Source organism: Sphaeramia orbicularis, chromosome 3 (genome assembly GCF_902148855.1).
Source record: "Sphaeramia orbicularis chromosome 3, fSphaOr1.1, whole genome shotgun sequence".
In the NCBI taxonomy this organism is placed as follows: Eukaryota; Metazoa; Chordata; class Actinopteri; order Kurtiformes; family Apogonidae; genus Sphaeramia; species Sphaeramia orbicularis.
In genome coordinates this window covers 46,626,722-46,915,079 of record NC_043959.1, presented here as the reverse complement: position 1 = coordinate 46,915,079, position 288,358 = coordinate 46,626,722, and the positions used below count along the sequence as shown (strand labels likewise).

At 38.0% G+C, this 288,358-nt stretch overlaps 12 protein-coding genes and 2 long non-coding RNA genes across 20 annotated transcripts in view; 12 read left to right on the top strand and 2 right to left on the bottom strand.

The window, feature by feature from the left end:
- nrn1lb (neuritin 1-like b) overlaps window positions 1–4,048 on the top strand; it is a 5,173-nt gene extending 1,125 nt beyond the window's left edge. Inside the window, exons 2-3 of the mRNA XM_030130182.1 lie at window positions 802–949; window positions 2,791–4,048. Coding sequence (XP_029986042.1) covers window positions 802–949; window positions 2,791–3,094 — 452 coding nt within the window. The 3' untranslated portion in view covers window positions 3,095–4,048. The remainder of the gene's footprint in view (window positions 1–801; window positions 950–2,790) is intronic.
- Window positions 4,049–8,085: 4,037 nt separating this feature from the next.
- On the top strand, window positions 8,086–18,246 carry slc38a8b (solute carrier family 38 member 8b). Its single transcript, XM_030128745.1, has 10 exons — window positions 8,086–8,393; window positions 10,466–10,664; window positions 12,651–12,807; window positions 12,896–13,000; window positions 13,097–13,154; window positions 15,889–16,003; window positions 16,090–16,237; window positions 17,312–17,514; window positions 17,654–17,705; window positions 17,929–18,246. The coding sequence occupies exons 1-10, from the start codon at window positions 8,205–8,207 to the stop codon at window positions 18,029–18,031; spliced, it is 1,329 nt and encodes a 442-aa protein (XP_029984605.1). The 5' UTR covers window positions 8,086–8,204; the 3' UTR covers window positions 18,032–18,246.
- Window positions 18,247–32,742: 14,496 nt separating this feature from the next.
- cmtr2 (cap methyltransferase 2) lies at window positions 32,743–39,105 on the top strand. The gene is made up of 3 exons (XM_030130871.1): window positions 32,743–32,843; window positions 34,761–36,020; window positions 36,796–39,105. The coding sequence occupies exons 1-3, from the start codon at window positions 32,811–32,813 to the stop codon at window positions 37,846–37,848; spliced, it is 2,346 nt and encodes a 781-aa protein (XP_029986731.1). The 5' UTR covers window positions 32,743–32,810; the 3' UTR covers window positions 37,849–39,105.
- Window positions 39,106–54,581: 15,476 nt separating this feature from the next.
- On the top strand, window positions 54,582–55,196 carry LOC115414963 (uncharacterized). The gene is made up of 3 exons (XR_003934735.1): window positions 54,582–54,892; window positions 54,995–54,997; window positions 55,184–55,196. It is a non-coding gene; the product is annotated as an uncharacterized LOC115414963 (long non-coding RNA).
- Window positions 55,197–60,510: 5,314 nt separating this feature from the next.
- LOC115414956 (calretinin-like) lies at window positions 60,511–76,452 on the top strand. The gene is made up of 11 exons (XM_030128335.1): window positions 60,511–60,700; window positions 67,801–67,877; window positions 68,119–68,208; window positions 68,315–68,395; window positions 70,428–70,484; window positions 71,108–71,185; window positions 71,663–71,718; window positions 71,820–71,859; window positions 73,709–73,762; window positions 75,322–75,393; window positions 75,900–76,452. Exons 1-11 carry the CDS (start codon window positions 60,607–60,609, stop codon window positions 76,014–76,016), a joined length of 816 nt encoding a protein of 271 aa, XP_029984195.1. The 5' UTR covers window positions 60,511–60,606; the 3' UTR covers window positions 76,017–76,452.
- On the bottom strand, window positions 76,192–77,525 carry LOC115414967 (uncharacterized). The gene is made up of 2 exons (XR_003934737.1): window positions 77,419–77,525; window positions 76,192–76,825 (listed from the first exon to the last, which is right to left on the bottom strand). It is a non-coding gene; the product is annotated as an uncharacterized LOC115414967 (long non-coding RNA).
- Window positions 77,526–85,545: 8,020 nt separating this feature from the next.
- On the top strand, window positions 85,546–94,972 carry got2b (glutamic-oxaloacetic transaminase 2b, mitochondrial). Its single transcript, XM_030131283.1, has 10 exons — window positions 85,546–85,702; window positions 89,214–89,370; window positions 89,845–89,973; window positions 90,692–90,751; window positions 90,837–90,998; window positions 91,321–91,425; window positions 91,871–92,021; window positions 92,443–92,608; window positions 92,713–92,863; window positions 93,598–94,972. Exons 1-10 carry the CDS (start codon window positions 85,620–85,622, stop codon window positions 93,718–93,720), a joined length of 1,287 nt encoding a protein of 428 aa, XP_029987143.1. The 5' UTR covers window positions 85,546–85,619; the 3' UTR covers window positions 93,721–94,972.
- Window positions 94,973–96,345: 1,373 nt separating this feature from the next.
- On the top strand, window positions 96,346–105,451 carry slc38a7 (solute carrier family 38 member 7). 2 transcript variants are annotated; one of them, XM_030131280.1, is made up of 13 exons: window positions 96,346–96,490; window positions 97,024–97,084; window positions 97,476–97,887; window positions 98,037–98,090; window positions 98,971–99,115; window positions 99,697–99,841; window positions 99,943–100,041; window positions 100,225–100,282; window positions 100,388–100,502; window positions 100,861–101,008; window positions 102,501–102,700; window positions 102,790–102,841; window positions 103,678–105,451. In XM_030131280.1, the coding sequence occupies exons 3-13, from the start codon at window positions 97,636–97,638 to the stop codon at window positions 103,778–103,780; spliced, it is 1,371 nt and encodes a 456-aa protein (XP_029987140.1). In that variant the 5' UTR covers window positions 96,346–96,490; window positions 97,024–97,084; window positions 97,476–97,635; the 3' UTR covers window positions 103,781–105,451. The 2 variants fall into 2 exon arrangements, with proteins under 2 accessions (XP_029987140.1, XP_029987141.1); XM_030131281.1 differs by lacking the exon at window positions 97,024–97,084 and having other exon boundaries at window positions 96,353–96,490.
- A 2-nt stretch (window positions 105,452–105,453) lies between these two features.
- Window positions 105,454–113,923, bottom strand: LOC115417255 (lysosomal protective protein). Its single transcript, XM_030131279.1, has 11 exons — window positions 113,604–113,923; window positions 112,316–112,427; window positions 111,986–112,123; window positions 111,741–111,899; window positions 111,442–111,533; window positions 109,965–110,049; window positions 109,731–109,883; window positions 109,504–109,643; window positions 107,622–107,784; window positions 107,431–107,520; window positions 105,454–106,496 (listed from the first exon to the last, which is right to left on the bottom strand). Exons 1-11 carry the CDS (start codon window positions 113,771–113,773, stop codon window positions 106,413–106,415), a joined length of 1,386 nt encoding a protein of 461 aa, XP_029987139.1. The 5' UTR covers window positions 113,774–113,923; the 3' UTR covers window positions 105,454–106,412.
- A 1,195-nt stretch (window positions 113,924–115,118) lies between these two features.
- On the top strand, window positions 115,119–120,235 carry LOC115417259 (transcription factor E2F5-like). Of its 3 annotated transcripts, none has more exons than XM_030131285.1 (10): window positions 115,119–115,345; window positions 115,690–115,950; window positions 117,227–117,336; window positions 117,432–117,578; window positions 117,856–117,899; window positions 118,459–118,523; window positions 118,606–118,918; window positions 119,412–119,459; window positions 119,558–119,599; window positions 119,689–120,235. In XM_030131285.1, exons 2-10 carry the CDS (start codon window positions 115,792–115,794, stop codon window positions 119,802–119,804), a joined length of 1,044 nt encoding a protein of 347 aa, XP_029987145.1. In that variant the 5' UTR covers window positions 115,119–115,345; window positions 115,690–115,791; the 3' UTR covers window positions 119,805–120,235. The 3 variants fall into 3 exon arrangements, with proteins under 3 accessions (XP_029987145.1, XP_029987144.1, XP_029987146.1); XM_030131284.1 differs by having other exon boundaries at window positions 115,681–115,950; XM_030131286.1 differs by having other exon boundaries at window positions 115,180–115,345; window positions 115,686–115,950.
- Window positions 120,236–120,981: 746 nt separating this feature from the next.
- On the top strand, window positions 120,982–126,995 carry drc4 (dynein regulatory complex subunit 4). Its single transcript, XM_030131282.1, has 10 exons — window positions 120,982–121,055; window positions 121,854–121,949; window positions 122,210–122,407; window positions 122,858–123,058; window positions 123,422–123,476; window positions 123,558–123,760; window positions 123,943–124,179; window positions 124,339–124,548; window positions 124,653–124,718; window positions 126,040–126,995. Exons 1-10 carry the CDS (start codon window positions 121,053–121,055, stop codon window positions 126,139–126,141), a joined length of 1,371 nt encoding a protein of 456 aa, XP_029987142.1. The 5' UTR covers window positions 120,982–121,052; the 3' UTR covers window positions 126,142–126,995.
- Window positions 126,996–128,200: 1,205 nt separating this feature from the next.
- Window positions 128,201–151,250, top strand: LOC115417254 (stereocilin). 2 transcript variants are annotated; one of them, XM_030131278.1, is made up of 30 exons: window positions 128,201–128,310; window positions 128,760–128,939; window positions 129,059–130,180; window positions 131,531–131,555; window positions 131,674–132,238; window positions 134,491–135,378; window positions 135,463–135,525; window positions 135,612–135,737; window positions 136,455–136,621; window positions 136,703–136,889; window positions 137,033–137,148; window positions 137,608–137,740; window positions 137,877–138,059; window positions 138,455–138,493; window positions 138,578–138,754; window positions 140,347–140,490; window positions 142,004–142,062; window positions 142,221–142,344; window positions 142,512–142,594; window positions 142,689–142,824; window positions 143,229–143,419; window positions 144,292–144,382; window positions 144,502–144,673; window positions 144,874–145,043; window positions 145,744–145,899; window positions 145,986–146,128; window positions 148,119–148,267; window positions 148,522–148,619; window positions 150,817–150,964; window positions 151,078–151,250. In XM_030131278.1, the coding sequence occupies exons 2-30, from the start codon at window positions 128,840–128,842 to the stop codon at window positions 151,164–151,166; spliced, it is 5,844 nt and encodes a 1,947-aa protein (XP_029987138.1). In that variant the 5' UTR covers window positions 128,201–128,310; window positions 128,760–128,839; the 3' UTR covers window positions 151,167–151,250. The 2 variants fall into 2 exon arrangements, with proteins under 2 accessions (XP_029987138.1, XP_029987137.1); XM_030131277.1 differs by having other exon boundaries at window positions 140,344–140,490.
- A 6,118-nt stretch (window positions 151,251–157,368) lies between these two features.
- furina (furin (paired basic amino acid cleaving enzyme) a) lies at window positions 157,369–260,971 on the top strand. Of its 3 annotated transcripts, none has more exons than XM_030161848.1 (16): window positions 157,369–157,555; window positions 164,486–164,807; window positions 215,768–215,866; window positions 224,770–224,865; window positions 227,333–227,461; window positions 227,690–227,766; window positions 236,140–236,228; window positions 242,487–242,659; window positions 243,693–243,905; window positions 246,475–246,575; window positions 247,568–247,671; window positions 247,868–247,985; window positions 251,686–251,865; window positions 251,950–252,074; window positions 254,648–254,770; window positions 256,131–260,971. In XM_030161848.1, the coding sequence occupies exons 2-16, from the start codon at window positions 164,598–164,600 to the stop codon at window positions 256,736–256,738; spliced, it is 2,445 nt and encodes an 814-aa protein (XP_030017708.1). In that variant the 5' UTR covers window positions 157,369–157,555; window positions 164,486–164,597; the 3' UTR covers window positions 256,739–260,971. The 3 variants fall into 3 exon arrangements, with proteins under 3 accessions (XP_030017708.1, XP_030017719.1, XP_030017730.1); XM_030161859.1 differs by lacking the exon at window positions 157,369–157,555 and adding an exon at window positions 157,747–158,062; XM_030161870.1 differs by lacking the exon at window positions 157,369–157,555 and adding an exon at window positions 160,930–160,947.
- Window positions 260,972–262,874: 1,903 nt separating this feature from the next.
- fes (FES proto-oncogene, tyrosine kinase) lies at window positions 262,875–284,050 on the top strand. The gene is made up of 18 exons (XM_030159883.1): window positions 262,875–263,303; window positions 264,707–264,880; window positions 265,879–265,975; window positions 266,105–266,288; window positions 267,789–267,926; window positions 268,035–268,154; window positions 268,287–268,409; window positions 269,508–269,703; window positions 270,020–270,100; window positions 270,907–271,116; window positions 273,664–273,786; window positions 274,106–274,159; window positions 277,516–277,634; window positions 278,753–278,847; window positions 279,016–279,139; window positions 280,632–280,789; window positions 280,919–281,041; window positions 282,549–284,050. Exons 1-18 carry the CDS (start codon window positions 263,079–263,081, stop codon window positions 282,689–282,691), a joined length of 2,487 nt encoding a protein of 828 aa, XP_030015743.1. The 5' UTR covers window positions 262,875–263,078; the 3' UTR covers window positions 282,692–284,050.
- The last annotated feature ends 4,308 nt before the right edge of the window (window positions 284,051–288,358 follow it).

Here is a 288,358-nt window from a genome sequence, read left to right as displayed (position 1 = left end):
CCATTTCACTCCTTTGGGATGAACAGAAGCGCCAACCATGAGCTAAACAATATGGTCCAACATCAGCGTCTTACCTCACTAATGCTCTTGTGGCTGAATGGGAGTAAATCTCTGCAGCCACACTCCAAAATTGTTTTCAAAGCCTGTCCCAGAAGGACAGAGGCTTTACAGTGGCACATTAAAGGCCCTGGTTTTACTCACTTGACGGTGTAATGATAAGGGGTCACACACATTGGACCCTCTTTCATGAGTCCTTTACACAGGAAGGGATCCAGAGTTTAAACACACCTTTATGCACTGATTAAATAATGTCCTTTATCATCAGATGTGTTTTAATTCTTCAGCTGAACCCTGTGCTGCACCTTTTCAGTGAAAATATGAATCATCCACCGAGTGAAATGTTATGCATGGGCTGATCAATGTTCTTGGCAAGCTCACACAAGATTTTGCAGCCCTACATTGAATTTGGCTTTTAGGAGGAATAATCCCTCCAGATGAATGGAATACATCATATTCCTGTATCTATTTGATCCATCAAAGAAGCTGATGGATAATATCTCTAAAAACATTGTATTTCACTCCACAAAATGAAATCCTTTGCCCAAAACATTTAGTTATTTCTGGCAATTCATTCTTTTGTTTTCATCTGACATTTTATGGTTTCCCTTTACATGTCCACATATTCCATGTAACATGTCATCTTTTAACTATTTATTTATGTCAGTATTTACATACTTCAGAACTGCTTTTTAATTGTACTGTGGCTTAATTGTCTTTCTGTGCTTGCTTTCTGTCTAACAGATTTAGTTCCTGTATGTCTCGGAGCTGCAATTCCCATTTCCTGTGGTTCAATCTACAAGAGTTTTGCTCAGTGTTTACTCACACTTGGTGACAGTTTGGTGGAAACGCAAAAAGACCAGAACACACAGGACATCGATGCAATCTGCAGGTGTGTGCAGCTTTTTGATCTTAGTTTATTATGAAAATATACTGTAGTTGTTAATATTAATTTTTCACAAGTATCATTGTCAATTATAGATATTATAATTCAGTGCATGTGCTTTGTGTGCTAACCTGACTCTACAGATTCATAGAATTGGATTCACAGGAAACGATGCATGAAATTATTTGTAAAATGAAAGCTAGACAGTCACTGACGCAGAAAACAACATTTGTTCATGAGTTGACTTGTGTTCTATTAGGGAGTGTTGTTAGCTGTCATCTCTAAGTCTTGATTTGTGAAATAATATGTTTGTGTGACTTTACTGTAAATGGATTTAAATTTGTTTCCTGCCACTGTTGTTTGTAATGTTTCACTCTGTGGGTAAAGGTGTAACAATGCTTCAACTGAAGTGCTTGTTGGATGATCATACGGTGTCTTTTGGCAGTAGTGACGCATGGTCAGTGGTGATCAGCTGACCACTTAAAAATGCAATATTACTATTTTAATCACTTTGTCAAAGGAATGTAAGTTATTACTACATTATGACTACATCATTTCAATTTTAGCACTTGTGAAAATTAAAACAAGGCAACCACTAAAGAACAATGCACAAAATGTGTGTACATATATTGCCAAAAAAGAGAGAGATTCAGTCCTAATGTAGACACAACTCTGCTGTTTTGCTCCAAACAACTGAAGAGTGTTGCTCTAAAATATGATAAAAGTCAACATTCTCACATCGTGAAAAGATACAATTAACAAAGTGAATGTTAAATTCTACAAATGTACAACCAACTTGAAATGACCAGATTTTGGTTATTAACTGTAATGCAGTGTTTCCCAAACTTTTTTGGCTCATGACCCCATTTTAACATCACAAATTTCTGGCGACCCCAGACATTCAAAACAAAGACATTTTTTTGCTACAATTAATTTGTTTTTGATCATTTAATAGTGTGCCATACTATGTTGCAAATAAATATTAATTTCAGACAACATTTAGTGTATATAATGTATATTATTATGGACGGGGGCAGAAAAGCCAGGTGTAGATTACTGCACAAAGTGAGAATTTTATTTTCCTAGGTCAGGATATGTACAGTCAGTCCAGCTTGGATTTATAAAGCTGACAATTAAAACTGAACAAACAATAACTCAAACTATGAATTATGAAAGAGCTGCAGCATCTTAAACCGACCACAATGAACATTTGACAGATAAACAGTACCCCAGTGCTTCAGTTTCAGCTTCACACTTTGTCATGTCTTTTATGTATTATGATTGTGTCTCTCAACTCACCCTATATTTTTTCTTAGACCGTTTTTTTTTTTTTTTATCAATTGCTAGAAATTTCAGTTGACCCCATTTGAATTCCAGGTGACCCCACGTGGGGTCCTGACCCTAAGGTTGAAAAACACTGTTTTAATGGGTTACCATTACATTTGTTTTGTAATTTAACTACTACTCTTGCTTGTTATAAGTTACTCCCAGAGACTACACATCAGTTAGCACTGGGGAAATTACCTGGTCATTCATTTTGTCTTTAGGGATAACAATGATGATTTAATCAGTAGAAATACAGCATTCATAAGCATCACTGTGTCCGAGTATGATCAACCTCTATGCTGTATCTCACCATGGATCTCTTAGTGGCACTGCGCCTCTTGTGTTTGTTGTTAAATCAACAGTTAAGGATCTTGATTTTGGTATTTGTGCTGGTGCTCATTATGTCTCATACTTATTGCAGCTTGTACCACTATACAGGTCTTTTTAATAATAATATACTGGTAATGCTGTATTGCACTTGTTTATTTCCTGTGATTAACATCGGCGTCTCTTGCTAAAAGGTCCTGGAATGCTTTCCATGTTTGTGCCAACGCAGCTCTGGCTGGATGTCCTGGAGAAGCAGCGGCGGTCTGGGAGTCTCTAAGACAAGAGTCCAGGAAGACACAGTTTTCTGGAAATCTGTATGACATGTGTGCCAGTCGCACCACCCTTCCACCCAGCACTGTGCCTGCACCGCAGAGCCCCCCCACCTCTGATCAAACCAACCAGGAAACACTGAAAGGGAAAACACACAAAGATGTGCCCACCTTCACCACAGTGTTGCTCCCAGCATGCACCACACTGTTACTGCTGCTCAGGAAGTAGTGAGCTCATATTAGTATTTCAATGGAGGGATGACAGCGGATCGGAGAGGTCTGCTCCCCCCTTATGCTCCAGACACAAGAGTAAACACTCACTACAAGTCAGGCTCATGACTTTAATTGTTGATCCTAAAGTAAGGATGAGATAAGGATGAATATGCAGAAGTTTTCTAAGATGGTGTCTTTATTCCTACTTTAACTATTCATTAATCAGATTTCCATCGGTATGACTCCTCATGCCTTACCCACAGAGAGGTCAATGAAGTCACATTTATTTTGGTTTACACAAATGTCTATATCAAACTCTTCAGATATCACTTTCTAAGACATCTGAAAGTACCACAGGCTTTTTTTATTGATTCACATCATATAGCAGTGCTTGGTCAAACCTTCCATGGTGGATGAACAAAGTACAACCCAAAGAAACCCTTTTAGGTCATGAGATTAACTGCTTCAACTTAAAGATAAGCTATTTTTTCCAGTATACACTTATATTTTTTATCAATACTGCCATACATCCACAGTACCGCTTTATTTCCACTTGATTCTTTAAGCACAAGAGAGATTTGAGAGACTTTTTGATGCACTGTATTGCGTTGTTTTCCTGCTGTAGGTTGTCACCTTTTATTGGTGGTTCAACTGCAAAAGATTAGACTTTGTTTGGAAGCATTCATCGCAGTGTTTGCATGATCTTGCTGTATTTTATCACTTGTTCAACACTATGTAATTTCATGGTAGTTTGCTCCCCCTTATCCTTTTAACTAGTTACATGTTACATTTTCTGAAATGCTGGTTAAAGCTTCATCCTCATAACATTCTTTGTAATGTAATTTAATGTTGTACAGCTTTTCTTTGATACTGGGCAAACACTAGTCACAAAACATTTTTGTATTGCTACAATTTCAACAGTCTGAGTGAAAACCCAACTGTAATTAAAGGCATGCTGAAGTAAGAGGTATTTTCATTGAATATCCATCAGGTTTTGAAGGTTTTCATGTGTGACATATACATGCACATATAATTACATCCCAGCAAATCATTAATGTTCTGACATGTTTTGAGGTTTAGTTAAGGTTAGACCTAATTGGACGTATCATGGGTTTGTTTAAGGTTGCAGTAATTCTCCAAGAGCTGAATGTAAGTCAATCTGAAAGTTTTTGTGTCTGTGTAATCTTAATACTCTTAAACTGTTTCATAAGAGCAGAATCATGAGTAGATTAATCTAATCTATCGTCATTCATCCTCAGTGAAGCAAGGTGCACCTCATAATCCTTGAAAACAGTCAGAACTCTCTCGAGACACCTCCTGAAGGAATAATAAGTGGCTGTTGGATAAAGATCAGTTATGTGCCAGCAGGTCAGAGCGATAACTTCATTGGACATCCTGCTTTATGATGTGTTTGTGTTTAAACATTCATGTGTGACACTGACTAAAGTCAGTGTGTTAAGGCCGGGCGACCCACTACTGCCGCTGGAACCAAAGTTCAGAGGTGGAGTTCATGACTGAAGTAGTGCTGGTTCATCTCTCAGTCTGCATGTGCATGTTAAACATCTCTGGCTTTTGAGACTTCACATTTAAAAGCCAGATTATGCTGCTGCTTTAGCCCTGATGACTCATTTTCAATACTGTGGACAGTTTGCACAAAACATGGCAGGTCACCATGAACAGTGTGGGGGAGGGACGTTCAAATCTGTCGCTGTTTCACTGAGCTGATACTAATTCATTGTGACTGATTTTACATCTGATACTGAAAGTGACTCTTGGTGTCAATATACAGTCATGGAAAAATTTATTAGACCATCAAAAGTCATCAGAAACAATGGTTATACAATCAAGTACTAACTCCTGTGTGTATCGTGTGACTAAAACAGACAGAAAAGAAAACATGGAAAGCCTAAAAGCACTGTTTTTGGCAGTACAATGCCATAGCTATTGATGTAAGAACTGAAATGATTTTGGTTATTATCAATGAAACACGAAAAATGGTTAGACATCAGCTCTTAAATTAAACTTTTATGAGCTATTTTTGTTGTTATCATTATATTTGTCCAAACAAATGTACCTTTAGTTGTACCAGGCGTTAAAATGAACAAGAAATTGAAGAAAACAAAGATGGTTTAATATTTTTTTTTCCTGACTGTATGATGTCAAGCATTTTGCACCTTTTTCCTCAAGACTAATATAAGTAATCAGACGTCTGGATTCACAACAGTACAATGGAATGAAACAAAATGTTACAAGTAAAATATTTCATAGTAGTTTTGCTTCTTTTCATTACATATTTAACAGACCAATTGAAATTAACACATTTCATTTGCATACAGAACTTGGCAACTAAAGGTGGCAAACGTACAGCCTGCCAAAGGTTCCAGTTTGGCCTGTGTAATGAATCTGTGGAGTGCAAAATTTACACTGAAGATATTAACTGTCAAGGGTGTCAAACTCATTTTAGTTCCAAACTCCAATCTCCAAAATTTGGACAATATTTTAACTATTATACCTATTGATGAATTTTTTTGTGCATTTGTAGATCCACTTTGTTGTAGTTATATAATGGAGTAATTTTTTAAAAAGAAATTTCAAGTTGTTTACATAATTCACATTTTTTGTGAAATGATTGTTTGTAAATGTAAAAAAAAAATAAAAAAATAAAAAAATCAGAATTTAAAATTACCAAGAAAAAAATTTGGAGTTGTCATTATTGATAGGTTTTTGTGCTATTATTTTATTAGTCCAGCTCGCTTGAGATCAAATTGGGTAGTGTGTGGCTCCTGAACTAAAATGACTTTGACACCTCTGCTGTAAAATATCACAACCTTTTGAATGAACATTTTGTAATGTTCAGTGTAATGTATTTATTATCAATGACTTTTTTCTTCAGGCACAATTTTACACAGGAAATGGCATTAAACATATATAAAACTATCTCATTCACAGTGAAATATTCTGAAAACACTGGACGCCTGGAGGATAAGCTGCTTCATCCCTACAACACCTTGGTGTGCCTGTTCACTCTAATCTCTCTGTGTCCTGCATTTCACTTGGAAAAATCTTCAACATCACCATAAAATCTTTTTCTTCCCAAAAAACCTCAAAATAGGCATCCAGCTGTTGAAAAAACATTTTTCCTTGTTTCTGCGGAAGAGATATGATGAAGAGTAGAACAGCATTGACATGTTTCTGAACACTGCTTTTTGACAGATGGTGTATAGCTTACACTTGTTGGGATTAAAGAATCTACAGATAGTTGTGTGAGCTCAGTGTTTTACATATGACCATAGATAAATGTTCAGAACATGTTGGATGAACAAATTCACCTCATGTAGTCTGTAATATGAATAAATAAATAAAACTGAAAAACTGACAGGTCAATATGAAAATTACACACTTGTATATTGCAGTTTTAATCTTTATTATAATGAAATATGCAGTTATTTCTGTATGCCATTTTTTTTTTAGCTTATTTATTTTTTAGCTCAGGAACAGAAACCTATCAAACAGAAAGCAGTGATGGAATGAAGTACTGTTAATCTGGTACTTAAGTACAAATTTGATTTTACACTACACCCCATAGCCAAATATTACTCTTTTTACTCAACTACATTTGTCTGACTGTTGTAGTTAATTTTCAGATTATGACTTTCCATTCTTTTTCAGTGAAAACCACATATCTCCAAATGTGTTGATTTTTGGATGTTTCTCATGAACTGTGGACTCGGACTTTGAGAAAATTCTTCTATTTCTTTCCACTTATTTGTGTGGCAACTTCCAAATGAAGTGAAGTGACACCATTTATTACAATGCACTGTTGCCCATAAGAATGAATGGATTTTACCTCATTATAGATTGAAATGATTGTGAAACTGTGATTTATTCTTGATAGATAAAGTATAACTAAGACTCAGTATACGATCATTGCACCTGGTCAAAAGTGATTACTGAAATGTATAAATACGAATAAAAAGAGGAATGTGTCTGAAAACAAAATTATTCCAACTTTATGGGCAACTGTGTATTATCCTGTGCATTTTGATGTCATTTTCATGTTCACTGTGGAGCCTCTGAACGTCCAAATGTGTCAGATCTGAAGCCAGTGAAAAGTGAAGAAACATTTATCTGAATTATTTCAATGCATCAATGAATGGAAGAGTAGTGGTTCTAACATTTTAGATCAGTGGACGCTTTTTGTCATAGCCTGCTGTTTAGCAACATTCTTAGAAATCCTCTTGGATTAACTGGAAATGCATTGTCACAAAGTTGAAAATTGTTTCTGAGCTCATGCCTCTGTTTAGAGATACATTATTGTCACAGAACAGAAAGAGTATGAACATGCAATGATCTTATAGAAAATGATTAAACATTTGGTAGTTCTGAGCAGAACTGAAGTGGTTTAAGGTTCCTGTTGAAAAAAGCTGAAAAAAAAAATACTGATGTTGGATGATTTTATTGCAGTTTGTTGTGTGTACATTTTTGACTTGAGGGTCTCCAGAGGGTGCAAAAAGTGTTAGATGTGTGTAATAGATCTATAGGAGTAACTGACAGTAGAAAAAAATATGCAAAAAAAAAAAAAAAAAAAGACAGAAAAAAAAGAAACGTTATTGAAGGAATCCATGCCATAAGCTGCAACATAAACATAATGTTCACCAAATTGAAAAAGAAAAATGACAGAAATGTATAAAAATGGCCTGAGGGTAAGGGTTAAGTAAATGAACGGAATACTTCAGTATTGTTTTATTTCTTAATTTTTCTCCTGATTTATGACTATTATTTGTGTTTGTGGTCATTAAAGTGGCCTTAAATCACCCTGTAGATGTTGATGTAGAATAATACAGTTAGAAATACAACAGACCAAATGGGGCGAGAAGGGGCACGAACAAACATCCTCATATTAGTGTCAAATATTTCACCTCAGAGTGAAATGTTTAATAGTCAAAATGTGTAATTAGACCATGTGAGTCGTGTGTCCTCGTGGGTGGGGGCTTATATATCTGCAGGTTTTTCACTCACTGTGTTTTACTGTGAATGAGTCAGACAGTTGGAGGAGTTGGTTGCATCCAGAGTCTTGTTGTAGTATCCAGTCCTGGTGTGGTGAGTCCAGGAGCAGGACAGGGATCATGGAGGAACTGGCCCGGGAGAGCATCAGCCTCCTGGCCCGGTCTGCGTCTCATGCAGACCCACCGCGGCTGGGCTCATTTGGGGCCGTGTTCATCATGCTGAAGTCTGCGCTCGGGGCTGGGCTGCTCAACTTCCCCTGGGCTTTCCAGAAGGCGGGGGGAGTGAGCACTGCTGTCAATGTGGAGATGGTGAGTCCTGGACCAATTATCCGCAAACACACTCGATGGTCAGGTTCAGAAGTAATGATATAGAACATTATAGAATATACATTATTTTATAGATCAATTAATGCTCTTACTGCAACAGCTATAATTCTAGTGAACTGGCTGAATACTGTGTTCTCATATTTGTGTCCAGTCAGAGGTGTTCCAGGGGTTAGTTTGTCTTCTGGCCTGTTCTCCTACTGTACATGTGCGGCAGACTCACCCGTGTCTCTCCTCAGTGTGAAAGAGGCACATACTTTTCACAGGTTGTCTCTAATGAAGCCTCCAGGTTAGATGAAGACCTGAATTCTCAGCACTGCCGCTATTGAGGAACACAAAAATGTGCTTGTGTTTAATTGATGAATAAACACACGGAGGTCAAAGGTCAAAGGTCTTTAACTGGAACAGACCATAAATGTTCTGTAGTAGATTTTAAGACCATGTGGCAGATATACAACCAAGAGCTGTCTTTAATAAACATCTTTTCTGGGTGTCTGGTTGATAAACATGTCATATCACTGCAACCCAGTTCACAATAGGTGTTAATTATTATTAGTTTTATTCATTTTTATTTTATTATAACCCATAAAGAGCCAAACAGCCACTGGCAACCAAAAATCATCTACCGATCTAAGATATTTAATAACTTACAATTCATTAAACCTATCAATCCATGTAAATAACTGGTATAAAATACAGTCATCTTTTCATGGTCATCAGATATGACCCATTTGGATGTTCAGAGGTTCTGTAGTTACCGTGGAAACACCGTCATCTCCTTCAACATTGATTCATCAGTAAAACCAATGGTGTTGGATCAATGACAATGGATGAACACACTACATGTTCAATTAATGATATATTTGCAGATTCAGTCACTTTTTCTTCAGTTTTCTCTATTTCTGAGCTAATAATCCTAAACTTTAATCTGAGCTTTTATGAACATCTACATGATCAGTAAATTAAATATGAAGAGGATAATATCATAATATGGTGATAAAACATGTACGAAAGGTTAAATAGAGAGAAATATTCCTTTTTGTAATTGCCACAGAAGTAACACTGGGTCTTTATGGGTTAAATAAAGCTAAACAGAAAGTGTATAGATAAATGAATATTTCTGAGCATTGTAGCACCATTTCTGTATCACATAATGAAAACATAGAAGAACCAGGCTTGTCAAGAACATACAGGCTGTTTGTAACAATGCATTTAGATGGAGGTAACAAGTTATCTCATTGGTTTTATACTATATGGACAAAAGTATTGGGATACATTGAATTCAGGGGCTACAAAACAGTCATGACAGATGCCATAATGTTATACTGTGATATTGTAATAAATATTTTCATTTTGTCTTTGGGGTTAATTTTTTCAGATCGTTGTTTGTGTTTACAAAATCATTCAGAGTATATTTTCACTTAATTTTTCTCAACATAGATTTTTTAAAAATTCATTATAATTGTTTTACATCTAAATATCAGAATTTTTCTGTCATGTTCTGATCATAAATAATTGTTTTATACCACAAGTAACTGTCGAGATTCTTCAACTCTCACTCAGGAAGAAAAATCAGCCTTTTAACTTAAAAGACAATATTGATTTGACATTTATCGTGATATTTATTGGCAAAAACTGACATGAACATTTTTATCTTGATATTATTTTCAATCATTGAAAATAGGGAAGTGCTACAAGCTTCAGATGAGATGTGTCAGTACAGGTTTGTCCGTATAATGTATGTCTTCTCAGATAACAATATAGTCATATTAAATACTATATAAATTAGTCAAAGGTGCACTGCAGATATAAATCTAATTAAAAAAAAATCTTGTGAAAGAAATTATGCAAATTTAACTGGTGACCTAAATAAAATGTCTAAAGTGTCAAAGCGCAGTCTTCAGAAAATATATGGTCGAATAGACACACAAACTAACTCCATGAAAATGTAAATGAGCATAAATAATCTGTAAAATAACTGAATGTATTAAAGGTTATGATTCATTCTTTTCGTTATCTCATAAACTGAGTGATGAATGAGTCCTGTTCCTCTGCAGGCATCACTGGTGTTCCTCATCAGCGGGTTGGTCATCCTCGGCTACGCCTCATCCATCAGCAGACAGAAAACCTATCAGGACGTCGTGCGGGAGGTTTGTGGCCGAGCTGTGGGACAACTGTGTGAGGTGTGTTTCTGCTTTAATCTCTTCATGATCTGTGTCGCCTTCCTGGTGGTGGTGCAGGACCAGCTGGAGAAATGTAAGCACTCACCAAACCACAACACAGCATTTTATCCTGAAATTCACCTCAGCACAGCATGGTTTATTTATTGAGAACTGGGGAAATTGATTAAATATGTGTCTACCCTCTGAGAGACTTTTTGTAAAATACTCTTTTAAGTTAAAAAAAAGGAAAAAAAGAAAGTAAAATAGATAGAAAAATAAAACAAAAAAAGTATGCCTTGATTGATGTAACATCTTGACATATAGATGCACTTCAACATCTTGGACACACACATACTGTACATGGAAAGGATAAAATGACCAAAACAACATGATTAGATAAATACAAGACCCACGCTGCAATAAAAAAAAAGTATTTTAAAAGTTAATTGACTTTTCTCATTCATTTATTTATTTATTTTGACTTGCTTAATGAAATTGCATGGCTGGTTTTATCTTATCTCTGTCTTTTTTGTAGCCATCATTTTTTAAGATAAGGATGTGTTTGATCACTAAGATGAGCATTGAAATAAATCCCATATGTATAACTCAAAACCTACATTATCAACTGTTTTATTGCATAACAGGTATAATCTTGGGTTGTAGATACTGGATTCCCAAGACTGTGAAGACAGTATGACAAGAGTGTTTTACATATGTGTGACTGTATTAACACCTAAACACTAACTGCAAATTATAAAGGCTAATCAAGTGCAAGGAAAAGGGACTAAAATTAATTTTGTGTACATTTCACAACTTTAATATAAAACAAAAAATAGTTTTCTGTAAATTTTCCAGTCAATTGTGAATAATTTCATTAAAAGTTTCATTAAGAGGGCACTGCACCTTTTGATTAATAATGATAATTTGGTACAAAAAAGGTGAACATCGTTGAACCTTACTGTTAAACATTGTCATAGTTCTCCAGATCACTAAAGCAAGAATGAATGAATGAACAGATAAATTAATAAAACAAAGCTGCTGAATAAATTTACTGTGAGTGCTAAAAATGTGCAGTAGTTCATTTTTATAACTATGTATTAATTACAAAGATGATGTAGACAATGTTCAGTTGTCCGTGAGGAATCTATTACTGACATGGAGGATGTAATTATCCCTGTCGCAATAGTTTTTGCCCCCATGACACTTGCTTGGAAGTTATTACGATATGACAATCCTAAAATTAAATACATGCTTCACAGAGCTGTGTGTGTATATTATGCTCATATGACGCTCTGTTCAGAATTTAGCTTGTAAAAAGGACAATATAGACCTTATGTGTTTTTACTGAGGAGCCAAATCCTCCCACCTCTGCTTTTATTGTTTATTAGGAGATATTTCATCCTTCAGTCGATCACAGGGTTCATTAAACTGCCTGTCTGTGCTGAGATTTGGCCGCTCGATGCCCAACAGTGTGAGGACGTTTTCATGATATCAAGATACCAAACTGTTCAATTTAGCAGCCATTTCCTATATCAAAAAAATTAATCTCTGTCAGACCACAAGTCATCCGCAATTTAATTTTCATTCAAGCTCGTATTAGGATAAACATGTGACTAGGAGCAGCCGTGCAACCCTTTTTCATTTTTTCTTTGTCATTTTGTCCATCTGAAAACCTTCAAATCCCTTTAATGTTTTTGCTCTGTTCCAATCTTAAACAGAGCATTTGATTGGATTTACAAACACACCAAAAAAAAAAAAAAAAAAACCTGCAGCACAGATGTGCAAGTAGCATTTCAGTGGATATCCTCAATAATAAAACACTTCACATTTTACTCATGCGTCTCCTCCTTTATTGGTCCTCTTCACGTACCATCATTAAAGCATTTGCCTTGCTTTCATTAAAACAAACTAAACTGTTTTGCATAATGAAAAATGTAAATGAATCTGTAAATGAATCTATAAAACTGAAGGGTCTTGTATGGTTTGTGAAGCGTGACCACCTCTTCATCTATTGATGTGTGTGTTTGTATCTGGAATGAAAAACGTGCATGTTCTTAATGGCTTTCCCTTCCTTCCCCAGTGTGTATTTCTCTTTATGAGACGGTTACTGGGTCCACTGAGGGAGAGATGCCCTATCACTGGTACACCGACCAGCGATTCGCCCTTTTCATAATGTGCCTCATCATTATCCTGCCTCTGTCCATCCCAAAAGAAATTGGTATCCAGAAATACACAAGGTACAGTACACTACACTTATCAGCAACCAGTATTACGTCCGGATGCAAATACATTTAATGTAATTAAACTGTTTTCTCCTGGTATCAGTGTGTTGGGGACGCTGGCTGCTACATATCTCTGTGTAGCAGTGATTGTCAAATACTACTTGATGGAGAGCCACAGTGTCATCATAACTCCAGAGCACAGTCAAGGGTCAGTAACCAGTGAATGTGAACACTTATCATTGGCTCCATATTTCATCCAGTTGTATTTGTATCAGTAAGTGTTTCTGTGTTCTGTGTGTTTCAGTGTGAGTTCCTGGGCTTCAATGTTCAGCGTTGTGCCTACGATTTGCTTTGGCTTCCAGGTAAAAACATCTCCAGCCTGGTTTTGTTTTGATGACAGTTATGCTTTCACAGTAAATGCAGCTCGTGGAAATTTTCAGTGCAAGGCAGCTTTAATTTTTTTTTTTTTTTTTTTTTTTTAATTTTTCATTGACTCACAAAATACAATTCTCCTAGGATAATGACAAATACTACGTAACACCAACCTAACATTTTTTGAACAATATAATTGCAACTGACTTAACCCATAAAGACCCAGTGTTACTTTTGTGGCAGTTCCCAAATGAATTTTTCTCTATTTCAACCTTTCTTAACTGATTTATCACCAATTTATTTTTTATAATATTATCCTCTGTATTTTGCATTTTTTGGGGTAAATCATGTGTTTTCCTTTATTTAATTCACTGATCATGTAGATGTTCACGAAAACTCAGAGTAAATTCGGAAAAGAAGTTACTTTTTCAGTAAAGATATTGCTAACTGAATGTAAAACTCTGTGTGTCCATCCACTGTCATTGATTCTACCCCATGGATTTTACTGGTGAAGCAATGTTGTAGAAGATGACAGTGTTTCCACGGTAACTACAGAGCCTCTGAACATCCAAATGGGTCATATCTGATGACCATGAAAAGATGACAAACTGTATTTTACACCAATTATTTACAAGTATTGATAGGATTGCTGGATCAACGGGTATTAAACAGTTTAGATCTGTAGATGGTTTGTGTCACCGGTGACTGTTTGGGTCTCTATGGGTTAAGCAGGAGACAACAGTAAATCCAGTAAGTCAGTTCACTTCAGACATTAAGACATTCATTTCTTTTCCCACATGGCTTCACAAAAGAACAGCCTATTGATTTTAGAAAGCTGAAATCCTACACCTGACCTTCATCAATGAGCCAATCCAAATGGTCAAAGATTAGAAGTACCATTAGACCTTTAGTTTGATCTCATAAGCCCCAATGCTCAACAAAAACTGTTTTTACAGAAACTGGTGTTCTTCAGTATCTTTTATCATCTGCTGACTACTGACACACAGAAAATGTCCCTCAGGAAAAGCATCACTATAGACAGTAAACTGATAACTAGTATGGAGGGCCTCTACAGAGAAAAGACATGCACAAAGCATTGTGGGCAATCAGAGAGATCTGCTTTCCCCGACACTTCCATCCTGCCCCCCCTTCAACCCTTTAAAAAAACAAAAACCAGTGACTGTTTATTTGCACCATAGGTAAACACACAGCCTACACATCTAATCCCTGTCACTACAAGGTGTGTATATACATGTAATGAAGTGTGTTTTGTTGTTGGTGTTGGATTGAAATATTATGTGATTCTGCAGTATACTCATTTCTAACTCACAAACCTTCATGTGGAAATACTTCTTAATAAGCAGGGCAGTTTTTTTTTAATCCCCAGTAGAGCCACACATGAAATCCTCACACCCCATAAACTCCAAAGTCAAACTTAGAAAAAGTAAAAGTAAGACGTAAATTTAAAGTTGAAACACAGTCATAAAGTGAAACTGATTTTGGATACAAGTCGCAGTCACACTTACACTTAGCGCATTTTAGCTTTTCTCATAGCTGTGGGTTTTTTTCTCCCATTTTTCATCTTCCCTGGGATCTGTGTGGGTGTTTTTCTTTTTTCCCTGTAGGTTTAACAGATTCAATATTTTTAAAGTCGCTGTAAAGTAATTCCTGTGAGATAAAAACAGAGTCATTCAGAGTCATTCACTTGACTATTGTTTAAACATTGATTATATCATATAAACATTTACATCACATTTTAATGTTTATAATTAAATGTTGAGTGTTTACTGAACAGAGTCAAGACATAGACCACTCATTAATTAAGAATTTGTAGTTAAATAAATAAATAAAAGTATAGTCTTTTCAAAGTAAAAAAAAAACAACAAAAAACCAAAAACGGATAGAATTTAATATTATTTATGTAAGACCATTCCCCATTTCTCTGCATTTTTGTTTAAACCCATTGTCATGGTGTGATCCATCATGAAACATACCTTGCAGTATACACATGTAAGGAACAGCAGTTGGACATTTGGACATTCATGGCAGGTTTGATGAGAGATTTCACTGCATGACATGCAGAGAAAAAGGCAAGTTTATTCATGAAGTTCATTTCGTACACAAAGATACTTCAATGTACTTTATGTAAATAAAACAAACAAAAGTAATAGCAAAACAAAGTGCTGAAAGGACAGAAAAAAAAGATATTGAAATATATACACACTGTTGCCCGTAAAGTTAGAATAACCTTGTTTTCAGTATACTGATCAGTATACTTGTGTATACACACCAGAAATCACCTTTGACTAATGATTACCTACTGAGTCCCAATTATACTTTAACAAGAAGGAATCACATTGAAATCATTTCATGAGATAATGGCTATTTGGCTCAAAATAAAACCATAAAATAGAATATAAAGCTATAAAGTCATCAGCATGTGCAGGACTTAAAAAGCATGTTTTATTGTACTTGACACAACTTTCCCACCTCCACTGCTGTGAATGAGGTGTAATAGGACAGTAAACTTTAGTTTCATGTGATAAGTTGTGTTTCCAGTCAGTCTACCAGTGGTTCAAAGGACAAAGCTAAGGCCAAGGAGTTTCACAAACTGGATCAAAGATGTCTGGTTGCACTTATCTACTCAGTTTGTTTGTTAGTAAATGAACTAGTGAATGTAACTGGACACCTAAGTATCTTATTAATCTGTGTGCATACTTTCAGTGCCATGAAGCCTGTATAGCGATCTACAGCAGCATGGAGAACCAGAAGCTCTCCCACTGGGTGGTCATTTCTGTGGTCTCCATGTTTTTCTGTTTGCTCATATATACTCTGACCGGTGAGTTGACTTCTTACTGACTACAGCTTATTATGTCCTCATATAAGAGACGTTGATGACTGTATGTCCACACTGCTCATGCTCAGGTGTGTATGGATTCATGACATTTGGACGAGATGTTGCCTCGGACATTTTGATGTCATATCCGGGAAACGATGTGGTCATGATCATTTCCAGACTTCTGTTTGGAATATCAATTATTACTATATATCCTATCATTCTTCTTCTGGGGAGGTAAGAGACGTCACACATCTACATGTGTTTTAAGAAGCTGAACTATTACAGTAAGTGCTTGAGCTTCAATAACATTTACCTTGTTTCACTAATTTAAAGTTAATGTTCTTTATACTCCAACTCCATAATGTGTCACAGGCAGATACTGTACTTTCTACTCCATTATATTTGTCTGCTACAGATACAGTTTTTCATCCCAAAACCACTGGTTTCCAAATGTATTGCCTTTGAATGACTGTGATGACCTGAAAGGGTTGAGAGACATCTGCTCTTTTTTAAAAAAGTTGCAGGAGTTGAAATCGGGGGGGGATATACCAGTGTTTAAGATTAAAATAGACACCTCTCTCCACTCAGTGCAAATTAAAATATTAAATATAGATATTGATGACCTGACGCTGTTTCATGCCAGTGTGGAAAACAACAGACACTGTCCCATGTTTTTGTATTGTGTCAGTAGTCATGTTTGAGGAAGTCAGTGTCATCCTTATGATGAACACCCCTACCTGTATGAAAACACCTGGGATTAGCTAAAGTTTGCATCATGGGGTTGATATATATATTTAAATCAAATGACATCTACAAACAGTTTATTCAACTGTAGTCTTCAATAAATTTGCATACAACTTACTAACAGATGTAACCAACATATGACTTAAAAAAATAAAGCAAAATATTTTGCTATGTTTGTGTGACAGCTTAAAGGTTTAAAGGAGTAAGTGATGGTTATAATGCAGAAAAATGAGCATATAAACATTTTTTGCCTTTTGGTCCTCTCCTCATCTCTTCCAAGCTATGCCCTGTGTTGTTTGTGTTGATCCTGGTGTCATGTGTGTCACAATAAGCATCTGTGTGAAACACAACAGCAAAACCAAATAGATTTTTAAAAATGATTCAAGTCAATTAATCAGTTCACCTCTAATACTTATTGGTGAAAAAAAATCGAACACTGCAGCTTTAAGATAAACAAAGTTTTTGCATATACATAGTTCTCACAGGAAATCAAAGCTAAGAACACATGAAAACCATATAGAATATGAGATATTTTTGAATACTTACTGATACCTCCTTGAACAGATCTGTCATCCTGAACTTGATGCTTCGTATCCGGAGACGCAGTCGGGGAATCGTCACCCACTCGTTTGAGAGTCGCTGTAGGGTGGTTCTGACGGTGATCTGGATCACCATCACTCTGCTCATTGCCATGTTTGTTCCTGACATGGGAGAGGTCATTAGTGTTATAGGAGGAATCAGTGCCTTTTTCATCTTCATCTTTCCAGGTATGAAAACAAGGTTCCACATGACTGTGACTGAAAAGTCACTTCAACTTTGATTTGTACTGATTTGTATTAAAAATTATGTTTGATGGATATGCACTTTACTCATTAAGGTAGACCTGGTTTCTGTTTGTCATTTCAGGTCTGTGCCTAGTGTTCATTATGCAAAATGAAAATGTGAAGTCGAGTTTCAGGTGAATGTAACTACAGCCCTGTATTTTCACAAATGTGATGTTTTTTTTTTGTTAAACCACCAGAGATTTAACACAAGATGATAATGGTTTAATGAAGACAAGAGAACATTTGGATGTGAAAATTAATTGTTATTAATTAAGGAGAAGCACCATATTCTTATTGTTGCAATTAACTGGATGTAAAACTTTGGATATATGATTGATCTGGTTTTTTTCTTTGCAGGGTAATTTTAACAGTTTGGGGGGTCATAACCGTTGTCGTTGGAGCCTTCATTTTTGGACAGAGCACAACCATCGCTGTTATGGAGCTTTGCAACAAATTCTGAATGTAACCGCCATGATCCTGATCACCACTATCAGCAGCAGCTGCCTTACTGTGACTTCAGAGCATTTTGTGGTGCTCATCTCTTTTGCACAACTGAATATTGTATTGGCAAAGGAGGGTTTTAGTTGTATATTTAATCCATACTGAGGTCTTTATGGGCCTGGATATAAATTCTATTTACTGTGCAATTTGTTGAAGCTTTAGTTTTGGATTTAAGTACCTTTTAGTTGACAAATATGTTCCATATAATCAGTGAATGAAAGTATTTAATTGTGATGTATGCACAAAAATATGTTTTAATATATGTATTTATGCCAATAAAATATATAGAAATCTCAAAATATTTCATGTTTGAGTTTCTGTGTGCCCCTGTAATGAACCAGTGACCTGTCCAGGATGTACTCCACCTCTTGTTCAGTGTCGGCTGGGATTGGCTCCAGACCCTGCAGAGGATTAGCCTCTGAACATGATGGATGAATGGATGGATTTTAAATAGTTGCAAAGTGCTGCCAGGGGGCAGTATTGCACCGTTCAATAATTATTTATTTATATATTCTGTTGAGGATTCTTGTATTTGTGTGGAACTGCAACTCAAAAAAAAAAAAAAAAAAAAAAAAAAAACACCAGCTAATGCCAGTAACCATTTGATATTTTCTCCTAACCTATTTAATGTCCTTGCAGTTCACACTTACATTGACCAGGTAATAAAATGTGTCCATAAATGTCATGATGTTTGTTTTTTTTTTTTAAATACACGAGTCTTATCTTTGTCTTTGCTTTTCTCCATTTTCCTTGTCTATCCACCGCTGTGACTCCTGGATTATATGAGTGATTTAAATCTGCTGGTTTGACAGACCGCAGAAAGATGGCTGTGCTCTGCCGAATATCACTGTTTATTGTTTATTGACTTCAAGCTTAAAGGAGTTATAGCAACTGCCTGTGAGTGTGCACAAGCCTTCATATGTGTTAGCATATATGAGTGAGTAATCATTTACAGGGGATCCAGAAAATGGGCCATGTATCTGTGCCTACGGGGGTTTACTTTAAAAACAACGTATCAACATCAAAGATGTGTAGCAGGCTTACATGTAGAACTAATACATGTGCACACTGTGTAAGAACTTCATTCAAAAATAGACCAGAAACACACTGGCTCCTTACCAACGATTTAGTTATGTAATAGACTTATTTCTCTATTTCGTGCAAAGTGATTTTCAGAATACTTGTGTTTAGTGTATGGGATTTTATTCTAACCTGCCATCCAAATAACTAAATCCACTAAATGCAGTTAAAAAAAAAGAGAAATATAATTGAAAATCACATGAACTCTAAATGCTTAATTGAATATTTCAGCTGCATCATGTAATTGAAATTTGTAACAACTTCACGGGTCAGCTCTGTAAAATACAACGAAAGTGGTCTGTCCTAAAGTCTGTCATTTTAGAACAGGACAGATTTTCAGGCCTCCGAAATGAACCTATCTCAGCTACAGCTCCTTGACAACGCCCCCCCCCCCCCAATAAAAACATCCATTATTCTCTGCATTAGATGATCTTTTCATTCCCCAAGCCCTCTGAAAAATAATTTCCAAACCTCATTATTATACTGTCCCCTGTAGCTACTTTGTTATTGAAAGATTACTTTTAATGTAGGCTCCAAGCACTGCTAATTAATGAAATGGCAATTTGCTGCAACGTCCCTTTTAAACGTTTAATTGTTCTTGATAAGAGCATCAGCAGAATGCCTGAATTAAAACGGCTGTCATTTCTGTTGTGTGAAAACTTTCTTTAACTGCCACATGGATTGAAATCGGTTTCCTCTTCTTTTGAGTAGAGAGAAGCACATAAGTTCCATTTCATCATGCCGTCTGTGTATTTATGATTTTTCTCCAGAACAAATACGACTGATGTTTTTACACCATATGTTGTTTCTGTTGTGACTGCAGGCATGTCAGAATGTACTGTACATTGTGTACAACATGACAGTATGCATATATCTGCATGACCTTGTTTCCAGGCATCAAGGATAAAGCCAGGAGGCTGAGATCATCATGATGGAGATATCATACGTCCATCATCTACTGCTCGGCCTTTATTGAAGTAGTGACAGCAGATCTTTGACCTCAGAACTGAACTTTGTCGGGTAATTGTTGCAGTGGCAATGAGCCCAGGTGAAGGAGAGGCTTCTGTCACCTTGGGTGTGAGCAGCAGATTAGGATAATATTAAATCCTAATCATAATATTCCAAGCACACTATGGTTTTAGCTGACCACTAAAGTCATGAGATGTTTGACACTGAATAATACCAGGCTGATGTTGTTGCTCTAATGGACAAATAATGCTCTGTAAATAAACCACAATGATAAAATAATCCAGTACATGCCAACATGCAAAGACTCTGGCTACTCAATGGCACTTAATTAAGGCGTGTAGACATTCATGCCCAGAGGACGAATCCTTATTACTGTGGTGATCTTTCATCTGCTGCCACCACCAGATTTCAGTTTGCAGTCCACAGTGTTGAGTACTGATTAGAAAGTGTTAGTAGGCTATGTTAACAAAGTAAATACCTACATGTCTGTTTGTCTGCAGGGTTAGAAAACATTGATAGGAATTTATATTATAGGTCAGTAATACCACAGTAATAGTTTGGTAAAACAAAAGTAATAATACAGTATTGCATGTAATTATGATATTACAATGGCAGAATTAATCTTCCCTGATTTTTTTAAATATTCTGTTTATTTTTCAAGGCAATCGTGTATGAATTATAAGGTTTCTGCTGCAAATTGTTACATTGAAACTGTTAAATAACCATAAATTAGGGCTGAAAAATGCAAAATATACCTGTTTCCATTTAACTTCATGGTTATGTTTGATTAAACCAAACCACAAGAGGCAAGAGCCAATCAGGACTTAGAAAGCTTAAAAAAGGACCAATCAAGTTCTGCAGGGTAAAGGAAACAGGAAGGGAAGAATAAGAAATTAAACACTATTTATAAGAAACTAACAATTTCATGGACGTTTGCATGAACGACTGCAGTTCAAAATCCAGGAAAGTTGAGTCTTTTTCAGTGTTTTAGATACAATACCATACCAACTTTATTTATAATGCACTTTAAGAACTTCACAGCTGGCCAAAGTGCCGTACACGAAACATAAAACAAGGGATTAAATAAGTAAATAAGTAAAAACAGTGATAACACAGGGTGCAAAGCGGGCTAAGAACAACAAAATACAACCATCATAAAAACAAAGACAAATTAAAATTTAGATAAATACAACATATATATATATATATATATATATACACACAGGGGTTGGACATACCATAAAATGTAAAAGTTGCCATGTGGGTATAGGCTAACTTCTGATTGGATTCCAGTTAGCACTATCACTTCATAGGAAGAAGAATGTGGGTTCCAGACCTGGGTTTGATTCCAGTGCAGACCGGTGTGGACCTTTCTGTGTGGAGTTTGCATGTTTTCCTCGTGTCGGTGTGGGTTCTCTCTGGCTTCCTCCCACCAAAGGCATTTACTGGTCAATCAATGTTGCCCATTAGTGGGAATGTGAACATGAATGGTTGTTCGTCTGTATGTTCACCTAAAGGTAGCTGAGATAGCCTCCAGCACCCCTCCTCAACCCTCTCTAGGATTAAGCGGTTCATAAAATAAATGCACGCAAGGGCTCCAAAATGTCACAGTTCTAAATTATCCCTGCAAAGCCATGTCTTAGAAGGCTAATATTTCAACATTTTCCCATCTGAAGTATCAAAAAGAGCAAAATTAGACATACTGGTATACAAAATGGTATCAGATATAGGGGTTCCCAAATATTACAGTCAATATCTCAGCAATGCCTTGGACAAGAGAGCCAAAACTTGATCTGTGTGACGATATGAAGTTAAGAAAAAGTGCCAATACTAAGACAGCCAGCAAGAGTTTAATTGTGGCCAGTTGTCACTGTGTGAAAAGTGTAATATTTGACACTTAGGCATTCCTTCCCTTTGGTAATAGGGGTTCCCAAATGTCATGGTCAGTATCTCTACAATGCCTTAAGCTAGGAGGCTAAAAGTTAAACATGTGATGCTCATACGCTAGGATTATAATGAAGTCAAAATGAAGGCATTACAACACATTTAAGCATGGCCAGTTTTCCCTTTGTGCAAAGAGTAAGTTTCACTTTTGGGTATAACTTACCAAACATCACAGTTAATATCTTTAAAATGTCAGGAACCTGAACCTATTCTTTGCATTTCTCTTAATGTTAGCATTAGCTGCCAGAAAAATATTAAAGAATATAAAGATATTATCCTGATTTTATCCTACTGTCCTTCATGAAACCATCAATAAAATAAGGTAGTTTTTTTTCTCATAAAAATGGTGTTGCCTGACATGTTGTCATCTTCACAGAGTTCTTTCTTTTTTCCTCCTCTGTCACTATCTAAGGACTGCAGCAATATGACAAAAAAGCAGAACCTGATTAGTTTTCTCGTGTGCATTTTAAGTCCTGGTTGGCCCTTCACTCCTGATGTTTAGTTTCATTTAGTCTAATGTTACCATGAAATCAAATAGAATCATATACTTTTGGATTTACTGTCCCGAGTTATTGCATGAAGAACCACAAATATTTCACAGCACTAAATATATAATGTTTACAGCATCACTTTAAAACAAAAGAGTGTTTGGAAAAGAGGGAAGATGAACTTCACCTGTATAATATGATAAATGCTGTTTTGATTTCCAGTATGTTTTACTGGTTTGTTCTTAGGTAATTACTGTATATATAGTAACATTATTACATATTGTTTATCACATTATTACCATGGCATTATTGTGATATTACTATAATATGCTGTATGTTAACTGCTGCCAAAAAGGATCCACTGCACTAGTTTCATGAAGCTTCGGCAGATCAACCAACAGTCCTTCAAAAGGGATGGCATCTGGATAGACATACAGGCAGCTCACGGGTATTTGCCATGACCTAAGGTGATTATGGTTACTAACGTGTGTAGGCTCATAATTAATTATTAAATTGAATTATCCAGAGAGGATATTATTACATTATGCATTTACTGATAGATTTGGTGATTCATTTATTACCTCTATACCATGAGGTAATGTGGTGTGTGTGTGTCTGTCCATCTGTAAGCAGAATTATGTAAAAACTAATGAACCTGTTTCTATGAGAATTGGTGGAATGGTAGAGCATAGGGGAGGGACAAACGCCTTTAATGCTAGAACATATTCATTAAAGGAGCAATGGCTGGATTTTTTTCCCACCAACTGATAAAAATGGTAAAGATATGTCATATTTTGTGGTTTGTTTGCATTTCAATTAAACAGTGATACAAGAAAAAGACTGCACATAGCACTACTGATAAAATTTAGAAAATCACAACTCAAATTTCAGGCTTTTATCCCATAATATTATGGAGATATCGATTGTGACATTTTGTAACTATGATAAGTAATTTAAAGAAAACACCACAGAATCAGTCACATGCTTGGCCTGACCATTCTGTCTCATACTCACACCATCAGATTAACCATTTATTTTAGTTTAGTAGTTTACTTATTGTTTGTTCCTTTCTTCAAAGTGCACAATAATACAATATGTAATCACCACACAAATGTCATATCAGTACTTGGACTCTTGTATGTTTTGTCTGTCTTGTGTGTCATTTCCTGTTTTATTTTGTTAATCCTCCTCTTGTGTCATGTCTGGTGTCTTTGCTTCCTCTCCCTGATTGTTTCACCTGTGTTGATTACCTGTCTCCGCCCTGATTTGTTCCACCTGTGTCTCATTGTCTTCCCTCCCTTCTGTGCATATAAGCCCTGTGTTTTCCCCTGTCCTGGGCCAGTTCGTATTCCTTCCTTGTGTTGTGTATACTTACCAGCGATTCTCTGAACCTGTTCGTCTGCCTGTCTGTTCGTTCCTGACCCGGTTTGTTCCTCGTCTTCTGAGCCTGCCTGATCCCTGTCTGTACCTCTGCCTGATTCTGCCTCACTGGTTTTCGACTTTTGCCTGGACTCACGGTTAGTGCTTTGCTTTATCCCCATGTACCGTTGCCTGTTTTCTGGATCCTCTGTGTATGACCTGGTCTGTCCCCTGACTCTCCTCTGTTTCCTCCTAGTCGGGTTACCCTCGTGTGCTCCCGACCCGGGCAGAGAGTTTCCCTTGCTGGTCTCGGACGCCGTGACGAATTCACACAGTCTGACCTGCGAAGACTCCTTAACGAAACCTTTTTGTGAACTGTTAATTTTGTCCGTGTTTAATAAACACTCTTTAACTTTATTCCTGTCTGTTGGTTGTGCATTTGGGTCCAAGTCTTGTGTCACTGGTTCTAACAACAAATTCATTAAAAATACAAATCAACACTTATGATTGGTGGCAAGGAGCAGTAAGATGAATATACTATATGTAAGCTGGCATTTAATGAATATCAGAAGGCCTATGCAAAGTCCCTCAAGGAAGCTTGGTCCAAATACTACTCCAACATCATCAATCACAGTCCAGGAAACCCTAAACAGCTTTTTTCAACAATAAACCACCTCCTCAATCCCCAAAGCCACATAGATCTCAAAGCCGAACAGTGCGACCAGTTCCTTATGTTTATATAAGATCAATACCATCCAGTCTCAACTCCCAAACTTGATTCCTTCTTCTCTGTCATCTGCCCACATACAGCCTGTGACTTTCAGTGTGAGGTCACATAGAGCAAAGCTGAAAGTCTCATCAAAAAAAGGAAACCAACCACCTGCACCCTTGACCCCTTCCCTACGGCCCTCATCCAATCAAACCTGCCAGCCATAAGCCCACTGATCACACAAATTATAAACTGCTCGCTACAGTCTGGCCATTTTCCATCTTCACTTTAAACTGCTGTAATCAAACCTCCTCTGAAAAAACCCAATCTGGATGCTGATCTCCTCTCCAACTACCGGCCCATTTGTCATTCCTTCCTAAGGTGTTAGACAAAGCTGTTGCCTCACAGCTCCAAGAACATCTTCAATTTTACTCCCTCTATGAAAAGCACCACAGCACAAAGACTGCACTAGTCAGGGTCATCACAGACATTTGTATGGCGACTGGTGCTGGTTCCTGTTCTCTGCTCATTCTCCTTGACCTCACTGCGGCATTTGGCACCATCAACCACCACATCCTCCTCAACTGCCTCCGCACTGGTACTGGTGTCTGTCAAACCACTATTAACTGGTTCACCTCCTGTCTCTCTGGTAGGACTGAGTATATCAGCCTGGGTAGTACCAAGTCCCGAACAGCCCTGGTCACCTGTGGGGTCCCGCAAAGATCTGTTCTTGGGCCACTCCTTCATCCTTTAGATCCTGGCACTGGGCCATGTCATCAGCTGTCATGGTGTCTAGTTTCATTGCTATGCTGATGACACACAACTATACCTAAGGGCTCACCCCAACGCCTTCCCAGAACCAAACCTTGTGGGACACCACATTCAGTCTTCACACCTTTTGATGTATTATTATGTCTCAGTGAATAGTGCAAACTGTTATTGTTTTTTTTTATTTCGTACTGAATTTGTCACTCCTGGAAATATTCTCAACTCCAAAACTAAGCCCCTCTTTTATTTTGTTGACATTTAACCAGCAATGGTCTGGTAACATCTATGTATAACTAAAGGTGAATAGAAGGATATGATGTTTATCAATGAAAGCACAGTCTGGTAATACAGTAAATACATCCCAAAACCATGAGAATTGATTCTGTTTTTTTTTTTTTTTTTCCAGTTAGGCATTGCAAATAGAAAATTGAGGTTGCTTCCAAATGTTTGACCTGTAGTGTATTTCTTTATAAGGGGGAGTCCCACCTCTCCCCCTGTCCTGGTTAAGGAGGAAAGAGTAGAGGTAGGAACTGGGAAAGGGTGTGAATGGGGGATCTCTACACTCATTAAGGGCAGGGGTTAGGGGTAGGACTGGGGAATGAAGGGATAAAGTTAAGGATAGTGAAACCCTACCACATAACTTACCTGGAGTTAAGGGTTCTAAGTTTTATCTAATATTAACAGAGTTTTATCACATTTTATGTAAACTGAGTAGAGAACTCAAATAAAAATCACCTAAAAAAATAAACACAGTTTTTAGCTTGAGTTGTAAGTAGGACAGAGACACTGGTCTCCTGTGTTTAAGCCATGCTTTTTTACTTTTCTCTTCCATTATCCATCTCCATTTTACAACAGTGCAATCAGTAGTTTCCCATCACATTACCTAATATATAGTCTGTATTTTACGAGCATGTGTAATATCAGCCACCCACCATACCTTTGTTTGCAGGCAGATCATAATATGTTCCGTATGTTTCTATGTTGTTCCTTGTGTTTATTAATGGTCTTACGCCTTATCAACAATAACCATAATCTGTAATTATTATTTATAAATTCCAATAACTACCCGTCTCAGTGTCTGCATTTGGATCCTTTCACTTTTCAGTTTACACAAAATGTGATACAACTGTTGTAATATTAGGCAAAACTTGAACAAACTTCAATAATTGTACAGATAAATGTCAAGTCTCCAAATACATTACAAAGTTTAATTACCTTTCCTATACTGTTCAGATCCAACATCCATAAACATATTTCAGAATTAATCCTCGTGTCAGTGCATTCTCAAGGGATATATAAGATTATGAATAACAATGAATATAAAACACCAAAAGACTGCATAATAAATTTGCCTCCTTGTCTTATACAATTACGCTTCATTGACCCACTTTTCTTTTACCAGTTGGTTGAATTTCAACATCATGGACCTAGCTGCAGTATTCACATCTTTGGGCTAATCCCACTAACACAAACATAAGTAAATGTACTCAAAACAGGGGCAATAACCAACAGCTCCTAAAAATTATCACCAATGTCAGTGAAAAACAATGTTTCAGTATTAGCTAACATATGGCTGTGTGTTATTTGTGTCATGATCATGGATGCTGTCTGTCCATATGTGATGTCTGTCTGCATCTCTGAATGTGATTATGTGCTGATGTACTTGATTGTATGTGCTGTCTCTGTATGACTGAACTGATGTTTCACTGTTCTCTCTTATCTTTATTGATTTATCTTGTCACTTAGGTGTCTTAACTCTCTCTTTTTTATTAATGTGCTATAATATGTTGTTTTTTTTAGGGTGCCTGTTGTCATCAGGCTGGGGACTACAGCAGGATATTAGCCATACTGGCTAAAGCTGCCCTTTTTACTGTTATTGATACAGTTAATTAATTGGGATTGTCCACAACATAATAAACTAATAAACTAAACTAAAACTAAACTAGCTAGATATGTTCAGTAGTTTTTCTAGCACTGAACACAAAGTACTCTGATTAAATTACACAGTTTGGTTGTTAGTGCTGAATGCTGGAAGGAGCCAGGGGTGGCCTTTAGAAATAATATGCCACACAGGACATGGCTGCTGACTATTTGCAGTGCACATTTAATTTTTTCATACTCATATGACCTTTAAGTCTCCAATCTCTTTAATATCAATTGTGATATATAGTTGCATTTCATTTGGATTTAGCAAACCCTGGAGGGCTTTTTTTGTCACCTAAGGGTCTGTTTCTATATTTTATTTTTAATAGCTTCATGAATCTTTAAAATTACTTGTAAAAATAGTCTGTCATGTGACACAGAGCCGAAGATATGTAGAATGTATGTAAGATCTTTATTTTTTATTTCTGCAAAATTTGTTCACTCATTTCATGATATAGGCTTCTATATCTACATTTTGGATACTGAATGCTAAATTGCTTTTTTTATTAAAGGTTTGATGAGATCAGAATTATTCTCTTATTTGTCTGCACATTACTGCAAATTACCACTTAATCTTAAAAACAAATAGACCTATAAATTAAACTTAGTAATTATGACAGTACCTTGTTTAATTTATTGATGATATTAAAGTGAAAACTGAATCTGTTTTCACCTTAAATTCCAAGCAGGACTGGCAAATGTGTCTCCTTTGGCTAAAATTGCTATAAAGCTAATTTACTTTGGCGTTGTGACATCTTATTTACTCATCTATCGCTGGTGGTACACACTTCACCAAAAGTCAGACTCTTCCTGAAAGTACTGATGAAAGGGCAACATATACTTCCTTTAACCATTATTCACCATGAAAAAAAGCACCATCCTCAAACGTTGATACAAATAAATAAAAACATGAATCTGCAGTAGCTGAACTATATGGACTGTGTACACTCATCTTCAAATTGTCGCATATTACTAAAATATGCTGAATTGTTTGAGTGAATCACTAAAACAAACACTTTAATAGTTGCCTATAAGTTCTAAATTTGGACTAAATGTCTGATCCTCATATTATATGTTCTCTGACTATTAATATTCATAACTCTCTATGGAATAAAAAAAATGGAATAATCCTTCCACCTCTACAAACACCTGCTTCAGGTCACTGCCTTTTTCCACCTGTCACAGTTTATAAAATATTGAGCGTGGCTGACAGAGACACTGCATTAGAAAGCACTGAAGAAGAAATATGTATGTATTAAAAGTGGTTCCAGTTTTACAGTAAGAAGCTGCTGGTTTACTTCCATATTTTTTGGGAATTCCTAATTACACCTGTGCGTCCCAAAGGTCCATTATTTATGAATGAGACACACTGTTCAAGTTTCCTTTTTTCCTCACCAAGTCAAACCCAAAAGTTGCCACAATCCAGCTGAGAAAATGTACATTTATCTGAGGATCTAAAGTAAATCTGTGTGATTGACATAAATAATAAACACATGCAAATAGGTCATTTATATATAGGATCTAAATCTTATTCAAATGGCAGTATTTCTGAAGTCAGAGTTCATCAGCTCACGATCTACAGAGCTCCGATAATTATGTAACATGATGACACAGATCTGTTCGCTGTGGATAATCTGGCTGCAAGGATGCACACACAATCCAGGAGCATTTAGGATCATACAGCTTATGTGCAGTAGCCTGAAAACTGCTGAAATGTATCTTTATTTTCAAGTTTTAAAAGAAGATTGGAATACTGAATGATATACTCTACAGAGCAGAAAAAATATGTATAAGGCTGATGTATTATTTTACTTTTTAATTTTCCTAACCTAATGAACAGATTTTAAACTCAAATCTGTTCAGGCATTTGCTTTACTATTTTTCACCCTTACCTTAATTGTTATTTTTTTTATTTTTTGGTTGTGACTGCAGTAAAAGCACTATTTGTCCTGTCTTATTTACCTCTAAAACTACTGTCTTATTTTAATCTGTGTAAAAAGAGATGAAGATACAACCAGAGTATAGGTGCTGTATTGACAACAGCTGTCATTCCAATTTGGTGGAGAGGTAGCTCTGCTGCTACTCCTGCTACTTTCCATCGAACAAAAAAAGTCTTTGATTTCTTTTCAGTATAAATTTGTCGTGAGTAGAGCAATAAATTAGAGGAAAAAGATGAAACTGTGGTGCTTTTTGAGAACTCATTTCAGTCCAAAATGGTGGAAAAGTGTCTCTGTAGCTGTGCAAGTCTGTTGTGATGGAAGAATTAATTTTAATTCTTTTTCCCAACTTACATTAACATCCATCCAGAGGAGAGGTGATTGCTTTGAGACAGCAAGGGAAGCTGAACTTCCCCTAACATTTCAGGAAATGAATGGGCAGAATTGCACTGTTGAATTTACAATGAAGATACGAATTACCTTTTCATTAAAATTGCGCAAGCATGCACGTAATTTTATGGCTATGTCATTCTGGTCAGCTGTTTATCGTTTGCTTTTCCGACACAAATTCCCCGATACATTCTCGTATCAATTGCCTACACTGTTGAATTCCCTATTGATGTTGAGCGTCAGTGGGTTGTCTATGAGGCAACACTGAGCTGTTATTTTCACTGCAGGGAAGCATGGTGGTCATTGGATGCATAAAATCATCCCTTCCAAAACCCTTCCATGGATGTTCAGCGTCTCTGGGGGTGAATGGGTCTGTAGGCAGGCCAGGATGCTGGACTTTGGACGATGGATTGGATGAACTGTTTGAAAGAGTAGGTATTGGTCTGAAAGACTGAACTTGTTTTGACTGACAATGATGTTGAAACATACTGGCACTGGAGCACGTTGGTGCTCAGTCCCATGTGGATATCAGAGGAAGAGAGGTCATTTGCCAAAGTGCTGTGACTACATCAGTTGAAGACAAAAAGGGTCAAGTTGTACACCTGCAAGTGTGTGTTGCTGTGGTTTTATGGTATAGATGAAGCATAACAGCCTAAATTAAGCATTCCTTTTATTTTTGATGGCTTTACTATAATACGACAAGTTTTTTGATGGAGCTGTAAGATGAGCTTGCCCTGTTTTAAAGACCAGCAGCTGCCACTGATCCAGGGATATCCAAATACAAGTCATCTGTTTACACCTGGTGTTAGAAAGCCTCTCCAGATGTGTCTTGAGCGATCACTTCTGATCAGATCTATATGCATCTAAGAGCGCTCTGGTATAGCTTTATTTTACATTCGTTTCAAGCTGAAAAGACTGAGTTTTTAATTTTTCTGTGCAACTAACACCATGAATCAATCAGTGCAACTTTAATATGTAAAATTTGATCACTGTGTATTTTCATTTACTTTCTTGCATGATACATGCTTTAGCAAAGTAGATATTTCTTTCCTCACAGAGATAAAAGTGTAGACTCATTCATAAATCATATAGAAGGGTGAAGTCCCACCAAATCAGGTTGCCCCCTGAGACCTAAATTAGTAAAGGAATAGTGGTCAATGGCAAGTGACAAGTAATCTTTGATCTTGATGGAACTGAGCCACCATTTACACAAACTGTATGACGCTTTTCTATTTAAAACATAATTTTACAAGTTAAGAAAGTCACAATTTGTCATGAAGATAAAAAAAAATAACATCTAGTTTTATGTGAAATGACTCAATGGATTCCATCTCACATAACACTCAATACATGTCACCAGCAGCAAAATGGCTGTTACTTAACGTATTTCACCTCCTTCAAGATTTGGTGAACATCATGAGTTGAGGTCATGTTGATGCAGCAGGGACAGTTCACAGTTTGATATTTGAACAATTTTACAATAAACTGTGCCTTTTTTGATTTGCAAAATTATCTTGTAGTCTGACATATGTGTAAATGATGGAATAATTTGAACTGGATAAAAAAATTAACTACTTATTTCGACTGACTGCAATCTTTTTTTTTTTTTTTCCTGAAATGAGATTCCATGGAGCACAGCTGGAAGGGACAGGATTTCACATCTTTATCCATTTGTTCAGTATGATGTCATGGTGGCATGATACTGGGTCCAAATAGTCGTTAACTAGGAACCAGAATACTCATTTACAATATCCATGCTCTTTAGTGAGGACCAATTAGAATTCAGAAAGAACTAAATTCATTGATCAAATTCAGTTATTAGTGCAATATCCATGCACAAATAACTGTAAAGCATGGTCTGTGTTTTACCTTGCAATCTGTCTTAAATAGTGTTTAAGCTACTGATCTTTTCACGACAATGCATTGCTTCACTTACTTAGCTGTGTACTGACAGAAATAGTTACTTTAAGGTAAGATAAGATTTGATTTTAGGTGTTATTTGTCAGATGCAGTTATGCAAAGTGAAATGTATTTCTATACCTGCAGCTAATAGCCAAAATGAAATAAACATATAAGTGTAAATGTATATCTAAAAAATGTAGCTCTAGTATGTACAAACAATTTACAGTATTGTAGATGTGGATAAGGATGAAGTACATGTACAGTGTTTTTTCTTCCTTAAAATAGTCTTTACTTACCTTCCCCTGAATTGAACTGCACAGATTATGGGGTAGCAAATTAAAGATGAAATGTGAAGATGAGAAACTTCATAAGAGCCTGATTCTCAGGGTAATACATAAATATCTGGTTTGACAGATGCAGTGGGAAATGACATTAGCTGGCTAACACTCTGATGTTTGCTTGTGGCAATTTTTTTCTCTTTCAGTTAAGATTTGTAATTTTATTCAACGATTTCATCCACTTCCTCTGCTCTTCATCCGTCCTGACATACACTACATTGCCAAAAGTATTCGCTCACCTGCCTTGACTCGCATATAAACTTAAGTGACATCCCATTCTTAATCCATAGGGTTTAATATGATGTCGATCCACCCTTTGCAGCTATAACAGGTTCAACTCTTCTGGGAAGGCTTTCCACAAGGTTAAGGAGTGTGTTTATGGGAATTTTTGACCATTTGTCCAGAAGTACATTTGTGAGGTCACACACTGATGTTGGACAGAAGGCCTGGCTCTCAGTCTCCGCTCTAATTCATCCCAAAGGTGTTCTGTGGGGTTGAGGTCAGGACTCCGTGCAGCCCAGTCAAGTTCATCCACACCAAACTCTGTCATCCATGTCTTTATGGACCTTGCTTTGTGCACTGACGCACAGTCATGTTGGAACAGGAAGGGGCCAGCTCCAAACTGTTCCCACAAAGTTGGGAGCATGGAATTGTCCAAAATGTCTTGGTATACTGAAGCATATAGCTGCAAAGGGTGGATCGACATTATATTAAACCCTATGGATTAAGAATGGGTTGTCACTTAAGTTTATATGCGAGTCAAGGCAGGTGAGCAAATACTTTTGGCAATATAGTGTATGTCCAGAGTGTTCAGACCTGTCCATATGTGACTGTGTTCACCAGGTCACACACAAACGGATAGTGTTCTCCTTTAAATGAGACCCCGCCCATTTAATTGTACGCATGCGCAGTTATGCTCTGAGTCACGTGAATGTGTAGTTCGTTGCGGGCGGCGGTGCAGTCGGTGAGTGTATATTCAGTGTTTTCTGGTGTTTGCTTCTGTCTCATAGCTCCTCTGTGGGCTTTGACTGTGTGATGAAGCAGAAGCAGGCCTCTGACAGCCTTTGAATGTCACATTATGTGTAACAGTTCAGGCCTTCCGGTTTGTAAGGCACTCAATTCGGCCATTAGCGAAGCGTCGGAGGAAGCGTTAGAAGTCAGTCTAATGTCTGAGTATGTTATGTTTTCAACTAAGACAAAAACAAACAGGAGTCCTGTCAGTTGTTTAGAGACAACATATGAAACGGTAGTGTTGTTCTTATGTGCCCTATCACCTTAAATTCACCGTACAGTCTTTAACAGAACAGACTTGTGCTCATGTTTAGTAATGTTCTCAGTATTTTGTTTAACACACCACTCCAGTAGTGTGGGTGTAGAGGGCATAATGCCACAATGGATATTTGAAACATTAAACCAAGCCTACCAACATGAAGACTTTTTTTTTTAACATCTCAAAATGTTTATATGTTGATGCGTTACGTCAAAACAGCATAATAATACTTACGTCAAAAGTATTCCAATACTTACGATACTTACCAATACTTAGGTCAAAATACCACATGTGTACTTTAAAGGGGATACAGTATTGGTCACGTTGAAATAATCTATAATTGCTTTTAGTACAATAGTAGGTGAATTGGTCATACTGTGATGATTGTGGACAGTATTTTGAGTCTTGTCTTGAGAGTTGTTTTGTTATCCAGGAAAATGGATGGATATTAAATGTGTATTTTTTTCAACTCAAGCATGAAGTACATATTTATTTATTTATAAAGCTAGTGACTTATTACTTCTCTAATACCTTTCACTGAATCCAGAATATCACCTTAATTACGCAGACGTTTAAAATTGCAGTCCATGATTATATATTCAATCAACAGGCTGACATTGTGATTGAGATTTGATTAATTATTCAGCTCTATTCTATTCATTCATTCACTACTTTTGTTCACTTGCCCCATCCCCACTGTGCTGAATGCACAACTGTTTGATTGATGCACACCCAATTAATTATCATACAATATAATACATACCTCTGTATATGTTTTGCTTGTAGAAAACAGTAAAATCGGGTAGTGACTGAACTGTTTATGAAGAGCATAAAGCTGATTACTTTCATACAAAGAGGCAGTACTTACTGTTGAGATACATTAGAAATACATAATGGATGTGCTGTCATTAGCTGTATGCTATATGTTGCCATTCATCACTGAGTCACTGCAGACTAATTAAGAAATGACCCAGAAATATGCTGGTGTGCCTGCTGTCGTCGTCTAAATCACTGGCATATGTGAGCAGAAGATTTTCACTATATATTACCTTAGCATCATACATTAAACATTGCACAATAATTCCATTAGTGTCACATTTTTTAGCAAATCATGTTGATATTGCACAGCCCAATGAATGCTATATACCAGATTATAGGTTTTGAAGAGCTTTTATTATCAAAAGTTTAACCTGCATTTAGGTGTTTAGATTTTGATGTTCAATTTTATTACTTGACTTTGTTACTTTTAGTATGACTAATTACATGAGACCAGAGTCTTCAAGAGGTGAAAATGAGTTGTTGTTGTGATTTGAAGAAACCCAGTGAGGTAATGACCCATATTTACAGATTGCCCTGGTGTCTGAGGGCATCACATGTTGATAATTTAAAACCATTCAAGTGTGTAGAGAAAAATGAAGGCTCACACTGCAGCTCTCAGTATCACTAATTTCCTGTAAACTGTACAGCCTGCAGATTTTTCCCCCTCAAAATTGAATTCATTCTCTGCTATGTAAGCAGGTCACATAAGCAGAGGGGGATTAAATCAAAACAAAAGTGGGTGGTGCAGGTTTGTTTTTTATGCTAACTCATTATGTTGTTCTTGTGTAACAGGTGTGGAGAATGAATGCAGGAAATGGAACCAGGAGGAAAGCTGGACGGCAGCAGCAGAATCAAAATATGGTGTACTTCGACCCTGAAACACGGACAGAGATTAAAGGATTATTTAGTAAAGTTAAGACATACATCAGACCTGCAAATGGGGAGTGGTGTATTCCTGACCCAAATGTTGCTTTCAAGTACCCTGCAGAGGAGCAATCTCATCTGCAGGCCCTGAAGGTGTCACTAAACGCTGTGAAGAATCAGCTCAGTGACAAAAATGTCCAGGTCTGGCACCAACACACCAACTCCACCAATCGGGCTGGAAAGGTTATCGCTGTTGTGCGTTCTGCTTCTAATGCAGAGATCTGCACTCAGGCCTGGTGTAAGTTTTATGAGATCCTGGGAACCTTTAATCCTCTTCCAGAAGAGGCTCTGCACAATGGTGAGCTGAACACTGTTCACCTGTGTGAAGCTCCAGGGGCTTTTATAACCGCTCTGAACCACTACATCAAAACCAGTGAATGTACACGTTACTGTGACTGGAGCTGGGCTGCCAACACTCTCAACCCCTATCATGAGGCAAATGGTGGGAGCACAACCATTGCAGATGATCGATTGATTGCTAATACGCTGCCATGGTGGTTCTTCGGCTCAGATAACACAGGCAACATCATGATCCAGAAACATTTACTGGAGCTGCAGGCGTTTGTGGGGAACATGCACAGTGTCGACATGGTGACGGCAGATGGCAGTTTTGACTGCCAGGAGAACCCAGATGAGCAGGAGGCGCTGGTGTCGTCATTGCATTACTGTGAGGCAACGGCTGCACTGCTGTTGCTGAGCCCCGGTGGCTCTTTTGTACTGAAAATGTTCACCCTTTATGAACACTCCTCTGTCTGTTTACTGTATCTACTCAACTGTTGTTTCCGCTCAGTCAACGTATTCAAACCTGCTACAAGCAAAGCAGGGAACTCTGAGGTGTATGTTGTGTGTTTGCACTATGACGGCAAAGAAGCAGTGAGGCCCCTGCTCTCGAAAATTATTCGAAATTATGGACCAAATCTGGCCAACCGAGAGGCACTTTTCCCTAATGCTCTTATACCAGAGTCATTTCTGAAACAGCATGAAGAAGTGTGTGTTTACTTCCACAGGCTGCAGGTGGAGACGATCACCGAGAACCTGCAGCTGTTTGAAAACATGAGCACAGAGCAGAGGCAGCGGCTTGACAACATCAGGGACTGTGTGGCACAGGAATACCTGCAGCGCTTTCAGGTATGATGTTGAATTTGAATCAAGTTGACAGTCTTTGAGTAGCTAACATGAAAATTGTTAATCCATAAAAAAACACAGTGCACTGCAGTTAGTCAAGTGTAACCAATGCTGTGTCGTTTTGAACATTAGTAGAATACAGCTTTGACACATTTTAAGACAAAAGGCTCAAAACCTTGACTTTTGTAACTACCTTAAAGAAAGAGCAAACACATTTTTTGCTTTCCACTTACCTTGCACTCACAAAACTGTTGTGGTCATTGGATCCTCTGATCAAAAATTACGTTTAATAAAAACACTGACAAATCACTTCTATTAAAAATGCAAAACAGACATTGCAACATACACGATATTTTCTCCGTAGCCTTAGATGTGTTGATGAGGCCAGACCCCAGTGGAAGGGGAGGTCCATAAACCATCCTCCAAATCACTGAAAATTATGTTTCATTGGTCATTTATCTATTTTATTTTGATTATTGTAATTGTCCTTGTGTTTTTTGTTTTTACAAACAAACAATAGAAATAAAAATTCTGTGTTTTTCTGATGCTTGAGTGTGCAGTTTTGGCACAGTGACCCAAATTCTACAGCAAGGGTAGAATCAATTGCAGAAAACCCGAAACTCTTGTAGAAAATCAGAGATTAAACTGGACTAAAATGAACTGTCTGTATTTGACTTCATGTTCTACATCTTATAATAGCCATTAGGTGAAAAAAAAATCAGTAAATGTATAGAATAAAAAATAAAAATGAAAGTTGATGAAATTTCTGTGTGTTTAGGTGAGCTTCCTTCCTCGGGGCCGATGGATTTCCCGTAACACTGTGAGTCCTGCTTGCTGCAGCGTCTCTGCGGGACGACCTCTGGGACAGAAGAAGCAAACAGGCTCCTTCAATGAGCGGAGGGAGTTGCAGACCCTGAGCTGGAGGGAGCGTGTTGAGAGGGGTTGCCATGCCACATGGATACAGAGACACTGCACTGAGGTGGCAGGGACCAGCTGTATACTGCAAGGACCTCTGATGGATTGTCGGGTGGATTCTTGGTACGTTATTGTGGGGGCTGCATTGCCATCTGTAAGAAACTCTCCGTTCTGTGATGGAGGACTGTTAAACCATCTTAATGAAGCCCTGATAGACTCCGCCGACAGCTCAGCAGTAGACTGGACTCGTCTCGCTCCCTGTGACTCGTGCCATGTGGTTTGCACGGCTTCAGTCTTATCAGATGTGGCAGGTCTTGGCATATTCACTGCTGACAGTGATGGGAGTAAAAACAAGAAGAGTCAGTGTCTTGTGTTTGGCAGTCGCTCACTATGGGGCGACTGTGAGAGCCAAATCCATGATTTAGTCTTGACATTTTCTGCAGAGCCATCATCTCCTCAAAGAGGCTGCATCACACTGCATGACGGGGAGGCTGTATACCAGCAGGAGCTCTTAAACTGCCTTGTGTTCTCCCTGCAGAACCTGAGCCCTGGGGATGCTCTGCTGCTGCCTGTGTTTTCTGCTCTCACCAGAGTCACTGCAGCTCTTGTCCTCTGCCTACATTTGTGTTTTCGCTCAGTCACTTTCAGGTGCCCGTCCCCCTCAGGCCACATCGGGGCAGTACTCGTCTGTGTTGGCTTCTGCCCGGAAGTCGCTGCCAGAATACTCCCCATTCTCAATGAAGTCCAGACCTGCATGGGTCAGCTGTTGGGAGGAAAGGAGGACACAGTTGGTGACAGACAGGTGCTACAGTTTGTTCCCATGGAGGAGCTCCTCACTGGAGGCCTGATGGAGTTCCTCTGGACCATGAACTCTGAAATTATCCAACAGAAACTGCATTTGCTTATGCTGTCATAGTGCAGTGTAGTGACCTGTGACTCAGACATGGATGTGATGTCATTATGTTCTTGAATCATCAGACTGTGTAACTACATGAACCCATTGAATCATTTTCATATGTACATATTAAGTTACTTTACACACGCTTTACTCAAGTTCATTCCCAGAAATATGTAAATGTGCCACAAATAGTTTGCATGCGACATCACAGCCTGAAGTTACAAAGTTGCAATTCATGAAAATGCTAATTCCTTTTTGTACTTGATCAGCGGAATTCGTCTGCGATTGAATTCACTGAGGGTTTTTGGGAAGTTAACAATAAGCCAAACCTCCTGTCAGTCACAGACGGTTAGTGTTTCAATCCACATCACAGACTCATATTCCCCAAAGTGCCTTTTGTCTTCAGCAATGCAGGATTTGTTCTAGTTGAAAGGGAATGTTTTTGCCTTTTAGTTAACGTGTCATGTTACAGTTTAACAACTGTGTGGAACATCTTTTATTCACTTTTATATCAGGGTGCACTGATGTTTTTTTTTGTTTTTTTTTTTTACTTCAGTTTGTTTTGCTGTATTTGATAAAGAGCTGGGGGAAGATTGAACATTAATGTAGAGAAATATTTCCTTTAAACACGTATGTGTTGATTTTAGTCTCTTTTTTCTTTAATATCTATAACCTAAGTGTTTATTTTATTATAAAAAATAAAAGTGTCAATTGAAACTTTATAAAGCCTATAATTTCTGTCCCACTTAATTTAATCAGTTTTTTAAGGACAAAAGAATGTTCTTTATCTTGTATGAATAGTGATATACATTATGTTTCTTGATATATTTAAGTGGATGAAATGTCACTAAACACTGACTGCACAGTTTAAAACAGATTACAGTGGATGAACCAGACAGAGTGCTGACAAACTCACTAATTTGTCACAGATTGAAACATTACAAAAAATCCATGATTGAGTAGTCTCTGTAAAATAATAGCGTTTAACTTAAGAAATGAATGTGTGTCAATGACAGAGAGGGCATGCCCAGCAAAATGCCGAAACTTATCTTGACACTTTTGATGAACTGCCCAGCCAAAATAAAAAGAAAAAGAAAAGGAAAATTGGGTGTAACAGTAAGTAGAAAAGAGCTTTCCATTGGATAGTTACTGCTGTGATTAATCAACCATTAATTTGCTAGAAACCATAAATGTTCTTTGGAAAAAAGATCCAGATTGATCCTGTTCCAGAGTGATGGGCGCATTAGGGTAAGAAGTGAGATGGATGAAGTGATTACCCATCATGCCTAGTGTGACATTACAAGCCTGTGGGGATAGTGTTATGATCTGGGGTTGATTCAGTTGTTTAGATTAAGCAACGATACATCTCCATAAAATCTGGTCAGTGACTATCTGAATATACTGGATGACCTGGATTTTTTCTTCACTGATGACACAGACATATTCTAAGATGACAATACCAGGATTCAACAGGATCAAATTTGTGAAAGAGTGGTTCAGGAAGCGTGAGACATTATTTTCACACATGGATTGGCCATCAGAGTCCAAACCTGAACCACATTTAAAATCTTTGGGTTGTGCTGAAGAAGACTTTATTCAACAGTCTGACATTTATTGTGACATTGCACTGCACATATGTCCTGTAATCAAAGCTAAAGGTAGTCCAACAAACTCTTGTGTGAGACTTTTTTTTTTTGCTAAAACTACGTACAGCTCTAGAAAAAATTAAGAGACTACTGCAGTTTCCTCTGAAATCAGCATGTCTGCATGTATGACAGCCATTCCATTCCTGTGTCTGTTGAATTCCAACACAAGTACACCTTATTCTACTGAATAAACACCTGATCCACGTCTTATTTAAGAAGAAGTAAAAACACCACTACTGTGACCATCACTATTTTTTTGCAATAGGCAAAAACAGTGCTATTAGTACCGCAAAAGTAACTGGAATCTGAAAATAACCATTGAAAACTACTGGACTTCTGCTCTGACAATGTTCCCAAACTCTGAGGACTGGTTTTTCTATCAGGACAATGCTCCTGGCCTCAGCTAGGTCAATAAAGGTGTGGATGACGGACCACCAGATGAAGACCCTGTCATGGCCAGCCCAATCTCCAGACCTGAACCCACTTTGAAAACTTCTGGAGGAAGAAGGATGGTCACAAGCCATGGAACAAGTCTGAGCTTCTTGAATTTCTCTGCCAGGAGCTGCATAAAGTCATCCAACAGCAATGGAGGAGAGCCAAGACACATGAAAGCTGTCACTGAAAATCAGGGTTATTCCACCAAATATAGATGTCTGAACTTTTCTCAAGTTACAACATTGGTATTGTGTTGTTTAGAAATGAAAATGAAATTGTTTTCTTTGCATAGTTTGAGGTTTGAAATACAGCATCTTTTTGTTATTTTGACCATGAGTCATGTTCTGCAAATACATGCTCTAAATAACAATATTTTTATTTGGAATTTGTGAGAAATGTTGTCGGTAGTTTACAGAATAAAACAAAAATGTTAATTCTACTCACATACTTATAAATGGCAAAATCAGAAAAAGTGATAATTTTGTAGAGGTCTCTTATTTTTTTCCAGAGCTGTATGTATAAGCAGGTCTGGACAAAACCCTCTGAGGCAAAAATAATTTCTGTAGCAAACTGACAAAAATAGTAAATGACCCCCTCTAAAATCAACACACCACAGGATTAAAATAAGGACCAATATGAAATGATTTATCAGTACTATTTTGTAAAAGTATTATTGTTTTTGGCAGGGGGATTGTGTTCCAAGTTTGCTGCCTGTGTGTTTTCTACCTGCACAAACATTTGACACAGTTCATTTCATTTGTCAGTTTAATACCACTGGAGCTTCTGCTTCTGTGGCATTTTGGATTATTGTAGTAAAGTGGATCAGAATGAAAATCAGCAAGTCAAATTATACACTAATCTTTCTCACAGTTTGACTGGACTCCACGGACAATATCATCTATACACAGGTCAAATCAGACAGATTAAGGAAGTTATTTACATTATGGATCCAAAAAAGAAGGTGTTATTGTGTTGTGTAGAAAACTGCAGTTTCACAAATAGCGAAGCTTGGAGTGTAAGAGTGAGATGCAAATGGACTGTTGTATTGTACACCAAAAATGTAAGAATTCATCAGTGCCATGCTCTTCTGGTACCACTTTATCTCTTACAAACATGTACACACACACACACACACACACACACACACACACACCAAACTAACATGCATCCTAAACCTTGTATGTGTTTGTTGAACTCAGCAGGTATTATCCTCCACAGTTCAACGTCTGTGGATGAACAGATTAGATGTGAACTTGCTCTGAACTCAGGCTATTCACAGAGGACACAAGGCTCTTCTCCCAACTGGTGCCATTTTTAAGCTTCATTGGAGTGTTTTTGACCTATAGCACATGGATTAATCTATACATCAGTGAAATGTACATTAATTCATACAGAATGACTGAATGGGTAAAAATGTTTTACAACGTGATGTAAGAAATTTCTCTTCAAAGATGCATTGAGATCAAGATGGAACTGAACTGTAAGGCCATTGGTGTTGAAAATATCAGCTGTTTCTGTTTTGTGAAAGCACTATTTAAATAAAAAAACAGTTCAGATTCACCTGTTTGTGTTAAAGCTTCATTAGGCACTACTATTTTTAGCGTCATTAGGTAAATTATTTGATTCTTTCAGGATGTTGTGATTAACCCATAAAGACCCAAACATCCATCACCAACCAAAAGCATCTACTGAGCTCAAATGTTTAATACCTGTTGATCCACTAATCCTATCAATACATGTAAATAATTGCTGTAAAATGCAGTTTGTCATCTTTCATAGTTATCAGATATGACCCTTTTGTACATTCAGAAGCTCCATAGTGAACGTGGAAACACCGTCATCCTCTACAACATTGATTCACCAGTAAAACCCATGGAGTTGGACCAATGACAGTGGATGGAAATGCTCGGTTTGTTATCAGTTAATGATAGATTTGACTAAAAAAATCCCTTTTTCCACAGTTTTCTCTGCTTTCGATATAACAACTCAACTTTAATCTGAGCTTATATGAACCTCTTCATGATCAGTACATTAAATACAGGAAAATACCTGCTTTATACTGATAAAATACAAAATACAGAGGATAATATTATAATAAATGGTAATAAATCACTTGAGAAAGGTTAGATATAGAGAAAATTTCATAAATGACATTTCATAAATGATATAAAGGTAATGCTGGGTCTTTATGGGTTAAGCCAGGGCTGTCAAACTCATTTTAGTTCAGGGGCCACATTCAGCCCAATTTGATCTCAAGTGGGCCGGACCAGTAAAATAATAACAGTGAAAAAAAGAAAATTATATTATGATCAGGTTTACATGTACAAAGTTTCCTTAAAAATCTGAATGACATGAACAACTTGAATTGTCTTAAGAAAAACAAATGCAATTTTAGCAATGTTCTTCCTCGATTTATCAGTTTATCATTTACACATGTGCGCTATGATCGCACAAAACATTTAATAACAGGCAGAATACTGGTAAAATTGCATCTACTTTTTTAAGACATTTCCGTTTGTTCATATATGTTCAGGTTATTCACATTTTTTGTAAAAGTATAGTTTGGTAATGTAAACATTTTCATGTAATTTTACTTTTTTACACCAAAAAAACAAAGAGAACATTTAGGGTTGTCATTATTTATAGGTTATAATGATAATATTTTCCTGGTCTGACCCCCTTGAAATCTAATTGAACTGTATGTGTCTGTACGTGAAACCTGAATTAAAATGATTTTTACACTATTGATTGTTAATATCTTCAGTGTAATTTTTGCATTTCTCAAATTCATCCTGCGGGCCAGATTGGATCCTTTGGCGGGCCGGATTTGGCCTCCGGGCCGCATGTTTGACACCTGTAGGTTAAGCAGTCTGAGTGGTGACTCCATTTGGATCTGTTAAGGCCTTAGAAAATCTAGGCCCTGATTGAAGATTTTAGTTGATCACTGGTCTTTTTAGAGAGGGAGGATAAAAGAGGGTAATTGACAGCTTTTGCTCTTCATAGAAACATCATGGCAGCTCCTACAACTATAATATTTTGGCCTCACTTTTCCATAGTGGCTTAAAACATTGCTAACATTCTGTCTATGTTTAGGAAAGGTCTGCAGGAGGTGAGTGTGAATATTTTTAGATTGGTGTTGTTCCTTGAGTTCTGCTTCATGTCGCTATAACTGATGGTCACAGTTTACAGTCCATAGTGAACGTGGAAATTACGGATGTGATGATCTAAGATGCATCAACAATCAAGCAGTCGAATCACTGACAAATGAATAATCTGTAACCAAATCATCAATATTCACAGGTGAAGACAAGGCAATAATTAGAGAGTCAGCTGGAGAGTCAGCTTCACCGGTTCGATTCCCTGGACTGGCGGAGATTTGTTCGCTGATGTGCCCTTGAGCAAGTCACTTAATCCACCCATTTGCTCCCCGAGCACCTGACATGGCGAGCCCACTTCTCCGAGCATGTGCAGTGTGTGTGATGCATGATCTGGTGATGGGTTAAAGGCAGGAGACAAATTTCGGTGTGGTGCATGTTTACGTGTGTGACAAACTGTAACTGACAAAATAAAGATTCTATTCTATTCTATTCTATTCTATTCTATTCTATTCTATTCTATTCTATTCTATTCTATTCTATTCTTCTACAGTCATATAGGTAAGAAAATCAGAATAAGTTCTCTAAAGCATGATGACAGCATCCACTTGTGATGTGTTTTTGATCCTCTGATTCTGTTGTTTTCACACTAGTGTCGAATGGAGACTCAACACTGTCTCTGAAGAAAAGAGGTTGACAGATCAGCCGACCTGAAACTCACTAGGTGTTTGTTTTGTAAACTATATGACAGCAGAGACAGTGAGGAAGAGTGTTTTACTTACAGAACAGGGTGCATTCCTCAGAAATATCAGCTCAGTCAGGGTTTGTCTCTCTGATCTCATTCTGAAGCTGTTCTGCTTGTTAGTTTCAGTCACTAATCTGTGAGAAAAATAAGATGCACAGCTGCAGGAAAGAAAAGGCAGCATTGCCATTCATTAAAACCTCTCAGTCTTATCCTGCTGAGTGTTTTCTTGATCCTGTTTATGTGTAATCATTGATTTTCATACTTAGTGTACAGTATTGAAAACACTTAGAAATTACTATCTGTGATGATGAATCTAAACCAAGTGTTAGTGGCCAGTTGATAGGTTTATTATTTTAGATTTTTCTCTCTTTTTTTTGTTTTTTATTTATTTTTGGTTTCTGTTAGATTTTCTTCTCATTTTGTTTTATTGTTGCCGCACCCCCTTTTGGGATATAATGAGGCTGATTGCCACACACCTGTTTTGCCACATGCATTTGAGTTATCACACAGAGCAGAGCAGGACTGTGCTGAACAAAGAAATGAGGTGAGCAGAAAGAACATTTGAGTTTGATTCGTTTGACACATTATTTTGAACAAATATCAAGCTTGATGTGGAATGTTTTTTTTTTTTTTTTGTCAAAGTGCAGTTTGGTTCGCATACCTGTTGCTATACACTGGATGAGTGAGGAGTTTGCACCCTTGGTAGGCGGAGCAAGGTATGTGTTAATTAATTGTAGTGACATGTTTTGTTCTTTTGTTTGTTCTTTTGTTTGAAATGTGTATTAAATTACACATTTAATTAAGAGTAATATGTCTTGTTTGTAATAATGTCTGTGCTATTAAAGAAAATGTAACCTAAGTAAACTTTGTAAAACAACCTATGTACAAATGTTTGTGTTGTAATTTGACGGTGCGTGATGATGAAATAAAGATTTGCACCAGTCGAACTCTACGCTGTTTCATTGATGCCAAGGGCTGCTACACCAAGTCTACACCTGAATGTACTTTGCAAATTTCTACTGGCTTTCAGATCTGTGTTAACCTCTGCATTGTTTTAGTTTGCATTCACTCATCTGGGATTATTAAAGGGAATATGTAGTGTTGATATTCCAAACTCTTAACAGGGGGAAGTCATGTACCAGACATAGACAACACATGTCTCAAATCTATGAAAACCACCAATAAATTAGCGCTTTGTATTCAGACTCTATCATTCACTGAATAAAATATAAAGCTCATTGTTTACACATACCTGTAATATGGTATCAAGTTTTCGCCTTCAAATAAAAATTCATGGCTGTTTAACAACTATTCAACTTAACACTGTGTCTTTTAAACTTCACAGGCAGCATCAGCTGATAGTTTACATTATAGCTCTGTTAGCTTAGCTTGGTTTTTAAACACAAAACAGCCACAATAAAACCATTAATGAACACTTTTCTCCATTCTTTAAAAGGAGTGATATTTTGCTTTTTTTTTTTTTAAATGGAATTGTGCATTTTAAAACATCTCTGTGGTCTACATAAACTGTAAATGCGATGCTTGTGTCTGAATTCCTATGGCCCATCTTCAACCTTACTTCTGAGTAATGACACCAGAGAGGTTGTTTTGAGCGCTGGCCCTTTAAATGCAGATGAGCCACTTCGCTCCTGTGCTGCTCTGTCCCGTTCAGATGCAACTGAACATTTTAGGTAATTGGCTCGAAGTTTGGACATATTTTCAGTATGGACCACAACTGCTGCTGCTGATAAACAATTATGGTGTACTCGGAGAAATGTTTAATGTATTTATTAACTGTTTGTTTCTGTAATTGTTTAACCTTGTTTTTACTTTTAGCCCCCTCACCCCCTACCCCTCAAGGAGCCATTGCTCTTTGATCAGGCAGCATTTGTAAATAAGAATTTGTTCTTAATTGCTTGCCTGGGTAAATAAAGGTTAAATAAACAAATAAATAAATGTTCGTCTGAAGTCTTGCCCTTATAGGTGTAAATGTCCTGACGTAACTAGTTATAGACGTAACAAATTAAGAAGGAATTGAAACGGGTTGTAGAAATCCACTCGATTTTTGCCAAAATGAATATAAAGATATTGTCACGCACAATAGTTTATTTAGCTTTGTTTATAGGACATTTTCACAGTGCAATGTCACTATAAATGTCAGACCGTTGTGTAATGTTGTATTCAGCACAATCCAAAGATTCTTAATGTGATTCAGGTCTGGACTCTGTGGTGGCCAATATACTGTATGTGTGAAAATGACATCGCATGCTCCCTGAACCACTCTTTAACATCTTGAGCCTGATGAATCCTGGCACTGACCAGTGTTTATATTCTCTAGCTGATCAAACTGATGGTTGTTAAATCAATGAGAAGCTGCTCACTGCATCAGCAGGGTTAAGGAACTTACTGCTTATTGCAGTGCAGTACTGCAGTATTTACACTGTTCTACAATTTCTTAGAAAATATCTGGTTCAGACATTAAATGTGCTAAATCTTACATACTTTAATAAGATGGGTCAGAAAACAAATTACAAAAGTGCTGATTAGCTCATGTTTTCAAAATACATGATGGTCTGTTATTACACATATATGTTGGTTTATGTACATTTATACAATGGATTTCTAAATGTTCCACTAGAAAGAACCTGAAAAGTGAATGTATTGCTATGTGCAGACATGGTTTTGAGGTAGATCTGGTTGCTCTGAGGCAAACATTCCTTCTGAGTAAAAGTCATTCTCTCATTAATGCTCAGATTTTCACATTTTGGCCCAAGACTGTATGTTAGAAACTGCAACCAAATAGGACTTTTGACTTCATTTTTCTTTATGAATGGCTCAGATTTTGTAGAGTTTAACTACTTTTATTCTGGAAGCATTTTACTTGTAGACTAGTATTATCCAATGGAAAGCACTTACCTGTTGTTTATTCAAGTCCAGGTGGGGACTTTTTTGTCCAGGTTGTGTAGAAATACTACATACAGCATAGCCCCTTTAAATATAAGAGCATTGAACAAGCAGATGGAAAACCAGCTGGTTATCAAACATAGCAGAACATTTGGCAGTTTAAGAGTCAAGACCAAAGGCTGAAGGTAAAGGTAATGAATTTTGACCTCACTATTTTCATAATGTGGCTGAATGACAACGTTCATGGCTGTTGGATGTGAAGAAACAGCTGTTTGTAAAATGTTTGCCCTGTCACTAAAAGTTTGTGATGTGACACTTGTGTTCAAAGTATCTTTGCTAGGGCGCCGTTAAGGGGGGTAAACATGACAAATATATGGGGCCCAGCATTCCTGGGGGGGCCATACAGCAGTGGAGTGGGCCTGGAGAGTTAGAGGAATAGTAAAGCGTCTTCAGTTTCACGGATCACTATCCCCCTGTCAATCATGGGCTGCTAGCCCCCCCCCCCCCCAACAGCTCCGACAGAGATTGTTTCCAGTGACTTTCTAACATGATTATGTTCCAGGGAGCCCAAAATTGGTAGCGGCACTCCAGTATTGTTGTGATGCTTCATCCAAGCAGAAAAAACATCTCAAACTCATGTGTTGACATGATGTTAATATGTTATGCTCCCTCTCTAAACGTTGGTTTAGAGAAGGTTTTTCAGTTTGTCAGGTCACACCTGTCTGTTTGACAACGCTAGTGTTGTCCGACTTCATCTCTTCAGTAAATATCATTATTATTTGCTCAGTTGATGACATTTTCACACCATGCATAAAACAGATGATCTGTTAGATGCTGTGTCATTGCATTGCAAAACAGACAAAGGAGAAAGTCAGATAAAGTGTTCCTTCTGTTATTTTAAGGAGTTTATGTCACAGCCTTTACTCTGGAACTAGGCTATACAACTTCTCAAGCAGGACATCAGGCACACATGATGAAATATCTCATACCTTAAATTCTGAAAGGTAAATACAGGCTGGGTTCTTAAACAGACGGGTGATTTTTCAACAATGACTTGACGTCTTTACACTGTATGAAAAATGAAAATGACAGTTACGTTCACTTGTCTTCAAAGTAAAGTCAGAGGAACACAGTAGAAATAAACACACCACTAAACAATCACAGTGAACATCTGCTCTCTGTCACAGCGACACTGCAGTGATGCAAACGAGTTGCTCACTCTCCTCCTGCAGCTGTTGTCTGACAGAAAACCCTGTTTGTGCTTTTCATAGACGAAAGATGGATCATCTCAATGGAGAGAAGAGAAATCAATCTGTGAATTAGAAAAAGGGATATGAGCCAGGCCACATCTGGCAGGATTGACACCAACAATACTTTACAATACAATACATTATAAACTGGGATAAAACAAACATGAAAAGCCACATTTTAATTTGTGTTAGCAGCCCTGGAAAACGGCTGCTGAAGTTGCTGTCATGCAACCGCAGAGGCTGAAGGCTTTTAAAATTTACTGCCCAAAGCAAAGCCTGGTGCGCTCTGCTGAACACTCACTGATAGTGCATGAAGCTCAGCTATTTTCTGCAGTATTAGCGGAAATGAGAAAATGGAAAGGACTTACAAGACTACAGATAAGGGAAAAAAATAGAACTGTAAAGATGTAATCCAAGCAAACTATGACGGGCTGACTTTGAATCATATCAAACATCACCCCATGAGATAAAACCATCCCTGCTTAGAAACTGTGACTGCTGCAGATAAAATTTAAGGTAATAATATATACAGTACTGCATATTTTTCTGTTAATCCAGGAGATTTTACACAAAAGCATGTGGCAAAATCTGAGGGAGGAAAGAATTAATTAATATCTATTTGATTTGTAAAGTGATGTTTTTTTTTTTTTGTTTAAATCTTAACCACGAAGCTTTATGCACTTATGTGGCTTTAGGGAAAAATTAAAAACTCCACCAGGCAGAAAAGACGCATTTGAGATCACAAATCTCCCGCTATGGCAGGTGTTTCACCATCATAAACAACAACAGCCAATTAACCTCTGACACACAGACTGAATTGGAGTGTCAATCTTTGTCGATTCTTAGAAATATTGCACTTTAGTTCCTGTTCTAATGGCTGCTTTTATGGACTGGGTTTGTAAATCATGTTGGATATTCTCAGATTTATGACCAAACCATGACGGTGTTTTGGTTAGTCTTCTTAAAATGCTAATCAGTTTAACTCTTCTCTCCTGTATGATTTTTGAGAAGTATCAGTTGAACTGTAAAAGATGAAGTGAAACCAAGTCAAAAAGTGCATAATCTGTTTATTCATAGTTCTAAATTTGCCATTAATGGCCTTCATCAAATTACATGTATATAAGAATGTAGTATGATATAAGCATTAGAGATTTATTTATTTATTTATTACCACTAAATATAAATTCTATTGTCTACTTCAAAGTCAGCAAAGACTGAATATGTCTCTGTTATGTTTTCTGATCTAATAGAAGCTAATTTTATTAATAGGAATGTGATTTGTTTGCTTCCATTTTGTAAACAGGGGCTGCAATCTGAAAAACCAATAATACTAATTTAACATACTGATTTATACATTGACACTGTCAGTTTTATTCATTTATCAATGCAACTGTTCTAAAATAAATACATGTACTTTACTTATTCCGTTTATTTGATACAACAGATTCGATCATCGTAAATAACGTCACCCAAAGAACAAATCCAACACCCAAGACTTTCCTATTTAAACCACTTAAACACAAAGAGACTTCACTCACTGCAGTTAATTAGTGTAAATATTAAATCACATTCATTCCCTTCAGAGCAGAGGGTTTGGTTTTGTTTTATTCCAGCAGATATAATGCTTACAAAGATAGATATTCTGTCAATTTCTGTCCAGAAACAATAGGCATTATACTAATGCACAAGCTACATTTTAACACGTTTTCAAGAGGAGTATGTTGTTTTAGTCCAGGTTCGCAGATGTGCTGTTACTGAATAAGTGTATTCTAGTCTTATATTTTTATGACTTGTGATAGGAGCAAACTGAGTTTATTTGCAGATACTATCTCTCAGATAGTGTTTACTTCCTGAAGGCAATATGATCAACATACTAGAAAAAAATGTAAGGAGAAACTGCATGAATAATATTTATTTAAATACATTTTATTCAAACATATATTGTTTGTGACTGAAGCATAATTTTTAGACAAACCCTTTGCGTGCATGGGTGTGTAAAAAAAAAAAAAAGCAGAACAGTCCTAAATGTTAATCTGGTATGGCTGAAACCAGGCTGTTCTCTATTCAGAGCCAACAGCTTGCACTTTGAGCTTATTGTGTCATTTTCTGTCCAAAATCAAAACATGGAGCCAAAGCTTTAAACACATGGCTGCCAAAATAGTTTATGTGTGAAGCTGCATCATGTTTGTTGGGTCACACGTTAGATTAGATTATGTCCCATATGGCTCACATTGGTTGTAGTTTAATTTGATTAATTGGTTTAAACACTTGTAATTACAGAGACTGATTTATCTACTATGTTGGACAATCACAATCAATGGCTGACAGATAAGCTGTTTGTGAACATTTTACAATACAATGGTCTTGCTCACTTTCTCTCTGTGTTTGTCATTGTTTGCTCGAAGGGAAGCCAACAGATCCGGTGAATGAACCGACTCAATAAAAGGAAAGAGGTGGGGACACAGGTCACAAATCAACCAAAGCTGCCACTTGTTGTTGGCATTCATTATGTGTACACACATAAAGTACACACTTATCTGGGGAGATCTGTTCACTGGTATGTGTGCACCACCTCTATATGTGCATGTGGGAGTGTTTGTTGTGCTTCGATGCATTCGTTTGTCAACCCACTCTGATTTATCCCTGAGCTGATCCATGTTTGTCTGCAAAGGTTCATATTTCTCCTCCCAAAAAAAAACAAACAAAAAAAAAAAAAAACTGGAGATGGAGGTTGCTGGATGCAGGTCAGGGTTTGACAACAACTGTGTATGTATGTGTGGGCCAGACACTTTCTCAAACAGAAGGGTAGGACAAGAGCACAGACCTCCTCCAAGGTTCCCCAGTCCTCTAAAATGCCCTATCTCGCAATGGTAGACAAAGTGAAAACATACCAGACGTGACCTCTTTTAATGGATCTGCTCCGCTTTTTTTCTTTAATGGGTTCATCCTTGTCCCATGTCCTACCCTTATGCCAAGATTCATCAAAAACGGCGCAGCACCTTTTGCATAATCCTGCTGACAGACAGACAAAAGGCAGACGAACAATAACAAAAACATCCTTGGGGGAAGAACTGATACCTGAGCCCTCTGCTGTTTATGTGTTATGACTCAGCTGCAGAAAGCTCTAGATCAACGGTTCTCAGCCTTGTTTGAACAAACTCCCCTTTACGTCATCATGACCCTCCTAAGTACTAGAATATATGAATGTGCGTTATTGGGTGTTCATACTGACATCAGATGAGTAAATTGTATTTTCATTGCCCTCACCATAAGACCACTTAATATTGTGTAAAACTGCCTGAACTGCTGTAACGAAGCAAAATCCCTTTCATGCATTTACACTAAAACATTTACATTCTAACCTTCCACCTACCAGCTAATTGTTCAATATCCTCAGATTAACTACAGTCAACACTGTGGCATTAAACACTAAACCCTGGGACTGAAAGATGAAGATAATGTGATGGTGCCAAAAACTGCAGTTCCTTGATTGACCATTTGAGGCTCAGTCAATTCCCATAACAGATACACTTCCCAGCCAACAAAAAAGGCAAATAAGTAAAAGCCTTCCATTGGATAATTACTGCTGTGATTAATATGTTTCAAGTGGCAACAAGCTGATGCAGCGAGTAGCTTCTAATTTCTTTAACAACCACCAATTTGCCAGATAGTATAAAGACTGGACTGTGGAGCAATGCAAAAAAGTCATATGGTCTGATGAGTCCAGATTGTCCCTGTTCCAAAGTGCATCAGGGTGAGAAGAAATGCAGATGAAATGATTACCCATCATGCCTAGCAGCTATAATAGAAGCCTGTGGGGGCAGTGCTATGATCTGGGGTTATTTCAGTAGGTCAGGTCTAGGTTCAAGATCAAATTGTGAAAGAGTAGTTCAGGGAGTATGAGACATAATATTCACACATGGATTGGCAGACACAAAGTCCAGACTTCATGCAACAGACCAAATCCCCCATCATCAGTTCAAGAAAATGAGGACATAAATACATGTAATAGCATTTATTGTGTCATTGCATAAACACTAAGTGGCATAAATGATGAAACAGGAAATGCTTCCTACGATCAAACTACAGGTGATGTGTAACTAACCAGGAAGGTCAGGAAACATAAATAAGCAGCCACGTATTCTTCAGGGTACGACATTATTAGACTATCAACAATTTGACAGATGATAAATGAAGTCTGATGGACAGATACAAAAATTTTATTAATTTACACAATTTTAGATTCCTGGGTTTGTTTCATAGTTGCTGCACAATGATTCAGATTCAGACACACTCAGACAGTAAAGCTGTGGTAATGGGTAATGATTTTATTTTATGTTTTATAATATAACTGAACTGTTTAAATTATGTCAAGGCTAAAAGTTATAAGCATCTGTGGGTGGTTAGTTTATTTCTTGAAAGTCCCTCACACTCTTCCTATATCTGACTAAATTTCCAACCTGTCCTCTTGGCTCTTCTCCTACCTTTACTTCTAGAAGTCGGATTTTACATCACTCATTTTAAGGGCCCACTATTGCATCATGTCCACACCCTTTCATGTCTCAGATGACATTATTAATACTGGTGGGGTTGTTTTGCAGTTCAGATATGCACTCTCAGGAGGGGCAGCATCTTAATTGTTCCCTGAGGGGGCGGGGTAATACAGTAAAATGCCTTTTCTCTTCCTAACTCCTCTTTTTCAGACTTGAAAATATAGTTTTTCATGGGAAATTGTCAGGCTTCATTTCGAAAATGCAACATGGGGATGTTTGGGTCACATTATGAGAGTTTGTATTCTGACCACTATCTCATCTGTGTGATTGTATAATGTTCAGTGAGCTGTTGTGTCAGACAACATATATGGTGGGAAAAGCAGTGATGAAATCAGTAACATGCAGCTTCACTGTGATTTTCTCTATATTATGCCAATATAAATAGCATGCGGATGCATTGTAAGGTGGAATAAACACAATCTCCCAAACACACCAAACATTGGGCACTGCTTTATCTGTTTTCAGCAAAGGGTTTCAAGCCTTTGGCAACTTGGAAAGTTATTATCAGCAGTGATCACACTAAAGTTACATGGCTACATTGTGCAGCTGATAAAAATGGGTGATTACTGCGATGAGGCATCCTGTCACTCTAATTTACACAAATCGTACACTCCCACTCTGACTGCTGCTCAGCCATATTAACGCCTGAGCAAATGTCTCTGGCAGTCAAAGCCAAAAAGCATAATTTAATCTACATGCACACTTCCACACAAATAATCCCACAATGTGACATTCATTTCCAACAACAACATGCACATTTGGTCCTTTGAGTATTTATTGGTCATTTGAGCATGTAATTATGTGGTTTTAGATGTGCACTGTCACAGTGGCATCACATCAGATAATAGGACAGTGTTATATGTATGTATGATTTATACAGATGATGTTCCTGCTCGTATAAATAATGATAAGCTTCAGGGGAGTGAAGTTTGTCTGAGGGTGGGTGTTAAAATAGAGAGTTTGGCTGTTGCACTGATATGCCTGCTCTGAGTGACTGAGTCTAATGGTGACAGGTGGAGGAGACAAACAGCCACATGGGTCATTGCACTGGTATCCCAAGGGACCACATCGGACTGCCTCCTGACCAATCTGCTGGGTTCGGTTTGTCTTTATATGTCCTGAGGATGTACACTCTCTCTACTTGGTGCAGGCATGTTGTAAATGACTCAGAGTCATTTGTGCATTAATGCTTCATGTCTGTTTGTGTGTGAAATGCCACAGATAGATCCTGCATTAACTTGTCATTCTTACTCGCTGGATCTGGGTCATTATTTACCACAGTGTATAGAGCACAGGGAAAGGACTCAAATGCAAACACAGATGCAGATGCAGGCAAGAGCAGCAGTTCATGGGATTTATGACTGGAACACAAAACAGGCTTAGAGGGAGGAGAGCAGAGCCTTATTCTGGTAAACAGTCTGGGAGCAAGAAAAGAACCAATATATAAACAGAATTCAAACCAGTAAGAAGGCTTACTGCCAAATCTTATAAGGTCAACAAGTCCAAGGCTTCTGCGCTTTAATCTCTGTTTTAAAGGTGCATTATGGGATACCAGACCCTGCTCATATCCTAACATGAATATTTATATTAGAATCTGTTTTGTGCTGGGATAAAGTAAAGGTTTAAAAAGGATCTGTTGAGCCCAAAAATGACACCTAATGACAAGAAGGAGAAGAAGAACACCGTCAGCCACCATGGACTTGCATGTATATGTCTTTGGTGAATGTCATTAAAAGGTTTAGAGCAGAGTGGAGAACACAATAGAATCAGTATCTGCCACTATACACAAAAGTGACTGATTTGATCTCTTTTCAACATCCATGTCTGCAGAGGTGTCAAGTAACAAAGTACAAATATACTTTGTTACCTTACAGAAGTAGAAATTTGGGTTATCTATACTTTACTGGAGTAATTCAGCCAACTTTTTACTTCTACTCCTTATGTTTTGACACAATTATCTGTACTTTCTACTCCTTATATTTAAAAAAAAAAAGCCTCGTTACTCCTATTTCATTCCAGCTTGTCATCATTCAAATTAAAAAAAAAAAAAAAATCCAGATAAATTGTGCCATCCACATTGAGTGAATTTGATTGTGGTTGGATGAGAAGTATAAGTATATACCATTCTGACACCCTGTTGGTTTGTACATGATCCATCACACCTGCACATGACACAAATCACGTCACACTCCAGCAAGGACATAAGTAGTGCACTATAGGCCCCTGTGGTGTGGCCTAAGCTTTTGTCCTAATGGCATTTTTTGCCCTTACACTTACTTTTATACTTGAAGTAGTTTAGAAACCTGTACTTTTACACTTTTACTTGAGTAAAAAACTTGAGTTGATCCTTCAACTTCTACAGAAGTCTTTTTAAACCCTAGTATCTATACTTCTACCTGACTAATGATTGTGAATATTTTTGACACCTCTGCATGTCTGTCACTCACATTGGATTTCAGACAAACTGGGCCAAACAACTGGGACAAATAACAAAACAAAATCCAAACATCTGAAGTCCAAAAGAAAAAAACTAAAGAAAGTGACAGGCTTGAGTCCAGGGCTGACAGCAGGTTTTATTCCAGACCGTGGCTGCAGTTCTCCTGGTATTACGCCCTGGTTAATTACTGATTGGACATTTGGCAGGTGACTGTAGCTGCAATTCCAACAAGCTGTATTTATTTGCATTTTAAACTGGTGCATTAAAAGTCTGGTAGAAAAGCCAAAGATCTAATAATAAGGAAAAAAGGGTTTTTCAGGTGGAAAACTTGATAAATGCATTGAATTTAACAACTGTGTGTGTGCGGTGTAGATCAATAAGGAGACCACAGAGTTTACGGAATTAATACAGGACCCAAACTTCACTGTTGCACATAAAGTTGGACTAATTTGGTTTTCAAACATATTCCTCTTTTTATTCCTACTTATACACATCAGTATCACCTTTGAGTAGGTGCAGTGATTACATACTGAGTCTCAGTTACGCTTATCTATTAATAATAAATCACATTGTCACAATCATTTCATGATTCCAGCTTTATGGGCAACAGTGTATAAAGTAAGTCTAACACTTTATGTAAGACAAAAGTGTTGATAAATCCTGGAAGTATTTAAAATGCATATGACCTAGACCAGAAGTTTGGTACAAGAGGTAAATGCTGTCAATCATGTTCAGGTTTTTGTCAAAATAACTCTTGTGTATGTCTGTGTGAGTTCTCATTTGTCTGTGTCATAATTCACCCTTAGATGTTTTCTAAGTTCAACTGGACTGATTTTGTTGTGTCTCTTATCCAAGAAACTTGATTACTTTGGCTCTTATGTTTGTTAGCTCTTCGTTTAGTAACACTGGTGGAAGAAGAAGAATAATCTTTATTTTGTCAGTAGGTTCACATATGTAATCATACACCACACTGAAATTTGTCCTCTGCCTTTAACCCATCACTAGATCATGCATGCATGCATCACACACTGCGTACTAGGAGCAATGAGCTTGCCATATCAGGCGTTCAGGGAGCAAATGGGGGGTTAAGTGCCTTGCTCAAGGGCACATCATCCAACAACTCTCCGCCAGCCCAGGGAATCGAACTGGTGACCCATTAGTTACAAGCCGACTCTCCAGCTGACTCTCCAGCCATCTAGGCCACGGCTGCCCCAAGAATCTTTATTTTGTCAGTCCACATACGGACACATGCACCACACCGAAATTAAATAAGGTAGGATGTTAGTGTATGAAATGCTTCCTGGAGAAGTTATAAATCGTGATGATTATGATGATGAAACAGCTCTTATTATTTGAAGTACTGGCTGGATCTTTTGTCATTTATTTGAAAATTCAGTAATAACATGTTACAGTTGGATACAAACCTGCCCCTTGATCATTAGAGGGCAAACTGGTAGCCTGATGCTATTAAACCAATACCCACATGAAAATAAGTCTGGCACACCTGGACTCATTTTCGATCAACAGGTGCAAACCAAAACACATCTGGAAGCAACTGGATGGACCTTCACTCAGGCAAAGCAGGTACACAGAAGAATAAATGCCCAGTTGTTGAATAAAACTCACAAAATCCTGACACAAATTCATCTTTCCAGGCAGATTCAGAACACTGCCCCACATATGATGCAGCCATTTTTGTTGTTTACACAAGTCCTCTTCAGTAAATCATCCAATCAAACTCTGCCTGTTTCAGATAAGCGTTCTGATTGGCTCGGTCGGATCTAGGACAAGTAGAAATCTGTTTGAATGGGAGAAGGGCCAGACTGATCTGTCAGAGAAAATGAGAGATTCACTGTCAGACACATGAGTGTGGATCTCAGGCTGTCAGGTGGGACTAGGTGGATAGAAAAAGGGAGAGAAAGAGTGAGATGAAAGAGAAGCAGGTGACGAGGACACTTTACCTTAACCTCTTCTAACTGTGGATAAATATTAATACACACTTTATACTGCATTACAATCTACAAATTAACACACTAATCTAAGAGAAGTGGAAATTCATATTAAACCCAAATTATGATGGTTTAGAGTTAATTAAAACTCTGAAATATCTCGGCATGAAACTTGAAACACTAATTAATTAAACTAACTAGCTTACAAAAACACAGCATGCACTGTGTAACTAATGTCTTCAAAATTCCCCCTGAAGTTTTATGGCTTTTTTTTTTTTTTTTTTTGAAAACTGCTTTGAGCTGGTTGTCCCTACCTCTTTTTGTGGAGTTATGTAAGAACCTGCAGACTGATTAATGTTATGCAAAACAATGATAAAAGATTCATTTACTCATTTAAGAACATATACACATGTATTTATCAACAGTTTTAATGCACCAACATATATATATTATTAATAACATATTCTATATTTCCAATTATTGGCCTCAGCCTTCAGGAATAGTTACAGTTGTTGATAAATACAATATAACTTAATAACTATGGTGAATTTGTTAAAAGTTTGCTGTGAAATGTGACCTACCAGAGCTCTGTGACTGATGGAAAGAGTTTTTCTGCCTCATGCAGTTTATTTTTCCTTAATCTGACACTGTGTATCAAAGGAGGCTCATCCCTGTCAGTTCAAGTTTCCTTATCATTCTCACTATGAGTTGTTCTACACTTTATTTTTCTATCATTTGACATTTTTGATAACCTACAAGCATGTCACTGTCAGCAGCAGTTTTCAGGCAAACTTTTTCCATCTGTATTGTTTGTTCCCTGCACTAACATGTTTAAGGATGTTCAGTGTCTTCATGTTTTGCCGGGAGGTCATTTGAAACAGAACACGACCTGCATTCTCTCAGGCCAATCAAACAAACTACACCCAAATGCCTGCAAACAGGGTTAGCAACAAGGGGTCAAAGTTCAATTGATTTGAGCAGAGAGCATAGCCAGTGAATCTTTTAGAAGAATGAATGCAAAACAAATGGCAGCCTGTTAATGTTTCTTTCTACTCTATCTCTAGTCAATGTCTCTGAGCCACACCCCACTCATTTATTTTGGTTCCATAACGGCCAAAGCTCTACCACCTTCCATTTCTGTTGATAATTAATATTAATGTTTCTCAATGACACAAATTACGTTGATAAGAAACTGTCTTTGTTCCATTGAGAGGTTACATAAAAACTACAGAAGGATAATGTTCCATGTGTTTGGATTTTGAACTACTCAGTGTTTCATACAGACTAACATGAAAAAATACGATGTGCCTCAGGATTTTTGTTAAACACGGAAAGTGTCTTCCTCACCTCACAAAACAAATCATCAAAGAAAGCATCAAACAAAACCAAACAAAACAAAATTAGACCTTGGGCAGTTTCTGCTTTGCTCTTACTTTTCAAAAGGTTTCAAATGTCTCCTTCAGAAAGGTTATTTCCTTTGGATTAATGTTAGTGTCTGTAACAAAGAGAATAAGAGGCTCATCCTCTGAGGCTGTATCACAGCATGACAAAACAGCTTTATTTTTCTGAAACACTGAAGCTTTATCCAGTCAAAGGAGGCCAGACTGGCATCATTACGATGCACACTTCCAAACAATAAGTCAGGTCTATGACTTAAAGTCTGTAGATGTCTGTTTGTAATAATGCAAACAGCTGATAGATTGAACATGGAGACAGGACCGTTGGAGCTGTGGCTTCCATTGATTAAAGCAGGACTAATGTGGTAAAACAACCACAGACACTAATGGGAATAATCATCCATAAAAATCATTAACCTGCAGATTTAACCTGCAGTCATTAACTTGTCTCTCTTTATTCTGATGAGAATATCAGTTGTCATTCAGTTTGATTTAATAGCAAAGTGTTTGACTGCGACCTTCACTCAGTCATCACTTCATCACGTTTCAGTATAACAAATACTTGGTTTTAATGCATAAACACATGCAGGATTTGTGCACTTGATCCAGCATAATTCTGCCTACCACCAAATATGCTTCATTGTTGTTGCATTTCAGAAATTAAATCAAAGAGAACCGAAAAGCCTCTTAAACATCTGGCTGCTGTGTTCATTTTTCACATCCCACTTTTTCCTTTATGTTCATTATTACCCGTAGGCCATTTTAATTAATCTGCAATTCAGGGAATGCCGTAAACTGTATTTAAAGACATTAACAAGATTGCATAATTATTCATAATCTGAGAGCCGTGGAATATGTAATGACTGGCATGCAAAGTTAATCCTGTTTTCAATTCAATTCATGGTGTTTGTGAGTATGTGTATGTTTGTGTAATTTGCTTGTGCGTGTTTTCATTCACATGACACTCCATGGAAAACATAATCACAGGTCCATTATCACCTCTGTTACTTATGCACGGTTATCGCTCTCATATCAAACACTCCCCTTTATTCAAGTCATTGCTTTAGAGCCAACACTTTGGAGAGAAAGTGCTCACAGCTCAACAAACACATGCTATAAATACAATAATTAATATTCATATGATTTAGGTCTGTATGTTGGGAGTTCCTATAAATACATCCATCCACTCTTTCACTCTTTTCTCATTCTCTCCATCCCTTTCAGTTTTCTATTCAACATATGCACTTATCCTATAGCCTCTCTCACTCTAACTCTCTCCAACTCTGTTATTGTTTTCTCCAGTTTCTCTCTGATCAGCACGCAGCTCTGCAGGGAAGAGATAAAATGTACTCTTCCTCCTCTTCTCCATCTTCTTCCTCATCATTCTCTGCATCTGAATCCCTCCCCCCACCACAACATCCATCCTTCACACCAGCTTCTGGGGACCAAAGCAGAAAGGGAGATGTACAGTGGAGAAGATGAGAACAGGATAAGAGTGTACAGTTCATCCTGCAGAATGAACAAAAGCATTTAAGTGATTTATGCAACAGTCGTGCTGCTGCTGCTGCTTGGATTTACGCCAGTCGTTGGTTCGATTGGCCAAGGAGACAGAGTACCCCCCCCCCCCCCCCCCCCCCCGACCTCTGCTGACCAGAAAGAATGATGGAGAGTGTGAAAAGGTGGAGAGAGGGAGGACATGAAAGTATTTGCTGAGAACGGTGGGAGGGTACAGTCTCATCTGTAAATGACAACTGATAGTCAAAGTTAAAAGTTTGGTGTGATTTGGAGGAAAATGTGACCCTGAGTGGAACATAAATCACTGCGCACAGTCATTGTTTGGATTTCTCCTGAGGTGATGTGGCCTTTTGGATGGAATGTTTAATGTATTTACGTTTCATTTGATAAATCACAGCATAGGGAGCTATAAGAATGGAGACTGGGATGACACAGATCCCTATAAGATCCAGAGGAGCCAGCGGGGCGCCCACTGCAGGATAAACCATTGGATGTCATTTTTTCCTGGAGGAGGCACAAGGACTGGATGATGTATAATGATCCTGCTATCAAACCAGCAGCCTGGACAGCAGTTAATGGTAACTCATATGCAAATCCCAGGAGCGCCTTCCTCCTCCTCCTCCTCCTCCTCCTTCTGTAATTGGTCTCCTGCTGTAGCTCTGACTGATGCCTGTAGGCTCTGTACACGGGTGGTGCGCCCCCTTGCGGTACGTAGGAGAAGTGCGGACGCCGCGGGGGGTTTAAAAGCCCCGACTGAGGAGGAGCTGTCCACAGTACCAAGGAGCTGTACACTCGGAAAAGTTTGCCTTCAACTAGTACACTCGACTAAAAGGAGGAAGAATCCGCAGAGATGGCAACCCAAGCACAGCAGCCGCCGCGCCTGCACTTGTCTGAACTCACCGCAGCGCAGTTTATCGACATCTGGAAACATTTTGACGCAGACGGTCAGTGCGCTCAAGTGTATTCTATTGATAAACGTGCCTTTAATTAAATGATGCATTACAAGCTAAAGATCTGTTAGTGTTTCAGACAAATGGACATTTTTATTTAATAGAGCATGGTCTTATTTCATGTCAAGTATTATATCTTATATTTTGTTGCTTAAAAGTAAAATGCATTGGGATATTACCAGATGTTGTAAAAAAGATCTCTGCTTTACTTAATATCACATGTTCAACCTTTTTATGACCAATTATATTATATGATTTATTCATTCATTCACCTAATTGAAATTGAATGTCTGTGTGCATAAATCACTCACTTGTCATATGTTTTCTCTTAAGATGATAGTATCACAATATTGCATATAACTACGTCTTTTTATGATAAATGGAAAAATAATTTTGCTGCTCTTTCCTGCCTGTTTAATATGTCACAGGATATGCACAGTGATTTTTATGATAAGAAGAAAAAATAAGCAGTGTCAGAGTTAAGTTATGGGTGGTATAAAAAAAAGAAGAGAGGGAAAAAAGAATAGAAAGGTGGAGGTATGCAGTAAAGAAGAAAGGATTGAGCGTGAAGGAGAGAAGAGGGGGAGGAGGAGAGTTGAAGGGATGTAACAGAGGATGGGGGTAGGCAGAGGATGAGGAGGGGGAGTCCTAGAGATAAGGGAGGAGAGAGGTGTTTTCTGCTAGAGTTTACTGGGAGGAGCCTCTGAAAACCACTGGAACCAGAGGGAGATGGAGATGATGTGTGTGTTTGTGTGTGTTTTTTGTTTTTACATCCCAGTGGGGATATTTGAACTAACTGCACACAAACCCATGGGACATCCTGTCACTGTGGGGACAAAAACGGTCCCCATGTGTCCTCACTGGGCTTTGAGGGTTAAGACTTTTGGGGTTAAGCTTAGAACTTGATTTTGGTTAAGGTATAGAGTCAGGGGCTTGTGTGTGTGTGTGGTGGCATTTCAATCAACTTAAAGGTTTTTCCTCAAGCAAATGATTATATTATTATATCCTAATGGACCGTTAGAACAGATAGAAATCATTTGCAGCATTGAGCTGGGTGGAGCTACATGGAACTGGTTTTAATACCTATGGGTAGTGTTACATAAACTGATCACGTTAATGTTGAATCCTGATCTGTAATCTATCTATGCATCTATGGCGAAATGCCTTATAAATGAAGAGCTTTTTTGGATTTTATGATTATTATTATTTTTTACATCTATTGGGATACATACGTATAGTATATACATATATCACAATCAGCTTTATTGGCCAAGTTTGCACAAACAAGGAATTTGAGTCTTTATCCTTTGCTCTCACGCAATGTAGAATAAATAGAATATAGAAAAAAAGTAAAAAGCATATAGTAATACAAAGTGGTACAAACTGTATAAAGAACAAAAATGTATAAAGAGGACAATCCTGCAGTATAACAAACAGTGCAATTTTATGCTGAAAAGATGATAATGGTACATCAGCTGATAAGTAAACAACATCATACAATATCATGTATCATTATTTAATTTTTCTTTTTATGTCAGCATCAAAAATTCAGTACTGAAAAATAGCAGGGTAAAAACGGTAGTGGAGTATACATATGAAGCCCACCTAAATACTTAAGCACCTTAAGTAGAAGCAGGAGGTAAGAAACCACATTTACATTCACACCTTTGGCATCAGTGATGTTTCACTGCAGGCTACGCTTGGACATCAAACTGTAGCCCTGTGTGAAATGGTCTAAAGGTAGCTGAGAAGGAGTCATCTCTGAGCCCAGACTGCAGGGTGTCATCGTCCCTCTTTGAGCCAAATTCCAGCTTTAGTGATTTTCACGTTTCTACTTCAAAGGGTGGATTACTTTCTGAAGTCATTGAGAAAAACCCTGACCTATTAAACCCTTTCCAAATCCACAATTCATTTCATTGAACAACAAAACCCTGCATTCCAGAGCAAGATACAAGCTTCTTCCTTTGACATCTCCAACCAGTATTCCACATGATGTATTTATGCAAGGACCACAGTTCAATAACCTCATCAGTCATGGATCAGATGGTGCTCATAATGAACACATCTCCTGACAATGACTCCTACAGTATATCATATAACCAGTAGGGGCGCTAGATCCTCTGTGAGTTCTTTTCCAATGGAATTTTGAGCTATTTTATCATTTAGTTGACTTTCCAAACGTAGTTTCAGCAAACACAGGTCGTTGATACAAAATGAGCCACATTTACAGGTGTGTCTGAGAGAAAAAGCAACTCAGAGATGCAGATCACTGGTTTAACTGGGCAGTAAATCAATGATGAATTGATTTAGAACTCAGCAGGTATGACTTTTCTAAATATGTTCTTTAAACAGGTTTATTAGAGTCATTCATCTAGAGTTAACTGCCTTGCTCAATGGCACAATGCTCCTTACCTGTCACGTTTTCAGACCCAAAGAAGCAGGAGTTTATTGGTGTATTTCCTGCTCAAATTTCAAGTTAAAACCATCCTCTTATATCAGATATTTTATGAAACTACTTATCATTGCCATTTAATGCCATTATTTGTAAAAGACCACATTTTTAAAGGTATGTTTTGATGGTTATTCTTACATTTGCTGCAATATCAGGTTGACTTCTTGACCACAGCTGCAGCCCAGCAGTGACTGACTGGACTGGAAAAAATGGGACAAGTAGGACAAATAGAAGTGTGACACTGAATGAAAAAAAACAAAACAAAAAACAGCTGCATGGACTAATTGATGAAATGAAAACAAGGAGTGAAGGATGTTTTCACTTCTTCATGGATAAATGGAAGAACATTTGATCAGAGATACTGCAGCATGGGGAGAATGTTTGTTCCTCTTTAAAGTTCACAATGAAGTTTTCAGTTTCTTGCTTTTCTTCATAATTTTGTTGCCCTCAGCCAGTGTGAGTCAGACTGCTGGAGTCTTTTGAAGTGCCAATGAGTAATTAGGAATTGAGCTGTGTTTGGAAATGTTTAGGATATAGAGGGCTGCATCTGCTTGGTTTGCATTGTGCACTGGTGCGCTCCAAGTGGCAGCTGAGATTTCTATTAGAACTGGCAGTGAGCCCCGTCACACCAAGAGCAGTTTCACATTGAGAGAAACTCACTCTTTACCATTAATTATGTGTTTATGTTCTGTTTTATGACAAACTTCTTTAAGAGAGTTCAAGTTAGATCCGGAGTATAGGATTATTATCAGTCTTGTCAAAAGCCAGTGGTTTTCTGCAGGGGGTTAAAAGGAATTCTTAAAACCAGCTTTTCCATGTCATGACAACATGAACGCTCTTAAATACACACTATTCACCACAGGTCTTGGCCTTTAGTACCACATACCATCTAATGGCACAAATATCCACAAAACAACAAGTCGTCTCTACTTTTTCTTCTGCTTTTGTCATATTTAATCTGCCTAAAGCCCAGTCCTTCAAAGCCTGCGTAAAAACTCTTTTATGCCACGCTGACTTCTGCTGAGCCTTTGGATCAGAGGGAAATGTATTTTATGGAAAGGCACAGTTAAGGTAGATTTATAGTGAAACCACATAGGTCCTTTTAAAATAAATGTGTGGTGTCATGGAAATGGCCCGGCACTTTGGTGTAGAATGAAATTTAACAACACATTTTGGACAGGTAGATGAAGTTTGGCGCAGCAGCTCAAGGTTTTTAGATGTTGATTGGTTGTACAATGCTTTTCATTGAATCAAACAGGCCTGTGTGATATGAGGAGAATCTGCAATCTGTGCAAAAATTATTCAGTGTGCTGATGATGATATGAGTCATGATAAATAAATTAAAAAAAAAAACTCATCAAATTCCAGAGTAGATGATGACAAGCTGGGGTTAAACATGATAAACTTATGTTGAAAACATTTTATTACACATTGAGTTTCACACAGTTCATAAATCGATGATGGTGAAAATAGATGTTTACCTGGCAAAACTGAGATAGTTAAGTAGTTTACAGAATGTTTTTGTACAGTCAGTTTTCATTAACTTTTATTCAGTCTGTAAGATTGTACAGATAGATAAAAAATTTAGGAGTGGACAGTTCATACACCTGCTATTTTCTTAAATAAACTGACATTAATGCACATCACTGTAGAAATACTCAACCTTTCCAAACAGAAGTTGACTTTGATGGGGTTTGCACTGATATATCAGATGGAAAATGGTATCAGCCAATACTTGCTGATATTGCCCCTTATCAGCATCAGCATAGAAGATCTTTTCACAGATGGATGTAGTCTGTCTGTTGTGTATATTAAGTTATATTAAGTTATTTTATTTTTTTTTTTTTTAAATATATTTGTATGTTTGAATCTTCATTCAAACATAATGTGATGAAGGGGTTAAAGACTTACAAATATACTGTTTTCCATAAAAGTAGAATAATTTTGTTTGCAGGCACATTCCTCTTTTTATTCCTGTTTACAGACATCAGTAATCACCATTAACCAGGTGTAATGATTACACACTGAATCCCACTTACACTTTATCTATCAACAATAAATGACATTGTCACAATCATTTCATGAGAAGAGCTCAGAGCATTTTATTCCAGCTTTATGGTCAACAATGTGGTAACTATTTTTGCATAGTGTGATGAAGATGTTTTTGTTAAGGGGGTAAATAACAAAATTAACAAAATAAAGAAACAGAAAGTAACATCGGTGTCTGCATCAGCTATTGACTGAAATGTCATTTTAAGTATCGGTATTGGCCTAAAGTGAATCCCCATTTGGGACACCAGGGTAGCACCACTTAAAAAGTTCTAATTCAGCCTTAAAACACTTTTTATCAGTCCAAAATGATTAGTTTAAGACACCGTAATGAAAGTTACATGAAAATAAACGCAGGATTTATGCTGGGATAAACTGTCATGATGGAGCTTTTAGTTTCATGTTCTTGTTTCTTTTTACATCCAGAGCTTTGCAGTGACTTGTTTGTAAATCTAAAACAGCAGCTCAACCAAAGCACAGATGGTGACATTGGGGCACCTATCAAAAACAGTGTGCAAATGAAGCTGAGCAGGGGGATGAGAGTAAGGGGGGAGGTGAGGGAGAAAATGATCAGAAAGGAAAGGAGATGAGAGGATAAGAGATTAAGAGATGAAGAGGGGCGGAGAGTGAATCTACATTTTATTCTGTACATCTGTGTTTTACTCTCAATTCAAATAACAATTTTATTAACTTCTATTTCTGTCCCATAAAAGGCACGATCCCCAGTCTCTGCTCGGACAGCAGACAGATGGGACTCATTCTTATGATTAAAAGGAAAAGGCCCGGTGTCCTATTTGTTGTAACTTGCAGGCAAACCAGTGGAGTAAATTATGGTATGAAATCACTCCTGGTCATGTGACTGTCATAAGAAGGACAAATCTAGCGAAGGGACAGAACGCCCCAATAAACATCAATGTGACTGTCCACTTTCACCCTCTTAGGCAAGAAAACACTCATTATATTATTTGCACTCATTATACTCCATCGGACTCTTCTAGGCTTTTCCTTCTGCTACAACACATGTATGCGTCTCAAAAACCCGGTCACACATAAATGTCTCTTTGGACACGATAATCAAGAGAAACTAACTTTTGTAAGGTTTATAGTTAAGATGACAAACCTTTGTTGTAAAGCTTGGGACTGAGGTGATTTATGTGTAGTCTATGGTCAGAATTAGCTTCAGTTTTTTAAGAACTGTCTTAACTGATAATGGTCTTTGACTCAGGTAGGGTTCTCTCTTCTTTTTCGCTCCCCAGTTATGTTGTTGAAAAGGCAGAACAATTTGATTACACTGGTCTAAAAGTACCCCCCCCCCCCCCAAAAAAAAAAAACAAAAAAACAAAAAAAAAGTAGTGAAACTTTACCGAGTTCAAGTTATTTATAAAGAAAAATTAAGTCAAAATATTGGTTGGCTGTAGTTTCCAAGATAGTCTTGGGTAAAAATGTGAAATTGTGTCAATTAAAAAGAGAATGGGTTTTGCTGAAAAGGAACGCTTTTTGTCAGAGCTACTAGATCTACTTAGAACATTGTTTGTACATTCACTTTTCAGGTTCTTTCTAGTGGAGGGTTTACAAATCTATTGAATAAATATACATCAGCCAATATATGTGTGTGTGTGTGTAAGAACTCTATTATATACATTGAAAACATCAGCTAATCATTACATTTGTCTTTTTTAAAAAAAAATGTATCCTTTTGAAGTGCATAAGATTTAGCACATTTAATTTATGAGGCAGATAATAATGATAAAAAAAGTAAACTAGTGTTATTTATTGATTTTTTTCCCTCCCAGTTTCTTCAAACAGGACTGTTTTAATAGTAGAGCATTTGGTCAGTTGAAAAACTTTCTTTAAAATCTTCATTTAAGATTCTGTGTAACTCATTATAATAAGAATAAAAATATATAATTCTGTTTAATGCACTATTGTGAGATGGTGAAACCAGCACAGCCATTCTCTTTTATGTGTTAGTGATCATATAATAGCATGTCTATATAGAGCCCAACCTTTACACAAACAAGTGTTTGTTTTATTGTCACTTTTTATTTTCATTTTACTTTACTGCCGTTTTAATCTGGCCTACATTGATTTTCTATTCACTCTCATTAATGGATTTCCTCTTTTTTGTTGATAATGCTGATAATTAAAGTGGTTCGTTTTTCTTTACACTACTCTGTAAAGCACTTTAGAACCTTGCTTAAGAAAAGTACTACTGTATATAAATAAACTACTTACAGACTCAACACTTACATCAAGACATCAATATTGAAAACTCAGCTTTGTGCGCTGATGTGCACGTTGATTTAATGATCTAAAATTGGCTAAATACCCAGAGTCATTTCAGTGCAGCTGTAAGTCTGTATACGTGAGCAGTTTTCTGAACAGCTTACTCAGATTCAATCACTCACTGCTGGAGACTTGACGAACACTTGTGGTTTGGCGGCTGATCTAAAATATACAGACCCCCTGTGACCTTTAATCTTTTATCCACTTCTTAAGTCTTTAATCAAACTTCTGAACAGTCAACAAAGCTTGAGGCGACTTAAAAGCATCATTGGTGCCAAACTAATTTGGTCGGTCCACTGCTCCACAGGAAATGGCTACATCGAAGGAAAGGAGCTGGAGAACTTCTTCAGAGAGCTGGAGGCTACAAGACGAGGAGCCGGTGTGGTGAGTGTGTTTCCTATACCACAAAACAAACCACTTTTGCAGGTTATTTATTTATCTTTTAGGGAAGATACACATTAATCTCATAAGGGAAAAGATGCAGAACAGAGATAGTGTGTCCCGCAGCCCTGACTAATGTTGGTTGTTAATTTTCCCAACAAATCGTTCAGTCTACCCTCTTCTCACCATCCATTATCTTCTATTACCTCATGTTCTTTTGATTTATCACTTACTGGACCTGCAGGATCCCTCCAACGCTGCATTCAAAGAAAAGATGAAGGAATTCATGGCCAGTTTAGACAAGAATTCTGATGGAAGAATTGAGATGTCAGAGGTGAGACTGTGTGAAATAGTTTGCTTATAATCTTAAAGCTGCCTGTGTTCAAAGAAGTAAAATCCAGTAAATAAAATCACCATTGTGTTTTCTGTCCTCTCTGCAGCTGGCTCAGCTTCTGCCCACAGAGGAAAACTTCCTGCTCTGTTTCAGAGAGTTTGTGGGATCCAGCTCTGAGTTCATGGCTGTAAGTTTGTTTACATCCATTTCGTCACACACACATACACGCACAAAACGCCATTGTTAACCATCTTATTTGTCATGTTGTGTAAGGGCTGTGACTCACTGAATAACTGAACTGTGAAAACTTCCCACAGATTATCGTAATACACACTGCCACCACAGTTCATGTGCATGTTCAACTGCTCCTTGTTTGTGTCTTCATTTCACTGTGGTGAAAAGTGTTGATTTAAAGGAGCAGTGTAATATATTTTCAGTTTATAAGCATAAAAAAAATCCACATAGTGTTAAATACCAGCTTTGATATTATGTCAAATATGCAGGTTTCCATCCAAACATATTACACATTTAAACGGAATTTTCAGAAAATCAGCAAACTTAACTGCAAATTTTGCACGTTTACATTTATTACTGCTATTCCAAATTAAGAGCTAATAGATTTATTAGACTGTGTTTTGTACAGTGACATACAGGTTGAATGAGATATAAGAGGTTTTTTGACAAAAAGACTGAAGCTACTTTTGCAACTTCTGCAGAACCAAGTCACTGGTTTGGATCATATAACGTTTGTCTTTTACACTTTAACATTTCTTTTTGCTCTTGATGCATAGTGACAGTTTCCATCTATGCATGGTGTTTATTTGTATTTCTTGTTAATCTCATGATCATTGCTGTCTCCTTATGGATTCACAGATGCAGATGCAAATAATGCACTAGATCTGTTCTCATTACGCATATTCACCTTTTTTTTTTTTATCACTACACCAGCTCTCTTGAAAGGTTTTTTTTTTTTCCATTTTTTTCAGGATTTCCATTGTTGTCTTTTAATGCATCAAATACAAATGTGAATAAAAACAGCTGGGCTGGTATGCAAACAAACTAAGCTTCATTTCTGACAGGCTGCAGTAGATATCATTGCACCAGTGATACTGTACTTACTGACGTCATCATGCTAACCACCACTTTGTGCCAAAAAGGTGCAATGATCACTATAGCTTCCAGAAGAAAAAGTAGTGCAGTAAAAAAAATTTGCCAACAAAGAAAAAAGTGATAGTAAAACACAAGCTCAACTTGGCATCGCTTTCCACCTCTGGGAACAACTCTTGCTGTGTAAATCTATCTGGAAAGACAAATTGAACTTTTAAAGCCTGGATGCTCTTTTTCAATTTTATACATGGACAAAATGTAATTAGATAGACATTAAAAAAGAGTCATCCTTGTCAGCATAAAGGCCTCACTGACTTCAATTGCCTTAAGGTTTTTCACAAACACTTCAAATGAGGACTGAAAACACAGCACAACATGACATACCAAGAGTTAATGAATTGTAATCATGATGATCGATGAGCCAGTGGATAACGCTTTTTCTGCTCGAGAAGAAAACAAAAAGACAATGTTACATCAGAAAACAGAGAGTAAAGAGAGTATTACATAAATAAATAAATGCAAATATAATATAAAAGCATCTGAAAATACATTATATTAAATTACGGTAACCATAGTTATAGAATAAGGTTGTTGTTTTTTTTTTTCATCTTGCCAGCTGATTATTTTACACATTTTTTTATGATTACCAATAAGAAAACAGTAGTACAGTACATTAAGTGCACACATTTGCTTGGTTGCATTTGTGGAAATTAATTAGAGATAAAACGTGAGGCTTTGAACATCTGGTCCACTGTGATTGAAAATAAGCCCCACACGATGCACTCTGGAGTGTTTTCAGTGGTGTGATGTTCAGCCTGTGCTGTGTGTTAAAGCTATTCTCAGACAGCCATACATTATGAATGGACCTTAGCTTTCTGCCAGGGAAAGGCAGAAAGTGCTAGAGGGGTTTAGGTATCCATCTTTGATAAAGGCTTTGACAAATTCTATATTTACACGATGCCAGATGACACCCTCATACCACTGTCATACTGTAGTCCTTCAGTATCAGTACAGTAGAAAACACACAAAAAACACCTTTAAACCAAACATGTTCTTAAGTTTCACTGTGGCAAGAGTTGCACGTTTCTATTCTCATCACTTTTCTCCTGCAGGCCTGGAGGAGGTATGACACCGACCGCAGTGGATACATCGAGTCCAATGAGCTGAAGGTAAAATGCAATATGCAAAATGTACTGTAGATATAGAGGATATTTGTGTTTACAAATCTCTCTGCAAAAACATGCTCTAATCTGTCACAAAGTAGTGTGCCAGACCTTGTATAGTGGTATAAAAGTACAATAACAGTGATATTACGGTGAGTAGTTTCTATAAAGACATTCATTTGTGTTACCGTTCACAATTTTGGTTTATTTATTGACTGATTATCAGACAGAGACACAAAATAGTGATATTATTTCAAATAAGGTACCCATTTGATGGTGAAATTCTTAACCTATATCTGTGAAATAAGTTGTAGGTGGAAACCCTAACAAATTCCTGGACAGCAGACATCTACAGTACACCGATGTGTATTATGTGTGAGTTGTGTAATTACTGTAAACATGTTAATATGATGACTAGTGTCTGTTTTAAGGAAGTGTGCAGTGCTAATGCACTGACCTGTGCTTGTATATTATGTTTCCTGTCATATGAAAAATAAACAAAAATCAAAGAGGCATAAATCTAATGTGCCCTTGTGTTACCTTTTGATCATAAATGCTTCCTACCTGTGATAATAGTATTATTAGTATTGAATCTACTGACTGACCACAATGTTTTTCTCTGTCCTAAGGGTTTTCTTTTAGACCTGCTGAAAAAGACTGACAGAAACTACGATGAAAAGAAGCTCAATGAGTACACACACACTATTGTGAGTATTTGTATGTGAAAATAAATACATTTTCCAAACAGTTTTGGGTACATAACATTATATCATTGGTTTCAATAATGCACAACATTATAATAACAGTTTACGTCTCAGATCTGGTTTGAAATCCACATGACCCTACCAAATGCATCACTCAGCAGTGCACAAATGTTCCCAGTGGGAATAAAATTCCTACATGACCGTACGCTCCAAATAGTGTTGCTGCTACAATTCCCCTTAATGTAAATACATCCCTCACGGCTTGAATTTTAATAATGTGAACAACTTCAATGTTGGCTTCACCCTCCAGCTCAGCTGTTGTGCTGAGACATCACTTTTCTGGCAATCAGCATCTGTGGCCTGAACCCACTCAGCTGTTGCCTTTTAAGCTCTCTTGAATGATTATAGGCTATACGCTGCATATGAAATGTGTTTATGTAAAGCACTGAAAACTTCTTTTTGCTGTGTTTCTCTATGCAGTTGAGGATGTTTGATCTTAATGGTGATGGTAAACTGGGTCTGTCTGAGATGGCGAGGTGAGTCTTATGGAGTTTTATTTGTCTGCTTTGTAGATGTAAAAACATTTTCCAACAGAATGATCACAGAATTGAAACCTTCTTCGTTTTTTTTACAACAGGCTCCTGCCAGTTCAGGAAAACTTCCTGCTGAAGTTCCAGGTGAGACCATGCAGAAAACATACACCTGGAAGTAAATGAAGGAGGTTATGGGACCACCCCTGTTGGTTTTCATCAACAGATTACTGCAGAAATTACTGCACTGATTATCAATCAGTAACTTTATTTGTCCCCAGTGGAGCAGTTAGTCAGGCAGCAATCGGAATCAAAACATATAGTAAATATAAATAAAATTACAACAACTTGGCAGTATGGTGGTGCAGTGGTTAGCACCTAAGTCTCACAGCAAGAAGGTTTATGATTGGATTCTTAGACAGGAAGAGCAGAGGGTAGAAATGAATGTTTGTAGTTTTGGATAATGGGAGTCCGAGTAGTGAACCAGACAGAAATGTTGATGTAAAGGATGAAAAGGACCAGACCAAATAGATTCTGCTTTATTGCACATGCTTGTTATTAAGATCCTGCAAAGTTTCCTGAGCATAATGACAAAGGGTGGGGAAACAAAGAGTAGAAGCGATGCTTTTTTGACAATATCTGTCAGTCCAGTTTGTCAAAGGTGTCACTCTGCTGGTACACACTTATGTTACCATGGAAATGTAGCTGTCATTTCTAATCAGTATATATCAATATAAGTAAAGAGACCAAGAGATTAGAGGAAAAAGATGTAACTACTTGTTCATGAGAGCTTATTTAAATAAAAAAAAGGCAGAAAAGTTGCTCTATTGCATAGAACAATGTTTTACCTTTTAGTTGTTGTTGATATAAGTTGTTTGTTATGGTTAAAGAAGAAGATTCTGTCTTTAAGTGTAAAAATGTCATAGCCTTGGCGTTACTGAGGGAAGACCAGAGTCTGTTCTGTCCGAGTGGAATCCTTTTGAAGTGGCTCAGTTCTGAAATAAAAAGTTGGCTCCACAACAATCAGATGGCATCTGTGATATGTAGCATCACATTATGACTCAACCTGCTGAAATCTAAAATGAACAAAACCATAATTTTGTAAAACATGTGACACTTGTGTGTGTGGGACTCAACAGTCTATCATATTGTACAGTTAAGTCTCTTTTATTATTTGTTTAATTGAAATTAATCATATTATTGTTATTATAGTCATTAAACATGTGAATGAATGTGTGCCACTGTAGCTGTGACATCTGCTTTGCTGAAGAGCACGACTAACAGGCTGAAGTTTAAACCAATTAGCATGAGGCTAATGGTTATGGTGTCATCGAGTTTGGCTCCTCAGCCTTCTGATTCAAGTCCTTTCAGCCCGTCTGTCTGATGTAGATTACGTATTATTCTGTCTGAATAGTACAACTCATCATTATTGGATTCACTACAAGAGGATTATATGTAATCAAAGTCCTGAATGGACATATGGGTTTACTGTGTGTTTACTTCAAGACTTAAATACTAAACAGTAACAACTGCAATACAATGCTTCAGATTAACTCTGAATTACACAATTAAATAAATAGATATTATTATGTAGGACACATACAATAATTAAAATGTGAGATGTGTGAATAGTAAACTAGAAATACCTTACACATCATAGAAAATGTTGGGTGTATGGTTTATTCTCTGATCATAGATATAACCTGTTTACGTACCAGCTGACGTCTGAACATTTGCAGCACACAGATAATTTGAGTCTACATACATGTATTTGTTATGCATGTTCACATATGTACATTTCAGCTTGGGAGAGCAGATCAACAATTCCCCTCTGACAGAGGATTATTCTGTCTGATCAGGATTAACTCAACTCTAGTCCCAGTTATCATAATCTGCATGGATTAATATCAGTTCTGGATCTGGTGGGGCTTTTACCGCTCTCTAGAAATGCCTTATAGTTTCGAACAATTTTCACCTCTTTCACTTTTCCTCACAGGGCATCAGGCTCACGGTTAAAGAGTTCAACTCCCTCTTCACCTACTATGACAAGGTAAATAAAAACATGACTGTCTAATTGTTTAACTTGTATTTAATGTGCAGTGTTTTTTGTTAATTTGCACATTTACAACAATTCAGAAGAAGATTAAAAATTGTAGTAGCAGTTGACAAAGGTACCACATTTGTATAACCATTTATAATGGTCAAAATTATTACAAAAAGAATAATTCAGCAAAATTCAAGATGAAAATCAAGTGGACTGTACAATTTACAATTGACGTCTGTGTTCCTGAGTTGAGATGTAATAGCATAAAATCCATACAACAGCAATTCTCATAACTATTTCATCTTGGGAACCAAAAGAGACAAACTTGCCAAAATACACTATGAACTGAACAATATACACTATGAACATCTATCTTTATTACTGAATAGTCCACCATTAATATAATCTTCCACCAGGTTTCCACTGCCAGATCCACGCCATAAACAATGTCTGAGCTGAAGAGTGCAGAAAAACTGAAAAATGGAGCACACTTTTACAGTTTAACTGAAAAATGAATAAATTTTTCATTTTAGTGTGAAAATTTTACACCCAATAAAAACTGGTCTGTGACTCATTTGGCTGCATAATATGTCACAGCATCTTGTCAATCTGAGCCTATTTCAAATGGTTTTGCAAAAGGATAATGTCAAAATAGATTATAATGATGCTGTGTTCCGTAATTATACATACAGGGTGGGGAAGCAAAATTTACAATATTTTGAGGCAGGGATTGAAAGACAGTGTATGACCAATTAGTTTATTGAAAGTCATGAGAATTTACTTGCCACAAGAAAATGTACATAATAGAAAATGTTTTTATTCTATGTGTCCTCCTTCTTTCTCAATAACTGCCTTCACACGCTTCCTGAAACTTGCGCAAGTGTTCCTCAAATATTCGGGTGACAACTTCTCCCATTCTTCTTTAATAGTATCTTCCAGACTTTCTCGTAATAGTTTTGCTCATAGTCATTCTCTTCTTTCCATTATAAACAGTCTTTATGGACACTCCAACTATTTTTGAAATCTCCTTTGGTGTGACGAGTGTATTCAGCAAATCACACACTCTTTGACGTTTGCTTTCCTGATTACTCATATGGGCAAAAGTTTCTGAAAAGGTATGGATAATAGTGTTAGGTATGATTATGACATCAATATATGTTTGGTTTCAAAACAATTGACATAGTGCCTGCTGAGAAAAAACAACTAAATGTTCATTGTAAATTTTGCTTCCCCACCCTGTATATCTGCTATTTTCACAAAATTTACCATTATTTATGTGTGAAATAGCTTTTTAATGTTTATATTTGATTCCTTACCTGTTTCGAATACTCTTCTAATCTTCTATTTAAAAAAAAAAAAAAAAAAAAAAAAAGATATCTTTCAAGGTTACAATATTGTTCTTGGTGTTTGCTTATGTAATAATGCACACTTTCTGGATGCAGGACAGTCTTATATGATCTTATAGGATCTTAGGGAGTCATGTGATTGATCACCACCATCACCATACTTTTGGAGGAGTCCATTTCACCAATTTAATTCAGACCCCATGTTGTCTCTTTCATCAGGATGGTAATGGCTATATTGATGAGCAGGAACTGGATGCTTTGCTGAAGGACCTCTGTGACAAGAACAAAATGGTAATGAATAGTGAGCCTATTGATTGATCAGTTCAAATTACTTTTCGATTGCCAAATATAGAACTGAGAAGGTTTAACCTGCCTATATGGCCTCTGCTTTGTGTCCCCTGACTGTATGAGCCTCTCTTCTATCACTTTTTTCTTTTTTTGAGATTTATTGAATAGTTTCTGGGGCGAGGTATAAATCAGAGTCTCCAACAGACAGAACAAGATGAAACCATCACACAATATACTGGAAAATACAGTAATTTCAAGTCAAATATTGTCAAATCTTCCCCATAGTTATGCAAGAGGATGATTAATAACCAGAATTTTTCATCATACCATGCTTTTACGGCAAAGTGTAAAGATTTTTCTCTTTTTATTGGGAATTCCCCCTGAAGTTATGCATATCATTCCCTGAATGACACAGTTTCATGTATTCTATGAACAAGTATATAGACCTTGATCATATATCTTCCATACACTAAAGTAGATTATTATGAATTTCTTTGTTTTTTTGGCAGGATGTGGATTCATCAGGACTTGGAGGATACAAGAAGAGCATCATGGCTCTGTCGGATGGAGGGAAACTGTACCGCACTGAGCTGGAGATTGTCCTCTGCCGGGACTCTACACTGTGACTTGCTAAAGCCACCACCCCACTCTACCCTTCCCCACCTGTCTCCTACCTACTTTCTGATGTAACCAGGTGCATGTGTGACCCCTAACCTTGCTAGACCACTTAGAGTGAAAACAAAGTATATGCTGGCCCCATCGTTTTTGCTTCATACCTCACTGAAGTTGTTTTTTTAATTTATTTATTTTCAGGCAGATCTATAGTGAAATAGCCATATCAGGAATATACTGTCTCTATTTAACTTGTTATTTATTTATACATTTGTATTTTTACATTTGTTCCCTCTATGTTTACATGTCATACATCTATACAAACAGCTAATTTATTTATTTAACCCTATTTAAATCGACTTACTGAAGTTATATATTTATCTGATGAGGCTTGTACTGTTCTATAACAGATGTAACTGAGAAAATGAATGAATAAATATACCAAGACAACTGTCGTCCCAGTTATTCACGTACATTAAAAGATTCAAACTTCATCTGAAGGACGTTCTGTTACATACTGGCTCTCAGGAGAATAATTTGTCCCTACAGTATAAAGTTTGTTTAGTGTTTCCTCTCAGATGCGAGCAGGAGAACACAATTTACCCGGCTCTGTGCATGTCGTGTGGTTCCAATGAAGATTACTGCTGCCCAGAGCAGGATGTTTTCTCCAGAGTGCTCCACCTTCTCTTTCTAATCTCCTGGTAACAGAAAGTGTGATGTGGAAAAAGCTTGTGCTGCTCCATTTTTCATAGCGGAAAGAAGCACTCTTATGCCTCTGTGGAATTTTTAGATGAAGTGCACAGCAGAGGAGGACAAGCTCGTCCTATCAGGGACAAAAAATTACAGCAGAGTGATTGTGTCGGTTTAACTACTAGTATACAAACCAGCTGCACCACAGCATGAGAAAATACAACACGGCAACTGAGGATTTTGCACTTTTAAATAATTGAAATGTCTTTTTGCTCATCCAGATGACACTCCTCACAGCACCTGACACATCATTTTCCTCAGTTTACTACACAATATTGTATTTGCCTCTATACTAAATGACTGAAAAATATGTTACACAGTATAGATTAAGTCATTTTAGGTGCTGAATGGAGCAAAACACATTCTTTAAAGAAGCTGCCCTTGCTTATTCAGAAATTTAGAAATATGTGTGTCTATATGAGGAGTCTACACACCCCTATATTTCAGCGTTATGGAACAGTCTACCTTACATCAATTAATCATCAGCACTTTCATCTTTAATTAAACTCACTATCTTTAACGCATCCCCTTCACACACGTCATCTCCTCAACTACACACACTCCATCACACACACAGATACAATACGGTGCTCACCTCCTTGTGGCAAATGTTTAATGTTACACACGTTTCTGCAAACAGGTGCGCACACACACATGATTACTCACCAACACACAGCAACTGCTGACAACAAGGAAAACGAGCGTTATATCCGCTCTGATTCCTTCACACACATCAGTCCCACTCAGAGAGAAAAATGAGACAAGCAAGTGAAACAGACAGATGAGATTCCCTCTGCTGTTTAGCCTCCGTACAGCTGAACACACACACACACACACACACACACACACACATACACACACACACACACACACACAAATGAGTAGAGTGTCAAGATTTACATATTATGTAAGTAGCAGTAGCTACTTACATATGTCAAACTTCAACCTCATTATATTGATCATTAAACTCCGCAGTGAAACAGGGCTGTTCTACTGTTAGTGTTTCATTACATCATCTGCATCATTATAGTCATTATGTCATATTCACTCAATCATGCATTAAAAGACGTTTCTTCCTCTGCCAAGTAGGTTATGTTTAGGTTAACATCGTTTGTTTGTCAGTAGGTGACTATATGTTCTCTGCCATAGGACAACTGTGTTACTCAATGTAAAATATAATCAAAACACCAATAAATAAATAACACAATAAAATGCCTTTATTGTACCTCACTACCTACCCCTACAGTCATCCACAAATAATATTTGCCAATCTATAATACTGAAAAATGTTTTCAATTACATGTTTTTTTTGCACAAATCAATTCAATACAGTGAATAATATCTGCAAAGAAAATGTGTAAACTCTCTAAAATCAGAACAACTTCTTTTGTCATTTTCATCATACGGTGACTTTTCCATCTACAGTGTTCTACATTTTGTTTGGTTTTGTCTTGAGCACCGGAGCTAAATGTCTGCAAAATTTGCAGTCGTACAGAATTTTGCTGCTGGTGAACAGTGATAGAGAGGTATTCATGAATTTTGGAACAGGTGATGATTGAATGCATTTGTATTGAAACAATGCAAAAATATTCAGAGTTCAGATCACACAGTCTACAGTGAAATGCAGACTAAAGTGGAAATGTTACCAAGGAAGATGTAAATGACATATGTACAATGAAATAAAAAACTAACATTTCAATACATGTCTGATATATGTGGACATGTGTTATTGCAGTGGTATATAAATTCAAATGAATGGATACATGGATTCTTTTTCCTCAGGTATTTTCACTTTTCGATCAGAACCTCTGTTGAGAGCATCAGTGAGGACCATAAAAAGAATGAAATGTCCAGGTAAAACAATGGTAACAAAGAGACATGTCAGTTTCTACACATCCACACAAAAGGCCTTTGTAACAGACAGACAGACAGCTGGACATGCACAGGAGAAAAGAACGGCTGTTTATGCTAAAATTAATAAGACTATTTCTATTTGGCTGCTTCACTTCAGCTCACTGTCAGGACTCAACAGGACCACAATGACTAAAATAGAAAGGCAACATTAGTAGTAACACTTGTGCTAATATGACAAGTCCTAGTGTCTGCTGTGGAATTGGCCAGTCCAGAGATGACTTCTAATCAGCAGAACCTGAAAACACCTGCGTAGGTGAACCGTGGACGTGCCTGGTTTTACAATGACTGAGCCATTTCTCAAGTAATGCTGTTTTAGTCTGTTTTCCTTCCAAATTACTGGCTGTAAAAACTATGATGAAAACAGGTGCTAGTTTTACTTTGGCCTTTTGTCAAATGGTAGTGAAAATGAATGATATTAAACACTAAATGAAGATGTTCACATGATTGTAGAGACAAACATACAATATGTTTTATGATTATTGTATTCTATAGGATGTAGTCCCATACATTTACACCCCCCAAAAAACAGTGCAGGATTTTTATTTTTAATTTAGTTTTTTCAAACAGTCATTCTTCTGAAAAATGTGCTTGGTAAGCATTTTCACATTGTTACTTTTACATCCATCCCCATGCTAAATGCAAATTAATTATGAAGTAGTGATAAACATAGCATTATATTAAATTTGTTTATTTTTGTGATATACTTTTACAATGAAATATGTGTCACATTGAGATTCATGGTTCGCTGTACTTTTTACAGGCTGTATAATTTTTTTTTTTTAAAGTCTGGGTCCTGGGACATTTCTCTTTTGGTTTTCTAGCTGAAAAAGTAGCCTAAACCACTGCTTTACATGAATAAAACATTTCCACCATGAACTGGTCTTGAAAATATAGAAACAGATGCATAAAAATTCATCAGAGTAGAGGAAATTAAGTGTTTAATCCATGAAATGTCCTCCCCTTTAATCTACAAATGAAACCTACACCCATATTTTACTGCATATTTGCTGTATATTCACAATGTGTGTAGAATGCTGTCAAAAAATACCTCATCCCTTAAATGTTTTCCTATTTTATTACTTACAAAAAGGGAAAACTTGTCATGGTTGTTTGTGTGTGAGTATTTTTAACAAGAATGTGCCCAAAAATAACAACAAAAATTTAATTTGTACAGTCATGCCAATCAATAGAAAATATATAACGTAAAATAAGTGACTTTGTAAATGTTCACTCTCTTTCAGTCAGTCTCTATCTGTTGACTTTTGACTACAATCACAGCACTGAGTCAGTGTGAATTGGTCTCAGTCAGTCTTGCATATCTAGACGCTGCAGTTTTACTCAGTTCTTCTTTGTAAAACTGTTTTAGCTCTGTTAGTTTGAAAGGGGATCGTGTCATGGCCCAGCCTTTCTTTTTCTTAGTTTTTTTTCTAGTTGCTCTAGCTCTAGGGCCTGCAGCTGCTCTGTCTCTGGGGTGCGGCTGTGGCTCAGGTGGTAGAGCAGGTCATCCAATAACCGAAGGGTTGGCGGTTCGAATCCCGCTCTGTCCTAGTCAGTCTGTTGTGTCCCTGGGCAAGACACTTCACCCTCAATGCCTCCAGTGCCACTCACACTGGTGTATGAATGCTTGGTGGTGGTCGGAGGAGTCGTAGGCGCAAATTGGCAGCCATGCTTCTGTCAGTCTGTCCCAGATGTAGTTTACCACCACCAGAATGTGAGAGTGAATGAATAATGGGTCAATAATGTAATGGTGTCTAGAAAGGCGCTATATAAATCCAAATCCAATCCATTCTCCTGCAATCACCTGGGGTGTTGCCATTGAGGACTTGCAGCTGACGTCACTGGTCATGTGATTGTTGTTTACACCGCCATATTGGTAGGCACGCTATCTGCATCCAGAAAGTCAGAACTGTTGCTTTATATCGCGTTTTTCTTTGGACTCGTGTTTGTGTGTTTTATTATTTGCGAGTATGTCTGCTTGTGATAAAGGCAACATAGATGAGTTTGAATGTTTACAAACAACAGTGATGCGCAGGCAACTCAGAGGCAAAAACATGAGTACCAGCTACTAGCCGGCTCACATCAGCCGCGTACACTTCCAGGCTCTGCCCCGGAACTCATGAAGGAGCCGATATGTTAGCTCTAAAACGGTCCATTAACTGTATCTGTCCAAAAGCCGATCCCATCTTCTCTGTCACGGCCGCATAATTTGACTTGGCCGCATTGGGAAGGCTGTCCCATAGTAGAAAAGCAGACTTGCACAGACGGGTGGGGGGTATTCTCACCAGCTCCAGCTGAACTCACTGGTGTTACCCGCTGTAGCTTCGACTGCCACTTCCATCTGCCTCACCCAGCTGAGGAAACTCTGGCTGCCATCGCTGGCAAAGGGGGCAGGTAGATCCACAATCACTCTGTCTCTATAGGGTGATAGGCCAGGGGAAGCCCTCCTGGTAGGTTTAAAGGGGTCTTCATCACCGCACCACATGATGACAATTCTTTTTTTCCATGCCACGAAGCGCAACAGACATGCAGGCTAACTATACTGAGAAGCTACACTAACTGTGGTAATAACTATAAACAGCGGTTGGCAGAACAGAACCACCGCTGCCACCAATGGAACCGAGCACTCTTTCTGCTTAACTTATACTTGGAGAAAGCTAAGTAATAAACGGCACACAGGAGTTTAGCAGGTCCATCGTTTAACATGCTGTACGATCCAAGGAAAGCTTGCCTACCAATATAGTGTCGTAAACAAAAAACCACGTGATCATGTGATGTTTGTGCAAAACTTCAATAACACCTGAGAGGCATTCAGCCTCTCCCTCTTCCCTGTTCATTCAGCAGCACAGCCCAGACCTTTTGTTCCTTTGTGCTTTGAGTCATTTGGCCAGGTATGGTTTCAGTTTTGGTTCTTGTCTTTTAGTTGGATTATTTTGCTTTCTTTTATCACTTATAATTCATTTTGGTTAGCCATACTTGTTGTGTGTGATAGTTTTGTTGTGGCTCTGAGGTGTGAACAGCCTTTTGCAAGTCCAGCCACAGGTTTGGAGTTTGACTTAGCCGCTCCAAAATATTGACTTTAAATCATCCCGTGTAACGTTCACTGTATGCTTCATGTCATTGTCTTTCTGGAAAATAAATCATCACAAGTCACAGACCTCTTCCAGACTGAATCTGATTGTCCAGATTTCCCTATACTGTATTTTACATTCATTTCACCCTCTACCTTTACAATTCTTTCAGAGCCTGCTACTTAGGAGCATCCAAACTGTGTGACACTGCCACCACCATGCTTCACAGTGGGATGTTGTGGTTGCGGAGGTGTCCAGTGTTCACTCAATGTAGCATCTAGTCTGACAGGAAAAAAGCTCTGTTCTGGTTTCATCAAACCAAATAACCTTCTTCCAGTTGATCTTGGAGTCTCTCACATGCCTTTGGGTGAACCCTAGCCCAGCTTTCTTCAACAGTGGTTTTCTCTTTTTCACTCCCCCATAAAGCTTTGACAGTTGTAAACATGGTCTCCCCATCTGAGTTGCTGAAGCTTTTACCTCCTGCAGTGTAGTCATGGGTGTCTTTGCAGCCTTCTCCACTAGTCTCCTTCTTCACAGTCTCTCATCTTTTCAGGACAACCTGCTCTAGGTAAATTTACACCTCACATATTTCTTCCATTTCTTAATGATAGATTTAACTGAACTCCAATGCGCGTGCAGTGACTTGAAATGTAATTGTATCCACCCCCTGACTCATACTTTTCAAAAACTTTTTCTCAGAGCCAAGTGTTATTTTGTATTCATGGTGTTAAGATACTTTCACTGTGATCTCCTTCACTATTACAAGTTTACTAGCACCATTGGCTGGACTTCTGTCACTTTTAGGGATTGAATATCTATGTAATTACTTATTTGACATCATATATACTTAATGAATTAATATTATTTGCAGGAATTTGTTTTCACTTTGAAATTAAAGAGATCTTTTTGTTGTAAACTCTTGTAAAAAAAAAAACAAATTTTAGTGACCACAATTACATTTTTAATCAATAACAGGAAAAAAATAACATCCAAGGGGTCGAATATTTTTTATTAGGACTACAGATGCATTTTTATGCATATTGCATGAATTCTTTCTTGTTTTACATTTTGTACATACCACACTATAAGCATTTTAAAAAGTTTGACAAATGTTTATAAAATGTTTTTCAACCTCTTTTTTTCATTACAGTGAATACTTAAAAGGTTGATTCTATTACAATGAAAAAAAAAAAAGTGAAAAATCTTTGCATGCAACATAATGTTTCATATGACGTGAGATGCAGCAGTGAGATGCAGCAAAGAGGACATCCAGGATTAAATCAGATTGTGCCAAGTATTATTAAGTGAAATAATATCTAATGGTTTAGTGCTGCTGCTTAATATTTAATCGTCATCATCATCATCTGTTCTCACACAAGCCTATTGACCATTAACTGTACAGGGAGTCCAAAGGTCTGTGCATTAATTTGTATTCCTATAAATGTGTGTGTGCATGTTTGGAAACCTAAAATCTTCCTAAAAATAAGTTGCAGTAAATGTTTCAAGAGCATCTAAGTAGGTTTAAAAAGCACAATCTAAGCTGTGAGCATTAGAGTCAAGAGCATTTCTCTCCTATCATTTTTTTAATCCATTCTTTTGTTACTGTACTCTTTATTTTTAATGCCTTTTCCCTCAACCTCCTATTACTTTGCCACTAAATATTAAACTGTCATCAGTAAAGAAGGTTTATGGCCACATGCAGAGCAATTCTCTTTGTAGTGTCAGGATTAATTTGGGCTGTGGTAATATTCAAAGATTTTAATCATATCTATACTATCCTGAGGTTTAATGGCTGACAGATTAATATATAGTAGTGCACACTGGGATGTCAAATCGCACGTCAATTGCTTATACTAATGAGATAACAACACAAAAGCACCACTGGACATGTCACAGAGTAAATGATTGAAAAGGCTAAATTAAATGTAGCTCCTAGCTGTTTCACTATAATTCCACTGAATGTGTGAAAGCAGCTTTCTGCCCAATGATGGGTTTCCCAGAAATAGCCATATCTCCTCCCCACATGGGCAAATCGAGCATGTGTCCAGTTTTGTCACTGTGTTACTGTGCCCAAAGAAAGGGTGTGTTTAGCAGGAAAATGTTTCATGAAGTTCCAAACTGTGCCATGTGATGTTTCTCCAGACCTCTGTGCACAAATTGAGTGAACCTGAAATTGTTGTTCTAGTGAATTTAGATGGCCTCTTACAGCCTTTCATGTTGACTTAATGTGGAAACCCTTCCGGATATGTCAAAAACTTTTCTACCCCAGTAGAAAAAGTATAATAAATAACAAAGCTCACAGACTGACAATGATGTACTGTTACTGAGTTATATTTTTCCCTCCTGAAGACTAGATATATTGGGAGAATATGTGTACATTTCACCAGTTGAACCCATTCTGTGAAGGGCATTCATTTTCTGACTGCAAACACATTAATACAGTTGAATACTTTAGAGTTTAAGTCTGACCTGTATGGACAGAGTGTGAACTAAAACAATGAACAAGCATGAATAAACCAGAATACCTGTAACATGCTCCTCTGACTCATAAAGAAGGTTATGTGATACTGCCCTCAAGTGGAGAAGACAAGTCACTGAAGACCGAATGGTTATTATTTCAGACATTTCTTGACACAGAGATGGTTCTTCAGTTGTTTGTCATAAGATCATGCAGAAGTATCAATTGTAGACTTCCTATTTATCAGGTATCAGCTTTGTCCATTCTTACTGTTAAGGAACTCACTGTAGATTATGCACTTATGTACAGTAACTGTGGATATTGTTTTTGTGGGCACTTGTAGCTGAGGAGTTTTTGCCTGCTATGTGTCTCAACAAATCAGGCTCTGGCTGATAAGACATGGAAGGACCAATATATGGTCTTTAAATTATGCAACACAGTAGTAGACTACTTTATCAACTTTATCTTTAAAAGGATATAAAACCCTCTTCCAAGAAACAGCCTGGCAACCTCTGTCCCAATGCATTAATAGTGGATTCAGAATGTTCAACATGTCCCCTGAGATGTTCACTACAGGTCTTTATTACATGCGTATTGATTAAGACAAAATATTTTTTTTTATTATTTTGATTATGATTATTGTTGTTATTATTATTATTATTACTACTACTAGTAGTAGCAGTAGTTTTTCTCCTTGATGACTTTTTGCCCTGTGATCCTATTTCTTTGCTTTCCATAAAATATTCAAAATAATCCAAATAATTGTCTCTTAATTTTAACAGCATGTGGAGTTACAGTTGTATACATTTATACAATTTTAAATATCTCATTTCTTATATACATTTTTATTCTGTATTTTCACTTTGGAGTGAGCAATAAAATGCTAATATTTGTCACGATATAATTTTAAAAATATAACAATAAATATTGTCAGAATTTTCCTTGGAGATCCACAACTAGTATAATTTTGTATTGCAGTAATTATAGTATTTTTTCTTTTGGTCTACACTATCAAATAAACCACAGAACGTATTTACTTATGATTTTTTTTTCTTAAATGTACTAATTTTATTTGTTTTTACCTTTTTTTTTTTTTTTTAAATTACTTGACCATCAAAGACAGGTGATTAAATTAAATCAGCTGGTTACTCTCACATATAAGGAGAAATATAAACCGACTTTACATTTTAAACTGTATGAGCTACCGTAGTTTTGGTTTTTCTCTGACCATCTATGATCCTTCTGAAACAGAAGATGTTGTCAGGACTAACAATCAGATTATAATCTCAGGTCTACGTACTGGTTGCGTCTGTACGGCTTGCTCTGACGTCAGCTCGTACTGTAGACGTGCATCCGTGCCGTGGTCGTGCCTGCCCTTCACATCCGTCCACATCCCGTAAGGCTCGACTCCCAAACGCACCACAGCGATGGCTCTGCTCAAATCCAACAAGATACTCTACTCTTTGGGGAACATTTCCCCGTCCCTGGGAGTTCTGTCCACCCGCCAAAGGTAAATATCTGCAAACCGTACAAATATGAGCCGCAAAATCCTATTTAGACACAGTTGTCGTATGAAGATGACTGTCACCTTAGTTTTTAAAGCAAACCTGACTGTTATTTTAAGATTACCGCCACCATTTTAACTAATAAACTTTGACGTCTATGTGTTGTATGGATAGTTAGTATAGACTTAGTGGTTAGCTCGCGCACACAGGGGTCAAATGGTCTCCTTAGGCCCCACTGTGCTGGATCCACGCTGTACACCGCTAGCTTATCTGAAGGTGCTGCTAGGTTCATGTTAACGCCCGTGTTTTAATAACTCGCAGGTCAACACCTGTCGTGCCACACATCCTGTCTGGTTCACACTGCATTGACCTTAGTTAAACTCTGTACTATCAGTGAAGCCGACTGTTGAAAGTCATGTTAACATGTCAACGACACAAGTCCCGGTTGAGTAGCCATCAGGGTGTGTGAAAGAGTGACGGTCCGATCAGGCCTTAAAACGTTCCCTTTAAATATTCTGTAAGTGTGTCCACGATTTCACGCTTTTGTCATTTCAAACACGATATATTTTAAGGGTTTACGTTACTGTCATTCGCCGCTCGTTTTCGCACAGTTTGAGCTAAGCGACTTGTCGTAGTTGGTGTGGTCCTTTGGGCTGATTGGTTGTCACGTCCCGCCTGCGGCACCTGATTGGCTGATTTCTACCGGCAAGGATGTCAGACGCTCTGGTGTCCTTTCAGGGTCTGCTTGGAGGGCAAATAGACTTATGCCTAATGTTGATAAAGAGTTAATACATTTCAGAGGGACAGAGTATTTAATATAGCCTTCGCCTGTTTGTTATATTTGTATGTGCACATGTTCAGTCTCTATCTCCTCCGGTGTAAAGTTTAGTTTCTTTTTCCGTCAGGGTGCTATCGTATTTCCACGTGACGCGTGTTAGAACGACATTAAATGGCATGGGCTTTAAACGTCTCCTATAGATCAATTATGAAAAGTAAATCATGCTTTTACAAACGTTCTGTACTTTAAGACTAAAGTGTGACAATTAAATATTTCTATTTTAAGCAACTTAAACTTACTTTCCACACCTGAGAAATGAGAATTGTGCTTTCCACTCTACATCAGCTTTAGTCACTTTCTAGATTAGTTATTCATCCCCCTCATATCCTCAAATGTGTGGATTTCATGTGTTTGGGATAAAGTAATGATTTCTTTATGGGTTGAGTCTCTAATTCTGATCTTTCCTGAGCTCAATAAACTCTTTACATACCCTTTTGGATAAAATACATTGTCTCAAAACTGATAATAGACCTGTTTTTATGAGTTCATGAAAAGTTGACATTTTGGAGATGCATGGTCCTCACACATTAGCACTATATAAACATATGATCTCACAGAATATGATGCTGAGGCAGTAGATTAAACAACCAAGTAGTTAAAATGAGCAACTTTAAACATCTACAGCAGCAAAATGTATCATATGAGAATGCAGCAGGGGCAGTAAAATGAGCCCAAAAACATGTAATATGTAATTGTAACACACTAACAGGGATCATTTAACTTCACAATGACTACGTTTACTTTTCATCCTTTAAGAAGATTGTGTTGATAATTATTAGTTTTACTGACGTAAATGTGACAGACAAGACCCTATTAGAGCTTGCAGTCCTCTCCACAGACCTTAAGGCCCTTTGGTCTATTGACCCCTGATAACTGTCAGTTGGCGTGATGTTTACATAAACATGTACTGAAAGATACAGTTCACTGTTCAAAGGTTCTTCATGCATACTGAGACTGTGACCACTTGAACCTAAATGCCCTTTTAGAGGTTGCATTTTGCTGCTTCTAATAGATAATAACAAGAAAGATCTGATATTGCATATTGTACCAATTAATAAATCTTAACAATCTTAATTTTGTATGAATGTTTTAACTCTAAGATCAAAAGTGTAATGACAGACAAAATCACATACAGGAACATATAAGTTTAGTGGTTTTCACAAACTACAACCTCAAAATTAGTCAGAAATAATATAGTCTGATCATTACAATGTGAACAGACGTATGCCTTTGAGAGTTTTTCTTTTTGATTACGTAATAGTGACAAAATAGTGCTTAGTATTATCTATGCTCTGTAGTATGTGTGTGGATTAAACACTACAGTACTATCTTCAAGGCACAACTGTAAGGTGTAACTTGGCAAATACAACCTTTTTTTTTTTTTTTAACAGATATTTCATGCTGCTCAGTTTTTATGTGTTAAATGTATAACTCCTTCGTTAAACTACTCTGAAATATAAAATTCTATATTTTTTTGGGATTAGTAGGTGAATGGAGACTTTTGGCCTTTGCAAAAGCGTTCAGGACTAAATTTAGCCACAAACTTTGAAGGGTTTGAAAGTATAAGAAACCTGAGACAATATGTGAGCAGCAGTGTAGTGAAGGTCCCAACATGCAACAACCCTTGTTTCTAAAGGGGACCTGTGACCACATATCTAATTTCATTAATCTGAAGTTGAAAAGGTTACAGTAATACTAGTAATAACTCACAATGACAAACTAACTTCATAATTAGTATTAAAGTCATCAATACACTGTGATCTGCTTCACTGTTCATTACTTCATTAGTGGTTGGATTTTGTGTTTTTTTTTTTATTGTCTTGTAGCATAGATTTACTTTTATTTTAAGCTTGTGTACGTGATTTGTTGCATGTCACAAGTTTTCAGTGGTTCTAATCCAAGTACACAGTGTAACCCACAACTATGTACATGATTTGCTTTGAACTTCATGGTCAGTGACGCAGGTGAGGGTGTGTAATATGAAACACATTTTCATTCTGGATTTACTCAGTTACGCTGATTTTACTTGTTGCAGGTGTAATTTTCCTGAAGTCTTTTTGTAATTATCTGAATTTAGAACAGCTCTAAGCAGTCCTTAATACTAACAAATTATCAGTGACTATTTTCAGTCTAAAATATTTTGTATCTGTTACAGTGCTTTTAGTTTGTTGAATGTGTTGTGCTGGCTTTGAGGAAAATGTAACACAAAGACAACAATTAAGGGTGAAGTACATGCAGATATGTGACACATGACTTCTCACACAGAACTAAACTTAGGGAATTTACTAACAAGATGATTGTGCGTTATTAAACAGCAGCAGTTTCAGGAATATTATGGAACTTCTGCTGAGTTTACCTCTAGCGGTGGTTTTAGACTCTGGACTTTCTTTCTGGATTAAAATGTTTGTTGCATGAAACTGGTGCCCACTGAGCATGTGTTGTGCATGTGTCTCTACGTCAGTGTAGTATCCTCAGATCACATGAGTACTTAAGCTCAGCATTAGTGTCCAGTTTGTCACAGGGCCATGGCTAATATGGTTATTACATCAGTGTCAGCTGAGGTCACAAACTCTAAAGAAGCAGTATATTTTATTATTACACCGTGATATTTATGTTATTTACCTCATCCACTCTCAGGTATTGTCACTACTTTTATTCATCTGATTTTGTCTTTGCAGCTCATGGTGGGGTGGTGTGCAGATGGGTCCCCCTGATCCCATCCTGGGGGTGACTGAGGCCTTCAAGAAGGACACCAACCCCAAGAAGATGAACCTGGGTGTGGGAGCCTACAGGGATGACCAGGGAAAGCCATTTGTGCTCAGCTGTGTCCGCAAGGTGCCTAAATGTCTTATGATAATGACTTCAGAGAGAAGAGCTGTTCTCCTTCATTACCATGAGTTAAAAAGGAGATTTAGCAGGTTGAGAGGGACTGTTAGTTCCAGTTTAGCAGTGGGGGAAATGACCTCAGAATAACTCCCAAAATGATTTGTACCGTGAGCACAAATGGCCTTAACCTCAGGGAGGCCCTAAGCCAGATCTTGCAATGGGGCCCTCCTGTCTGACCAGAAACTACCAGTGGTGGGGCTATGTTTGTGTTTGCTGAAGCTGGCTCTACTTAGGATAAATGTGGTCAATTGTGTGTTTGTGGCTGATCATAAGTCTCTGCTACTGACAAACATGCATTTCACTTATAAATTACAGTATAAATAGCTGTATAAATAACAGTACTACAATGAATTTTTATCAGCAACGATGTAAATTCAACGAACTGTTAATTTTTTTCCATGTTGCCTTTGTCTCCTCCTTTAGGCAGAGGCTCTGATTGCAGCCAAACAGCTGGATAAGGAGTACCTTCCCATTGGTGGTTTGGGAGAATTTTCCAAAGCCTGTGCCCAGCTGGCTCTTGGTTCTGATAATGAGGTTCTGAAGACTGGCAGGGTAAGTAAGTTTGAAAGAAATTAATTTAAAGGAGTGATATTTTGCTTTTTTTTTTTTTAAATGGAATTATGCATTTTAAAACATTTCCCTGTGGTCTACATAAACTGTAAATGCTATACTTGCATCTGAATTCGTCATTAATTAAACTCCACAGGTCCATCTTCAACCCTATTTCTGAGTAATGACATCAGAAAGGGCGTTTAGAGCACTGGCCCTTTAAATGCACATGAGCCACTTCACGCCCCACCCCGTCCAAGTTGTTGGCTGTGCTGCTCTGTCTCATTCAGCCAACAACTGAACATTTTAGATAATCGGCTCAAAGTTTGGACATATTTCCAGTATGGACTACAGCTGCTTCTCCTGATAAACAATTATGACATACTCAGAGAAATGTTCCTTGGAAGTCTTGACCTTATATGTGCAAATGTTGTGATGTAACTAGTTATAGACACAACAAATTAATCAGGAATTCAAACTAGTTGTAGAAATCCACTTGATTTTTGCCAAAATTAATATAAAGATAGCTTTGCAGCACCTGGAGGGTTCAAATTCAAACTTTTTGAACTATTAAGGTCCAAATACACAAATAAATGTACCAAAGACTTATAAAAGTGGGTTTAGCAAAATATGACCCCTTTAAAGTAAGGTGACCCTTTCATGTCCAGTGGAAACAGCCATTTTCACCTTAACATGCACTCGTCTCATCATTTCTAAACAGAGCATCACTGTCCAGACCATCTCAGGAACTGGATCTCTGCGCATTGGCGCTAACTTTTTGGTGAGGTCCTTGTTTATCAGTCATTTGGCAAACAAATATTTATGCTGTTCAGGCATCCTAATCTGATCATTTCCTTGTGGCACAGTCTCGTTTCCATGGAGGTCCCCGCGACGTATATCTGCCCAAACCGTCCTGGGGAAACCACACACCCATCTTCAGAGATGCTGGCATGCAGCTGAAAGCATACCGATACTACGACCCGTCCACTTGTGGCTTTGACTTCAAAGGGGCTCTCGAGGACATCTCTGTAAGTCATGTGACAGGTAGTCTGATCTGTTATGTTCTTAGAGGGATTTTAGAGCATCTCATTGAAAACTTAAACCAACATCCTCAGTTTCCACCTCCTATATGATCTGAAATCACAGGAGATGCAGTCTTGGATGTTTATGTAGTTTTGTGCAGAGCTGTCGATTGTTTCCTTTATAATGCTCCAGTCATTCAGGTTTTCCACTTCAGCAAATTTGTATTTTTTGTTTTTGTATTTTTGTCATCAGTTTATTTATGCTGAAGTCAATGGAGGTGTCATGTTTATTTATTTAACATACATGAATTTGTCTTTTATGTCACAGAAAATCCCAGAGCAGAGTGTGATCCTGTTGCATGCTTGTGCCCACAACCCCACCGGTGTCGACCCCAAGCCTGAGCAGTGGAAGGAGATTGCTGAACTTGTAAAAGTGAGTAGTGATGATCTCAGTAAAGCAGTCAAGTGGAGAGTTAATAACAGGTAACTGGCTTCAAATTTGATTTATTCCTTTAACTAAACCAAAAATATTCTGACTCCAGCTTCTGCAGTGAAAGGTTTACATTATGTGTGTTTAACCAAAAACAAATTTGAGGACATGACCTGGTGTCCTGGGTTTATTATTTCATTGTATAGACCAAAGAAGCAATTGACTTAATCAGAAAGATAATCAACAGATTAAATAAATAATGAAATAAATCACTAGATGTAGTTTGACTCCCAGGAAAATGCATTCTTTATCTCAAAATCAGACAGTGTTTAAAAGGTTCAAAAGCCACAGCTGATAATGACTGTATTGTATCTGGCTGTTATCACTTGACAGGTAATCGACCTCTTCTCTGCGTCTGATGTTTGACTCCTTTGTTTTCGCCTTTTAGAATAGGAACCTGCTGGTGTTCTTCGACATGGCTTATCAGGGCTTTGCCAGTGGAGACATTGACCGTGACGCCTGGGCTGTTCGCCACTTCATTGAACAGGGTCACAATATTGTGCTGTCCCAGTCATTCGCCAAGAACATGGGTCTCTATGGTCAGTCACAATTCACTACCTCTGATTGAAATTAAATGTATATATGTACAGTAATGCCCACTGGTGCTGGACAGACTATATATGAATGTGGTCATTTTGAGGTATAATTTCAGCTGATGTTAGCTTAAACCTAAATTAAAAACATTTAAATTAAGATGCATTAAAACTCACTGAATGTCTTCATGAATGAATGAGACTTCATGAATGAAAATCTTCAAGACTGGATGAGCCTTACTTTGTGTTTTACCACCACCCAGTGGACATTTGTTTTTTAACAGGCTTTGAAAACTGTTTAAAAGTACTAACAACTTTGACATTTCTTAAACATGTCTTGTTTTAACAGATATGAGTCCCGTCCCCCCCCCCCCCCACACACACACACACACACAAAACAATTTGTAAATTTTGTTGATATTCACAGGTGAACGTGTGGGAGGCTTCACTGTGGTGTGTAAGGATGCTGATGAGGCAAAGAGAGTGGAGTCTCAGCTTAAGATTCTCATTAGGCCAATTTATTCCAACCCACCAATGAACGGTGCCAGAATTGCAACAACTATCCTCAACACACCAGAGCTGCGCGCACTGTGGTATGAACTGCCAGTTAAAAACTGGCATTATACAAATAATACGTGCTGATTTTTGCAAAAATGTATCATGCCTGATCTGTTTTTCCCTTGGTCTTTTCTTGCAGGTTGGAGGAGGTCCATGGAATGGCCAACCGTATCATCAAGATGAGAGAACAGCTGGTGGATGGTCTGAAGAAGGAGGGCTCCACCCACAACTGGCAGCATGTCATCGACCAGATCGGGATGTTTTGCTTCACAGGCCTCAAACCTGAACAGGTACAGAAGGACATCCCAGTCTTGGACTTCATTGAAGAATGGTAGAAAAATAACATTAAATGACAAGTTTTACATCCAGAACAGCAAGATTGACAACTTATGAAGATGTATTGGAAAGTATAAGAAAATATCTGTATCATAATGAGGGAATACGTTATTAATAGCAACAATATGGGGGATTATTTGTGTATTTGATTTTTGTACAACAGTTGAGCCTGAGAAAGAAAATAATGGTTCTTTTTGGTTTCGTGCATTTGTTCATGATTCTGAAAATAGAAGATGAAAAATATGCTTTACCAAAACAGGCCCTTTTTATAATTCCCAGCATTAAATATGGTGATACAACAATTTTCCTGACACCTATAAAATCAAAACACAATCATAAAGTAAAGCTTTTGCATTAAACTTATTTGTAACTTTCTGCTTTTTAGTAGATTTGTTTAGGTCTCTTATAAGACCATTGATCTTTCTCTTTATCGTTTCTTAAAAAGAAACGATAAAAAGAGGCTTTCATTAGCTCCAATCTGAAAAATGACAGTGATTGGCTGTTATTCTACAAGCTATTAATAGCTCATCATAAAAAAATGAGAATTTTTTTTACTCAGTAGCACAAGGATGATATTAACACATAAGAGACAATGACTAAACATATTTCTGTGCTGTTGTCCTTTTTCTGTTTTTTGTTTTAGAACTTCTGTACTAAAGTCCTGAATCATTTACTTTCTTCCCTGCAGGTTGAACGCCTGACCAAGGAGTTCTCTGTGTACATGACCAAGGATGGCAGAATTTCCATGGCTGGCGTGTCCTCTGGGAACGTGGCATACCTGGCACATGGGATCCACGCCGTCACCAAGTAGAGTGGATCCTTCCAGCAGAGCTACAGAATCACTGCAGCAGTGTTGAAGAGGAGCTTCATGTGTCATCTGTTCCGTCTCCTCTTTTCCACCTTAGACACGAGCTCAGTATTTAGTTACATTTTCTTGATTGGATTTCATCTTAATTTCAACTTTGTCCCAGTTGGAACGGTTGCTGCTTTAAAGTTTTAGTTTCCAGTCACCTTTTACTTTACGGTTCACTGAGAAAGACCCCTGTAAAGCTATGAAAGGCATGATTGTCCAGTTTTCTGACTGAGCTGATGTCTCCTCTTTGCTTATTTATTTTTTTGTAAACATCTGTTGGCTGTGCTTTAGCATTCACCCTAAAAATGCACATTTATCTTCAGTGGGCCCACTCGCTATAAATCACTAATAATTGACAATGGGTCAGTTATTAATGATGATGATAGATGGGGGTGATGATAGACTCAGTTGAGATCTGTGATGCTATGTGAAAGCCTGTAGAAAATGTGAGTTTTTTTTTTTTTTTCTTAAATTTAGTGGTGAAGTTCTAGCACTTTATAAGTGGTAAAGCACTGTATTTCTCAAGATTAAGTTGACCTTTTTGGCTTTACTTTATTCATAGGTGTTGGTCAATCAGGCGGGTTTATCTGGTAACATCTGGCTTATCTCTTGTCGTTCATCAGAACTTATCAAATTTCAGTAATGTAATCACCGGAAATCTCTTTGAAATCTTGCCCTTTCATTCAATACTTTAACAGTATGAATTATTTTGGGGGTGTTGGTTACATGGCAGCAGTTTCACAGTCCTTAATAACTTTCATTTCAACAAGCACACAGACCAAAAGAGTTAAACTTGGTTAAGAAAAGCGATAAATAAATGACATGAATTCCAGCACAGAAAAATGTTTTTATACTTTACTCATGCCCCAAATTGATTGCCCTGTTTTAATTTTTCATATGGAGGGTTTGTGTTTGCTCATATCAATACAAACGTCTGTGTGGCTGAACATGTGGGGTACCTGCGTGGGATGAGGACAGTTCATGAAATAAACACTCGCTGTTCAGTCATTCTAACATCATGGTTCAATGTATGAAACTGTACATCATGAGGACTATAACGTACAGATGGCATTTGGGAATGTGGTGTTTCCTTCAAATCTGTTCATTTCTAAAACTTGGCACTTTGCCTCAATGTTTTACATTCTGTCATAAAACAGTGGATCATTGGTCGTGTACCTTATTGAACAAAAAATAAATCCTAGAGAAATGACCCGATTTTGCTTATTTCTCCATGTGATGATGTATAATTTCAGAGAAATGTAAGTTTGTTTTTTGAAAAACTAAAATTCAAAATGAGTAACATTATTTTCAGAAGTCATCGGAGTAAAAAGACACATTTTATGTTGAAGCAGCTGTCTAGTTGAAGCAGTTGGACTACCTGAATAGGATGACAAAATATAATGCATTTAACAGTGGAATGGAACATGTGCACACATATTTGACAAATACATTTTAAGGATGCTTGTATTTTATTACATATTAAATTATACATACATCTGGCAAATTTTAGAAAATGGAACTTTATATTGTGTTTTGTTGATGGTTATGTTTGTCAAAACCTATGCTCTAAAGCAGGGGTCACCAACTCTGGTACTTGAGATCTACTGTCCTGCATGTTTTAGATGTATCCCTCTTCCAGCACACCTTATTCAAATGATAAGTCCTATCATCAAGCTCTGCAGAAGCTTGATAATGACTGTCAGGTGTGCTGGAAGACGGATACATCTAAAACATGCAGGATAGTAGATCTTGAGGCCCAGGGTTGGTGACCCCTGATCTAAGGGTTTCAAATGACACAAAATACATTAAATCTTATTTATGAAAATATGATGTGAGGAAAACTTCACAAGACAGAAAATAATAGAACTAAATAAGTCAAATACGACAAAAATAACATGTTTCAGAATTATATTCAAAAGATTTTAGCATTTAAGACCAGAGGTGGGTAACCCCAGCTCCACAGAGTAAAAGCCTTGCCATGTGTTGGTTCTACCTGTTCACTTAACACAGGTGATGCCACTAATTATCCCATCTACCTGGATGAGCTGTTCTTCAAAATGGGCTGTTTCAGTGAGTGGTTGGAACAAAAACATGTAAGGACTTTTACTCTATGGAGCTGGGATTATCCACCTCTGTTTAAGACCGTATTCACGTATGTAAAATTAGAACAACCAAAGATAATATTTGAGATATACTGTAAATTACTCCATGACTTGTTTAAAGATTAATCCATTAATATAAGCAGCATTTTCAATTTTAAAGTCATAAACTACAGGCAGTTTTCTCATAGCAATAATTTTAAGTATCTAAAGCATCACGAATAAGTGCGAATAAATACATTGTAAGGCTTGACAACTGATAAATACAAAGGGAAGGAGAAAACTACAATTAGACTTGTATAGTAATAAAAAAAATTGTGTCAAATGATCAAATGTCACCTTATACAAGTGCTCTTATTTTTTCGGTGTACCCACAAAATAAATAAGGGATTTTATAATGAATTTAACCGATCTAATTTCAGGGCTGATGATGTAATCACGGAGTACTACATTACCCATAATCACTGTCACATGAGAATGGTCACATGCTCCTCTGCGCTCTTCTTGACCAAAACACAGACAGCTCAGTCATTTTCTGCGGTGGAGGCTATTTAACTGAAGCAGCCGTGGATAACAGTCAGCATTTCATCGTCTAAGGCTCAGAAACCATCAACGAATGCACAGCGAAGGTAAAATACACTGGTATATTTGAATATGTGATGTTTGCGCTGAAAAGTTGGCTCTATTGCTGTTTTGTGTTTAGTCAAATATAACGATTGTTAGCTAGCTTTTTGTGGGACATTGAATAACAAAGCAGTGACTCCTGGTAACATCTGGTAGTAATACACCAGGTAATACTACGTTAGCAAAGAGAAAAACATTAGAATTGTAAGGTAAAAGGCTAAGTCCCCATTTTCTATCTGAAGGTCTGACTGTGTACAAATTGAGATCAGCTGGACATCATCCTGTTTCTCGTTAGCTTCACTACTTCCTCCACAGTTTCTGTAGACTTTGAAGTGAACGTGATTGATTAGTCAGTGATTTACTCAAAGACACACTGTGGATGGAAAAATGATGATTCTGCCCAATTTATTTCTAGGTAGCTGGCTTTCACAATTAAACATACCATACAACTAACTCCACAGTATTTGTAAGCCTCTTTTCTTTGATCAATATTAATTCTGGATTTGGTTCCTGACTAGTCTTTACTCCCCTTTTACAGGTTTCCTGGCTGATGTGAAGTGACTCCCATTAAGAAGACATTATGTTTGTCCTACATAAAGGTATGAAATCCACATACAGTGAATTAGTTGTAATACTGACACCCATACAGTACAACCCAAATTTGTCTTGAATTATTGATTATTGTTGCCAACATATTTATGTACATCTAGGAGGAAAAATACATCCTCTTCACACCCCTTTATTGTTAAATTAAAAAATACTAAAGCAGATTGCTGTTATGAATAGAGTATATTCATTAGGCAAATGTTTCAGAATTAATAGTTCTTTAAAGGAAACAGAATTAAAGTATGGTATGTGCTTTACAGTAATACTTAATAACTAAACCAGAAAGAAACCCCAAAAAACTACCCTCTAGTAATTTATGTTCAGTTTTTTTTTCTTCAGTGTGGGCATCTCTGAATGAAACCTGATTTTTTTTTTTTGTTACAGATCACTGAATGGCTCTGTGGTTATAACGCCAAACTACTTGCAACCCTCCGACTCTTGTGGGATTATAAACACTGGAAAAATTTCAGCTGCGTGATTTGGTATACCTTCACGGCTATACTCTGATAAATTTTGAAATTTTAAAGCTTGAGCCCACAGATTCATGGCGATTAACACCGATGTTGAGGACTGGGCTGGTGTTGGCAGTAATGACTCTGGTGAGAGAGCATGGCTCCTGCAGAGTCCCAGTGTGGATTCTGTCCAGCATCTTGATACGAACCAGAGGAGCGGTGGTGTGTCGTGTATAGGAGCTGTTTTTATTGTTGTCAATGCAGCACTGGGAGCAGGTCTACTTAATTTCCCAGCAGCCTTCAATATGGCTGGAGGAGTAACAGCAGGAGTGATGCTTCAAATGGTGAGCAGTCCTGTACACCTTTAAATCAATTAAATGACAAAAATCTGAGGTCATTGTGATGTTTGAAACCAGTCTCTAACCTCGAGTCAGAGGTAAACACCCTGTTATGGGGAGCGACAATGTGATGCTTTCTGTCTATTTTGCTGCAGTTCATGCTGATCTTCATTATCAGTGGTTTGGTGACCCTCGGCTACTGCTCCCAGGTTAGTGAGACTTAAAATTCCGGCTTCTTTATTTTCATCACTCACTTGTCTCTGTTTTTTCCTCTCCAGTCTCCACCATAGCTCTCATATCTGACAACACTGATCTCTCTTCAAAGTTTTCCTTCATTAGTGATGCTATTGCTGGAGCAATCTCCTGTTAAAGGATCTTATTTCAGTGGTTTTATCCCAGGCTTTCACTTCCTGAAGACATGCAGCTTAGTGACATACAGTGCTTTTACACATTAAAATACCAAGCAAATGGAGTTATTACAATTACATTAAGTTTCACTTTTGTCTGTTTGTGTTTATAGTGTGTCTTGTGTCTTATGAATGATTCCTGAATCACCCACGTGTAAAAATACAGCTTTATGAGTTGGGTGAAAATGTCTTTATTTAAGCCTATATGGCCAAGAGAATTACTGACTCTGACTGTGTTTTACCTAAGATATTAATACTCTACCCATAAACTGCAATTGTGTAAAATCCGTGTTATCTTTATAAAATGCTTTAACCCAACAACTGCATGACATGTGCAAGACAAGACATTTTTGTCTCCAGATGGCTGAAGATTAGTTTTATTTTATTTAAATATTTAATCTCAGGACCTTATCTGAAGTCTGACTTGACATTTGCTGTAAATCCACTTCCGCTCTTTGGCCACTGTGTTACTAGAGAACTTCCTCATGCCTTGAACTTTATGAGCTTTATCAGCAGATGACACTGGTTTCACTGTTGTCAGCAAAGACAATGGGCACATGATGGGTAGTAAAATAAAACATTTAGAGGACTGTTCCTTTATCTGAAAAATGTCACTTTAATTTTTTTTGTTTTTCTTTGTTTTGGGTTTTTTTTTTCACTTGTGTTTATATGTTTTCTTCAGGTCAGTAATGAAAGCACCTACCAGGAGGTTGTTCGTGCCACATGTGGGAAAGTCACTGGAGTTTTATGTGAAGTAGCCATTGCGATCTATACCTTTGGCACCTGCATTGCTTTCTTTATTGTCATTGGAGATCAGCTGGATTGCTGTGAGTATGGGTTTTGTGGTGTGCTACATGTATAGAGACAGGTTACATTTACTTAATGGTGATGGAAAATAGGTCATGCTCCTTCAGTATCTTTAATAGATCTAAATTCCATATTTCGGTTATAAATTGTAAATTAACATCAATACTGTTTGATACAATTACTTTTCTGTTTTTACCAACATTTAGCTGTGATCTGTGTGTTGGAACACAGGAAGGTGTTATGTAGTTGTGTTTAATACCCTCAAACAAGGTTGAAACATCCTTGATGAGGCCAAAGAGCATCGAGGATGACACTACTCAGCTTTTTAGCTTAATAAGTGTCTCCTGGCCTCATGTGAGTCCCTCATATTTTTACATGCATTGACATGCTGACAGTATAGAAATCCTGCTTCTTGACCGTTTTTCAGCTTGACTGTGACCTTTCAGCTGTTAAAAATAAAATAAATGATGAAGTTGTGACTTTAGTTTTTACTTTACTTAAGGTCTGCCGTGTGTACACCAGTCGACTCCAATTGTAACTCTCTGTTCTCATTTGGATTTTTCTGTCAAATTTCATTTCTTATCTTTATTTTGTGTTGTAGTGGTTGCAGCTGTGGCTCATAAAGCGGATAGTACTGTCAGTGAGTACTGGTACACTGACCGCAAGTTTACCATCGTTGTTACTGCAGTTCTGGTTATTCTCCCTCTGTCCATCCCCAAAGAGATCGGCTTTCAGAAATATGCCAGGTACAGATGTCCTAAATGTTAGTTTGAAAAAAGTAAATTTTTCGTAGCCTGTAATATGCACGATAATTATGTCTGAATTGTTGTCTTTTCCATCATTATAGTGCCCTGAGTGTCATGGGGACCTGGTACGTTACCATAGTGGTCATCATAAAGTACATCTGGCCTGATAAAGAAGTCATGCCAGGTTTTATATCTCCAAGGTGAGCCCTTCACATATAATGCTTTCTTTATTTAGCTCTTAATGTTTTTTTTGTGTTTTTTTTTTTGTTTTTTTTTAAGATTTTAGCAGGTATTTCAGCATCGTTTGCTGATCATTGTCACATAAACATCAGCACCTTTGCCATCTTGTTTTGCCTGATTTGCTAAATCATTGTTTATTACAGTTCTGCTTCCTGGACTGCAGTGTTCAATGCCATGCCCACCATATGCTTTGGTTTTCAGGTATCTCTTCATTTGTTTAGCATTTAAGAGGTTAAAATGATGTGCTTTTTATTATGCACCAAGCTCAGTGTTTAGGAAAACCTCTTTCAATTATCTCTGTTACAGTGTCATGTCAGCTGTGTGCCGGTCTTCAACAGCATGAGCAGGAAAGGGATCAAACCCTGGGGAGTTGTTGTGACGCTCAGTATGATTATCTGCCTCTTTGTTTACACGGGAACAGGTATTGTCATTGTGTGTCTAATACTTTGTTTATATACCTGCACAGTAGAACGTCTATATAAAGATGTTGACAAGTTTGGAAGCTGGTTTCAAAAAGTGTCTGTCTTTTGACTGTACACTTGTGTAAACTGTGACTCAGTTAAATACTGATTATTCACACTGCAAATTATCCTCTGCTCTGATCTCGGATGTACCAATCCACATGTTAAATATGTTAGAATCTTGTCTTTATTATTCTGATAACAAACACCTTAATGTCCATCATGTGAGTCAGATACGGATTATTGTTATTATTATTATTATTATTATTATTATTGTCAGTACTGTTGTGCCTGAGGTGTGCGTGTTTTGTTGATCAGGCGTCTGTGGTTACCTAACATTTGGCTCCAGTGTGAGTCAGGATGTGTTGATGTCATATCCGCCCAATGACATTGCTGTGGCTATCGCAAGAGCTTTCATTGTCATCTGTGTGGTCACTTCCTACCCAATTCTACACTTCTGTGGAAGGTAAGATGAATGAAGCAGTCTGTTACACCTCTAATTCCTTTTTCAGCTTTGACTTACCTGATTTGATGTGCTACATTTATCTGTTTCTACAAATAACTGGTGGGTAGCATAAAAAAATGGATCTGGTTTCAATGTCTTAAAAGTGTTGTCAAGTGCTCCTGCGAACATTTAAACAGGTTCTACTTGTCATCACTTTCTTCCTTCATTCCCAGCCTACCATCCAACCTCTACTAATAGAACGTGTAAAAAAGGTTAATAGAGTTTATATCATGTTTCAGGTCGTTCAATTAAAACAAGGGGACATCTTCTAAGTAACAGTATTTAGCAGAGATGGAGGAAATATCCAGATCCTTTACACGCAATTGTCTGTTTTATCAGTAAAACGTACTTAAAAATAAGTTGTTTTTTTCTTTTAATTTTACTGCGGCATATGTTGTAAGGTATAGTGTATGGAAGGTTGACCTCATTTAACTACTATAAACACCGTTGGTAGTTTAATCTACATCAGTGCATCAGATCATCATATGTTTATAGCATCGCTGTCATGGTAGAGTCACATATATGTATTAAAAGTCAACTTTAATGAGAAAACAGGCCAGTTTTTTGTTTGGTGACATTTCATTTTCTGAAAAAGTGAGATTTATCATAAGAAGGAGAAGAATTTGCAAATTTTCCCATAAAGCAGTGGTTCTCAGCAGCTCTTTTTGAGGATCTACTATTTCTCGTGGTCATCAAGTTGCAACTCATTTTTCTATTATTCAAACCAATCAAGTGTATTTATCAAAAATAGACTTGTAAGCACATAGTCAAAGTCATTTTAAGTTTCTTCAAAAACATAATTACACACATGACTAATAACACATAGTTTGACGCCACAGTTGAGTTTTCACTGTCTAAAAAACTGGATGTGAGAAAACAGTGCACATTTCTAAATGACATTTCAGTCTTGATTGTTTAGCTCCAACATGTCACACACTTGGTGTTTCAGTACCTTTTTTTCACTGTTTGTAAATCCATAATTAATTTACTCAGGGTCATATTCACACCACATCTTACCCATGAACATCTTTCAATAAATGTTCGATTTACCAAGGTCAAAGCCCAGAAACTCTGACACATCTATTAACACAGTCATGTCAGGCATCAGACTGAATTTAAAGGAGTAAAACGCTGCCTAAACAACCTTTATAAACCACACACTTCCGGGTCATGACCCACCACTTGAGAAATTTGGCAATACAACACTTTGTCCTTCTGTTTATCACAAACATTCATAATCAACACTTTTGGAGAGAAATGGTTTTCATGGAATAGGAAGGAGATGCAAAAGTATGATCTGGAAAGTAACTAAAGCTGTGACACAAATGTAGTGGAATAAAAAGCACAATATTTACCTCTGAGGAGAAACAGAAACATAAAGCTGTATAAAGGAAAGTATTTGATTAAATGTTCTCTTATGTACTCATTTTGTACTGTGATCATGTCCTTCCAGGGCTGTTGTCGAAGGACTTTGGCTGCGTTTTCAAGGTGAACAAGTAGAAGTGTGTGTTCGTCGTGAGCAGAGGCGGAGGATCCTGCAGACTCTGGTCTGGTTTGTCGTCACCCTCGTCCTTGCCCTCTTCACCCCAGATATTGGTCGGGTGATCTCACTGATTGGAGGACTGGCAGCCTGCTTTATCTTTGTCTTTCCGGGTAATTCTGCCCTTTTGTTTTATACTCATTTGCATTTTTGATCAATTTTACTGTCTCGCTTTAACGTTTTGTTCCAATGTCTCAAATAGGTTTGTGTCTGATGCAAGCCAAACTGTCAGAGACAGACAGTCGATCTGCCAGGTGAGACGCTGCTTATTGTTGGATGTCTGTTTCATTAGAAATGTCTTTTTATCAATAGTGTGCAGTGTTGTTTCATAAACCACAGTTTTAAGTGTAATATAAAACTGAATTAATAAAATTTGCTCAGTATTAGACATAAATGCATTAACACAGTTGGCTAGTGTTGAACTGTTGCCTGGTGCACACTCAGCAGACAGATCTATAGAATCTGTTGTGATTTATGTTTGGTTTTTCCCTCTTTTCTTTCACATGACAGTTCTTAAAATCCTTAACTGTTTTTCACCGTTTCATATTAAATTAATAGAGATTTGACAGAAACTAATCAGGTGTGGATAATTTTAGTTTAAATGTTGTCATTCATTTCATTGACTGAAAATTCAGCAGCTGTGTTATGTTTAATTCCTGAAATTATACTAAAAGCGAAATTGTTAACCCTTTTAAATGAAAACCTAAGTGTAGTCTCTACCAGTATAACCTATGTGAATAATCTACCAATTGCTAAACTCATGGTGAAACCAAAACAAAATTATTTACAGCGTCAGTAATGCCAGGATGTGCCTCTGCTGTCGGTAACACACTGAACAATTCCTGGTTTTGGCCTGTTTGTTGGATCTGGGATGCATTTCATAGACTTGAGTTCATTCCAGGAAAGTAGTTTGATCAGAATAGTAATCAATAATAATAAATTGTTGGTTTTATTCTGAAGAGACAGAATATGGTATTCAGTTTGAGCAGTCCTGGTGCTTTAGACATTTGATCCAATATCAATATAAAATATGTTTAAAGCAGATTTCAGTTTGCTTATTGTCTCTAATATTGCTTCTCTTTGTTTACAGCTGGCATGGACTGGTAGTGTTCAGTGTCGTCATGGTTACAATTGGAGCTTTCATCTTTGGCCTGACTACAACAAACTCCATCTATCAGGACATTACCAGCTAAAACAGACATGTTAGCTGAAGACGGCAGCGCCCTTGTTATTACAGACAGAGGGGGTGCTTAGGCCTGCACTGCTATTCTGAACAACTGGATAAGACGGAGCGGGATCTCATGACACAGATTGAAATAGTCAAGACCTCTTGGACATGTCATACGACTGCTTCAGACTAAGTTAAAACGCACTACTCACTCTGGGACGAGTCAAACACACTTCAGTACAAAGTAACTTCTGTGACTCTGACTGTTTGTTTCCTGTGATGTTTAAACAGCATGTTTTTATGTTTCCTATCTGCTTTTAACTTGTGTCAAAGTGGTTTTTGACAGTGAAGCCATTCGGCAGGGACACATATTGACTCCCTGGTCTGTGGATCCTGTACAGGTGACATATTCCTGGCCTGTTTACAAGAGCTAAGGGACTTTGTACAGAAATGGTCTTAAAATCAAATTGATTTTGGAACTGAAATTGTACCAATTTGTGTATTTTAATTTGCATGTCAAAGTAAATGTTTATCATTGACAATGACACGCTGCCGTTCCCAGGTCTAGTCCAGGGTCAGACTTTATGGAAATGTTGTTACCCATAAATAAGAGCTTTGTTCCCTCTTCAAAGACAAGTTAACTCTTTCACAAGGAAATCACATCAGAGATTAGTGATTTCAGCTCATTATTACCTTTTTAAAAACGTTCAGGTTTGTTATCATGAGCTGAAACTCTCCAGACAGCAGTGCACAGATCTGCAGGAAGACCACAACAAAAACAGAATGTAAAAATACCACTATGTATGTTTTATGAATGTGAACTGAGGTTAGAGAGGGTTGTCACTCCTGTTGGTGAGGAAATGCACGTTAAGTTTTTTTTGTTGCCTAAAACCAAAGTGTACACAGCCTTTTTTGTTTTTTTTTTTAGTTTTCAACATGTTCAATTTAGTTCAGGTGATGTATAAATAATTAGTTTTTTGTGACAAAGCTTCAAATGCAGAAAACATGTACAGTAAGAGAAATGTTAATGCTGACATTGTAATGAGGACTAAAATGTGGTCTTTCATGCTTTGTTTTGACATTTTTCTAATGAGTTGAATCATAAATTATGGAGAAGTTCACATCAGTATTTTTAAGTGGAGACCCGACAGCCTTTGGTTTTTATTGTTTTCAAAGTTTTTTCTAAAACCCAGCAATATTAGGTGTTGTTTGTGGATATGAGGGAATGAAAAGGGACCGTTCTTTAGATCGATGGTTAATCATGTCTGACTAAATGCATCAATGTACTGATTCAAGAAAGGGAAGGAAACCAGATGAAAACAGTGATACTGTTTGGTTAATATCACTGTTTCATGTGACTGACTAGTACCAATGTTTCCAGCTGCTGATTGTTTAATATTGAGATCTAATTTTATGCTTTAGATGACTTGAATTTTTTTTTTTTTATTTATTTTTATTTTGGTGCTAAAAACCATTTAATATTGTCTGATTTTGCTATGTCTGATTTTCATTATAGCTTTCAGGGTTCAGATGTACACATCTTTTGAAGCATTTGTAATTCATGAATCGTCTGTTTTACACAGAATGGTGACTTGCAATCATGAAGTTTAATGAAGGTTTTAATTTTTAACCAAACTGTTCCTGTGTTCCAATGAATAACTTATAATCAAGGCATGTGAATAAATCTGACAATCCAGGTGTCGCAGATGGTTTTTAATACCATTCAATAAAAAGACAAATGAGGCAAAGTTAGATTTAATACACACACTCTAAGAATCATTGTGACAATCTCCTTCTGGTACTTAATTCACTTGCATTTTTGCTCAGTCATAAAAACAAAAAGGTTTTATTTTACACAGATTATTTACACTTCAGATCAGTTTCTGTTGTGAATTACATATAAAATGAAAAAGTCCCAGCATTGAGTTTGTTGTGAAAAGTTTCCCTATAACATTTTGAAATCATCAAAATAAGGCCAAAAAGATGTTTTAAGACTTGACAGGCTAAAATTAGATCAAACTAGAAGCACTCGGAGAGCGCAGACCTCCGCCAAGGCTGATCAGTGGCCCCCCCACCCCCGATCACCACCAAAATTTAATCATTTCTTCCTTATCCCATTTCCAACAAACCCTGAAAATTTCATCCAAATCTGTCCATAACTTTTTGAGTTCTGTTGCACACTAACAGACAGACAAACAAACAAACCCTGGCAAAAACATAACCTCCTTGGCGGAAGTAATTAACCAGTATTTGTCACTCAATAAAAATCAGATTGAAGCTATGGTCGCCTAAAGAAGTCGTAATAGTTGCAGATGGTTCAGTTAAGAGCAGGCAGAGCATCATCGGGTAGACATAAATAAAAATATTCACAGATATCCAATTAGAAACAGATCTACATTCAATTAAACAGCCGTTTTCTCCGACCTTTGTCCTGGAGAAAATGTTTGGCCAATTACGATCAAAGTTCCCTGTGAAGCTAGAAGCTGAATAATTTCATTTCAATATGTGTGATGCAAAGCAGAGTCACGCAGGGTAAATGCATACAACACAAATGACATGAGTCAAGTGCCCTCATAGTCCTTTTCCCTGAGAAAAACGAACCCTCTTCCAAGTGATGAGTGCAGGTTTGACACAAAAGCCGATGTGAGCTCCGTGACTCAGTAGGAACCATTTGTTATGAATGACTGGAACATGTGGAACGCTGGCCCTGGAGCCCACTGAGGAACCATGTGACCTGCACCCTTAAATACACAGAACACCAATATTTATGACATTACAAAGGCAACCCAGTGCTGTCCAAAGTGTCTAAAGATAGAAGATACTTACATTTAACACTGCAAGTAAAATGTATAAGGTAAGTAGTTCAGCTTTGAAATTATTATCAGACCAACTGTGATTCAATGAAGAAACTCACTATCAACTCTTCAACATGACATTTTCATTACTGTTCTTAGAATATTCATTGGTTTTTTTTTTTTTTATTATTATTTAACATTATATGAATTAATTTAGATTGTCCATCATGAGAAAATGTGTTTTTTGTTGTTACTAATTTTAATCCAGATTATTTCTTTATTACAAATACTGACTTTTCACAGTACTTTCTCTGTATATCACAATAACTTTCTGAGGCTATATATTCATGATCCTGTGCAGAGATAAGATTTGATGTATGAACAGGATTATTGCAATGAGTTTGCGTAATGTATTTTTAATCTATCTACTTATCTTTTTTTCTACTATCTATTTCCGGTTTTTCTAGGAAGTAAGAGCACATATAAAGCAAAAAAAAAAAAAGCAAAAAAAAAGACAGTTTTGGATTCGATAGTAGGGTTAAAGCTTTGTAACATAAGAAATTTGGAAATGTTATTTTTTAATCCAATTGAATTTGACTTTGATTAATGATGGAAAAAATAGAAGATGGATAAAAAAAATAATTAAATGTCATCCTGGGGATCCATAAAGTTCATCTGTATTGTATTAAATCCCCTCAAAGTGAAATTTGAGAATATTTAATGACTTCTAACACCTGATATTTATAAAATCAAAGATATTGAATATTATTGTATGAAATGCCGTATATTATTGTATTGTTAAAAAAAAACAAAAAAAAACAGTATATTCTAAAGATTCTGTGATTTCCTGCCAGATGCAAAACATCGCACTAGTGCTCACCTTAACTGTGAGGAATGTGATGTTTCCGAACTGTTGGTAGAAACCAGCAATCTGGTCCTCATGAAGCCAAGTCTGGTACTTAGTAGTGGGCTAGGAACATTTCAGTGACATTAACAAACACATCTGGTTGTAGCTGTGGTAATAAATAAATAAAAGTCATTATATTTGTCTCCTTATGCTGCGGTTCTTACCTTTAGGCCAAGGTCTTCCACAAACCACTGGTCTCCCAAGAAGTTGCAGGCCATGTCTGTGTCTCCGTTGTAGACAAGAGCCCGAAGGCCCAAAGAAAGCAGCTTCAGATACACGTTCTTCACAGTCGGGTACTGGTTGGTATAATTCTCACCTACAGTGTCACTAGAGTGAAGCAAAAAGTTGATCAAAAACCTTCTGTACCTGGCCACTTACAAATAATTACATTGAAACTGGACTGAATTAAGTGTTAGTTTGGATAAGGTTTAATGCCTACATTTCATCTTGACAAACTGCATTAAAACTCAGCCACAGGTATGCCCCAGTTGACTCGCAAAGGTGACAGTGAGTGAACCTGACATTTATAAACCATAACATCAATTTTCAGAGCTTCCAGGCTGTTTAAAAGTCACTGTGAACTTAGTGTATGTAAACTTTTGAGGGAAATTTCCTGTCATTTAAGTGAAATAGTTAGGCTAACTGAACTAACAAAAGTATTAAATAGAGAAAGGAAGTGTTCATAACTGCAAAAAACAGTCTGAATGCATTTAGCCAAGGTGTATGTAAACTTCCAACCTGAAGTGTATACTGTTTTTTAAGATCCACATTTCACTTTCACTTACATTTCACTTCCGCCTACTAGTGTATAAGAGTGTGTGTGAATGGGTGAATGTGAGGCTTTGTAAAGCACTTTGGGTACCATAAAAGTGTGGAAAAGCACTATATAAGTACCGACCATTTACTTATGCTTTTGTCTAAAGGCAAAAATGGGTAAAATCCCACATTGTTCTTTTTCTTTTCAGAAGAAAACACAACATGGGAGCAAAGACGTGTAAATACTATTATTTTGAATAATATATGTCAGTGTTGCTGTGATGTTTATCTTTACTTTCAAATGGGCATTCAAGGGCTAAGATAAAAGTCAATATACTAATTCACACTACTGAGCATAAGTCTTAGGCTTCCTTTCGGGTTGTTTTTGTTGCAGTGTTGGAATGAACATGCTTGTACATTTGTCATTCTCTTTTCTTCAGACACAACAAGAAAATACAGGAAATATGAGCACATTCTTAAAAGATACACAAAAAACTGAACTAAATGGGTTCTAAAGGTTAAAGTCGCTATTTAGTGCGACCCCTGACCCCATGACAAGATGCAACACAAACAAATAGAAACATCTGACGTGTATTGAACCGAACCTGGTCTGAGAACTGCATGTGTCATCATTATAACTTCCTTTTCAAATATTTTTTATTTCGAAGCTTCATCACAGTTACAGATTTGAAATCCCTCGATTGGCACACCATGCCTCATTCTCAGTACCAACACAACACAACAAACGCACAATCAGAAACAAACACCATTGAGAGACTGAGAAAAGAAGAACAAAAGAAATTTAAATGAAATTAGAACTCTAAAAAACTAGAAACCCTAATGTTGGACTAACAGTTTTGCATAGTGCTGTATTTAACCTTTATTTAACCAAGTGATATCCTCACTGAGAATAAAAATCTCTTTTCCCAGAGCAACCTGGCCAAGAGAGCAGTTTTGAAATAGTTACAACAAATCAAGACACAGCAAACAACTTTCATTGATTACAAATAAATAAATGCAGAATGTGGTTATATGTGACACAAGAAAGTTCAGTGCAAATTTAGAAGCTATCAAGTATACTGTTTTCATAATCCTTTAATACAGATTTAAATTCATCCAAATTAACCAGTTCTGCCAGTTTCAGGTACAGGGGCAGCTGTTTTGTCAAACACTGCTTTGACTCAAGGAACCACCATTTGTAGGATGATCTGAGAGTGCTGACCACACAGCTGATATTTAAGGAAAAAATAGAAAATCTGTTGTGTATGCAGAGCAGTGCCTGTGACATACCTGCAGAGGTCCCATGGTGGCAGTATATCAGCAATGTGTAAGGCTTTTCTCACATCGCCTCGGTTCAGCCACTTAGACTGAGCTCTACTGTCAATGCAGGGAGGGACTTCAGAAAGAGAAGGAGTCATCCAGACCGGAAACTTCATAAAGATTTCAACGATAAGACGGTTAGAACAATAAAAACAGCCCCAATCAGCAAAAACCTCTCATTCACCCATGATAGTCACCTTGTGCATGTGGAAGTGTTTCCTATAGTTTTTGAACAGGTGACTCATGGTCATCTCATAGCCTCTGTGAAATCTTCTTCTACCCACACAATCCAGGTAGAGGGCATACTCGTTCAGGCCGCTGTTGTACACAATATTAAAGGCAACATTCACCTGAAGAGACATGAGACAGAATTTATGAGTCATGCAGCAGCTGCAGAAATATTCAATGTAAATACTGTAAAGCAGATGTACCTGTACTGCACATTCATCTGAAGAGGAATTGTAGAAGTTACACTTTCCCTTCTCACAGCAGTTGATGTTCAAGTCACGCCATAAACTGCAAACAGAAAACACAACATAAATGCTTTTGGGTCCATGTCTTTACTTCTGTTATATCTGCAGCTCTGATTACAATGAGCTGTTAAGGCCGCACAATATGCAGAATACCCTCATAATATCACATCACAGATGATCCATTTCAGAGCTTGCGTTACACTTGAGCCATATTTGAGCTGAGATAGTTGAGGTTGTGTTTAGTCTCAAATAGGATTGAGTAATCGAAGGAGTTAGTGTTGAGGTTTTGCTTTCTGGAAGTCATGAAAAATGACTAAGTCACAAAATAATGATCATTATTGAGAGCTTTCTTGCTCAACAAAAAATATCAAAATGCAACTGTTTCATTCTTCATATATTTTAATTGTGACTGTGTTCCTCCATTTGTATATGGCATATAGTTGTAACATCTTCATTCCCACTGGATCGCCAATAATCCATTCATCATCTATATTATAAAAGCCAAGTGGCCTCTGTGTGTGTGTGTGTGTGTGTGTCTGGGGATTCACACAAAATCCGGAAAGAGCTGACTGCTGCAGTTTGGCATACTTATGTATTTTTGGTCAAGGAAGAGACTAGCAAAAACAGCAATTTGATAAAACCAATATTTTGGGAGATATTAGTAATTTTGGAATACAATAGCCTTACAATCACGTTGCTACGGCCAGAACACTTTGGTGGTCACTGCTGGATAAATGCGGTACAGCATGCACAAATACATAACAGCATAAAAACTACCACATCTAGAACGTGCTAGCTGTGTATTAAATTCATTTAAAGTTTCTACAATAAAACTTGTTAATATAGACATGCTTGTTAGAAAGCTTAGATTCTCTGCAATTGACTCACTAAGTTTATTTTACAGTATTTCTGAGCACCAAAACATAATTAGTGAAAGAATCACCTGGATAATGATTTAAGTGAATGGGACTAGTGCATGTACTTCAGCTTGTATTTTAGTCACATAGTTAAAAAAAAAAAAAAAAATTCTGAAACCAAATGAGGTGTCATTGATTAATTTGGTGTCTTGTGGTTTTTCAGTTATAGCCTTTGGAACTTGGTATAGTAAATAGGTGAAAATGAACACAAATTAGGTGGAAAGGAACAGGTTAAAAAACAGTATTTTTCAATGTTTTGTTTTCATCACTCATAGACAGAAAACTATGAACAAGAAATGTAATTAGAAATATAACTTTCTATCATATCACTGAGCTCTACCCTCATGTTAAGCACAGAAACTAGATGAAGTTCCCTTTCAAATGACGTGCAATAACCACATTATGGTCTCACATCTCCTCTGTTATAACCCTAGGATAAAACATATACTTTGAAGTAGGGTTTAAAGAAGAGGGTGGATGTTAAATGGCTTTGTTTTCTGACATGCTTCTCTACTTACTCTTCTCCAAAGAGGCCGTGGTAGTAACCGAAGTAGATCAATGTCTGGTCATTGAGAGCGAAGCTGCTGAGACCATTTCCCACCGCAAAGCCCTAAAAACAAAAACACTTTCACTGATATGTTAAATGGTTTAAACGCCCTTCTGGATGAATGATTGACTTTAATAAAGTGCCTTTTAAAAAGAAAAACAAATATTGCTCCATTAAATTCACTTAGTGCTGTTGATCATAATTAGCAGCTGATGTTGCTGGAGAATGAAGCATGGAAGACTGAATGAATGTTTAACTGAAGGATCTCACCTTGAAGTTGATTTTTACCGTTCCTGTAGCCACACGCAGGCTCAGTGTCGGTGCGTATATCCCACCATAACTCTCTCCAAAGATGAAGAACTCATTCTGAGTGAAGTTAGGAAATTTTGCAAAGAAACTCTGTAGGGCCCGATAATTATCTTCAGCCACCTGGAGGAGGAACAGAAAACAGTCTTTGGTAACAATGTTTTATGATCCTTTTATTGTTTTGGCAGTACGGTTTAAGTTACACTCACCTGGTCGTCATCAGTTGCATATTTTTGGTCATCAGAGTAGGAATATCCAACTCCTGCAGGAGATTCTAAATACAGTACATTGGCAATCTTGTTCCAGCTGAATGGGTTCTGGTACAATGTGGCCCCATCACTGTTTACCTGGTAGGTAGGTAGGTAGGTAGGTAGGTAGGTAGGTAGGTAGGTAGGTAGGTAGATAGATAGATAGATAGATAGATAGATAGATAGATAGATAGATAGATAGATAGATAGATAGATAGATAGATAGATAATCACAGTTTATTACAGTTTTTCATGTACAGGTGTATTCACGGACACACTGAGCATCCTCACATGGAAGGGTCCGTTCTCTGACAAGAATCCTTCGAGTGAGCTGCAGCCTGGTCCTCCATTCAGCCACAGCACCACGGGGTCTTTCACTGGGTCTCTTTGAGAGGTTACAAACCTAAGGGGGAAAGTGCAACAGATCTCATAAGTTAGACGTAATGAAACAGAACATTACACAAAAGACATACACCTGCTGCAAATCACAATTGATATATAAGTAATTTACAGCCCACATTCCAGCTGATGTTGATAATCTGACCAATAGCAGATGTTATTTTCTGTTTGTTCCTTTAACTGTTGTTTATTCACCCTGTGTTTCATTGTGGTTATTTTTCATTTAACTTTTCTCTTCTAGGAAAGCATCCTGGCCAAGATAGACAGGAGCAAAGTTTATCACATTTAAGACAGGGTAGCAACCAAAAATACATAAACATCATATGCATAAAATAACAAGCATAAAGAAAATGTCAAAATAGGTAAATAAATTACATAAAACATTTACAGCCAGATGTTTCTGCCTCCAGGTCTTTTTCCTCTGTGCCACTAAAACAAAAGAAATCCTCTATATAGAAAATAACTGTACAAAAGTTAGGTGATATGGCCTAACAACACATTTTAAAGCCAAAACTTGGTTAAAAATGCTTCTTATTTATTCAAAGTTGCCAAATCTGGCTGGGGAAACACACAATTAACATATAACAGAAAACAAACAGTTTGCAGTTTCACTGTTCTCAGATGAATGGTCTTGATATTATGATTTACATTTTTCACAATTTTCAGAAAGAGTAAACCTTGATCATGGAATTACTTGGATGTATTTGCAAGCCACAAACTTTGCTCTTTTAAAGGCTTCCAGACCTCCATTTAATCTCATTTGCTGTTGTCAGTGATGTACAGTAATTTAAGTGTAATACTGAAAAGCTCTCCCACAAAATAGGGTTCAATGACTGTCAAATTTAACTGGCATACTCTTGTCCAACCTTATAGAAAATATTGTTAATCTAAATATTATGTACTGTCTTGATATGTTTGTGTGTTATTATGTGCTTTAAAATGTAGATGTTCCCTGCTTCCCTATAAATCCACTTTCTGTCGAGACTTCTGGTTTCTCACTTCTAAAAATTATTTACTTGATCTACTAGATTTACTGGCTCTGGAATTTTGGTGACGCCACAGATCCTGTTGATCCTGTCTGTCCTTAGATTCCAGATTTTTTTTTTATTTCTTTAAGGTGATCAGAGATATAAAGACAGGTGAATGTGAGGAAATCCTTCAACAAGCTCATGTTTCTTACCAGTAATGGAGGAACTTCCCCGGCCGTCCCTGCAGGTATCCGGACCATTGGCGATAGTTGGGTTTGAACGTCATACCTGGCAGGTCGGTCACCTCATCTGGAGCATACTGAGCCCACGAGCCCAGGAGAGACACGGCCAGCAAAGGCACGAGCAGAGCGCCGCGAGACATCACTGCACCCCACTGACGACTGACTCACAAAATACACGAAACTCTACTTCTTCTTTTCTTCTTCTTCTTTTTTTTTTTTTTTTTTTACCTGAACCTAACCTCGCAGTTCCTCTGTGTTTTTCGCAGCAACTTCCTCCAAAAGCAGCCCCGCATGAATGAAAAGGAAAAAAATCACATGACCTCAGCTGGTTACCACGTGACCAGCGCCTGACTCTACACGGAAGTGTTTACCAAAACAAAAGTTTAACCAATAAAAGAGTAAACATGTATGTGCTGTTGTCAGCTTTTTATTCATTAAAGACATTTGATTCAGAATGTTCTTCATTCAGAACCTGAGTTTACATTGTTAGAAACGGAATATTACTTTTAGTCTTAATGCAAAAAATAATTATCTGCAGCTAAAAAATATCTTAGAAATGCCTGTCACATTTTTGTTTTTGTTAGATGACTGCTTTTTATTAAAAGAATAAGTTATTAGTTAATACGGTCATAATAACAAAAGATGAAACAAACAAAAGAAGAAACAGCTCTTTTGAACATCATCTAATGTTATATAGAGATGAGATAGACAGTTGAAAGGTTATTGGTGTAAAGATCTGTCAGTCCTAATCTCTCGCTCTCTCTCTCTCTCTCTCTCTCGCTCTCTCTCTCTCTCTCTCTCTCTCTCTATATATATATATATATATATATATATATATATATATATATATATACACACACACACACATATGTAAAATTCTCAAGTCGACAGGCAAAACTTTTCTGACAAATTGATATCTTCTTGTGTTTATTTACCTGTCACTTTATTTTCCCCACTTTTTACAAGTTTTACATAAATCATATTTTAGTCTTGCTACAAAATGAAACAAAATTTTGAACCACTGATAAACCCACACTTAAGGAAAGGAAATTTTGCTTATTGTGTGGTTCCTTATGTTTTCCTTATTTCGTTAGCCTCAGTAGCATAACTGCCATTGTTATATTTTAATGTTTTCAGAAAAGGAGAAAAAGCAAGTTTTTCAGCAAACACGCAAGAATTTTTATGGCAATAGTAACTTCGACCAGACATATGAACAAGTCTGCAAAAAAAAAAAAAAAAAAAAAAAAAGACACAACGATTGCATAACAATTAATAAAAGGGACTTGGGTCAAATATGAGTAATATACTGGGACGAAATGAGTTAGGCAATTATGTTATAGGGCTAACAATCTGTGGAAAAAAAATATCAGTGTGTGTTAAAGTGTGTATAATGAATTAAAAATAGATTCAATTATATCGCTTGGGCCTGTTGTCGTTTGTGGACTTTTATTGTGAAGGATAAAACAAACGGCTACGAATTAAAAACACGCGCGTAGCTCCGTTCATTAAAGTGGGGCGTGAACACTATCTGTAACATAAAGTTAATCCACAGATGTAAAATATCTTAACATTGAAGTAACACAGCGGATAGTTTGCCTCCGACTTAAACTTGCACCGCCAAAAAGACTGTCGAATAACTTTAGGACAACAGCGTTAACTAGCTTAATTTGCTATTTAGCATTTCTCCACAGCTGGTCCCGACAACGACCCAGGTAAAACACTTAACTCTTGTCTTTTCACGCCTGCCTTTAAGACCATGCGTAAAATGTCTTTATGTATGCCTTTTCACGTATGTAAAAGTTGTATAATGCAGGGAATATTTTGCGAGTACATTGTGTGTGATAATAAGCCAAGGTTTCACAAAATGATAGCAAATGTACTTCCGGTAGATACATTTCAAAATAAACTCATGCGAGAACACAATTACTCTTCAGAATTGCATGATAGTGTTTCTTTACAGTCAGTATCTTTTCTGTATCATCACAAAATGTCCATAAATAATCGGTAGACGATTCATGCAGGAAGTATTGCCATGTTTTTTGTATAGTTCCAAGAGAGAGACTCTGGTCGTGTAAGGCGGGCCCACGCAGCTGATCGAAAGACAACACAGCAGGGAGTCCACAGCAGCTTCAGCAGCTTTCATCTCCTGTTCCGCATCATGGATCCTGAAGGCAGCCCACAGAGTCCAGAGGCAGAGGCTGAAATGATAGACCAGAACCCCAAATACCACAGGTGCCTGAGGAGCCTCCGTATGCTTGCCGTCAAGTTTGTGGAGTTACTTAAAGCAAGTGAAGGAGGAGAGTTGGACCTGAAAGATGTGAGTCACTGAGAGACCATTAAAACACACACCATCCCAACAACATGAGATATTTAGTTTTAGTTAAACAGTGAATGAGAACTCAAACACATGTCACTTAATGGATAAGACATAAAATACTCAGCACATGAAATACCATACAGTCTACTACTACTTTCAGGTGCTCCTTTAGGGGTCACCACAGCACCTCATCTGTTCCATCTGACCCTGTCCCCTGCATCATCAACCTGCATGTCCTCTGCCATCACATCCATAAATCTCCTCTTTGGCCTTCCTCTTTGCCTCCATCTTCATCATCCTCCTACCAATGTCTTCAAAACGTTTGACCTGAGCTGTCCCTTTTACATACTTCTTCCCAGTCTTGTCTTAACATCTTCAGTTCTGCCTCCTGTCTTTTGGTCAGTGCAGACGTCTCTAAATTTTACAACTCTAGTCTCCCTGCTGTCCTCTACACCTTTCCTTTAACTCTTGCAGAAGCTCTTTTGTCACGTATCACTCTTGACACTTTTCTCCACCCACTCCATCCTCTTCACCTTGAATCCTTGCATCCTCACTGTTTCACCTCCCTCCTAGGGAGGATGCAAGGAATTGAGGCGAAGAAGGTGAAGGATTTTAAAATACCCTGCAGTCCTATGTTTAAAAAACAGTTACATTCCTAGTTATCAGTATTTTCATTATGTGTTGATTGTCTGATTACAATGGCTGCAAAAAACAATATAATATAAATTACAAGTATGAAGGCACTTTTTTAATAGGTGAGCACAATATTTGAAGGGACTTTTTTTGTTGTGTTTTGAGGGAAGTGGTAATTATTTAATAAAATGTATGACTCACTGTAGAGACACTTTTGAGGCAGTACTTATTTTGGTCAATGCCATTAAATGTATCATTGTTATTTATTTATATGTATTTTTTTCCAACCAAATCTGATATGTAAACTCTGGTATTGACAGAATTTACATATCATCCACTAAATGAGATGTGTGCAAGTCTTTCTTTTGTCTCTATCAGTTTGATGTTTGATTTACTTTTCTTTATGTGACATTAGAAATCATACGTTGTTACATTTGGACTATGATCACTGATTAAATTGTTTAATTAAAATTGTTTGTTTTATTTAAAAAAGGAAAAAAAAAAAAAAAAAGGACGAGTGTTTATTTTTGCTATCCATGAGTGTCTTGGTACAGTTTATTAGCAGATCTTTTCAGAACTATGAGGACATTTAGGACAAAACGGGATCACCAGTGGATTAAGGTGCTTTTTTCTGGTGTCTCAGGCTGTTAGGATCCTGGCTGTCAATCAGAAAAGGAGAATCTATGACATTACAAACGTGCTGGAGGGTGTTGGTCTTATTGTGAAATTGTCCACAAGCACTGTAAAGTGGAGGTAAGTTGTAACCACCCCCTATATATGCGTATTAATAAATATGTTTTAAAGATTAGTACAAAATGTGTTTACTGTGGATGTTTTCCCTGACTAAGGGGTTCACTGACGGGAGACAGTGAATGTGAAAGAGTAATGAAGTTACAGTCCGAGCTGGAGGACTTGAGGAGGCAGGAAGCAGTACTGGATCAGTACACGACATGGGTCAAAAACAGCATCAAGTACACAGTAGAAGACAGCGATGCATATCCTTTTTATTGTCCGTTTTTAAACCTGAACATTCACATCGTAAGTCTATCAGTTTTGCAGGATCTGCTTCACTGATGATGAAGAAAATAATTTTGTGTTTTATATGAAACGTTTTTTTCTTTAAATGTCATGTTTTTCTTTGTGAAAGCAAACTTGGTGAACATCTCTTCCATGCAGACTACTTGAAGTTTCAGAGAAACTGATTTTTAAAATTTTTCATGTCACTACTCAACATCATGTCAAAATTTAAGATGAACCTTAACTCTGATCCACTCTTCTCTACGTGACCCATGAGGATATCTGCAACTGCTTCAGTGGTAATGTAAAACTAATCTCTTGTCTTTCAACAGTTATTCTTGTGTAACCTTATATGTTGGATACAGTAGATGTGCAGAAAGCCAAAGTGGTGCCATTGGCTCCATGGTTGGTTGCAGCTAATGATTATTTTCACTCTGTTTACATGCACATAATATTCCAGTTGTTGCCCTTATTCTGAAAAACAAAAAAGACTAATAAGTTCTTACATGACTAACGAATATGAGTATTTCACTAATATTGCTGCTCACATGCAGCATTGTATACCTAGATAAAAAATAGTGTTTTTCAAAGTCGTTTCACCCTGTAAACAGGGTGATGTGCCACAACTGCAGCATAATATGTGAATTTTAGTTTTATTTATATATGAGAGAGAGGAGGAAAAGAAAACAGAAAATTATTGTAATTTGAAAGAATTTTGACTTGGACTGTTTGATGACCAAGTTGTTTTATTTACAGTAAACATCTAAGGAGTCACTTGGTGCACCTCTACTCTCCTTTAACATTCTTATTACCTAAATACATCGAATAACCAAAAAATTCACTGTGTTGGTCCTTTAGGTCACACTGTCTTGGCAGTGCAACCCCCTCATGGCACACAGCTAGATGTTCCCATTCCTAAAGCTGTAAGTAACGCATAACTGCATTACAGAGTATTTAGGAAAAAAAAAATACTGCTGGATTAAGTCATGTTTTGTGTGATTTTAGGTGCAGAACAGCCCTACAAAGTATCAGATCCATATGAAAAGCATCAATGGACCAATAGATATTGTGCTTCTTAACAAATGCTCCGACAGCTCAGCCCCTCTGGTTCTGCCAGTCCCACCACCTGAGGAAATCTTACAGCGTGCCATGATAGCAACCCTGGTGGCTAACTCAGCTGAGACCGAAACCAGCACTACACCTTGCCTGCCTTCAGTTAATACTGTCCATGGCACAAAATCTGAGCCAACGACACTGCGGTCTCTTCAGTCATCGTTATTTAATGGAGCAAAGTCTAACAGACCTGATGTAGCTGGATGTGAGGAATTCAGTGTTTTACTTCTTTACTTTTGCATTTTAGTTTCTGAGGATGAAAGGCAAAAAAAGCAACATAACTCTCCAGTTTAACCTGAATGCAGCCACTTTCATACATCTAAGAAATTCTATTCAGAAAATTAAAGGCAGTATTACATCTTTTTTTGCATATATTCTGGCCAGAATACTAAGAAGTTCACAGAAAAAGTATTGTTCCAGAAGATTATAGACAATGATTAAATTCAGTTGACAGTGGAAAAAAAGATTTAAAATGAATATTGCCTAATCACTGAAGAGGTCAGTACATGAACACTATTACTATTGGTATGATAGTCTTATAGTTTATTAATGTCCTTCATGTGAACTTGTTAAAAAATGTCTGGGCATTTTTATCCCCCTGATGTTTGTCTCTCTGTCATTTTCCTTTCATATGTATGTAGACATGGAGGTCATCACATTCTATGCATTTGTTTAAAAAAATCAATTTTTTTCCACAGTGCAAGATTTATCAAAACACCTGAGGGACCTACTGGATCCAACCAAAGGTAGTGTTTTGGTTCCATTTCACTCAAAATCATTATTAAATTATTCTTGGTTTCTTTAACTGTAAATGTTTGATGATTATATTGACTTATTTCTCCAGGCATTAAGAAAGTACAAATATTCACAGAGCTGGCCTCTGAAGGTAGGTGCATGTCAGTGTTTTTCTTTAAATACAATGTCCATTTCTGTTTACAGTATATTTGTATCAATTGTGTTTCTTGTTCTTTCTAGTTTTTTCTCCACTCCTCCGTCTGTCTCCCACCCCAACTGAACACGACCACCCCTGTAATATGGAGGAGAATGAAGGCCTCCGTGGCAGCTTTGACATCCCCATGCTCAATGTTTGACCATGCATTTATGTTGACCACTTTTATCCCAGATCATGTGTGTAATATCTTGTTTTTAAATGATTATCTCATACAACAAATTAAATTCTAATACGCGGCTGCCTTTTTTTTCTGTAAACACAAAATATCAGAGAAGTAGTAGAACGCAGTTGGGAAAAAAAACACCTTCAGGAATTTAAAAAAGTGCAAAAGTTTCTGAATCATATTTCATGTTCACCACATGAAAAACTGCTGCATTTCAGTCCAATTATTATTGCAAACCTCAATGTGCTCAATACACAGTATGTGCAATAATCCATTGAAGAGCACAACACTTTGTGTGTCTGCCTGTAGTGCAACTTATGTGAGGGCAGTTCGACCCGGGAAAAGTCTGACATCTAATTCAGAACAAGCAGGGATGTTTTTGTCCAGGTATTTTGTCTTTAGGCATGTTTCTAAGTGACATAAAACGCTTTATTATTCACTGTAGTAGTGGGACACTAATTGAGTTAATGTATTTGAATTCTGTAGAGGATGAAAAACTTGAGAATGACATTTTTTCCTGATTAGTTTTACTGCCTTGCCTAGATAAACAAACTATGTGCTCATTAGTAATATATCCTCTGTTTTTTTTTTTTTTTTAGTGGGAGGATTATGAAAAACAGGAGTTCTGCTTTGGGAAGAGAAGCTTGTGGATTTTATTTGTCAAGTGTAGAATAGAAATGTGAATAATAATAGAGCACTTAGTGTGCCAGACACAAAGGTGAAATCCAAAATACTTCATCTGGATAGTTTTCTTTCCAATTTCAATACCTGTGAACATTTTCCTACTGTTTTCTTATACAACTGACTATGGAGTAATGTAACTATTTACTTGGATAAATAATCTACTAATTTTGGAAGTCATTTTCTTATGAACTTCTACAGCCACACAAGAAAGTAGAGCAAAGAGATGAGGTTTGTAGTTTTTGTTAAGTGTATGAAATGCTTTCATTTGGGTTAAAACATTCATGAACCTCACTCCTTGTTATTGACTGAGTGGATGTTGGTGACGAGCGCCCTCTTCCGCTCCTGTTGCCAGGTTACTATGGCAACCAGTGGTGTCGCTATAAGTCTGCTAAAAACAGAAGTGGACCCTTATTAGTCTCACACACTGTCTCTTTTTTCTTACTTTCTTTCTTTCTTTCTTTCTTTCTTTCTTTCTTTCTTTCTTTTTTTTTTGAGATTTAGAAACACTGGTCGTTGTGGCAACATACATTCTCATAAACCATGGTGAGTAAAACGGTTTATAAAATTACTGAGTTCCATCCCAACCGGGTATAAACTTGGTCAGTGTGTGTGTTAAGCTAACTAGCTAACCGTGTTGGATACATTTAGGTTAGCTGTTAGCAAAAGTGAAAGAAGTATTCAATGGAAAGATAATCGCGATGAAAAACCGCTTCATTAGCCTCAGCACACAAGGACTAGCAGCAAAACGAAGTTTTACCGTTAATGTATGTTTTTTTCCTGACATCGTTACCTTTTTAATAATAACTTATTGCAGTACGTTACTGTTAGTTTGATGAAGGCCATCTTAATACAGTTTTATAAACAAGGACACAAGATGCTTCTAAGGGCTCATCATATGAATAATGGGAGAAGAAAGAAGATAAAAGAAACCTCGACAAGCAATATTTTCAGTTATTAGGAGTTTTCAGCTTCACACTACACTACATGCTATAAGCTGATGTGAAATTACTGCTTTTGTCCTAAACTATCGTATTTTTATTCATTTGGTTTTGTATTTGTGTGTGATTTGTGTGAAAAGCTTCATCTGAAAAGTAACTAAAACTGTCAGGTAATGTCAGTGTAAATGCCCTTACCTACTTCCTACCAGTGTTTTTGTAACTAATGGCTAACATTTTGATGATGTACTATGTTTCAGCTCTATAAAATGCTTCATTTATGGATTTTGCACTATTGTTTCATTTATAAGTTATAGTTACAAACTGAGGCCTGAAATGATAACCACAGACAACTAGGCTGTTTACAAGGACACACTCTTAATGTTTTCCCGATTTGACCTTTCAGCCACCCAAAAACAAGGGCTCAAGTAAAAAGCCTCCAAAAGTAAAGACGCCTACACTGATTGATGGTCTCACCAAGGATGAAATGACCAAAGAGCAGGTCAGAGCTGAAGTGTGATGGTTTGTTTTAAAGTGAATGTTTGGAATAAACCCCTTCTCTTTCTAAAGTGATTTTTACATGAACAACACAATAAGCTTGTAGTTTTTGAAGTGTAGCATCAATTTGTGCAGCCTATTTTGGTCACGGTGATAAACCAATGTTTCCCCTCTAGCACACATGAGTGCTATACACTGGAGGTTTTATTTCATATCTTCACACCCCAATAATATCTGCACACTAAAATAAATTTCGTGTTTAAGCTGGAGGAGCACATTGCACGCCTTCGGGAAGAACTTGATAGAGAGAGGGAGGAGAGAAACTATTTTCAGCTGGAGAGGGACAAGATTCAAACCTTCTGGGATATTACTGAGAGACAACTGAAGGAGGCCAAAGCTGAACTGACAAACCTAGACAGAGACGTGGATGAAGATCAGAAGCACCATCAAATAGAGACTAAGGTAACAAGTCCTTCAATGCACCTACACATACAATATTTTCTGAATTTAGAGGCCTTTACATGTATATGTAGACTGTCTGTGACATCCTACCATTCACTTGTGTTCAGGTGGTCATTGTAAGAGACATTGCATTTATTCAGTCCGTACAAGTAGTGGTTCATCAGATCAAAATGATCAAATAAGATATTGTTAAACTTTACTTTGAGGATATTTTCCTGTTTACTTCTACATTGTGTCCTTGTCTGTCCTAAACTCACCTCCTGATTTCAAATCTGAATTTATTTTGATAAAACCAAGATACTGAAAAAAAGATGCACAAATAAATGTGTTGATAAATACTTGTATATATATTTTAGAGTACCTACAAATTTTAAGAATGTTTCATAGAAAGTTATCTTAATGTAAGCAAGGAAACATAATGTAACAATTGAACATTATGTCCCATTGTAGGTGTACAAACAGAAGATGAAGCATCTTCTGTGTGAACATCAGAACACAGTCTGTGAGCTGAGTGCTGATGGATTAGCTTCCTCTGAGGTGATGCAGACGAAGAAAACAGAGTTAGAGAATGAAATTCATGATAAAATCATGTCCATCAGGGTCGACATACAAGAACGTGACAATGAAAGCCTTGTCAAAGAGACTGAAAAAGTGAGTACTTCACACAAGGTCTTAGACCTTATTCCTACTTTTCAGAGTCTATAGATTTCATTATGTTGTATTATATTAGATTTGATTCAACTTTATTGTCATTGCATATGTCACAAGTATGAGGATGAAATGCAGATTACATCTAACCAAAAGTGCAAAGCACTTGGATATTATAATATAAATATGCAGAGATAGAATCAAGTTTGGGTATAAGATGATATATAATGTGGTACTTGCAGTATATACAGGATATGAATATGAGCAATAAGTTCAATATGAAGGTGCAAAATTAATGCAGATGAATGAATGCAATATTTTTAATATAAGCAACAGTACAAACTCTAGTTCAATTTACATTCACAGAAACATGAGGATGAAATACATAAAACAAGGGAGAGCTTGGAAAAAAAATTCAGAGGTAAATAAGAGATATTTTTTATGTTAGTCCTTGTTCTGTAAAAGCCTACTGTGTTGTTATTCTTTGTTTTTATTTTAATAGAAGTCGAAGACAAATATAAAAGAAAGTTGGAGCTGCTGAGGGAGGAACTGGACAACAAAAGAAAATCAGAGATTTGTGAGAGGGAGGAGCACTGGAACAAACACATCGCCACTATTATGGAAGTGCATAAAAAAGCACTCAATAAGGCCAGAGAGTTCATAAACAGCACAGAAAAGGAATTAGATCTGAACATTTCACTAAAGGTACAAGTATGTGGTATTATTAGGCACATGTAATCAAATAGATGTTTTGACTTTTTAGTCTACAGATAAAATTAAGAGGAATGATTTGAAATAGATTTTTTCATTCAAACAAGTTGAAAGAGACTCTTTAAAAATATGATGTGAACAGTGTTTCTTTCATTGTTTTTTTTTTTTTTTTTCAGAAAGAAATTGAAAATGAAAACATGAAGTTGAAACAGAAGGAAAAGGACCTCACGTCTGTGCTGCAGGATAACAAGCACCTTGCTGAGTGTCTCTCCAAAGTCAAAGAGGAGACGTTTCAAATTGAGAAACAGATGAAGCATTCGATGTCAAAACTGAGGAACAATGAAAGGTTCAAGGAAAGGCAACTGAATAATCTAATGCGTGAGCACGAGCTTCTAAAAAATAAATTTAGAGAGGTGAGTTGTCACAGAGTTAAACAGGATTTTCAATTCATGTGCTTTTTAATTATTGCAGCAACAATCATCAGGCAGAAAAAAAACAGCTAAAGAAGTTAAACATTAATTCATTTTGAGGTATATTTGTAATTGTTTTTACATCTTTTTGTGACCACACAGATTCAGCAGGAAGGGGATGAGCTGTCTAAGTCATTTACTCGAAGTTTTCAGAAGCTGCAGCAAAAAACAGATGTCAAAAACATTCAGCTTGAAAAGAAGCTGAACTCCTTGACAGACACTGTGGAGAAAACACAGACACAGCTCGTCTCTGTGCTCTCAGCTGCTAATGTGGACCAAACTGCTCATCGTGGAATCATAAACAAAGTGGAGGTACAGTTGTGTGTTTTCCTTTTTGGTTCTTCCTCTGTTTAATATTTTATGTGACAGTGTAGTCATTCATATAATTGATAACTGAACCATGCTTTTATCTGTAGGAAACAGTTGACTCCAGAAATGATTCTTTTAAGGACCTCCAACATAAAAAAGCACAGATTTGCAAGGTAAATGAAGTTTAAGTGAGTAATCACTGACATTTAGCAGTGAAGTTGCAAGTTGTAACCATGATTGTGTATAAGAAGTATTTATGTCATCCATGTATGAACTGTTGCACAGAAGCCAGGGGTTAATGTTTTGGCCATTGCCATGTTGGCCTTTTTTGGTCAGAAGTGACCATTTTTGGACAAAGGGAGCAGGGCTATTGGAGGGGTCTGGACCCTCTGTGTGGGGTCATGGGTCAGCTAATGCTAAACAGTAGCTTAGCACGACCACAACAAAACATGAGAGACATGAAAGCCTTGTATTCATTGTAAAATCTCATTAATGGAGCAATAATTTAAAGGTTGACCGGAACACTTATTTGATGGTTCAAATAAAATGAATGACCTCTAGAATTAACTGACTTTGTATGTTTAGACTTAGACACTCCAAGCCTATGAGACACCCAGTGGCTGTCACACTTTAAAGACAGAAAAATAAATTTTTTCCTTGGAAAGACTCTTTTAATATTAATTATTTTCAATCATCACTTCCCACCGTCTGTCAGTGTAAGGTGTAGTATTTACCTGCAGACTCTGCCCTCTGTATTTTCTATTTTCCTCTTGTTTTGCTGTGTTCTGGACATTTCTGGGCGTCTACTTTCAGGTCATTAAAAGTCATCATGTAGCATGTGCAGCAACATTATATAAAAAACTATCTAGTCTTCTCCTTTACTGCACAGTTTGAGCAACAAAATTCTGGGCAAAGAGCAGACACATTTACAAAGACCTTTCAGCCCATCATTTCTAACAGATCTGTTGACAAAACACACAGTAGAAATGAGAAAGCTGGTGTTTTGGCTGTAAACTGCCTCTAGACTGTTTTGCAAAGGTGTTGTTGTGTTTAGTTTAGTTTTTCTATTTCACTGCTTTTTTCTCATCACGTAGCTACTCTCCTCATTCATTCTATTGCTCTCTCGACCACCACTTTCCAGAGAGCAGAGGTAAACAGTGGGGTTTGTGAATGCAAGCAACAGATGTTACATACTTTTCCTTTAAGATACTTCCACTTTGACTTCAGGTCCTTGTCCCTTGGATGCAACTCGCTAAATACTCATGCTGCTAAAAACATGAACACAAAAGGGTCAGCCTGTGTTTTGTCGGTTCTTTTCAGTTATAGGGAAATTGACTGAACATACAACATTGCAGCTGAGTACATCACCCAAAGTCTTACTCACTGAGCCTTTAATTGGTTTAATCAAAATCAAAAGCCCTGTTTTCTGTTTTTGTTGTGTGTTTGGAGTGATATTTATACTTATAGTCTCTGAAACCACTGTGTGTTCAACAGGTCCATAAGGATTTGCTGCTTTGGTATGAATCAAAGCTCCAAACTCTCGGCGTCCCTGCGGAGGAGCTTTGTGTAAAGCCCCCAGAGAGCAATCGTGCTTGAAGGAGTCTGGAACAGGACCCTGCTGACTGTGGACCAACCAAAAATAAGAAGCACTAAATCAAAAGTGTCCTCAACAGCAGATCTTTAATTTTAGTGTCATGTCATATTACACACTTGAATATTTGTCTTATTTTCCCTCAACAAAAACAACTGAAAGGTGAAATAGTACTCATAAAAGAACTGAAGACAGAAATTTTCACTCCATTGGTTATTGGCTAGAATGCTTTTCTCTTTGGTGTTACAATTTTTCAAAAGACATTAAATACTGGAATTAATAATGCTATACTTCTAGCTCAGCATGAGTGCGTTGCATCCTTTTATACGTTTACAGTGTTTGTTTGAAACATATTGTTTCCATTCTCTGGTGATTTACATATGTGCTTCAGTGTGTTTACTGAAATTACAAAGATTATCATGTTGTATTTATCAAAGACACAACTGTGGACATTAGTAATCTATTTATGCTGACTGTTTTTTATGACAGGTTGTGCTTATATGTTAGTCTAAGTTTGAATCCAAATGCACTTCTAGTAGAAACTGAAGGTTCTGGTTAGTATCAAAAACATCTGTCATCACCAGCAGTTGTCAGTCAGTGGTACCAAGTTATATATGAGTGTCTCATAAAGCTACATCAAACCTAATGTAAAGAAACAGGAAATCTGTCATCATCCGCTAAGCAGATTAGATGATGTAAAGGCACCACAGTTTGTGCTACACATGGAGGTCATTACACAATGTGCCGTCAGTGATGACTGAATGTCTACAGAGAGGTTAAACCCACCTTCAGAGAACTGAAATACGCAGAGGGGGTTCATCTGAGATGTTTTATTTCTGTGTGTATGTATGCTTCATTAATGTCCTTGACTAAAAACAAAATTAAAACTCAGGTGATTAAAAAATAAAACTGCAAATGTATTCACTTTAATCTAAGAATAGTAGTCAATGTGCTTGTTTTAAAAATGGAAACAAAAGCAAAAACATGTATTTTTGGGCAGTTGTATACAGTGTCTCAGTTCTGAATGGTTTTTATTCTTTATAGTGATCTTACAAAGACATAGGACACAAAACTTGTAAACTTGTAGTCAAATTATTCAGGTACTTTGCATTAGTATGATTTTTTTTTTTCTTTTATCTTTATTGAGCCACAGTCAGGAGGTTGAATGTTGGGATTAAACCAAATATCCCAATCTCAACAGTCAGTTTCACCAGCTGATTTCCTCACTGCTGTGCCTTCATTTCCAGCTCAGAGCAAAGGAACGTATGGGGTGGATTTGGTTTCTCATTGAATATTCCCATGGTGAATCGAGCCCTGCTGCACTGAGTGATCGCTGCTCCTGACGGTATCAATAATACAGGAGGAAGTTATTGTCCCTGTGCAAGCTGCGGTATCACACAGCTAAAGCAAGTTGAGGGAGGGGGTGGTCCTTTCACTTGGGCCTCTAGGGTTTCAGGGGCCGCAGACAGTGGTCTGACTCTGGGGAGCTGCCTTCTGTGCCCTTGCACAGGGCTCAATTGTAAGGTTGGTATAGATGTGTCTAAACAGTGACAGGCTGCACAGTCCTGCAGGCAGGGCCCAACCGGTAAGACTACACCCCCGCAGACCCAGAGTCACAAGATGAGTCCCAGCTGAGAGACGGCTCAATAGAGAATTAGTCAGTGGGAGACATGGGACAGTAAGAGAATGGCATAGATATCCTGGGTGTGATTAACATGATCCAGATTTTCACCTTGTTTGAAAACCTGGATGAGTGCTGTGACCTTCCTGAATCCTCGTGACAGTCCAAAACACTGGACAAGGAAAACAAAAACATTATAGTATAGTGTTCTAAGAAAACATTGAAATAAAATCCAAAAATTACATATGAGCCAGACTGGGAAATACTTGCTGTTTTAAGATTTCACCAAAACCTAAGCCTGGCCTCAATGCTTCACGAAAATGTAAAACAAAAACAACACAAACAGCTAAAAACAGCCTGAGAGAGAGGGAGGGAGAGAACACAGGTGGGAGGGGTGCACAAGGAGAGGGAGAAAGGTGGAGAAAGTGGTAGTGATGGTGAAACAGAGCTATTGCAAAAGAGGTCACACTAGGCTTGGGTGATGCCTCCAAGTTAGAGATGTTGTCAAAGTCCTGAAAGGATACTTTGAGGAAATAACGGACTTTAAGTGTAGGTGAGTAAAATATTATTAATATGAATACAAATATTTTGTCTCCTTGAATGTTCAACATTTAGATAAAATATGACATATATGCATTTTTTTTTTTTTTTTTTACACAAACAGAGATGTTTGCTTCTTTATGATGCCTTAAGAGACACCACTGTGTGTTTCTTAATGAATTATTATAATTAATAATTACATGTACCTTACATTTATATTCATAGTTTTTGAGTGTATTACTGCTAATTTTCAGGTTGTCATATTTTCCCTCTTTTTATTTGTAATGGCTCAATTTTATTTTAGAAATTAAATACATTATTGGCACTTGTATCCATGCGGTGAAAGTGGAAAGGTAATGTAGTAACCAGTCATTAAGCTTTAATATCCCCTCTCTGATGGGATACTTTACTCCTTAGGTTCTTCCTTTTCTGTAAAGTAAGGCTGTATCTGTTTAAACGCAGGGCTTTGTTAACTTAATGGGTAAAACAGACCAAAAACAAAAGATGTGACAACACTGTGTCACTGTACACGCTGGCATGAGATGAAGATGGCAGAGAAATGGCCAGGGATGGCCACCCTTCAGTTCACAACCATCATTGTTTGTGCTGTTTTACTGGGACAAGGATCCCCTCAGACGACAGGTGAGTTCTCCATCACAGTATCCCTAATAAAACAGCACTAGGCTCAGTACAGGGTTTGTATGTGTTATTATTTCCTATGTTAATGAACTGAAGGGCCATATTGCTGTCGACTCTTTCAGGAAGGAGTAAGGAGGACCAAAGAAATGTTATTCTGGCAGAGATACTTTCCAAATTTAGTAAAGGGGGTGGGAATCCTCAAAAACCTCCTCCTGAAACAACTAAGGACCAGTCTGTGCACCCTTTGATGAGGAATATCATGGGGGGCCTAAAAACACTTGGTCTGCTTCCTAACAAGAACCTTCCTACCCTGAACAAGCCAATCGATCGGCACCGTCTCTCCAGCTTTCTTTACAACATTTCTCTGTACCTCCAAGAGGTGGGTGCTGAGCTGGAGGAGGTTCCAGCAGAGCCTGATGATGAGCAGCTATGGGAGAAGGTGCTGCAGTTCTTTCTCCAGTCTGAAGGGAGTGCAACTTCTAGTCAGTGGGGTGGACGAGTGCCACCACGACCCAGTGTGCGAGTGCAGGACTGGTTTTTGTCTCTGAGGGGCAGTCAGCACTGGGACTGGTTCCTGGGGCTGTTGCAGAGTCTCATCACTCTCTCTGAGCGTCAAACCCACAAGCCCATTTTGACTTTGTTGTCTCAGAACTGGAGAACAGTCAGTGCTGTGCTGGAAGCCGCCCTCCAGGCTCTGATCAGTGGGACTTATGGCCAGGCCAGTGCTGGGCTGCAGGGCTTCATCTGTGTTTTGAAGGGTCGTAGTGACTGCACCTACAGTGTAAACTGGCTCCAACAGCTGCTGCATTTCCTCGAAACACGCAACTGGAAGCCTGTGGTCAGTTTACAGCCAGCAGGTGAAGCTTCTGATCAAAATAAAGGCTCAGGTACATTTGGGCGTTTAAAGCCCTTCAGTTTGCCTCCAGAGGCCATGAAGCAGGATGGGTTCAGTGGAAATGCCTCCCTCAAAGACATGAAAGCTGCAGAAGATGAACCTGACTCAGTGCAGAGCTTACTGCTACAGGTCCTGTCACGCTCAGGAGGGGGAGAGAGAGGAAGCCACAAAAATCTCGCTCTTGTGCAGAGTTTGGATGGGTTGAGGAGTGGCCTCCTGCACAGGGTCGGTAGCTCAGTCTACAGTAACCTGAGGAGGAAAGTGTCACGAGTCACCATGGCGATGCTTGATGATGTCAGTAGCTTGGTGGATGTGCCGCAGCCTAATGCACAGGGCCAGTGCTCAGTTGGTGAGTGTGTGGAGCAGTTGATTGTTATTACTGTATCATGTAGATCAGCCATTCTCATCCTTAAGAACACCATGGCCCAGTTGGAAATCTGAAAATATTCTGCAGCTCATACAAAAACCCTGATCAACAGGATTAAAGATAAGACCAATGGCAGTGAAGTGTTCATGTTGCTAGGTTACATGGCAGTGTTGCCATCAGTCTCAACAGTCTTGTCAGATAACAATTTTAATTGCATTTTAACTTGTGATTGACTTAAAGTTGTATGCATATTTATGAACTTGGATTCTGGCAACAGAAAATATCATTTAAATATGAAATTATCAGCTATCCTTTTGTCACACATTAGTTTGTTTGACTCTTTTCTCACCAATAAAAGTATAAAACAGAAGTCAGATCAAAGAACAGCACATTTTCTAAATACCTAGATAGTTACCTCTGCCAAGGAGGTTATGTTTTTGCAGGCGTTGGTTTGTCTGTCTTTGTGTTTGTGTGCAAGATAACTCAAAAAGTTTTGGACAGATTTGGATGAAAAATTTCAGTAAATGTTGATACTGGCACAAGGAACCAATGATTAAATTTTTGTGGTGATGGGGGGGGGGCACTGATCTGCCTTGCAAGTGCTGCTAGTGCTTCTAGTTATAATTGTAATAAGGGGGTTTTAATGGAAGAAATCGCTTGTTTTCATCAGTGTACTGTCCATTTTTAAGTGGTGACATCTATCCTTCAGGTGCATTGCTTTCATTTATTAGATGTCTGCATGTGGGCTGAAGTTATTATTCCTTAGCTTGTAAGTTCCAAGTGAAAAACCACTGTCTCCAATAATGCCTTTCTCATTTTAGCCTCCAATGAAGCGAAAGGCGAAATGAGAGCTTAGTTGGTTACACTGCTGATTGCCAGTAAATATAATACACTTAACCTTTAAATGAAAGTATTTAATCATAAATATTTAATGGTAATTTCAAACTTACTTACATAATTGAAAGTTAAAAACTTTTAATTAATTGATTGTAAATGATCTGTTTTGTCCACCTGCAGGACGCCCACAGCCCACACTGTATTGTTATTATTTATTTGTCCCTGGTTTCACCTGATAGAGACAGGAGAGAAAGTGACAGTGACTGACACTGCTTTAAATCTTAATAATCATCCAGGTCGATGAAAGCATCTGTTGTTAGTCCCGCTAATCTCTTTATCCTTGTACTGATGTCAGTAACATTATATCTTGGGCATTGTTAGCTGAGATGTGCTGTTATATCAGGTATGGTTGTGTACTGCAGGGGCTTCTTGTTGATTTTTCCACAACTCATTCACTTTGATTTTCTTTTGTTTTCTTTTAATATCTCTCTGAAGGTGACCTGAGGCAACTGATTCTATGGTGAGACATTTTAGCTGTACAACTCCACCTATTATTCCATATATTTGATGTGGATTTTTTTTTAGAAACATGAACATATTTCTGTCCTCATCCTTCCTGTCTTGCTATATGAACTTAGGGGGATAAGACATAATGTGACGTGGAATACCCAAGCTCTGGGCTTTAACTCCCAGGGTTTCCCATCTACTCTTCCATTTCTGTCCTGCCCTGCCTCTGAAGCAGATGAACGAAGATCCCAAAGATCATCTGTCCATTCAACTTCAAAAAAAGCCCCATCCTCACACAAGAAACAAAGACGCCTACAAAACAAGATGTTTTTCCCATTTCATGACTTCTATCTAAATGACACACACACCATTGACCTGCAGCGAGAGATGGATTACTCCACATCCATAGAAATCCTGGAGGCAGCCTGCAATGACACCATCCCAGGCTTGACGGGGGTCTCCAACTTCACTGTGTTCCTCTACTGTAAACTGTTTGAGGGGGAGAACGGGTCAGTTAACCCTGCTGTGGCTCACATGGGGCTCGACCTACACGCCACATGCTCTGACGCAGCCTGGTACCTGTCTGCTGCTGAGGAGGACTTCCTCTGGGTTCATGTCTGCAGTGAGTTTTTTGCAAGTGAATTCAACAACACAGTATGTGCCAACTCGTCCTTTTGGCTGCAGAGGGTGCATGAGGTGAGTGATGACTAAACACTCCCTCAAGACATGCTAGAACAAATCATACAAATACTGAAGAATAATTTAATTCTAATGTTGTTTTTGAGCAAAAAGTTCAATGACCTCATTAAAACTGTTTGAAACAACATCTCCCCAGAGGTATGGAATGCAAATATTGTTCATTCATAAAGCAGCTAGTAAACCCAAAATGTTTTCCTGCCCTCTTGACAATCCATTTTAAATATATGAGCAATAATGATTTCAGTTCCACAGTACAGCTGTACAATTGCATAAAATACCACAGATATAAGAATATATCTGATTTACAGTCAGGTTCATAAATATTTGGACAGTGACACATAGTTAGCAATTTTGCCTCACCATTGAGAATTCCACTGAATTGACTGATTGATTTTTAAAATGGGACAGTTCCTATTAATTAACATTTACATGTAAATGTGAGAAATTCTAACCATACGGCTAATTTCCATCTCAAGTCCCATTGGCAGGTGACCCCCCCCCCCCCCAAACAAAATAGCCATCTATTCTAAATAAACAACCGTACAAATCAACTCCAGACCTTTTATCTACTTGATTTGGCAAAAAATAACCAGGAAACAGGACACATATGCACATCACGCTTCTTATCAGTCAGTTGTTTAATTAGAATAAAATCGAATAATGCAATGAGAAACAATTTAGCTGGATTTTCCTCAACAATCCAAATAAAAAAAAATAAGAGTGAGATGTAGTGCAAATCCCCCAAAAAATATAGTACAATATGATAAAAAAAATACTGCGATATATGATAAATAGACAATAATAAATAGACAAAATGAAAAATGAAAACTATGTATGAAAATATACAATGATGTTACTGTTGAACCTCTGAGACTGGAAGGACTGTATTAAAATGGTTGTAATTCTTAAATAATTAATTAAATATTTTTGTTGAAATTAGAGCTGAAAGTCCACACTTCAATCATATCTCATATCCACTTTGTACAGAGGCAACATTATAAAATTTGTGTCATCGTCGGAATACTTGTGGACATGACTGTGTATTTCTATGTTATAAATCCTGCTTGTAAACATCCCACAGACACATTTATGTGTTTGCAGTGAATCTCAGAGACGAAAGCTGTTTAAAGTTGTTGAATGGAGGATGACTTTAAAGCTTCAGCAGGCAGCATTTTTTATGTCAATGGACAGAAGTAGCTTTTCAGCATATTACCTCTGTTTTCAGGCTTTAGAAAATGCCTGTGATAGGAGTCTTTCATCAATCACAGGTCATTCCTCAGAGGGAAATATAAAAACAGATTATCAGATTTAATGGCTGTCGAGCCATTTTTATGATCTAATATGTAAACATGCAGTTGATGTTTAGCTTTTTTTAAATTAATAATTTGTTTAAATTCACCAGGATCTGTATAATTAATAATTAAGTAATAATTAACTATCATTACATGCCTGTGAATTTATGTAAACAGATACTCAGAGATAGAACAGGGAGGCTCTGGGATGCATACACAGTTTCTCCTCAGGGAATAAGAGGTAGCAGATACCGTGGTTCTTTGTCTACCAGTAAAATAAACCCCATAAAATGTTTGCCAAAAAAAATGGGTTCATATTAAAATTTTCCTCAGTGTCCATTAGATTTGGAGTTAATTGTTTTATTAATGTCTTCTTCATTTACTTTAAACAAATAGCCAGTAAGCTGATCAATACTAAGACTACCTCAAGACTGAGATGTGTCTCTACTGTAACTTTGTAGCTGTGTCTCACCTCAGATACTTTTGTTAGTACACCTCTAGGCAGTACACAGCATACACTGCATACACTATGTACTTACTTGTGTTGTCTGTGAATTTCAAGAATATCTGGAGGCTAAAGCTAAGTGAACAAAGCCAAACATAGTAATGCTGCAGCTTCCTCAGCTGCTATTTGGTCTCTCCTTTCACTTTTGCTTGTCACAGAAGCAATGGCAGCTACCCTACCTGTGATATTTTGGCTTCACTTCTCCACAGTGGCATGAAATGTCTTCATGCTATTTCATCTTTACATTCAGTCTATACTTAGGATAGAGAGAGGGCATGAGGATGATGTGTTTGTCAAATTCTGTCATTTTTCCTTCCTGATTTCAGCTTACCTGATCTTTAAGCATTTGCTATTATATGGCAGCATGTATTTATTTGTAAGATTCTTGATTTTTCCTTTCGATTTCTACCACTTCAATTTAATACAGACTATTCTGACTTTAATATTTACAGGCTGCAATGACAAAGGATTATCATTTTTTCAACCAGTCCAGTATAGACGACTTATGCCTGCACTTGTCAGGTGAGACCACAGGTATTCCAGGACACGATGAAAACTGCCTGGCTCAGTTGAGCACAAGGTCACTCAGTGCCGAGGCGTTCAGACACTGCTTCCTGCCCAACAGCTCTGTGCTGATCTCGGCTTTATGTGGCCGAGAATCCCCTGATCTGCACCATCCTCTGCCAGAGGGCAGCTGGGCCGCGGCATACTGCTCCAAAATCCAAAATGTCTCCAATGTTGACACCATAGAGGAGACATGTCAGTACAGACAGTGGGCTGTGCATCATTTCCTCAACTACACCCTGCTGGAGCTTTGCATGCAAACAGATGGATTGAGAGAGTACATTTGTCAAACAACCTCCCTCTATGAGCAGCTGGTGAGGTCAGTGCCTCAGTTTTTTGATTTCTGTGCTGATTTGCAGGCAGAACTTGAGGGCAGGAAATGTTTTCTGCAGAGGTTTTTCGATATGCTCCCGGCACCGTATGAATTTGACACTTCACAGCTCTGTGTGAACCCAGCCCCTCTACTGGCAGAAGTTCTACACAAGCTCAGTGTGTGTGAGATTGAAGGAGGGGAACGTGAGGGGTTTTTAGTGGCCCTTGGATATGTGTTGCGAGTCTTGGACTTTATGGTGGGCCTCTCTGCGGGTTTGGAAGAAGGGGAAAGAGAGGCAAGACAAGGTTTGGGTCAAGCCATCCTCCTTTCTAGTCTCCTTGACAATACCTCCTGGGGTACTCTACAGCCGGAAGCTACCATGAGTGTCCTTCACACTGTGGGGGTCTTCCTGCGCAGGGAGCAGAACGCCACTCTCAAAGAAGACCTGCTGAGCTGCTTCAGTGTAAGACAGCTGACACAAACATGCACAGGCACACTCATGTAAATTCAAGAAAGAATCAATAATTTATTTCTGTTGTTTTATCAGCCTGTCCTGTGGGACCTCATCCAGCAGGACAGAAATTCCTCTGCTCTCAGAGTTCTGCTGCAGGTACCAAGATGTGGAGCTGCATTCATATCCAGTTCTTTATCTAAAATGACCTCTGTATATTCAGGAGAATCATTTTATCTCACCAGGAGTACCTTCGGATGCCCAGAGACAGCATTCGCACTCTGGTGATGTCTGCTGAAAAAGACGCTGTTAAAAGATTTATCTCCCATATGCATCAAAGCTGGGATCAATTACAAGTTCAGACCAGCCAGGTTTGTTCCAAAACACCACAAATACTATTAATTAGAGACATTCTCCTTTTATGTGGCCAGTGCTAGTACATAACTATTTACTCACGTACAATGTCCACTTGTGCTCATTTTGAATGTTTATGATAAACTAAAGGATGAAATGTTGAATAATCCCTTAAAAATCTCTCTCTTGAAATTAGCTGCATTGGCACAAAACTGTAAACAGGCCTCTTTTAATGAGCTGACTTCTACCAGCAGTATATAATGCAATTAAAATTATCTTAACATTAAACATCTACATAAATAAAATCCAGCATACACGTCAATGCATAATTAATGCAGTAAAAAGAATTCTAAAACAATAATATATAATAATACAATAATAAATAATTTTTCCATCCACTTTCAAGGCTTGATGTTTTTTTTTAACGTACATTACAGTTTGCGAATAAAACTTGCATACTGTTACATAAGTAAGAATTTGAAGTGTGGTCTTAGTATTTTTATTTTAAAAGGCTCTGAATACTTCCTCCACAAGCATATGAGGCTAAATGACTTCATATGCCACTCCATTAATCATAGGAAAATGCCAGTATCCCTATTGACTTTTTCCATTAGAATGCACCAAATGCACATTTCTGTCCATGGATTAGTATACACAGCAGTACATTTTATGATTCATTCACAAGGACGGCTCTGAATGCGTATCAGCCTCTGCTGTTTTGTTTTCTGTGTCAGGTGTCTCAAAAAGAGTTGCAGGCTATGGAAACAATGACAGCTGCTTTCATCCATAAGTTCCCTCGAGTGACCCCGGAGCTGTTTGTTGATCTGTCTCAGTTTATCCCCTTCATGTCTGTCTCTGACATCATGAACTTCCCAGCCTCCCTGATGGTCAACGACAGTGTGTGAGTTTCTGAACTACAACATGATTACATTCTTAAATTTCTCATCCCTCTGAAGCTTAAACTGTCTTTGTTGCTCTAAAGTTTGATGGCCATCCGTGACCATAGCCCAGAGATGAAATCACTGCAGAAAAAAGCCTTTGTAAAAAGAATCTTGCAGTCAACCGTGGTGGGTGACGTCCCCACATGGCCCCCATATTTCCTCTCCTCAATCCTCCCTCTTCTGCCTTACCTCCCGGTCAATCTTTTTCAGCAGCTTACACCTCAGCAGGTGAGAAAAAAACATCTTAGTGTAACTTCTGCTCCATTTAGCCAGATATCTGCTGGCTAAAACAAGTATTCATTGAAATAATAACACCTTTCACGGAGACTAATGCCTTTAACTTGTAGTATTTATCTGCTTGTCTCCCACAGCTTATTCCTTTGGCGGAGTTGCTAGGCAACGGCAGTCTGGATGGTGTGAGGGGGCGCCATGTGCTACGAACCCTTTTCACCAAAAAGAAGAATCTGACTAGTGATAACATACTGAGGTGGGGGCTCAACAGGCCATGTAGATGAGATACTGAAAGTCTTTGGTGTCTCAGATGTTTGTGAGGTTTTGTGGGTTTTAATGTTCTTGCACTATATTCATTCTTTTATCTAGACAGAATTATGTTTTGTTCTCTCTGTTGTTATTTCTTGTCTCTTTTTGGCTTATTATCTGTCTGGCTGTTGTACTGCAACTAAATTGCTCATGAGGGTTGTTAATATAGACTGAATGAGTTTCTAAGTCCCAGAAAATAATGAGGACAGATTTTGTTAAGAAATCAGCAAATCTCTGTTGGGGATAAAGATGCACATTCATTCTATTTTATCTGTCTTTAATGATACATTTGTGTTTTATTATTCAACATTCACTAAAGCCTGTTATACCAGAGGCTTAAAAAGTATGTATGTGTGTGTGTGTATAAAAACTGTTATCCTGAAATTAATTGGTAGTGTTTTTGCAGGTTAGGAGTCCTTGCATGTTACTTGGACCCAACTGAGCTCCATTCTTTTCTTCAGGACCCAGCTGTGGCCTCTGCTCTTTGGCAGCAGCTGGCTCAGTGCATGTCCAAAGGCTTCGTCAGTGCCAGTGGCAGGGTGAGGGCCGCAACTTCACACTGAGTCCCAGTTACAGAATTACAACTGTTTGTGGCTGCTGTTTGTTTCACAGTAACAGTGTGTTTATGCAGAATAAATGCAGGTCTTTCTCCCTTTGACTGTTTTTCATTGTTAGTTGTCCTCTTGGGTGGTACCAGCAGTTCAGGCCCTGAACGCCAGCAGCCTGGCTCCTCAGGCTCTGTCTTCCCTCAGTGGTCTGTTACCCGAGTTAGGAGCTTCCTTCTTGCTGTCACTGCCCTCACAAAAACTTATAGAAATCCTCACACAACCAGGACTACACATGTATTCTCCTGCACAGGTTAGCAGGGAATTTCATCTGTCTATTCACATGCTGTTTTTGTTTTCTGTCTTAAGGTGAAGAGGTTACTTTTTGTCTTTTTATCTGCTGATATTTAGACATTTCTTTATTTCATTATTATTGAATGAATGAGTTAAAGAAAATGTCCATATTTCTTTTTAAAAATGTCAAAGCAATTTCTACACCATTTGTCATATTATGAAGATGTTCTGCTGAAATATCCTGCATAGCATTATTTCACAATAGAACAAATTCAGTTGGCCCAAAATGAATTAACTGACAAATTTCTAAATTAGAGGACAAAGAAAAATATGCGACCCTTTCACTGGAATTTTAAATGTGAATAATTGGGTCTTTTTGTACTGATGCCATTTCTAAATTCTTTTTCCCCAAAGGCTTTTCAAATGTTATCTAAGATTTCAGTGAACACCAATGTAAGTAGATGATTTTAAACACATTTACACATTCGCACCTTGAACTCTACTACTGAGGTTCTGTGCTGACATGTTTCCCTCCAGCTCACATTGGAAAAGCTGTGCAGACTGACGCCGTTATACTCCGGTCTGTCCCCTGCTGTGCTGAGGGCCCTCCAGTGGGACAACTTCAGTGAAACCGTCCACTGCCAGTGTTGGAGAAGTTTGCTAACCGAACTTAAGCCGGGCCAAAGAGCCATGCTATACAATGCAGCACAGGAGGTGATGGTGCTATTATGTTTTCATCAGTGAATCACTCATTTCAAGTCTTATCTTTTCATCCATCCTTACAAATTCACAAAAACAACCCTTTTAGAAAGAAACCAAATATTCTTGAAAAAAAAGAGGTTGTGAAAAAATACTTACAGCACAGCTACTGAAAAACTATCCAAAACATCTGAAAAATACACTGGTCTACAAATCTTTCTTTCTTTCTTTCTTTCTTTCTTTCTTTCTTTCTTTCTTTCTTTCTTTCTTTCTTTCTTTCTTTCTTTCTTCATTTTTTTTTTTTTTTTTTTTTTAGAAACAATCTGCTTTAGAGGTTAATTCTGTTAAATCTTACCTATTTTATTAAGATGAATTGGAAAACAAATGACAGGAGTCATGATTTGTTGGTGTTTTCAATGTATATGATGAATTGTTATTACACATATAAATTAGTTGATATAGTTTTATACTATAGATTTATAAATCTTCAATTAGAAAAAAACCTGTAAAGTGAAAGTATTGTACTGTGCAGACAGTGTTTTGAAGTAGGCTCTGAGATAAACATTTCTTTTGAGTAAAACTCATTCTCTCATTATTTCAAAGAATTCCACATTTTGACCCAGGACTGTATCGTGGAAACTACAGCCAACCAACGTTTTTGAGTGCATTTTTCTTATTTAGTGACTCAAACTTGGTAAAGGTTCACTACTTTAACTCCATTTTTTTTTTTTACTTGTACACCAGCGATATAATGAAATTTTAAGTTAGCTGTCTGACATAGTTTGACAGATGTAAAGTTAACATTCTTAAAGAAGTTGTCTAAGTAACCTCACTCTCACAATGACATCCATCTTTTTGCTGGAATAATATTCTAGGGTGTCCACAAATCCTTAAAAAGTGTTACATGTGATGGTCCTAAATTAAAGCTTTAATTATCCTTTAAATTGATAATTAGCCCTTAAATCTGACACTGAAAATTCTTAAAAATTTCAGAGAAACGATAAATGACATGGAAATGGAGATATTTGCAAAGGGTTTATTCATGTTTGTAATTAGTGTCAGCATTTTAGCATAATGGAGATCAGAATGAGTGGAGCCACCAACAATCATTCATGGGTGGAGGGGTTCAGGAATGAAACATTAGTTATGGAGAAATGGAAGTGTACCAGCTGGATTGTAACATGGTTTAGACTGGTTCCAGGCAATAACTGTGAGGTCCACTGTGGTGTTACTGTATTTGAAAATTGTCTTTAAAAGTCATACATTTGGCTTCCTCAAACATGCACATAGCCTGTATACAAACTGTTGGTTAAATCTTGTTGTCTTATCAAGGTAAATTTTGATATATTGTCTTGAAATGAAATTATTCTTCAAATGAAAAACTTGCTTTACAACTTTATTGTTCTTAGACTGAAATTCACATTCTTCTTTTGTGAATACTTACAACACAATGTCTCTTTAAGGAGATGCACAAAAGGTAATTCAGCTAACAGCTATGAACCTTTTTATCTGATAAACACAGACAGAGACCTGCTGCTTTGTGTGTATAGGTCCTTTGTTGAGCTCTTAAGTTTAATTTCTCTGTGCTTTCTGTTATGTGTCAGCAGGCTCAGCAGTTGCACAACATCACTCAGCAGGTAAACTGTCTTCTACCATTTGTGCCTCTAAGGAAGCTGACACAAGCTCTGAACAGGTCAACACTCCTGAAAGAAATCAGCCTATACAAAGAACTAGACTGGTCGCCACAACAGGTGTGTGTTTCCCTTCAATATACTTTTGTGTGCTGCTCAACAATATACTGATATGACAAGAAAAGGCAACCATCCTGACTGAAGAACACAATGTTAGTAGCTCTGGTCTTGGCTTCCATTAATCTACAGCTCATTGGATATGCTTCATATGAGCCTTTCAGGATATTAATACTCCATACGCATCAGCCACCATCAAGCTAATTAGTTTGGATGTTGTACAATGGTGTGGAGGAGTGTAGCATAAATTAATAATGGCTACCTTAAAGGGATTTTGTCACAGCCAGCAGTGTATTAGGCTGCTTTCACCACCTGTTCTCTCCCTAACAAGGCCAGAGTCAAATCAATAAAGACAACTCTTTTCAGCTGCACTGAAGCACAATGAATACACACTTTTACAAAGTGAAGTATCATAGAAAGTCACTCAAAAAGCATATGTACCACTGACATTGTAAAAAAAAAAAAAAAAAACATAGCTAGAGTCAGTGCTTAGTGGTTTAACTTGATTTTTTGGTATAATTTCACGGTGGTGTCACTGCATATGCTCTACATTTAAATTAGAGTAGATATTTACAGCTTATGTTTTAATACCTGGTGCTTACATGTTTATGCTAAGTTTTTACTCTTTAGGCCAGTATGAAAAATAGTTGAATGTAGTGTTTTTGGTCTAGTTTTTAGTTGATGTTTGGATATATATTGCATTGCAGAGAAAGTGAAGTTAGTGAAATCTTGCAAAGCACATATGAAGTTTTTTAAATCACACTTTTAATAAGAAGACTTAAAAACTAGGTTTAATGCAAAGGATAAGATTTTGAAAACAAATCTTTATAGACCTCTATCTGTTACAAGCCAGAAGAGTAATTCCTTCAAACTGTTAAAATGTACAGGTTGACCAGGTTGATTGGACAGTGGCTTAAGGAAATGTTTTTGTGCTTACCCTTGGAAGTAATTAAATACACTTAAGGAGAAATGAGACATATTTCAAAGCATCTGATGCACGTTTATAAACTATTTGACAAATATCTATCACAAAAGCTGGTTTTGAGTCTTGGGAAGAGTTTTTTTACTGCACTAATATCAGAATCTTTATATGTAACCTCTGTAGATGAATAGATGAATGTGGAACTGTGTTCATATGATGTGTACTTACTTGTGCAATATGTGCCTCCTCTGACACTTTAAATATGTATAATTGGCAAAATTTGATGCCTTACAACTATGTGTAAACAAAATTTGCCCTACAAGGATGAACCCTGTTTTTTTTTAAATTTCATTTTATTTTCAATTTTTCTTTTCTTTAACATGGTCTATATAATGTAGTAATGCATCAAATTTCTTTGTATGCATTTTATATATATATATATATATATATATATATATATATATATATATATATATATATATATATATATATATATATATATGTATTTCTGTTGAAACTTCAATAAAAAATTTGCTGAAAAATAAGCAGGCTTAAGGTAACCCTCTGTAAAAATCCTGATTTGTTTCTATTCAGGCTCAGCTTTTGTTTAAGAAGGTCCATGACTTTAAAAACATCACCATCAAGTCGGTGAGGTAAGTCAAACCTACTGCGCCACAACATTTAGATCTATCAGTTTAATCAAGAAGTCATTTAAAATGCAAACTAAAAACTAACTGCTGCAGCCATAGTCATTTTAAAGCTGTGTAATCATGAATAAACTATTGCAATAATGATTTGTGTTTACTTACAGAGGCCTGGGTCATATCGCCAGTGGACTGAGCTGTGACTTGTTGAAACTATGGACCAATGATACAGATTTTTCAGAGCTGCTTCAGTTTATCACTGATCTGCCTGGAGACATGAGACCTGCTCTGGTAAGAAACACATCCATCAGATCTTCATTGAAGAGTTGGCTGATGATTCATGAGGTAGTTTTGCTCTCACGTCAGATAAATATGTAGAAATAAATGCTTGCATGAGAAGTAAAGCATTATTTTTTAATGCTAACAAGTACAGAAATGTGTTCTGGCTTTTTCACCAGCGAAAATGTATCATAGATGAGCTGAGGAAACACCCTGAATTTAACGTTAGTGCTCTGAACTCTCGGTTTGCAGCAACATTACCGTAAGTATGTCCTTATTCTGCATGTATTACATTTCTCACATATGTTCCCCAGTTTACCCAAAAGTGCTAATGTTTTGATGTGACTTTATTTCAGAGTGACGATGGTAGAGAACCTGTCTAATGCATCCTTCAGAGCTGTCCTGGATCACATTCAAGCACGCTTTTCGGATTTCCTCAGACTGCCTCATTACAAGCAAACAAATTTAGCTGAGAAGGCTGTGACAGAGCTGGTAATATAGTGACTTTTAGTGTTGACTCCATATCCAGTGCATAAATAGAAAGCAAAAATCCTAAATGAACCTAAAGGCTGATTGAAATTACACACCAGCGTTATGAGAATCAGGGCAAATTTAAAGATGCTATTTCTGGTTAAATCACGTTAGTGTTTGTGTCAGTGCTGGTGACTCATATTTGTATTAACGCATTAATGGGGCAGAAAGAACAAACTGCATTTGTGGATTTAAGCTTTTTAAGGCATGTGCGCACACATACAAGAGGAAGAGATTTATAATAGAGATTGGGACAGATTTATAGCATAACCTGATTCATCCTTTCAAGTGAAATCATATCAGCGTAAAATCCATGTAATCCAGGCCTTCTGACTGTACATGGTGCTCTACCCGGCTCTTCACAGGCTGACGGGGAGATTGATGGTTCCACTCTGGACTTCCTGGGCCCTTTACTGCCTTTCTTGGACCGGGACAGTTTGTCTCTGGTGGACAGAGGTGCTCTGGCTTTGCGACTGGAGGAGATGAGAAACTTCTGCCTCCCAAAAGAAGCTCTGAGAGATGTTGGTGTCCTGCTCACAAAGAAAGACCTGCTGGGGTAAAGAAACAGAATGCTAGGAGATTTGACTGAAAACTGTGATAATCTTTACACAAGCACCATGAAGACATTTGCACAAAATAAATGTAGTCTTGAAATAATAACTTTCTTTGACAGATTTAATAAACAGATTAGTCAAGTAATCTTATTTATTTTTGACAAAGATTAGTTTAAAGACTAAAAGTTGAAGGTGTCTTCTCTAGTTGACTGGTCATGAGCCTTTTTAAGTTCATCATTTAATAATAGTGTAATATTATCATGTAAACCACATTATGATCATCTAGACCACAATAATCAGGTACCCCACTGTGACAGACAAAACTGAAGTGATTTAATTGTATATTATTTTTAACGTCTCATAAATGGGGCCAGAAGGTAAACACTGTAATAGTTTAATGGACTTGTAGGTAATCATTTTCAGCAAATTTTACATAAAATTAATGATAGGAAGTATTCAGCATTGTGTTTCCTGTAATAGGGTGACACGATGGTGCAGTGGATAGCACTTGTGCCTCACAGCAAGAAGGTCCTGGGTTCAATTCCAACACCAGTCGACTGGGGTGGGACCTGTCTGTGTGGAGTTTGCATGTTCTCTCTGGGTACTCCCGCTTCCTCCCACCATCCAAAGACATGCTAATCTAAATTGCCTATAGGTGTGAGAGTGGTTGTTTGTCTCTATATGTCAGCCCTGCAATGAACTGGTGACATGTCCAGGGTGTACCCTGCCTTCACCCATAAGTAGCTGGGATAGGCTCCAGCGACCCCTGTGACCCTAGTGAGGATAAAGTGGGCTTAGAAAATGAATGAATGAATAATTCATGTAATGCCAGTGTTGTATAAAATGCCAGTAAAATGTTTGTTTTCTCTGACAGGGAGCCATCGAAGTGGCAAGTTAGGGATGTTGAACATTTGGGTCGACTGGTGTTTTCTCTGTCACCAAAGCAAATCAATGCCATCCCACTGGTGAGCACCAGAAATCCTCAACCCTCACATATAATGAATTTTAACTCTTTTTTTTCCCCAACTGGTTGTCAGTGATGAGCAAAATTCCATGGTATCTGTTTATTTGTTTTCCCTTGCAGACAGTGTTGAATAAAGACACAGTGGAGCAGGTCCTGGTGGGTCAAAAGCTCTGGGAGGACAGTACAGTAGGAGGAGTCTGTCTGATCCGATGTATGGACCAGCAGCGCCAGAGACAGCGGACTCAGAGTCTCATTAGAGGCATTGTCAAAGCACGGAACAGAAGGGCAAAAGGTCCAGTGGTTCCTTCAAATGTTAATGCGTCTGTAAAATTAAATTTAATACATCCTCTAACTTCAATACTGCTCAGCATGTGTGTTTTAGATCCACAAGTAGGTTTTATTACAGCACTTCTCCACTCCTTTTAGGCTGAGAAATGTTATTTTTTTTCATTAGTATCGGTGCACTAAAAGCTCTGTTGTGTCTTTGAGCAGTGCCAACACCAAGCTGTGCTGATATCAGAGGCACGTTTCCCTCTGCATGGACGTCTCTTCAGCTAAATCGTATGTCTCAGGAAGATCTGAAACAATGTGTTGAGGTGTTTGGTCAAGATGCCTCGCTGACCCCTGAGCAGCGGCGCACACTGTGGGTGAAACTCAGACAGGTCAGTCCGCCTGTGAGAATAAAGAGTGTAATTCCTTTTTACTGTATAATAATACAATAAATGGCACAAATAATTTTGTTGTCTGCTGTGCTTACACTGACGATAAAACTATTCTATTCTAATACCAATTATAATCTTTAGCTATAAAGTGCTTGTTAAATCCAGGTAATGTATTTACTTCACAAATGCAGCAAAATGAAACAGACAAAGTCATATAATCAACAGGTTAAACGGAAAGTCTATAAAACTCAGTAAAAGAATATAAAAGACAGTTCAAGGAAATGAAGCTCAAAATGAAAGTATGTTTTGTGTTTTCAAGAGTTACAGCAGATTTCTATCTCCATCTTCTTTCATTTTCAGTGAGGTCATGTCTAACAGTTCTATAGGTGTTAATATCTTGTTCCTCTACACACTGATACTTACTCACAACATATGTGGTGCAGCAATAACCATATTCCATTCATGTTTCTCAGCTGTAATCAGTGTTTGATTGCTGTATTTATCCCTCTTCCTCTGTTTGGTATGACTGAATCATAATCTTATGGTAATTTGTGATCATTCACGCTAATAAGTTTATGGAAAGTAGTTAAAAAAATCTGATTAAGGCAGACTAAGAATCAAGACACGTTGAATATGCATGAGTGAAACCTTAATGCTAGAGTTGTGTGTCTGAATCATATTTTCATCTCCATTTGATTAGTCTTTCAGTCCAGTGAAAGAGCTGAGACCAGACCAAGTTCTGGCTCTGGGATCAATAGTGACTGAAATGGGAGAGAGAGAACTGCAAGAAACAAATCTCACCAACCCAGCTGTGTTGGCACATCTGGGAACACTGACAGAATGGAGCTACAAAAAGGTGGGCTTTTAATAGTTCATCTTCATGTGCAGCAAGACATTAACATGAAGAGTTTATTGTGTTGATTGATCCTGTTTGATTTCTAGATGAGAGCGGTGGTTGTCGGTGTCATGCGGAAGCGAAAACAGAAAATAGATCAACTCACAGGTGTTGATCTGGCAGTGTTCGGTCATCTGATCTGTGGCCTATATCCGTCAGAAATAAAGAGGCTGAATCCCTACAATCTCAGGTCAGTGAAATACCCAATAAAAGCGGTCAGACAGTCACCAATTTATAAAGCAATTTTCAAACAGCACAGCGTAACAGAACATAAAAACCATCAGTTGTTATTCCCAAATGCCAAATTCGTCTAGCGGAGAGGGAACAAATACACCTCCATTTATAGTACTCAAGGGCTCACTGAATGGTTTAATGAGAATGAAAATGATGTGAGTCATATGCTATGGCCTTCACAGTCACCAGATCTCAAAACACCCATGGGAGTCTTTAGACCGACGTATTAGACAGCCTTCCCTAACATCACCATCAAAAAACTAAATATCTTTAAAAATATAGTGCTCATCCCTCCAGCATTATATAAAGTTTGTAGAATTGATGCCAAAGTGAAACTGATTTGATTTTTCCTTCAAGTTGTAACATGCCTATAAATAGTCTGCATGTTAAACGAAGCCAAGCGATAAATACAAGACAGAGAGACTGGACAAAAACCAATAACTTGTTGGTGACGGTACATTATGTTATGAGCATCGATAGTGAAACACTATCAACACCAATTAGTCATACAATTGCAGTGCTAACAATTTCATTTTGGGAGAAGAGGTTAATACTGTTAGTCATTTTGGACTAACTACATTGCCTGATAATAGATTCAAATCTAAATTTTGAGAAAAATGCAAAAAAAAAAAAAAGTATGAAAACATTTAAATGCAACTTAGACAATCTATATATTTTCTTTCTGTGAAGACTGTACAGTACCATTTAGACATTCTGCCCTTAGACAGTCAGTTCCCTCTGTGAAATCACCTATTGCATATGCTTTATTTGACACTGTATTTCATCACTTTTCTTTTGTGTTAACATGCACTTTCTCTTAACCCATAAAGACCCAAACATCCACCATCTACCAAAATCATCTACTGATATAAACTGTTGAATGTTGATCCACCAATCCATGTCCAATCCAATCCAATTGATGTAAAATACAGTTATTCATCTTTTCATGGTCATCAGATATGACCCCGTTCAGAGGCTCCATAGTGAACATGGAAACACTGTCATCTTCTACAACATTGATTCACCAGTAAAACCCATGGAGTTGGATCAATAACAGTGGATGGAGACACTTGGTTTATGTTCAGTTAATGAAACATTTTGCTGAAAAAGTCACTTTTTCTTCAGTTTTCTCTATTATTAATATAATAATACTCAACTTTACTCTTAGCTTTTATGAACATATACATAAATAAATTAAATGCCGGGAAATACCTGATTCTCACTGAAAAAGAAAACACAAAAACAGAAGCTAATATTAGAATAAATGGTGATAAACCACTTAAGGATGGTTAAATTTAGAGAAAAATTCATTTTGGAACTGACACAAATGTCACACTTTATGGGTTAATTTGTTGCACATGCCCTTGGTGCATCCTTTGATGTGTGTGCTGTATTACTATCTGCAAATTGTATTATGTATTTTGTCTATTTTGCTCAGTTCTGCTCTTTTGATCCATGGAAGTTTTGACCGTGACCGTCTTAGTGAGTGCCTCAAGCTAACTTGGCTACAGTCTGTGAAATGACAAAAGTTATGCTAAAACTGCACAAAATCCCTCTCAAATAATAATAATAATAATAATAATAATAATAATAATAATAATAATAATAATAATAATAATAATAATAATAATAATGATGGATTATATTTATATAGCGCTTTTCTACGAACGCATACTCAAAGCGTGTACAGTGGATCCATTATTCATTCACTCACACATTCACACTTTGGTGGTAAAATAAATAGTTACAGTTGATAAACAGTTGTCAAACTCCTGTCTGTGTTATTTCAGAAGGACGTGTCTGTGTTTGTGGTGACTGATTCATTAGTACTGAATAAACCTGCTAACAGATGCTTGGATGAGCCTGGTGCACATTTCTTAACATCATAAACATTGTGGAACTGTTGTGGAGGATATGATCTTGAATCTCATTCCTTCAAACTACAGTGTTGCTGTGTTCTTCCTGCGGGAGATGTCCCTGCCATGCACAGAACAGCAGATGGAGGCACTGACAAGTTGTTTGTCCAGACCTGAGGCGTTCGGTCCAGTCAGTGCCTGGGGACCAGACGTTTTCACTGAAATTGGGACATTGGCAGGTACAGTAGAACATAATATCCCGAGGGGTTTAAACTTTCATTGTGATCAATTTTTTTTTCATTGTTTTTTCCAAAGAGTGAGGAGGGTGGGAGAAGGACGTGGCAGCTGTTAGATGGATAGGTACAAGTAGGAAACTATCCCTGGGGGTACAGACATGAGAGTCAAACAGTAAAAGTTTGTTTCTAAACTTTTTTGTTGATTTGACATGGAAAACTGTGACTGAAGTGTTGGTGGCTCTTCCCTCTCTGTCCAGCGGGCTTAGAAGACATGGTGCTATCAGCTCTGGTACAAGAGCAAGTGGAGGGAATCACTCCTGAAGCTATTGCTCTGATGTCCCCCAAAAAGTTGTCGGTGAGTGCCAGCCTTCTTTTAATTTAAACAAACTGACAGGGCAGTGTTTGGCTTCAGATGGGAAAGCATCTGCTGGAGGTATCAGTGAGAGCTTTCACAGAGCACTTCAGTGGTGAGGTAATTTACTGAGCTTCCACAACAACTTTGGTCTGGAAAAGAGAAGCATTATTACCTGCTGTGAACGGTTTATCTCTTTTCAACCAAGGCACCTGACATTACACATGGGGCCTCGTGCAGGAAGACTCTCTTATACTTTCTTAAATTCTCCTCTGAGTTTTCCATTAAGAGAAAAAATAAGAGAAGACAACTCTAGATGATGGAAATTTTCTCAACCACGAAATCTGCAAATGATGAGTCCTGCTTGATCATAAATTGGAACAGCGTCTCCCATTGTTTGTTATTAGCAGAGGTAAGACCCCATAAATATTCTATGAGTGTGGGGGCTTTGAGCAAATACTCAGTAATATAGCCTTCATCTCTTTCATCTCCTTCATCCTCCTCCAAATATCATTATGGAGCTCTGGGTTGGGCAGTGCACTTTTTTATTTTCATTTTCATCTGAATCCACTGTCCTCTCATTTCTTTTGCAATTACTGGGTTTTCATTTTCCTCTAGTGCTACTGCCGCCCCAGAAAATCTAATCACATGTTTAATTAAAGTAACTATGTGTTTATTTCACTATTATTTAACTTCTTTTTTGAGAAAAAAACTGGAGAGATGGCACTGACAAGTGCCCAGTCAGACATACCATCAAAGGAAAAACTAAGACAGTAATATTTCTTTTAGCCCATGAATGTTAGACTTTTATTTTTGCATTTGGAATATTATATTCATACATATTTTCACCTTCCTCAGATGCTGGAGAAAGAATTTATAAGTTGTGAACATGACATTTTTTTTTTTAAATCTTGGAAATAATTATTTTGACTGCTTGATGTTGTTTTACTCACAATAATTCAGTAAGTACTAAGAAAACAAGAGCAAATCCTGGATGTAAACAAAAATAACTGGGAAAAAGATGTGTTCTACTTCAGTATTTCTTGCATGAGGCCCATTGTTTCCTCACAATAACAGATGATAATTTAGAGACAATTTATGAAATGTTCACAATGTTTATGTAACAGTAAGAAATTTCATCCTGGATTTAAGTCAAAGGGCAACAGCCTGTTCTTTTCATTTAACAATATCATTAAACCCCAAACTACATGCTGGATTATGGATTATTAAAATTGATATTTATCGTTTACAGACAATAAAGAAAAAATACAGACCTGCCTTTTGCAGCTCTTTTCTCTTAGTCCAAATCAAAAGACCTCATTTACATATAGATATGACAGTTTTACAGCTGTGGAGAGGAGAAGACACGTTTCCAAGCTACTGTGTTAAGATAAGATAAGATAAGAGAAGAGAAGAGAAGAGAAGAGAAGAGAAGAGAAGAGAAGAGAAGAGAAGAGAAGAGAAGAGAAGAGAAGAGAAGAGAAGAGAAGAGAAGAGAAGAGAAGAGAAGAGAAGAGAAGACTTTATTTATTTATCCCACCATGGGGCAATTTCACAGTTAACAGCAGCAACATACAATAAGCAAGTGCAGAGAGAAAAGATAGGTAGAAAAAAAACAACACACAAGTGAAAATGAAAAATATAAAGAGAAAATTTTAAAATTTGGTATTTATATAAATATTTATATAAACAAAGAATTATAATTAAAATAATAGATGTTATTTACATATTGACATCAAAATGTTGAGCCATAGAGTAGATCAATAGATGCTTGCTTAGCTGAATCTGATCAATGATTGGTTTTTACAGCTGTCAGTCATAATATCCGATAACCTCCTTCCTGTCTGAAAACACCTGTGATTAGTCAAAGTCTGCACACAAGAGTGGCTAGAATTCTTGTTTCCTTTCAGACCCCTTGAATTACAATATACTGAAAGGTATTTCACAATCTTTGCCTACTGAGGTGTTGTCATTGGTCCATGCCCTACCTTTCCAGCAAGTTTTGTGAAACTCAGAGCTGTTTTCTGTGGAATTTACACATGATCTTCTTGGTGGAGGTAATCACCTGACAAAATATGTTTTCAAGAATTAGCAAGGAAACTTATCTGTGCAGTTTTACATGCTATAACTTTATATTTTAAAATGTGTGTTGTAGGAGTTTGACATTGTGTTTTTTTATTGTTGGATGTGTGCTTGGCAGGTGGTGTTCAGTGCAGTTCAGTTGTCATGGCTGAACACGGAGCAGGCGTGGGCTGTGACTAAGGATCAGTGGGCTGAGCTGGATCCCGAGCAGAGACACGCCGTCGGCCTCGCTCGATATGAAGGAGACGTCCTGCTAGAGATGAGAGGTGCATCTAATATTAATTCCTATTTTTATGCAGCGACTCATATCATTTTATGTTATGAAGCTGTTGTTTATGAGGGGATGATAAATGTTCTGTTTTGCTTCTTTCTTTCACAGGAAGAAACCGGGCTCCTGTGGTTGTAAACCCAGACAGCCTCACTATGAACTCACTGGCTCTGTGCCTTTTGTTGTGGCAACTAATTTAAAATGCTGGAACAAATGTAATTGTCCCTTGACCTCCCTTGGTATCATCATATTTGTACTTCAAATAAATAATGTGAACTGCTCTGGTCCTTCTGTGGGTCGGTCTTTTAATTTAACTTGCTCTCGGGCCCTGCTGCAAATGTTTCACTTTTATGAGTTATCATCTTGCAATTTGTAAATGGGTTTATGTAACTGTACCACACATTGAATTCTATTGTCATGGCAATCAGATAAAGCTGAATGATTTGTTTTGTTTATTTAACCGAGGACAGGGCATTTTCTAAATTTATTTGTTTACTTATGCATGGCGAGTACATATCAATCATCAGTACCATAAATGTGCCAGTATCAAATACCAGGATGTAAGCTTAAGCAACAGCTACAACTATCAGTATACTAAAACTGAGTAGTACTGTATTTGTCCTCAGTCTTTGTGCTGAACTTAATGTTAATCTGTCCTCATGTGGCTGCATACATATCATATGGTGGTATAACAGCATTCCTTTTATTTCCCCTGCATGCCTTATATTATGCTGTATGTCGTAAATAGTACATGGAAATATAGCATAGAGCCATTTTATGTAATACTTTTATTCACATCAGTGCTGTTCTTTTATTATTGCTTACATGTGCTTATAAATTATCAACATAATTGTGAATTTAATATTACACTTGTGTTTTTTGGGTGATACTGTAAAATCTATACAAGGACGACCAAAAATAACCTTTTGCCTTGTGCATTTACAGCTGTGATGATTAATGTGCACTGTTCCGATCAAATAAACCAATAAACCAAATAAATTAATGCACATCTGACAGTACCAATGAATATCCTCAGAGAAGGGGGCAATGTGAGTGACTTAATTATAGTCTTTAAACAGCAGGTAGTGACTCGGATCTGTCATAAAACTGCATCAGTAATGTGTAATAACCAACTATGAAATATTTTATTATCAGGCTCTCTGCACTGACTTGTACCTGCAACGACAGTATATTCAACTGGTAAGCCTCTCTGTTTGATTTTCTGATAGTTCCACAGAGGAAAATGCAAATGTATGCATGTTTAAAGGTTATTTCCCCCTGGCAAAAGACATAAAAAATATGACAGAAGCGTAACTTGTGCCTATATGCACGTGCATGGATGAAGGAGAAAAGCTGACAGGAGAGGAGAACAACACAAAAATGAATCAAAGCCTATTATATTCTATTTCATCCTGAATTGTGTGTGTGTCTGAACTTATAATTCAATAACTAGTGTGAAATTCACCAGAAAAGAGGGAAATAAAATGTTTGAAGCTCTAATTTTCCTGCAGAAAGAACCTCCGGTCCCTACTTAATGTAAAAAGCATGGCTAAAAATGTTTGGGTCTACCATGGATGTGTACACTATCAGAAACTTTTTGAGCATTTAATTTCTTACATATCAGTGCATTATTATGGATAACTTTCTTTGTCTTTTGTCTTTACTGCATCTGTTCAGGGTGGGGGTTTGTTTATTTATGTGCAGAAGACATAAAATGTAGGCATGAGGTAAAAAGATTGACTATATTCTATTATATATAAGATATAACTGAATATAGTGCAGTAATGCTCTGGGGCATTCTATATTGCTGTCAAATATTGTTCCTGTATCTGTCTGTGTGGATGTTGTGTTGCTTATGAATATCTGGCTATCCTGTTCTTCTGTCTAGATTGTTTGTCTGGTGATGTGAAGTCTGGTCTTGGACGAGTTGTTGCTCCAGTACTCATCATCACACCATCTATATTTTACACATCCACATTCATTTTTTGTCCTATTAATCTTTAAAGACCTAGAACTATTATTGTCATGACTTACAAATGAATTTTTTTTCAACATCTAACCTTTCTTGAGAGATTTGGTCACTTTTTATTTTATTTTATCCTCTACTTATTTTCAGAGAAAAGAAGGCATATTCCTATATTTAATTTAATATCAGGGAATCTACTGACACTTTTTTTTTTCTTTACAGCAAAATATATTATGAACTGAATGTAAAAAGCAAGTGTCTACAACCAAACCATATGTGTTTTACTGGTGAATCAATGTTGCAGAATATGAGTGTTTTCACATTCATTATGAAGCATCTGAACCTCTGAAAGCATCTTATCTGATGCCATTGATAAGCTGAGAAAATACATTTTACTTGAATTATTTAAATGCATTGATAGGATCGTTGGTTCAAAAGTTATTAAACATTTTAGATTTGAAGACATTATTGGTCACAGTGTCTGTTTAGGTTTTTGAGGGTTAAAGTTTTTTTTTTCTGGGAATTTTTTTTCTGTAAGGACACAGGTTGTTGTACATTGTACAGATTGGAAATTTCTTTTGAGGTCAATTTGAATTGCGATTTTGGTTTTTATACAGTAAACATAAGTGAATGCAAGTGAAAATCTTCTGAATACTACAACTGTTAATAATTATAATTATAATGCATATTTGTTCTGCTTCCTTTGTGTTTTTAATGTGGGAAACAAATGCGTGTGATCTGAATATTCAGAGGGACGTATCCTCTGTATCCTCTCTGAATCTACACCAGGAGTGTCAAACATATGGCCGGCGGGCCAGAACCGGCCCTCCACAGGGTTCGATCTACCCGAGATGAAATTGCAAAGTGCAAAAATTACCAGAAAGATATTAACAGTCAATGGTGATCAGGGGCCACATACAACCTAATGTGATCTCCAGGGGCCGTACCAGTAAAGTAATAGTAAAATGCATAAATCATGACAACTCCAAAATGTTCTCTTTGTTTCAGTGGAAAAATTTCCAATTAAAAACTTATATTATGAAAATGTGTACATTTAAAAACTACTCCCCACCCCCCATCCCACCCCCCCAAAAAATGCAAATAACCTATCAACAACCTGAAATTTTTCACAAAAAATAAGGGCAATGTTAACAATATTATGCCTTTTACTAAATGCTTTGTGCCTTTGTAGATCCACTCTGATCTGTGATTCATGATGCACATGTGTAAATGATAAACTGAGGAATAATATGTGCCTTAAGAAATTTTAGGTTGTTCATGGCTGTTCAGGTTATTCACATTTTTTAAGAAAGGATAGTTTGTAATTATCCTATAAAGACCCAAAGACAAGCTGGTGACCAAAAGCATTGTCTCATCTATAATGTTTAATATCTGTTGATCCACCAATCCTATCAATTCATGTAAATAATTGGAGTAAAATGCAGTTTGTCATCTTTTCATGGTCATCAGATATGACCCATTTGGATGTTCAGAGGCTCCATAGTTACCATGGAAACACTGTCATCTTCTACAACATTGATTCACCAGTAAAACCCATGGAGTTGGATCAATGACAGTAGATAGAGACACTTGGTTTATGTTTAGTTGATGATAAATTTTTACCAAAAAAGTCACTTTTCTCCAGTTTTCTATGTTTCTGATATAATAACCCTAAACTTTACCCATCTACATAATCAGTAAATTAAATACAGGGAGAAATACCTGATTTACACTGAAAAATGTTAAATACAAAGAACAATATTGGAATAAATGGTGATAAATCACTCAAGTAAGGTTAAATAGAGAGAAAAATTCATTTGTGAAGTGGCACAAAAGTACTCTACCAGTCAAAAGTTTGGACTCACCTTCTCATTTAAATGGCATGAGTTGGATCACAGATTTCCAACAAGTGCTCAGCCTCACCGGGAACTCCTTCAAGACTTTTGGAAAACATTTCAGGTGACTACCTCATGAAGCTCATCGAGAGAATGCCAAAAATGGACAAAGCAGTAATAAAAGCAAAATGTGACTATTCTGTTGAACCTAAAATATAAAACATGCTTTGAGTCATGTCACACTTTTTTTAACTACATAATTCCATATGTGTTCATTCATAGTTTTGACAACTTCAGTGAGAATCTACAAAGTAAATAGTCACGAAAATGAAGAAAAACCAGATGAGTCCAAACTTTTGACTGGTAGTGCAGCACTGGGTCTGTATAGGTTATAGACATGTTTGTAATGTAATCTTACTTTTTTGTACTAAAACAAATAATAATAATAATAATAATAATAATAATAATAATAATAATAATAATAATAATAATAATAATAATAATACATTTTATTTGTATAGTGCTTTTCATAGAACTCAAAGACACTAACATGCAGCAGATAAAAACAGAAACCAGACATATTAAAAACAGAATAAAAGCAGGTGCAAAAGGCAGGTATACGGATATAAAACAGTCAAACATTAAACATTAAACATTAAGATTAAGCATTAAAAGCAATCTTAAATAAATGAGTTTTTAAAAGGGATTTAAAGGTGTTGGGGTTGGAGCAGTGTAGGAGAGGAGGTGGGGGGGAGTTCCAGAGGGCCGGAGCTGCAATGGAGAAAGCTCTGTCTGTAAAACAAAGAGAAATATTTGGAGATTTTATTTATTTAACCTTTATTTAACCAGGAAAACGATCCCATTGAGATTAAGAGTCCTGGCCAAGAGACAGCATGAAACACAACACATAGTTACAACATACAATTACCTCATACAGTTACAACAAACAATAATTTACAGGACAATTCAACCCATGAAAAACAAGTGCAAGTCATTGAGCTCTTCTCCAGCACTTTGAGTTTGGATTTGAAAGCATTCAGGGAGATCAATTCAGAGAGTTTCCAGTTTTTTAGCAACATATTCCATGTGGACGGAGCAGAGTACACGAATGCCCTTTTTCCCTGCTCTGTACGGGCAAATGGCACAAAGAGGAACAAATGCTCATTTGATTGCAGACAGTAAGAATCAACACTTCTTCTTGTAATCAAACCACAGATACAGGAAGGCTGTAGCCCAAGTATGGCCTTATAAATGAAGGTACACCAGTGTCCCAGCCTCCTAGTGGGCAGGGCAGGCCAGCCCACTCTGGAATACAAGTCACAATGATGTGTCATGGTTTTAGAATTTGTAATAAACCTCAGAGAAGCAGAGTTATCATTTTTTATAGGTTATTATGTTAGTATTTTACTAGGCTGGCCCGAGTGACATCAAATTCTTCTGTGGCCCCTGAACTGAAATAATAATAATAATAATAATAATAATAATAATAATAATAATAATAATAATAATAATAATAATAATAGCTTTATTTATGTAGCACCTTTTAAAAACAAAGTTTACAAAGTGCTTTTGACAAACAAGTAAATGGCACAACAGCAGGATACAAGATGTAAGTAAAAACACAAAAACAGAAGCAACACAATGGAGAGATGTGTACAACAATGCAGAAACATGACACTTCAAATAAATTAAATGAATCGGGATAAAGAGGGCAGGGATAACATAACATGATGCTGTTAAATCAATGCAAAAATAAAGGCGTGAGATAAAACAACGTCATGTATGAGAATACAGGGTGGGGAAGCAAAATTTACAATATTTTGAGGCAGGGATTGAAAGACAGTGTATGACCAATTAGTTTATTGAAAGTCATGAAAATTTATTTGCCACAAGAAAATTTACATAATAGAAAATGTTTTATTCTATGTGTCCTCCTTCTTTCTCAATAACTGCCTTCACACGCTTCCTGAAACTTGCGCAAGTGTTCCTCAAATATTCGGGTGACAACTTCTCCCATTCTTCTTTAATAGTATCTTTCAGACTTTCTCGTAATAGTTTTGCTCATAGTCATTCTCTTCTTTACATTATAAACAGTCTTTATGGACACTCCAACTATTTTTGAAATCTCCTTTGGTGTGACGAGTGCATTCAGCAAATCACACACTGTTTGACGTTTGCTTTCCTGATTACTCATATGGGCAAAAGTTTCTGAAGGTATGGATAATAGTGTTAGGTATGATTATGACATCAGTATATGTTTGGTTTCAAAACAATTGACACAGTGCCTGCTGAGAAAAAACAACTAAATGTTCATTGTAAATTTTGCTTCCCCACCCTGTATAAACCAACAATCAAACAGGACAAGATTCAAATTTTAAAAAAATTAAAATTTAAAATTAAAAGGGACAAACATCACATAAAAGCAAGTCTGTAAAAGTGTGTTTTAAGAACTGATTTAAAAGAAATGACTTGGACAGCCCTGATGGAACTCCTGTGTCCTCCAGCCTGTGGGTGCTGTTCCCCTTCTGACCAGAGGGTGGCGGTGTAACTGTGCCTCTGGTAAGTTAGTAGGTGTTGCTCTACCGCTTCCACTTCGTCCACGGTCGTGACGTATTTCCTGGGGCTTGTACGGACCACTCAGCGGCACACCAGAGGGGTATCATGACTATTTATAACCAGCAATTCGGTATTATCATTTCTTCAGCCGTTTCGCTTTGTCGTCGTCGGTTCTAACATCGCGGAGTGGTACAAAAACAAGCCGGGCCGAGCAGGATGTAAGAGGAAGCGGGTAAGTTGAGCCGTTTGTAAGTTTCCCTCCGCTCCGGCTATTTTTTTTTTTTTTTTTTACTTGTTTGAGGTCTGAGTTTGTCCTGGTCTCGGCTTCGGTACCACCGGGACCCTGACACGGGGAAAGGACTCGGACCGGACGGGGTGTTGTGCCGCCGATCCCTGTCGCTGTCAGTTAGTGTGTTTCTCCGAAGGGGGATCTCACACACGCCGAGGTGACGTCGACTGCGCCGCGTCCGATATTTGTGTGGTTGTTCTGCGGAGTGGCAGAAAATAGTGCTCGTGATCCACGCAACCAGTAGTAAAATGTGAACAGGAGAGGGCTGGAGATGTGTGTCAGGGCTGGATAAAAGGGGAGGCACCTGTGAGACGGCTCAGGTCAGCCTACCGCCGTGTCAAGTCTGCGCTCATCAGTGCAGTTTCAGACATATTTGACAAACACAGGAGTCATCATCCGATCAGCTTCAGCCGCTCCACATTGCGTGTTGTCACGGACTCTGCGTGTGAGGTGAGTCAACTGACCGCAAACTAGCAGCCTTACTCCTGTCAGCTGATCACATTTTACACCCGTAACTTTAGCTCCTAAACATCAGGCTGTTTGTGTTGTCAAAGGCCTGATCGTGAGAAGTTTTTTTTTTTTTTTTTTCCTTCTTCCTTCCAGTTAATCTCTTCTCCCACAAATAGTCTGAGCTCCTTTAAAACCACAGTACATGCTGCTGTTTCCACAAGCAGCTTACAGCAAACTTTGGATTTACTTTTTTTAATATTTACCAAACATATACAGGACATGAGATAGACTAGAAAATGAACTTTGACATCTGAAGAAATCGATGCAGTTTAGTAGCATGCAGTTGTGTTTGTACTTTAAACAGGTCAGAAAATGAATTTGAGTAGTGGATTATGGTTAAATAACTGGTTTATTGGATTGAACTGTGTAAATGCCCCCAATTTTAGACGTTCACTTCTACAGTATGTATGGAAATGTGTGTGCTTCTGTATGGGAGCTGACCTACCTGCTTTGTTTGTGCTTCCCGTACACCTAAGTCTGTAATTGTACTTCTCCGGTATGGAAGTATTGAGCTGCTGATCACAGCTAAACCTGGTATTTGCAGAAGCCTGTGTTAGATTAAACAAACGTCCCAAACATAAAATAATCTCCGTTCTTAATGTGTGTTTGTCTTTACATGTAATAGTAGGACTGTTAAATCTCTCAATCTCATATTGTGGACCTTATTTATTTGTGATATGATGTGCTTCTCAGGAGACAGATTATGACAGTAAGTGATTAATATTCAAACATTCCTATGCTGCAGTCATTTTCCCTTTAAAAGACTAGTGCCAATGCTATTGTGTAAATACTGCAACAGCATTTTTTTTTTTTTGATTGTTTTCAGCAAAATACCAAGCAAAAAAGGCCATCACATTACAGTGTAAACCTTCCAGAAACCTAGAGAAAACAGGGAGAACTTGTTTTACTTTGCTTCTTATTATCCTGCAATTCTTCTCACCTCCTACTGAGGTGAAGAATTGCCCTTTGAGCGAGGTTTACAATGCAACATGAACTCATTATGCATCTCAGAAAAGCTGATCACAGAGTCTGAAATTAAATGTAAAACAATATTTGTATGAACTCTCAATTCTGACATTGTTGTATGAAGGCAGATGAAGTTTTTGGATGACAAAGCTTTGCCTAAACTAAGTACAGCAGAAAAGACATGAAAGAACAGACAACACAGTTTTTGTTGTTGCATGTAAGCGTTCTAATTAGGCCATCTGAGAGTCAGCCGGAAAATCTCAATGGCTTTTACAATAGGAATTTACATCAAACGCTTGTGAAGATGACTCTAAATCACACCAGTGGTTATGTCAGTATGATTGACGATGACATTTGGTCATGCATGCATAATTTACAAACATAGAATCTATGTAGCAGCTATGATTTTGGTGAAAGGCTGAAACCTGGCATCCCTGAAGACAAATTAAAATCTACCCGTTCTGTCAAGAGTCTTTTTTAACAAGGACAAAGTCTGTGGTTTTTTCAGTTCCCTCCTCAGGCTCTTTAGAGTCCCATTTTATTTGCGCACTCGAGGACAAACAGATGTCTCTAAGGTCTGGCCTTTTAGAATATTTTAATTAACATCACGTTGTATGTTATTCAAAAGTGTGTAACCTTCAGTAGAAACATTTGACAGAAACAGTTCTGCTGCTTCATTTACGCCTCTTCAAATGTCATGAATTCTTCTTGTTCAGTTGTTCAGCTTTTGTGAGCAGCACAGTTACTGAGAGACGTGCACAAATATCAGTCATCTTGTGTTTTTGGTGCTACAGTTTTCCTCAGTGAATCCAGATCTACAGCCAAACAATATATGCTGATATGGGTATTGTATTGAATTCATGCACTGTATTTTAAGTAGGTGGATTGTTTTGGAATATGAAGCAGAGAAAATGCAACAAATTTCTGTAGCATCCTAATGTAATAAACAGTATTTCTGTGATGCAAGATGTTACAAGATTCAGATGAAGCTCCAACATGAACTATTATGAATGACTAAAATGTGGAGATGAACCTCACATATGGCGTTGTCTCAGATGGTGTGGTAATCGTTAAATTGCTGCTTGTGTAGCACTTGACTTCTGACAGTGTGAAGTTGATTTAGTGGAGTTTGAATAGCGCATATGTGTTAAAACTACTCTGACATTCTGAAATTGCAGTGCAGGCTCTGAGATGGCATTTTATCACCGCAGTATTATCTCTCACTATTTAGACAAGATGGCTACTTCTTTTAATGCTTTATAACAGATTTATGAACTCAATTGCGTGTTATTTAATCAGTTTGCCACACACAGCTTGAGTTTTTTATTAACACTCTCTGCGGGCTATTTGAGTATTGATTACACACGTCACAATGAGCGAATCGGCAGTAATTAGAAGATCTTTGAATGTCAGCCGAGGGTCATGTGGTTAAATGCCTTTTTATCTAATTTAATTGTAAACAATATACCGATGAGGTGTAAACTGTTTTCTTTATAAACATCCTGATGAGTTGGGTAATGAGGCTGGTATTATCCTTTGGGTTTAATGATACTTGGCTAATTATAATGCAGTATTTTTTGTCTATTATAACCTCTGTTATCACAGTCTGACATATGGTATCATTTACTGTGGCAATACTAAACACCGCTCGCAGTGTGACACCCAGCTTCCCCTGGTCTCTGGTGAACAGTGAAGTAGGAGGGTGGCGGAGCTTGCGTGGTGTGTGGTGTTCATGCTGACGTTTAAGAAACTCGCTGGATGAGCGTCATAATGAGATCACAAGCCTCTGTATATAAAGTCTGAGTTCTGAGAAGTCCCATTATTTACCTGTGGCATCAAAGGACCAAGGACAAAATTAAGTGAGTTACGTCAGACTTCTCTTTTAATTTCTCTGTTTTTCTTCTTGATGTGGTTAAGTATTTTAATAACTTGATAAAAGGTTTTAATAACCAGAGAGAATCCCTCAGGTTTGGTGGAAAATTTAGATGGGGCCATTTCTCATTTCTTACCTCACCCCCCTGACGGGAGAGAGAGAGAGGGGGGGGGGGGGCAAGAGGTATTGTTTTTGGTTCAGGTTGTTTGTTTCTTTGTTTGTTTGTTAACACTTTAGCAGCAAAACTATTGGTTCAATTCGTACCAAATTGGATTTATAGATTGCCAGTGACTCAGAATAGATGTCATTGCATTTTGGGAAAGGTAGGTCACAGTAAAAAATTTTTATGATTTTCTTTTTTTTTTTAAATCTTGCCATTTACATATAATGGGCTAAATACATGCAAGGGGCGGGGTTTCAGAAGGAGCTGAGTGGATGTTATGAAAAGTAAGCATGTAATTAATGAATATTGGGTGTGGAGTTTTCACCTTAATTCAGGGAGATTTTTTATGTGTGTGTATAATAGGCTTAGCTGAGCCGGGAGGAAGAATTTAGAAGGTGGAGAAGGAATTTGGAGGTGACTGTAGGTTGGCATATTAGAAACACTCCAGTTCTTGTTTTCTCGTATTTATTGATGTGAAGCGATTTGATATTCTTCAGGTGTGTTTGAAATAAGTTACTGCTGAAGCGGTTGGCATGGATTCACAGCTGGTCTTTCCATCTGACCTGAAAGCTTGCTATGTTATGAAGTAGTTACCTGTGGCTTCTCAACCCACTAAAACAAGTCTGTTTTAACTCTTAAGGCACTGTACTCAGTATGGCTCATAGGAAATGCAGTAAGATGTTAGTGTTTCTAGTAATCTAAATGTTTATAATGTGCACTGTCTCTGCACAAATGCTTTGATTGTAAAAATAGAATTATAAATTGATACAGGTAAGAAGAAATGTATCTATATTGCCTTGTATGTATTTCAAGTCTATAGCTAATGAAAAAAAATTCCACTGACCTTTTGTGAAAGCATAAAGCTTTGGTAAACCCATGTGAGCAGCAGTGTGACAGCAGTATTTTCACAATATGCAAAAGAAGAAGTGAGACCTGTTCTCCTAAATTTTGTATTTGTTAAAGACGTCTAGCCATCAGGAGTTTTGACTTTTTGTATCTGATTATATGAGTTATCATTCCCCAAAAGCTGGATCACAAGCTGTGTGTATGCCTTTTCAACAAATGTAAATGGAACTGTCATGTGAGGTAAAATTTCACATACGCAATGCACCAATTATCTGCACATGAAGCTGTGAAGCCAAGCTGTGGAAAATCAATGACAAATTGCTGACATACAATCACCTAGTGTTAGTTTTAGTCAGTTGGTCAAAGCTGAGCGTACATTTACAGCAGCAGCTATATTTCTAAATCTGATGTGCTGAAAATATTTACTTCAAATGTGTATTACATCGTAATTTACCAAACAACCCATATGAGCACAAAGAAGATTCCCCCTGCCACTACTAAACATGTCATTTATCCTTGACTGCGTACTGTCCAGGGAAAATGTCAAGTTTGTTTGCACATTTGAATCGAGGCTTGATGGCACGCTGAGCTCAGTTTGAGTACTCAGCTCTGCTTTTCGAACCCCGGAGACAGCGTAATTATGGGAGTGCGATTACACCTGTAACATAATCAGAGAAAGTCAGTCCCATAATAGTGTAGAATCAGACGATGTGACAGCACAGCGTCGGATACACAGATGAGGAATGAGCCATAATTTAGCAGACTGTAACTGTGACACACAAGAGAGTTAGATGCACTTTGAGGAATAATCCCAAGGAGGGCTAGCTCTTATGTCTGAACACAGCAAAGATGAAGAAGTCTGGATTTTTTATTCTTCACCTACTGTAACTATTCTAGCATATAATAAATTGCTCTTCTTATGCGCAAGGTTGTATTTCAGATCTTTTTTTTTTTCTTTTATGTGACTTGCCAACAGGATATTTGCTAGTAAAACAAATAAATATCAACAGGCCACTATGTAAATCTACATGGATATCAGTATTTACTTTATAATACCTAAAGGTGCTGTTTTGTTTGTTTAGTTTCAGGTATCTTATTGCAATACTGCTGCAAGGCCCTGCATTTTTGTTTTATGCTTGTGTTGAAATGTTCTCTGTTAAATGGATGATTAAAAGCATTTCATCCAACATCAGGATTGTATTTTTTCCCAGCAAATGTGCTGTATTTTGGTACCAAATTTTGTTTTTCAGTCTCCTTGATTATGCTGGTCTATAAAGGACAGTACTTCCGGAGTAAATGTAATGAAACATAAAGTTGGACCACTAATGAAGAAAAAATTAAGCCAGAAGTGCTGGTTGGTTATTGTTTCCCAGATATAGTATTGGGGGAAAAAATGTGAAATTCCATGAAATAATTAGTGAATGGGTGGTACTCAAAATAAATGTTTGTCTCTGAGCTACCACTTCTACTTCAAAACATGTCTGTACAGGTAAATACATTCAGTTTTCACTGTCCAGAGTAAGATTTATAATTCCATCATATAAATATTCATAAGCTGATGTGTAATAACACTTCATCATATCATGAAAACATTAGCCAACCAAGACTCTTGTCATTTGTTTTCCACATTACCTTGTGTAAGTATGTAAGATTTTACACATTTTATCTCTGAAAAAGATGATTTCCAAAGAAATTGTAGATCAGTTTTACTAATCTGTACAGACTCTGATGGAAAAAACCCAAAACATCTGTCAATACCTATCATTGTCACCAGCAAGTTGTTGTTGTCAAACACTGATGGTGTGAATGCTGTAGTCCCTGACCACAGCTCTTCACTGCCGCTGCTGCCTCAGCCATTAAGACTCCACCCTTGAGTGACCAGTTCACCTCATAGTGAGACCTACTCTGCTGTGATCCCTCAGCATCCAGGGCGTAGTCAGGCTTTCCGACCGCACCTCTCCACCTCTGCTGCCAATCCAGTCTACCTAAGCATTTTCTTTTCGCAAGCTTCATCCACTGTGTCCCTCCCATGGGAGTTGAAACGCCAAAATGTGCTGCTGTGCATTTAACCACGACATCAGCTCTGGCCTTGACGACTCGCTCACTGTTTCCTGTGGGATTATCACATGCCTGTACTTAGCAGGGCTGAAGTAGGCCTGCTAAAAACTGCCGTGGCTGTGCTTCATCACGAACAGAAGAGATTGATGTATAGTTTTAACATGTTTAGTCTTCTCTTCCATGCCTAGTTGAGTTACAGTAAATCCTGATGATGCAATGAGTTCCATGTCTCACATCCTGCTAAAGTCCTTAAAACATGTTTATTTCTATCTTCCTCTTTCGATTCCTCTTCCAGTTATTCCACAGAACACACTGGTCATAATTTTGGCTTCCACTGAATTGTTGCTGTAACGTGCCTGCGTGTTTCACAACAAGAGTGATCCACCAGTGAAACCAGTGTTTCAGTATTGTAAACATGCTTCACTTTATCTGAGCCTTTGCTTGTGTTTCCTTTCAGGTGAGCTGTGACTGTCCCCTCTTTGTCTCTCCGTGCATCTGCATGTACCGTGCGCAGCCGGGTCTGTCGGAGAGGCGCTGTGCTCAGAGACTGTGCTGCACTAGGTGAACCCATGGCTTCTGGCCCTCCATCTCTTTCTAGAGGCCACCAGCTCAGGCTGGTTGAGTTGATACTTGGGCCTCTGCTGGTCCTGCTGGTTTCTGGGCTGGGACCAGCACTGGGTCAGACCATCTACACCAACCAGTGGGCTGTCCACATACCTGGAGGTCCGGAGGAAGCTAATCGAATCGCAACTAAACATGGCTTTGTTAACTATGGACATGTAAGTAACAAGTTTTTTTTTTTTGTTCATCACTTAGTGGTTTCCCTGCGTCTGCAGTTTCATATCAGCCAGAAATGATTTTCAATGTGAGGTGATTCAAGGGTCAATAGTGAAAATGAGACACTTTGATTTTGCAACTAGTCTCATCCACCTGCTGAGAGTTTGAATAAATGGAGGTGAGATGAATGAAAATTAGTTTGAAAATGGGGATGTCATGCTCTGTCTAATAACCGCCATGCTCAGTTTTATTAAATCCTATCAATATCCACATGTACTAATTTATTCTGAGGTATGAGGTTGTAGGCATGATTGCTATGACTTTACATTAGTTGGGTATCTGTGAGCAGGGGGTCTTCCTTTTCTCATATCTCCTGTTGCTCTTCTATTAATTATTCAGCCAGAAGCTCTGCCTTGAAAGGCTGTGTTATGCTAGTTTTTCAGCATCAGGTCAAGGTCATACATTCATGATCTTTTTACAGATGAAGCATTCTGTTCCTCGCTGACTGTGTTGTAATGAATGCGTTGCAATTTTTTTTCCACTGATGTGCTGACAGCACCCTCTAAAATAATATTATTTCCATTTACTTTGCAATTTTCTTCCCTAAAAGTTATTTGCAGGCGAACATATTTGTGTGGGTAGATATATGCTATCACTGCAAGTGTGTCTACAGCTGAGAAAACATTAAACACCAAGAGCACAAAACTTTGATTTCAAGCAACATAGAGAGTCTTTAATGGACATACTCTGAATGATAGGTAGATAGTGTCAAACATTGTTATCCATTGGAATTTACTGTATATCTAGAAAGCCTATAAAAAGCCAAATTCCTCTAAAATGGAAAATGATAGGATTTTATCAACAGTTTTAAGTCAGTTGCTTCTTCTATGTAAAATTTTTTACATTGTTGAAATATTCTTTCCATAGTTTTTCCATACACAGTAGGTGTGAGCAGTGGATTTGGATACGCCTTTCCTGTCTTCTTCAGTGATTCATTTCTCTTCAGTGACTTCCTTTTTGACCTTAGTGGAAACTAATTAGCCGTTATGCCTGAAAATCTTCACTTCTTCCAAAAAAAAAAAAAATCCACGCCTTGTTAAATTTAATTAGCCTTCTTTATACTTGAGGATTTATTGACCTGTTTAATTCTTCTTTTTCAGGTCACTGTTCATAAGTCAAATCTTCATTGTGCTTGTATGTTTACCAGTTACTCATCTATTCACATTTGGTAAATTTCAGGATTGTATTGGGGTGGGGTATTCCTACAAAAACTAGAAGAAGCAAATGATTAGCAGATATTTATGTTCTAATTAGTTTGATCAGCCACTCCAAATACCAAATGTTTATTTACTAAATGCTTTATTGGTGACATTTGAAAACATTTATTCAATTGTGTTAAATCCATGTTAGATATTTTACAATAAACTGTTAAAAGCTGCAACCTTTCCACTCAGTTATTGTAGGTGTGATGTTGCTCTGAGTGTGGTTTGTTTACTTAAAAAGGCCAATTATAATTTAGTTTGAACACTACATTTTTTTAGAAAATAGAAAAATCCCTACAACCAGAACAAGCAGTTATCTGTGCAGATGTTGGACTGTAAAGTCTCGCCACCTTTTCAGGGAGACATGTTGCGCCATATGGTTTTACTGGTCATGACCAAGAATGTTATTTGTGCTATGAATCACAGCATGCAGACTAATGAGTAATCCTACACACTTTAATCCTTTAACTATGTATTGGCTGTGGGAGATGAGGAAGCCAGACAAAGCAGTTCCACCCATGTGCTTACAAAACCTAACCCTGGAGATGAGGAGCTGAGTGGTTTGTGTTGCTTGAACAACATGCATAAAATTTAGCTTTTTTTATGACATTTCATGGGCGAAGGCAACATGACTCCATAATGTCTGACCAGAGATGAATTGAAAAGCTATTCTTGATGCAGCATCTAAGATAAAAAAAATATGTTAGACTACTGGCTAATCTGATGAAGGTGTTCTAAGTTAAATGCATAACTGCTGAGTAGGATCGGACTCAAGTAAAAACAGATGTCAGGTTTTTGCTAAAAGCATACTTTCATTTTATTAAACCTGGTCCATGAGGTGGATCCCTGTTCTGGTGTACATTTTGTGCTGGATGAAAGGTGGGTTATAATAATCCTGCCATGACCCCAGTGCCACAAAGAAGATGAAAAAAACTTGACCTGGTATGTGTTCTCTGGAAATGCCATGGCAACCATCGTTTGCTGCTATGGCATTCCAACAGTACCTGTGCACCGGCGCCAAATGAAAAAGTCAGTTTGAAATATCAAATGGAAATTCAGGAGACAGACAGCCTTTTCATTAGCAAAGAGAAAAACCTCTTTGTACATGTGTGTGTTTTCTGTCAAATCAGGTGATCTATGTTTGGTAAAACTGGTTAACCTGGCTTAAACAGCTTTTGGCTTGGACTACTGTAAGGTTTATGTCAGTTACATACATTATGAAGCCAGTCGTCAATGATGTCGTGTTATAGTAAGTGACATGGAAAAGCCCCATCTGTTTAGCCCTCAGCATGTTATTGATTGGTTCATTTTACCATTTAGAGGTGAGATATACCCAGAAGAAAATAAAAATGCACTCATGTTCTGCATAACCCCCAGTCACTGCTCAATGATTGAAATGAATTCATTTCTTCAGGGCTAGGAACACACACAAGCTGGTGTGCAGTAGTGTGTGTGCGACTCTACTGTGGCTGTGCGTGACTTGTCATGTGTTCAGGTGTTGGAGGAGGGGATCAAAGACTGCAGCTGGGCAGGTTTTACAGCTATGATGATCACTGCATTTATTTCTTCTTCACTCAGTTAACTTAAAGGACGTTATGGCATCAATATACTACCCTCCCTGAACATTTTGCATGTTTTACGCAGAAACAATAATTAAATACAACTCTGCGAAACTCTATGTGGGTAGCAGTGATGCTGTTTTGCATTGGTTAGTATTGCTGCCATGGAGGTTCTCTGTGTAAACATGCCAGCTGACTGAGGCTTTTCATTGAGGAGCTTGCATCAGGAATAGACTAATGTTTTTTTCATGGCTGGTAATGATGGTTTGTAATTTGGAATAAAAGTATAATCTTGGGGCCAGATTTTGGTTTTGTTGAAATGCCTTCAGCTGACTGTCAAATCAAATAAAAATGCAAATGAATAATATTTTAATCATTTTTTTTATCCTTGCTCCTTTTCACATTGAACTGGAGGGATTTTAAATAACCATTAGTAAATAAATAGATGTTTTTATCTCACTTTCTCATTTCAGTTTTCATGGTTTTCTACTTGTATAGTATTACTTACTGATAGTCCATTCCTAATTAAGGCATGTAAGATGTCGCAAAACACTGGCTTTACAGTGGCAGCAAAACATGTTACACAAACTCCTGAAAATTAGAGTGGAGTAACTGGAGACTTAAGCTAACTGAATCACACCCAGGCTGTGCTTAATTTGTAGTGTGTTTTTGTGTGTAAACAAGCCATAGGAGGGTGAGGAAAAGTAAATTATATTTGGTGTTAGTGTTGTTGTCCTTTACTACACCCCACAGAGACCAGGTCAAGATAAATTAAGTATTTTTCATATACATTGTCCAGTCCTAGTTGAGCAGAGGCCAGATATCCAAGAGTGTTTTAACACATCAGCAGTTGGCTGTTGAGTGTTTTTTTTTTTTTTTGTCCACTTGTTACTTCGAGTTTTCACAGTGTGGCACTGATTGTCTCATAGGAGTCTTTTAGTCACTTCAGTATGTTGAATCAGCAACAGAGACAGATGAATGGAGACAGATCCCTGACTGGCTGTTTATTAGTAACAGACGAGTTATTTTCTGTTTTATGTGTCTAACTGTGGCCAAAAGTGCATTTCATGTGTTTCAGATTGTCATAGTTTTATTTTTGTTTGTGCACTGATGTTGTGTTGGGCTCTGAGCACTGCCAAAGCACAGGTGACCTACAGGACTGTACAATCAGCATTGTGTTTGAAAGCATCCTGAAAAGACACAGATGGAGTGCTAAATCTGCTACAGCTCTACTAACATCCTGATTGCACTGAGCCTCACGTGTAGATGAGGTGTTAGTCATTTGGATAGATGTGTTTCAGTGCAGCAGAAGACACACAGCAGTGTGAGCTGGTGCATTTGTTTGTCTTTGCCACTGCTAATTCTTTAATGCTAATTACATAATCTTTATTTTATAGCTTGTCTATACGCAAGAAGTGAACAAAGGGCCTCACAGGAAGGTTGGTAAATGCAGTTCATCAGAGGAGAAATTTTACTGCAGTGGAGCCCGGCAGCAGCAAATCTTGAGCTTGTTACACTGAATCCACACGGCTCCGTTAACCCCCCCCTCCTTTTTTCTGTACTGTTTCTTGTTTAGTTGTTACATCTCTTTTGTCTCTTCTTACATCTTCTTGCCAAAGGGAGTCCAGGGGAAGAAGCTGGTGAAGAATATTAATATTAATGTTCCTCAAATGAACCGAGCTTTAAGTTTTAAAACTAAAAGGTTGCCATGACCAAGTGGTGTAAAAATGGATTACACCTTTCACTCTGACTCCACTTCAAGATTACAGGGCCATTTCAGAACAAGGGGAATAATTAAAACTAAGTTAAAGTAATAAAATTAAGAAACGGCTGACTCACACAGTGGTAAATGGCCATTAACTGCCAACTTGCATCTCCGGATGGTTATTTTACATTTTAAAGACCTTTTCTTGCCCACATCATCAGACTTATGCGGCAGCTTTTAAAGAGGAAGTCTAATTTTTATGCTACGTCTGGTTCAATTACACCTCTATTACATCTATATATAAATAAATAGTGGAGAGTGATTGTTAATACTAGTTAGAAATTATCAAAATGGATGAGTCATTTGATGTGGATGACTGAAATGTGGATACATTTCAAGAGTCACGTATTGTATGAAAAGGATCAAATAGCTGTTAGATCAAGAACTTAATTAGAAAATGTATGAATCTCGGTCTCGTAATAAAAGCAGCACTTTCTTATTTGATCTATTAAGCTTGACTGCTGGTTACCAGACTAGACTGGGTTCTTTTTATATTTTTAGGTCACTTGCATTCAGTGTTTTGAAACATCGTGCCTTTAAGTCTGTGGCCCGAGGCTTTCACCATCTAAAATGCAGCTCATCAAAGTTTCCTCACTGATGATGAGACTAGAAGCCTCAATATTTAACTTGCTCTTTGCATGGTATTGTGGCTTTGTTGTGGCTCTGCCTTTTGTTAAGCAGTTTTGCTTTGCTGTACTTTTCATTTGGGCCAAGTCTTTTAATGGCCCGAAGATGGATAGTCAATGATTTTTATTACGGCTTAATATTGATTTACTTTTCCGTCTTCTGCAAATGTCTCGGCTCACTTTTCTCTCTTTTATATCATTAAAATGAAGTAAAGTTTAATCTTCATCATGACATTGTTTAACTTTTACTTCAATGAGTACATTTTGGTCATTAATCTACATCAAACTAAGTCCACTAGAGTCATGTGAAATTAGTTATTATTATAAAGGCTGCCACCAGCAACATTTTCAAGAATATCTTTTTATTTTATGCTTTCTTCTCCATATATCAAACAAGTTACTAATTTCCCATTATCATTCATGAACTCAATATGTTAAATGTAGAATTTTGAGAGTAGAAAATGAATCATCGTCCCCCTGATTAATCATAGTTAGGTGGAAGAAGGAAAAAAAGATGAGAAATAAGCAACACCTCAGTGACTTCAAAGTAGCGGGTAGCATTTCTCAGAAAAGTACAACTTCCCTTTTTGAACTGTACTTTCTGTTTCCTAAGGTGGATAAAGCTGCTCATACTATATTCACCTGATGTGATCCTTTCCAAGGCTTCACGTATATAAGAGGACATTGTTTCTGAGGCAGTGTCCTTTACTGTACTCCATGGGCTCCACTGTGTCCTGTTTCTTCTGTCTAATGGGCTGATTCCTCCTTGTTCTCTGAAGAGGTTCGGCCCTTTCAGGGAGTGCATTAATATTCTGTTCTGCACAAGATTAAAGAAGGAGCTGAAGAGATGGATATTATCTGTAGTTATGATGAAGTACATGAAATGACACTTTCCTATCAGTAACTCATGATCCGGTGCTGCACTCAGAGTCATCCGCTGTAATCTAGTGCACAGTCTTATACCAGTTCAAAAGATAAGGTGGATATGTGAGTCTTTATGCTCTTCTTTCTTATTTAGTTTTGCTTTCACTTAAATCTTTTACTGGCAGCTTTAAATTAAAACTGCCACAGGGCCTCACTGATTTAACCATAGTGTAATATCACTTATTTATTTTAACTTTAATAGCAGCAAATTCATAATAACTTGGTGCTCTCACATCATATCTAAAGACATATAAAGCTGATCAAGTATTCTCTGAACATGAACATGATAATTCATCATTTTCTCAGGTACTTTTTAGCTTCTCTGCCATGAAAATGCCCATAAACCTTCAAAGACCTAAACAGGCTCAGAAGATCAAAGCATCTACTAATCTAAAATGATTAATAACTCTTGATTCACTAATATTATTAATACTGTTAAATAATTCAGATAAATAATTTTCACTGGCGTCAAATATGACCCATTTGGACATTCAGAGGCGCTGTAGTGAATATGAAAAGACTGCCATCTTCTGCAACATTTATTCCCCAATAAAACCCACATAATTTGATGAATGGCAGTAGTAGTAGACATTTGTTTTTGTGTTCAGTTAATTGTATATTTTGCTGAAAAACTCACTTTTTCTTGGTTTCCCTGCTTTGATGCAATATCCTTTGAATTGACTCTAAGCTTTTATGAACAGCTACATGATCAGTAACTTAAATATGGAAAAGTACCTGATTGTCACTTAAAAAATACAAACAACATAGGAAAATATTAGAATAAATGGTGATGAATCACTAAGGAAATGTAGGCTAAATGTAGAGGAAAACGTCATTTGCAAGCCACCACGATGATGTTTCTAGGTTTTTAAGGGTGAAAACACAAATATGCTCTGTATGACACTGTAACATAAATACGATTGCAGATGTTTGTGATGAATTATTTCAGTAAGCTTTTATTGTTAAATTCTTTTTTAAAATCCTTGTGTTGAAGGCATTGAATAGGTAGTGTTGGTGGTATGGTTCGCTAATGCAATGTGTGTGTGGTATCTTGGGGAGGCACAGTTTGTTTACTTAAAATAATGATTCATCTTATCACTACATGAAAGTGGTGTTTTATGTAAACTTTTTGCATTTTAAAGTGCTGCTGGCTTGTTTGAAGGCATCAGTACTTTGGCTAAGAGCCTGCTTAGCATTCTGCCTCTTTGAGATCTGAGCGATTCACATTATGCATTTTACTAACAGAGGTTGTTTAATCTCTATTCTTTCTACTTAGTTTGTTGCTTTTTTATCGCTGCAAAATTTATAACTGCCGAAGGTCTTCTCTGTCTCGTGCTCAGTGCAGAATTTTGCAGAGAAATAATTTAGTATCCCGCATCACCTCAAATGAAAGCTTTGCTAAACTGGTCCTGAATTACCTGGTTAGGACTGAATATTCCTATCCCATTGTTAATTTAAACATCGCAAGTTGTAACCAGCTTAAATGAGAAAACACCGGGAAAGTAGATACTGATGGTATGGAGTCCATAATTGGACTCTGGAGAACTGATACAGTTAGCTGTGGGGGAACATTGGGAGAAATTTGCCGGAAAATCTTCTGACGGAATGTGATTGGCCCAGTGATGATGAGAGAAGGAACCTGCTGAGTCTTGAAAGCAGCTACTCTGCATGATTTTCAGTGTCCTACACAGGTGTTTCCAGTCTTGTACTGCCATCCCACAAAAAACAAGACATGTGCAACAATTTCTATGAAGACCCTCATAAAACTCAGTCTGGTTTGTTTGCCCTATCTGCATTCCTTTGCTTTTCCACCTGCCTGTAAATTTCCAACACATTTGCAGAGAATAGCTTATATTTCATCCAACTTCATAGAGTGTGGAATGAACTGTAAATAAATAAATAAAATTTATTTATTTTTGGGAGCTGTATTCAGATTAATAAGGTTCCCCAATAAAAATTGGCTGTGTCAGTAAACACATCCACATGAAAAATTGTGAGAGCCATAAGGAATTAATTGATATTGAGGAGGTTATTGCTCATTTTTGCCAGCTAATATCTGTAATATTTTATGCTCTGTAGGTAAAGATGTGTTTTTTTGATGTGCTAATATAAACCAAAAAGAGCTCTTTAACAGGCAATTTAACGTGTGTGGGAGATTATATAAAATCAGCCTTTAGAGGAAACAAAATGGAATCACTGTGAATGTGACAAAAAGCCCTTTGTACTATATGCTAAACACTTTCTTTATTGACAGAAAGTGAGGCTAATGATATATTTGCATTATTAATGCAGTTTTTGCTGTCTGCAGATTTTAATTCTGCATATTATTCAGTGTATATTTAAAAACATGGATGAAAACCAGCTATTGAATCTGCTATTCAGCCATGAAGCTTTACTATTCCCTAAGGGCTGTTCCAAGGTCCTTGAGTCAAACGTGGGTCCAAACACACCGGCTATAGATTGCCACTTTTTAAATATTTAAGTACATTTAAACATGTTTTGTAAGCTGTTTTACTTGTGCAGTATCTTCATTAATCTTTAACACACCACTCTGCGTACTGTAGCTATGTCCTACTTCAGCCAATGAGAACTGATGGGTCTGACAGAGAGTGCAGGCCTATAGAACCGCTGTACTATGTCTCTTAGAGATGGTGCAGCTTTGAAGTGTAGTAATGATAACGTTGCAACCACAGTTCACAGTGAAAACTGTTGAATTTTAGGCCTAGTTTCCGTATGGTCCCATGAAAGCGCTGGTGTTTTCATCTAGAGAAGAATGCAGTTTCTCATCTCTGGGTGGTTGATCAGCAGCAGAGGAGTGTAGCTCTACAGAGTCTTTGGTCCCACTGCCTTTGGTCCTTGTTTTGTTGTCAGTGAGCGAGCCTTGCTTTTATTCTGGGCTCCGGCCTCTCTCTCACTAAGCAGACCCAGATCTCACTTCATCTCAGTGCAGCTGCTCTTCTTTGAAAGTTAATGAACTGCAGAGATTGACTTATCCCGTTTGCTCTGGAGGAGACTTCTGTGTTGAGTAGATCTTTTGAACCAATATACTTATTATATATATACTTATTATATATACCAATACAACCACATACATGCATGGTAACATTGACTGTAGTGTTAGACTGTATCAGAATACTTTTATTACTAATGTAAAACATAAATGTGTAGTACTGCACGAAAAAAAAAAAAAAACTTGCATTATATGAGCATGTCTGTTGACCTCTTGAGGTTTTCAGTGATTAATATTGGTGGTAAATGTGTTGCTAAGATTCATGCCCTAAAGCAATTGTTCCCAACCCGGGATCCAAGACCCATTCAGGGCATCACAAGGGAGTCATGAGTCTTTGCCTATGCTGAGGTTGTCCAAATTAGATTTGCACACTTCAAATAAATTCATAACAATAACACACATACTGAATAATTAAATGTTTGTACATAAAACCATTTAAAGTATGCTTGTGTCCAGTCAAGTCTGCTGGATGAAGACTGCATCTTGTGTTTCCTGCAGTCAGAGTGTCACTATTTTATGTCCAGTATATTTTCATTTCTTTACAATTGATAGAAGGGGAAAATAAAAGGGAAAAAGAAAATATTCAACCATGTATGCATGCATCCATACAACCTAATGTATGGTGTGTCTATCTATATAAATGTATATGTGTGTTTACATGAATAAATGCATAGAGTATGGCTGTATGACAACATGGCATATGGTGTAATGATAGAAAAAAAACACATATTGTCCAGGAAGAACCACTGCTGTAAAGCACAGTACTGCCGTTTATCAAGAAAACTTTCTAGTGTAATCTCAGTAAAAGTACTGGGGTGTAGAGAATTGACTTCTAGTGATGACTGTGTCATTTAATTTTTTTTTAATAATGCAAGTTAGATTGGCCAGAATGTGCAGAAAGTGTGTACTTTCAGTGAACATGCATATATGCTACAAAATGAGTAAACATCTTAGGTAACAAAAGAACACCTTTTAAAATTGTAATAAATAGAAAACAATGAGTATGTGTTCTTTTAAAGATTAAACATTGAACTTGAGTCTCTCTGTCATCATCCACCAGTAGCAGCTTCATGGAATCACAGAGAAAAGTAGAATCACGCCTACACATACAGCTGCAAAACAAGTTAGGCAACCACAGAATTGTCTTTAGATAATGTTTTCCACTTTTAACCTGCTGTTTCTGTGCACAGATGGTGTTATACCACTGTCTGTTGCAAATATTATCAGTCTGTTTTCATGTGTTTGAACAGATATTTTTTATCAAACTAACTTTTGTCATTGTACCTGTCAGTAATTTCTATACGTTGTATTTTTTTCTTAGTAACCATGTAGGGTTGCATCAGGTCGCATAAGCTGAATGGATGACTTCTACTTCATTTGTAAATTGGCATTGCTGAGATCTATAATGGCAGTAAATGTCTAAAAAAAAAAAAAAAAGTTGGACAAGGCATGAGTCGGTGTTCCCAGTGACATATCTTAATGATGACATAAATGTCTGGAAGAAGCTGCTGCTGGTTTCACTCAACCCTCTTAAAAAACCTAATTTTGAAGACAAAGATAGGAAAAAAAATAACGTAATGGTCAGCAGGAGGCCATCTCCAGCCTAGAGTAAAGGAGTGTACACTCATATTGCCAGGGGTCCTGGGAACCGCGGGAGCAAAGGTCCAGCAGCACTCGGTTATTACTCTGCTCTCCTGCAAAAGAGTGATGGGGGGCTGGGATTGAGCAGAACCACACACAGGTCACAGGGGCTGTAACAAGAGCCAGATGTGCTGAGGGGACACGAACAAACACATGGACAGGCACCTCTCTAAGGCTTTTAAGTATGAGCTCGCTCACATGTATGCACAAGCACATGCACAGGGAGCAGGTTGAGGTATTTGAAGAATGCCTACCCTAAAATGGAAAAGCATTATTACTTGTTATGTTAATATGTGTACAAGGAGGAAAAGCAGAAAGCTGCATTTTTTATCATTGCATTGCAATAAACAGCACGTTAAATCTTTACTTGAACACAATGCAGGCAATAACAAAAACCATCTTGTTAAGAGTTTTGTGATAAATCTAGTGTGTTTGAACCTGCATCTTTATGAACTAATAGCTGTATCTTTGCTAACCTAATACCAAAACTGGAGCACTTTCAAATAATTGGTATCCATTATCTTCCCATTCTTCATTACTTCAATCTCCTGCTGTCTCTGAAACTTTATGCACTTATTTGCATTCAAAGTATTGTGAGTTTCAGTACATACGGAACTAGAATCGCTAAATATTTGCTCTAGTCTAATATACTTGTGCACAATATTTTCCATATTTCAGGTTTCATGTTCTGCAGGGATCTTTACTGCTGGCTGTTTCCAAACTCTATCCCATTTCCTGTGTTATCTTAATTGTCGACTATTAACTGAAGACAAAATGCCACACAACTCTTAAAGAAAGAATTATATAGTACCTAGTTTCTCTTTGTTGTTGGTTGACCTCAATCACCTCAGATATGGTGAAGGATATGCTGAAAAATCTGGTGTCTGTAGCTGAAAGGTCATGAATTTGATCCCATGACTAACGGCATATAAATCTGGGTGGGAAAATCAACACATCAGACTAAGGAAGGAAGCCGGTTGATGGGGCAGTTAAGCAGTGTTCTCCCCCATCTGCTTCAGTGGCTACGAGATAAAGTTGTGGTTCTACTGGGAAACTTCCAGGTGCGGACTATTGTTGCTGAAAAATGAGCAGCCTTTCCAAGTGAATTCCTATAATGGTTTAAAAAGAGTAAAATGTACTTGTCCCTTGCGTCAGGTTTATTCCATTCATTAAAAGTTTATGAGGCGCCATAGATGGGACTCCCAAGTAAATTCCCTCTGTCATTGTCTTCCCTAGTTGAACAGGTTAAACCGTTAAGTATCTAGCAGCTGAAGCGAGCCTCATTGTGCTGCACAGTCAGTGATCTGTCTGAAGAAGTGTTTACTTTTGGCTTGTATCTCATGTCATGGAGCCCATAATGAGAACAGAACGCTCCCGTCTGACAGAGTAACCAGGACTGTAAGTCCCGGCCTCCTTCTCTGTGTTGTCTGCACAATCGCAGACAAGATGACCTGGGAGGCGGAGCGGTTGTTTGTGCTGCAATTTGAAAAGGGCAAGGGCTTAGATCTGATAAGCCTTTTACAATGAAAACAATGAGGTGAACATTTAGAAGGCAGAGAGCGACCTAATGGAGGCAGCAGTGTGGGAGGAATGCAGCATTGGGTGGAGCTTCTTTCTTTTTTATGAAGGCTGCAAGTGATTTTTTTTTTCCCCCTTTTGTAACAGGATTCCTGCTAAGTTGTTACAGATCTGCATTTTAAGCTATTTGGTTGTGCTGCAGTGTAGCAGAGATGCTGGAGTTAGATTTCAGATCAGATGTCGTTGACACTAATAGTTAGTTTAGCAACACATGACTACTGGAGGAGGAAAAACAGGTTTTTATTTGAAAGGGTTTTGTGTTCCTGTACACCCCAAGGATCAGGTTTTACTCAGTGTATTTTAATGAGACTGTTTCCTTGAGTGATATTACGTGGTGTTCTGTTCAGAAACACAAACACTGTACCTTCTGTGTACCTCTCAGAACATTTCTGCTTTTTTCTTGTTGACAAATGACAGTGTTACCTTGTCGTGTCTCTCATCTGATGTTGCCCAAGTGACCTAACGGTGTTGATATAGTTTTTGTTCACATTCTGTGTCTGTCCTTTAAACCATCTTGTCAAAATACTGTTTTGCCCAATGTAGCTGATAGAAATATCAAGCAAACAAACAAGTCTTTTCTCTTTCTTTCTATCTTTTTTTATGTGCCTTAAATTCATTTTTCCCTGGAGCTTTTTGGTGCCTCCGATTGAGTATCAGGCTGTTTTCTGCTCACACTGAGTAGGTGCTTATTTGTTTTTGAAGGTTTCCAGTGCTGTTTTGGTAACCTGCCAACTTGGCAGAAATGGATCTGAAATGTGCTAGGGGTACACTTTATTTTTTCCCGATATATTTTTGAAAAAGGATGTTTGTTCTTTTGCGATGTTGTATCATCTGTGTTATGAATGTGACAGCCTAGTTGGGTCTGTCTTTGTGTTTCCCAGTTTCTCTGCACGTCCTGTGAGTTTGTTGGTGTGAGTTTGACAGTTTGGTGACACAAACACTGAAACACACCTTCTTTCTAGGTCATCTTTGCATGTGGCAAAGGAAGAAGGGTTTATCATGTCTGTGTACAGTATCAGCTGTTGGTGTGTGTTTGAGCGTCCATTAATATTTTATTGCTGATGTAAGGTATGCATCAGTGAGTTACATTTCCCCCTCCCCCACCTCATCAGATGTTCTTGAAATTGAGTTCCTGCATGTCTGCTATAGTATTGGAGCTCATCTTTTTATTGTGTGTGATTTTGCTGACTGAAGCCTTGCTGACTGAATTGAATGCTTAATTGCTGCAGGGTTGTTGGACTGGGAATAATAGTATCTTATACCTAGCTGTGTTTAGGTTGCTATGCTCCACTTTGCTGCTTAATCCAAAACATTATCTTGTATTGTTTACACAGGAGGGAGAACATATCAGATCAAATGTAATCTTCTCTGCTGTTTAGCTCTATATCAAAAGAATCTTTGCACACTGTATGTAAAACAAAACAGCAAAAATACAGGCTTTGAAACTAAATTGGATTTATTTTGTTCAATTTATTTTATTGGCTTGTCAGATGTTTTGATTGAATGAAGAACACTATAAATCAATCAGTGAATCAATTTAATTTAAAGTGCTTTACCACCATGCAGTCCCAATACACTTTACAAGATGCAGAGGAAAATTAAAGAATATTGGAAGGCATACACTATGTAAATAAAAGTAATGCAAAAAGCACCATTACACACATCAATAAAAGGTAGTTAGAGTATGTAGGTCCAATGTGCTGTGGTTGTAAATGAGCCACAGTTTCACGTCTGTATATGAATGATATGAAAATTATAGGTCCTAATTTATATCATACAAAATGTATGCTAATCTCCCTCTACTATTTGATACTAATGCTTCCTCTAAATACATCTAATTTCATAGAATTATAGATCATTTTTCCAATTACCATCTATTTAAAACCCAGAGCCTGTGTATCATTATATTAATAGACAGTCATATGGAAATATGTCCCCAATGTTTTGTTTGTAGCAGCGTCCATACATCATGAAAATAATGTGTCTTTTATATTTATGTATAAGAGGCATTACCCTCTGGAGCTGTTGCTGAAAATGAAGCAAGCTAGACCTTGAAAGCCCCAAATCTGTGGATTCTTGAGATATTTACCACAATATACAGGAAACCAACTGCACAGGAAACACTGAAGAGGTTGTTTTCTAAGAAGCATCCATCTGTTTGGATGTGTTTCTCTGGAAGTTGCTGCAGCTCAGGGAATGTTACCAATGTTTTGGACAGGATGCTGTGGTAACTCTAGTTGGTGAGCCTCAGTGACTTGCTTTCCTTCCCAGGGCAGTGGTCCAGACGGCCTCGGCCCGCTTTGCCCCTGCCTGCTGAGATGTGTACCGCTGCACCACAGTGGAGAGACTCTAGCTCCCAGGTTTCCCTGATACTTCTTGAGCCGCCATTCCTTGAATTTCCAATACACAGTGTAAAGTAAACCAGGAGATCTGCAATTATGGTGCACTGGAAATAGCTGAGTCCTGTGCTGAGTTTAGCTGTGAGTGAGCTTTCCCAACAAGTGGGTTCAGTGTTTAGTCCACAGAAAACAGTCAGCCTCCCACTGCTTTCCAGACCTATAATACTGGGCTGTTTATGAAAGAATTTCTCCCCTCCTCTTTTCTCTATACACACACACACACACACACACACACACACACACACACACAGCCTGAAACCTTTTTATTATCCTTAGATTGGCACCAGGTTGGCTCGTTCATCTATTTTGGGACTGTTCTTCCTTTTCCTCCTCCCAGCTTACGGTAAGATACCAGTGTGCCCAGTTACTGTAGGTTACAGGAAACATGAATAGTTTCATGCCTAGTCACCATTACAGGCTGAGATAGAAATAAGCAGGAATCACCTTGTAAAACATGCCTTTCTTCATTCCACTGAAGTCATTCTGATAATGGGAGGTGTATTTCAGGTCTGAAAGCACCAGTACTGCTTTGTGTGTACAAGTAAAGTAATGGAAATATGTTGTGAAAGTAGAGGAGAAATGAAACGTATAATATAAATGGTGTGTAAATGAAAAGTTGAACATTCAATTTTGAGACTCTATAAGGTCAAGTGCCGTGTTAGTAGTGTTGTCAGACTTCAGGAAATGGCTGTGGTCAGCCTTCCTGTCATTGTCCAGCCACCATGCAGCAGTTTGGTTTAGGTAACCAGAGAGCTGAACCCAGCAGTTGTGGCCAGCAGCTGGACGTCAGCGTGTTGCGCGCTCACAGTGGACTGGACTCTTTAAAAGAAAGGAATGTCCTTCTCTGTGGGGAAGTGTGGCCTGAAATGCCACCACAGGACACACACACACACACACACACACACACACCTACTGAGAAATGGGAAACACAAAGAAGACAAAGAACAGGACATAACTATGTGTCAGCAGTGAGGTTTAATTGATTGATGTGGCCCGCTGGATATTTATTGACGTGTGCTTTTCAAACATGATGTTGATATTTAGTTCAGCTCTTTTTCTCTCTATGTTGTTTCATCATGAATGCACTCATGTAGGTGCAACTATCAAACGTGTTTCACAGCTTTTCACTTTGTCAAACCAGTCCTTGCTTTCTGAAAGGATACATATGTTCTGTCACGACCGAGAATCACATCCAACTGAGCCAATTAGTTTCTTACCAGTCTTGAAGAGTTGTTATATTTCCAAATACAAAACTGCTTGAACTTAAAACATTTTGTCATCTAGAAGTTTAAACACTCTGCAATGGACACATTACTCAGGATGTATGTGTGAGGTGATTAAAAGGATCTGGAGTTATGAGTGTTGGTGCACATACCAGCTGGTAGAGCTCTGTAATTTGAATAAGGTGCAGCAACTCATGCTGAGATGTAAAACACTTCTTCGTAGGACACGTTACAGATGGGGGTTATGTCAGGCTAAAGCTACGTATCTGTATGTTATGATACAAATAGCTACACAGAAAAAAAAACATTGAAGAACCTATGGACTAAAATGGCACTCAATAAATTCAGTCTTCTATTTTTGCTTTTCTAAAAATGTGCAGTCCTTTACTGAATACACTGGGTTGATATGCTGCAGTGATGCAATTTCTCAAGCAGCGCAGTGATGATTTTGTTTTTGATTTGACTTTTATGTCTCTTGATGATATGACAATCAATCTTCCTTCTGTGAAAAACAAAGTATCTACAGGAGAAATTGATGGTGCCTTAAGGTCACCGCCGGCACCCAGCCATTGTGTTATGTGCGACTCTGCTGTTTTTGCTCTTGCCTGCTGTGAGTGAGATTGAGAAGGAGGTGGGGAAAGAGACTGGCCTGGTGTCGCTGTATTCGTAGGACATGAAGCACATCCTGTTTCTGTGAGGACACATCCAGCGGTACACTAGTGCTGTCTGCTGTGCCATGCTGCTTAATAGCCATCTTTCCCATTTAGACCTGTGCCAAACACACTTGGGACCTTTGATGTGTTATTGTGTTCTCGTCCTACAAGGTGAGTTCAACATAATGACCAAACTATTGTTGCAGAAGAACAGGACATGAGCACAATAAAGATCATTGCTATAAATGTACTTGCTGTTGGATGGCTGCGCGTAAAGCTTTGAGATGGGGTGACAAAAACGCTGTGTAAAGTCTGAGCATTGTAATCTATTGTGCAGACACCAACAAAATTTTCGGGAAAGTGAACATCTGTGCATTTTAATATATTGAGTTGAGCACACAGTCACTCCCAAACTGTAAAGATTCATTATCTTTTCTCCTTTTTTACAACCACTTCAAGTTCTCCAACACAACAGCCACAAACTGTTCGACAGATGCACTTGCCAACAAGCCATTTTTACACAACTGGCTGTCTCCAGATGTACAGACTGTTAAGAGACCCTGTGCTCTGACATTGAAGTTGATCCAGTGAATGAGATGGATACTATGCTCATGGTAATTCATGCACAGTGCTTTCACCACTCATGTTGTGTTACTTAAACCGTATTGATGTAGGACTTGATTGTGATGTTTTCTGTGCCAGGATTGCATACTATTCAAGGCAATACATTGTTTTAATGTCTACAGACTCTACTCTCCAGAACGAGTGTCTGATTGATATTATTTTTACCGAGGACCCAGTATAGCATTATTTGACAGGGAGCTGAGACAAAGGCAGCCATGTCAAATGAGTTTAATGTTCCTTGACATGGCAGTGACTGCTTTTCATTCCCATAATGTTGATGAGACTAGACTTGTTTTGCTCTGTGCTGCTGTCTACTATGAATAATTCTGTGGTGTATATGCATTCAACATATCTTCTCCCGATTGGTGAATTATTTGGTTGGAAGAACTCATTTGTCCGTACAGCCTGGGGGATGGAAATTGAGTAATTCTGCTGATCGACATTCAAGGACATAAATGAATACATCAATTTTAGATCAGGAGGAACTAAGTGGTTCGCTGTGCCAGTTCACAGCACCAATGGCAGCTGCGTGAGGACTGGGTTTATGTATGTGAATTTTGTTGATTTGCTTTCACAACATAGGAAAATAACACTAAAATAATCCAAGATAACCTATTAAAAGCCCAGTCCAGGTTTTCTCACACACGCTCTCACTGCTTCCAACTAATTCACATCAGTTTTACCGAATTGCTGTTGACAGTGTTTTCACTCATCATACTGATTAACTTGTACAGCTTCAGTTTGAGCTGTAAGGACCGGCCAAATGTAAGTTTTATCTATTCATTTAACTAATATAATCTGGACTAATTGTTCTTTTTCTTTCAGTGATGATGATTGTCACAATCATGAAATTTTAATTGATTAATTGAATAGAGGAAGTAACAGATTGGCATAAAAATGGAATGTTGGTGAGTATGACTGTAATGATTAAAACTTTTCTGCACAGATGAGAGTGTATGCAGAGGCTTGCTTCCCTTTCTCAGCATCTCATTAAATATCATACTAGATGAGCAGTGTTTTTTTTTTCAGTAGTTGATAAATTGTCATCCAAATAATTATGATTCAGGTTGACTTAAAGGTCTAGTGTCGATGATTTAGGGTGATTTAGCAGGATTGTAGTATGTATAATTCTGTTTCCACTACATGAAAATCAGAACTGATGTGTTTTTATTACTTTATACACAGAAACTTCTCAATCTAGAGTTAGTGGGTCTGCACCATAGTGTCTGCCATGTTATACTACAGTGTTTCTACAGTAGCTCTAAATGGACTTCCTCTTGTACCCCTCATTTCCTGTTTTATAGCAGGTGGCATCAAGCATTAAGGAGCATTCTGTCACCGACTGTGTTTGACTGTGGATCAGAGTTAATATCCCTTGAAGCAAAAAATGAGAGAACAAATACCAGTGGTGACAAGGGACTTTTTGGGGCCACCATATGAGAGGGTGGCATGGGGTGGGGGCATTTAGTTTGCAGTCCACAACTTAAATACTGACTCTGAATAAATATTGCACTCTGAAACTGTAATTGTCTCTGTCTGTTTATTTTATGACACATATAAGCACAATAAGAGTTAAAATCAGAAGAGCTTTTCATTGGTACTGAACACTATCATTGGCCCAAATTCTCTGCTTAGGTGCCATTAAAACATAAGAAGCAACAAGATAACATCATTAAGAGTATGAGTGGTGAAAAAGATGAGGAAATTGTAATGGAAATAACACGCTTCTATTAGTTTCATCCAGCTTTTTTACACAGCTGAAGAGGAGTCATTATCATGATTACTGCCTTTTGTTGAAATAATTGTGATGTGGCAGTGCTGTGAAATCAATATAGGAGCAGAACAGAAGTTCGAATATTAGGATTTTCAGATTGTACAACGTTTTATCAGCTGTGCTGTCCATTATGCGTTGTGCAGATGCTGGGTGTACCAGAATATGCCTTCTGCCTAACATTAAAAATGATTTAGATATTCAAGGATATTATCCTTTACTTACAGGATGTGCTTTGATCCTTTTCACAGATAGCTATCGAAAGTGCTTTCAGAAATGGTCCGTGGCTGTTTCCTGGTACTTTTCACAGTTTTGATGCAGTTCATTTCTGGGAAACTTTGATGCCCGAGCAGAGTGCAAAAACACATCACCTTTGCCCGGTAGTTGCAAAATAGGTGTGCCTGTTCCACATGTTTATACACTGCTGTTGATGTGTCTCATTGTTCTAGACACATTGTGTAGACTAATTGACTTCAGTGTTGGAAGGCAAGCATTGCAGGAAAATATATTCCTCTCACAACCTTTTTATGGCAGAATGTTTCACTGCTTTCATGTGTGGGTCAACTTTTAGCAACATCAGTCTTTCACTCACTGATGCACATTTATCTGTGAAATTGATGTTTAGACAGATTTGAGCAGGAAGGAAAGATGTGTGTGTCTACAGTGTCCTTTAAGGAGCAGGTACCCATTATTGGATCAAATTCACCATTAGGTCTGGGGAAAATTTTGTCCACACTAAATTAAGAGCTTTCCGATAACATTATAGATTCAGAAAGCCTCAGCTTGTACTCTTTCCTCAAGCAAGACTATGGCAGTAAAGATAAGTCATGACTGATGAGACAGACCATAACTGTGTGCTCAACAGGTTCTCCATAATCACTAAGTTGACGTGCACACTGCATATAACTAACGTATAAGGTATCTATGCCAGCTTGGTTCCCTGTTTTGAAAAGGCTTTTCGTTTTAGAAAATAATGCAGAAAATTTGTTTTGCATTCCTTTTGGTAATCTGTTGCGTAATCTCAAGGACAAATCCCATATTTGCACAAACACCCACAAAAGCATAAAATAGGTGGTCTTTTTTGACTACATCTAATACAACATCACCATCTCTTAGATCAAGATACCACAAAGTCAAAATCGAACCTAAGCGATGTTATTGTTGTAGCCTGATCTCCATGGAAACAGTAGTAACAAACAGTCTTTGAGGACTTCCCCTCTGCCATCTGTGCTGTGGATCTAGTTTTATGATCTGTCTTTCTTTCACCCCACTTCACCTACAGTACAGTGAGGAGGAGTACAATGAGTTGGAGGCTTTTTGTAGAGTGAGGGGGATCACAGATTGTAATGTGTGTAGTAGCCTCGGGCATTGGCAGCCGCAGAACAAGGTTATGGCTCAGTTTCATGTGAATTGTGTGCAGCTGGGCACATAATGTTTGATTGAAACAACCATCTCATTTGACAAATTTCCTCTCTATTCAGCAAAAATGTGTCAGAGGATGTACTGTAAAATCACAACTACTGAAAAAAATAACAGAAGTGAAAAGCCTCTATTGAAGGACGTGAAAAGTCCATCATCCGCTGATATGGAAGCATTCTGGCCCGCTTACATTTATTTCAGAAATCCATCTCAAATGTTCCTGCCCTGCACCTCAGGGAGACCTCATGACAGTCTATTAAATTGAAGTATAAAGAGGTTGACTACTTGGGGTGGGTGCAGAGACAAAAGGGCCCAATCCTCTGAGGAGACAGAGAGTTGTTAGGAAATTAAGAGAGTGTAGCTCCCTCAAATGGCCCCAGTAGTGCTTCACTGGGGTTGGATGAACCTGTTTGGTATTTCTGTCCTGCAGTCCTGCTCTATCACTGTTCTAAGAGTAAAGAGGGGAGATAAAATTAGACGCCAAAGTTGAATCTTATTAACTCCTGTCCCACTGGCAGTCCCCTTTTGCACCGCCTTCATTTTGTGTGTGTGTGTGTGTGTGGTAGAAAAATAATACACAATACTCACGGTAACGTATCTTGATGTGTGGTGTTTCAAATGTTTTGGTGAGTTGAATGCATTGTTACCTTTATAGGCTTAACCCCAGACATCAGCATCAAAGTCCTCGACAAGGACGTTACTTTTGTGTGCCCTCTAAATCAACTTTAAACACCTCTTTAATGTTTACAGAACTCTCAATCTGCTAAAAATAAAAATCTGAAATTACGTGCAAGGACTTAAAATTGTAGTATAATCATTTAATTCAGTGCTTTGTAATCTGTGGCTTTGCTCAAATTTTGTGACTCACCGCTGCTTTAATAGATCTTCTCATGCTTATTCATCAGTGCACATTAATTCTGTCCAAGTAGGATTTTATGCAGTGTGCTTTCATGTCTACTTATATAAAGGCATTTATTCCCGCTCTCCTGGCAGGGGGCCGTAGGGACTGAGACGCAAACTGTTTTATTTGAAATGCAAGAATTCATAGTAAATCTCTGTCACTGTTTGTCCTCTGTGTGAGGAAAGAAACGCAAATCCCATTGTCCGGTGCACTTTATGCAACGTCTACTGATTTCTAGGACTTTCCTTTATTTGTGTAGTGTTTCGTAATCCAGTATTTTCCCTGCAGATTCCCAAGAAGACAGATTTCTGTGAGCTGCTGTTAACCCAGGAAATATTGACTTGCACTTTGGGTTGCATTAATTACATCATGCATTTATTTTGTATGATTTAAGCAGAAATGTAGCAATGTTAGTTGAGTTAGTCTTAAAACCTTGGATTATGTGTGGCTCATACTGGGAGTTCGAAATATGAGGATCCACATGCAAACTGTCAATCAACAATTCATCAGCTGTTTGTAATTGAATTTTTTTGACAATCGATGATTGTTTTTTAAATTTTTATTGGTTTCAGTCATCACAGTCTGTCAACTTTGAATATTCTCTGGTTTGAAAACTAAATATTTTGGGTTGTGGACCAAACAAGCCTATCTGGGACGTCATCTTGGGATTTGGGAAACAGCAACATTTATTTTCACAATTTCCTGACATTTTATAGCCCAAACAACTTATCATAATTGGTAGTGAGGCTAATTGCCTGGCGTCAGGATGTTGCAGGATATGTCTGTGGAATCCCTGCTTTTAAAGGACCAGATTTTTTTCCTGTTGGTCAGTCTTATTGTACAGTTCAATTCACTTCAAATCAGTTCAATCAGATTAGATTTCATATTCCCTTGTGTTGTCAAAAGCAATCATATAGTTTGCTCCCAGTCATAGAATTGCCTCTGTCATGATAAAACCTGCTTCCTTCCTGTCCCTCTTCAATTTCCTCCATCTCAGTATATCTGTCTCTCCTTCTCAGTCTTTCCATTCCCCACCTTTCTAGAACATAGACACACACTGTCACATAAACAGTGCCACCCACTTCTCCAAACTGGGTAACTAGAGATGGATGCAGTTGAATTCCTCCACTAATGAGGATGAGCTCATCGAGGCATCTCCATGAAAGTCGATGATGTGTTTGGAGAGATTATCTCTCAAATGTTAATATTGTCCTAATGTGGCAACCTTATATCTCTAGCAGACCAATTATGAAACATTGTTTCTAGCTCTAACTACAATTTGCTGGTAAATGTGTTTCATTTAATGCATAATGTTCATAATTCTGAGGCCTGACTCGCATCCTTTTTTTTGACATGCAGCAGTTGATTATGGGTTGTCCTTGAAAGCATGTATATTTTGAATTCAAGACAGCATTTTTGTAATTAATGAATAACATCTGGATATGTCAATAGACTTGCACAGGAAAAAAAAAAAATCTTTGCTGTTCTTAACTGTGTGTAAAGACAGGAATTTCTCGTAAAGTAGGCCACAGTGAGTGTAGTCAACGCATAAGCAGGGCTAAGATGCTTGGTTGCCTTTGAAGGATAAGATGTGGTGCAAGTACTGTGTGGTGTATGAGAAGGCATCTGTGAAGATTTATACTCTGTAAAATGCTATTAGTTCTGCAGAGTTGGGATATTTTACATATTTAAACTACAGTTGTGGAAAATATTATCAGACCACCCCTTGTTTTCTACAGTTTCTTGTTCATTTTAATGCCTGGTACAACTGAAGGTACATTTGTTGGACAAATAGAATGATAACAACAAAAATGGCTCATAAGAGCCATCTAGCCATTTTCCATGTTTTCTTGATAATAACCAAAGTCATTTAAGTTCTTGCATCAATAGCTATGGCATTGTACTGCCAATCACAGTGCTTTTAGACATTCCATGTTTTCTTTTCTGTCTGTTTGAGTCACATGATAAACACAGTGTGTTATCAGTGGAGTTAGTACTTGATTGCATAACCGTTGTTTTTGATTACTTTTGATGGTCTTATATTTTTTTCCGCTACTGTAGAAACAATTTTTGGATTATACCTTATTTGGAATTGTTGAAATTTGCAAAAACAGAAAACTGCAGAAAACAGTCACAGTAATAATATTTCATGTATTTTTTGTGTATAGACCTTGTTTTTGTTCATACATGAATATGGTCAAATTAAATCTTTGTTTTATTTTAGTATGGTTAGTTTTTTTTAGTGTGCATATACTGTATCTATTTTATACCTACTTGTTTCTATCTAAATATTCTAGTTCAATAAGAATATTGTCACATCAGTGAGTGTGTTAATTATATCGTATTTTTCAAACAATTCATTTTTCTAGTTTGTACAGAAATCATCTATATTTATTAATGTTTGAAAGGTTTTCCACATCGTTTTTAAAATACCCTCAATTTTGGCAATTACAGAAAAATAAATTTAACAGACTTTATATGAAAGTGAAAATGACACCATTTTTGGAAAAAATCACACATGTATAACAACTTTTATGCACAGTTGCACAATTTCTTTAATATTTCTTAATCCACCAACAGACCAATCTTTTATAAACAGGGGCAGTTAAAGCCTAACTATCCATTTACAGACTCACCTGTCCTATTGAGCTGTCTCCCAGATTGCATGAGAGTTGAAGAATCTGTTCTTTCCTTGGCAGTGAATATGGTGTCAGCCATCACTGATGAAGCAAGTGCCTCTAAATTGATGGCTCTCCTGCTGCCCAACGGCTCCGGTGGAGGACATATAAATAATGTTGCAAATGATTTAAGGATATTGCTCATAGAAAAGGTTTCTACCCATTAGTCTACAGCTGGATTAGACCAGGATGGAGACCATTTGCTGTTTTATTTGTTTTGCTTTTATGCTGAAATGGCTGAAAATGATTTACTCCTTTGCAAATTAGTATGAGAATTACTAAGATCTTCTGCACAGAAACTGACTGAAGGCAGTTAATTGATTTATTTTGAGATGGTGAAATAGTTCCTACTATTCAGCTCCTTGATTTCCAAAGAGCTTCACTCTGCGGGGAGAGGGGCATTCCTAAAATGCTTCTCAGACTAACAACACCATAAGTCCTTTGGCTGGAGCACCTGCAGATTGCTGATTCTCTCTAGATGGACCAATTCTTCGAGATGACATCTAACTCCATCCTAAGGCTCCATCTCAGTGTATTCACTCATTGGCCAGAGGGTTATAGCTAAACTTTTTTTTTTTTATCACGTGCACTCTTCTTTTCGTTTCTTGAACAGCAAATGGATGTAAAAACTAGGGATGTCCTTAACTGATCTAAAGCTTGGTTTTTCAGCGTTGTTCCGCTAAATGGCTGCCGTAAATAAAAACGAAACATCACGCAACATGTCCGCTGTGTGGGAATACTTTTCTCTTGAAAGTAATGAAAGTCGACCAGCAACTTGCAAGATGTGTGAACTGGTTGTTGTGCGAGGAGGGAGCATCATGACTCACTTTAATATAACAAATTGCATTTGGTGTGCTATACGTACACATTGTCGACCTTTCGTATATTATTCAGCTCCATTTGATTGCATGTCAATTTATGCCAAGATCTCTGGTTCACATAACCCGAACCGTGACCTGACCCCGAACCCTCAGCGCGTGGTATTTATGCATCTATTAGTGGCATGTATATTTACGCGAGCCATGATATCATGTTGGAACTACAAGGCTGCAGCAAAGCTGAATGTAGAGCCCATAGAATAAAAGTTTTAGTTCTTACCTGATTTTTTTTGTATGTAAAATCTAAGTTATCAGATTGCTTAATTCTTTTTTTATATTTAAAATCTTATTTTAAAAGTTTTATTTTTTCATTTATTTTTTAGAAAAGGTATAATATACCACATACTGGATTGGTTTGAACTTGGTTCTTTATATGATCTGACTTAGTGTAGGTTTTTTAAAAAAAACAAAACAAAAAATGTTGATGATTATGGTTTGAAGCATAATAAAAACCTTGGGTTATACTTTGGTTGCATTTTATTTTAGTGCTGGGAAGAGCTATTTTGATGTTAACCATATACCAGAAATTCATGTTTGTTATAAAATCAAAATTTAATTGTAAAAAGTATCAAATTGGTATTGGCTAAACTAATCAAAAAAAAAAAATTGGATCGGATCAGAAGCCAAAAAAAAAAAAAATCCGGACTGGGACATCACTTGTAAAAAGATTCGGAAAATAAGCCTGTCAATGATTCAGAGTAAATTGCAAAATGGATCCAGTGGTGTCTTTGGCTGTGGTGTTTCACCATAGCGGTGGGGATGAACAGGGCACTCAGTTAATACTCGTCTGCTGCACTAATTTATTGGCTTTCCTATAACAGATTTTTAGAGTCTGTACATTTACTGTGCAGCAGGGGTTATGTTTTCTAAGACCTTTTTAACTGTATGTGTGCTTATGCCTCTCTACTTTTACCCTTATAACTCTACAAAGACCTGGCTGTGAAGAGTTAGTCATCTGAGGACATCCATCGACCTGTGCGCTTACAGCCCTGCAGCAGTTCTGCCATGACACTGTAAACTTTTTACACGCTCATCCACTCCATAAAATCTAGGTGTGCTGCAGTGGACAATTTGCTCTCCCTCATTTACTAATGCAAACAAGATCCTTAGAGCATGGAGCTGGCAATCAAGTTGTTTCTCTGTTTTTATTAGTCATTAAAAATAAACATGATATGCTTCACATTTTGACATCAAGTGTTTTTTTTTAGTGTTTAGATTTATGATGAGGCAATACAAGGTGACGACAATGTAGGGAAATGTAATAGTGGTTTTAGAACATAGTGTTATATAGAAGTTTTTGTCAACATTTATGGACTGGTGAATCCTGTTTCAATAGTATTTTCTTTCTCTTGATAATGGAATCGTTCAGAGAAAGTCTTCATATGTTTCACTAATACTATAAGTGCATCTGTAATGAATGGGTCCTTACCACTGTCGTCACTCATATTTGAAGATACATCACTCTATGAATGAAATCCTGAAATGCTAGCACAACAGGAATGGTCATTCATATCTAACTCCTTCTGTGAGAACTGGCAAGTTTTTCCAATCGTTACAGACCACCCTTTAGTAAGGAGGGGTTTTTTGTAGTTTTTTGTTTTTTTTTTGGCTTGTTTAATTCTGAATCTTTGGACTGAACTGGACTTTAGGACATCAGTCATTTCTACTGTGTACCTATTAGTTAATATCAGGTTAATCAGTAAACATATATGGCAAGGTTTTGTCAACACTAAGGGTGCAAGCAAGTTCATTTCTTGGAATATATATATAGCCGACCCTGTACCAATAGCAGGTGCTTTCAGGGGAAATGTTTCGACATGTTCTAGTAGGAAACTCCTAGTTTTTACATTAAAATGACTGGTGCAAGATTTCCATTTACCAGGCTGTGTTTTGGGGTCATGTTGTGTGCAGGCTGGTCACACTGTCGTGGCTTTGTGGGACACTGTAACAGAACTGGGCCACTGTTAAAATTATTAGCAACACCTGTGCTTTGCATCACTTGAGAAGTAATAGAGAAGGCTGTGAAACAGATTAACATCAGCTGTACACCAAAAAGAAGTGTACTTTTAACAGTATTTCTCCTCTTCTATTTGTTTGGAAAAACTAAAGAAACAGAAGCCAAGCACCACCAAAGCAGTATTTTCCTCATATTAGACAAAGTCCAGGTCAGACAGGAGGCTAGGAGGGCGATATGTGAGGACTGAGAAGTGAAGGTCCACTCACTTTATAATGCTCCAGATGCTGTGGCCAAAAAATACCAGCTGGATGAGTGATAGCACCAAGTTGCAAGAGTGGGAAAACTAATCATCTGCAAACAGCAGAGGCTCCAGCTGTTGCCAGTGAAGATGAATATTTAAAAAGGTAGCAGTAGCACCTGTTCATCATCTAAAGGAAACAGAATTCAAACTGAGGAAGATGCAACATTTTGAGTAAATTAAGAAATTTTGAAGGATTGGTCATTATGTAACTACTAGGATTATCCTATGTGATGAAAGTATATGTCCATGAAAGGTTGTCTGGTTAGAGGTTCGTGGATAGGCACGTTTCAAACAGTGTAAATGTCCCTGGATTTATATTTTCATGTCCATTATGAAGGAATTAGCGTTTGGCAATCAATCCACCAGAGGGTGCCATTCTGAATTAACATACTGGCCAAATACATAGAAGAAGAATAATAATAACAATAATAATAATAATAACTAGACAATTTCCACACGCGGAAATCGTGAGAGGGGCTCGGGGGTCGGGGGGGCATGTCGGTTCGACGTTGCCAAAGACTTAATGGCCGGAGGGGAATTGTGTGTTCTGAACCCCCATTCACTTTATATGGACAAGCTGAGTCCCAAAGTTTGGCGGCTGACGGATGTCACCATTAGTAGTAGTAATAGAAGTAATAGTAGTATTTTTAGTAGTAGTAGTAATTTTAGTTGTAGTGGTAGTATCTTTAGTAGTATTTTTAGTACTAGTAGTAGTAGTAGTAGTAGTGGTATTTTTAATAGTAGTAGTAGTTGGAGTTGCCACAGCAACGGCGCTGCACTGACACACACAGAGAATGAAACTAACACACAGACCAGCAGGAAAAGGAATAGACTGGAGCAGAACAGGTTCCAATCAACTGCTAATTATGGGAAAACCGTAAAACATAGGTGAAAACCGAAATGACCGTGAGCGTCAGAAGGACCTGGGGAACACACAGATGTAGGTTTTTTTCACATACTGTGAGAAATGACTGAGTTAGAGCAGTTTAAAAACAGTCAACTGACCAAGACAAGAAGGAATCTGCTAGAATGGAGAGTTAATGGGGGAAAGAAGGGATGAGCCTCCAAACTTGTGCCTGTCATTTCTCTATAAAAAGAGTTAGGTCTTCAAACATGGGTTCATATGAAGCCCAGGAACCATGGCTACGTTTTTGGAAAATGTCATTCAACTGCGATGTATCGTTTGGCCGGGAGGGCGATTTATTCAGAGAATTTTCAGGTGAATTTTCACTGCTCTCACACTCTAGTGTGATGTCATCACACACTCTAACTCAGGAAATTTTGAGAATTTTCACTCAACCCAGGGGTTTTTGAAGACTCACCTATTGAAAACCGTAAACCTCATCCTCATACCAAGTACATTTTTGTGGAAAAGACAAAAATTCCTGCGTTTTAAAGTTTAAATGAAGTCTGTAGGTCAAAGTATGGTGAAGTAGTAGTGTCTGGAAAAAAGTGGACTTTTCTGGCTGATTTTTTCCTCTCCCCATTAGTTGTAGTCATGTGTGACCTGATTGGCTGATGCTGATCACCTGACACCTGAGCTTCAACTGTCTGTGTTCTATACTCTGTCTGCAGCTGAGAACTGAAGAGCTGTGTGTGTGTGTGTGTGTGTGTGTGTGTGTGTGTGAGTGTGTGTTAGTTTTTGAGTGTGTGTTTGTGTGTGTGTGTGTCAGTGTGTGAGTGTGTTTGTGCATGAGAGAGAATCAGTTTGAATCAGTTTAACAGTAATAGGAGGAGAAGGAGTACAAGTAACAGTAATAGTAGTATTTTTAGTAGCAGTAGTGGTAGTAGTAGTAGTATTTTCAGTAGTAGTAGTAGTAGTATTTTTAGTTGTAGTAGTAATAGTAGTAGTATTTTTTGTAGTAGTAGTATTTTTAGTAGTAGCACCTGTAATAGTAGTAATAGTATTTTTTAGTAGTAGTAGTAGTAGTAGTAGTATTTTTTGTGGTAGTTGTAGTAGCAGCAGTAGTAGTAGTAGTAGAATTTCTAGTAGTAGTAGTAGTAGTAACATTAGTAGTATTTTTAGTTGTAGTAGTAGTATTAGTAGTAGTAGCAATTGTAGTAGTAGTAGTAATATTTTTTAGTAGTAGTAGTAGTAGTAGCAGTAGTAGCATTTTTAATAGTAGTAGTAATCATAGTATTAACAGCAGTAGTAGTATTAGTAGTAGTATCTGTACTTTAACAGACACACAGCGTTGCTATGGACTCTCCAGGGTTGCTATGGGAGGAGAAACATGTCAGACTGATTGGGTTTATTGGACACACCTGGGACACAGAGCAGAGGGGCCGTTGCCGCAGCAACGGCGCTGCACTGACACACACAGAGAGAGAGAGACACACAGAGCAGCAGGAATAGACTGAGTGACTCACTCAGAATAGGTCCCGGAAAATTGCTAATTATGGGAAAACCGTAAAAGATAGGTGAAAACCGAAATGACCGTGGGCATCAGAAGGCCCTGGGGAATGCACAGATGTAGATTTTTTTTCCGTACTGTGAAAAATGACTGAGTTAGGGCAGTTTAAAAACAGTCAACCGAGCAAGACAAGAAGGAATCTGCTATAATGGAGAGTTAATGGGGGAAAGAAGGGACTTGCCTCCAAACTAGTGCCTGTCATTTCACTTTAAAAAGAGCTAGGTCTTCAAACATGGGTTCATATGAAGCCCAGGAACCATGGCTACGTTTTTGGAAAATATCATTCGCCTGCGATGTATCGTTTGGCCGGGAGGGCGATTTATTCAGAGAATTTTCAGGTGAATTTTTCACTCCTTTCTCACTCTAGCTGCCGTTACCATGGGGACCACACACTCTAGAAATGAGGATTTTGAGTCAACCTGGGGGTTTTTGAAGACTCACCTATTGAAAACCGTAAACCTCATCCTCATAGCAAGTACATTCGTGCGGAGAGGACAAAAATGCCTGCGTTTTAAAGTTTAAATGAAGTCTCTAGGTGAAAGTATGGCGAAGTAGTAGTGGTTGGAAAAAAGGCAAGTTTTTTGTCACTCCCATTAAAAATGAATGGGGTTTTTCTTCGCATATGTGTGCGAAAACCGTAAGTGATATCGTTACCACGTGATGACACAGATAATCTTTGGGCCAAGCTGAACATTTCTGCGTTGACAGAATATTTTTAGGACAAATCGTTTGGGAATGGTAGCCACTTGAAAATGGCCCCATTCATTTCGGATGGAGAAATTTGACTGGTTTTTCGCAATTTTAACGAAATCCGTGCATCGGAATGGAACGCCTATAACATAGCACACGATTCCCGAGCAGGACGCACATTTTTGTAATAACATGTGTTGGTCTATTTCCAGCGGTTCGGGCCGAATTAATCGGCGAAAAGTGGCGGAAGATGAAGAATAATATTAATAATAACTAGACAATTTCCACACGCGGAAATCGTGAGAGGGGCTCGGGGGTCGGGGGGGCATGTCGGTTCGACGTTACCAAAGACTTCATGGTCGGAGGGGAATTGTGTGTTCTGAACCCCCATTCACTTTATATGGACAATCTGTGTGTCAAAGTTTGGCAGCTGACAGACGTCACCGTTAGTAGTAGTAATAGAAGTAGTAGTAGTATTTTTAGTAGTAGTAGTATTTTTAGTAGTTGTATCAGTAGTAGTTGCCACAGCGACGGCGCTGCACTGACACACACACAGAATGAAACTGACACAGAGCAGCAGGAATAGGCTGAGACTGGAGCAGAACAGGTCCCGAGAAACTGTAAATTAAAGGAAAACCGTAAAAGATAGGAGAAAACTGACATGACTGTGAGCGTCAAAAGAACCTGGGGAACATACAGATGTAGGTTTTTTTCCCGTACTGTGAAAAAGTTATTAGTAGTAGTAGTAATAGTAGTAGTCGTATTTTTAGTAATAGTAGTAGTACTTTCAGTAGTAGTGGTTGTATTTTTAGTAGTAGTAGTAGTAACAGCAGTAGTAGTATTAGTAGTACTATCAGTACTCTAACAGACACCCAGCGTTGCTATGGACTCTCCAGGGTTGCTATGGGAGGAGAAACATGTCAGACTGATTCAGTTTATTGGACACACCTGGGACACAGAGCAGAGGGGCTGTTGCCGCAGCAACGGCGCTGCACTGACACACACAGAGAGAGAGAGACACACAGAGCAGCAGGAATAGACTGAGTGAGGCACTCAGAACAGGTCCCGGAAAACTGCTAATTATGGGAAAACCGTACAAGATAGGTGAAAACCGAAATGACCGTGAGCGTCAGAAGGACCTGGGGAACACACAGATGTAGGTTTTTTTCACGTACTATGAGAAATGACTGAGTTAGAGCAGTGTAAAAACAGTCAACTGACCAAGACAAGAAGGAATCCGCTACAATGGAGAGTTAATGGAGGAAAGAAGGGATGAGCCTCCAAACTAGTGCCTGTCATTTCTCTTTAAAAAGAGCTAGGTCTTCAAACATGGGTTCATATGAAGCCCAGGAACCATGGCTACGTTTTTGGAAAATATCATTCACTTGCGATGTATCGTTTGGCCGGGAGGGCGATTTATTCAGAGAATTTTCAGTTGAATTTTCACTGCTCTCACACTCTAGTGTGATGACATCACCCACTCTAACTCAGGAAATTTTGAGAATTTTCACTCAACCCAGGGGTTTTTGAAGACTCACCTATTGAAAACCGTAAAACCCATTATCATACCAAGTACATTCGTGCGGAGAGGACAAAAATGCCTGCGTTTTAAAGTTTGAATGAAGTCTGTAGGTGAAAGTATGGTGAAGTAGTAGTGTCTGGAAAAAAGTGGACTTTTCTGGCTGATTTTTTCATCTCCCCATTCATTTCTATGGGACTTTTTTCGCGTGTTTTTCGCGAATAACTCTGCGAAACATTCACGAATCTCTATGAAAATAACATAGCACACTATTCCCGATGAAACCGCACGTTTTAATGTATATTGTGCAGGGGTCTTTCCAGCGGTTCGGGCCCTATTAATCGGCGAAAATGTGTCCGGAAGATGAAGATGAAAAATAATAATAACTAGACAATTTCCACACGCGGAAATCGTGAGAGGGGCTCGGGGGTCGGGGGTGGTGGTGGGGGGGGGCACACCAGTTAGAGTCCATGTTCAGGCTGAAGTAGTATGTAGCTGGAGAATGACACTGAGAAATGTTGGAGAAACACAGCAGACATGACAGGAGACTGAATTCATTAGATACTGTCATGTGTGACCTGATTGGCTGATGCTGATCACCTGACACCTGAGCTTCAACTGTCTGTATTCTATATTCTGTCTGCAGCTGAGAACTGAAGAGCTGTGAGTGTGTGTATGTGTGTGTGAGTGTGTATGTGTGTGTGTGTGTGTGAGAGAGAGAGAGAGAACTGATTGAAACGGATTCTATCAGTAATAAGAGGAGAAGGAGAAGTAGTAGAAGTAAAAGTAATACTAGTATTTGTAGTAGTAGTAATAGAAGTAGTGGTATTTTTAATACTAGTAGTAGTAGCTTCCACAGCGACGGCGCTCCACTGACACACACAGAATGAAACTGACACACAGAGCAGAAGGAATAGGCTGAGACTGGAGCAGAAAAGGTCCCAAGAAACTGCTAATTACTGGAAAACTGTAAAAGATAGGAGAAAACTGAAATGACCGTGAGAGTCAGAGAGACCTGGGGAACACAAAGATAGTAGGTTTTTTTCCAGTACTGTGAAAAATGACCGTAGTTAGGGCAGTTTTAAAAACAGTCAACTGACCAAGACAGGAAGGAATCCGCTACAATGGAGAGTTAATGGAGGAAAGAAGGGATGAGCCTCCAAACTAGTGCCTGTCATTTCACTTTAAAAAGACCTAGGTCTTCAAACATGGGTTCATATGAAGCCCAGGAACCATGGCTACGTTTTTGGAAAAGATCATTCGCCTGCGATGTATCGTTTGGTCAGAAGGGCGATTTATTCAGAGAATTTTCAGTTGAATTTTCACTGCTCTTCCACTCTAGCGTGATGACATCACACACTCTAACTCAGGAAATTTGGACAATTTTCACTCAACCCAGGGGTTTTTGAAGACTCACCTATTGAAAACCGTAAACCCCATCCTCATACCAAGTACATTCGTGCGGAGAGGACAAAAAGGCCTGCGTTTTAAAGTTTCAATGAAGTCTGTAGGTCAAAGTATGGCGAAGTAGTAGTGTCTGGAAAAAAGTGGACTTTTCTGGCTGATTTTTTCCTCTCCCCATTAGTTGTAGTCATGTGTGACCTGATTGGCTGATGCTGATCACCTGACACCTGAGCTTCAACTGTCTGTGTTCTATACTCTGTGTGTGTGTGTGTGTGTGTGTGTGTGTGTGTGTGTGAGTGTGTGTTAGTTTTTGAGTGTGTGTTTGTGTGTGTCAGTGTGTGAGTGTGTTTGTGCATGAGAGGGAATCAGTTTGAATCAGTTTAAAAGTAATAGGAGGAGAAGGAGTACAAGTAACAGTAATAGTAGTATTTTTAGTAGCAGTAGTGGTAGTAGTAGTAGTAATTTCAGTAGTAGTAGTAGTAGTATTTTTAGTTGTAGTAGTAATAGTAGTAGTATTTTTTGTAGTAGTAGTATTTTTAGTAGTAGCACCTGTAATAGTAGTAATAGTATTTTTTAGTAGTAGTAGTAGTAGTAGTAGTAGTAGTAGTAGTATTTTTTGTAGTAGTTGTAGTAGCAGCAGTAGTAGTAGTAGTAGAATTTCTAGTAGTAGTAGTAACATTAGTAGTATTTTTAGTTGTAGTAGTAGTATTAGTAGTAGTAGCAATTGTAGTAGTAGTAGTAATATTTTTTAGTAGTAGTAGTAGTAGCAGTAGTAGCATTTTTAATAGTAGTAGTAATCATAGTATTAACAGCAGTAGTAGTATTAGTAGTAGTATCTGTACTTTAACAGACACACAGCGTTGCTATGGACTCTCCAGGGTTGCTATGGGAGGAGAAACATGTCAGACTGATTGGGTTTATTGGACACACCTGGGACACAGAGCAGAGGGGCTGTTGCCGCAGCAACGGCGCTGCACTGACACACACAGAGAGAGAGAGACACACAGAGCAGCAGGAATAGACTGAGTGACTCACTCAGAACAGGTCCCGGAAAACTGCTAATTATGGGAAAACCGTAAAAGATAGGTGAAAACCGAAATGACCGTGGGCATCAGAAGGCCCTGGGGAACACACAGATGTAGGTTTTTTTCACGTACTATGAGAAATGACTGAGTTAGAGCAGTTTAAAAACAGTCAACTGACCAAGACAAGAAGGAATCCGCTACAATGGAGAGTTAATGGGAGGAAAGAAGGGATGAGCCTCCAAACTAGTGCCTGTCATTTCACTTTAAAAAGAGCTAGGTCTTCAAACATGGGTTCATATGAAGCCCAGGAACCATGGCTACGTTTTTGGAAAATAGTCATTCACCTGCGATGTATGGGTTGGCCGGGAGGGCGATTTATTCAGAGAATTTTCAGGTGAATTTTCACTGCTCTCACACTCTAGTGTGATGACATTACCCACTCTAACTCAGGAAATTTTGAGAATTTTCACTCAACCCAGGGGTTTTTGAAGACTCACCTATTGAAAACCGTAAACCCCATCCTCATACAAAGTACATTCGTGCGGAGAGGACAAAAATGCCTGCGTTTTAAAGTTTAAATGAAGTCTGTAGGTGAAAGTATGGCGAAGTAGTAGTGGTTGGAAAAAAGGCAACTTTTTTGTCACTCCCATTGAAAATGAATGGGGTTTTTCTTCGCATATTTGTGCGAAAACCGTAAGTGATATCGTTACCACGTCACCACACAGATAATCTTTGGGCCAAGCCGAACATTTCTGCGTTGACAGAATATTTTTACGACACATTGTTTTGGAATGGTAGCCACTTTAAAATGGCCCCATTCATTTCGGATGGAGAAATTTGACCAGTTTTTCGCAATTTTAACGAAATCCGTGCATCGGAATGGAACGCCTATAACATAGCACACGATTCCCGAGCAGGACGCACATTTTTGTAATAACATGTGTTGGTCTATTTCCAGCGGTTCGGGCCGCATTAATCGGCGAAATTTTGTCCGGAAGATGAATAATATTAATAAACGAGCGGAAGAACAATAGGTGCTCGTGGCTTCGCCACGAGCACCTCTCTCCCATTGCTTTGCAATGGGGGAGAGGTGCTCGTGTCGATGCCCGAGCCCCTAACTAGACAATTTCCACACGCGGAAATCGTGAGAGGGGCTCGGGGGTCGGGGGGGCATGTCGGTTCGACGTTACCAAAGACTTCATGGTCGGAGGGGAATTCTGTGTTCTGAACTCCCATTCACTTTATATGGACAATCTGTGTGTCAAAGTTTGGCAGCTGACAGACTGTCACCGTTAGTAGTAGTAATAGAAGTAGTAGTAGTATTTTTAGTAGTAGTAGAATTTTAGTAGTTGTATCAGTAGTAGTTGCCACAGCGACGGCGCTGCACTGACACACACACAGAATGAAACTGACACAGAGCAGCAGGAATAGGCTGAGACTGGAGCTGAACAGGTCCCGAGAAACTGCTAATTACAGGAAAACCGTAAAAGATAGGAGAAAACCTGAAATGACCGTGAGCGTCAAAAGGACCTGGGGAACATACAGATGTAGGTTTTTTTCCCGTACTGTGAAAAATGACTGAGTTAGGGCAGTTTAAAAACAGTCAACTGACCAAGACAAGAAGGAATCCGCTACAATGGAGAGTTAATGGGAGAAAGAAGGGATGAGCCTCCAAACTAGTGCCTGTCATTTCACTTTAAAAAGAGCTAGGTCTTCAAACATGGGTTCATATGAAGCCCAGGAACCATGGCTACGTTTTTGGAAAATATCATTTGCCTGCGATGTATCGTTTGGCCGGGAGGGCGATTTATTCAGAGAATTTTCAGTTGAATTTTCTCTGCTCTTCCACTCTAGTGTGATGACATCACACACTCTAACTCAGGAAATTTGGACAATTTTCACTCAACCCAGGGGTTTTTGAAGACTCACCTATTGAAAACCGTAAATCCCATCCTCATACCAAGTACATTCATGCGGAGAGGACAAAAATGCCTGCGTTTTAAAGTTTAAATGAAGTCTGTAGGTCAAAGTATGGCGAAGTAGTAGTGTCTGGAAAAAAGTGGACTTTTCTGGCTGATTTTTTCCTCTCCCCATTAGTTGTAGTCATGTGTGACCTGATTGGCTGATGCTGGTCACCTGACACCTGAGCTTCAACTGTCTGTGTTCTATACTCTGTGTGTGTGTGTGTGTGTGTGTGTGTGTGTGTGTGTGTGTGTGTGTGTGTGCGAGGGTGTGTGTGTGTGTATGTGTATGAGAGAGAATCAGTTTGAATCAGTTTATTCTATCAGTAAAAGGAGGAGAAGTAGAAGGAGAAGTAGTAATAGAAGTAGTATTTTTAGTAGTAGTGGTAGTAGTAGTTGTAGTAGTAGTAGTAGTATTTTTAGTAATACTAGTAGTAGTATTTTTAGTAGTAGTAGTAGTAGAAGTAGTTTTCATAGTAGTAGTAGTATTTGTAGTAGTAGTAGTATTTTTATTAGTAGTAGTAGTAATAGTAGTCGTATTTTTAGTAATAGTAGTAGTACTTTCAGTAGTAGTGGTTGTATTTTTAGTAGTAGTAGTAGTAACATAGTAGTAAAAGTAATAGTAGTCGTATCAGTACTGTCTCACACACCCAGCGTTGCTATGGACTCTCCAGGGTTGCTATGGGAGGAGAAACATGTCAGACTGATTCAGTTTATTGGACACACCTGGGACACAGAGCAGAGGGGCTGTTGCCGCAGCAACGGCGCTGCACTGACACACACAGAGAGAGAGACACACAGAGCAGCAGGAATAGACTGAGTGAGTCACTCAGAACAGGTCCCGGAAAACTGCTAATTATGGGAAAACCGTACAAGATAGGTGAAAACCGAAATGACCGTGAGCGTCAGAAGGACCTGGGGAACACACAGATGTAGGTTTTTTTTCACGTACTATGAGAAATGACTGAGTTAGAGCAGTGTAAAAACAGTCAACTGACCAAGACAAGAAGGAATCCGCTACAATGGAGAGTTAATGGAGGAAAGAAGGGATGAGCCTCCAAACTAGTGCCTTTCATTTCTCTTTAAAAAGAGCTAGGTCTTCAAACATGGTTCATATGAAGCCCAGGAAACATGGCTACGTTTTTGGAAAAGATCATTCACCTGCGATGTATGGTTTGGCCGGGAGGGCGATTTATTCAGAGAATTTTCAGTTGAATTTTCTCTGCTCTCACACTCTAGTGTGATGACATCACCCACTCTAACTCAGGAAATTTTGAGAATTTTCACTCAACCCAGGGGTTTTTGAAGACTCACCTATTAGAAAACCGTAAACCCCATCCTCATACAAAGTACATTCGTGCGGAGAGGACAAAAATGCCTGCGTTTTAAAGTTTAAATGAAGTCTGTAGGTGAAAGTATGGCGAAGTAGTAGTGTCTGGAAAAAAGTGGACTTTTCTGGCTGATTTTTTCCTCTCCCCATTCATTTCTATGGGACTTTTTTCGCATGTTTTTTGCGAATAACTCTGCGAAAAATTCACGAATCTCTATGAAAATAACATAGCACACTATTCCCGATGAAACCGCACGTTTTAATGTATAATTTGCAGGGGTCTGTCCAAGCGGTTCGGGCCCTATTAATCGGACGAAAAATGTGTCCGGAAGATGAATAATAATACTAGACAATTTCCACACGCGGAAATCGTGAGAGGGGCTCGGGGGTCGGGGGGGCATGTCGGTTCGACGTTACCAAAGACTTCATGGTCGGAGGGGAATTGTGTGTTCTGAACTCCCATTCACTTTATATGGACAATCTGTGTGTCAAAGTTTGGCAGCTGACAGACGTCACCGTTAGTAGTAGTAATAGAAGTAGTAGTAGTATTTTTAGTAGTAGTAGTATTTTTAGTAGTTGTATCAGTAGTAGTTGCCACAGCGACGGCGCTGCACTGACACACACACAGAATGAAACTGACACAGAGCAGCAGGAATAGGCTGAGACTGGAGCAGAACAGGTCCCGAGAAACTGCTAATTACAGGAAAACTGTAAAAGATAGGTGAAAACCGAAATGACCGTGAGCGTCAGAGAGACCTGTGGAACACAAAGATAAAGTTTTTTTTCCGTACTGTGAAAAATGATCGTGTTAGGGCAGTTTAAAAGCAGTCAACTGACCAAGACAACAAATAATCCGCTACAATGGAGAGTTAATGGAGGAAAGAAGGGATGAGCCTCCAAAGTAGTGCCTGTCATTTCACTTTAAAAAGAGCTAGGTCTTCAAACACGGGTTCATATAAAGCCCAGGAACCATGGCTATGTTTTTGGAAAATATCATTTGCCTGCGATGTATCGTTTGGCCGGGAGGGCAATTTATTCAGAGAATTTTCAGTTGAATTTTCTCTGCTCTTCCACTCTAGCGTGATGACATCACACACTCTAACTCAGGAAATTTGGACAATTTTCACTCAACCCAGGGGTTTTTGAAGACTCACCTATTGAAAACCGTAAACCCCATCCTCATACCAAGTACATTCATGCGGAGAGGACAAAAAGCCTGCGTTTTAAAGTTTAAATGAAGTCTGTAGGTCAAAGTATGGCGAAGTAGTAGCGTCTGGAAAAAAGTGGACTTTTCTGGCTGATTTTTTCCTCTCCCCATTAGTTGTAGTCATGTGTGACCTGATTGGCTGATGCTGATCACCTGACACCTGAGCTTCAACTGTCTGTGTTCTATACTCTGTGTGTGTGTGTGTGTGTGTGTGTGTGTGTGTGTGTGTGTATGAGAAAGAATCAGTTTGAATCAGTTTATTCTATCAGTAAAAGGAGGAGAAGTAGAAGGAGAAGTAGTAATAGAAGTAGTATTTTTAGTAGTAGTGGTAGTAGTAGTTGTAGTAGTAGTAGTATTTTTAGTAATACTAGTAGTAGTATTTTTAGTAGTAGTAGTAGTAAAAGTAGTTTTCATAGTAGTAGTAGTATTTGTAGTAGTAGTAGTAGTATTTTTATTAGTAGTAGTAGTAATAGTAGTCATATTTTTAGTAATAGTAGTAGTACTTTCAGTAGTAGTGGTTGTATTTTTAGTAGTAGTAGTAGTTATCATAGTAGTAAAAGTAATAGTAGTGGTATCAGTACTGTCTCACACACCCAGCGTTGCTATGGACTCTCCAGGGTTGCTATGGGAGGAGAAACATGTCAGACTGATTCAGTTTATTGGACACACCTGGGACACAGAGCAGAGGGGCTGTTGCCGCAGCAACGGCGCTGCACTGACACACACAGAGAGAGAGAGACACACAGAGCAGCAGGAATAGACTGAGTGAGGCACTCAGAACAGGTCCCGGAAAACTGCTAATTATGGGAAAACCATAAAAGATAGGTGAAAACCGAAATGACCGTGAGCGTCAGAAGGACCTGGGGAACACACAGATGTAGGTTTTTTTCACATACTGTGAGAAATGACTGAGTTAGAGCAGTTTAAAAACAGTCAACTGACCAAGACAAGAAGGAACTCGCTACAATGGAGAGTTAATGGAGGAAAGAAGGGATGAGCCTCCAAACTAGTGCCTGTCATTGTCCTTTAAAAAGAGCTAGGTCTTCAAACATGGGTTCATATGAAGCCCAGGAACCATGGCTACATTTTTGGAAAATGTCATTCACCTGCGATGTATCGTTTGGCCGGGAGGGCGATTTATTCAGAGAATTTTCAGTTGAATTTTCACTGCTCTCACACTCTAGTGTGATGACATCACCCACTCTAACTCAGGAAATTTTGAGAATTTTCACTCAACCCAGGGGTTTTTGAAGACTCACCTATTGAAAACCGTAAACCCCATCCTCATACAAAGTACATTCGTGCGGAGAGGACAAAAATGCCTGCGTTTTAAAGTTTAAATGAAGTCTGTAGGTGAAAGTATGGCGAAGTAGTAGTGTCTGGAAAAAAGTGGACTTTTCTGGCTGATTTTTTCCTCTCCCCATTCATTTCTATGGGACTTTTTTCGCATGTTTTTTCGCGAATAACTCTGCGAAAAATTCACGAATCTCTACTGAAAATACATAGCACACTATTCCCGATGAAACCGCACGTTTTAATGTATAATTTGCAGGGGTCTTTCCAGCGGTTCGGGCCGCATTAACGGACAAAAAAGTGGCGGAAGATGAAGAATAAGTAAGAACTAGACAATTTCCACACGCGGAAATCGTGAGAGGGGCTCGGGGGTCGGGGGTGGTGGTGGGGGGGGCATGCCAGTTTGAGTCCATGTTCAGGCTGAAGCAGCATGTAGCTGGACAATGACACTGAGAAATGTTGGAGAAACACAGCAGACATGACAGGAGACTGTATTCATTAGATATTGTCATGTGTGACCTGATTGGCTGATGCTGATCACCTGACACCTGAGCTTCAACTGTCTGTGTTCTATACTCTGTCTGCAGCTGAGAACTGAAGAGCTGTGTGTGTGTGTGTGTGTGAGAGAGAGAGAGAATCAGTTTGAATCAGTTCTATCAGTAATAGGAGGAGAAGGAGAAGTAGTAGAAGTTACAGTAATAGTACTATATGTAGTAGTAGTAATAGTAGTAGTGGTATTTTTAGTAGTGGTAGTAGTAGTAGTAGTAATATTTTTAATAGTAGTAGTAGTAGTATTAGTAACATTTTTAGTTGTAGTTGTATTTTTAGTAGTAGTAGTAGTAGTAGTAGTAGTAGTAATCATAGTAGTAACAGCAGTACTAGTATTAGTAGTAGTATCAGTACTGTCTCTCACACACACAGCGTTGCTATGGACTCTCCAGGGTTGCTATGGGAGGAGAAACATGTCAGACTGATTCGGTTTATTGGACACACCTGGGACACAGAGCAGTGGGGCTGTTGCCGCAGCAACGGCGCTGCACTGACACACACAGAGAGAGAGAGACACACAGAGCAGCAGGAATAGACTGAGTGAGGCACTCAGAATAGGTCCCGGAAAACTGATAATTATGGGAAAACCGTAAAAGATAAGTGAAAACCGAAATGACCGTGAGCGTCAGAAGGACCTGGGGAACACACAGATGTAGGTTTTTTTCACGTACTGTGAGAAATGACTGAGTTAGAGCAGTTTAAAAACAGTCAACTGACCAAGACAAGAAGGAATCGCTACAATGGAGAGTTAATGGAGGAAAGAAGGGATGAGCCTCCAAACTAGTGCCTTTCATTTCTCTTTAAAAAGAGCTAGGTCTTCAAACATGGGTTCATATGAAGCCCAGGAACCATGGCTACGTTTTTGGAAAATATCATTCGCCTGCGATGTATCGTTTGGCCGGGAGGGCGATTTATTCAGAGAATTTTCAGTTGAATTTTCACTGCTCTCACACTCTAGTGTGATGACATCACCCACTCTAACTCAGGAAATTTTGAGAATTTTCACTCAACCCAGGGGTTTTTGAAGACTCACCTATTGAAAACCGTAAACCCCATCCTCATACAAAGTACATTCATGCGGAGAGGACAAAAATGCCTGCGTTTTAAAGTTTAAATGAAGTCTGTAGGTGAAAGTATGGTGAAGTAGTAGTGTCTGGAAAAAAGTGGACTTTTCTGGCTGATTTTTTCATCTCCCCATTCATTTCTATGGGACTTTTTTCGCGTGTTTTTCGCGAATAACTCTGCGAAACATTCACGAATCTCTATGAAAATAACATAGCACACTATTCCCGATGAAACCGCACGTTTTAATGTATATTGTGCAGGGGTCTTTCCAGCGGTTCGGGCCCTATTAATCGGCGAAAATGTGTCCGGAAGATGAATAATAACTAGACAATTTCCACACGCGGAAATCGTGAGAGGGGCTCGGGGGTCGGGGGTGGTGGTGGGGGGGGCATGCCAGTTTGAGTCCATGTTCAGGCTGAAGCAGCATGTAGCTGGACAATGACACTGAGAAATGTTGGAGAAACACAGCAGACATGACAGGAGACTGTATTCATTAGATATTGTCATGTGTGACCTGATTGGCTGATGCTGATCACCTGACACCTGAGCTTCAACTGTCTGTGTTCTATACTCTGTGTGTGTGTGTGTGTGTGTGTGTGTGTATGAGAAAGAATCAGTTTGAATCAGTTTATTCTATCAGTAAAAGGAGGAGAAGTAGAAGGAGAAGTAGTAATAGAAGTAGTATTTTTAGTAGTAGTGGTAGTAGTAGTTGTAGTAGTAGTAGTATTTTTAGTAATACTAGTAGTAGTATTTTTAGTAGTAGTAGTAGTAAAAGTAGTTTTCATAGTAGTAGTAGTATTTGTAGTAGTAGTAGTATTTTATGAGTAGTAGTAGTAATAGTAGTCAGTATTTTTAGTAATAGTAGTAGTACTTTCAGTAGTAGTGGTTGTATTTTTAGTAGTAGTAGTAGTTATCATAGTAGTAATAGTAATAGTAGTGGTATCAGTACTGTCTCACACACCCAGCGTTGCTATGGACTCTCCAGGGTTGCTATGGGAGGAGAAACATGTCAGACTGATTGGTTTATTGGACACACCTGGGACACAGAGCAGAGGGGCTGTTGCCGCAGCAACGGCGCTGCACTGACACACACAGAGAGAGAGAGACACACAGAGCAGCAGGAATAGACTGAGTGAGGCACTCAGAACAGGTCCCGGAAAACTGCTAATTATGGGAAAACCGTAAAAGATAGGTGAAAACCGAAATGACCGTGAGCGTCAGAAGGACCTGGGGAACACACAGATGTAGGTTTTTTTCACGTACTGTGAGAAATGACTGAGTTAGAGCAGTTTAAAAACAGTCAACTGACCAAGACAAGAAGGAATCCGCTACAATGGAGAGTTAATGGAGGAAAGAAGGGATGAGCCTCCAAACTAGTGCCTGTCATTTCTCTTTAAAAAGAGCTAGGTCTTCAAACATGGGTTCATATGAAGCCCAGGAACCATGGCTACGTTTTTGGAAAATATCATTCGCCTGCGATGTATCGTTTGGCCGGGAGGGCGATTTATTCAGAGAATTTTCAGTTGAATTTTCTCTGCTCTCACACTCTAGTGTGATGACATCACCCACTCTAACTCAGGAAATTTTGAGAATTTTCCCTCAACCCAGGGGTTTTTGAAGACTCACCTATTGAAAACCGTAAACCTCATCCTCATACCAAGTACATTCATGTGGAGAGGACAAAAATGCCTGCGTTTTAAAGTTTAAATGAAGTCTGTAGGTGAAAGTATGGTGAAGTAGTAGTGTCTGGAAAAAAGTGGACTTTTCTGGCTGATTTTTTCATCTCCCCATTCATTTCTATGGGACTTTTTTCGCGTGTTTTTCGCGAATAACTCTGCGAAAAATTCACGAATCTCTACGAAAATAACATAGCACACTATTCCCGATGAAACCGCACGTTTTAATGTATAATTTGCAGGGGTCTTTACAGCGGTTCGGGCTGTATTAACGGACAAAAATGTGTCCGGAAGATGAAGAATAAAAATAAAAATAAACGAGCGGAAGAACAATAGGTGCTCGTGGCTTCGCCACGAGCACCTCTCTCCCATTGCTTTGCAATGGGGGAGAGGTGCTCGTGTCGATGCCCGAGCCCCTAATAAACGAGCGGAAGAACAATAGGTGCTCGTGGCTTCGCCACGAGCACCTCTCTCCCATTGCTTTGCAATGGGGGAGAGGTGCTCGTGTCGATGCCCGAGCCCCTAACTAGACAATTTCCACACGCGGAAATCGTGAGAGGGGCTCGGGGGTCGGGGGGGCATGTCGGTTCGACGTTACCAAAGACTTCATGGTCGGAGGGGAATTCTGTGTTCTGAACCCCCATTCACTTTATATGGACAATCTGTGTGTCAAAGTTTGGCGGCTGACCGACGTCACCGTTAGTAGTAGTAATAGAAGTAGTAGTAGTATTTTTAGTAGTAGTAGTATTTTTAGTAGTTGTATCAGTAGTAGTTGCCACAGCGACGGTGCTGCACTGACACACACACAGAATGAAACTGACACAGAGCAGCAGGAATAGGCTGAGACTGGAGCAGAACAGGTCCCGAGAAACTGCTAATTACAGGAAAACTGTAAAAGATAGGTGAAAACCGAAATGACCGTGAGCGTCAGAGAGACCTGTGGAACACAAAGATAAAGTTTTTTTTCCGTACTGTGAAAAATGATCGTGTTAGGGCAGTTTAAAAGCAGTCAACTGACCAAGACAACAAATAATCCGCTACAATGGAGAGTTAATGGAGGAAAGAAGGGATGAGCCTCCAAAGTAGTGCCTGTCATTTCACTTTAAAAAGAGCTAGGTCTTCAAACACGGGTTCATATAAAGCCCAGGAACCATGGCTATGTTTTTGGAAAATATCATTTGCCTGCGATGTATCGTTTGGCCGGGAGGGCAATTTATTCAGAGAATTTTCAGTTGAATTTTCTCTGCTCTTCCACTCTAGCGTGATGACATCACACACTCTAACTCAGGAAATTTGGACAATTTTCACTCAACCCAGGGGTTTTTGAAGACTCACCTATTGAAAACCGTAAACCCCATCCTCATACCAAGTACATTCATGCGGAGAGGACAAAAAAGCCTGCGTTTTAAAGTTTAAATGAAGTCTGTAGGTCAAAGTATGGCGAAGTAGTAGCGTCTGGAAAAAAGTGGACTTTTCTGGCTGATTTTTTCCTCTCCCCATTAGTTGTAGTCATGTGTGACCTGATTGGCTGATGCTGATCACCTGACACCTGAGCTTCAACTGTCTGTGTTCTATACTCTTTGTGTGTGTGTGTGTGTGTGTGAGAGAATCAGTTTGAATCAGTTTATTCTATCAGTAAAAGGAGGAGAAGTAGAAGGAGAAGTAGTAATAGAAGTAGTATTTTTAGTAGTAGTGGTAGTAGTAGTTGTAGTAGTAGTAGTAGTATTTTTAGTAATACTAGTAGTAGTATTTTTAGTAGTAGTAGTAGTAGAAGTAGTTTTCATAGTAGTAGTAGTATTTGTAGTAGTAGTAGTATTTTTATTAGTAGTAGTAGTAATAGTAGTCGTATTTTTAGTAATAGTAGTAGTACTTTCAGTAGTAGTGGTTGTATTTTTAGTAGTAGTAGTAGTTATCATAGTAGTAATAGTAATAGTAGTAGTATCAGTACTGTCTCACACACCCAGCGTTGCTATGGACTCTCCAGGGTTGCTATGGGAGGAGAAACATGTCAGACTGATTCAGTTTATTGGACACACCTGGGACACAGAGCAGAGGGGCTGTTGCCGCAGCAACGGCGCTGCACTGACACACACAGAGAGAGAGAGACACACAGAGCAGCAGGAATAGACTGAGTGAGTCACTCAGAACAGGTCCCGGAAAACTGCTAATTATGGGAAAACCGTAAAAGATAGGTGAAAACCGAAATGACCGTGAGCGTCAGAAGGACCTGGGGAACACACAGATGTAGGTTTTTTTCACGTACTGTGAGAAATGACTGAGTTAGAGCAGTGTAAAAACAGTCAACTGACCAAGACAAGAAGGAATCCGCTACAATGGAGAGTTAATGGAGGAAAGAAGGGATGAGCCTCCAAACTAGTGCCTGTCATTTCTCTTTAAAAAGAGCTAGGTCTTCAAACATGGGTTCATATGAAGCCCAGGAACCATGGCTACGTTTTTGGAAAATGTCATTCAACTGCGATGTATCGTTTGGCCGGGAGGGCGATTTATTCAGAGAATTTTCAGGTGAATTTTCACTGCTCTCACACTCTAGTGTGATGACATCACCCACTCTAACTCAGGAAATTTTGAGAATTTTCACTCAACCCAGGGGTTTTTGAAGACTCACCTATTGAAAACCGTAAACCCCATCCTCATACAAAGTACATTCGTGCGGAGAGGACAAAAATGCCTGCGTTTTAAAGTTTAAATGAAGTCTGTAGGTGAAAGTATGGTGAAGTAGTAGTGTCTGGAAAAAAGTGGACTTTTCTGGCTGATTTTTTCATCTCCCCATTCATTTCTATGGGACTTTTTTCGCATGTTTTTCGCGAATAACTCTGCGAAACATTCACGAATCTCTATGAAAATAACATAGCACACTATTCCCGATGAAACCGCACGTTTTAATGTATATTGTGCAGGGGTCTTTCCAGCGGTTCGGGCCCTATTAATCGGCGAAAATGTGGCGGAAGATGAAAAATAATAATAAAAATAAACGAGCGGAAGAACAATAGGTGCTCGTGGCTTCGCCACGAGCACCTCTCTCCCATTGCTTTGCAATGGGGGAGAGGTGCTCGTGTCGATGCCCGAGCCCCTAATGATCAAGAAGAAACGAGCGGAAGAACAATAGGTGCTCGTGGCTTCGCCACGAGCACCTCTCTCCCATTGCTTTGCAATGGGGGAGAGGTGCTCGTGTCGATGCCCGAGCCCCTAATAATAAACGAGCGGAAGAACAATAGGTGCTCGTGGCTTCGCCACGAGCACCTCTCTCCCATTGCTTTGCAATGGGGGAGAGGTGCTCGTGTCGATGCCCGAGCCCCTAATAACAAGCATGGCGCCAACAGAGGAGGTACTAATGTTGATATTGAAAAGGGTTAGTTGTCATAAATATGTTGGTAGTTACTCACCCACTCACTGTCGCTCTTTGAAAAGTTCCACCATTTCTGGACATTATTCGCCTCAGATCTCAACACTGCCCTCCATGGTTCCCGGTGGTACTGCTGCGTTTTCTCCATTTGGTCCATATCAATTAGCATCCAGGAGACTCATAGAAATATGGACGAAATGAACACACAAACAGAATACAAACAGACAGCTGAATGTGTATCTGTATGCATATCTGACGTACAGCATAAATGAGCTGTTACAAAATGTGGGACAGGATGATTATCAGGAAAAGGGAGGGGGGGGGCACCCAATTTTGTTCACTACAAGCCGGACAAACATTGATCTTGGCATAGATTGAGGTTTGTGCTGAAGTACACAGTATGGTACTAAATCCAAGGCCTTCTGGATGAAGGATGGTTGTTCAAATAATGATATCACCTTTTGCCCCCTTAGACATATTGAAGTCATTGGGTATTTCCCAGCTGTCTTCTTTACTCAGATGTTTAATATTTCATAAGCCTATTAAAGCCATTTGTTTTTTGTCAACACTGTTTAATGGACTAATCGAGTTTCTTCAGAACAATTGAGGTGTACAGTTGACTGCGCCAAGAATTATAATCAGTGTTTATAAACACGACAGAGCAGTGTGGCCACTAGTGTGTTGGAAACTGACTGTGTTGATAAATAAGGTAGCTTTAGCTTCCCTTATTAGGCTTTAAAAATGTAATTGCTTATAAGATGATGCTTTTTATGCATTTTTGCAATGGGCAGTTGCAACCATCAAGAGGAGAGCTGTGTTTGTTTCAGACAGTTTACTAATAAGGTCCGATCAGGTAAATATATAAAATACAGATGTCAAATAAAAGTAGAGATCCAGAATTAAGAGAGTCCGATGTAGGACAAATTACTGAGGGGGAAACAATGAGGAGAGACCACATAATGACTGCATGCAGTTTGGCAGTGAGGCAGACCAGCTGTGCAAACTCATTTTCAGGTGTGTTGGGGGGGTAGCTTTGCCCTGTTTTTTTTTTTTTTTTTTTTTAAAGAAACTGTGGGTTATGTCCAGCTGCCACTGCGGCCTTCGGAGCCCGTGTGCCACCCATTCGCTGCAGTGAGTAATTAGACTCCAGCCTCATTATAAAAGTAAGTTGGTGAACTATTTTAAAGCTGTTTATTGCCTGTGCCCGCGTGACTCTCATTTTCTCAATTTATCCCAACTTGCTGATGCACAAAACAAAATATGCCCCATCCTGATACCCCTAAATCCAATTCAGTTTGACTCAGAGTGGAAGTCAATATGTCATGATTAATGAATTTACAATTTAACTACGATAATGACCTCCTCAAGTAGAATTTCCAGAATCCACCATTCTTGACCTTCACAGCTCCATATGGAAAGCAGTCTCATATCATTTTATTACAGCCCCAAACCTCTTTCCCAGTTTGTCTCCAGACATTGTTTGGCTCTTTGTAAAACATAATTGTGTCAACAGTCACTGGAGATCAGACACCAGACCTTTTGATAAGTGCTTTCCCACAAGGTAAATTTGGCAGGCGGGGAGGGAGCAAACATGCAAACAAACCGGCAGACAGTAATTTTCCACTGTCTGTCACTGTGCATTTTAATGAGTTTGATGGATTATTGCCTCGCTTCAGTAATAGGCCACTCTGAGAGCAACAGTTAAGCCCATGCTGCTTTATCAGTGCCCAGCTTATCACATCAGTAATGGTCAGTCACTAGTCCTGAGCCGTCCCGTTTCCACATTTTCCCGTCAAAATGTCTTTGTTGTAAATGGGCTTTTTTCCAGTGGAAAGCAGTTAAACCCCCCAGAAACAATGTGGACTGTGGATTAAATGGTCGAAAACATAAGCTCTTAAGTGTTGTTCCTGATTGCCAGATGATGATTGAGCTGCAGGGCAGGCATTCGCAATGGATTTAGTTTTTGTTGAAGGAGAGTGTGTGTGGGCGCATATGTTTGTAACATCTGAGTGGTTTTTAATGTGAGATGACCTTTGTCTGTGTATGTGTGAGAGTTTATGCATACGTTTAAGTGTTTCCTGTCCTTTATAGGAACCAAACCTTCAGGGAGGTTTGATATTTCATTCACCTGCTTGTGTTCAATTTACTCTAACATCTGAGGAGGGGTATAGATATTAACTGACCTTTAGAAAGTTATTCTAGAAGAGTCATTATAAAAGTACACTTTGGTAATCTGAGCTTTGCACCAACTTTTTTCTCAACATAAAGTGATTTTCTACATTACTGAGAATTACTTAAGCAACCTCCAGATGTTATTGAACTTCTCTTACTTAGCAGACTGCTGCTTTCTTGTAGTCAAAGACAGCAATTAGCAGATTGATTCTCCAGCTGACAAAGAGTAAAAGCAGCATTGTATGATAAACACCCTGTGTGTGTTGTGGCAGATTCTTATATTCTGCCTTGGATGTGCTGTTTTTATTTATTTATTTACGGTGAAAAATGTAAAATGTAACTTCAGTCATTGGAGAAAAAAAGTTCTTTCTCTGACTCTATTTTATCTGGATTTAAAAACTGACATACTATTGTTTATGGTGGGGTATCGTGCCTTATAATCTAAAATCATGTGGGTGAGTAAAAGGGATCACTGGTGTTTTTGGTTTTACATGGTAATAAGTAGACTTTAAGAAAACTGGCTGAATGGATGAATTGTCCATAAAAGTATTGTTTTCACTGGTGTAAATTTAGAGTTTCTTAATTGTGTGTGCCACTCTCTGCCCATGTCTTTGATCAGTGTCCCTCCTCCTGGGCTCTTATCTGGGCTAACACAATGGACCCACTACCTGCTCTTATTCTCCTCTCCTTTAGAAAAGGGACCGTCAGCTCAGCTAATGTCTTTTCGATGTCAGCATTTTATCCCCTTTATATCCTGCATTTTTCCTTTTTCTGACACACACAGACTTGTGGATGCGGTGGTGGTAGTTGTACCTCTGAGCTGAATATCACTGTAAAGTGTGTCTTCCCTGTTGGTTATTGCTTCCCTATTGTCCCCTGGCTTTGTGTGCAGAGGCTTTTTGTCAGTCTGGCTGGAATCGGCCTGTTTACTGTGATTAAATGGGAGCAGAGGAAGCAAAGGGACTAAGCTCTGCCTCTTCTAGGGTGAAGGAATGTTGCAGTACACACTGCAGCACCTTGGCTCTACATCAACCTCTGCTGAAAAAAAAAAGGATCTCAGTTTATTTTTTATTTATTTATATTTTAAAATGTGTAGTTTCACTCTCAATCTAATTTCATTTTCCTTTTTCAATTCAGAGCTGTTAGCAGCGCCTGACTTTACTCATGGAAGGTTGACTGTTCACTCTGAATGTAAAAAATATTCCTCCGAGCACTCAGTTTCCCATCTGAGAGCTGCTTAAGCTCTGCCCCTGTCTAGAGAGATAAGAGTGCTTTATTAATTCCAATGGGAAACTGTAACAATTATTACTAATGTCAGTTAATTTTCTCAGTAGATTAATGTATCTTTAAACACCCCAGAGGCGTCAATTTAGGACATAAAGAAAAGTGAACAGATGCAAACAGGCAGTGTTGTGTCAACAGTCCTTCAGTAAATAATTTAAATAATTAAGCAGCATTCATAACTAATTCTCCGCCATTCAGTTAATTCATACCATTTTTCAGCGCTGACACAAAGACTGTTTAGTGCTTATTTAGGTATCACTTGTCATATTTGTGATTGTTAGGGAATTCATAACAACTGTGCTGAATATAGGTTATGTATAGCCTAATATATTACTTAAAATAGTGATAATGGGAGTCCAAGAGGGCTTTGTATTACTGATTAATGAATGTTTTGTGTTTTGAAGTACAGCTGTGGGAAAAATGCTGGTCCAGAACTAGTTAGTCATATACAGTGTGTTCTGTAACTGAAGTCATACTTCTGTCTGTTTTAGTCTCAGTGATTTAAGACTAAGTAATAGCTTTGTTGATGGTACATACTAATTTATAAAGCGCATAGATCAGAACTGTGTTGCTCATGTCACCTGTATAAACTATGTAAAATTTGTACTCATACGTGTTTCTGTCAGGTAGCTTCACTTTAATGGGTCATGATGCCTTCGCTTATGATGTCTCCATTTTATCTTTATCTAGAGCTGAAGCCTTAGGAAAGTTTTAAAACTCCATTTTATTTCCTTAACTTTATCATGCTTAATTTTTATGCACTTTTGTATTAGGCCTACTGCTGCTCCTTACTTTAGCCAAGATAAAATGCCTTAATGTGGTTTTTATTTTGTCTTGTAGGTGTTTGGAGATTATTATCACTTCCGGCATCGTATGGTGGTGAAGAGATCACTGTCAGGTCACAGGGGGGCACATGTCCGTCTACAAAAGGATCCCAAGGTAAGAAGAAAGATAATTGCAAGGGATATGATTAACGGGCCGTGTGAAAATCAATAAATGTCATCCATATCCTAGAAGAACAAAGTGTACAGCATGGGAGTGCATGTTTGTGTGCTGGGGTTAATGTGGTCAAAGGTCATTATTCTACATTTTGAGGAACAGGGAACTGAATCAGATATTTGAAGCAGTTGTGTTTCTGTATTTAAGCTAGCTTCTGCACGCAGTTAACTTGTTCATCCAATAAGTGGACACCTAGTTTATCATTAATGCTATATATGAAGCAATGCAATGTGTCTTATTTAATTGGCAGTTTTTCTTAAGTGGTATCATTCACTGTCTGCGAACTGTTCATTCGCTATCATTCATTCAATTTTAAATGGAGCGGCACCTTCATACCTGACAGAGCTGGTTACACTATATGCACCTTCTCGTGCCCTTCGCTCTCAAGGATCTGGCCTCCTGACGGTGCCTAAAGTCAGGAAAAAGACTGTCGGTGAGCGAGCCTTTTCCTTCCGTGCGCCAACACTCTGGAACAGTCTTCCTCTGGACATAAGGCAGGCATGCTCTGTGGATGTTTTTAAAGCAAAGCTCAAGACCCACTTGTTCACTTTGTGTTATAAGTCATGATGTGTTTTTACTGTTAATGTTTTTAGCTTTTATGTTTTATTGTTTTATTGTGATTGATTTTATATCTGTACAGCACTTTGACTGAAAGCGCTTTACAAATAAATTATTATTATTATTATTATTATTACTGTTCTTTCAGTGTTATAGTATGGGATGTGTAAAGCTTGGACAGCAAAGTGTGCTGCAATCACTGATTATTTAGAGAAATCACATTTTATACATTTTTCTCAAGATCCTGATGGATAGTAGATGTGGACAGTATGCTATACTGAAGGGGTACACTTCTCCCTTCAGACATTACTTTATATAAAATTGCAAGATCCCATCATTACAAATACAACAACCACTTATACTTTCTAAGGATATATAAAGGTGTTCTTTATAGATTTCCACACTGTACTCACTGTTTCCTCGGTAGCTGAATGTTGAAGGTCGGCCGGTTTGTCCCAGTGGATGCTCCTTTAAAACATAACCTCCTCTGTGGACCTTAAAAGCTATTTCCTTCTCAACTGATATAAATTGAAATTTCATATTTCTGTCTTTTTTTCTTTTCTTTTCTTTCTTTCTTTTTTTTTTTTTTTACCTATTTTGCAAGGGAGTTTTAGGAAGTTTGAAAATGAGTCTGTGTCTTACTCCCATTGGGAAGGACAAAGGGAAAAAATTAATATTCATAGCTGTGAGGATGTAGTGTGAAGCTGAGAAAAGAGGATGTATGAGTATGTTTTACAGAACCTTCTATTTGAAAAGTCGAAATAGGTTATTTCACAGATAGTTGGAATGGTATACCTTCCAACCTTGACCATTATTGAATATAAAAATCAGTCCGGCTAGGTTATAGTTCTAAACGTGTTGTGTCTTAAAAATCATCGTGTGCAAGATAAACTTTGTAACACATTTCTCTGCTGACACAGGCTTATTAATCTGCATTTCTAAATAGCAAATTGTTTTATAGTCGAGCTGAACAATTTATCACCATATTACAAAAGCAGCAGTAATTGCAATGTTTGGATAAACAAAATTTTTCACAACACATCATTAAAAATAAACTATTGTGGTTCAACAGAGATGACGTGACCTAGAAATATATTCTCTAGATATGAGGGGAAAATACTTGTTTAGACTGTATAGATGCCAGGAAAAGTGAAGAGCGAAAACGAGATGCTAAAATTACAACTCCCTCCAAAACAGTCAGACATATTTCAGTATCTGCCAAAATAGTAGCAGTATGATGGTTTCAACCCCTTTATTATAGTGAAGGCATACTGCTTGTCACTAGATCATCTCTTATCTCTTGAAATAAATTTAGTGCTTGCACTTGATACTTTGAACTTAAGTGATTTAATGTAATGTACTTTAATGTTGTGTAAACCTCTGTGTAGGCCTGTTGTCACAGCAGATGGTTTTTGACCAACACAGACAGGATCTCTTTATTCCCAACCAATGAAGATGTGTTGTAGCAAGTGTACTTTGGATAGCAGGATTCAGTTTGGTGTACTGGTTACTGAAGCAGAAACAAAGCAGCCACCTTTTTAAAACCTCAACCCAGCTTTGCTTTAATCTCTTGCTGTTGGTGCTGAAATCATTAATTGGAACTCACTACACTTGATTTGTTTGCTCTGTGCCATGGTTCACTGACTGATAACACCATGCATTATTTATTTATTTATTTATTTGACAGAGACAATGCAGTCAAACGTAGTTACAGGCTTGCAGCTGATTTGATGGATATAGAGTTTCTAGCTAGTGCTAATTTTCAACTCCTGTCCCTGATTGGGCTTTTCTACAGCACTACAGTACATTATAATATATAGATTAAAAAAAAACAAAAAAAAAGCACTGTTCTATATAAAAACACAATAACACATCACTGTATCTCAGTGTTTTAACAGTGCCACAAGCTGTTGGGTAGCTGGCATACCCACAGCACACCATACTACAAGGAGCAATGCATCTGAGGTGGACTTGGCTTTATGTAGCTAATGGCGCTCAATGTAACAACGCATCGGCTGGTTCCAGTACTGATCCAACATCTGCTCAGGCAGTTTGTACTCTGTTGTGACTGCCCTTGGGTCCTCTGTCCCCTCTACAGGGTGGGGAAGTAAAATTTACAATATTTTGAGGCAGGGATTGAAAGACAGTGTATGACCAATTGGTTTATTGAAAGTCATGAGAATTTATTTGCCACAAGAAAATTTACATAATAGAAAATGTTTTTATTCTATGTGTCCTCCTTCTTTCTCAATAACTGCCTTCACACGCTTCCTGAAACTTGCGCAAGTGTTCCTCAAATATTCGGGTGACAACTTCTCCCATTCTTCTTTAATAGTATCTTTAAGAAAGTCGACATTGCTGTGTGATGTTCTATTGGTAGCATGTTCTAAAACACCCCAAATAGCAGAATCCAGAGGGTTTAGATCTGGGCTAGAAGGCGGCCATAAACATGATTCCCAAAAATTGCTAAAGTTGGATTTGTTGCTGTTGTCAACAAGTGTTTTGGTTTTCTTGTGTAAGATTTTAACTTCAAATCATATTTTACTGCATTTCTAACGGTCTTGTTGTCTACCTCAAGTTCAATTGCCATTTTTCTCATGGATTTGGTTGGATCCTTTAGGATTTTGGATTTGAGAGCTTTAATAAAAGCTTTGGTACATTTTTTGTTGCTTCCTCCACTTCCAGACTTTCTCGAAATAGTTTTGCTCATAGTCATTCTCTTCTTTACATTATAAACGGTCTTTATGGACACTCCAACTATTTTTGAAATCTCCTTTGGTGTGACGAGTGCATTCAGCAAATCACACACTCTTTGACGTTTGCTTTCCTGATTACTCATATGGGCAAAAGTTTCTGAAAAGGTATGGATAATAGTGTTAGGTATGATTATGACATCAATATATGTTTGGTTTCAAAACAATTGACTTAGTGCCTGCTGAGAAAAAACAACTAAATATTCATTGTAAATTTTGCTTCCCCACCCTGTATATTCTGAGCTCTTATCCTAATGAGGGACCCCGCTGTGCTATGGTGAAATTGTGTCATCTCTTGGAAATTATATTTACATGCTATGTCCCATTTTTCAAACTTCCCACAGCTCAGCTAATATGTAAAAAAGCAATTTAAAAGCATCCACATACAAGTGTTTACAAGCACCACGGGAAAACCTTCTAACCCAATCTGCTGTATTGATAAGATTGGTTGAACTGTGTGGTGACAGCACAGGTGCACATCAGGAACAGGGAAGTGTCTGACGTGTTTGTTTAGTGTTCGTGCTTGAAATGCCCCCCTCCCTCTTTTGGGATTTCCTTTTTACCACGGCAGCTCCATTTCCTGTTGTTGAATTCCTTTTTTCCCACAGCACCTCGGAGAAAGGGGAGAGTTACAGTTTCAGGTCCTCCTGTCTGTTGAGGAGCGATTAGGTCAAGTCCAGTAACTTAAGTTAATCTATTTGAAATTTGCTTGCCTTTGCAAATGTTGCAGTATTGTACAATTTCTATCAATGCCTTCAGATTTTATGTTTACGTTCTTCTGGTTAAATATGATTAGATTACTGCAAATGTGCTGAAATCAATGGTGTGATCAATCCTTCTGTAAACCAGAAGATCATTGCATTTTTGATTCCTACAGTGTTTGTAAAAACACTGCAAACCCAATATCAAGTTTTAGTCCTCTAGCATGTACCTACACATCTTAAACTGCTTTGAGATGAACAAAAGACCCAGTAGACTCTGTTTGAAGAGTTTGTAATTACTGACAAAAGAAGCTGGAACAGCGCCAGATCACATAGACTGGTGAACGGAGCCCTGTTAATAGGGTCTATTGAAGACTCAAAACTGAGGTCTATCTGCTTCTGCCATGCCTTCTAATGCTTTATTTTCTTGTGTCTTTGTTGTTGCGCATTGTTCACGCTGCTTCAGTTTTTGTTTTCTTGGTTGCGAAATAAAAAGTGATCAGACACACAGCAGAGCAGCCAACAGAGACAAAAGTGACTATAGAGATGCTGAACCCTGCTACCTTTTGGGCAAATATTATACAGCATTTCTTTGACTGTGGTAGGTATCACTATTTTTATTAGTACAGCAAGAGGTGCAGCAGCTGTAACATAAGACGTCTTTGCTATAAATACACTGTAAAGGACCTGGATAATGATCTGTGCTATGATTACATGTTTCTTTGTGGTCACGGTGTTTTGGTTGAGGCTTCCTTTTGACCTCAGTAGGAGGGAGCTATGTTTGTTTAATGAGGGTTGGAGCAAAGCAGTGGGTGGGTAAATGTAGCCCACCTGTTTGCTGCACAGATAGGACTCCCCACCTAAGCATTAAGTGTACTGTGCGTTTGTTAGGAATAGTTATACATTACATTGGTCTGGACACAGGAGATAGACACAGTTTAACACTTTCAAAGCTCATTTATAATGAAAAAGCTGTTTGTCAGCTTCTGGGCTCTGTTTTCTGTCTCAGGCTATTAAAGACTCTTTGCATAAAAATTGCAAAAAAGAAACTGGAAACGTTTGTTCTGACACACTGCCAAAAGAAGGAAACCAACTCAGTATGCAGTCTGAATTTGGCACTAGAAATATGACATATTGTTTCTTGTTCACTGTGAATATGAAGAGCGTAGAAAACATTTTGTAGGAAATAAGGACTTTGTTTTCAAGTATAGTTTAATGTTAAAAGTATAATCGGCATCACCATATTAATTTTACCACGGTGTATTATTGGTAACTTTAGTGCCCGTAAGAAATAAATAAATACACTATTACATATTTTTTTCATTTAAATATCTCAGACACACTGGACCGGTTAATGTGTGCTATCATGTCCTTATGATGAAGGCTAAAGCAGTCTTCTCTAATGCATTAATTAGTGGAAAATCATGTCTTTGCAAGTCTTTGATGGACATTTCCAAAAACGGCGGATGACATTAAGATGACTGGCTGCACAAATTACTGGGAAATAATTGGTGTCACTGATGTGTCTGTGAAAGGAGCAGAAACTGTAAGTACTGTACTGAAGCTAATCTGCAACTTTCATAGAAATATACTATATGTGTGCTAGAAATGAGCAGACATATTAATATATGATATGGAGGAATGTGTTAATGCCTGACCCTGTGTTCTGACCTCTGTAAAAGGAGTGGAACAAAAGGATCTCATCATTAAGAGGAAACAGTGCATCTTTAATATTGATTTATTGACCTAAAAAAGCAAGAAACATTTTCACTGACACAGTTGCTGCTGCAGTTACTCTTACTGTCACCAAATAAGTCCAGTTTTAACGGTCATCCCAGATAATCCTTGAGGAACCAAGAAACTATGTTTTAATTGTTCAAAAGTAAATCAGTAAATATTCTTTTAGTGTTACATGTTAGTGTTGTATAACACTTCTTAGACTAATCCCTCTATGCATAATTCAGGTGTGAATAGAAGCTCTCACATTGTCAAAATGGGAAAGTACGAGATTAAGTATTTCTAATGTGATATTTTGTGTGTATTGTGGAACTCGACAGGCTCAGTTATGCATTTGAAACTGCTGTACACATCATATGGTGCAATACGCACTGTACAGTGTACATAGCTTTCTGTGTTGCTACACTGCGCGAATAGGCAGTGTTTTTCTTCAGGGGGTTGAAAAGTGTGAACAGAAATGTGTCATGCAGTGTGTTGTGAAAACCCATACAGGAATTCACATTTAATTGAGAAAAGATGATGAAATGGAAGAGGGGAAATCACACAGGCTCCTTTATGATGCAAGAAAAACTAGCTTGTTCCTATCTGATGGCAAATCACATGGGGTAACGTAATGAAGTCGAATTCAGGCCGTGCATACAACTAAGTCTTTGTCACTCAGACTGTAGAGAGACTCTTCAGTCAGTACTGCCATTTTCTTTAATCAGAAAGCAAATATCAAACTCAGACTGAGAGGGACACATCAGCTGCTGCCACTCTGTCTCTTCACTCTTCTGTCAATTCCCCAACCCTCTCTCAAACTAATTAGATGTAGTAATAATGTCAAAAAGGACCTGGTTTGTGCAGCTCCGTATATGTGGGTTTCTGCCTCTGAAAAGGCAGTATTGATCACTTCATATTTATCGATACAGTGAAGGGAAGAGTGAGCATTTCATCAAGCTGATTTAATAGCATTTCAATTATATTTTAAGTGATTTGATTTAGGAGCACAATGTCTGCTTATTTTCTGACTTCATCTGTAGAAGATGCACATATTTAAGAATGACACACGAATTTAGCTGTTAGGTACATTCTAGCTGATTTTATTTAGATTTCATTTGGAAACAAAAGTGAAAAATGCCAGTTTCCATTTTCTTCATGTGTCATATTCACAGTAGCGTGAAAATGGTTGGCTTCTTTGTTTTGTTCCTCCCTTTCGATCATCTTTGCACGGAAAATGCAGACAGCTTCCTAGTTATTTCTGCTCACAGAGGCACAGAGCATACATGATGTCCAATTGTGTGTGCTGGCTTAAATCTTGGCAACTTGAACAGAAGACTTGAAACGATTCATCAATCTGTCTCTGGCGGTGAGAGCTGTTTGACATGTGCTCGGGTGTGTCAGGGCCCTCTAGCCTATCACTCTCAAAGTGTAGATTTTTCATTGTGTGAAAGCTGTCACCTAGTTAGTCTGCATGATGTACTGCACAAGACTGACCTCTGATTCCGTGTACGAATTTCAGTGGAACCGTCTCCGCCACTTAAGCGGATAGAGATGCTTGCCAAGGAATGACATTAACTTTAACATGAACTCCAACACAAACTGCTCTGCTTCTTGAAGTGAAATTATTCCATTATAGTGTTACAGTATGGTAGTGTTGTATTACCATCACTTCAGTGTAGCAGCTAATGTGACCTTCATTACTACTTTCCTCTTTACTCCTGTGTCTCTAGTGATCCGCAGAGGCGGGGAGAGAGGTGCGCTGTGATTTGGTTGTCCTTCACATCAGGTGCTCCGTCCTTGCAGCAGGCAGTTTTCTGTCTTTCTTTTGACATATTTTTTGTTCTCATCTACCCAGGCGTTTTGCTGTACAGCAGGCAGAGCTGTGCAGAGAGAGTAAGAGGCAGCTTATTTTTACTGTATGCATCCTGCTTCTGTCAACACTTTCTGCTGGAACTCACACATTACTAAAGCTTGCTGCCTGCTGCCGCAGAGTGTTACTGAATATGTTACCTCTTCACGTAAATGTGAGTGCGAATATGAGTTCAGGTGTAACCGTAAGCATAATAGATCTTTCTGCATCCCATTTTAAACCAATGCAGAAATTTAATTAGTCTCAAGCTGCTCTGGAATTCATCAGCCACTCTCATTAGTGAGGAGTCCACAATACCCCAGTGCCTCTAATCTTGCTCTGTCTGCTGTCATCCCGCTGAGACTTGGGATCTCCATTAATTCATTTGACACGGTGACCCCAATGGCCGGCACATTATTATTACTTATACTGTTTTATTACATGACAATGAGCTCTAGGGTAGCAGCAGTATGCCATTTGAAGGTATACCGTAATAGAAAAACGGACACTTATTATACCATGTAGTACATTCACATAAGGAGATGGAGAATCTCACCTGTGCGTGGATGTTTTTTCTTTATTTATGATGTGCAAAAAGAAGTACTGTGTGGTTTATTTTTGCAGAAAGATGTCTTTGTAGCATCCTGCTCTTTTTTCTTCCTAATTTCGTTTGTTCAAATGTAAGAAGTACAGCTTTCAAGTTGTCCTACCAATATAAGACTCAGGCAGAAAGTTTGTTTGTGCAGCACTAAGCTGAAAAAACAAACAAACAAAAAAACAGAGAAATTCTGCTGAGATTCTTGGGAGAGAAATGATACCATATTAACCTGATGACAGTTTTTCCTGGAAAGAAGCCCTTGAAAACTGGGGCCTGTCTACTATTCATACGGTTGTTGATCTCTTCAATAAGGACATTTGTTCAGTGTTTCTTATAGAGATTGTCAAAATGTGAAAAAATACATATTTTAAGGCCAAATAACAGCAACCAATGCCATGACAACACCTACAGCCTCTACAAACGTTAACGTCAGTTTTAAAGTGTCCATTCAACCCACATCATCTATCAGTTTTCATTCTTTCTTGTACTTGATAATAAAAAAAAATGTAATACTGCAAAATTGTAATATTTTTACGATGATTGTCATGCTCTGAACATCACATAGTGAGAGAAGCTCTCATTGCTGCTGGTGTATTTTCTTCCCATGGCGTACGATGCTGTTTGCATTGCTAATCTCCTTATGTGTACTTGTGTTTCTCATGCAGGTGACTTGGGCATTGCAGCAGGTGGCCAAACGGAGAAAAAAGAGGGATGTTTATGCAGAACCTGTAGATCCCAAATTCAGAGACCAGTGGTACCTGGTGAGTATGTGCACCTCTGTACTGAGACATCATTAAACCAAAGGGTGTTTGTGTGTGTTTCTGGGGGACATAAATCAACACAACACATGGGTTGAGCTTTTTATCCTCCAAAAGTCAATACAGGTAATTAAATTTGGGGCTGCGATGTTTCCCTCAAGTCAAAAGACAAGTCTGTATGAATTCAATACACGGCCTTTGTGAGAAAAGCTGCTGTTTGTCTTGTCTGGGTGACTTCACCTAAAGGGTTATGCTTTAACAATAGCATACATACACACAAAGCCTTTGTCCTCTGAATTGTAGACTTCTTAAACTGAATGCTCCAGTCCATAGACAGCAACACACTAACAAAGTGAGGCAGAGAATAAGAGAGGCCATACATTTTGAAGTGCTCTTGTTTTGAGTTGATTGATTTTTACATTTGACTTGAAAAATGTCACTGATACACTCAGTGTGTTAAAAGCGGCAGTAACAAGCCCTGAGATTTTCTGTTAAGCTATACTTTTCTTTCAATTACTGGGAGGATGCTTCAGGCGGAAGAAGATTCACAGTGATGCAAAACAGACTTGCATCACCAGTTGTTTAAAATGCCTGCTTAAAAGAGGCAGCCTTGTTTCCCTGGTGTGTTGAAGAAGTTTGTGGCAACTTGAAAGGCAAATGAGCAGATAAAAGTATACTGACAGGTTGTATCCATTAATAGAAGGTAGGTGATAGAACAAACACTGTAACTAAATTAGTATGTTCTACTGGAGCCAAATATTTTATGACCGTATCAGTTTGTCTAACATCTAAAATAAACTGATATATTAAAACACTAGTGTAAAACCTTTATGAATGCTGCATTCCTTTGCACAACAATTTGAACAAGAGGCATATTAATTATTTTTATATATTTGTAAACTGTCAATAATACTGTATTTCTACATAAATGGAGCAAACTGACAACTGTGCATATGAATGAGGAAAAAAATGTGGTCAACAAGCTAGTTACTGACTGGATTGGCACTGTTTCACAAACTATGATGTCCAGAAACATTTTGAAGAGCTCTGTTACGTCATTACTTTACATGCCTCTGGGACACCACCACCCCAACAGTGCATCCCATCCAAAACCTTAATAGTTAAAAGATTTCCCCTTGGACCTAATCGTAGGAGCAACACACCAGCTAACTGTCTGCCTTACGGACGTCCCCAGTGCTTTACCCCTAGCATTGCCAAAGAAGAAGAAAAATAGTCTTTGGTGGCTGGTTTGCCAATCCAATCTGAAGTTAGAAAAAAATCATGCAGTTTTAAATAATACTGTACTGGTATGATATATATGTACATATATGGGGGTGTTTGTCTTTGTTAAAGCACATCTAGGCTTAATTTGTGCATTGAAAATAATTGTAGCATATGGTGTGTAGTGTAAAACACAGGTTACATTACTGTGTTCATCATATGCAGCCTCTCTCCTCTCTGCCCCTAAATAAGTCTGTGTCTCATTAAAATTGAACTTGGTGTCCAGAGGGGAGAGTGGGCAGGTCTGTTGGCAGACTGTTCCTGATGGACGGATGCTAATGATCAGCATCTGTTGTTATAGTGAATATTTATTATATATTTATACATGTATGTATATGTTATCTAAAAGATGAGACAGATTTCCCCCCTCAGACAAATCACAGAAAAGCCTCAGAGCAGAGGTCTTAAACTGTGAATATGGCTCTCATAATCAAGATGTGTGTGTGCCGAGGGAAAGCTGACATGAATGAAAGAAGAAAAAGGGGCTTAAGAGCAGTTTTCAAAATGAAACCTTGTTCATGCATTCACTCAGCATGTCAGTCACAAAAGCCTTCCTCAGTCCAAATCAGCATTGCAGATCACAACTTGCTACTTTAATTGATTTTCCTCTTGATGATTTAAGTGCCAATGACGTTGCAAGGTTGAGGAACAAACCTCACCATGTCTTTTTGACTAAACTTACAAGGGCCTGAAATTTAAGATGAAAATGCAGTTCATGGTGCATTATATTTAACCAGTGGTGCACTTTAAAAATAAGAGCTTTGAACCAGATGAGAGGTAGTCATGACTTTTGACCAAAGGTCAACTTGAATGTCAGAACCATATCAGAAGCACACAGAATGAGTGTGTGCCTTCATCCAGTTCACTGCTGCTTTGATTTGCTCAGTGTTGATAATAAATGACATTTATGCAAACGGCCTTGAGCATAAATACAGATTTATGAAACACTTCCTTTTTACTTTCCTTTTATTTTGATACTTACTTTTTCTCCAAATAGAAATGAGGAAAATTGTTAAGCAGTGCTTTTATGGGTCCTCCAGTCAAAAGTCTTCATCTACCAGTCTGAATTTTGTATCTTTTTTTTTTTTTTTTTTTACCATTCTAGGTTTAGTTAAAATCACATTTTTGCCAGTACTTGGGGGTGTCTTTCAGATAATTAAATTCTGCTTGTCATTTGCGTTCTCCTCAGTATAACAGCAACCACCGTGACTTGAATGCCAAAGGTGCGTGGCAGTTGGGATACACAGGTAAAGGTGTGGTGGTGTCCATCCTGGATGATGGAATAGAGAAGAATCATCCTGACCTTAGCCAGAACTACGTGAGTATAATACATATATTTGTTTTTGTGAAGCTGCTATACTGAGAATTAAACATTGTGTGAAGATAAGAAAGGAATTAAGGAATTCGATTTTGAAACAAATTGATTGTGATGGTGCTTCATTTTAGCAGATTAGTTTAAGAGTAATTACTGTGGTGACAGATTTGTAACAACTACTGAATAATTAAATGTGCTAAACTAAAAAAAGCTTATTTGTCTTTTTCCAAGGATCCGGATGCAAGCTACGACGTAAACGATGGTGATTCAGATCCTCAGCCCAGATACACGCAGCTTAATGACAACAGGTAGAAATCTACCCTGATATCAGTTCAGTTTTAACTGCTCTCTCTGTCTTTTAGTCTGCTGTGGAACCACCTACTTACTTCTCTATTTGCCAACTGTGTGGGGGGTACGTTAGGATAAAATTGCACCTGTTCATTAACTTGTCCCCCTCACTGTCTGAAAGCTGACATGTAAATAAGGCCTTTGGCTGTTTCTTGAACACTGTTGAGGCTAAATTTGCCATTTATCTGAACAACTCCAATTAAAGGCCTTGGCCTATGGGATTTGTTTTGTTGAAAGGACTTTAATTTTCTGCCGTGTAATGCTTTTTACCCTCCTAATATGAATCCTGCCATCAGCGTCAGGTTTGTAGATTTGTTTTGGCCTCTTAAATCACACAGGTGTTACCAGGGCATTTCTATAGCCTGAGTAATTAGAGTAAATCTACGCAGAGATGAAGGTAGTGTGTGAGGAAAACTGCTTTATTGCACTTGCCTCTGCAGATGGCATTAGGAGTTGTTTACCACCACAGTGGTGTCTTGCAGAGAATTGATTGAATTAAGTTCATCAGCATTAATGAAAAAGGGCAAATCTCTTGGCTCCAGGGGCCTCTGATCATCCGCTTTCATTCCCATCGTCTGCCTCCCCTCTGACTTAAATTTTTGATTTGCTGTAATCTGCTGTTTATGGACCACTGGTCTCAGAGCTTGCCTCTAAATCTTGAGGCTCTCTCTGATTACTGATCATATACAGGGCAGATTGTAGTTGGGCATGAGTGGGGTCAAATCCCCCCAAATGAGGTATGGAGCTTATCCTCTTGGATCATACAGTCAGAGTAAGGCTGGGCAATGTATCCACCATAGAGGTGAGTGATATATATCGCCCACAATAGTATAGGTAATGTTGCTTTGACTATGTGCAATTTTACATTATGGAGTATTCATACTGTCTCAAAAAGAAAACAAAGGGACGGTGCATAGACAGTAGAGGAGAGGTGCATGAAAGTCCTCATTCGCTGAATGCATGTCTGAGAAGCCAATCAGCGGACAGGATTCAGTCTCATGGCGACTCGTTCAGATGTTACCTCTTTCCCCGCCATTGACGAGATTTTCTGTCGGTCCATGTTTTCACTGTTATACTGTAGTTGGCGCTCTTGCGAATCATGTGAATTGCTTTCCTTCGTCCAAAAACAAAGAAGCAACTTTTCTGGAAAAAAAAGGACCGGTTGTAAAGTTTTTGAACTCAAATCATGGGTATCCCAGAGCAACGTATACAGAACCATTCCCTTTGAATGGTGAAAGGCCGGCTCCACAGGAAACGCGCAGTTTCAGATATTGGCTTTTTTTTTAGCCCCCAATGTTGGCCCCAGCCCCAAAAATCCCATATCGGTCGGGCTCTAGTTCAGCACCTGCCAGAGGGCTTCACTCAGGCCTGATGCTGTGGAAAGACTGGTGTTTTTGACTCATAACTTGAAGTAAATAACCTGTACTTGTGAACCATTGGCCTACATTTCTTTATGCAAAGTTCTAGCCAAATTTGTATACCAGTATGTGCTGTAATGACAATACTTGGTATTGTTTGTCTATTTGATTTAAAATATTTCATTAGGTTTACATTTTGATGTCATCTTAATTTAATAATAATTGTTTATAATTTTTTTAAATTTATTTTTGTGCAAAAGCTTAACTAAGATAATACTGAGCAAACCTGATTTGTCATATTTACCTGTGATTTATGTACAGTCTGGACATAACTTGAAGTTGGTCATTGTTAAATGTGGCCAAAGAATATTGTTAGGCAAAGTTTTGCAGAAGGCCGTAATATGTTTGTGTGCATGTTTTGCAGAAAATGTATGAAGCACTTGAAAAATAAAAGAGTTGTTGCTCTGAAACACTGTATATCCGTAGATGTTCTGGTAAGCAAGTAGAGTTTTACAGCATTTTTTGTAAATAGAAAAAAAAAAAAAAAAAAGAAAATCTTATTTTAAAGGATATTGTCAGATTATAGTTATTGGAAAATAAAAATAATAATAATCGAGAGATTTTTTTGGGTTTTTTTTTTTGCCCATATCACCCATGCCTATCCACCATGCTATGTTTTATGTAAGACATATAGATGTGTTGCAGAAATCAGTGAGACACATTTTAAATACTAAACTTTAAACAAGCACCAGGTGTTACTTATCACAGAGATATGGATCATCTGCACCATTAAAAGTGCGACACGAAGACTTTATTAAACCTTTCTACAATAATTCTTTGGAGTTTGTCAGTACAGTTTCGAGATATAGTATTGTATATCACCATACTGGCAAAATACACGGCCTGGTCAACAGTCGCCACCAGGATTTAACTGAGCAAATAGTTCAGATTGGTCCATTTGATAATTACTGCAGTGATTAATAGGTTTCATTTGGTTCTTTTACTAACTGATGTAGAGAGTAGCTTCTCATTTCTTAAACAACCATCAGTTTACCAGAGAATATACTTTGGATTGTGTTACAATGGAAAAAGGTCATGTGGTCTGATGAGTCCTGATTGACCCTGTTACAAGAGTGATGGCTGCTTCAGGATGATATTGATTACCCATCATGCCTAGTGCCTACAGTACAAGCCTGTGGGGGTAGTGTTAGTAGTGTGGATAATACTTGAGGTCGTGGTCTGGTAAATCATTCATTCGGCAATACAAGATTGTTGTGAAAATCAATGATATATTTATTATGATGTTACATAAGCATTATGTGGACACAGCCAGTGTGTCCCATCATCAAAGCTAAATATCTATTATCTAGTACATCTAATATCTGCAATTATCTACCATGCAAAGAATTTCTACACAATGCATCATCAGGGGTCTGATACTTAAAGGGTCTGATACTTAAAGGTACACACTTGTTTTTACACTAGTAGATGTCTACACACATAAACTTTTGGTGAACCGTGACACAGTACAAACAATGTGCTGGCATTTTCTTAATTACAATAGCTCTTCTCAGTATTCTTTCTGTTCCAGCGCCTGAGACAGTTTTAACCACTAACTAAACCCTAAATGGGGAAATGTTTTGTGGAAGAATGTGGGAAAACATCCCTGTGATGCATCTTTACCAATCCATAGTCTACGCCAAGGCACGCTTAAGCCCTTCTAGCATCTCATCATGGCACAGCGCCCAGCATAGACACTTGCTATTGATGTTTTCTCATTTTGGCTGCACCTCGCTCCAACTCTCACTCACCTCAGCCCTTATCTCCTGCCGCCCAGCTCTCCGTGTCTTCCCCATGGCACCGCCAATTGCAAGAGAGCATATTAGTGTGTGTTTCCCTCAGTTTACAGTGGGTCGGTGCAGATGCAAGAGTAAACAACCTGTAGGCGGGCATGAAACTGCGTAAGGTTGTGCAAGACTGTAAGTGTCTGTTCCCTCCAGAAAGCCAAACTCTGTTCACCTCCATAAAGATGTCTTTCTTTCCCAGCATACAGGCAGTAGTGAGGATGGTTCTGGAGCAATGTGACCATTCACCCACATGTTTATCTAAGGCACCATGTGATCTACAGTAGATGTTTCTCTTTCCAGGGTTTTTCTCTGACTCCTATCAGGATGGTTTCCAAATCCATCATTTGCATTTTCTGACTAAACCCAAATGAATTGGTATGGAGTCAGAATCATTTAACTCTTCTTCTACTGGTTTATAATCTGAGACTGTCTAACACTACAAAATCACTGTTCGCCATATATGATGAACATACAGAATATTTGATGATGATGATGATGATATATGGTGAAGAAACAAACCATATGTGCATTCAGAAATATCTAATGCAAAATGATAGATGAAAGGGCCTATTTAACAGTCCAGCAAACAGCAAACTGATTAATTTTTACCAGACCTCACATTAATCTCTCCAGACATTTTCATCATATTCTTCTTTTTGCTGTGCTGTATAAACATTGCGAAGCCTTTTCGTCCTTTAGGCGAGCTCATTAGTAAACTGACAGAGGCATTAGCAAACTTAAGAACAAGAAGAGTAAAACAGTTGCTAAGATTTACCTTAAAGGTTCAGTGCAGCCCAGAGACTAATGATTAGCATACGGTATTACCCATGGCCTCGAGAGCCTCAGTGTTTTTTGTTTTTTTTTCTTTTTTGTTTTTGTTGTTGTAATTAAGATAACAAAAAACAAATGGAATTAGAAATGTTACTTAGGTGAACACTGGGGCTTGGTAAATCAGAGAGAGTATATGTTCCACAGTGTGCCATTGCAATTACAGAAAATATTCTTTCAAATCACAATTTTTTGTGTTACTGTAGTATATTACTGCTTTGGTACCTCGGACAGAATAAATTAGATTCATGTTTGTAAGTGAGACAGTCAGTAGTGTTTAATGTGTTGGTAATTTTCCAAAAGTTGTTGAACTTTACTGTAGGCAGCTTAATTGGACAATCTGGCATTTTCTATCTTTTTTTTTTTGTTGTTGTTGGTGGTAATCTGGTAAAACACCATTAATTTATGAATCACAGACTGCAAGAGCCAAATTTAAAACATGTACCAGTTTGGAAGAATTTTGTTGTTTTTTGATCAGTTTCAGCTTTATAACCAGTTCTTGATCCAAGACAAAAATGTTTTTGTGCCAGTGAAAGGTAGGTTAAATACTTTCCCATCTTGGCATGGTGTTCACAGGCCTTTTTTGGATATATCTGTGTGACAATAGCATATCTGTTTAGTAAGTCTCCTGAAAGAGGCAGTTTAGATTTGCACAGTGATAATGGTTCTCCCAACTGTGGGGATGAATACTGAACATGCTGCTGGCCTCGGGCCTGCAGCCAACTGTAGCTGCTGTAACCTGAGTTAGTTTCGGTGCCTATAATCTGCCATGGGGCTTGTTCTTGCTGTAATCGGAACAAGACCTTACTGAAATTGCTCTTTGTTCACCATGATCTTCCATTATCACCACTACATATGTTGCAGGAATCCTAGGCTGTTGCACAGTGTATTGGATACAAAAGGTGTTTTTGACTACTTCTTTTTCCTCTTAACAAAAACTGACTCTCTGTGCTGCATTAAGGCAGCAGATTTTACAAATGTAGTAAAATATATGATCTACCATTCAGTAATTGCTCTCATGAGCAATTTGTGGTGAAAGCAGATGCTTTAAGAGGAATATCATACCCAGTCTTTAAACTGACAGTTTGTGTAATGTTGGTAATTTGGGAGGTATTGCAGTAATTGACTGTTGCTTCACTACATTTTGTTTTGGTTTGACTGATGGGCCATTCATCATACTCAAGTGTATCATGTCTAGACATGAGTATGTACATGAAGACAGTTCTATTAATTAAGAAAGATGTGAATCTGTGACAACTATCCATTACATTTGCATAGAAATCCTTTGTAGCAAATATCTCTGAAACAGTTTTACATAAAACTAGATAAGAGATGCAAAATATACTATAGTGACAAAAACAAGCTACTAAAACTACTTACTCTGCTTAATGTCCAGCAGCTTCAACTAATTATGCTTGTATCTGAGAGTTAAATGTTCATCTTCACAAATGATTTTTTTTTTTTTTTTTTTTTTTTTTTTTTTTATAAAGAAGGAGCTTTTGTGTAGCATTAATGCCTCTGTTATCCAGAGTCTGATTGAAGTCTAGGAGGCTTCCAGTGTGTCAGGCAGATATTACAGCTCTAATAATTATTCTGTGTGAGACTTGTTAACAACTGATTGAACAATGCTGTACTTGTGGTGACAGACAGGTCTTTGTTCCTGCAGACAATGTCTGGGGGAGATTTCACTGGAGCAGTTCATGTCATGATCTCTGGCACTGTGCTGTCACCTCTTTAACTTCCTATCTAAGCCTTCTGCCTTGAGGTGGGATAAAGATTAAGTTTCATGTGATGTCATGCATCAGAAAACAGGCCAATAGAAATGCACACATAGAAATAAAATGAGGACAGGCACACCACCGCCATTCATTCCTTCAGTCATATCTTGGCCTCATTGTCAGATAATAGTAGATCCTTCAGGCCAATAATTGTGTCTGATCCAGATTTGAGAAATTATACATCATTTGGTGGTGAAACAGTAAAATCCAAGTCATGTGCTGCATACAATTTGATATATTCTGAATTAGAAAGTTTAATAAAGCACTAATGGACTAGGATTGTATAAGTAACTGCAGGTTGAGTATTTTATTTCATTTAAGTGCATTTATTACATTTTGTTTTATTTAATTTCGTGCAGGAAATTAAGTGTTCCCAGAAGATACGTCAACCTTTCTCTAATTCATTCATCACTGTGTAATGGCTGGACTGAAATCAAGATGTGAACATTGTAAATATTTATCTATGATTTTAATGTCACTTCCCGGTTTAATGAATACATATTGACATTTGTTTCTTCTTTATCCATCCTTGAAAGCTGCCTCAGCAGCATTGGACATCACGTTATGTTATTAAGGTCTGCCTTTGAAATCAATAGTTCTTAATTAAATTAGCAGCAGTTATAAACATAGTGCCTTTACAGTCTTGACCTTGGCTATCATTTTTCCATAGAAACTAGGATAATCTCATCTGTGTGACTGAAAATATCACAGTATCAAGTATCTTGAACTTAAGTGTCATTTGTTAAACTAGACACATGCCGAGCAGTTTCGGTCACAACCTGCAAATCAATAATTGAATTAAAATAGCTTCATACAGGGGACTCCTCTAAGTCATGGTGTATAAAAAGCACAGAGTAAGCTGCTTTCACAAGCAAAATTCACAAATACATTTGACCCAGTGAGGCACTTTTCTTCACATTCTTATTGACCTGGAAAGTGAGTGGAAGCAGCAACCGGATATGTTCTTATGCATTTTATCACTCACTGGAAAATCACTCCCAAAAACCTGATTATGTAAGTAGATCTTGCATAATTAGCCTCAGCAACAGAGTGTTTCACCTCTGTAAAGGCATTTGTATTCCATGAGTCAGTCTACCACGCAAGTGACTGTAATGAATGTGTCAAAGGAAGATTTGGAAGAGGATCAGTTGAACACTTGAGGTGTTTGCCTCAGCATGCCCAGCATCCCATCAGACACCTGAGCTCCCTGTTATCAACAGCCGCATCACAAACACGGATCCTGTAGGACATTAGACTCCAAAGTCAACAAACACTTATAGGAATGTTGAGATAAAATTCCTCAGAAAATCTTCCAAACAAAACCTCTATAAGTGTTTGTGTTTACTTTTCTGTCTATAAATATGTTTTTTGACCCAAAGCAGTGGAATTCACTGACATCTTATGACACCTAAAGGCTTTGTGCCAAAGCTGACCGTAAAAATGACATTAATTTCCGCGTTCTTGTCCTACACTCTCCCTAGAGGTCTGGAGGGGGTGGTCGATAAATTGTAAAACTGTGGCTTCCTGTCCTTGTACCTGCTTCTTTAATGAAAGGTTTTTTTTAGATTACTGGTCTAGTAAAAACCTGTGACCTCATTGTGGTGTGGATTTGGGACTATAAAATTAATTTAAAATGCATTTCATTGAACACCATGTCTTTTCTACTCAATTGAGGCTAAATTAGAAAATGATTGCAGTTTTAGCTATTTATAAGAATTACGTAGGATTTTGTACCACACATGTTCACATCGTGACACCAGATGGTCGGGTTTGTCAGTGGAGGATGTTCACTGCATGTATGATATCTTATTTGTCATGTTTTTGGCTGCTTACCCAAAGTGCCTCACTGTGTAGATAGTTCCTTCAGATTGTCCACTGTTTCTGTTGTTTCCTCATCCAGCTGCACAGGCTCCAGCATTCCTGTCTGGGAATGGCTGCAGTCCAGTGGGGATTGCAGCCATGCTTTGAAGGGTATTAAGAGTGCATATCCATCTGGCAGACCATGGGAATGCACCTGACTTGAATGAGATGATCATCCCCTCTGTACCTGCCTCATGAAATGCCTACAGCTAGAACTTACTTGTGAGGCCTAATGAAAAGACCTTTTATGAAAATGGTAAAACTAATTCAGTTTCCCCCTTGGGTTGATGGTGGGATGTTGTCATGCTGCCCTTTGCCTTGACTTATTGAAGCACTTCAAGGTTAGTAATGCTTGCAGGATCCTGGTGATGTACAGCAGCAGCCATCTCCAGTCATTGGCTGGCTGCTTTCTTTTGGACAAATGGGAATTGAGATTTGTTTAAAGGAATCAAAGCCAAGAACTTGTCTCCATGAGTTTGTTTTGCCTCTGTCTGCAGCCTGACCTTGGTACCACAGAAGCTACATTCTTTTACAAATCCTTAGGACATAAGGACACTACCTGTGGGTTTATATACAGTAAAAAAAGCTGTATCATTAGTTGAGTGATACTTAAAAGAAAAATAAAACATTGTTCTAACTTTCTTCTCCTCCTTCCTCCACAGACATGGAACACGATGTGCAGGAGAAGTGGCAGCTGTAGCCAACAATGATATCTGTGGAGTCGGGGTGGCTTACAATGCCAAGATCGGAGGTACAGTCAAATGAAAACAAATAAATGATTGATTTACTCTCATAGGGGCAATCCTGAGTTTCATCTCCGTTTTCTCTCTAGACTGCCAGACTAGCTACAGAGCAGTATTTGTTCTGCAAACCTCATGTTATTTTCAGTCCATTTCCCGGGCGCAGCATGCCACTGAATCTTTTTTTGGTATTATCCCAGTTGTGATGTGGAAAACCAATGGACTCTTAAGTGTATTAGTTTTGTATGGGGTAGCAGCATTGAGAAAGTACATTCACATGGTGACTGAAATGCTTTTATGGAATCAATGTTAATTTTAGTATTTTCATACATTATAAATACAGCCCCAAATAAGAAACAGTAGGAACAGTATGGAAAATTATAGAGAAGGCAGCTGTATCAGAATTTGTGTTTTACTGTAGACCGTAAGAACACAGCATGTAATATTTTATCTAATCAGCTTAGTTTCATTCATAAATATACATCCCTTTGGACTCCAGCACATTCAAGAAAAGCTGGAAAGCAGGCCAATTTGGCAAAAAATGAATTAAATTAAGTTCATAACACTGTGATATGACCAAATGATTGTAAACATGATTTGGTGCAATAGAGCATCCAGGAATGATCTAGCCCATTAGGAACAGAGATTATCTGAAAATCTTCAGTTCATCAAAAAAATCGCAAAACAATTATTAAAAAATATTTTAAGAAAGAAACCCTCACTGAAAGAAGGGAAGGACCTTGGATACCTCAGCCTCTGTGTTGCACAACAAAAACAAAAGATTCAAGGAATCTGAATGTATTTCAGAGCGTAAAGGACAAGCGTGTCTAAGCTGAACACTCTGATCTCTGATCCCTCAGGTGGTATACCACATCAAAAACTGCCATTCATCTTTACTTACAAAAAGCGTATATGCTACATATGTCATATTACATACACATCACAGTCTTCAGTCATTATGCTAGATTACCTTAGACAGTACATAGGTTACAAATAAACTATAGACAGAGGGGGGAGGTTGATTGTTGCATGTCCTGAAATATCTGCCCCTGTCTGAGGTAGAATGTCCTCTGTGAGATTTTCTAAAACCTTGTCACAGAGGGGAAGAACAAACATTTGCCAAGGTCTGTTCGCTGATCCTGTTGCAAATGTCACACGAGCAGGTCCTCTCTGTGTGAAATTGTTTTGTATTGTGTTGTGTCAGTTTAGCCAATGAAATTTCATCACCCTGCGTCTGTCACCACCAATATGCTCATTTTCTTGTGCTGCAGAGTTCTTCCTCATTCTATTTTAGTTTAACAGAGTAACTCCAGCGAAATGGAGACGGCACATATTTTTGCATCGGTTTCTGTTACATTGACAGTGTCTGGCTTTGCTACTTTCTCTGTCTCTCACTTTTTAAAAACTTGATTTTTAGCAAATTTTCCATCAGCATTTTTGTGTAAGGAGAAATGACCAACTGCTTCTATGCTTGGGGTGAGAGGGGGAAGTGAATGAGAAGGAGAGAGAGGAGTGAGATTTCTGATCATGTCTATGGAGTCTGAAAAAACTGTAATAATGAAATGTCCTATTGTGCTCCATGTTTACACTTCTGTATGAATGCTTTCAGTAAATGGGACACGTATTCAAATGAAAGATTTGAAGAATAGGAGTTTTTTTCTTTGTCGTTTTAGCTCCAACAATTTGACTGCTGCAATGAATCTGAGTTACATCTAATGGCAGTAATTAAATTGGGGTGACTGTAGTTCAGTGGTTAATAGAGATGCACAGATATATGAGCAGTACAGCTACACATCAACCTTGATGACTGACATTGACTGTCAGCCAATTAGGTGACATTTCACTGATGGCAGCTGCCAATGTTTATCTGTTGGGTTATATTGAAGGTTGTTTTCGTAATTTGACTCAAGTTGTTCTGGAAAAGCTATAAGGCAATTTATTCTTATAATGAAGATTTCTTTGGTTCCCTGGTACAAAAAATAAATGAATGGCAACAAAATGAGAACAAGAAAGGAAAAAAAAACATTTGTATTGGCCACGTTGTTATTTTAAACATTAGTATTAGAACAGAATTTGATAATTGGTACATTCCTAGAGGTTAAGGGTACAACATCCTCATTTTCATATCTAGTCTGGATGCCCTCTGATGCATATCATTCTCTCTCTCTGCCTCTGTTTCCTGTCTATTGTAGTCTAACCTGTTAGAAAATCTCACAAACAAAAATGAAGAGAAAAACTTAATTAAATTGATATGTAAGTTCAGTATCATTTGTCAGTATTTGTCATTCATGCCAAAGACACAAACAGCATCTCCTGATTTATGGTAAGACACAGAGTGAGCGACAGTGGGAAATATTATGAAATATTAATTTGTTTGTCCTCAATAGGATTTTGGATCCTGATGTGTTGTTCTTATCTGAAACAAAAGCAAAATTTGAAGTTTCTGTCCCTATTCTCCAGCAATTTTTTATAATATGTAATGTTATGTAAATAGCTCATTATTTGTTGATTTCAGTGGTAATCGATTGTGGACACTTCATAAATATTAATATAGATGATGTAGATCTGTGCATTTCTTGGTCCTGTGCTGAGGATGGGCTTTCCTTTCAGTCTAACTTGGGTTCTGCTGACTCCAGGATGTACAGTACCATATTGATGTGTAGATCTTTAAGCAGTAGGAGCTCCTGTACATGCACTATTTCATTACCTCTCAGCCCATCTCAATCACTTCCTACCCTTCTACCTGCAGCCGTCACATCAACTTTGAACCCCATTAGCAGAGTGCCATAACTCTAGTCTTTGTAATCATCCCAGATGGCATGTGAGTGTATACCACATGGCATTGAGCTTGACTAACATTACAAGTGGGCTGCTTCTGGTCATGTGTGTGGAGCAGGTGTCTCTTTTGAGTGAAAAGCCTACACGCTTAATTTAATCCTCATTCAAGGCTGAGTCGATGAGAAAGAATAAAGACATAACTTTCTTCAACAAAATTTAGAACAACACCATTGTGTTTGTTTGGCATAGAAGTTCCAAATACAAACTAGCTAGAATGGATCTTCTGTTTTAAGTTTGTCCTGGATAAAGAGGAGAAGGGATGATTCAGAGTTTCACACTGAATCAGTGTTTTTGGTTTGTTGTTGTATTTTCTGTATGCCAACAGAACTGATGTGTGGGACTCGCAGTATAACTCAAGCTTCTTCAGTAAAACAGCTCTGTGCCCTACATCAGAGTCTTGACATACTACCACCCAGGTGTTTTTTTGGACTGATATTTGGACATTGACTGGAGATACTTCATCACATGCCATACAGAAGTGCTGGCTGCCATGGAAACACTAGCAGCACGCAGTCTGTTTGATGCTTTTGGAAGACTTCAAAGCACCAGGGCTGGGTTACTTTAACCTGTATAGAGCAGCATGAAGAACACGACCCGAGAGTGAAATTAGTTTGTTTTTAAGGTGTCTTTGATTTCTTAGTGTTCTCTCTGTGGAGGAATCGTGCACAGATATCTGTTGTAATAATACTTTCTGAACCTGAAGCAGAAATAATTGCTTAGGACAAGCACCTTGCTCGGTGTCTACCTCTGCTGCATTGTTCAGTATGTTTGTGTTTCATCTCTTTTTATAGTATTTCATCAATGATCATGCAAATGGACTTTTTGAATACGACTTGAAGCCCACTATTAGCCTGCCTGAGTGGTACAGTTCTCTTAAAATAAGAAAAGACCAAATCAATAGCAATTTATAATTGGTAGCATTAAATTCATTCAGACTTGTAGAGGCAGAAAACTTATGCTTTTATTCATTTTTCTGTCTGAATTATAAGGATGAGAAATCTGCCTTACACTTGAGGATGCAGTTTACCCTCATTTCAATTGATATAGTTCCATTTTTTCCAGAAAGGCACAAGTTCCAAATCAAATCAATAGAGATGTCATTTCATTTACATTGGCAAAACCTATCACATGGGATTCACAAACAGGAAACTACATCTGCCAAACAAATGTAGAAGCAAAATGAGCGGCAGTTTGGAGAAAAAAAATAATAAAAAATTCAAACATTACGGCAGCCTGTTGTTCCCTAAGAGTCTAATAACAGCACTGTTAAAGAACTGAGCTGCAGATAAGATGACTATCATCATCACTTGAAGTCTGTATCATGATAAATTTACTGATGAATTCCTGATGTTCTTTTTGCTCAAGTGTTAGAGTATCTTTATCACCCCTCAGCTGTGGATTATGTTCCATTTTAGCCATTATATGCACTTTTATCAAATAAATTTAGACAGCTTTAAGAAGACCCAACTGCCCAGTGTGTGATAAAACCTGATGAAACCTGTTAACCACAAAGCAGATCCTGATATAATGTATAATTTAAAAAAAAAGACAAAAATCCAGGGAATTTATCCTTTACCAACAAGAACAGCAGTTTTAATGCCACTTCATGGAAGAACAGACTTTGATGTGTAGGCTCGATGAAATTGAAAGTCAGGTTGTGTGTGTGTGTGTGTGTTGCCTTGAGTCTGTTCTCTCAACAAGGACATATGTAATGTTACTTTTCATAAAATACTCCACTTTTTTAATTTACTTTTTGTTGTTTTTGAGAAAACATAACACAAACTAATAAAACAAACAGCAGGAGGAGAATCCAACATTCAGTTAACATTTAGCCCACACGTACGTCAATATGCTCATATACCCATATTAATTTTCTTCTTTGCGATAAAGTTTGAGGATATGTGTCCCGTAGATATCAATTTTACATCTCAGTTTAAATGTGATTTTCTCTATAATGTGCATATACTGTAAGCAACGTCAGTCCAGTCATTTATAGTAGGTATGTCTCTTTCCAGCCATTTTCTGGTCAGGGCCTTCTTGCTTGCTACTAACAAGTCTCAATAAATATTTATCTCTCTTTGCACACTTGAGTTCTTCTAAATCATTGAGGGCCATAACTTTAAAGTCAAAACAGATTTTAAATTTAAAAACTGCCTCTAGGAGGCCATGGACTCTTCTCTAAAAATGGATCCACAGAGGGACAGTCCCAAAAGATATGAAAACAGTTTGCCATAGTACTTCCACAGGACCTCCAACAATCAGTCTGATCAGAGTACTTAGCCTTCTGTGCTGGAGTAAGAAAGACTCAAGTCAAGCTCTTCCAGCTGTATTCCCTCCAGGAAGGGGAGCCTGTTGTCAACCATCGCAGTCGACAAATTCTGTCCCATTCTTCCATCATTATTATGAGATTACCCTCTGCTTCCCACCTCATTTTAATGTCCAGAGAATGTTCTCCCTTCATATTCTGGAGAGCTTGATATAGTCTAGAAATTATTTTTGGTAGGTGCCGTTTTTGTAGGCTTTTTGGAAAATGTCCAAGATGTTGCCTCCAGTTGTTGTGTCATCCTTAGACATTTTTTTTCCTAATAAAGTCTCTCGTTTGTAAATACCTAAAATGCTCCTGATTTTGTAGATTATAGTTGTCCTTAAGGTCCATGAACCTCAACACTGTACTTTTTTTTGGAGTGTGGAGTACGTTGTAAGACCATTTGCTGTCCAACCTTTGAACCTCATGTCATATTTGCTGGGTAAGAATTCCAGGTCATAGGCAAACCACTTTAAAATTTCAGCCCTCCCCCCCCAATTGGTATTTTAAATTAGTCCCTTCCATGTCTTTAATGAGCTAGTTATATATGGGTTATCAGAGTTTGTCAGACGACTACCTAATGAAGGGTCTCTTATTAATGTATTAATTGGTAGTCCCTTCCCCATTGAGCTCTCTATCTCTTTCCATCTAGATCTGTAATTGGGCTTACACCAGCCAATCAATGGTCTCAATTGTGCAGCTCTGTAATAATCCACTAAGCATGGAAGGGCCAATCCCCTTCTCTCTTTAGCTGGTTGCAAAAACTTATATCTTACTCTTGGTTTTTTCCCAGCCCAAATAAATCATGAAATAATTTTGTCCCACTCTGACAAGTACTGGTCTGGTTTTTCACAAATGTTCCATTTTTATGTTGATTTCTTCGAGTTAGAGGATTATTAAGAGACTTCTTGGTAGTGGATTTTATTTGCTAAGCTTGGGAGACGAGATGCAATTTTTTTTAAAGACCTAGCTGTAAAATACTGTCTGATTTTGTGATGAATCATAATGAAATGGGACCACTTCAGTTTTATGATGGCTTGGTGGGATACTTCATTCATGCTACCCATAAAAATGAATCACCTGTTCATTTCCTTGTTTGTGTCTTAATGTTTGCCTGTGGTGATAGGTGTGCGCATGCTGGACGGTGAGGTGACTGACATGGTGGAGGCACAATCTCTCAGTCTGAATCCACAGCACATCGACATCTACAGTGCCAGCTGGGGCCCAGAGGATGATGGCAAAACTGTCGACGGGCCCGCCAAACTCGCCAAAGAAGCCTTTCTGCACGGAGTTACTGAGGTGTGTGTGTATGTGTGTTTGTGTGAGACAGAAATTGTTCACTGCCTGTGTGTGGCTTCCTTTCAGCAGTCAGTAATTGAACTGTTCAAGCATGAGAGGACACAAGCGGGAAGAACAAAGCAGTTTTTGACCCTGACAATTATGAATGGACGGGACTGTCCTCTAAAAGCCAACAGGCAGGAAAATTTACAAAATGAATAGAAGCTGCACAAAAATTAAGTGCGACAAAGTTTGTCGTAATATCAGTGTTAGCTGAAAGTTGCTTCTTAAGTTGTCATCTTTTATCACATCATCCAAAAACACGGTAAAATAGTATATCTGTAAATTGAAGGTTTTGGGAGTGTTTGCAAACTTGCCTGTCACCATCATAACAAACATGATTATAAACCACACAGGAAGGATGTCATTATGCACTAGTTTTGTTTCTTGATAGCAGCCCTTTCTTCAGTGAGTACAGTACAGTGGGACTGTGTCAGGTAGTCAGCAGATTGATGCGGATCACAGCCCAAGCTCTCACTTGGGCACATACACTCCTATCTGCCTGACTTCTGTTATAGAGGGAAGAGATTCAAGGCATGTGCCATAAAGCTGATTGGTAGCGCTGACTCTGACTACAAAGATAATTGCCACAGTGACAACACTGTCAGATGGCGGTGTGGGTGGTGCATAGCTGCACTTGATCAATACAGAGAGACGCTGCCACTCAATACAATAGAGAAGCTCTTAGATGAAAATTATTGCACTTCAAAGTCTGAAAGGTTCGATGATTTATTACAATGAGCTGTTGTCATTCCTGTCATACGATATTTAGTTCTTTTTAATTTACACGGTGACCACCCTGGCCTCTGTGATGTATGCTGCGTTTTAATGGGCCCTCTTTGAAATGAGCCCTGAAATGAATTTGCTCTCCTATAATTGGGATTCCTGTTGAGATTGAATGAGATTTTTGTTCGTTTCTTTCATACTTTCTGGCTAGTGTTGGTCCAAGGCATGAATTAAAAGGGTCTGTCGGTATCCTCTGTGCATTCTCCAGGGCCGTGGGGGCTTGGGCTCCATCTTTGTATGGGCTTCTGGGAATGGAGGGAGGGAAAAGGACAGCTGTAACTGTGATGGCTACACCAACAGCATCTACACACTGTCCATCAGTAGCTCCACCCAGAACGGTAACGTCCCCTGGTACAGCGAGGCCTGCTCATCCACCCTCGCCACCACATACAGCTCGGGGAACCTCAATGAGAAACAGATAGTGAGTAGTTGTTTTTCTCTTTTTTTGCCTTCCACTTTGTCACACTTTGACTCTCCATAGTAATATAAAGTTTAGCAAGAGCTCCATAGTAATATAAAGTTTAGCAAGAGCTCCAGCAGTAAATTTGTCAATTAACTGACTCATAGACTAACAGGACATGCTATAAAGTGTTGTTTTTGTTGATTAAAAAAAAAAAAATCAGAAAATGGCAATTGTTCATTACATCAGGGATTTTAATGAGCTCAAAAGAACATAATTTGTGTCGCTGCAAGCATTTTAATAAGGAGACACACAACGATAACTGAACATACACTATGTCTGTATGTATGTATGTATAACACAAACATAAAGAGCACACAGAAGACAAGAAACATTAATAAACATAGTCCACTTACAAACAGCAGTAAATAAATTTTAAAAAATCATTACAATTACATTACAGTTTTGGATTTTCCAATGTGAAATACACACAGGATGATTAAAAACTACAAGAACTCCAAAAATTCTGTGTTCTTCATTGTTTTTCAGTCTCAGTTTCTAAATGGTTTGATCCAATAATATAATAAAAGCAATTGTATAAATGTAGCTTTAGTCCAAATGTAGTTCCTTATTGAATGTATGCCTCCACCAATGACCTGTTCATATTATTGACAAACTAGTAAACTCAATCATGACAAGAGATATAATACTTTACACAATGCTAATACCATAACATGTGTATTGGCCTTTATTCAGTGTCCCAGTGCTTTGGTTTAGTCAATAATACCTGAGCAAATAGTAACACTATTGATATTTGAAAGAACTCACTCCTGTTGACTTAACATTAATACCTGACTTTACCTTTAGTGCCACCATGATGTTAACACAATGTGGCTCTCAGCGAACCGACTACTGGATGGATTACTGAGAAATATGGTACACCAGATAAAGTTCAGACTCAGGATTAATTGCAACATAACAGTAATAGTAAAAATTGATAAGATGATGATTCATTTTAAGTACAGCTTCACACAGCTGCTGTCTTTGCTATAATACTGTCAATATTCATCATGTGAGACATACTATTCATATTATATGTTGGATCTACACATGAAGCAATTGGTTAATTCAGATTTCAGGCTTTTTTTCATTACAGCTCGACTTCATTCTTGCCTTCTTTTCTTCACTTGTCTTTGTCTTCATCCATTCAGCCTTGGGCTATTAAAATTATGGTGAACAGCTCAAACCCATCTGGCAATCTGTTGCTACTTAACATTCCCGTCACAAATGCAACACACACACACACACACACACACACACACACACACACACACACACACACACATTGTTTCTCTCTCCACCATACAGTCCAGCAGCCAACCAACTGGACGGACAGCTTATGACATCTCCCTGACATGTGGCTGGTCCCTTAATGCTTCAGTGCTGTACTCATTTAATTGTACTGTCACTCATGAACCAGAGGATGAAGAGACTGAATAGAGAAGAGAGGGTGGGACCACCAGGGTTATGAACCATAACATATCTTAATGTCTGCCAAGAATTTTTTTATTTTTTATTGAAGTTACAGTAAAGTATGGGATATTAGAAGCTCATAAATGCATATCAGAACTGTCTTGGTGATAAAGTCAGCTCACAAAGTCCAGTTCTTATTCATTTAAGTTTTGTGAAAGATCCATAAGCTTTGAAAGTCACCATTTGTACAATGTTTTATTATTTTAGGTTCATCTCCCTCCACTAAACAGGCCAAAGTTCTATCCATTGAACTACTGGGGGCCTTCTGCAAGGCACCGTTTTAACCTTTTTCCATCCAGAAATGGGTTGGAGTCACACTGGTCCATTTATTTATTCATCCGACAAGGACAACACTCCTTAGTCAGTAGAAACAGAAACAACTGTAAATGAGAACTAGTTAGCCAACAAAGCTCATTTCCATCTGTTGTCCAGAAGTGCCTCAGTTTTTATTCATGCAGCTGCAGAAATTCACACCTGGCAGCCAACCACTGCAACTACATCTCTGCTGTGTTTTACTGAGGAGATCTACAGGAACAGTTTGACTCGATAATGAGCCCTGCTTTAAGATATGGTTCTGGTAGATGTAGAGAAGGGGTTAGACTTAAGTTATTCGTTTTCTGGCTTAGATTTTTCCATCTGGAACAGGGAGTCATGCTGAGGACTTTTGCTCATAGCTTCCTACTTCTTTAACCATGAGATAAATTCTGCCTCCAGCAAATACATGCATATGTGATAACAAGAGAGGAAGTGGTGGAGAACAGAGGGTTTGTTCACTTAAAGGAGGTGGGTTATAGAACTAAAGTGGCAAGAGTTCACAACATCCTGTGAATGTATTTTGGAAATCTCTATAGTAGTTCTCATGAAAGTTGAGGATTTGTAACACTGTTAAGACAGCCCACAGTTATCAAATTGAATGAACAGAATATTAAGTATTCCAAACAGTTTGAGTTAGCGTTCTGACAATGTCAAATGAAAATTCAGTGTGAAGAAAACGGTTTCCATGCCAGGTTAACAGAAGAATATCTAAAGAGTATTTTCCACTTTGTTCATGCTTTAGGTGACTACAGACCTCAAAGCAAAATGCACAGACTCCCACACAGGCACTTCTGCCTCAGCCCCACTCGCTGCTGGGATCATCGCTCTTGCCCTTGAGGCCAAGTAAGTGCCTGTCACTACTGCTCTCACCAAGCTTCAGTCAGCCTCTTTCTTGAATTTCCTTGTGCATATTTTCTGGTCTTTTGATGATTAAATTCAAGTGATTACTCATAAAAGGGAAGTGTTAAGAATGCAAATTGCACGGGACAAATTCATACAAGGGCAGTGGAGTAATTATTCAACAGAATATAGTTTGTATGAACCCTTAAGTTTTATCAGTTTCTTGCATGTGTCGTTTTGCACAAACTGTTGAAAGCCTGATTTTAAATTCCTCCAAAAAATGAGACTTTAACTGCCAGTGCTGCGCATTTATCCATCACTTTTGGTTGATTATCCAAGTTTAGGAATTATTTTTTAACCCCTGTGGCAGATTTTGGCTTTGCTTTTACAAAAACAGCTCAATTTGATGTGAGCACTAATCATTTTTATCCAGCCATGCAGCGCTAATGGAGGGACAAACATGAACATCACAGTGTTCAGTTTGGAAATGAGTAATTAGTCAAACAGAGTGAGGTGATAGAAGAGGATTGCAATTAGGAAGAGATTTCATGTCGTTTAATAAAATGTTTGATTTTCTAAAATCTACAATAAGAATGATGGATTTAAAGTTTAAGCCATAAGTTTATGGCTGTATGTACCAGATCAGAGAAAAAACCCTGACTGTGACTGCTGTAACCCTTTTTTGGGCCTGGTTCTTTCCAACATACATTAGGCAGGCAGGATAGTCACTTAACACTTTAGTTCGAACACATGTTGACTTAAGATTCACTGTAATTCCGGGGAGTATGTGACTTGTGTTTCATTGTATTCTGTATTTAAACAGTTGTCCACCTGCAGGTTCAGGCGATGGGGCTTATTGTGAGGTGTTTGTTTGATCTTTTGAGTGCCTCAGCTTGATTTTTTAAGCCAGTTTTACCATGTGTGTCCTTGTCTTTGTGTGTATGTCTCTCACTCTCTTTTGACTTGGTGTGTGCCTGCAAATAAACGTGCTCCAGTAAAAATCTGACCTGGAGGGACATGCAACATCTGGTTGTACGAACTTCTCACCCTGCCCACCTGCTCACCAACGACTGGAGAAACAATGGGGTTGGACGCAAAGGTACAGTAACTTTTTCCAAGTTCTCTTCTGCCCTCTGCAGTTTGTAGAGACCATTTAGGGTTGTGATTTTGTCCTGTATGTGAATGGAGATTCGTGAGGATACGCATAGAGAATAAAAGTTATAAAATTAATGCAATATGTGAATGTTCTCATCAGATAAATATTCACATGCCCTGTTCTGTCATTCTTTGTGCAGTTAGCCATTCATACGGATATGGTCTCCTTGATGCCGGTGCAATTGTAGCACTGGCAAAGACATGGACCAATGTAGGGCCGCAGCGAAAATGTGTGATCAGCATGGTCTGTGAGCCCAGGTTAGTATAATGAACACACACACACACACACACACACACACACACACACACACACACACACAGAACTGCGAACTAAATTCATCTTAAAACCTTTTTAAAGATTTACTGTCATTATTATCTGCCCTGCAGCAGTCTCTAATTTTTTCCATTTTGTGTGCAGAGAGCAGTAAAACTATAGTTTATACTCATAGTGGGTCAGAATCATCACAGTTGCCCTCTATAACTTTTAAACTGTGACTTTCGACTTTGAAAATTGTTTCATTGCTTGAGCAGCTGTTAAATAAAACAGATTAGTTTTGAAGAGAGTACGCAGGGATTTACAAAGGCCTTTAAAATTAGAAATACTATCAGTATTCTGCATTGGGGAGGCAATAAATATTGTAAATTATTTTAGGTTTGACATTAACTCAGTCTGATTACGCAGTGTGATGTGATAAGCCTTGTTGAGATGCAGTAAACCATAATGAGAAAGACACTGAAGTGGTCTCTAACAGACTGAAGGTATAACTGAGCTGCCTTGCCTCACTGCAGTGACGTGTTGTGTCTGCATCTTTCATCTTCAGTTTGGCTCTCAGTGCCTGTTGAAATACTCCGATGCTGTGTGTGTGTTGACGCAGGCATTCAGCTCGAGAGGAAACATTAGAAGGCAAAATAATAATTTGTCAATTTGTGTCCTCCCTTCTCTGTTAAAAACTCAATATTTCTCCTCTCTTCTTTCTTGGTGTGACAGTCTAAACGCAGTCTGACATCTTCTCTTCATTATGCAGTCCCTGTCACTTCTCTCCCTGGGTTTGAGGTTCTCTCTCTTTTACTGCAGCTATGAGATGCTCAGAGCAGATGGTTCGAGCGTCTGGGAGCAGCAGTCAGGCAGGTTATTCAATTTACATTTTAGGTGTTTAGCTGACTCGCTTATCCTGTGTGACTTGAAATAAGCGAGCAGGTAAAGGTTCAGTGTCTTTTTCACTGCAAAATACAGCTAGTAATTACACCTAACAGAATCATAGTTGTACAAAGAGGCCCTTTAAGAGTTGCAACTGTGATATGACAGGAATTGCAGTTATCTACATAAATATACTACATCTCATAAAAACTGTGATCACAGTAAGCATTAGATGTTTTTTTTTTCCATTTACTGTGACAGAAATGCAGTTTTAAGTGTCTTGTTGCCCTGTTTGCAGTGAAACTTTCATAGTTTCCAAGTGGAGGTAGGTCTTTATTTACATACGAATGACACACTTTCCTGTCAAACAAGATGTTGTTATATAACAGCTGTCACTTGTAAGCATTTGTGTAACCGAGCAAAACGTTGATTACTAGGACACCAACGCTGCGCTATCAGCCATTTGTTGAATGTCATTCCCCATCAGTCTCCACTGGTCCCTCTTGTCCACCTCTGAATAAAAGAATAATAATAATAAAAAAAAAACTCAGCAGCACTTCAGTCATGTTGTAATGTTTTCTAGTATGACTTTTCAAACATGGAGTGAAGGCAGGCATATGCCGCAATAAAATATATTTCACTTTTCTATACAAAGAAGAACAACTATAAAAGAGACATTAACTAACTAAGGCATCTCGACACAGACTGAACAGTTATATGACAGCATGTCCAAGATTGATAAGGCAAATAAATAAATATAGATTTTAAAATAATAGTAAGGACCTATTTGTTTCCCTAGCATGTTGGATAGTATTATTGGGTATTTTATGTGTCAGGGAAAGAGGATGAATGTCATGCTCTATTGTTTGGATGTCGGAGACCTTTTACGACTTTCCCAAGTCATGGAATTTCTCCAAGAGCCACTGACTGTGAAGCACATGTTCATTTGTGTTTTCTCATATTATTTACTATTATTTCTTGTATTAGTGTAGCTGTAGATGGAAGTTGATGATTAAAAACAGTCATATTTACTATTTTTCTAATCAGCTCTCCCTATTTAGTACACCATAGGACTGAGCAGAAAATAGATTTTTTTTTTCCATTTTGACCAGTATAAATATTTATCACAGTATTTAATTTGATAATGCTGGCAGTTGGAAGAATATAAGAAGATAATGACATGGCAATGAATGGCAGTGGCAGAAAGAGGTTTCATTTATCAGCTTTTGTAAGCATTTCATACACGTAGTACGAGGGCTGTTCAATAAGTTCATGGCCTCACCCAGAACAGAACAACACAGACTGATAATTTATATTTTATTTTTCAACATAATCTCCATTTACAGCAATGCACTTGGTCCATCGATGTTCAAGCATCACTATTCCATCACGAAAGAATGTAACATCCTGTATTATAACAACCAGTATTTCTGGGTGAGGCCATGAACTTATTGAACAGCCCTCGTATTACGAAATGCGTATTAGTGTGGGTTTAAACAAAAAAAAATGTCCTCTTTCTTTCTTCAGCTTTCTTTTCTTTTAGACAACCTTTGTGTCCATTCAAGTATAGATTTCTGAATTTATTAGGTGAGCTTGAATGCAACATTTCTTCTTTTGGCACCCACAAGTTTTGCCCTTTGATGTAACCATGGAGATTTTAGAGTTTATGAGGTGTGCTGACTGTATGTGAAACCCTGAAGCAAACGGCAGCAAACAGAAGCAGTGTGTTAGCAAATGAAACCAAAATGTAATACAGTCTCAGTAGAGTTTTAACTATGTCTGCTTTGTTACAAGCATTTACCTGCCAAAACGAAAAATAGCCTGCAGAGATTTACTCACTAAATGGAAAATCTACCTGCATGTGGCTCTTCATGGGTCTGGCAGTTTGTTTCTTCTGTGTTGTAACCTATTAGATCGAAAACGTCCAAAGCACATTATCATTACCGGCTTATATTTTATCGCAGTCCCGTTTTGAGATTGTTTTGTTATCCAACCCTCTATAGTCTCTATATTTTACAGGGAGGTTAATATCACATCTCCCTGTGTCTTCTTTGTGCATTCATTTGCTATTTCTTATAAAACAGATGATACATCTCCTTCTCTAACAGTTTAAAACATAGATGTCTGTGCTCCACTGGTTAAGTGGCAATGATAAATCAGCTTCTGCAGCCATTCATGCACATTTTCATTCCCTCCACCCTTACACACATACCCTTAACTTTAAACATGCAAATTTATTTGGTGAGGTTTCCTCGGTGTCAATATACATCATAATATACTTTGCATGATTGTGGTGTTACTTGTTGCTTGTAAATTGAACTCACAGACTGTAGTTGCTGCAAAGGTCAAATTAATTTATTCTTTTCGTGCATCTTGAAATTTTTACCACCATTAACCTGGACGTCGTGCTTTGAACAGTGTGCTAGTTTAGTGATCATATCAATTCTTGTCCATATTTTGGGCATCTCGGTGTCACTAAAACCCCACACCTTCCTCCTACTCAGAATTGTTGTGGATGCGTATAATCTCCTAAGCGGATTTAAAGGGGGAGTTAAAAAAGAGGTAGGTGCTTTACTTCCATGGACAAGGGTGCTCCAGGTCGGGAGACACTAATCCTGTTCAAGGCCACAAACCTCTTCACCCTTCGCAGCCTTTCAGACTGGCCAGCATCAAATTGTCACATTCAGATGTATCTGGAGCCTGTGCTGCAATATTCCCAGCTTAGAAATATCCATTAATGACTTCATACACGGCTGGTTCCCAACATGCGCCACTGTCTTAATGCGTCTTCCTCATACATCTTTTCTCATGTTTTGACAGGAACATTGGCAGCTACTTATCGATCAACAAGACCGTGGACGCCTGCTTTGGCACAGACGCTTACGTGACGTCATTAGAGCACGTCCAGGCCCGCCTCACGCTGTCCTACAACCGGAGGGGAAACCTGGCTATCCACCTCACTAGTCCTGCTGGCACACGCTCCACGCTGCTCCACCCCAGGTTCAACCACATAACAAAACATACACAAACATACACACTAGTAAATACACACTGATGACACTCCTGCTTGTTGTTTTGCTGCAGGCCACATGACTACTCATCAGAGGGTTTTAATGACTGGGCTTTCATGACCACCCACTCCTGGGATGAAAATCCAACTGGCGCATGGACTCTGGAGATAGAAAATGTGGCTGGTGCCAGTGACTATGGTAAAGCATCTCTCTTTAAAATTCAATCAATGTTTTCATTGACAAATGACCTGAATGATTACTGATTATTTAATAATTCATATCGTTGTCATTTTGCCCTTTTTACATTTTTACAAGCACAACAGGCAGTAGCACACATAAAAAAAAAGCAATTCATCAAGATCCAACTTTGCTGCAGCTAAATGGTACATGTCAAAGTGCCTGCCCCTGTTTATTTTTTGTGTACAACTCCCACACTGGCTCGGTCGATGCACTGCCATGAGACACTTAACACCAATGTCCTACTTCCAACCTGCAGCCCCCACCTATTTTTTATGCACTCGCTCTCTGCTTGTATAACCTGGCTCCATTATTCTTCATATGTGGAGAACAATAGATGAAGAGAAAATAGAAATATCAAGTTTGATATGTAGCTGTATTACCTTAAGCCAAGCCCATGTGCAGTCAGAAAACACCACAGTTGTTGGTAGCCTTTGGCAGTGTTTGTTGATTTGATGCAGTCAGTGCTCGGGTTGTTAATTTTTCAGGTTGTTAATCAAAAATACACAACTACAGTCTTCAACTCTGTGCAGTCTGTGTAGTCTTCATGTTTATATGATGCAGTGCAACAGCAATTCCTGTTTCACACTAGATATGCATCATATGATATGCCCCCATGGCAGTGTGTTCTCAGCTTTAGTACATTATCAAATCAATCAGTCAAATCAAGTTTATTGTCATATTACTGTACATACAACACGACAGTCAAAATGAAAGAGCATTTCCCCAGGATCCAAACTAACAACAGTTACAACTTTGGAATAATAAATAAGTTAAATACTGAAACTAAGTTAAAATACTAAAATTAGATTAAAATGTAGAGTGTGTGCATATCATATATAATCTGTAAAAAACAATATATTAATTTTCATAGTCTCATAGATTTCTGTGCAATAATGTGTCACAGTATAAATACTGGATGTGGTGACAGTGGAAATACCAATGGGAAGCTTGAAGGAGAGTGGTACAACATGAAACACATGGTATGCATCTTAACCAGTCATCCACTAGGACAACCTTTACATAAATGTTTGCGTTCAGGTGTTTAGTTTAGAGGTCAGCACCAGGATAAAGGAGCCAGTGCCAGGAGATTAGACATCAGCAGGTTTTTGCATTTAAGTGTCTGTGCCTTTGTTATCTGTAAAGGAGATTTGAAACTCACACTGTCTAGCTCTGCAGCTGTGAGTTGTGTTACAGCACAATAAAGTGGTTAAGGAAGTAGTTTAGTCTTCAGAGTTACCACTGTATCATCCTCATGATCATTTAGGCATATAAGGTCGAAATTATTATCCCCTAAAGAGAGTTTCTCCAATTTGGGTGTAATACACAAAAATTACAGGCTAGAACAGTCATCAGTATAAAGGTCTGTATTTCATACCTTTTTAAATTACAGAAAACTTCAACATGCCATATAGCCAAAGAGTGTGAAAACTAGGGTTGTCAGAATTATCAGCCCACAGATGAAACATTGAAAATTGAAATTTTGAGCTCTCAAACTACATCTGATGACCACTGGACTTCAGTGACTCAGTCAGCACTGAACTCTACAGAATGGACAAGTCTAGTGGCTCTCAAATACTTCATTGTGAAGCATCACACACCACTCTACATTCTAAATAAGTCGTTTCTTCAAGGTTGCCATTGGGACAGCAACAACCTGAGGCATACATCGACACTGGTTTAAAACATTTTGAAGGACAGTAAAACCAAGGTGCTGGAGTGGCCCATTCACAGCTCTCAAGTCTCAGTGCTAAAGAGAATTTATCTCTTAAGGTCCATGCTCAAAAACCATTTTCATTTGGATGAGCCGGAACAATTTGCGGAGGAGGAATGGGCTAAGATCCCTCAAGAGACACGTGCCAACCTAGTTAGAAGCCACAGTAAGAGGCAGCTGTGTTTGTGAGTCTGAAAGGTCACATGTTTGACTAGTAATGTGTTTTTAATATTTAGTGCTAATAATTTGAGCTTTGTCGTTATCATTCTTTGGCTTGATTTAATTCAACACACCAGTAACTTCATTCAGATTCCATTTCAGTTCTTTTGGGAGCAATCCTGCTATGAACACTGTACTGGTCATTTCCTTGCAAAAGCTAAAGGGTTTTGTTTGATTTCATGAAGGGGGTTTGTAATTTCGTCCAAGTGTAACAAGATTACCCACGACTACTCAGAAGCCAAGAAAACCACGCAAAAAAAAAAAAATAGCTGGATCAGTGTCTCAGTCCTTCTTCCTCCGTGAGGAGTAATTTACTTTAAGCGGAACCTCTCACAAGCCCCTATACTTGAATGATTCCTGAGAGATGTGCACTTTATAATACTCTTAATAGGCACAGAGTGAAATCATGCTGTCTTTCAATTGCTGCTCATTTAAAGGAGTCTTTTTCTGTCACTTAATGATGAAATCCCAGTGTCAACTATATGGATGCATTTAAGAAATCTATCCAAAGGAGTGCCAGTTCTTCACTGTTTTTGGCAGATGCTTTTTGCAATTTCATTTCAGTTTTTATTCTCTTTTTTATGTCCATCTCTCAATTCAGGCACTCTGACCCAGTTCATTTTGGTGTTGTATGGCACTGGCTCTACATCGTCCACCTCCTCTGAAAAGTCTCAGCCTAGCAACGGCAGCTGTAAGACTTTGGACCTGAGACAGATATGCATTGGTAAGACTCCCACCTTATGGCTCTGGTTTATGTTATTGTGCAAGCAGCAGCAGGGGGGGCTCACATTGTGTCATGTGAATGTGCTCAGCTGCATCTTTTGTCTTGTGTTTCCCAAAGCTAACCATTTAAGTATCTCAAAGTTTTCTCACTCAAAGTACTCCTTAAGAATAGCGTCCTCAGCAGAATCCATTTAAATAAAGATCTAAATTTGTTTGAATAAAATTTTACTCCAGGTCTCTTTTTTTTAATAATCTTATTTAAAGTTAATGGTGTCTTTAGTGCTATCTCCTGTCTAATCCAAACACTGCTATAGGCAAGGTCTGACAATAATACTTCACACCAACTCTGTGAAGTCCATCTACAATGTGTGACACAGTGGCAGCCTGACCCCTACAGGCTGCAGAGGAAACTTACTAAGAGAATCAAACGCATTGAACTGAATTTGTCATTGTACATTTGTCATTTCATACACTGATTATCATGTATACTCTGTGCTCACCAACTCGTAGCTTAATAGAATAGTTTGCACTGTTTCCAACGAGATGACAAGACCCTGCAGGAAATTCTGTTTTGCTTCTTCTGTTTGCTCTGTCTCCTGTTTTCTGCTCTGTTACCTCCAGCACCAGCAGTCTGTTAATTACCATGTTAAGCAATGGCGTACATCTGGACTGCTGTATATGGAAATGGGTCTGTTGACTTAAACATGCTGCACTCAGCATATAAATTGCAAAGCTTTTCGTCATCATTTTTTAGTTGGCACAAAAGGAAAAATGGTGACCTGGAGACAGTTTTAAGATTGAGAACAACAATCCTATTACTGTTAGTTTGACAGCAGTTATGAATACAGTGTCAGGATAAACAGTGGTAGTGAGAATAGTTGCATTTCATTTACCCCACATGAAGAAATGCTGTGATTTTTTTTTTTTGTTTTTTATTTTTTTGCTTGGATCTGTATAAAACAAGTGTGTTTCCTTATGTCAGGACAGTTGGAATTGTAGGTCTGGATGTCTAGCACCACAATGCCTCATTCATATTTGATGCGTTATGCCTCAGTTTTTTGTAATTTTTTTTGCAAAAACAGCTGCAGCTTGTGTGATTGGATATTACACTTGAATGTTCCATTAATATTCAATTAATTGTTCAGTAATATTCAATTAATTCAAATAATTGTTCAGCCCTAATCCCATGGATGAATAATGAAGACGTGTCTGTCACAGTATGAGATGAAGAGGTTTTTTTTGTCTTTAAGCCTGGACTGTCTGGTCTAGAATCCTGTTTCTCCGTCTACTCGTAGTTTGACTCATATGAAGCACTAAATGGTTTTCTCTGTTAATTTCACTTTCGGTGCTTTGTCTTTCAGAGTGCAACGCTGGCTACTACCTCTTTGAACAGAGCTGTGTGAAAGAATGTCCAGCAGGCTACTCTGTGGGCTCCCAGCCTCTTAACTACACAGTGGGAAACTTCATACAGCCAGCCTCCGTCCCGGCCTGCCTGCCCTGCCCTGAGCCCTGCGTTACCTGCAGCAGCCTCAGCTCTGATGCCTGCATGTCCTGCCCTCCTCATAGCTACCTGGATTCCATCCCTGGCACCTGCCTCCACCTCAACCAGATAATGCGAGAGTCCCCTGGCAGCTTCATGGTGGGCCAGGGGACCCGAGAATCGCAGCTCGAGCTCAGCTCCCGGCTGCCCATCACCATTGCCGTGCTCAGCTGCATGGCTATCATCGCCACCTTCGCTGGCATCTTCCTGCTGCTGCAGCTGCGCTCAGGCGCTCTCATTAAGCTGCCTTCCCTGGAGGCTGGCGGTGGCCTTGGTGGCGGCTTCAGCCTTGGGGGGAATAGGGTAGTCTCATACCGTGGTATCCCAACGGTGTGGGGGGATGAAGGCGTGAATTCAGACTCAGAAAACGAAGAGTTTGACGTCCAAAATGAGAGGACTGCCTTTATCAAAACACAAAGTGCTCTTTAATCCCTCCTCCTCGTTTCCTCTTTATCTCCTGCTTTTAAAATCCTCTCACCCCATTTGTCTGATAATTCGGGGCTGTGGTACTATCTTCTCACAGTCTTTCCTGGTTTTATCTCTCATCCCTTTTTGTTCTATCTCTGTCTCACTGGGCTTCATCCGAGTCCTGCTTCAGGATCTCATCTTCCCACTCTGCTCTGGGAGACCTGATGTGAAGCCGCTGTCTCTCAGAGCTCAGGATGTGCCCGGGCTCACTCTCTTCACACTTGGGTGCATTTCTATTAAACTGGCCCTCTCCCCCCTCATGCCCTCGATCACTAACAGTGTCTGTCTGAGCAGAGTCCATTTTCCCCTCCGGCTCCACCTACTTTTTGTTACAGTAAACAAATGATTATTGTTTGCTTTCTTCTCGTCTGCTTTTTCCATCAGTCTCAGTGCAGTAGCCAAATGAGATTGCTGAATGGGTGTAGATGTGTGCGTGTGTCCAGATGCATGTGTGTATGTGAGCATGTAAATCTAATGAACAGTGTAGGGTCCATCGTAGACAAGCTAAAACCGGTCACATCTAGTTCTTAACTTACGAAGTGACAGCTAAAAATGATAGAACAAGGCATGAAATCTGATTTAGAAACATTGATTCTTGCTGAAGTGTCATTTAGTAAAAGTCAGCATCCGTAATCCATCTTTAGGAAAACATTTATCTGTAGTGATTTGCATTTTTCAAGTACATTTGAAATATGTGCAAATATACATATTGACAAATAAGACTTAATGGCTTATAATGACAAGTCACCAGTCAGAGAAACAAAACAGACCATCTGAGAGCTTTCTGTCATCTCTGTTTGTGTTGTGAGACATTAATTCTGTTTGCCTGAAACAAAATGCAGTCACTTTTTAATCTGCATTGTTCTAGGTGTGATGGGGGATCTAGTTCTTCCATTGTACACACAGTCTGGAAAGATTTCTCTCAGTTCTGGCAGAACACACTGTGAGTCACACAGCTAACAATGCATCTGTAACCCCTTTGGGATTTAGGATGGACTGAACTTATTCTAGAAATTGAACCTTTAAATTCGGTATCTTTCTGATGTCACATAATATCACAGACAATGCGATATAGAAAACATGCACAGGTTATTCAATCAAGCCTTAGGTACAGCCCTTTGTAGAGATGTTTTCGTTTCTGTGTTTGATATGCTCACAACCCGGGGCTGAAGGAAGCAGCTGAAGTGCTGATGGGAGTCGGAACAATATGTGAGGGTTGAGCACTAGAGCTTCTCCAACAGCAGGCAGGGTGAATTAACTGTGTGTGAGATTTTTGACAGAACAGATATAAAGGCTTTCCCTGTGTCAGAGCACATTAGCCTCACACTCACACCTTACACATGCAATGTATCATGAGGCGTATGCGTCAAACTTCACTTATTCCTTGATGTAGGGAAATGTTTATCCACCTGGTGAAGCTAAGATTTTCCTCCCTTCTTCATCTCGGGCCTCTCTTCTTTTCTTCAAGTCTTCAATATTGTTTAGAAATTCCTGCACTGAGACTCCACACTCATCAGCGTCTCACCCTCGAGTCTTCATCTAATCTGAATTTCAGATTATCTCTTCAGAGTTCTCACCAATTAATTATATTCTGAATGATACTGGAGCAACTATTTATTCACAGAAATTTTGATCATACCTTTAGGGAAGATTGTTTTAAAGCGATTTTTCTCCAGGGCTGGTTATCACCAACAAATGTGCATCACATGATTTTAATCCGATGTAGCCCTATCCACTGATCTTTTCTTCTTTGCTGAAATATTTTTTTTTTTTCATCTCCGCTAGAAGAAATAGTGGAGCTTGCTGTGAGAGGTTGTCATGGTGATGACGTGCATACAAAACTGCAGCTGCTCATCCTTTTATCTACCTCTCATATCATTCAGCAAGGTTTCATATGCAGCTCTTCAATGATAAGAGGGCAAACTCAATAAATGGCCAGAGGTATAAAAGGTCACCTGGAGAGTTTTAAAGTAGAAGTGAAATGTTTAAAAAGTGATACAACAAATTGCAATTCTCACACTAAATTGCTGCTACTCCTTAAATTCTGCCCCCCCCTTTTAACTTTGTTGCCTTGAGACAAACAAAACCTGTCTTTAAAGAGTGTTACTGGAACTAGAATTGGTTGTTTACAGATTGTGTTGGCTTGCGCTTAAATCAACATTGCCCACTTTAAATTGTTTTTCTCACATGTCTCACTCAGTTCCCATCCAGGAGGCTTTATCTGAGACCTCTTTAAGTTTCTCTCACTGACAATCAACTAGTTTCTTTTCTTTGTTGAGGGTGTGGAAATGCGGAAGCACACAAACAAAATTGATTTTAATGTAACCACTTGTGGTGGAAAGCTTTTTAGAGGGTATTATTCAAAAATATGCAGGGGCAAATGAGACTGAAATTGCAGAAGCATGTTCAGAGGTCATCTAATTACTCAGAAAAGCAAAAGGATTAAAGAAAAGTAAAGCTGCAGAGAACCAATACCTTCCAAAAGGCCTTTCACAAGGATATAGAAGAGAGGTGTGTATGCTTTCAAACAGCACTGAGCCAGGAAGCTTAATTCATCTCAGATGGCTGGTGCAGGTGTAGCACATTTGGCTTATCATGGCAGTTTCAGCCAGGAAGCACTAAACTGGATTGGAAACCACCCTTAGAATGTGGATTTAGAGAAATGGCCTCAACGGGAACAAAGCTAAATGCAGCTGCAGGAGGAGGAGTGTGTGCTGCAGGGCTTTGTGTGATGTACATTAGTGCCCACTGCCATTTAGGCTTTGATTAGCCTCTGTTTAAGGGCAATTCTAATTTAAAACTCTAGTAAGTGCAGCCTCAAAGTTGTGCCGCAAAATCTTATTTGACATCCCAGCTTGGTGTGAAGTGTGTAAACAACAGATAAGTGGGCTTACGCAGCCCCAAATTGCTTCCATAAATTATTTTCTTAAATTCTGGATGCTTGCAGTTTACTTTTTAACAACGATATGCGGGACTTTGATCAGTTTTTTGCAATTAGTTTTGACTAATTGAGGCTGAGCCTGGTCTGCATTATGCATCTTCCCTCTGGAACACCACCAATTATGTCTCTTCCAGAAAGAATGAGGTTTCTCCTAAAGTGCAAAATACTGGGGGTGTTCTGACAAGTTCAGTGCCCCCCGAGTGTACACACACACACACACAAAATGATTTATTCATCGCAGCTTGATGTTGCATTCTCTTAAGCGCAAAAAGTCAGAAACTTATAAACTACAAGCTCTGTGCATTCAAGTGTTCAACTAAGAGAAAATCACGAATGCAGACAGCGTTGGCGGAATCCCTTCAGTGAGTGGACGTAATGGAAACACACACTAAAAAAAAGGAGAGGTTCTATAATTGTGCCAGAGAGCTCTTGCTTGGTAATTATAAAGCAGCCACTTCACAAGCAGTAAAGTGTAATGTCGAAAGCAGAGGGGAGAAAAAAAAATCTGTCATTTGCTCATTTTCTCCGCTGAATTTTAAAGAAAAGGTTTCTAATGGGTTTGATGGGAGCCTTTCTTCACACGGTTGAGCTGTTAATTCACATGGGGCTCGATGTTGCTGCAGTCCTGCCTTAGGATGTAGTGTGAAGTGATCAGTACAAAGTCAGTGGAGTTAATAGGAGCAATATCTTTGGCATAACCAAAGACAATCATTTTAATGCTGTCTGTCTAGTGTTAAGACATGTTGTTTTCAGGTTCTCATTGATTCCTTCACTTCTGTTCATCATTCAGTCATTTCTGCCTTTGTGAAGATCTGCAGACACCCTGTATGTTCAGCAGCTGTGGAGGAGGTAGAATGTATCCCATCTCCATTAACTTAAGGGCTGAATCAGATCTGTGTGCGTCCGTGTGTGCACATGCTCATTTAAGTATAAAGCAAAACACTTTGTTGGGGGTGGGGGGTCGGTTCTTGGAGCAGCCTCAGAAGACTCTGTTGTCCTCCTCCTGCCTCTGAGTGAGGGTCCTGGCCTGTGGCTGCACACAGTACCTTACAGATTTGTGACCTATGAATATTGTACAAGAATGACTATCTTACTTGGGACATAACTCTAAAATAAGGCCTATTTTTGTACTATATGAATGGTGCAGTGTAATTTTCTGTAATTTAAAGGTTTTTTTGCTCTTGTTTTCTCCTTTTTATTTAATTGATGTCAATTATAGATTCTACTAAAATAAAGATCTATGCAAATTTCAATGTGTTTTTATTCACTCAAATGGACCTCGATAAAAGACAGCGTGATATGCAAGAAATTAATACTAATGGAGGAATTTAAGTGCTTTTACACAACTGCTGTACTTATTTCCATTTACTGGCCTATATTTCTACTCCTATTTCCAGCTTTAGCTACTTAAATCACAATTTTTCATTTCCTTCCAGTCAAATGAAAACCACTTCTCTCAAAATATGTTAAAAGGAAGTTGTGACAAACTGAAGGATTACAATTTAGTTTATGTGTATATTTACCTCAAGTTAAACCTACTCTTTAAAAACCCTCTTAGATTTGCTGGAAAATACACAATGTCACATCTGAGAGCATGAAAAGTTTAATTTTTACATGTACGTAGTTCTTACACGATATAACATTACAAAATTTGATGTTCTTATAGAATATGATATATTGTTGTGAGTTATATTAGCAACTGTAAATAATGTAGTTCAGACGAGCTGAACCTTACTCATGTACAGCAGTAAAATTAACGCAAAAACGTCATATATAATAGTAAAACACTGACATGGACTCTTTTACTGCACAATGACATAAAATAGACAAACACTTATTTGAGTAAGGTTGTAAATGCACATTGACTCATTAGTATTTTTACAGTATGATATTGTACAGGTAATGGATCTGTAAGAGTGTAAAACATTAGGCAGCCATAACTGACACATAAAAGGAGCAGCACAGCAGGAGTGCATTGTAGCCTCAGTGAATGGTTTATTTTAACATGACCTGCTTCTGTTTCAAAGACTTTAAAACAGACATTTCCTCTGTGGTCTGTAAAACAGGTCTGAGCCAAGCTGCAGTCTTTGTCCCTTCTTGAAAACCATCATAATGACTGTGTTTGATGATGTATGGCTAATGTACTTTAGCCAATAGCAGTGAAGTTACACCCACCTCTAACTGAGTCATAAATACAAGTAATGAAGCGAAACCTCGTTCACACTGTGGTTAAAAAAAAGAAGAAAAAGCTTCATATTTTGCAAACAACATGATCACTTTTACAACTATCGCAGTTTTGTTTCACACAAACGTTATATGTTTGATGTAGTTTCAAGTAAAATTTTATTGAGAAATAGATCAAATTTGACTGTTGTATCAGGATAATGGGTTGAGTGATGAACAACAGGCTGTCTGGTGGATGTGGAGAATAATCAGCTCACCAGCATCTCACAACATAAAGAAAATAGGACAAGATTCAGTTATGAAAGGAAATGGAAACAGAGCAATGTAATGCATAATAAATAAAAACAATGAAATCAGCAAGGCAGAACAAAATTAAGCAGAGGACATTAAGCAGAGGACGATGGCCATTATTTGGGAAGTCAGAGTGTATTGTTTGTAGGGTATTAAAATAGCAGCAGTTTCAGAAACTCTAGGACACATTTACAGTCAGTGCTATCAGTTAAAATATTAAATACTTCAGTCAAGAGAGGATAGTAGGTGGAATGGCATCTTATTAGTCTGCATTATTTAGAGTTAAACAATCAATTATGGAGTGAAAATGCCCTTGTTGTACAGTACTGTACATGAGTGTTTGTCTTGCACCGATGTGTAAGAACATGGTGTCAGTGGTTGAGGTTGAACTAAATTAAGTTCTTGTTAGTGAGAGTCAGTTTAACATCAAGATCATGCTTCAGCTGGTTTTTTTTTAACCATTACTGTGTGAAAGGCTTTGCTTGAAGAATAATTCAAAAATGATAGAAAAAGCTATTAATTGTGGTTATTTAGTAAATGCATCATGGCACTTGATATCAAAGCATAAAAATAATAATAACACAGTTACCGTCCCTGTGATGTTGCTCTTAAAATGAGAAGAAAATCACACTGACAAACATTAACCACAGTTAGACTGACATGAGGAAGTGCATCCTCACAGGTCTCTGTACAGTTTTTTTCTTCACAGGGAAGTGAAACGCTCGCTGGTTACAGATAAATTACAAGTCGTGGTCATTTGCAGCTGCTTCATCAGCGTCTACAGCCTGTTTCTGTCCTACTCCTGAGAGGACAAAACTGCTGCAGGGTTTGCTACTGACATCAGGTCTGTCTTCAGGAAACAGAGCTGGTTGTTAATGTTCAGAGATGGGTTTTGGGGAGGACCTGCGGTGTCCACAGGCTCATGCAGCTGTGATGCGGCTGCTGGACTCAGAGCTTCACCTGATGGAGGTCATGAAGAAGTGGATGGGGCAGCGGGCGAAGAGTGAGCGTGAGTTTTCAGTGCAGCTGCACCACATGGCAGCCATGGTGGAGAGACTGGACCGGCCTCAGCCCAGTGCAGGACTGGACCACATCAGCCAGCTCAACAAGGTGAGGACTGAGCACAGGAACAGTTTTCAATATAATATGACATTAAAATATTATAAAACTCATTACCAGCATCAGCCTCTTTTACACAAAACAAAGTGTAGAGTTGATTTGTCTTATTAAGTGTTTATTTAACCTTACTTAAGTGATTTATCAGCATTTATTGTAATATTATCATCTGTATTTAGTGTTTTTTTCAGTGAAAATCATGTATTTTCCTATATTGAATTTACTGATCATATAGATGTTCATAAAAGCTCAGATTAAAGTTGAAGGGTTTTATATTAGAAACAGAGGAAACTGAAGAAAAGGTGACTTTTTCAGCAAAGATATCAATAACTGAACATAATCCAGTTGTGTCCATCCACTGTCACTGATCCAACTCCATGGGTTTTACTGGTGAATCAGTGTTGTAGAAGATGACAGTGTTTCCACGTTCACTACGGAGCCTCTGAACGTCCAAATGGGTCATATCTAATGACTATGAAAGGTATTTAGTGGATTGACAGGTATTAAACATTTACAACAATCGTAGGTTTTGGTTGACGGTGGATTTTTGGGTCTTTATCGGTTAAAATTAATAAAGACTGAAATGTCCCTGAATGATACTGAAGTGTCGTAGTGGGAGGACAAATTTACTTCCCAAATTTTAGTCAAACTTAATTTAATGAGCCGCTTTAAACAAAACTATTTCATTTTCAATTCCTTTTCTTGTATTTTTAGGAGAACCTGAAATGTGATCAGAAAAAGTATTAGGAAAACAGTTTTACCCAAAAAGAAATGTTTTATTTTGTCATTCAGTTCATTCAATCCAATGTTTTCATTGTACACCTGATGTTTTTCTTCTTCTTTTTTCCCCCTTTAGTCATACTGTGTTTAAATATTTAATATTTTTAACTATTTCTTTCCTTATACTTGTTCTTGATGAGTGTTTTAAAGACTTAGCAGGAGTATTTTGTTTGTACTTGAATGACTTGTATTCAAAGCACTGGTGGTTTTGGCAGCTTTTCTTCTTTGTGTATTAAAATCTCAAAGCCAAAATCCTTCAGGCAAAGTAATAATTTCAAGACTGACACTGAAATGCCCTGATTAAAAATGGAAGAATAATTAAGACATAAAAAAGTGAAAAATGATGTCAAAAAATAAAATGTCAAAGTGTGTCTGAAGGAGGACTTTTTACTGGAGGTTTTCCTATTACTATTCCTCTGCCATCCTTGAAATCAAAATAATTTTTATAAACAGAAGGTTTTCACATCCCGATTTCATCTAATTGTCTTTGTGGGAAACAGACAAATTTGGATACGGTTAACAACCTGAAAAACTGTAGAACAACATTAGCTGAGGTGCGCGTCTGTCATCCTGTGATTTCCATTCATTATTTCCCTCCTCTTTAAATGTTCTGACAGTCGTGGGGAGTGTTGGTCTCTCAGACGGAGAATCTCAGTCAAGTGATGAAGAAACGTTCAGAGGATCTTCTGGACGGGCCCATCAGTAAACTGACTCTGCTCATCAGAGACAAACAGCAGCTCCGTAAAACCTACGCAGAGCAGTGGAGCCTGTTGAGGCAGGAGCTCAACAAGGTGTGTAACTTTTAGACTCACACATAAACTAAAATACGCCGCAACTTTTACTCATAGACCCTCTGTACTGCAATAACACTGTTTCTTTAGGCATCAAATATTGACTACATTCTTCCTTCATATTGATCTTTTCATGTCCTTCCTACGTGGTAAAAGTCTGTGTGAAGAGCACACTCTGCTCCCACAGTCTTCCATCCTTTCATTTTGCTTTTGGTCATATTTCACTGTGTTTCATAACCCATCATGGACTTTCAGAATCATACACTGACCTTGTACAGTTTTACATATTCATGACCACTATGTGTTTCCTCTTTTATTTGTTTTCTGACAAATGAGTGAATAAAAACCTGCATATTTTCCTTCTCACTCTGATAAGGAAGCTGTACTGTTGGTTTAAAATGTGTTTGTTGACTTTTCCTGTTTAGTATTTGACATGCTGATGAGCACTGCGGTGGTGGCTTTATAAATAGACAGCAGTCAAATGAAATGAGGTTCAATAAACTGGAAAGAAGGTCTGCAAATGCATTTTGATGCAATATCAAACTAGCTGGTGCTCCACACTGTTTTTTATTACCCAATTACATCACGCAAATGATGTGTTCATTTTCAGTGATCCGTACTGGTTCGCAGTGTGTCAGGCCATTTGTTTAGTTAAATTTTCATACTTTGCTGTGCAGACGCAGCTGGTGGTTTTGGTTGTGTGCGTACCAACTGATAATAGATGCTTCTGTGATTAAACATTAACAACAATGTCAGAGATGCTATCAGGTTGAGGCTTTGTTGAATGCACAACTGCCAAGAGACCAACAAAGGTCAGATCATTTCCTCAAAAGTTTTCTCTCGTGTTTCATGTTTCACTGCCGTGAAACATAACAGGCTGCTGTCCACTTCCTGTGTCATATCTCGCCTAAAGTAAAAAGTAAACTAGACATTAACCACAGTTGTAACTTGTATCTTGTCTTCGTGTTATTGTGCTGTGTGTTTGCTCACTGCTTCAGGTCACCCAAACTGAGCTGGAGAGACTGAAGAGCAGCTACAGGCAGGCGGTCAGAGACGCAGCTCAGGCCAAGAGGAAGTACCAGGATGCCAGCAGAGGTGTTTGTTACCAGCACTGCTCACTTCTGTGAACTGAACCACTTTAACAGAAATGGAATAGTCCACAGTTAAGCTCTCTTTGTGTGACCTACTATGTTTTCTCCTTTCGTTTTGTGTCCATGTGTGCAGATAAGGAGCGAGACAAGGCTAAAGAGCGATATATAAAGGCATCCCTGAAACTCTATGAGCTGCATAATGAGTATGTTTTGTCTGTGAGAGCGGCTCAGATTTACCACCAGCACCACTACAGTCAGATCCAGCCGGCGCTGCTCGACGCTCTGCAGACCCTGCAGCAGGAGATGGTGCTCATACTGTAAGATCAGCGCCTACAGACTGCAGTTTTATTAGAACACATTGGCTTCCAATGTGCTCTGATTGTGATGATACAGAGGGGTTTTTTTGTTTTTTGTTTTTTTCTAATAAGATAAGCCCACTGGTGTAGTCTTACCATAACAGAATCAGGCTGCTTTTTCAATATGTGAAGTAGTGGTTAAAGAAGAACAAAGAATAGCTGTCTTGTCTTTCTATTCCACTTTTTAAGAAGACAAATCATTATTTGTCAGTGTATGGTACATGTGGACATGCACCATACACTGAAGTTGAACCTCTGCTTGTGACCCATTATCAGATGAACATGCAGAAACACACCACGTGCTGCAGACCAGGAACAGTGGGTTGCCATGTGAGGCACCAAATGGGGGATTCATGCAGAAGCAGCTTCTAGATTTGGGAGAATATTTGACCACTACTCCTCATATCTTGAAAAATGGCTGGATTCTGAGAAGTTTCCACCAATCTAAAAAAAATAGTTGCTTTTATATTATTATTAAATTATGAATAAAATTACTCTTTTTTGACTCCAAAATGTCAGCATTAGGACGTGGAACTATAATGAAGACATGAATTGTATCTGAGGACATCATAGACTTATCTGTCCTTGACTAACCTCTTTTTTTTAAACTTTATTCAATGCTGTTTGTAAAATTTTAGCCTCGTGCGACAATTACCGTGTATTAGACTGGAAATTTGCTTCAATTATCTTATTGCTTAAAGTCAACATTTAGTGGCAGTGATTTATTTTTTGATAATTTGTATTTATGCAGTTTAGTTGCCAGTATTGGCAGTTTTTCTTGTTTGCGCATTAAAAAGCTCAATGCCAAAATCCTTCAGGCAAAGTAATAATTTGAATATTAACACAGAAAAGCTCTTAAAACTGAGAAAAAGTATCAAGGACTCAAAACTGTGAAAAAAAAAAAACAAAAACAAAAAAAACAAGAAAATAATTATTTGTATTTAGTGACTTCTTTTGGTACAGTGTGTTTGATGGTGGAGCTGTCTCTGAAACAACCAACATGTTTACTGTGGTAGAATAGATATTGATTCCAGTATTATTTCAATTCTTTGCAACCTGCAAAAAAAGCAAAGACGAACTGCCAACTAGCACTGTGTTGAAGCTGACCTCTGTTACCATGGCAACAGTCAATTAGCTGAAGTAGTTGGGCCGAAGGACAAAAAAGGAAAACATAGGTCATAATATGTGGCTTGTTTGTGGGTTAATAATAATGTGAAACAAGAAATAGAGTGGGCTCCTTTTGCCCGCAGTCTCAGTATTTGTTTATATAACCCTCGAAATAAAATGAAAATAGAAAAGTTATGCTATAAAGTTAGTAATAATTGTACTGCACAGGAATTAAAATTGGTTGCAGAATGTGTTTATCATGTGTTATTTTCACTCACTCTCTTCCTTGTATTTTTTTTATTTTTTATTAATCAGTTTATTTTTTTCATTTGACATCTGTCACCTCTGAGCCAGAAAGGAGATCCTGCAGGAGTATTTTGACATATCCACTCTGCTCCATCATGAAGTGGTGCAGATTCACAGAGAGATTTCTTCTGCTTTAACGGTCATCGATCCTCACAGGGAGTATGACAGCTTTATCCAGCAGAACAGGTATGCAGAGGCAAACCTTCAGCTCAGATGTTAACAATGTAATCATGGAGCTGCGTCCTGCACAGCAGAGATAATGTGGACTGTGTTTATGTTTGTTTGCATGGCCAGGTCTGTGGGGGAAATTCCTGCATGTGTAGAATTCGATTGCAATATTCTGGAGGACTGCGAGCAACTGAACCCTCGAGAGATTGAACTGAACGACCTCACGCTTGAGACGATCCAGCACAAGTGAGAATAATGCAATTTTATACAGATTACTACATATCAGTTTCCTTTTTCTGGAAATGCCACAAATACTTCTTCTTCCTCAGCCTTAGTTGTGATTGTTTTGCTCTGATTGATGCCTCTTCTTCTGCTCAGGTTGACAGCAGTGGAGGAGGAGCTGCTGGGCCTCGCACGGACCCTGGGCTCCCAGCAGACGTCGGTGGAGCAGCTGGAGCTGGATCTGGAGGCCGAGAGGGAAGGTGTTAAGAAGGGCCAGAGGTGAACAGATTGAAAGCTAAAATCAGCAGTGCTCTGGTGGGGTTTTCAGAGGTTACAGAAAGCTTTCAAAATAATGAAAACAAAAGTTGAAACACAGTACGCAGGACTTTCCCATTATCATCACATCTTTGCTGGGTGCCAGCTAATAACCAGTGTGGTCTCAGAGGAGAGAAAGTGCTTTATAAATTATAATACAGCCCTGTGGTTCCAGTTATGGAGCTCTGTCCCCTCATTTCTCTTGGCTGATGAGGCTGTCTGAAAGTGGAAAAGGTTTAAACCCTGTGGGAGTGGGCGAGTCATTAACGAGCTCCTGGAGGACAAGTGGAAACACTGTGTGGAACCATTTGTTTATTTACCAGAGGTTGATAACTTTTAAAGTCTGCACATACGACGGTGTTAGCAGTAGAGAGGTGAGGTGAAGCACAGGTTACGTGGCTCTTTGGTCAGGAAAAGTTTTCTAAATCAGCGGTGACACATGATCCTAGTGACCTACGTAAGCTCTGGTGGTAGAGATCTGTGTACCTGTGGAGTGACTGATGAGCTGATGCTTTCACTGAGGTCCATAATAAATGATATAGTTAATGACTCTTTCTTTTTCCATGTCGTTTTGGAATATTTTAGTGTGTTTTGTTTTTTCATGCAAAGATTTAAGTTAAGGAATATCATGCTGTTTTCAGGCAACATGAGATTAATAAAGATGGGTAATTAATGTCCATTCAGACTCATAGAATCACTGCCCCAAGACTGAATTAAGAAGTTAGTAAGAGAGGAGTCAACTCAATTTGTTTGGAAATCCTTCACTGCAATACTGTACTGTGTGAATTATTGTGATATTTTGCTGCTGAAGTGTCAAAATCTAACCATTTGTTTTCCATTAAACTAACAGGACTCTTGGTTCATCTGAGGGCTACTTCCCTTTTTTGCTAAGGCTTTTGATCAATCGTACTGACTCCCCAAAAACCATCTAAACCCTAGTTGCATTAGGAGGCTTTTCACTGATGCTGTTGTGCTGTTTGCACTGTCAAACTCTGTTGCATATTTTACTGATTTCGACAGTAAATAATGTAAAGTGTACTGCTTCTGTCATACGGAATTCAGGGTTTACCAGTTCAGTAAAAGACATGCGCTGGAGGAGTGTCGGCAGCAGGTCGCTCTGTCTCAGGGAATGAGGGCCAAACTGGAGGTTCAGAGGATCGTCCTAAAGGAGAAACTGGATCAGCTGGGCTCCAAAGAGGCTCCGTCTGCTCTAAACCTGGACGCAGACACTGTCTCACTGTCGTCCGTCACAAGCAGTGTATGTCCTTTCCTCTTATGTCTCCAATTCATTTTGTTTTCTGCTCAATATTTGTTTAGTCAGCCATGTAGTGACTGCACAGAAGAAGAATGAGGAAGAGAGGGGGCTTATTGGATAGATTTTACAGATCAGGGACTCATTCCAACTAGGCCAAACCAAATATTCACAACTTCATAACAGCATTGTATTTTTAATCACACATTAATTATGATGATATGAAATTAGTGCAGTGATGGATGTTCTTGTCTGGAGTATTGTCAGCTCTTATAACTTTTTACTGATGTGCTGCTTTTTTTTTTTGTCTTTTTTTTTTCAGGACCACAGCCAAGCTTCTTCCAAACTCTTGGTGGATGGGATCCTAAACAATCTGAGTGGCCTCTTTAAGTCCAAATGTGAGGTATGTGAATTTCAATAAATCACAATAATTCTGCAAGTATTTAGTATTAATTCATACAGTTCAATGTATTATATTGGTTTCTGTGGGGCTACTTTGCTAACACTACACACTGTCTATGTTCTGAAGGACAATTTGTTCACACTGAAGTGCATTTCCTTTCCTCATTTTTCTGCCTCCCTGCCTTTAACTGGTATGTCTGTATTTGCTCACTGAAATCTCTTTACAAACAATTCTCCATGGCCCAGCTCTGTCAGGAACATGATGTTTCCTGGGGTTTCGTGTTCCTGATGGACATCAGTGAGCTTATACAAGTCATCGTTGCTGGACAAGTTGCTACTTTTGTAATTCAGACTGACCTAAAACAAAGTTTACTGTCTGTCAGATGGTTTACATTTCATCATTTATCATTGCCAGCAGATGATTGCACACACACAGGGATGACCCAGCTGTGCTGAACACAAACTCTCAACAGCCAGAGCCTGGAGTCATTTTTAAGCTGTCAGAATGATCGAAAGTGACTGTGTGGATGCTGTAAAAGATAAAGTATATATGTGCTGGATTCATGGCTTTTGCACTTAGTGACGAGTGAGATATGGTTTCTTTCTGAACCAGTACTCTGCTCTTTGTGGTTCCCTGAAGGCATGAGAAGTGCAGCTTGACTTTAAAGCATTACAAACTTTTCTTTGAAGTATCTATATATAATCTCTGCAGAATCAACCAAAAATCCATCCTTTATCACTTCCCCCGATTGTTTAATTATTCATGTCCACGCTAAAGATTCTGCTTCTGTGTCTTCCTGCCTCCAGGTGCTTCCAGGCCTCACCCCGGTGTTGGAGGTTGAGCGTCCTCTGGAGCAGCAGGAGTGGTACCACGGGGCCATCCCCAGACTGGAAGTTCAACAGCTATTGAAGAATAACGGAGACTTCTTGGTGAGGAAGAGTCAGGAAAAGCAGGGGTATGTCCTGTCAGTGCAATGGAACGACTGCTGCAAGCATTTCCTCATTCAGCACACAGATGTAAGTAAATCTGCTTAATGGCACAGACTGTCTTAGCTGTAGTAGAAGCTGTACAAGTTCACTCACATCATACTATTTGGAAAAATATACAAGACTCCAGGCAGTATTTTAAATACTTAATGCTATGTTTGCTTCCCAAGGTTGTCTATATGAGTCTACTCTGTAACAGATGATATTTCAGACAGTGATATTTGCTGCAAATAACAGACTGAAGTTAAATGTCAAGAACACTCTGCAAAAAGGATTATTTTTCACAAAAAAAAAGTAATCTATTTTTATGTCTAACTTTTGTCTTTTGATATTTCATACATATTCTTTATATAATATTCATACATATTGTGTATTCTAATAATGAGACCACTTGTACAACTTCTACACTCATATTTCTTTTGTTTGTAATAACTTGTTTACATTTTTGGCATTTCTTTCTAGAGTTATAATCTTATAATTGCTAGAGATATTGGAGTTTGAAGAGCTGCAGAAATGTCAAATGCAGTTACACTGTCTACCTTGGTTCTTTTCATTTATTTAAAGTTACTGTATGAATGAATGACTGACTCAATCAATTGACCAACCAACCGACCAATCATTATTTATATAGCACATTACAACAACCTATTTTGACCAATGTGCTTCACAGCATTAAAAACTAAATGAGAGATCAATAAATACAAGAAAAGTAAGACAATAAAACACACTAAAACAGAGAAATTGACAAAATGCTATTATGTTCCAAAAGTCATTCTAAATGAATAAGTTTTAAGTGATACCTGTGACACCAAAAGAACGATCAGCCCACTGTTTGTACCCTGACCTCCAAAAGATTTTGCTCAGCAGAATGCAGAGTTCTGCTGGGCTGGCGAATGGTTAAAATCTCGCATAATGATGATGCAAAGCCATTAATTGCACTTAAAACAAACAACACAAGCTTAAAAAGAATTCTGAGCTACAGTGTGAACCAGTGAAGGCGGTAAAGAACAGATGTGATGTGAACATGTGGGTTTGTCAGCAGGCGAGTGGAAGCATTTTTCACAAGTTGCCAGCAATACAGATCAGACTGATTAGTTCCAGCATACAGTGCATTACAATAACCAAGCCTAGCGCTAATAAAAGCGTGGATGGCTTTCTCAGGCTCACTTCAGCCCAGGAGGGGCTTGACCTTAGGCATTATTACCCTTTCATACAGCTTTGGGAAAATGGGACCAGAATACAGTATCACCATTGGGGCCTTTGTGATGAACCACACAGTGAGTGGTCAGTGCATCTGTCAATCAACTGTCTTTATATATAAAACTATAGCCGTGCCCATTCCAATGTGCCCAATGGAACCTAACTAGGGAAAAAATAATCATGGCAAAGAAAGTTGTATGGTTCACTGGATGATACGCATCACCAACACCAACATGGGTGTTACTTTGACACATTTTATCTTGTGTTGACAGAGGTGAAAATCACTACAAGTCTGGTCATATGGAAGTAGCAGAAACACACATGAACAGACACCTTTTACCACAGTCTGTGACTTGTATATTTTTCAATGTGTATTTTAAGTAAAATTTGTGTGATAATTTACAAAGTGTTTTGTTTGCACATTAAGAATCTGCTGCTAAACAGAACAGAGCTGCTAAACTGATTTTCATTGTTCCTTTAACTGTGACAGTAAAGATTTATCTGTTGTATTGTATTGTATTGTATTGTATTGTATTGTATTGTATTGTATTGTATTGTATTCTATTCTATTCTATTCTAGTTTCTTGACATGAAAAAATATCTTTTAACAGACAAACATCATATGAGTAAATGAAAGCATAATTCAAACAGAATCAACAAGTGGTTCCAGGCACAACAAACCCCGCCCCTCACACGTATTGTAGCTTATTTTGGCATCGATCCAGCTGATGACATCATGTCTATGGGTGTGCTGATGTCACCATATCAATTGCCTTTATATATGTACCAAGTCTGAAGTAAATTGAAACAAAATTGATGTTTTTATAGATATGAAATTTTGGCCATTATAAGTCAATGGGAGAAGAAAAAAGATTTAAAAATTCGTAAAAAAAAAAAAAAAAAAAAAAAAAAAAAAAAAAAATTGAACTTTGACCTATTTTTCCCAAAATGTAATGAGATCTGTTCTGGGTCATTGGCAATCTATAAATCCAATTCAATATGAATTCAACCAATAGTTTTGCTGCTAGAGTGTAAACAAACAAACAAACAAACAAAGAAATAAAGAAACAAACCAAACCAAAAACAATACCCCTTGCCTCCCCTTTGGGGGGTGGGGTAATAATTTGTCCTTTGTCACTGACTACAATAACATTTTTGTCTGAATTAGGGGTGAGATTTGACCTCTCTGCACGTCTATGAAAAATATACAAACAAAATCAAACTGTGACTGGACTACATCTTCTGTCCTTACCTACATAACAGTCAAACAGAAAGGATAATCTGTTTTTTTCTACCTGTGCAGCCTGTAGATGATTTACTCCTCATCTTGTTTGAAGTTTATCTGCTTCCTTTTCTTGTTTGCATGTGTGTCAGTAGAATCTGTATCGTCTGGATGGTGAAAGTTTCCAGAGTATCCCACAGCTGATAAATGATCTGGTCTCTTCACACCAACACGTCACCAAGAAGTCGGACATCGTGCTGAAGAAGCCTGTACTGAAGGTGCTGTAACTCGCAGACACACTCATATGCATACCGCTGAACACACTAACTGCTTATGGTGCTTTTTTCCTCTCTATATTTAAACTCTGTACATTATGCACAGTAAAATGTTATTCCAGAGCTATGAATTTAAACAAACTGTTTAAAAGTAAAGTGCCTCCATAGTCAACATCGATGAGCATAATGTATGCAAACATTAACCGACCCTATAATGACTCTCTTTCTTCTTTATAGCTCCTTTTTTATATCACTTCTGCTCATTGTGCAGCTTTAACAACACCACTGTGTGTGTCTTATTGTTTGTTCTTATACCTATTAGGATAAATGGGTCCTGGAACATCGTGACATTATCTTGGGGCCCCTCATTGGACGGGTGGGTAAGATTTACTATTGACATGTAGACAGACTTTTTTTTTTTGTTCTGTTAATGTGTGTTTGCATGTTTCCCAGTAAAATCTACAAAAACTGTGGAAAATTGTTTGTACAAAGGAGGAAGTTGTGTCACAGACTTAAAACTAGAAGCACTCATTGAGCTCAGACCTCCACCAAGGCAGATCAGTGACCCCCACCCCCGATCACCACCAAAATTTAATCATTTGTTCCTTGTGCCAGTATCAACATTTCCTGAAAATTTCATCCAAATCCGTCCATAACATTTTGAGTTATCTTGCACACAGACAGACAGACAGACAGACAAACCAATGCCGACAAAAACATAACCTCCTTAGCGGAGGTAATAACTTGTTGTACATTGCATATCACATTTAATTGAGCCATAACATCTTAATGGTGTTATGTCACTCACTATACACTTCAGCTGCCAGTATCAATAACTTCATAAAGAATATTAATGTTTATATCTCTGTACATCAAACACCAATCCTGTCGATACTTTTAAATAATTCAGGTAAAATGTAATTTCTCAGCTTTTCACTGACAGCAGATATGATCCATTTGGATGTTTAGAGGCTCTGTAGTGAACATGGAAACACCATTTACAGCATTGATTCACCAGTCAAGCCCATGTAGTTTGACAAATGACAGTGGTTGTAAATGTTTGTTTTTAGTTAATGATATATATTTGTTGAAAAAGTCACTTTTTCTTCAGTTTTCTGTTATAATACAATAACCGTAGAATTTACCCACGTTTACCTGGCCAGTAGGGAGGCACGGTGCATGTTCTGTGTGTTCTCCTTGTATCCAGGAACTACAGCTTCCTCCCACCATCCAAAGACATACAGTAATAGGTTAAGTACTTAGGAACTGTGTATCTGTATTTGTCAGCCCTGTGATGAACTGGTGACATGTCTAGGGTGTACCCCACCTTTGCCCTTTGCTAGCTGGGATAGGCTCCAGCACCCCCAAGACCCTTTTGAGGATTAAGCAATTTGAAAAAATGAATTAATGAATACATGGTCAGTAAATTAACCCTTTCATGCATGAATTATGAGAACCTTAATCAATGTTTATTTCCTGAGTGTTTTTATTCCTCTTTAGGCATGAAAAAAACAATGTGACTGAAATTTTTTTTATGAATCATTTTTCATGGAGTTAAAAAAATGTCAGCTTGACACCGTGCGTTTAATTTTTGAAGCAAAGAAACCTGAATTTACTGATATATCATATGAAAACTATGAAATAAAAACCTTTTTAATGCTGCTAATCTGCTGTTTTCTCACATTATAACATACTCTAATACTAGTCATTACTTATTTCATGGAAATAATATGCAAAAAAAAAACAAAAAACAAAACTTTTTTGTTAAAAAAAACAACAGTTAATTGCAGTTTAGTAACAATAAAAAGCAATTGTTTCTTTTTTTTTTTAGTTTAGTTTATTTTGAATATGCAACAACACAAAGTAATCTTACTTAGTCCTTAGAAATAAAACAGGTAGTAAGAGGTCATGGAAGAAAACAAAACAAAACAAAACAAAACAAAAAAAACTTATACATGACATCATTTGCACTTTCGAAAAGGAGTGGGAGGAAGTATAATTTATTCAATCCAACCCCATCAACACTCAAACATGTTACTGCAGATCAGGTTTATACAGAACAGCAAAGTTACAGTAATGGTCTGAATTACAGTGGATGGGATGATGCATAAGTGTTCACTGTGTTGGCTGATATGGAACTAAAACAACAAAACCCATGAAAATACAACAGAACAGCTGGAGAATAACTGTCCACTGCAGTGACCACTATGCATGAAAGGGTTAAATATAGGAAAATACCTAGATTTATAATAAAATGATGAGTCACCTTAGAAATATTAGTCATAAGATTGTTCAGCTAACACCAGACATAACCTTATGCAGTTTAAAACTCTACACCGTCTGTATTATTGTAGGACCACAATTCATAGGTTTTCCCAACAACATCGCCACTTTGCAACAGGTGTAAGCCGAGGGGACGCTTGCTCACATCTTTTGCCCTTGTGCCAAGTTATTTACTTACTTATCTGATATATTTCACTGCTTCTCTAGGGCCTACAGGAAGATTTAGATCCCAAGTCCTCTTGTAGCTGTCTTAGGTGGGAAGGGTGCTTTACCTTTGTCTAATACATATGAAGCTGTATCTGTGGGAATGGTTGTGGTGAAAAAATTAATTCTGGGCATGTGGACTTCTGACTCTGCACCAATTTATGAAATGTGGCTGAGGGAAGTGGGGAATATATTACATCTTGAAAAGATTAGATACAATGACAAATCAAGACTCTTCCATGAGATCTGGGACTCTTTATTAGTGTTCATTCATAGTGAAGAGTGATTCACCCCTGCTGCTGAGTACACTTATACTATTTTGGTATTATAAATGTCAATTTCCTTTTTTCTTTTTTTTTTTTTTTTTAAACATCTTTCCCATTCCTTTATTGTATTGTTTATATATCAACCGTGATACTGTTTTTCTGTCATATGCTCATGTGCTTTGTTTATGCTATAGTTAAAATAATAAAAAATATGCCAAAAAAAAGAAATGTTAGTCATAGAGGTGTCACCACTAAAAGAAGTCTTTAAGGGTTAACAGTAGCTTAGAACTTTTAAATAAATAAATGTAAATGTCCTTATGCCAGATTAATGCTTTTCTACCTTGATGATATCCAAAGCTCTTTTATATTGTGGCTCATTCACCCATTTGTACTAACAAATGCACACAGTCTCATGGGCTTCAGTGTGTTGCCTAAGGACACTGTGACATTTGCACAAATGTAGGAGATTGAACCACCAGCCATCTGATGTATAGACAACCTGCTTTACCGCCTGAGCCACAGCTGTCTAAAAAGTAAAACACATTTGGGTTGAGAAACACCATATTTTAATACAGGATTAGACCTGAATCCTATCATTTCACCCTGTTTCAGATGGCAGTGAAAAGTACTTAATCAGTCTTTTATTGGTGCATCTACTGAAGTACTGTGCTGAAGTACAAGTTTAATACTCTGCTTTTTACTTTGATAAATGTGTCTGGTCAGTGTTGTAAATAATTAAGAGTGAAATGCGGCTTACACATGGTTGCATCAGTGGTACAGTATTTACGATGAGCCACAGGCGTTTTTTGGAGGAACAAGTATTTGACTTAGAGTGCTCCAGCTGATAACACATTTATATTTTAGTTGGGTGGGACTATGAATGCAGAACTTTTACTTTTAGGAAATTAGCTTTAATATATGCATTACACATAGATTTAAGTAAATGACTGAGTATGTCTTCTTTCACTGCTGTGTACAGGGTAACTTTGGGGAGGTCTACAGTGGACATTTACGCTCTGATAACACCCCTGTCGCAGTGAAATCCTGTAAAGAGAGTCTGGCTTCAGAGCAAAAGAACAAGTTCCTGATGGAAGCCAGGTTAGTGTTAACACACAAACACATGCATCTATCCTTGAGAACACTCATTAATATAATGCCTGTCTAATCCTTTACCTTATCCTTAATTATTAAAACTAAATGCCTAGCGCAGACTAAAATTACCTTATAAAGACAGATAGAAGTAAAGGTATAAATCTTTATTGGTCTCATGATTTGTCTCAAATGCAAAATGAACATCCATGCATCTCAGTGTATCGCATCCTCAGTTTTTGTTATTACGGCACATTTGTTTTCATCAGTTAAAACCAGCAGTCGGGTAAGTCAAAACTTTTATTTACAAAGTGTGTTGAAGACAGTAACAGCCTACCAACAGACTGGGGCGACCATGGCTCAGGAGGTAGAGTGGGTCATCCAATAACTGAAGGGTTTGCAGTTTGAATCCTGCTCTGTCCTAGTCACATGCTGTTGCGTCCTTGGGCAAGATGCTTTACCCATTCAGTGTCTCTCATACTTGTGTATGTGTGAATGCTCAGTGGTGGTTGGAGGGGCTGCTTGGTGCGAATTGGCAGCCGTGCTTCTGTCAGCCTGCCCCAGAGCAGCTGTGAATACAAACACTTTGGGTGCCTTGAAAAGCGCTATAGAAATCTAATCCATTATTATTATTACCAGTATCTGTGTGAGCAACTCATGTCACGTTTCCATGTCATTTGATGAAATTACATTTAAAGGTCGCCTTTATTGTCTCATTTGGGGAAATTTGTTAAATGGGAAGTTTTCACATAAAGACTGATAACAAAAGGACAATACTGAACAACAGCATTAGCAATACCTAATAAAACTTACAACCACAGGGAAACTGAAATATTCAAGACTGTAAATGTGTCCTGACTTTAAAACAAGTCACAACTCTAAAATGTAATGATTTACATTATGCGGACTTGACCCTTAATGCATATATGTATCATATTATTCCTATAATACACTTGCCTTTGACTTACCCTTAACCTTCTCCTTCTCCTAACACTCACCTTAAAAAAAAACTCTGACCCTATTTACAGTGAAAGGAGCTGAGTCGCCATATGTGACAGCTTTATATTCTCCGAACATCAGTCGTCCTCATCCATAAACACGATACTGTCCTCTCTGTGCTCCTCCAGGATCCTGAAGCAGTACGACCATCCTAACATAGTGAAGCTGATCGGGGTGTGTACACAGAAACAACCTATCTACATCATCATGGAGCTTGTTCAAGGTGAATATCACTCTGTCAGACACATCCTCTACATCTGACAGCCTATTCACCTGTACAACTGCAACACTTATCACACCATTATTGCTTTTGCACTTTCATCTTCAATTATCACTCTGTATGTTTTTTTGTTTTTTTTTCTTTTTTTTGTGTGTTTACACATTTCATAAGGTGGTGATTTTCTGTCCTACTTGCGCCATGAGGGGCAGAACCTGAGGCCTAAGACGTTGGTCAAAATGACCGGAAATGTAGCATCTGGGATGGAGTATCTGGAGAGCAAGAAGTGCATACATAGGTTGGTCAATTAACCCATCTTGTGGTGTGGTAAATTACCGTTTACAGGTTAGTATTTGAATTTAATCTATATTATTAGGACATTTTTATCTTTTTTGTAGTTGGAATTCACATAATCTGAAACAATATTAAATAGGCATAATAAATAGACATATAACAAATGTATTTTTTTTTTGTTAATTTTTGATACTACTGACAGGATTTCTCCTAGATAAAAATATATTTTGCAATCTGCACAGTGTCAGACCTCGAATAATGCAAAGAAAACAAATTCATATTCATGTTTGTCTCAGGGAGAGCTCAGAAATCAATATTTGGTGGAGTAACACTGAATCTCAGTCATAGTGCTTATGCATCTTGGCACGCTCTCCACCAGTTTCTCACATTACAATTCGGTGCTTTATGCCACTCCTAAACATCCCTCTTGAGCTTCCATCCCTCTTCCTTTTGATCACTTTCCAGACGTTTTTCAGTGGGGTTCATGTCTAGAAATGTAGCCTCTTAATTTCTCTTTTTTTCTGGAAACATATACACTGTATAAATATAAAGGAAGATCATTAGATGTTATACAGCAAATACAGTGTTACACAAGGGAATGTTCCAATGAAAAGTAATTTTATGTACTGTGTAATTTAGTTTCTACAAGAACAAGTGCAGTGCAAGCAGATGGATTTTGGAGCTTTTGGCTGCAGCAGCATTATGCACAATAAAAACCGTCATTTACTTCCCCAACCTTCACTTCAGTTAACTGCTGAGAGACACTTCCCCATATGCTCATATCACCATTACACCACTGAAATTAAGAATAAAATTGATTCTACGTCTGTCCCCCTAAGTAGCTTCCTCATTTTTATAAATACATGTTGGCTGAGTGATGTGAAAAATGTTCTCTTTTCGCTGACCAACATTTTCTTTGCACGTTTTTGAACAAAGCAAATGCAGGAAGACATATCCAGTACAGTATAGCATGATAATGATGCAATGTTAAGCATGGAATATGATCATTAATTGCAGTAAAACTGAACCGAACATGGGATTTTTTTTTTTTCCTGTATAAAAGCCCATGTTCTGTAAAGGAATAAAAACTGAATGCTGTGAAGCTTTTGCAATATTTTGAGGGATTTGCTGACTGGGAGCGACTGCTGTGCTTTTCATGAAGCATCAGTGGAGCTAGTCTGTAAGCTGAGGAGACATGAGGTTGTGACATCGTCTCATTACAGGAGCATTGTACGATTTGCCCAGTGGGGACAGATCAGAGCTGGCTGCTGGTAGCTGTGCGGGCTGTAGCGCTGCATGTCAAACTGCTTCACATACAACACCAGGGACATGACAAGAATGTCTGTCACTACATGTTCCTTTTAGTCCTGTCTTTTTACTCACTGTCTTTCATTCCTTTGGTGCATTGCATGATTTTTTTCTCTTTTGCATTCATTTTTCATCAGCATCTATGTGCACCCCTCTGACGTCTTACTCCCTCTATGTTGCTTCCTAAGGGATCTGGCTGCAAGAAACTGCCTGGTAGCAGAGAACAACATGGTGAAGATCAGTGACTTTGGGATGTCCCGCCAGGAGGATGACGGAGTCTACTCTGCAGAGGGCGGCCTCAGGCAGATCCCTGTCAAATGGACTGCACCCGAAGCCCTAAACTATGGTATGTCACAACTGCTCCTGTCCTGCTATCACAACCATTAAAGATTTCTCCCTCCTACCATCCACCCAGGCAATCAGAAACTGTTAGGTCTGTGACTTTGCCAATGCTGCCCTCTGCTGGTGTTTTCAGGTCGGTATACCACAGAGAGTGATGTGTGGAGCTTTGGCGTCTTATTGTGGGAGACGTTTTCCCTTGGAATGACACCATACACAAGCATGACCAACCAGCAGACAAGAGAAGAGGTGGAGAAAGGTGAGAACTCATGACTGACAGAATGGTGGAAGACATACAGGGGTTGGACAAAATAATGGAAACACCTTCACCTCAAGATGATAATGCCCCAATCCATACAGCTAGAATTGTTAAAGAATGGCATGAGGAACATTCTAATGAAGTTGAGCATCTCGTATGGCCGGCACAGTCCCCAGACCTCAACATTATTGAGCATTTATGGTCAGTTTTAGAGATTCAAGTAGGACGTCGATTTCCACCGCCATCGTCTCTAAAAGAGTTGGAGGGTATTCTAACTGAAGAATGGCTTAAAATTCCTTTGGAAACAATTCACAAGTTGTATGAATCAATACCTCGGAGAATTGAGGCTGTAATTGCCGCAAAAGGCGGACCTACACCATATTAAATTATATTTTGTTGATTTTTTAAGGTGTTTCCATTATTGTGTCCAACCCCTGTATTCAGATCCTTGGCTTAAGTACTTAAAAGTTTTACATTTGAAACTTTACTTGAGTAAATGTATGTAAGTACATCAGAAAAATGTACTTAAAGCAGGACAAGTAAAAGTAGCCATTATGTATTAAAATTGCCCCTGTCAGTGTTTCACTGTTATAATTCATGTTTTTGGATTCATTTTACTGTAAGAGATGGTTAAATTTGAGCATGTGAACAACTTCATAATCTGCTGTTACTGAATCTAAAATGTTGCATATGTTCTATAAGATCAGCTTGTATTGTAGAGTTATTGTCCAGGAGAAACACATATCTCCAGACAAATCAACTTTTCATAAGCTCAGAAAAACAGCACATTTTGTTCTTTGTGCCAAGGCATTTTCTAGCAAATCCAAGAGTTTTTAAATAATTTATTCAGCTAGAGAATGAGGAAGAATTCAGCTAAATACATGAAGGAAAAGTGTGTCCTTTTTCTGCATATTTTTCACTGGCAATGGGATGAAAACTAATACAAAAAAGGAACTGAAGCTGTCAAATAAATGTCTTGGAATAACAGTGTAACATTTGCCTTAGAGATATGATCAAAAATAGAAATATAAAGCTGCATAAACTTCAATCCAATTCAAAAAACTTTATTTGTTACCAGGGGGCCATTTAAAGGCATGTATAATCAGCATGATTACACAACACTTTTATGCAACCAAACCAATCTAAAATAATAAAATAAAGTAAGAAGAAAATCATGTAAAATATGACATATAATAAGAACAACTATGGACAATAAATAACAAACTTGCACCACAAATATTTAAGAAAAAGAAAGAAAACACAGATTGAACTGTCCACAGAGGGTGTAAACCTGTGACTGTATGGATACGGTATGACTGAATGTAAACATGAGATGTGCATTATGGGAAATTTTATGTAAATACGACTACAAAGATAAATGTGCTTAGTTAATTTCCACCACTGGTTGTCACTGTGTCTCTGTTATAATAACGTCTGTCAAACTTTCACACACTTTGCAGGTGACATATAAGGAGAATCCGTTTTTAATGTACATAATGTCTTTCAGGATATCGCATGCCTGCTCCAAACGGCTGCCCAGTGGAAGTGTCCAGGCTTATGACCAGCTGCTGGCAGTACGACCCCAAAAACAGACCCTCATTCAAGAAACTTCGTACTGACCTTGCCGCCATTTACAAAAAAGTTGTATAACATAAGACTGTTTTGCTGGACATTGGATTTTGTTTGTTTTTGTGTGTTTTATTGTTTATTTCAATAGAGAAAATAATGGGATTTAACTTTTTTTTTTTTTTTTTTTTTTTTTAGTCAAACAAAAGTGGATGAAAAAATATATTTAAAATAGTAAGTGCAATATTATTACTTCTGCTTCTATTTCAGACTACTTGGCGTTTTGCATTGCAGTTTAAAAGACATGCAGGCTCTTTAACTGCAGCATTCCTGTGTCTTTGTTTCTTTCTCTGTCTGCGTTGCTCCTCCTCACCATGAAAAGCTATTTTAAACCTGTCTCCTTTAAAAAAACACACGAATCTGTCACATCTGTCAACACATCTAAATATTATGACATAACAACTGAAACATTATACCACAGTGTGTTTTATCATACAAACCACAGATAAAAACTGTCACATCAACCAGAGCAATGACGTGACGAAGACAAACATTTAATCAGAAACGACTGAGGGAAAATGGCATGAACAGGTTATGTCCATTTGGGTGGAAATTGTTTTAATAAAATATATTCCCATTGAATAAAAATGTACACGACTTGGACAAAAAAGTCCTCACCTGGATTAAACTAAACAAATAGCTCTAATCCCTCCATTACGTAATTACCACAGTGATTAATATGTTTGAGCTCCAACAAGTTCTTTAACCCTTTAACTGATGCAGAAGCTTCTCAGAGAACATAAAGAATGGACTGTGTTTCAATGGAAAAAGGTCATGTGATCTGATGAGTCCAGACTGACCCTGTTCCAGAGTGATGGTGCATCAGGGTGACAAGAGAGGTGGATGACGTGATTACCCATAATGCCTAGTGCCTACAGTACAAGCCTGTGGGGGCAGTGTTATTTATGATCTGAGGTTGCTTCTGTTGGTCAGGTCTAGGTTCAGCAGTATTACATGTCCAAATAATGAGTTGAGCTGAACCTGAATAAACTGAATGACCAGGTCTGAACATCAATACGCCTTTTCTTTCCTGATGACACAGACACACTCCATTAGTAAACGTCAGCTCAAATTGGTGGTGGTTCAGGGAACATCAGACATCATTTCAACACATGGATTATCCACCACAGAGTCCAGACCTGAACCCCACTGAAAATCTTTGGGATGTGCTGGAGATAACTTCACCCAGTGGTCCGACTCTCCCATCATTAAAACAAGGTCTTTGGCAAAAATTAATGGAACTACAGATGGCTGCAAATGCTGTGATTTATTGTGACATTGCATGCAACGGTGAAGGCATCCCATAATCAAAGCTAAATTTGATCCAACAAAATTTTGTGAGTGCCTTTTTTGGCAGTTTATACATACCCTTTATTTAACCAGGTGAGGTCCTCAGTGAGATTAAAACACTTTTTTCCAAGAGTTATCTGGACAAGACAGGAGCACAGACACAGTAACAGTTTGTTCAGAACAGGGGTGTCAAACCCATTTTAGTTCAGGGGCCACATACAGTCCAATATGATCTAAAGTCACTCAGACCAGTAAAATAGTAACATAATAACTAATTAATAATAATCCAAAGTTTCCTCTATGTTTTAGTACGAAAAAAGTAAAATTACATTATCAAAATGTGAATAACCTGTACAACCATATAGCTACAACCTGAAATTTCTTAAGAAAAATAAATGCAATTATGTCTCAACTTATTATGAACACAACATACAGATCACAGTAGATCATCTACAAATGCACAAAACATTTAGTAACAGGCATTATAATGTTAAAATTGCACTTAGTTTTCTTAAGACGTTTCAGGTTGTTCATATACTTTCAGGTTATTCACATTTTACTGTGAAAGGATAGTTTGTAAATGTCAATAGTTTCATGATGCTATTTTACTTTTTTCACATTAAACCAAGAAGAAAATTTGAACGTGTCATTATTCATAGATTGGAATGCAATTACTTTACAGCTTGAGATCAAATTGGGCTGCATGTAGCCCTTGAACTAAGATGAGTTTGACACCTTTGACTGTTAACATCTTCAGTGTAATTTTTGCATTTGGTAAATTCATCCCATGGGCTGGATTAGAACCTCTGGCAGGCCAGCTTTGGTCCGTGGGCCGTATGTTTGACACCCCTGGTTTTGAGAGAGCTGACTTTTCTCTAATATCAGAGGGTGAAACTGTCTGAGATGGTAAACAAATACACATGCAGTTGTTAAATGGCTCTAGACGGGATGGGTTTGAGTCTAGAATCAGCTGCAATTTATCTAATGTTTGTTTCTAATTTAGTAGGATATTAGTTCAATTAATGCTTAATGTGTTGTTAGAACACGACACCAAATATCATGAGAGTTTTCTTTAACACCTACCACATTACCAACACATCATCCACTAAACCGTTGGACTTCGACCTACATTCATGCTCTAAGTCGGAGATAAAACATAACATATTGTGACACACATTGGTGTCTGTATCATGACGTGTGAGTTTTATGTCTTTGGTGACATGTAAAAAGAGAAAAATGGAATGACATCGTTGAATGCACCATTCATTTTTAGATGCTGGATTCCAGTCAGTTTATCTCAGGGTGAAATTTATTTTAGAAGTGAGGATTAACAACTAACTGTAACTAATCCTGTTATCATGGAAGTTGTTTTTAAGTATCTTGTTTATTGTCGATAGATATATTGTTATCATCATTCCAGTAGTTCAGTGAAATGAAATTGTAATCCTGCCAGTGCAGTCATGTCAAACAACCTTCAAAAACAGAAATAAAATGTTGAGTAAAATTTAGAATGTACATAGAATGAAAAAAGCCTGTGAGAGGGCACGCAATCCCTCAATTAACACTGGGTTTTCAGATCTATTTTAATAAAAAACTAAAGGGTTCCAGTCAATGTGTGTTAAAAAAAAATCCATAAAGATGGATGTATCTCTTGGCAACAAATGTATACAAGTATAAAAATCTACTACACAAGTAGGAGAAAAAAAAAAAAAAAGAAAAAAAAAAAGTAGTGTGAGATACTCCCTGGTAAAATGTCCAAATAAAAGAGGATACACAAGCAAAGGTGTTAGAAAAATGGGCAATGATGACTGGGAGTACAGTTGGTGTCAGCTGCTGCCTTATTGGTACAGACAGCTGCCTGTCAGCCAGCTGAGCCCATTAAGGCAAGAAAAAAAGAAAAAAAAAAAAAAAAAAAGAAAAAAAAATCTACTACATACAGACTCTGTATATATGTATGTATGTTGGCAGCTCAAATATTTCACACTTACTGCCATATGCAGGGTTTTTTTTTATTCTTTTACGACATCAGACTTAACAGACTAAGCGTAAACAGCATCATATAAAATGAATGTGGGTTAATTTGATGTATCTGTTTGGTATAAAAGTTGAAAACACACTATGGTTAATCTTAAAATGGTTCCTGAATTTAGAAATGTCCTAATAGTGGACTTATGTAGGTCACTCATGGAAGATATTAATCTTGGTGAAAGATTGCGGACACAGACCTTACAAACAATGTGTTTGTTTGTGTTTAATTTAAAACTGAAACTGTATTAGACTGAAGCCGCTCATACAGTCTGAACTAAGATTGGCACAGCTGATTTAATGCACACTTGACTGCACTCACCGGCAGATAGGCGCCACTGGCATGTGTCTGTCTCATAGCCTATTCAGGTTTTATGTTCTTCAGTCTACTTAATTTGGATCGCAAGATGAAAGCACTGATGATAAATGTTAAACTAACCTGTGTGTATGTGTGTCACCTTCTCTCCTCTTAGTCTATGGGGTGGTTTTATATGTTAAAATGGCTCTCATTCATTCACTACATGGACAAGAACATGAGGCCACCTTCATGTTGTACCTTCAGTAAATGTTATGACATCCCAGCCTGCATCCTCAGGTACTGATATGGAACTGGTCCCTCTTTACAGCTATAACAGCTTCCACTTCTCTGGGAAGGCTTGGCAAAAAATATTAGTGTGTCTGTGGGAATTTTTGCATCCAGAAAAAGATTTGTGAGGCTAGACACTGATGATGGATGAGAGGTCTTGGGCAACCATCTCTGTTCTAGTTCATCCCAAAGGTGTTTGATGGGGTTAAGGTTAGAGACAATCAAGTTTCCCCTAAACAAAGTCTTCCAGTCAGGGCTTTTTTAGATGTTGCTTTGTGTACTGGGGCAAAGTGCTGCTGTAACAGAGAAGGGCCTTCCCTGAACTGTACCCATGAGTCATTATAATCGTAGTGTTGTCCAAAATGCTATAGTAAGATGTTAAAGACCAAAGAATACAAACATCTGCCTCTAGACAAAGATCAGATTGTTCCAAACCCTGGTACTTCCAATAGTCCTTCAAACCTGGGAGTTCTGGACTCTTACTGTAGATCTGTAATGAGTCTCTTAAGATGAGATGCTACAGATACTTCAGTTGACAGCATCAATAATGCTGCAGTTTGTGACACCAATTTACAAGAGAATCATCAAAAAGAGAAAACTGAAATGGCTTTCATTCCATTCTCACAGACAAAGTCACTGTTTTCTGTTCATTAGCCAAATTCTTATTGGGAAATCTCTGTCGTATCTACAGACACTTCTTAATATTCACAACACAGATGTCAGTCTGCTTTCCAGTACCTTCATCAGTCTCCCCACACCTAAAGCCTGTACTTCCTCTGGTTGCTCTTCTTGTCAGTTTTCTGTTTCAGATGGCTGGAATCATCTATAACAGACCTTAAAACTTAGCCCCTTCATTCCACTCTCCTCTTTTCATTGCAATCAACAGTACAAGACCATTTCTCTAGTTATCAGCATCCACTTCCTAACATATGTCATCATATATACTGTTTTACTGTGACTGTAAATTTTGTGAACATTACTCTCTTCTATTTCTTCATCAATAACAATTATTTTTTTAAATATATTTTAGAAAAAAAAACATACTGCACCTGCCATTGTTTGATTAAGGAACAGAAGTGAAGAATAAAAATTTGCAGAGCAACAGAAGAAAGAAAGAAAGAAAGAAAGAAAGAAAGAAAGAAAGAAAGAAAGAAAGAAAGAAAGAAAGAAAGAAAGAAAGAAAGAAAGAAAGAAAGAAAGAAGAAAGAAAGAAGCAGAGATGACACCAAAAGGAAGAATACACCATAGCAGTGTGAGTCAACAGTACATTAGATCTCATCCACTAATACCAAGACAGGTCCTTACATTTTTGGTGACATTTTTTGGCACCTGCTTATCAAAAGGAATCTTCTCCATTGTAACAACAGAAAGCATTTTGTTAAACCATCTCTTTTATCTAAGTGGTGATAGAGACTTTCAGTTCTTCAATAGTATGACTTTAGCTGCAGCCATACCTGTTTTGAGGGCCTGTTTGCAATGGGAGGGAGGGGCTGTTGTTCTGCCCATAGAGCCAATGACTTTGCTCTGAGATCCATTTGAATATTTCACACTAGAAATTTTCCAATAGCCTGTTTGCTTCTTGTAATATATTAAATGTGAATGTGTTTATCTAGCCAAGTATGGCACATAGTTTAATGAAAAAAGAGTATTTTTGAGTAAAGTTTTGTCTTCAGTTCATGTAACCAGAAAACAAACAATTAAACTAATTTCATTTTTAAACTAGAAAAGCACTCGGAGGGCACAGACCTCTGCCAAGGCAGATCAGTGTCGTTGTCCCCCCCGATCACCAC

What these genes read in the sequence shown, in the direction of transcription:
- drc4 (XM_030131282.1), top strand. An exon ending in ACCATCAAATAGAGACTAAG is followed by an intron (nt 122,408 to 122,857) that starts GTAACAAGTCCT and finishes GTCCCATTGTAG; the next exon opens with GTGTACAAACAGAAGATGAA. An exon ending in GAATCATAAACAAAGTGGAG is followed by an intron (nt 124,549 to 124,652) that starts GTACAGTTGTGT and finishes TTTTATCTGTAG; the next exon opens with GAAACAGTTGACTCCAGAAA.
- LOC115417255 (XM_030131279.1), bottom strand. Translation starts at nt 113,773, where the DNA reads ATGTCTCGCGGCGCTCTGCTCGTGCCTTTGCTGGCCGTGTCTCTCCTG. An exon ending in ATGCAACTGATGACGACCAG is followed by an intron (nt 111,900 to 111,985) that starts GTGAGTGTAACT and finishes TTCCTCCTCCAG; the next exon opens with GTGGCTGAAGATAATTATCG. An exon ending in CACGGCCTCTTTGGAGAAGA is followed by an intron (nt 110,050 to 111,441) that starts GTAAGTAGAGAA and finishes TTCTGTTTGCAG; the next exon opens with TTTATGGCGTGACTTGAACA.
- cmtr2 (XM_030130871.1), top strand. Translation starts at nt 32,811, where the DNA reads ATGTGTAGTTCGTTGCGGGCGGCGGTGCAGTCG. An exon ending in TGCGGGCGGCGGTGCAGTCG is followed by an intron (nt 32,844 to 34,760) that starts GTGAGTGTATAT and finishes CTTGTGTAACAG; the next exon opens with GTGTGGAGAATGAATGCAGG. An exon ending in AATACCTGCAGCGCTTTCAG is followed by an intron (nt 36,021 to 36,795) that starts GTATGATGTTGA and finishes CTGTGTGTTTAG; the next exon opens with GTGAGCTTCCTTCCTCGGGG.
- LOC115417254 (XM_030131277.1), top strand. Translation starts at nt 128,840, where the DNA reads ATGAAGATGGCAGAGAAATGGCCAGGGATGGCCACCCTTCAGTTCACA. An exon ending in TACAAGTTCAGACCAGCCAG is followed by an intron (nt 135,738 to 136,454) that starts GTTTGTTCCAAA and finishes TTTCTGTGTCAG; the next exon opens with GTGTCTCAAAAAGAGTTGCA. An exon ending in CTGATGGTCAACGACAGTGT is followed by an intron (nt 136,622 to 136,702) that starts GTGAGTTTCTGA and finishes GTTGCTCTAAAG; the next exon opens with TTTGATGGCCATCCGTGACC.
- fes (XM_030159883.1), top strand. Translation starts at nt 263,079, where the DNA reads ATGGGTTTTGGGGAGGACCTGCGGTGTCCACAGGCTCATGCAGCTGTG. An exon ending in AGCTTTATCCAGCAGAACAG is followed by an intron (nt 267,927 to 268,034) that starts GTATGCAGAGGC and finishes TTGCATGGCCAG; the next exon opens with GTCTGTGGGGGAAATTCCTG. An exon ending in AAGAGAAGAGGTGGAGAAAG is followed by an intron (nt 281,042 to 282,548) that starts GTGAGAACTCAT and finishes AATGTCTTTCAG; the next exon opens with GATATCGCATGCCTGCTCCA.
- got2b (XM_030131283.1), top strand. Translation starts at nt 85,620, where the DNA reads ATGGCTCTGCTCAAATCCAACAAGATACTCTACTCTTTGGGGAACATT. An exon ending in TGCTCAGCTGTGTCCGCAAG is followed by an intron (nt 89,371 to 89,844) that starts GTGCCTAAATGT and finishes CTCCTCCTTTAG; the next exon opens with GCAGAGGCTCTGATTGCAGC. An exon ending in AGGTTCTGAAGACTGGCAGG is followed by an intron (nt 89,974 to 90,691) that starts GTAAGTAAGTTT and finishes ATTTCTAAACAG; the next exon opens with AGCATCACTGTCCAGACCAT.
- slc38a8b (XM_030128745.1), top strand. Translation starts at nt 8,205, where the DNA reads ATGGAGGAACTGGCCCGGGAGAGCATCAGCCTCCTGGCCCGGTCTGCG. An exon ending in CTGCTGTCAATGTGGAGATG is followed by an intron (nt 8,394 to 10,465) that starts GTGAGTCCTGGA and finishes GTTCCTCTGCAG; the next exon opens with GCATCACTGGTGTTCCTCAT. An exon ending in GCAGGACCAGCTGGAGAAAT is followed by an intron (nt 10,665 to 12,650) that starts GTAAGCACTCAC and finishes TTCCTTCCCCAG; the next exon opens with TGTGTATTTCTCTTTATGAG.
- slc38a7 (XM_030131280.1), top strand. Translation starts at nt 97,636, where the DNA reads ATGGCGATTAACACCGATGTTGAGGACTGGGCTGGTGTTGGCAGTAAT. An exon ending in GGCTTTCAGAAATATGCCAG is followed by an intron (nt 99,842 to 99,942) that starts GTACAGATGTCC and finishes CCATCATTATAG; the next exon opens with TGCCCTGAGTGTCATGGGGA. An exon ending in CTTTATCTTTGTCTTTCCGG is followed by an intron (nt 102,701 to 102,789) that starts GTAATTCTGCCC and finishes TGTCTCAAATAG; the next exon opens with GTTTGTGTCTGATGCAAGCC.
- LOC115417259 (XM_030131285.1), top strand. Translation starts at nt 115,792, where the DNA reads ATGGATCCTGAAGGCAGCCCACAGAGTCCAGAGGCAGAGGCTGAAATG. An exon ending in GAGAGTTGGACCTGAAAGAT is followed by an intron (nt 115,951 to 117,226) that starts GTGAGTCACTGA and finishes CTGGTGTCTCAG; the next exon opens with GCTGTTAGGATCCTGGCTGT. An exon ending in CACAGAGCTGGCCTCTGAAG is followed by an intron (nt 119,600 to 119,688) that starts GTAGGTGCATGT and finishes TGTTCTTTCTAG; the next exon opens with TTTTTTCTCCACTCCTCCGT.
- furina (XM_030161848.1), top strand. Translation starts at nt 164,598, where the DNA reads ATGGCTTCTGGCCCTCCATCTCTTTCTAGAGGCCACCAGCTCAGGCTG. An exon ending in GCTCTTGCCCTTGAGGCCAA is followed by an intron (nt 246,576 to 247,567) that starts GTAAGTGCCTGT and finishes AACGTGCTCCAG; the next exon opens with TAAAAATCTGACCTGGAGGG. An exon ending in CCTGAGACAGATATGCATTG is followed by an intron (nt 254,771 to 256,130) that starts GTAAGACTCCCA and finishes TTTGTCTTTCAG; the next exon opens with AGTGCAACGCTGGCTACTAC.
- LOC115414956 (XM_030128335.1), top strand. Translation starts at nt 60,607, where the DNA reads ATGGCAACCCAAGCACAGCAGCCGCCGCGCCTGCACTTGTCTGAACTC. An exon ending in CAAGACGAGGAGCCGGTGTG is followed by an intron (nt 67,878 to 68,118) that starts GTGAGTGTGTTT and finishes CTGGACCTGCAG; the next exon opens with GATCCCTCCAACGCTGCATT. An exon ending in GGTCTGTCTGAGATGGCGAG is followed by an intron (nt 71,719 to 71,819) that starts GTGAGTCTTATG and finishes TTTTTACAACAG; the next exon opens with GCTCCTGCCAGTTCAGGAAA.